General features: G+C 38.6%; 1 protein-coding gene and 1 non-coding gene across 5 annotated transcripts; one reads left to right on the top strand and one right to left on the bottom strand.

Moving 5' to 3' along the window:
• The first annotated feature begins 70,906 nt into the window (after positions 1-70,906).
• Positions 70,907-212,379, top strand: LOC119652872 (helicostatins). 4 transcript variants are annotated; one of them, XM_038057231.1, is made up of 3 exons: positions 70,907-71,206; positions 201,093-201,475; positions 211,641-212,379. In XM_038057231.1, the coding sequence occupies exons 2-3, from the start codon at positions 201,106-201,108 to the stop codon at positions 211,736-211,738; spliced, it is 468 nt and encodes a 155-aa protein (XP_037913159.1). In that variant the 5' UTR covers positions 70,907-71,206; positions 201,093-201,105; the 3' UTR covers positions 211,739-212,379. The 4 variants fall into 4 exon arrangements, with proteins under 4 accessions (XP_037913159.1, XP_037913162.1, XP_037913160.1 ...); XM_038057234.1 differs by lacking the exon at positions 70,907-71,206 and adding an exon at positions 200,552-200,675; XM_038057232.1 differs by lacking the exon at positions 70,907-71,206 and adding an exon at positions 200,612-200,755.
• Positions 211,356-211,428, bottom strand: Trnav-uac. The gene has a single exon. It is a non-coding gene; the product is annotated as a tRNA-Val (tRNA).
• Positions 212,380-218,357: the final 5,978 nt, after the last annotated feature.

Below are 218,357 nucleotides of genomic sequence, written 5' to 3'. Positions count from 1 at the left end.
TCTCAATTTTGGCAACCCACAAACTCAATATGGTGTCGACACCAGGGATTTGATGGGCGGTTGAATGTGTAGGTAATAAATAAATATAAACACACAATTAAAAACATTGATATACGTAAGGGAATAAATTTTCCGACTGTTATGTTCTCTCCGAACCTGGCTAGCAAGAAGTAGCGAATCTGCGATCTAGTTAGGGAACCACGCACTGTATCCTGACATCATCCTTTTTACTCTACTTTGCTATCACCTGCCCTTCTACGTGGAGATTCTCGTAATTAGTGAAAATTCATCATGTGGGTGTACAGATTCAGCTCAAAAGGAGGAAAATCCAGTAAGAAGCTGTTGTGAAAAGTGAAGAGCAGCATCGCTAATCAAAACAATACAAATCGGGAAATCAGGAGATGGACGCTTCAGGTATAACAGGTTTCATGTATTTCTTATATAAAAATATTTAGGTGGACATTTCTCCCATTGGTATCTAGCAAGTAACGTATATGCACATATTATGTCAGAATATTTACTTTCGCGTGCTACTGACATTCATAGTCTTAGAACTGGTACTAAAGCGACAACTATGACCTATTATAACTTTGTTAATACTAGGCTACTAAACTTGGTAGAATCACTCTTTGTATAATAACCAGTTTTACTGCATTCTGGGATGAACTATACACCCAGCGAAATAATTATATGTGCAAACAATTATTTTGAAATTGATAGCAAAAGTGGTTTTATTTGATTTTGTTTATATTTTTATTGAAACAGGTTTAATATAAGAATACAAAAAATAGATTGCCCTTTTTATTCTGTTGGCTCTTTTAGTCAATATAAAGTGAAAAAATTAAGCTCCGAAGGAAATATTTATATGTGCAAAAGTAAATTAGATTATAAAAAAATAAGAAAGATAAGCTATAAAAACAAGAATTGATATTTTAGTATTTAGTATGGTCTCCATTATTATAAACCACTTGACTTAATCTAAATGGCATAGAATTAATTAAGGAATGGAGCGTAGAATCGTCGATTTTGGCCCATTCTTCCTTGATAGCTTCTTTGAGGTCCTTGAGGGTGTCAAATTGGCGGCCATTTTTACAGACTTGCTGAGAAAGAATACTCCACAAATTCTCCACTGGATTTAAGTCTGCACTGACAGCAGGCCACTCCAATAAAGGCACATTTTTGGAAGCAAAGAATTGCTTTGTAAACTTAGCAGAATGTATTGAAGCGTTGTCCTGCTGAAAAGTCCAGGACTCACCATAAATATCTTCAGCAAAGTCTAACAATACATCGTTAAGGAGTTCCACGTACATCTGCGCGTTGACTTTATGCGAAATAAAGCAAATTGGTGTCTTTCCATGGTACCCGAAACCTGCCCATACCATCAGAGATCCGCCGCTGAAATTGCGAGAGTAGCGCGTCTGTCGTGGTTGTCTGGAATCTCGCCAATACTTTTGGGAACCATCTGGTCCATCCAGATTAAACTTTTTCTCATCGCTGAAGATGACATTTCGCCACTCTTCGTGCCAAAATTTATATTTTTCAGCGAACTGGAGACGTGCCTTCTTATGGTGAGGGAAGAGTCTGGGTTTGGCACTGCGGTTTTCATATCCAATGTTACTGCTTTCATGTAAAATTTGTTGAATACGACGCCTAGTCACTTGCAGATCCAGTTCTGCTTTAATTTGTCCAGCACTCATGTTTTTGAACACAGCTAGGCGACCGATTTCCCGTTTGGTCCTATCACAAACCATGGGTTTTCTTCCACTTCGCTTGATTTTGGCATAATTTTCAGAGTCGTCCAGAAAGTTTCTAATCGTATTCTGATGGCGATTAACTCTTGCAGCAATTTCCCCAATTTTCATACCAGATTCATGAAGACCAATTATGATCGCACGCTCATTTTCCGTCAGAGTGGTTCCACGTGGCATAGTGCTTTAAAAAAAAATTTTCTGTTCGAAAAATAACTATTTTAATCTATAAATATAAATTTACCTTCTTCTTGAATTTCCTTACTGATTAAAATACTCACAAAACGTAATTACTTTTACACTGCGCGCTTCAAAACACCATCGCTATTGAAATGCACATATAAATATTTCCTTCAACAGACAGACGCCGCCGCAGGTTTTTGTTAAATAACGGTACCGCAACAGAGCGAAAATTAAAAAAACCGATTGTGTTAAGAAACTACACACATACACGAAGTTATCTGCGTACTCAATGAATAATAACAATTATTATAAAAAGAAATCATACCAAATATATTTTTGCACATATAATTCTTTCGCTGGGTGTAGTAATATCCTTAATCTTGTAAATTATAGTCGTGTAAAATTAGAAACTTTATTTTAACAGATGTCGGAATGAGGGTATTACGGAGCCTAGGCACCGTATAGAAACAGTTTCGTATTATTTCAGATTTTTAGTTTTTGCAGCCTTCGTTTCTTCTTTTTTTAATAGTTGGACAGACAGACAGTAAACCGATTCTAATAAGCTTTTTTTACACAAAACCTGAAAAAAAGTTATAAGAGCAAACAAGAATAACCACAATATATAAAACCGAATAATAAGATAACTAAGGAAGTAGCGTAAACAATGAAACATAAATGACGGAAAAAGACGGAAAGATGCTTGCAAAATACCTCCTATTTCAACTATATTTTCCTAAAAAAAGATAGTCTCCTAATTAATGTCTTGAATCTATTTTATAATTTACTAAAAAGGAAGAAGAGGTTCGCTATAAAGGTAATACACCAAACAATGGTTAATCTCGCTTTACTTATCAACCACCCTTCACTTGATTAGAGGGTTTAGGTAATGTAATGTTGTTATCATTCTTATAGTTCTCTCCAAGTATATAGCTTTTCTTCCAAGAAAATATTTATTTTACGAACATATGTTATATACATTTTTTGAGAATTACTTCTTCGCTTCTCCAGTACTGTAACTACCAAAATGAAAAGTAGTACTAAACCTTCTTTAGTACTTTAAATAGTAAAGTTTTTAGAAGCTAAATTATTGAAGAAGGGAGTTTTTACTAGCTACACCTAAATTTTTTGGTTTAGCAATTTCTGATTTATTATAGAATCATAAAATCTTAGCTTTCAACCTCCGAATTCGTTCAGTCAAAACCGATTGCCATGAAATTTAGGGTGGGGTCGAAGGTGGCATAAGAAACAAAAGTTATATATCGCCAATGTGCGTTCAAAAGAGTCTTGGGTCAATTTCCACTGAAGGTTACTGGTTTTGTGTTATTTCACCGAGAAGGAATTATTTCTTTTAGACATCATGAATTGACAAGCTATAACTTAGTCCTTATTGCATTACCAAAAATAGAAAGATTCGTTCTTTTTTTTATTTAACGTTCTTTGTTTCTGCTTAATATCATTTCTATATGAAATGCATGGTTTTCGAATTATTTGTAAAAAAACCGTTGAAAGCCATGCATTTCATCGATTGAAAAAACGGCACGTTAGAACACGAATAACTCGAAAACTACTACTTGTTCGAAAAATTTTCACTAAACATTTATTGCTTAAAATTGACCATTTAACCGATTTCTGTGGTTATTTCGAAAAAAAATCCACCCTCCAGGGGGAAATGCACATCGGCGCTATATAACTATTGTTTTTTTATGTGGCGCAGCAAGATTAACAACCTGAACGTCCGCTGAAGTTTGAAACCCAGGAGTTCGTCTAACTCCAAAAAGAAGTGGGCTCATTTCCACGCACTACCAAGCGATTCCACACCATACACCTCGACATCGTAGCCCCTTTGCGAGACTCGCACGGTTTCAAGTATCCTCCCTTCCTAAGGAGGCCCACACCATGTTCTCGAGCGAGCAGAGCATTTCTTCCAGCTCGGGATCGGAGGACACAAAAAGGCTGTCTCCTAATCCAGGCTGAAACCCGTGTGCGCCCCAAATCAACGTCGCGTTCGCTTCGCCGAATGATGGGGAACGCAGTTCCGGGTTCCGTCGCTGAAGCCCCGGGGTTTCATCTGGGGGCGGAGTGACGTGGCGCAGCGGGGTTAACAACATTCGAAATTTATGTGACGGACAGATGCCACCACCGGCGCTCTCCGTGGTATATTCGAACTCGCCACGAGAGTGGAAAACCAACGGTGAAAAATCCGTTTTGCGAAGCAACCGCTGGTTGAAAAATGACTGTGTCCTAAAACGTTGGCCTAGCCCGTTGTATTCCTTTTAAGTATCGATTTACCAAAAAAAGAAAACTTGTCTAAATAAAGTACTAGTTGAAAAATAAAACACGACTTTGGAACTAGAGAACAGATTATAAATTCAATAAAAATAAATAGTTAAAGTGGTGATTAGTATTTCACCCTAAACTTATGACACCCTCTACTCTACCCCAAATTTCATGTCAATCGGCCTTGACTGAAAAGAATCGGAGGTCGCAATGGATTTTCAGCTTTAATTACTGGACTACAATAACATACGTCATAACAGAGGGCATGATATTGGGAAGTTTTGTATAAATTCTACTATTTTTAGTGAAGTCATTGTGCGTCAACAATGTTTTTTAGTGTAGAAACATACAAGAATAGCCACCCAATACTTATCGCATATACAGAAGATGCAAATTTACATTCTTAAAAAACATTCCCGAATATTTCCACACTTGAAGCGTGCTGTGCTTTATAGTATTCTTCCTTTTGCCGCAACTCCTTGGATAAACGTAATATGTGTATAATATATTAATAGTAGTTTTATTCGAGTATATATTCACTTAGGGTATATATTGAGACTTAAATTTCATAGAGGTTGAGTAATTTCTGAAAATGAGTTCTGCCTCCAAAAACGATCAAAACATCTGTGGAAGTGCCAATTAAGATCATTCATTTATTATCTGATACATATACATTTAGTGAAAAAAAATTACCCTTTGTTTTGCTTGTAGCTTGAGCATCCATACCATGGTTTGTTGTTTCATAATATTAGTTTTCCATTTTCAGAGTATTCAATGCATTTCGCCTTCACCACTTCATTTGGTTGTTGACAGGTCTCGAAAGTGGCTATTGAAAATTTCAGATTGAAAGTTGATTGGAAGCGTAGGGTTTCCCTGTGAAGAGTCTTTCCTGGTCTTGCGACCGAACGCAGCAATTTTAATTGCGGGTTCTCTCCGCTCAGTTCATGCATAATATTTGCAGAACCCTTTGAGTTGGAGGGGTGGAAGTTGTGGTATTAAACTTATCTTTGATCTTTAACTGACGCAAAGAAGAGAATCTTATCTGTTCTCGTATCTTTTAAAGAGGCCTTAAGTTGTTTTTCCTCGAGAGTTTTCACAAATTTCATACATATATATATCCAGTGATCGCGTGAATTTTCACCTTTTAGGAGCATCTCCGGTGCTGGCACCAAGCCGATTTCTTAATTGGTGTTAAAAGGGCAGACATTTTTAATCGACTACTTCGAGTTAATTTCACAAGCATAAAAAACGTATGAAGGTTATTAGAAAATTTCACGAAATTACTCATTGCACTAAGGATGCTGTAACAAATCCTCACCAATAATGCGACACGAATTAAGTGATAAGGACTATGCTAGACCATCCTGGTATATAATCATATTTAAATGAGTTAAACCCTGTACACAGGATACACAAAGTCTGTTACTCTTATGGGTCAGATACCGAATTTTTTATACAGAAACTTCATAAATCAAATATATAAATATACCTTCCAAAAACGAGTTTAAAAATTAAAAAAAAAAAAATGAAATGGAATTTTTATTTGTGTTTATTTCAACGATTTTTTAGCTGGGGTGCCTAGTCGGTATGCAACCTATTGTCCTTAGTTTTTATCCAAAACAATCAAGAATTTTACAATATATAACGAATATGTATGATCACCAGTTGCACTTTAAAATGGAAAAAGGTTGACAAATTTTCCAAAAAATTAAAAGCGTTAAAAGAATTGCGAATTTTTTCTAAAATCTAGGAGCACTTTAGATTACCGTTCCTTCTTTCTTTACCGTCTTTAATGGAGTTTTGACTAGGGTAGTGATGTACACGAGATATCATCACCATCACCAACGGCTCAACAACTGGGGTTTGGTTTTGGCCTTTCTTAGTAAGGAACTCCACACATCCACCAATTTATCATGTTGACGCTCCTTCTCCAGGACCTATATTAGGGAGGCATCCATTGACGAATGACTTTGTGCTGGATGGTTTCATTGTTCATTCTCACCTGATTGTCAGAGGTTATTCGAGGTGATGATGTTATTGAAGCCCGGAGTACCATGGCAACGAGATTGACACCCCTTTGTATTCGTAGCGGTGATTTGCAGGTGATCTCTAGATAGTCTAGGGACGCAAACTAGGTACTTTGGCCATTTTTTATAACCACTACTAGTATGATTGTAAACCGTACCCGATCACCAGCCTGGAGTACCAGCTGGTACAACTTGTCCCATTTTCAGGCGCGAGACCTTAGCTTAACTAATCGGTAACGTGTGGATAGAGACGTGATAGTTACACTTGCAGCAGTGAGGCAAGAATTGATGCCAGTTAGTTGCTACCGGTTACCACCAAATAGCGTCGAACATTTACGTAAGTTATAAAAATTGTAATTGAGTAGAGTAAAATTAAACAATAGTATATCTTACCTCGACATTACCATGTGTTTTTTTTTGAGTGCGGCATCGCATCAACCATCACTGCCAACAGTTTAACAACAGGTGCCCGGTCTATTCCTTCCTGAGTAATGAGCCAATATCCTGGCTTTGAACTGATGTATATCAATTACAAAGCAGCTCTCAGTCATCCTGGCATAAGCCATTGCTGTATCTGAGATAGGGCAATATAGTACAGTATATAAGGAAGATATGCTGATATGAAGAGTAATAATGTGCGAACATCAAATATTATCCTTCGCCATCACATATCTATAACAATAGAATAGTCAGTGCCCTCTTGTAACCACAATTTCGGACGCCCTCATGATAATATCGTTTTGCTTGTTTTGTTACTCATTGAATAGCTAATATCTAACCTTCACGCATATGGGAGAGTGGAGCCTGCATCGCCACATATTGGGTGAAGTTAGTTTATAGAAATCTATCTGTTATCCGGAGTTCTCTTTTGAATTCCAATGTCTTTATTTTTTCTCGGATTGTACTAGCTTGCCTGCTCATCAAATAATTGAAATCACCTATTGATTTCATTTTAGTAGGTCCATCTTCATACAGCTTGTTTACAATTTTGTGAAGAGCATAATATAACAGCAGAGCTTCAGCCCTATTATTTCTCTTAGTCTATCTACAATTTTCCTTACTCCATCGTCCTGAGGAGGACCACAAATAGCCTGTCTGTCTGAAATACATATGTACGTGGATTGGCTTAATGACAATGAAGGATTTCAAGATTTTAAGGGAGCTATTCCAACGAGTGGTGGTCAAAGGGTAGTATAGGTCCCGGGGCGAAACGTGGATTGGTACCCACGATGGAGCACAAAACCTGGGAAATGCCTGCTGAACCAACACCAACAGCTCTACTACCAAACCCTATCTCCACCTCCACGTGGTGACCGCTGGGAGCTCTTTCTTGACGAAAAGCTGCGGACGGAGAAGGATGAAGGCGAGTCTCCCGCGCCTAAAAACGGGACAAATTGTACCAACTGGTCCTCCAGGTTGGGGTTGGGTAGGGCTGACAACCCTACACGGAAAACAACCGTTACGAAGCCACAACAGGAGCCTCGGATAGGATGGATATTAAAACGACGGACCCGGCAACGACAAAGGAACAACGATTTGCGCATTTTCTCATGGAACGTGCGCTCCCTGTACAGAGATGAAGCTGATAAGCAGCTAGCCGATACCCTGTCCCAATATAGGGCTGATGTAACAGCGTTGCAAGAGATGCGATGGACAGGGACCGGTTTCCTGGAGAAGAGCCACTACACCATATATTATAGCGGCCATCCAGTAAACCATGTGCTCGGAGTAGGTTTCTTAGTCAGCCAAAAAATGAAACCTGCTGTTATCGGCTTTGAAAGTATAAGCGAACGGCTATGCACTCTGCGCTTGCGAGGCAAGTTTAGAAATATAAGCCTCATAAACGTTCACGCCCCTACAGAGGAGACTGCAGAGTCGGAGAAGGATACCTTCTACGAGGCAGTAGAAAGAACCCTCGAAGCCTGTCCCAGATATGATATCAAAATCATACTTGGGGATTTTAACAGCCAAGTAGGGAAGGAGCCCGTATTCAGGCGATACGTTGGCTCCCATAGCTTACACGAAAAAACAAATGATAACGGACTGCGGACTATTCAATTAGCAGGGTCACACGAAATGGTTGTTGGAAGTACCTGGTTTGCGCGGAAAGCGGTCCACAAACATACGTGGGCCTCTCCAGACGGGACCACTTTCAACCAAATTGACCACGTGTTGATCGAACGCCGCCACCTCTCAGCCTTGATGAATGTCAGAACATATAGGGGGGCCAATATAGACTCGGATCACTATCCCGTTGGCATGGTGCTCCGAGCTCGAATAACAATACCACCTAGAATCCCCTCTGACAATCAAGTGAGAGTGAACACTGAAGCCATCCACAACACAACCCTCCGCGACATCTATAAGAGGGAAATGGATGCCGCAATAACCACAGTCAATAGAGGACCTGGAGATGAAGCATCAACTAATGATCTTCACAACCACCTGAAGAACGTTATCATGGATACGGCCACAAATATACTTGGCCCCAGCCGCAAAAGGAGTCGGAACGGCTGGTTTGACGATGAATGTAAGCTAGCAACGGAACGTAAGAATGCCGCATACCGAGTAATGTTGCATTCTCAAAGAACGCGGGCACGCGCAGAGACTTATCACGAACTCCGTCGAGCGGAGAAGCGACTTCACAGACGGAAAAAGGAAGCCTGGGAGAACCAACAAGTCTGTGAACTAGAAAAAGTACAGGGAGCAACCGCACCAGGCGCGGAAGTTTTACCAACAAATCAGCAGGATGAAGCCTTATACACCTCGATGCTCATCCTGCCGAGACAAAGAGGGAAATCTGATTTCCGACAGAATGGGCATATTAGAGCGATGGGTTGAGTACTTTGATGAGCTACTGAACAACCAGAACATCGGCGAGTTGGAGGTCCCGCCAACTGAAGACGACGGACAAATACTGCCACCACCAAGTTTAGGAGAAACAGTCCGTGCAATTCATCGGCTAAAAAATCATAAGTCGCCAGGAGCCGATGGAATTACAGCCGAATTGGTTAAATATGGAGGCGACCAGTTACACCATGTGGTTCATCAACTTGTGCTCAAGGTATGGGACAGCGAATCAATGCCTGACGATTGGCAGCGAGGCATAATCTGTCTCATACATAAAAAGGGAGATATCACACAGTGCAGCAATTATAGAGGTATCACGTTGCTGAGTACCATCTATAAGATATTCTCCACTATCTTGCTAGGCCGGATAGCCCCATACGCCCAAAACATCATTGGCCCATACCAAAGAGGCTTCACTCCAGGCAAATCAGCAACAGATCAGATTTTCTCTCTGCGGCAAGCGATGGAAAAACTGTTGGAATATGGACAACAGTTGCACCATCTGTTCATCGACTTTAAAGCCGCCTATGATAGCATAGCCAGGGTAAAACTGTACACGGCCATGAGGGAATTCGGTATCCCGACGAAATTAATAAGACTGACTAGGCTGACCCTGACCAATGTGCGAGGCCAGATAAAAGCAGCAGGATCACTCTCAAGACCATTTGACATCAACAACGGTCTACGACAAGGGGATGCGCTATCATGCGTCCTCTTTAACCTGGCCCTCGAGAAGGTGATCCGTGATGCTAAGGTGAATGCAAGAGGTACGATCCTCTTCAAGTCCACCCAACTACTGGCCTATGCTGACGATATCGACATCATGGGAAGAACCACCCGAGACGTTCAAACTGCCTTCATCCAGATCGAGCAGGCGGCGCGAGATCTTGGGCTGCACATCAATGAAGGCAAGACAAAATACATGGTGGCAACGTCAGCACCGAAGACGAATCAACCAACAACATCAAACCGCACTGGTCAAACACAAGCACGAACAAGAATAAGGATAGGGGAATACAACTTTGAGACCGTTGACAATTTCTCCTATCTAGGGTCGAAAATCACAACCGATAACAACTACGATGATGAAATCCGCGCACGGTTGTTGTCAGCCAACAGAGCCTACTTCAGCTTACAAAGACTGTTCCGCTCGAAACGTCTCACCATAGGGTCAAAGCTCTTACTGTACAAGACTATGATCTTGCCAGTCCTCATGTATTCCTCGGAAACTTGGGTTCTTAGCAAGAAAAATTGCGAACTCTTGGCCGCGTTCGAGAGAAGAATCCTCCGAAGAATTTTTGGCCCCCTACATGAGGATGGACGATTCCGTAGCCTACACAATGACGAAATCTATGAGCGATACCATGACCGTCCGGTTGTGGATAAAATCCGGCTCAATAGGTTACGGTGGGCGGGTCACTTAATCCGTATGGATGAAGATGATCCCACCCGGAAAGTCTATAAGGGCAATATCTATGGTAGGAAAAGAAGACGAGGCAGACCCTGCCTAAGATGGAGCGATGGCGTGGGCCAGGACGCCAGACAGCTTTTAGGGATATCGAATTGGTGGACCTCGGCGCAAAACCGGGATGTCTGGAGTTCCTTATTAAGGCAGGCCTAGACCGGATACCGGTTGTTGCGCCGTTGATGATGATGATGATTCCAACGAGCTATCTTTAATGATGATCGATTGAATTGAAGCTAACTTCCTAAGCTTATATAGAGTAATAATATTTCGATTGTCTTCAAAATAATGCACTGAAATTATGTTAACAATGCTAACTACGATCGGGAACCCACCTCCTTGATAAGCATCAAGATGTTCACACTTTAGATGTTTTGGATTTTCTAGTATAGGTAAGGAGGGAACAAATCTATGTGCACCCACCTAGCGCGTTTATAACCACAGAAATAGTTATATATAAATTTGACCTTTCCCATTACTACATAACATTAGAACAATATTTTGTTGCAGCTGTTGAGAAGTTTTTATTTTTAAATACATACCACCATCTTTGCATTCTTGTATCTATCACTCTGTATATTTACGATAAAAGAAGAAACGACTTTGTAACATGATGTCCCCGAGGGAGGTTACCGGAAGATATTTTAATCTTCTCATGTGTAATAGACCCTAGAATCAGCGACATTATTTCTATTGTATTTGTCCATCAACAAAGCTTTACAGCCGATGGCAATGTCATATGGAAGGATGTGAGCAATTCACTTTTTCTAAAGTCGGAGGAAATACGCTTTACAATAGATAGATAGCCTTCTCGAAGACTACTCTTTTCATATATACATGAAGATTTGAAAATGTTATAAAATAAGTAAATATTAGGAGTATGAAATGTATTCGTAATTGGTGCCATGTTTTATAGGAATGCTTGTGTTGGACGAAATGTCCTCCTATCGAAAAACTTGAATAAATCTCTCAGGCTGAGGCGATTATTACATTTTTGATAAACTTTCCCTACACGTGTAAGAAAAATGTTTTGTAACTCATTTATATGAGGATGTCAGGAAAGCGATTACCAATCCAGTCGGTCCACAATCGCAGATAGCTCTAGATAAATTAAAAAATAAACTTTTCAGCATAGTTTACGATATCTGTTTAGTACGGGCAATCGCTATATTTTGCGTACAACTAGCGTGTTACGACAGATACAGAACCATATTAACTATTATAGTATGTTAGTCATAGTTTTAGTAGAATAGAATTTTGTCTGCCGACGACGGAATGATCCCATCGTAGATCCAGCCATACACTAGACTGAAAAAAGTACTGAAACTTCTTTAAGAATTAGTTATAGCATAAGTAAGTAAGGATACTTACGGGCAAAACATCTGGCTTGGTATGGCGGGCAGTATTCACCAAATTTTAACACAGCGATGCAAAATAATAAATCTTTTTCATTACAAATTTGCCAGTTGTCTGAAAATGCATGACAGGCGAGAGAAAAAGGAGTAAGGAACCATAAAGCCCATCATCGATGTAATTGCCCTAGAAATAGTATTAATTGTACGAATATTAAAAAGTCAGAAACCTGATCCTCGAGGATTTAGGCATGGGTTTGCAGATTTCTTAAAAACTTAAAAACTTCTTCTTGTAAGTACTTAGCAGGCAGTAGTCTAATACATGCACTTAGTAGCTCAGGCTATATGTATACATTCGGCGGCAATAAATGCACAATATTGCAAAATTATACTATTTTAATAATAATAATAATAATCGTTGGTACAAAAATCCATATAGGATCAAGGCCTTGAAGTGTGTTAGAGCACTTCATTCAAGACCGTAACGGTACACTACAGAACACTGTAGGAGGCAATGTCGTCAGCATTACGCTCGTCCGAGATTATTACCCTGATTTGACTCAGGTACTCATTCACAGCTGAGTCGACTGGTATCCGACGTCAAATCACGATATAAATCCCACTGCCGCCAACGAGATTTGAACCGCGACCTTCCGTACGACAACCTTGTGCTCTAACCACTCAGCTGACCGGATCTCCACTAATTATTAATAATAAAAAGTCCAAAAATGAAGAGGGGGAGAAATTTGATGTGCGGTACGAATAATCGGGGTCTGATTTGATGACTAGGTCGTGCTCCCGTAATGGACAGCATGGCGCCGAAACCTCTGATCGTGGGCGGTTCGACGTCTTGGTGCCACGAGGAGTACGAGCATTGCTCCGCCTGCTGAAAGCTATTTCGCTACAATCTGGGGCGATCACTTCAGTAGGTTCGCGTAGGCCGCTGATGAAGTGGACTTGGAGATGAACCTCTTTTTCATCGGCTCCTACTACGAAATGAGGATGGCGGCAGGTACAACATCTTACCTCCCCGTGTTGCACCAGAGATTCCCGCAATACAAGCACATGATTGTGCAGCGAGTCGAAGAACAGAACCCCTTCATTACTCATGGCAACACAATCCCAGCCATCAGCAGGGAATTTGTTCCACTTGAGGTCATCGTGGAAATTAGTGGCCACCCCGCATTACGGTTTCAGTTTGAGTCAGCCGAAGCACAATTCTCCACCGTCCGCCTGAAGTCCCCGCTGAGGTTCGACACTCATTCCAATTGCATAGACTAGGTATGCACAGGCTCTACGCATCTCCACAAACTCCGGCTGAGTGTCGCTGCTGTAACTACTATATAATCACTTGTGTATTGTGGTGTAGTTATGGCTGTCAGAGCGCGGTGACAAGATTCGCTTTCACGTTATTGGTTTGAGTGGCTGAAGAGATCCACCATAGAAAATTCGTCTGGAACCGCGGCAGGACTTACTAAGGAAGGGCATAGCTAGGCTGATTTAAAGAAGCACTGGGGGCAGACAGGAAAGAATTAAGTGCAGAGAGTTTTTCGAAATTATGCCATCCCCTGGAAGACACCCGTAGTTGAAATTTTGGGCACACTAAAGTAGAAACTTTCTGTCGTTTGCAGTAGGTTGCAACGGTATGGCGAAAATCACTCCAGACGTGTCCAGAATGCAACATACAGAAGGAACCAGCAGATTTTTTTCAGATAACTAAGGAATCCCAACAGAACTTTCAGACAGTGCAGTTGGACGTGAAAGATTATTTAGATGTGCTTTGGGGACTACTCGCCCTGCATGCTGAGTGGATTATCACCATGCCACTATTCCGGGCATGGAATTCTTTGGGATATTACCGTAGTAGCTTCGATGAGGCATGAATAGCTCGAAGAACTTGAGAGGCGCAGGTTTGGAATGCACATAGTTGGTTAGCACATGGCATCAATCAGGTCATTAGTCGGCCTGAGGAATTTCCACTCTTTCTCTCTCTGGGCCTACCTACCTTATCCCTAAAAACGACACAGTGAAGGCGCCTGCAGACTCAATACTGATTATTTGCTTACCAAGCCATTAAAATTCATAATGTCCATCATTACTGGAATGGTCAGTGCGCACCCCGAGATCAATAAGGTTCTATCTGAAGAGCAGAAGGGCTGCTGAGTCGGGTCAAGGACTCGCAAAAAGCAACTTATTATCGACTCGGAAGTTGTAAGGCAAGCAACTACAGGCCAAAGAAATCTCTTTAGTTGCTATATCGATTATGCCAAGGCATTTGACAGCGTCTTGCATACCTAGCTGATCGACGCATGTCCGACAGGTGGTGATATCGCATCTTTCGAACAAGAATAAAATAAGCGCATCGAATGTATTCGTTATTCCTTCACTGTCATATGTCTTCGGAATATTGTCGAAGACGAAAATCGATCTGGAAAACGTCTAGCGGCGGATAGGGACTCCTATGTGCAAATTCCGAATGCATCATCCAAACTCTGCCATGGAGTGCATGAACCTGCCTTTTTCAGGTTCAAAAAATGAAAAAGTCGATTGACGGTTTTGTCCAGAGCAGAGGCAACTCATCAGATGCTGCCTCACCTCTGCCCTGGGAGCAGTGCGACCGAAAGTAACGACAGATGGTAATCGCTCCATTTATACATAATCGCAAACAGGTAATGGGTACGAATTATATTGAAGTGAAATCCGTCATAAGTTCAGATCTAAACCAAGTGGGCGCGGAAGCAGGATTCCCAGCTTCCCCCACAATAAAATTCAATTCGGCCTGGTTTGAGCCAATATCCCACTATATTTAAAAAATTTTCAGTAAAATTAAGGTCAGGGCGGTTTGAAGACTACTCTGGGGATTTTATTCCCGGTCCATCCAGAAACAAATGATGAAAACTGTTTTTTTTTATTATGAAAAGAAATTTGTTGCATTACTAACAAGGATAATTCGGCTCGATGAATCGCCAAGCAATATATCTTTGCTGATAACTCGTCGATAACAGGTATAACTTCTTACGTTATTAATTTGTATTTTTAGCCATTCACTGAATCTTTCAGAATTAGTATGGCTCCAAACCGTTGGTCCCAATACATGCAGAAGGAGTGTGTGAATTTTTTTTCACCAAATATAGTCATGTGGGATATCAAATGAAAGGTCTCGGTTAGTTCTTTCAGAAGCCGTTTTGACATTTATCGGAAAGGAGGGGAGTGCGGGAGGATAAAACTGATAATTTCTTTAACGAAAAATCTGAAAAAACCAGGAGGATGCCACTATACGGTACCTAGGTTTCGAAATACTCTCCATAGCGATATCCATTCAAATAAAGTTAATAATAATATATTATTATAATTTTTAGTAATTGGCTGCAAAACCCCCCTTAAGCTTAATGGAAATCGCACTATTACTAACAAAGTTATAAAAGTTCAAAGTTATCGTTTCCTTGCAAATTCAAGACTATAAATGTTAACATCATCCGAAAGTGGATACTCTCACATAATATATGCATATATTACGTGCTATGTACTAATGGGTGAAATGCACACTCAAATGCCTTTATATAAGAAATACACAAAACCTTTCATACCTGAAGCGTCCAGCTTCCACTTTCCCGACTTGTTTATATTCCGTTAATTTTTTACAAAAGTTTCTCATGTAAGAAACATAACATACGCTGTGTTTGTTTTGTTTGTGAAGTGCCCTTTCTGAGCTTAAGTGTGCGTAATGGGGTGGTACCTTTTTGGAGTGTCCAGTGTCCTCTTAATTTTTTGAAAGATCATAACCAAAATAATTTTTTTTTAGTTTTTAGTTTCTTTGTCATGCGTAATAAAATAGTTGAGAACCAAAATTGAATTTTTTGAAATTTTATTTACTTTTCACGTACTATGATATGATAAAAAATGAATGATAGATAGATAGATAGCTTTATTGAATGAATGAAATGAATATGAATGAAGAGACGATTTTGAACTACTATAATTTTACTTTCAATAGTAGAATTTTCAACAAATTGTTCAGCTCTTGGTTTTGACATATATTATTGCAAAATTCTATTCTTTGAGAATGAACTTCAGAACGTTTCCAATAAATTTTCAATCTTATGGTAATATAATATATGGCTATTGAATAATGAATGAATAATTTTACCAGGAACCTGGGATTTATGTGCGTATCACCAGTTTCTTTTTTCTAATTGTTGAGTTTTATAATTTCGATTACTTTTAAGGTTTAACCCTTTTTAAATTTTTATTCTTATTCCACATATAATTCTGCATTGCCTGCCATAATTCCCATAAAAACAAAAGAACTTCTGGTACCTACCAGATGTTCACCTGAACATTTTTTTTACATTTTTCTGAATTCAATTTTTCTTTTCGCATTTAGTACACTATATAACATTACGCAGCACAAACGGTAAATAAAATGTTAAACTCTTGAAAAACAACTTATGTACCGATTTGGTGGGCAACTTTGCGAAAGAAAATAAATAAAAGTAAGAAATTGGTAGAAAATTAGATTTTCCTCAGTTTTTTTCAGCAATAGCTCAAGATTAAAAATTCATTCTTTTTCAAATAAATTAGATACTGTTTTTGTTAAAAATGCCTGAATATCTTTTGTAGCTGATAAGTTATATTTATGTGCTCTCTTTGAATACAATTTTGACAAAATAAAATTTGAACACAATTAATCGTGGTAAAAAAATTTTGTGAAAAATAAAGAAAAAAAACTATATTGGACCAATTCGGGTGGATATTATAGGAGGCCCCGACTGTCGGATTGAATTTCAAAATAGTCACATGTTCCAAGCGTTTTCCAACTATCTACTCTCCTCCTTTACCACTAAAAGTAATAATTGAAGCCCTTCATCTGTTACCCCGTATGGCTATGCCTGGGACGAGAAATCTTATACGGTTTCCGCATAAACTGGGTGTGATGATATTCCTCCACCACAGTGTCTCAGTGGTGAATAATTTGACTACCGTGCCATCTAATGGTACAAGCGATTTAGATTTCGAGAAGGGGGTTTTCAAGCGAAATAAGACCATGAAAACAAGAACACCAATAATGAATGCGAAAAATCAAAGGGGATCGCTGGCTAGCTAAAGCAGTTTCATCACACACGCGTCCAAGAAGGCTTCAAGACCAAGAAATTCAACAATTCAGGGGAATCTTCTTGATCTCTCCCAACGCTAAAGATATCATAAAAAAGATGTAAGACAGTACTTTTAATGATAAAGTTGAAAGAATGTTTAAAAAAGTACTCCGACCAAGGCTCACAAAGAACAGAGCCCTGATATTGAGGAACAACCTTCCATGCAGTTTCTAGCCAAAATAGTTGAGCTCCCCAAGTTTATCAAGGAGAAGGACAACCTGCATCAAGCTGTTGAAAAGGTGTTGAGAGACATTAGGATCCTCTATAATAGTTTTGCAGGGAGGGAAAGAGGTCTCAAAAAAAAAGCCGGAGCCTTACATTACAATAATTTTACAGGCGATCCATGTGAATCCTAACCGTAATGCGTTTGACTCGCCATCAATTAAAAGAGTGCAGGAGAAATTCGGGGATCCTCTAAGAAATGCGAAGAATAGAATTAAAACTAAGGAAGGGACAAAGTCTGTGCCTTAGCGAAGAACAGAGTAAAAATGAGAATTCCTTAGGAGGTAGCTATCATCTGCAGCAAGGGCAATCTGTTGTGCACAGAGATACCAAAAAAAATCTAGTCGAAAATGTCAGCAAGATCTAAAGGACCTAAAAAGGCTACTGATGGCTTTTGTGAGCAAATTAAGAACTCACTTGGGGATAGTGTACGGACCAAAACATGAGATCTACAATTTAAGTTAGTACAAGTGGGTCAACAATCCGTTGTGGGTTTGAGAGAAGGACCACAATGCGACTACTAAGGGAGGCAACATCAATGTGTATTCCTCCAATGGTTGATGTTCGTGGAAGAAAGAGGAAACTCCATTCGATAAGCTATCATCGGAAACTTTTGTCCGTAGAATATTAGCATGCCAGTACGATTGGGATGTGAAAACTCCATTATCGCAATAATGCACGATTAATTGCGGAAGAGGTCAGAAAGGTGTGATTACTAACGTGGCGTATAGAGTAAAGGAGGCAAAACTAAAGTGATCGAACTAAGCCTAATAATAATAATGTGGATCTTCCCAAACACCGGCGAGTTTAGGCTAGCGTCTCCAAAAATTTTCCACCTCCTAATAAAACACACCGGGAAACCGGGAGCTGGATGCTCAGGAATCCAAGGTTTTGTGTTTTCTTATTCAGGGAACTTTATGTGCATAGCTATTAAATTTCATTCCAAATTTATAAATATATATATCAAAATGACACTTTCTGACTATTCTGCTGACCTTGCGAGGAGCGGAGTTACCAAAAAACTAAGTATGTAAAGGTAAATAATTTACAGCTTGTTGCATATTTGCGTCATGTTCTAGCAAGCACTGCATGTGGGCTTTTTAATATGTTAGACTTCCACTTTAATTTGATGCTGACGTCATATGATCTACTTGCGTGCAATAAATTCATACCAAAACGACAATTTCGATCTGTTATATCTTTGTTACTAATAGCACGACTTCTGTGACAGACAGACGAATGGATTTTAGTAAGGTTTTACTTTACACAAATAATTCTTTTTTACAAAAGAGAAGGAGTTATAAACATGTTGGTGGCACTGGGATGGTTTTGCGCATCCTTACGCACAAAGTCGTGTTGATGGGCGCACCGTACGTTCTGAGCTGGAAGATTTCTCTATGCACAGGGTATTACAGATTTCATATTTTAAATCACACTTGCATTTTTGAATGTATTTTTCTCAATACGGTGTTCTTATAATTTGTTTTCGAGATATCTGAAATTTCAATGGAAGATTCGGCGTATGTAATCGTAGGACGAACTAGAATCATTTATAAAGTTCGACCGGTTCTATTTTTCAAGCAAAATGAAAGAAGAAAATATCTTATCTAATAATAATGTCATTGCGGTTTTAAACACCATTGTGTTTGTAGAGTGACAAGAAAACAAGCGCATCTAAATTATTATTATTATTCTGTTAAGGGAAAGTCGCACCGCGTCCTTGAAGAACTATTGTGCCCCTTTTACTGGTTATAGTGTACCTGTTGATCATAGTATCTCAAGCAGGCCTGTAACCGTTAGGAACTTTAGTATGTTCCCCACTTCCAGAAGTTTCAGCTTTGCATCTGGTATTAAGTGTTCTCCCAGATGTATCGACCTACTTTGCACAAGTGCTGGACACTGTCCCAGGACGTGCATAGAGGTTTCGTCCTCCTCCTCACAGAACCTGCAGGCAGTGCCCGTAGATATCCCTAGCTTCCCTAGGTGATAGTTCAGCCGACAATAACCAGTGAGAATTCCCACTATGGTTCTTTTTGGTGAGGTTTAAGCAATCCTTTGTGCGTATGGGTTCGTATCCCCCAATAAGCACCCTGGACTGCTCCATCCCTGGTAGGCCCGCCTAATATAGTTCCCTCAAACGTTTCTCTTCGTTTCTTAGATTCATAGCCATGAAACCGTTTCCGATTCCGCAGAAGGGTTCTGGCCCGTGTAAAGGCATCCCTGCTCCCTTCTTGGCTAGTTCATCCGCTGCCTCATTGCCTTCCAACCCTGCATGGCCTGGAACCCAAAGTATCCAGACCTTGTTGGACGAGCCGAGTGTATTCAGTCTCTCAAGGTATTCCCATACCAGTTTAGAGTTCATCTGGTTGGACCTAAGTGCTTTGATCGCTACTTGGCTATTGGTGAGAATAGCTATGTTCTGCCCCCTGTAGTTCCTTTGCAGATTAAAAGAGGCACATTTGTGTATGGCGTAAATTTCCGCGTGGAATATGCTAGTGTACCTGCCCATTGACTCAAAGTACATTTTCCTTGGACCAATGACACCGGCACCCGCTCCCTCTGTTGTGAGGGATCCGTCAGTGTACCAAGTAATCAGTTGCTGGTTTAAGCCGTATGTCGCAGCCACGCTCTCCCAGTTTGCCTTGTTACTCCAACGTGTTTCAAACTTCTTATCGAAGTGAAACCTCGCTGTCATGTTGTCCCTCGGTATCAGTAATTGGGGATACCGCCTAGAAAGGATATCAATCTTCCTTCGATTTAGGCAGCTCCCCGCCTCACTCATACTACCGGCCATCTTGAATATTGATCTCCTTGCCTGCATCTGTATGTGCAGATGGAGAGGGGTTAATCCCAGAAGGACCTCCAGGGCTGCCGTTGGGCATGTCCTCATTGCCCCACTGATACACATGCAAGTCAGCCTTTGGAACTTATGTAATTCCCTGGCTTGTGTGCTGAGTTGGGTTCTTTCTGCCCAGATTACCGCTCCATAGGTACTCATTGGCCTTACTATTGCAGTATATATCCAAAGTAGTATCTTCGGGCTGCAACCCCATTTTTTTCCTGCTATGGATCTGCAAGTCATCAGAGCCCTTGTGGCTTTTCGACAAGTGTTTCCGACATGTTTCTTCCAGAGTAATTTTTGGTCTAGCGTGATTCCCAAATATTTGACCTCTGTTTCTCGTTTCACCTCCATATCATGTAATGTTATGGCTTTCAGGTGATCCAGCTTACACCTCCTAGTGAATGGTACTATGGTGGTTTTGGTTGGGTTGCTCCGCAGTCCCACCTTCCTGCACCAGGCACTGGTAACCCTTAATCCAGTTTGGATTCTATGACATTGGGTATCTTCATATTTGCCCCTACAGATTAGAACAATGTCGTCCGCGTAGCCCTGGACTTGTATTCCAGTATTAGTTAACACGTCCAGGAGTTCATCCACTACCATACTCTACATCAGCGGCGATAGTACTCCACCCTGTGGACAGCCTTGAGTGGTGTTCATGATAATAGAATTTGTACCTGTTTGTACCTCTATTTGTCTGCTTTCTAGCATTTTGCCCATCCAGAGTGCCAGGGTGTTTCCCACTCCTTTGCGGCTCAGGGCATCCTGTATCTCTGTGTGCGATGTGTTGTCGAATGCTCCTTCGATATCCAAAAACGCGCACAGTGCAATTTCTTCCTGCCCGGTAAGCGTGTTGACAGTGATGTAGGGGATTACGCTTTAGAACGTCAGTTCTAATATAGTTGTCTATGACCTTCTCCACCGTTTTGAGTACGAACGATGTTAGGCAGATTGGTCTGAAAGATTTAGGGTGAAAAGGATCCTTTTTACCCGCTTTCGGAATAAAGACCACTTTTGCCTGTCTCGATGCCCTTGGTATGTAACCGAGTGCTATGCTCCCCCTTACCACCCTCAGAAGAGACTCTAAGATAATTCCTAGGCCTCTCTGGATAAGTGCTGGGAAAATGCCATCTACTCCGGGAGATTTCATTGGTTGAAAAGTTCCCACTGCCCATCTTAGCCTAGCTTCTGAGCATACCTCTTTTGCTAGTTTCCAGCTCTCTTTCCTTCCCCTTTTATTCGTTATTGGGGTGTCAGGCAGATTATTGTCGCCTGCCGCCGAGGGGTAGGACCCCGGGAAATGAGTTCTGAGAAGCAGGTGTACCTTGTCCTCCTCATTCTCGGTGAATGTCCCATCTTCCTTTTTCAAGCAGACAGAGGATATTCCCCCGTCTTTGGCTACAGCCTTGTACAGCCTGGTTGCTTCTCTGATCTGTTCAATCCCTTCACAGAATTCCTTAAAGCTGTTCCGTTTCGCTTCCCTGATCGCGTTGCTATACGCAGTCAGTGCATTTTTATACCTCCGCCAGTCCCCGGTTTGTTTTGCCCGGTTAAAGAGTTTTCATACCTCCGTTCTCATTCTGGCTAAATCTAAATTGATCTAACGCATCTTCAGACATTTCCACTTTACTTCGTGCACAAAAGCTAGCGTACATATTAATGTTATGTATGTAAATTAAAAACCGCTTTTGACCAGGTACGTACAATTTTATTATGTTATTTACTACCCGCAAGCTTTATTAGCGCATACATATACATACATATGTCTACCTCGCCCCCTTTCCATATTCAAATTTACCGCAAAATAGCGCCACTCGCTGCATATAAAGGGATACACAGACCAAATTTCGTGACAATCGATTTAGCCTTTTCCGCGTAATCGACTGACAGGCAGACATTGAATAGATTTTAATAAGGTTTCGTTTCACACAAAACCTTAAAAAAACATGAAGTGAGTCAAAACCTTATACTTTTTCTTTGAGAATTTAAACTTGGTCAAGATACAGCGAAGGCAACCAGAAACATGTGAAGGGCATTTGGAGGTTGAAGAAATTTCGGTCAGGCGATATGACCTTTCAGGTAGGCATGAATCATATGGACAACGAGGACAATCGATGGACGATGCAAAGCTACACTTGCTGGTAGAGCCTATAAGGGACATTGCAGGCAAATTGGACGCACAATATTTAATAATTTCCCGCAAATTGCAATATGGGATTGCATCCTTTCCACCATATTCAGCACTACTACCACTTTTTTAAACACACTTTTTATCGTAAAAGCAATTTAACTATGAAGCAGCCATCAAAATAACCTTCGAGGAATTTATTCACGGACATCCTCGAAACTGGCATGAGGGTTCTTGTATGTCATTGGGAAAAATGTCTGAAATTTACTGATGCTTATTTCATTATTCATAAAATTAATTTTCATAAGAGTTATACATTTTTTGAAATTCTATTACCTAATACTACATTTCATCCGATACAACCGAATATTTTTGAGGTTTTGCTAAAACAAAACCTTATTAAAATCCGTTCAATCTTTGTCTGTCAGTCACCGCACTTTTCTCAGAAACGGCTATACCCGCAATACATGCAATGAGTTAAATCCCTGTACATACAAAAGAGGGTGTAAAATTTATTTCACGCGGGGTATCAAATGAGAGGTATCGATTAGTACTCTCCAAAGCCGAATTTTGGCATTTGGTGGAAAGGCTACTATGTTTTGACTAATTGACTAGAAAGACCCTTTACGTTAATCCTAGAGTCAGGCAGTAATTCAGATTATCATATGAAGCATAATATTTCTAAATGTATTCAAAATCGTACTATTACTGATAAAGTTACGGTAGCTCAAAGTTGACTTTTCCGTGCAAATTTACTGCAACCCAAAACAATAAATATCAATATCGCACCTAAGTGAGTAGTCTGGCATGCTTGTTCGTTAAAGGCTATCTACAAATGGAATGGTTCTCCATTAAAATACACTTATACAAGAAATACACAAAACCTTTCATATCTGAAGCGTTTATCTTCCGGTTTTCGATTTGTTTATAGTGAACATCCTAATTATTTGTACGTACTTGTCTTTAGCTTCGTTCATTCTATTAATCAATTCTTCTAATTTTAGTGTTTGAAGGACGACTAAATCTGCACATTATCGTTGATTTCTAAGAAGAAGGCGTCTAAAAATATCCTCTGAGATTCCTCTTTTGCATTTGCCGCTCATTACTAATAATTGAATATAGAATTGATGTTGGGAAAATTCTTATTTCCCGAAACTTGATTGAGATTTTGATCTAATGATCATAATGCATAGTATGTGTATATCTTTCTAAGATAGAGTGGCTTCAATTGTGAATAGGTGTTCCCTGAGTGTGTTACGCAATCAAAGTAATGAGTTTATTTACCTACAATCTTTAAGGTAGCGAGATGCTTGTTACTTTATTTAACACGGTTTTAAATTACATCGTAATAATCGTTATGTGGTGTATGTACTCGTATAAAGCTGATTTACTGTTGCTTTACTCTTTTTAGAGACAATGTATGGTATCTTGTATAACAGGCGAACGATTTTGTAGACTTTTCATCACCAAAAAGAAGTTATGAGCTACGTTATCAAACAATAAATTTGTTGACAATCTTTTCCGTTTGAAATGGGAAACAAGGACGCTAGTAAAAAACAACTAATTTTTTTTTACATGTCCTGGATGTCGGCGTGCCTCCTCTCAATGCGTCGCTTGTTATCGGGACACAGATTAACAACACGTACAGCGACGAGTAGCTGGCAAAGAAATAAATGTATGATATACGCACATATCTTTTGATTAGTCTCAACAATACATTGTTAGACAGAAGACACCAAAAGCAGAAAACTCTAAAAATGATAATTTAGATTATCATCAGATTCAAATTTTTTAATTTCCTCATTTTTATGGTTATGTAAAACTAAAAATGTTTTATGTAAAACAAAACCTTTTTAAAATCGGTTTACTGTCTGTCTGTCTGTCTTTTTTAGATTTAGTATAAAATAAAACCTGTCTATCACACCTGATTCACTCGAAAACGGCTAAACCGATTGTCACGAAATTTGGTAAAAAAGTGTCGTTTGTAAATCCCTTTACATATAGCGAATGGCGTTATTTTGTGTCGAGTTTGAGGGGGGACTCCCGATATATGCGAAAGAGGGTGTTCATTTGTTTACCAAATATGGTCATGTGGAGTATTAAATGAAATGATTCGATTAGTACTTTTCGAAGATGATCTTGTTTCTGATATTCGCTGATACATGGAGTTGTGAAGGCTGAAAATGTGCGCCCCGAAAAGGGAAGTTTTCAGAACATACCAACCGTGAGCTCCCGGTATTCCGACTTGTTTTTGTCTCTGTAAGGAGGAGGAAATCTTCAAAAGACGGGTCTGGACATGCCAGAGTGTGGGATTTTTACCTATTCCCGATTCCTCTGTTCCGTTGAACCATAATAAGGCATTACATCACGGGGCGGAGTTAATTCACTTTATCTATTTCTCCTATCTTCCATGCCTTTGTAACCGCGCCTTCCTCACCCCTTCCGCTTTTCGCAGTTTGGTTTGGATTGATGCGATCATTGATTTGATCACATCCCAATACTCCTGCGTTGTTACCATTCTCCTCATCACCTTTTCCGGGATGACTTTTTCTCTTAAAGTTTTCCCTAGGTTTCTCTCTCGTTACTGAATCTCGGACAGTAGAAGAATATGTGCTCTGGGTCCTCTGGAACTCCCTCGTAGTTTTGACAATCTGGTGAATTATCTTGTAGAGGCGCTGGCGATATGCCACATGTCCATTCAGAAACTGGGTGAGATTATAATTAATCTCCCAAGCCATTCCTTGATGGCCCCTAGCACTAAGTAGCTTACAAATATATCGTGGCGCTCCCACGTTCGGCATTATTTTTGCTTGGGCCATGTCCGTTGCGGTTCCTTTTTCACAAGCGTATTGCACCTGTTGTTTAAAGCTTAACTTCGTATCTATCATCACTCCCAAGTATTTGATGGTCGGCTTGGTAGTGATGATGTGATTGCCGATTCTAGTTCGGGCATAAGTGGTCTGCTCAAGTAAGTCCTCAGCGACCCTGCAATGATTGAGGTTTATTTGAATAAACCTCACTTTTTCATTGTAGTTGACGCCTTCCAGCTCCAGGCATTCACCACTTTCAGCAATATGCCGGTTACTCTTTCGTTCCGCACCATAGGCATTTGGGGTCTCTATTGTCCTTCTTCTCACACCTTTTGTATGGATCGGGTTGATCAACGCCGTTGACGCATGCGTTCCCAAAATGTTCCAATATAAGACACTTGAAGCACCTCTTTAATGAAACCTGCTCTCAGGCAATTCTAATCTTTCCGACCGACAATAATTTCTGCGGTGCCTCCGCCGGTGGTCACACTTCTCAGGATGTCACTTTATCAAGGTTCTTGCAGTGTATGTAGATCTTATGCTTTTGGGACCGGATTGTGAAATTCTGCCAAAGTGACTTCTGCACTTCGGTGAGAAAGCTTTGGGTTTTGCTCAAGCAGGATTTTTTCAGATCAAAAATAAGATGGCTTTTCTGGATCCTTCGGATCTTGCTGAGAGTTCTACCCAGATCTTTTAGGTTGGGGTAAGGTTTCACTTTTTTCTGAATCTCCTCGTACGAAAATTGCCCTTAGTAGAGGTAACAATTGCCTCTGGACGAATTTGCACTTTTGCTTTCTTCTTCGCCTTTTCATTAAAGATCTTCGACCCTTCGAATGCTGTAGCTAGCACCTGGAGCACAGGTTTCTTCCTTTCCTTGCTTTTAGTTCCGTTCTTAGAAACTGCTATTGCATTTTTTAAAGTGCTTTCCTGAGTTTTATTTTTTGCCGTTTTTCGTATTGGTGGAAATCGGAGAAATTTCTCCGTCTCTTAGTACCTACTGTGATCGTCTCTCTTGGAAAAATGCGGTGTCAAAACCGGCTTAGTCCAGCAGCACTAGATACCAGTTATATGGGACTCTTACTTTTAAAACCACTTCTTTTTCCTTTGATTCTCCCCACAGGACTCCCATATGGTATTATGCCGCAGAGCTGGATCTGAATTTGTCCTGCGCTCTTGTTAACATAAGTGTTTCTCTTTCGTTCAGTCTTCCGGCTAAATTCTTCCTGCCTAAGCTTCTTATCGATAGTTTCAATCAGCTTTTCGACTTTGGTCCATATCCTCTTTGATTTAACCATATGTTGCATTATTATTTTCGGATGTAAAGTGCTCTCCGATTTTAGCTTCGAATGCAGCCTTCCGGGTTGCGAATCTCGGGCGATAAAATGAAACGTGTTCTGCGTTCTCTGCAATTTCCGGGCACTTTGGACAATATGGCGGATCACCACGCCCAAATTCATGCAGATATCTGCATAGATTATGGATGATGGATTATGCAGGTTATCGTGGGGTCGCTCGATCTATTTTCGGATATCCTATATGATTCTGTGAGTCCAGCGACTCGCTCCATTTCTCCTGCCATTCCGCGATAGTTTCAGTGCGTGCGAACTGTCGCCGACGGGCAGGAGATTCTCCGATGAGATAAGTTCGATCGTAAAGTTGTTGTCCTTTTTTCACCTGAACCTCAATCGGGATCATTCCTGCTATCACGCAAGCCACTTCATTGGATGTTGTTCTGTAAGCGCAGAATGTTAGGAGTGTACTTACGCAGCTCCAATCCTTCTCTTATTTATTATATTTGTCACTACATCTGCCTCTACTGGGGCTGCATACAGTAGGATCGAACTGACCACCCCCGAAATAAGGAGTCGACGGCCCGGCCTTGGACCACCTGTATTTGGTAGCATTCTCGCAATCAGCGCAGTACTACCTCCATCTTTTGTTCCGCGAGCATTAGGCCAGCATTCTTTAACCAGGATTTAATGTCATAGACGACTTCATTTCCATAAAGCTCGATTTCTTCGAGGAGGCCTCCAACAACCGTCACACCAATGTCATCCGCGAAACCAATGGGGATCACAAGAGTAGGGAGGTCTAGCGTCAGTACTTCGTTATACATAATAATCCACAAGAGTGTCCCTAGGGTAGATTCTTATGGAATTTAACAGGTCGTTTGGTATAATTTCATTCCTTCATCTGATTCGCAGCAGCAGCAGCAGATTTGGAAGTCCGTAACGATACGTAAATACGTAACAGGTTCTTCGCTCTTGTCGCTCTATGTCGAATTTAAGGGCGGGTTGGGAAATTTTTCACCAAATATTGCCATATGGGGGGTATCAAATGAAAGGTCTCGATTAGTACTTTTCAAAACTGGTCTCAGTTTTGACATTTAATTCACAAAGTGGTGATTTCTTTCACGGACCCATTGTCAGAACCTACCCAACCAAAAGATCTGAAAAAAATTAGAAAGCTGCCACTATATGGTGCCTAGGCTCCAAAATACCCCCCATACTGATATCCAATCAAATAGAGTTGATTATATTATATTACTATAGTTTTTAGTAATTGTCTGTAAACCCCTTCGCAAGTTCATTTTAGAATGATGAAATTGCAGTAATATAGGCTATAATATAGAGCGTATTCTACCAACTTTGGTGGAAATCGCATTATTATCAACAAAGTTATAAAAGTTCAAAGCTGTCGCTTACATCTTATCTTACAAAAGTGGATATTATCACAAAATACGAGTATATGCATTTATTTTGTGCTAGGTACTAATGGGACAAATATACACTCAAATGGTTTTATAAAAGAAACATACAAAACTTTGCATACCAAAAGCGTCCAGCTTCCGGTTTCCCGACTTGTTCATATTCTGCGATGGCCGAATTGCTTGAGCGTCCGTCTCTCAACCTTGGATTCTTACCTTAAGTCCTAGTACACGTTTGTAGTTAACTTTTTCCTCTTTTCGACTTCAAATGTGATGATAATGAAATAGAAAAGCCATTATCATTAAGGATAACAATTTGAAAGACCTTGTGGGTGTAATAAATGGGATAATCTTTTTTGATGATTCGACCCCATTGTGGAGTTGGAAGTTACCCCTATTAGTAAGGGCACACCACCTTTTCTCTCAAAAAGATGACCTATCAACCGTGAAAGATCGCTATGAATCTACTGGTCTAATTGGCAGATTCTTGTCCTACACACATATCATACATCCTTCCTCCGCAGGGAAGTGAATTCCTGCACGAGATGCAAATGTAAACTCGACGACGCGCATAAGTGCGAGAATGAACGAGGCAAGTACAAATTCTATTTTCAAATTCAGTAGCTTACCACTGGGAAGGAAAAGGAATAATGTCATGGTAGGAGAAAGAGCTCAATGTTGTCGTGTGGGTTTGTCCAATGATGTGTAAAATATTAGCTGGAAGTATTCGCTGCTGAACGGATCCATTCGTCGTCCTTGCTTGCGTCCATGTGCTGAGAGCGGCATGTCATGCTATGTCATGAGGTTTCTTCTTAAATGAATATTTTACACTCATTTTTACGACAAATGTTTTTACGTACGCTTGGATAAATTTAAGACAAACGATGAAGCCATGGACAGATATCGAAAGAATTGGGACGTTGTCGAATGTTTCATATTATCGGTGAGTACAATTTGAGGGTGAACTTTGGAATATGTGTATGGATCACTCTTGCAAGGAAAAAGAGCCGTGCGACTGAACATTATGGCTGCAACAAAATTTTCGTACCACTTCTTCCAATGTGCATACATATGAGTACATATGTACCTTTGAATGTATGAGGCTATTAAAAACGGGGGAAAATATCGAATAGAAATTTATGAATGCAAAATTTAGTATCATTCCAGGAACATTAATAAAATTAAAATTTGGTTTTGTCACGTTCATCCCACTGGGGAGAGTGGAAGCAGGCGCTGAAGACCCCAGCATTTACATACTATTGAGACATGCTGATGTCATCAATATGATTAGCGCTTTGAATTTCTTCACGTGACTATTATTCAACTGGTAAAGGAGAATGGCCAATGTCTGCGGTAACTGAAATGAATTTAGATAAGTTATGGCACTATCAGGAGGCTATTAAAAGTTTGCCGAAAAATGAAAAGTATTCTAATAAAAAAGATAATTTTTATACTGAAAATTCTACTTCTTTTAGAAAATTTTCAGAAAAAAATGCGTTAGCATACCATCTATTACTAAACGAAGGAATTGTCAAACCAATTTTTTTTTTTAATTGGTTGTGGTGGGGAAGGTAATATTGCGTGTCGCGCTCGGCTCGTTGATTCATTGAATGAATAATAAAAAATTCTCTGATTAAAAGGAAATTGAAATTTGTTTATTTTTGATATATTCAAATATATACAGTGTGCGCAATTTCTATATACGCACCCCATATATTGCACGTTGTGACTATATAGAAGCCTTGAGAAATATAAAGTTTATATGATAGTAAATGTATCTTTATTTAAGTTTAGAATAACAAAAAAAAAATTAACAAAATACATCTTAATTTTGCACTTGCACTTTTAAGCTTATTGAAATAAATTTCAATTGCCCTCATTGGACCTTATGACTTCGAAAATTCGATTTGGCGTTGAGGCTATTAAATTTTTGAAGTATTTTCTTCGATTTGGTGCCAGGATTCTAAAACTTTTGTCATTAACTCAAGTACGGAGCTAAATTGGCCTTCATTCGCATAGACTTTCCTTGCAAGTATACCCCATATATCTCTATGGGGTTAAGATCAGGACTTCCATGGGACCACTGCAAATTTTTTATTTGTTTGCCATTTAAAATTGATTTCGTGTACGCAGTAGCGTGTACCGCGGCGTTGTCATGTTGGAAATTCCAGTCAATGTTATTATTCTCATCTAAATGCGGCATCAAAATGGCTTCCAGAAGCTCAGTATAAATTACTGAGTTCATTTTGGTTGGTACGATTCCCTGTCGAAGGTTACAGGGAAAAGAAAATGCCTCCCAAACCATAACACTGCCGCCTCCAAAGTTGCGACTCATTCGAGGAGCTTAATTTTTTTTAGATCGTGCTAAAATGCACTAAATCCAGCTGGACCGTAAAGCTTGAATTTCTTCTCTTCCGAAAAAATTACTACCTTGCATTTTTCTTCCCATTTCATCTACGATCTATCCAATTTGAGACGAGCCTTATTATTTGTCGGTGTTAAATGAGCTACTTTAGCAGTTTTTTTATAGTTAATGCTGTTATCAGTAAGGAAAATCTGTTGCAACCGTCTCTTTTTAATAGGAAGAAGTAATTTCGACATAATCTGGCACGAACCAAATTTTATTTCTAGTAGCTTCCTCTTTAATCAGGGCGATTTCTCTTTTCCCGATTTTTTTATTTTCACGCCGATGCTTTTTTTTACCACATTTTCCCTTTAATCTAAAGAAATTCCGCACAACTCCGTCGGAGTCATTGTGCAGCCCGAATCCTCCATTCTGGCAAGTTGGGCTTTTTCTTCTTCGGTTAACACTGTTCCACGAGGCATCGCTATAATCTAACCTAAAAAAGTTAAAGCTGAGCACCATTTTACGTAGAACACTACAACATTTCACGTCACACCTTTTAACTACAAAAAAAAACTTTTCAAAAGTAATTTTATAGATGTTTTAGTTACCTGCGTATATAGAAATTGCGCACTTGCTAATGATCGCTTTCGATCAGAAACAAAATATCGTGCAAAATTTTTCAGCTAAACTTAATGCCGCTGTCATAACGAATTCTCAGGAAACCAAGGAACTTATATCCCTTGAATTGTTTCACACAATCTTCGCATTCTATGCATTTTCTAAGAAAAAGAGGAAAAATGTGACTGCGTATATAGAAATTGCGCTCACTGTATATATATATATGCGCTACTACGCTGGAGGATCTAGGTAATGCATTATAAATAGTCTTCTTCGAACCCAATGCTCCGATCGTTATGAAATTTAGTGAGAATATTTTTGAGATAATGTATTTAAAGGATACGTAATAAATCATTTTTCGATTCACCCGAACATCACAACTATATATAACTTCAAGGGGTATTATTCTAGTGTTAAGTGTGTAAAACAGGGTATCATTTTGAAACTGTTATAAAAAGGAAACTATTCAAGCTATCGACTTGAAATTTTACATGCTTCCTTCTTTCAAGTTCTTAAATCATTGTTGCTGCGGAAATGCGGCTGGCTGAAGGAAACGTTTCAGATGTGCATACCAGGGCACTCGAACACCACTGGTAAAGATAAGACTGGCAGATAAGCTGCTCTACAATAGTGGGAGCAGAGTTAGCATTTTACGTGAAGTAAGGCAGTCTACTGTCGAAAAAAAAAAAATGTGCTGAGGTTCACTCAGCCGAATGGGAGAATTTGATTCCCCGCCGTTAGTTGCAAATCCAACAATGGTAAAATATCATTTCAAATCCCTCCGAGTCCGAACTTTTGTTGGGGGCTCATCGAAGCTACTCTCCATTATTTCATTTGATTAACATATTTTAAATTATCCATTGTATAATGTGAATTATAAAGTTTACATATTGATAGATTGGTATCGCTATTACATTGTTCTTGGGGAGAAGCCATTAAGTATTCATGTTGAGGAATAAATTAGTCAGGTCGTTGTCGATGTTGAAGATGATGCGAACTGGATAGCCGCGATATGACAGGCTTCGCAATCGTTGCCTTTCATTTGCTATATTTCCCCATGTGGTTCTGACATTTTACTTACCAGCTCTTTTGCAATCGGAGTATATATCGTAAATTATAGACAGATATATTATGATGAAGCTTCATTTTTGGCATATTGGATGTCTCTCTTTCTCATCAGGAAATGCAAACCTATTAATCTGGCTCCGCGTCTGTCAGTGTGTCTGTCTGTCCGTCTGTCACACGAGATTTACACGGTTGAAGTTATCATCACGAAATTCGGTGAGAATACACATGTGCTCTGCCTTCCACAGGCAACGAGTTGCACAATTTCGTGTTGGGTTTTAGCGGGTGCTACCCATATATGCAGAAGGGAGGAATAACATAACATCAAATGAACTGGCTCAATTAGTACTCTTCGAAATGATTTCCGATATTAGGCGAAAAATAGGAAAATAACGACTCAAAATGTATATCCCAGAAAGTAAGACAGTTCTCGTTCTCAGAAACTATCCAACCGACAAATCTGAAAAAAATCGCAGTGATGCATCTACACAAAATCTAGGCCTCAAAATATATCTGCGCAATTAATGACAAATTTATTTGAAATGCGCCCCCCTTAGGCTCATTTTAGAAGTACAAAGTTTAGCATTAGTATAAGTATAATTTCGTCGGGATACCGAATTTTTTACCCTGGCTATGCTGTTATAGGCGGCTTTAAGGTCGATGACAAAATGGTACTGCAGCAGTTTCTCTCTGGTATGTGCCGATAATGTTCTGGGTGTATGGGGTTATCCGGCCTAGCAAGATAGAGGAGAATATCTTATAGATAGTATTCAGCAACATGATACCACTATAATTGCTGTATTGCGTGATATCCCCTTTTTATGTATGGGAGAAATAATGCCCCTTTGCTAGTCATCAGGCATTGATTCGCTGTCCCACACTTTGATGAACCGCTTGGTGTAATTGGTCGCCTCCATATTTAATCAATTCGACTGTAATTCCATCGGCTCCTGGCGACTTATGGTTTTTAAGCCGGTGGATTGCATAGGCTGTGTCTTCTATGCTTGGTGGTGGTAATATTTGTCCGTCGGCTTCAGTTGGCGGACCTTTGAGCAGTTCATCAAAATACTCAACCCATCACTCCAATATGCCCATTCTGTCGGAAATCGGATTTCCTTCTTTGTCTCGGCAGGATGAGCATCGAGATGTGTAAGGCTTTATCCTGCTGACTTGTTGACGTGCAGGCTTAATGTGGTTGCTCCCTGTATTTTTCGAGTTCAGAGACTTTTTGGTTCGCATTCTTTGAAAATGCAACATTACTCGGTATGCAGCATTCTTCCGTTTAGTTGCTAGCTTACATTTATCATCGAACAACCCGTTCCGACTTTTCGACTGCGGTCAAGTATGTTTGTGGTCGTATCATTGATAATGCCTTTCAGGTTGCTTCATTTTTTCGAAATCTGTTAGCTGCGGTCATCGTGGAATCCATTTGCCTTTTATAGGTGTTTCAGAGGGCTGTATTGTGAATGACTTCAGTATTCACTCTCACCTGATTGTCAGAAGGGATTGTATATCATGTGAATTTATTGCACTCGAAGGCGTTTAGGACGCTGAAGTTTGGAGACGTATCAAGGAGTATTTTGAATTTTCGCTGTGTACAAAAAACATGCATAGAAAATCTCTCACACAAGGCGTACAAACAACTTTTATATCCCAAGCGTCCAGGTTCCAGTATTCGGACTTATTTGTGTCTATTCTCAGTGAACCTCTTCACACTTCCTGGAGTGTGAAGATAGGGAAATTAACTGACTGTCATAATAATTAGAATTATCATATCTAACTCACATTTTCTCCGATTTAATGCGTGATATCCACAAATTTCCTATAATTTATTAGTTAGTAGCTTAGTGCAGATGAAGAGTGTAAGTCGCTCCTGAAATATATATTTACATTTAGAACTAAAAATTGTAGTTTGGGGGGAGCTATCACTTGTCTATCAATTTTAGACTAGACTACAAGTAGCAGACACAAATCTAATTTCCTATAACGATCACTTTTATATGTCATTCGGAAGCTAACAAGGTGAGGCAATTTTTATCAACTTTGCAGGTTTGTAAATTTATAGTATCGTTGCAAAAATGCGCGTGCCTCACGAAAAGACAGAATATGACGGCAATTATGGCAGTAACCACTCAAGAGCTGTTGGAGATCTGCATCGAAATAGGTGACAACAAAACTCCGGGTCTGGACGGAATACCAAATAGGGTCCTTAAGCTCACTGTGAAATCCCTACTGGACATGTTTGGTGAATTGTTCAAAGCGTGCATGTTCGAGGGTATCTTCCCTATAGCATGGAAGCGGCAGAAGTTGGTACTGTTGTCTAAGGCAGGCAAACCTCCAGGTAAGCCATCCTTCTATAGACTTTGTCTTCCAGACAGCAGGGGAAAGTGTAGGAGCCAAAATTGAGTTTTCTTTCTTTCAATTTTTTTTTTTGAACTGAGGTTTAAAAAAAATATTTTTTAATTCTCTATTATTTTATCAAGGATAAAAGCATATAAATTCTTATATATATAATATTTATCAATATTTTGTGGAACCCCTCTTTGCACTAATAAAAGCCTTTATTCTGTTTGGCATGCATTCATAGCAGCAGTTAATCATATCCTTGATATCGCCATTATTTTCCCCGATATCGTCATTTTTTATCTTGAGTTCGTTTAGAGTGGGATTAGGAGAGGAGTAAACTTACGATTTGCATAGGCTCCAAACATTTTCTATGGGGTTAAGATCGGGGGAATGGGGATTTAATGGGATGGCAAGGTGCACCATCCTGAATTTATAGGGTAGAAAATCTACAGTTCCTAAAGTAATTATAATAAGGAGTCAAGATGTGGGCAATGGCCGCCTAGTACTGGCGGCTATCCATTGTTCTTTGCACGAAATATGCGGGTCCATCAGCGGAGATAAGTGACAGTATCATTGCTGGTGGATTTTTTATCGTTGCCGCGACGCAATCTTCATTATACCGTTTTGATGGTTTTCTTCGAACATATTGGTGACTCTCTGTAACCGTTTACAACCTACATTCGTCGCTAAAAGCTCCCTAAATGAATTTTTCTTTAAATATTTATTTCGAGGGAAAAATACTATCAAAAGACTTTTCCGAGTCTTCAACGGTATGCCGATAGCGTCTTGCAAACTCCAGCCTGGCTTTCTTCATTCTGGTTTTTAGCTTTGTTTTTTTTGTCAGTATTCTCGAACTTAAATTCCCTTGGTAATGCCTTCGCCTTAATGTCATTTCCGAAATGTTTATTCCCTCTTCTTGAAGTTGTTGATGCAGAGTCCTTAAAGTTGAAAAATGCTCCTCACAAGCCTATGCAATGATTCTGCGATCCATCCGAGGAGTCGTTTTCCTTTTACCATGGCAATTTTGCCGTTTGTTATGGACTTACCCTTCATTACTAATGTCCATCCTACTGATTCTGCTTACTATTTGACTGGTCCTAATTCAACGAACAGGGACTCTACTTATGCAAATTGATCAGTCCTGTTAAGCCAGCGATGAGAGATTTAAATTGGACACCCCACGTCATTTCCACTTCCTTAAAAAAACAAAAAAACCAAAGGTGGCAAACCGGATGCTGGATGCTTGACATATAAAAGGTTTTGTGTTACTCTATGCGTGGAGCTTTGAGTCGACGGCAGTTGCATAATAATTTAAAATTATATTGCACATTATTTTTTAATAGCCGTATGCACAAATAATTTGTTCTGCAAAAAACTCTATCGATTATAGTTAATTTCATACGATTCACGCTAGGATTTCCACAATATTAGCAAATATGAAGAAGGTCACCTACAGCAAATATATAGAAGTCGAATTACCGAATGCTAGGCGCTTCAGGTATAAAAGTTTTGTGTTCATCATTCAGGAACTTTCTATATACATATCATTTCAGAAATAGCTACAATCCCAAAATACTCGGAGGCGATCTCATTAGACGCTACCCCTCCACCCTTCGGAGCGGCATGACCCGGAAACGGCTACAAGTGCCATTTTGCTCTCTTTTTGTTTAATTCAAAACCCTAAGGGTACGAATTACATACACAAATGGTACGAAACCGTTAGGTTTTCACCTAGACGGGCTTTAGCTAACACAACTACTCTTGTTTAGGGATGAGTGGTGCTAAATTCGCCATCTACTGAATGGCGAAGCAAGTTGCTTCTCAAATTAATAATTAATCCCTTAACAAAAAGTATTTGTACTACCCGCAAACTTTATAAACTTTCATCTGAGTTCACATTCTATGATTTTCTATGAATTCACGTAGAGTACACAAGTTTGACCTTCTACAACTTGGTTAGTAATAGTCGGAACAAATTCAATTCGTACTTCTAGAACAAACTTAAGAGGGTCATTTCGTGTGTCGGATCCGCGGAATCGAATTTTCTTTTCTGGCATCAATTGTATCTAGATATCATAATCATCATCAACGGCGCAACAACCGTTATCTGGTCTAGGCCTGCCTTAATAAGGAACTGCAGACATCCCGGTTTTCCACCGAGGTCCATACGGATTAAATGACCAGCCCACCGTAATCTATTGAGCCGGATTTTATCCACAACCGGACGGTCATGGTATCGCTCATAGATTTCGTCATTGTGTAGGCTACGGAATCGTCCATCCTCATGTAGGGGGCCAAAACTTCTTCGGAGGATTCTTCTCTCAAACGCGACCAAGAATTCGTAATTTTTCTTGCTAAGAACCCAAGTTTCCGAGGAATACATGAGGACTGGCAAGATCATAGTCTTGTACAGTAAGAGCTTTGACCCTATGATGGGACGTTTCGAGCGGAACGGTTTTTGTAAGCTGATCTATATATAGTGTAGAATATATGGGGGAAGTGATTTTTGGATATTCGGAGTCGTTTGGAAATTATAGTGTTAAACACGTGATAAGTCACATGCCTGATTTATGTCGATCGCCGTAATAAAGCGCGTATTTCTCGGTCCGAATGACGTTCGAGTGACATCACTAAAAGGACAATAGTTGTAGCCAAGGCTGTACATGTGTTTCTTCAAGAAACCTAAGTTTTATGGATTATGTATAGCAGATTAATGGTCAGTTTTATGGCTAAAAATCGCATTCTACTTTTTAAATGCGTTTTTCTCGAAACTGCATGTTGAAAACGGCTGCCACCATAGCCAAAATCTATCCAACGAAATTCTTTGAAATTTTTACGACTTATTCAGAACATATTTCTACAGTCCGCTAATTGGGATAATTGCGATTCGTTCAGCAGTTTTTTTTATTCATTAAAGAAGCCTTGAAAAAACACCAACATTCATAAAAAAGAAGTTTAACACGTCACCAAAAATTGAGCTTTTAATATTTTTTAATAATCCTTGTTTACGGACTCTAGTTAAGTCTGTACGTCACACGGGAAGACCCCCTTAAGAAGAGTTTGGGTAAATTTTTAAAATATAGTGATATGCCATTAGTAACTTTATTTTATCTGATATCGTATCTCCCCCTCGGACACCACCTTGTCGTGGTGGGGGAGCCTGTAGTAGTTTACTACTACACTAAGGGTGTCCAAAAATATGAATATGGAAACGATGGATTTAAACTCTCCAAGTGGTAGGAAGTCACAGACTTCGAATCCACCCGTGACCATGAGCAATCATGTCGCGGCCGAGGCGCGGATTTTGGAGGCGTCACCACATTCATACTCGCCTACAGATCAATCTGTAGAAGGCATGCTTTCCGACTCAATGGAAAGTTTGCACTTGGTGCCTACGGCGAAGTTAGCCAGAAAGGAAAGTACGGAAACTGTCAAATTGGGAGAAACTGGAAATCCGACTACGGCCGGCTCGTCCGCGGTACTACAGCCCAAATCTACCTGCAAGCGGAAGAGGAAGGTCCGGCGAAAGGGAACTTCGGCCACTAAGGAGGGGGGACTACAGGCTGAATCCTGCCTATCAGAACCTTCTCCTTTATCCATACCGGGAAGAGCGGAAGAACGGGAAGCTGGTGACGTGGACGCTACTGGTTTAACGCCGGTGTGTGGAAATGGATCCAAGCGGTCCGGACACCGTCAACCTGGAAAGGCCCTAAGCCAACGGCAGAAGAGAGCACTGCGAAGGAAGATGAAGCACCCTGGGAATGAGGACATGGACGTGGCTGTACCACTAGGCGCGGTAACGCCCAGAGAAATCGGACGCAAGGAAGCGGAATCTCCGGCGGAAGGTGGGGATAAACTGGAAACCCCGGTAAGATCCACACTGGACGCACCAGACTCTTCTGTCAGCGGTAATGCGCGCAAGAAGCGTAAGATCAACACATCTGCTGTGGCCAACGCTTTATTGTGCTCCGCACCAGGGCTTATATCCCCGCGCCTCGCGGGGATTAGGAGCGGTGTGCCCCCCGTATGGGGGCTCGCACTGGGGAAGGGACTACAGAATGAATCCTACCTGCTAGTAACTTTTCCTACACCTTCCAAGGAACAGGCGGAAGGAAGGGAAGCCAGAGACGTGAACGGAACTGACTTGATGCCAGTTCGAGTGATCGAATCTATGCAACCCGGACACCGGAAACCAATTAAGGTGCTAAGTGGAAAACAGAGGAATGCTCTGCGGGATGAGATGAGATCTTTCGTGGATGAGAACATGGGAATTGCGGTACTTCCAAGTACGGTTTTTCTCAGGGAAATCAATCACGAGGGGATCGAGTCTCTGGAGGTACGGTGTGGGGGAAACCCCGTCATACACGGACTGCCGCTTACACTTCTAACTGTTTTCCATAAGACAATAGACTAAGTTTATGTCGAAAAACATAAAGATTGGTCAAATCAACCTGCAGCATGCCAAAGCTCCCTCCTACCTGTTCGCAGCGAGAATGACAAAGCTACAGGATTTCCCCTATATCTTTCTGGTGCAAGAACCGTGGGTTCGATTTAACAGAATCTGTGGCATTGGATCAGTAAAGGGGGCTAGGATCTTCTACGACGAAAGATCCATAAGACCGAGAGCTTGTGTCCTGATGTCAAGACGGTTAGAGGCAACTATGCTGAGACAATATTGATCCCAGGAATTAGCTACGGTCATCATAAAATACCAGATAAATGGCGAGAGGAAAAACATCTTAGTTGCCTCCGCTTATTTACCCTATGATTCTTTGTGTCCTCCACCGACGCAAGAACTTAGGGATCTGGTGGCGTATGCAGAATCAAGTGTTCTCGAACTCTTAATAGGTTGCGATGCGAATGCTCAACGTATTTGTTGAGGCAGTAGCAAATGCAATCCAAGAGGAGAGAAGCTATTTGATTTTATCACTTCAGCTGGTCTTATGACTGCAAACGTAGGGTGCGCCCCTACATTCGTGCGACCGAGAAGAAGCGAAGTAATTGACCTAACAATCTGTACCCCAAAATTGCTAGAGTTGATTACACACTGGCGAGTGCTAGACGAGGTCTCACTGTCAGATCACCGATATCTAGAATTCAATCTGACTATTGCGGGCGAACAGTCTGCAGTACAAAGACGGAACCCTAGGAAAATGGATTGGGCAAAGTACAATGAACTTCCTGGCAATAAAGTGCAGTTCCCTAGGCGACTAAGGACACCTTTGGTGCTGAAAGATGAATTGAAACCTCTGAACAGCACACTTTTAGAGTGCTATGAAGAGGCTTGTCCTATTTCCCGAGGCCAAAGCGGTAAAACGGTTCCCTGGTGGAACCGAGAACTGCAAAAACTCAGGAAATCAATCAGGCGACTTCTAAATCGTGCTTGCAAAAGAATGAAGACTGGTTAAATTTCAGGAACTCACAACGTGAATATAAGAGGCTCGTGAGGTGCTCGAAACGAGACTCCTTTAGAGTGTACTATGAGGAACTGGAAGGCGAAAGGGAGACTTCAAAGCTGTGCAGAGTCCTCAAAAAGGATGAGTCGGCCAAGTTGGATTCTCTTAGAAAACCCGACGGTACCTTCACGAGCTCCAGACTGGACTCAGTACAGACCCTCCTGGAGGTACATCACCCGGGAGAACGGGAAGTGGTAGGGGGAGAGTTGACGGTTCTTGCAACCCCTTCAACTCGCAAGTGTTGCAAGGGGAACTGGAACACTGCGAAAGCGGTTGTTACCCATGAAAAGGTGAGAGCTGCCATTCTGTCCTTTGAACATTTCAAAGCACCTGGCATGGATGGCATCTATCCGGCAATGCTAAAGGAGAGTATGGAGCATTTCGAGCGACCTCTAAGAAATATTTTTCGAGGATGTCTTGCTCTGGGCTGGCAACAGGTTAAGGTAGTTTTCATACCGCAACCTGGGAAAGATGACTATTCTAATCCAAAGAACTTCAGACAGCACAAGGAGGTGTGCTTTCGCCGCTTCTGTGGAGTATGCTGATCGACTCACTGCTATGCGAACTGCAAAATTTGCCAATACACGCTCAAGCTTATGCTGATGACTTGGCTGTACTTGCTGTTGATCGGGATCTTGGAACGGTGTGTAGGAATATACAGCGTGCCGTTGATTTGATAGACAGCTGGTGCCTTAGACATGGTTTGTCAGTTAATCCAAATGAAACCATAATGGTTTTATTCACAAAAAGGAGAAAACTGAATGGACTTTGTCTCCCTGAGATGAGGGGTACTACCCTTCAACTCTCCGAAGAAGTGAAATATCTGGGGGTCACTCTAGATAAAAAACTTCTTTGGAACAAACATGTAGAGATAAAGATGAAACGAGCTCTCACAGCTTATGGGCTGTGCAGACGGACCTTTGCTTCGACATGGGAACTCAGGCCTCATGTGGTAATGTGTTGCCATCATTAGGCCGATGTATCCGTAGTGTAGTGGGTTAAGGTGAGACAAAAAGGTTTTCACCGTAAACTAGCCGCACTGCAAAGAACTGTTTGTCTGGGTATCACTGGTGCCATGAGCACGACATCCGGCGCAGCTCTGAATGCACTACTCAATTTGCAGCCCCTGGACATATTTATTCAAAGCATTGCAATGAGAGCAGCTCATAGGCTAATTCGATTAGATCTATAGGAAAACAACGGATGTGGGGGGCACAGAGCATTGGAAGAGTTACTGGGAGGACTGAATCCACTTCTTACAATGCTTTCCGATTCTCGTGTCCCCATACATCTGTTTGGTAGAAGATATGTAGTTACCCTGAAGCGTAGAGAGGACTGGGAAGACCCAGAGGAATGCATGGCGGGATATACGGAAGTCTTCTACACCGATGGCTCAAAAACAGAAGAGGGTTCTGGAGCCGGAGTCTACCTCTCGAATAAAAACGAGAAGTGGGCTTTTCCTTTGGGACAATATGCGACGGTTTTTCAAGCCGAAGTTTATGCGATCCTAAGGGTGGCAAACTGGGTGATTGGCGAGCGGTTGAAGGGCAGGCGCATCGCAATCTGCAGTGACAGTCAAGCTGCACTGAGGGCATTGAGCAGTCCTTTGATCACCTCGAAAATCGTTCAGGAATGCAAAAACCGTTTGAACTCTATGTCTAGATTCAATACGGAGGAACTACTCTGCGTACCTGGTCACTGTGGCATAGAGGGAAATGAAATCTCGGACGCTTTAGCGAAAGAGGGGTCAATCTCCCCTATGCCGGGACCGGAGCCAGCAATTGGGGTATCAGTAGCATTGGCTAAATCTGTTTTCAAAAACTGGGAAGAAGTTTCCCATAATGACAGGTGGCAGAGCTTAAATGCTGCTCGACACACCAAACGTACTGCAAAGTTTATCCTGTCGAAAAGCAGGAGGACTTGCAGGTGTATTGTGGGCATTCTGACAGGCCATAATTCACTAGCTGGGCATATGTTCAGAATAGGAATTACCGAAGATGATACGTGTCCCTCCTGTAATGAGGAAGCGGAATCCACGGAGCATTTCCTATGTGAATGCCCCGCCTATGGACGCATCAGGCATCAGATCTTTGGTGCCGATGTCCTCCAATTGCGACGGGTAGCATCACATCCACTGACGGAAATCCTGCGATACGTTAACGAATCCGGAATATTCCGTTAGACGGGGGAGGCGAGTACAATGGGCCAACACGGCCTGAGTGCTCAGAAGCTGTAGCTTTTCCCCCACCATACACACACACACAGATATCGTAATGAGATGTATTTTGAGGCTTTTCGTTGGATAGGTGTTGCATCGATGCCTTACTGTCATTTTTTCAGATTTTACGTTTGGATAGGTTCTGAGAGCAAGACCTGTTTCACTTTTCGGCGCGCACATTTTGAACCCTCCTTCCCTGTATTTAATATTTTCGGAAAGTACTAACTGAGCCTTTTCGTTTGATACTCTACATGACCATATTCTGTGTTAAACATTTTTCTCACCCTTCCGCATATAAGCCCAATATAAAATGTTGCCACTCGTTAGATAGAGGGAGACAGGCAGACAGACAGAGAAAGACAGACGAATGGACAGACATAGAATCGATTTTAACAAGGTTTTGTTTTACACAAAACCTTAAAAAGGGATGGGGAGAAGTAGATTCTTCATATATGGGATTTTAATAGTTCAGTGGAATGTCAATTATTCTCGTTGATTCTGACGTCAGCATCCTATTTGTGTGGCATAAGATGCAGTAAATTCACGCGAATTTTATAAAATATTGAGCTGCTATAACTCTGCTACCAAGAGCCGAATTTCCACGAAACATTGGCTGAATTATGCCGGATAGTATCCTCTATATATGCCAGCCAATTTCCGAAAAGTTAGTAATATGCTATTATTAAATTTATTTGAGCGGATATCGGAATTGTACATATTTTGGGGCCTAGATGTCAAATAGGTCACGCACTGAAATTTTCCAGATTCTTTGGCAATGCAAATTTATGTCACTCACTGTATGTGTGAGATTTCATAGTTTCCATATGGCCACCAAATTCGTTCGAATCGATTTAGCCGTTTTGGAGAAAATTGCGTGCAACAGATAGACAGTGAATCGGTTTTAATAAGGTTTTGTTTTACACGCGTGGTATTTAGAAGGTTGGCATAAGGCAGTGGATAGGTTACACATTAACTAGGATGGCCAGAGAGTGAGTGGCCTTTAGGAAAACGTGGAGCGGAACAATAAAGAATGAGCGTGTCCTTCTCTGCGAGTCTTGGATCATTTGATTCAATAGTGAAATTTATTTGGTTTCGCCGCAAAATTTCCAAATTCCCTTATAATTGGTGGGATCGTTAAAGTTATTATCAATATTGGAATGCAGTAATCTTTATTGTAACAATATTCATACAAAAGTATATCAATTTATGCAAATGAATTTGAAATTGGAGCTAGACTGACGCTGAACCTCAGAATGGGAATATATGAAAACACTCGAAAATAAGTGTTGCATAGTGTATAGCCTTATCTCCCTATAAGCAAAGTACTAATGCCGCCGCATGTTCTATTTTAAGTAATAATCCACCTACATTACTGGCAGTTGGAGCATTTTTCATTCAGTATTGGCTCTATTTTCAATGAACTGAATCGGTGATATATAATGGTTATAAAATAATTGCGATAAACTATGCCTGCTTGATGGTATAAAGCACGACTTGAACGCAATCAAACGTAAATCATAATATGGTTCCTACGTATTTTGTGTTACTCATGTCGACGTGAAGTTCTTTTCCATGCTGAATTTATATCCTTTTTTATCTAATTTACCGAAACATTACGTTCGGGTCATATATTACATGCACACATGGGTAAGTGATTATCAAAACGGATGGATATGGAGATTATATGAGTACATGTATTTTTGAAGTGATTTTCGCACAATTTCATAAAATACAGTTGTTAGCTTTTACGAAATTTTTAAACTAAACTGCCTGTTTAGAAGAAAGATGCCAGGATTTCTGTGAACTTTGTTTTGAAATAAGTCCATGTCTTTAATAGGGAATAATTGGCCCTTTCACCTACTTCCTTTCCGGCTGTCTTGAAAAGCAAATCTTGCAGACCATGGACTGTTCATTTCATTGGCAAGGGGTTGCATTTGGTTGTTGTATAAATCTTTTTCTCAAATTTAGATTTTACCTATCTCCTGTCTCCTAAACATTCCAGCCTTCCACTTATCACTACTTTACTATACCCTACTCCTAATAGTCTGCAACACCACCATTTAAGCTAGTTAACATACATGGATTAGATACCACTGAGAAACAAATTTTGAATTTGCGAAACAGACTAAGTTCCAAAGAAGCTAATTTGGAGTATATGTACTACTTGGCGCGAAACAAGTTCAGAAGGAAATCAGTTAATCAGCGTTCATTACGCCTTATGCCGAAATGCATTACCGTGGTGAAGTATACTTCTCTGACTATTGACTCATTTCCGAATCCAAATTTCATTAATATTGCACAATACTCAAAACCTTTTTAAGGTTTTGTGTGAAACAAAACCTTATTAGAATCGAGACGGTGTCTGTCTGTCCGTCTGTCTGTCTGTCTGTCTGTCTGTCTGTCACACCCGATTTATTCGGAAACGGCTGGACCGATTGTCACGAAAATTGGTGAGAGTATGTAATCTGGTGATCCCTTTACATGCAGTAAGTGGCGCCATCTTGTGTTAAGTTTAAGGGGGGGGCTCCCCGTACATGTGAATGGAGGGTGCAAATTTTTTTTTCACAGAATGTAGCCATGTAGGATATCAAATGAAAGGTCTCAATTAGTACTTTTCGAATCTGGTTCAATATTTGACATTGGGTGAAACATAGGGGAGTGAGGGTTCAAAATATGGCCCACAAAAAGTGTAACAGGTCTCGTTCTCAGAACCTATCCAACCGAAAAATCTGAAAAAAATCACAGTGGTGCATTTCTACGAAATCTAGGCCTCAAAATATATCCGGTTCCGATATCTGCACAAATAAAGTTAATAATAGTATATTTCCACATTTTAGAAATTTACCCGGCACCCCCCCTTATGTTCATCCCAGAAGTACAAAATTGGGCATGCGTGCAATGAAGAATATAATGCACAGTTTGGTCAAGTTTGAAGAAAATCCAACTATTATTAACAAAGTTATAGGGGGTGAAACTTTACAATTTTTTGTGAATTTCGTTCACTCTACAACCCGCATGACGTCATCATCACATATCAATTCGTCAATATCACAACGAAACGAGTTCTTATGAATTGGGTCGCAGACAATTATTTTGTTTTAGTTTTTTAGTTATTTGTCAACCAGACATGTGTGGATGTAGGTATATAATATATGCGTGCTAATGAACTTTGCGGGTAGTGCCTAATTCAGTTAGATATAAGACGTAAATCGGAAATATGGGTACGATAAATTTAGATACGTGCATATATGTGTACAGTAGGTAACAGGCAGTTTGTTTAGGGTGAGCGTGATATCTATGGCTCTAATATGTACGTATGTCTCGTAGTTTGGAAAAATATGAAGGATTATGTTGGATTTGTAGCTATATATGGACAGAAAAATGTGCGTCTCTTACATAAGATGAACACAAAACCTTTATACCCGAAGCGCGAGCTTCCGGTATTCCGACTTGTTTATCAATTTCACTCGTTCAGTACGAGTTTATTTACAACTCGTTTTCGTTCTGTTTCCAAATTTTTTCCAGCCAATACGCTGAAGTATATATATATATAAAGTTTATTTAACTTTATATAAACAAAATCTGGGTTCAAAATTTAATTTTGAAGAAAATAAAATAAATCTTGCACTTTGCTCAGATTAACCAAAATATTGCTCGAGCAGCACATTACAAATATAATGGCTATATCGACGCGCTAACGTTTCTGGTTCATGGCAATATGCTACAACTCCCTCCGCGATTTTCCGAGAAGTTTGCAGTTCTCCTTCGGTCTTCTACGCCACGTGATTTTTTGGTGACCCACTCGTCCGCCACCCTGTGATAGTTGGTTTCATTGCATGGCATGAAGCAGGTCGTTTCTGTGGCGTATGTGTCGACAAAAAAAAGTAAACCAAGTCAAAACTCTTTCATCATCGTCAGTTTCTGGAGATGAAAATTTTCTAAAGAATTTTATAGAAAAATTCGGAAATTCTCTTGGGTAGAGGTTTGGTTTGTCGATCCTTCTTTTTTGTTTTCAGCCTTTGTCGCGTTCACAAGCGGGGTCCAAATCACCATGCCAACGAGATAGTGATCCGAATCTATATTGACTCCCCTATATGTTCTGTCATTCATCAAGGCTTAAAGCCGGCGGCATTCGATCAACACGGCAATTCTATGCGTGCTCAATTTGCTTGAAAGTTGTCCCATCTGGAGAGGCCTACGTTTGTTTGTGGACCGCTGTCCGCGCAAACCAGACACTTCCAACAACCATTCCCAGTGACACTAATCATTGTATGTAAGCTATGGGAGCCAACGAATCGCATGAATATGGGCTCTGTCCCTACTTGGCTGTTCAAGTCCCCAAGCATGATTTTGATATCATTCAAAGGACAGGCTTTAAGGGTCCGCTCAACTGCTTCATAGAAGCTATCCTTCCCCGACTCTGCAGTCTCCTCTGTAGGGGCGTGAACGTTAAAGAGCTTATATTTCCAAATTTGTCTCGCAAGCGCAGAATGCATGCTTATATTTTCAAAACCGATAATAGCATGCTTAATTTTTTGCCTGACTAAAAAACCTACTCCGAGCACACGGTTTACCGGATGTCCACTAGAATATATAGTGTAGTGGCTCTTCTCCAGGAAACCGGTCTCTGTCCAACGCATATCTTACAACGCTGTTACATCAGCCCTAGATTGGGACAGGCTAGCTGCTTGGCAGTTCCTTCTCTGCACAGGGAGCGCACGTTTCATGAGAAAATGCGTTGTATTGTCAATCCAGTCTGAGGCTACTTTTTTGGCTTCCTAAGTTAGGTTTTCCATATAGAGTTGTCAGCCCTACCCAACCTCCAACCTGGAGGACCAGTTGTTAGGATTTGTCCCGTTTTGGTGCGCGAGAGACTCGCCTTCATTCTTCTTCGTCTGCAGTTTTTCGTTAAGAAAGAGCTCCCAGCGTTCACCACGTCGAGGTGAAGATAGAGTTTGGTAGTAGTGCTGTTGGTGTTGGTTTAGCAGGTGTTTCTCAGGTATTATGCTCTACCGTGGATACTAATCCACGTTTCATCCTGGGATCTATACTACCTTTTCACCATTTAATAGCATTGACGAGATATTTAAATAGCTCAATTCTGGGCAGGTCACTGCCACTGGCAGTAATAGTCCCCGCCAAGATTTATTCAGATTTATTCTAACACCGTATTGCATGAGGCGATCATTTCATTTTTGGAGAGCTGCTTGAGGTCATTTTTGACGTTAGACGGTAGCAAAAAAATCATGTGCATAAAGCAGTATATAAAGTGCTGGCTATTGGATGTCCCATGTGGCAGCATCCAAAACAAGGGCAAAGGAGAGTGATGAGGGGACGCTTCCTTGATGAACTCCAACAGAGATACGAAGCGGTTTTGATACACCCGTTATATTTTGAACCTCACTTTTCGGATCTTGGTAAAGAAATTGAACCCAGCGCATGTGCTCCTCTGGCACAAGGTATTGTCATAGAGCATACCAGATGAGTTTGAGTGGTACACGGCCAAACGCTTTCTCCAGATCAAGAAATGCAATGTAAAGAGGACGATGCTTCTCACGTTGTTTCTCCATGACTGACCATGTATTGCATTAGTAGTTCCGCAGTTTTTGAAAAGCCCGGCTGCATTAACGATTATGTGAACGATTTCAGGAATACGGTTGTTAAGAATGCTTTCAAAAATCTTCATGGTATGGAGCTGCAATCGATTCGGACGGTAATTTGAATATTCTGCTCTACTACCTTTCTTTTTTCCATATTAGAACGGTGGTGCTTTCTTGCCAGTCAGATGGAGTTCTACCTTCCTGAATGACCCGATTGAAGAACTCACTGAGCCAGTGTTGGTTCCCAGTTCTTCGCTTTCCACAATTCAGATGCGATGTCATCAAGTCCTGTTGCTTTCCTTGATTTCCTTTGTTTTATTGCTTCCTCAACTTCAATGATGCCGACAGGTGGAGTTGTTCCAAATGTCGGCAACGGTTGTGTAAGGATGAACAAATTCCTCTTCCATCGCGACTAGTCGGTCAATAAGTAAAGTACTGTTCTTGTCATTAATGCAACAGAAGTGTTCGATATCCTGTGTGTGCTTTTATCAAGTCAATACAGATCTCTTCGTCATCCCATGTGCCCAGGTTATTGTAAAAAATCTTTACAATGATCTTTGCAAATCTTTGCAATGAACCGCTCGGGTGATCAGCGATTGCTTTCTAGTTGGCATTTTTATAAATTTGTCAATTGGCCAGTGTTTTTCGACGATCCTTGTGTTCTCTTATAGCTTTTTTTATCATGACCGTTTTCCACTTTACTTTACCTTTTCACACCCATATAGAGGTTCTTGCCGGCCTTTCCAAATTAACTACATTACAAATTCAGAATGTTCTCAATATTTTACCACAAAGTTTTATACCAACTTTGTACCACTGGATAAGTATGGAGCTGAAAAAAGTCTAATCACATATTCAGTTGCTCATTAAAAGAATTCGTATTTATGGTGGAAAGACTTGTTTCCGAAATAAGTCGCCACGACCCAATAATAATAGCTGGCGATTTTAACGCTTGAACGGAAGATTGGCGTAGTCGCGAAAGAAATGCAGGATGCCACACATTACTTGAAATATTTTCGTTTTGGAAATATGTCGTTTTGGCAAATACCGGCGCAGTTAATGCTTTTCGGAGACGGGATACTGGCTCCGTGATAGAATTTTCTTTGGGTAACGACACATAATCCAAGGATTTCCAACCGCGCGTGAGGGAGGAATATACGCAGGGCGACTAGCATGCTATCATTTTCCGGGTAGAGCATATGAGGGAAGCAAAGCATCCCAAGAAAATTGCAGTGGTGGACAATGCATCAAGGCAACTTAGTCGACGATGACGATTGGAAACGCAGAAGAAAAGATGACGTAGGTTGTTGAAAAGCATGTGTCGCTTCCATGCCATGCCATACTTAAATGAAGAAACGAGTGGCCAATCGCAAAATTAAACAATGTCGCAAAGTCGGTCGTAAAGCCAGGAGATACACCTGAATCTAAAGAATTACACAACCGCGATAGGAAGGCGAGGAAAGAACTGCAGGTTTTCGAGGTTATGTAAGGAATCGGAGTCCGAGCCATGAGGAGGCGCGTATAATGCGGTCATATCATCAATTATGTTTCAACGCTCTCTGCTGATCAACAAGCTTGATCCGCTGCGGGGTATTATTAGTATTCTCTCTCCAAAAGTTTGAACCTTCTGTTCAGGTACTCGTACATCCCGATGAAATTCTTGAAGTAACCGCAGGCCGTGCAGAAAATTGCCGAGAATAAAGCTCCAGGCTTCGAAGAAAACTCCAATGAAGCATTGTTAACGGCATCAAAACATTTTCAAATTAGGGTTTCCTCGCAAAGTGGAATCAACAGAAGCTAATGCTTATTTCAAAGTTAAATAAGTCCCTGGGCGATCTATCATCTTGTAGGCTAATATAGCTAGTAAACGGGATCGGCAAACTTTTCGAAAGGGTCATCCATAATAGGTTTATTTCGTCATTTACAATAGGTTTATTTTGTCATCTACAATAGATTTATTTCCATCATGATAATGACAATTTCGGAGGCAGTAATTGATGCCAATAATTTTTGCAAGGTAGTTATTCTACTGTGGTGTACTGTTACGGTCTTGAATGAAGTGCTCTAACACACTTCAAGGTCCTGATCTAATATGGATTAGTTTAGTTATTCTCTCTCCCTCTGCTTTTAATTCGGATACCAGTCGACTTAGCTGTGAATAAGTATCTGAGTCAAATCGGGGTAATAATTTCGGGTGAGCGTAATGCTGACTACATTGCCTCATATAGGATTCTGTAATCCTGTAGTGTACCGTTAAGGTCTTGAGTGAAGTGTTCTAACACACTTCAAGGCCCTGATCCAATTGGATTGCTGCGCCAACGATTAATATTATTATTATTATAAAAACGATGGGGCGATTCACCAATTGGTCGCTGGATCAAACAACGGTTTAGAGAAGTTAGCTACCAGCTAACCCAATTCCCATGTGGGCACGGAACTTTATTGCTTAGGGTGTGACGACTTGGGAATACTGGTATCACCCGAGTATTTAGTGGATCATATGTTAACGCTTGAAATAAACTGGAGGGCGAATTATTGAAGGCCATCCATAATATGATGAGAAATTAGGAGCTTCGGATGTAAAGCCTTTTGTTCCCTTTATCGACAAAATTCATTGTTTTTCACGTGTTAGCACCCCTTGGATTCTCCATTTCACTCCCCCCAATTTCCTATTTTCCATCTCGACATTTACTTATTATGAAAATTAGTTTCAAAATGATTGTCTCGATTGGTAGTTTTCAGAGCCAGTCTTAGTTTTCATATTTGCTGAAAAGGTTGGCAGTGCGAAGGTTCGAAAATGATGATTTTTTAAACGGATCCATTCTCTCTGTTTATGTAGGGTGAAAGGCTGTACATGCAGATGCTTCTGTAGATCTCTGATGCGCACGTCTGTTATTGCTGTTGAGAAGTGCAGTCGGGTCGTACTGCAGTGTACCGTTACGGTATTGAATGAAGTGCTCCAACACACTTCAAGGCCCTGATCCAATATGAATTGTTGCGGCAACGATTATTATTATTAGCGGTTACAAAAGTGTAGGATTGTCGATAATAGCGAGCGCAGAAATTTTTGTTGATAGATAGGATTTGAACATTTGCGTGGGAATCTTTTTCATAAGTTTGTGAAGTTCAAGTTGAACTGGGTATTTGTTGAATCCAACCGAGATTTCAGTTAGTAGGAGCCGGAAAGTTATTCTGACCACTATCTAAGTTTTACCGAAGGTACTCTGCGCATTCATCAAGAAGAGAAAAGTATCCGGAATAGCGTCTTGACGGAAGCAATTGGGAAAACTGAGCAGCAGAATTCAGTATAACGCTCAAAAATTGACAGCACTTGGGTAGGAGTGGTAATCATAGCCGTATTTCGGCAGTGTGCAAGGGATTAGCCGATTAGTTTGAAATCATAACAAAATCAGCCACAGTGGGCTGAAACTTGTGAAAAGTAAAAGTGTTTGCAACCCTGCACCGTCTTCACGGCGTATACATTTTAGTAAACATCGTCTGTCGACGAAACCGTTATGAAAATGTCCCGGGCGTAAGCGCAAAATATCGTCATTGTAATTCGAACTTAGCCCCCTTCTTGTCTGTTTCTAATCTCCGTTGTTCTTTGTTTACCGCTCGGTCGTGTTGATTGGCTCCACTATCTTAATCCGAACTAGTAACTTGAATATTAGTGAAAGCACTTGGTGATTTTGTTTTATCAATTAATTTCGAAAGACTGCTCTGTATTTAAAATTTTGTGGGATTGAATTTTAAATAGAGCGACAAACTATTTTGCTGAGATTGTTGCCGAATTCGTGGTATTCTAGATTGTGGAGTTAGAGAAGAGCATTATTAAATGAATCACCATATTCCCGAGTCTGGTTGACAAAGAGACATGCAAAGGCGTGTCAACGGAACACTTCAGTGGAGCTTTAGTACTTCCGGGCCTACAGGGTCAATTTGCTCATATTTCTAAAATTCTTCCTCCTTCTTCTCCTTCCTCTAGGTCGAGTTTGGTCAACCAGGGTGACTTCTAACCATCACATTAGTCATTATAAAGATCGAATGGGCGAAATCGAAGATGGTCACTTGGAAATGATTATTTTGTGTATTTTGCCTGACTGGTAGACGTCTGAATAGTATTAAGGAAGTGACTAAGATAGTGGAAAGTAAGGTTCACATAGAAAACAGGAACAAGTATACGTGAAATTAGGTCGTTTGAGAAAACAGAACAAAAATAGTAAATGGATTTTAAAGCAAAAAATGCGAAACGTGATTAATATGAACATACATATTTTTTGCCACATTGAAAGAGAATAGCAACAGTTAGGTGATCGATCGGCGCAAAAAGACTACATACATGAGGTTTGTCTCCCGGCGCATTGCTTGCAATTGAATGAAGGAAAAAAAAATCATTGCGTATATTCAACCTTCTTCGGTACGTGCGCGAGAAAAATTCCGGGCCTTACCTTTGGTGTCAGTCTCGTGTTTGTGATGCAGTGCATTAGTGTGTGGTCATGTGGTCGCTGTTTGCGGCTTGCATCAGGGGATGATGGGAACCATCTAGCCACTATAAGGATACCGACAGGCCAGTACATGAATCACAACGAACACGAGATTGTATGAGGTCATTATCATATAAAGTGATTTGACTCAGGTACTCATTCATAGCTGTCCGACATTCAGTCACAATGCAAATCCCTCTGTCACTAATGAGAACCAACACCTTCCATTGCGACAGCTGTAACCAATAAGCTATACGGACATTTTATTAATAATAGCGGGATATGTACCACAATTTCCAGTGTGTGTGCTCTCTATTATGACCCATATTATTGCAAAATTTTATTCTACTGGTCATAAACTAACAGTTGGACTTATGCCACCATTTTAAACATTTTACTAAGAATTGGACGAAGTCATGGTAAATTAAACTACGAGGTGACACTGTGGCGACACATCGGAGGTAAGAATCACAAGAAAGAGGAGGTTTTAGTGAGTGAGACTAGCATAATCCCATAGTAGGATTCAATGGTATGTTTCATACCTTTGAAAAGATCTACCGTGTTCGTGGTTTTCGGAATGAAAGGATAGTATTGTAGGCATATTTCATACTTTTTCTTTTATGGGAACCTCTACCAGTTCAATCAATTTTTTTTATATTAGACCCACGAGAGTGATGTACGAGTGTATAATGAAAACTTTGTAACTGAACTTTCCTTATTATAGTATATTATTATCATGGTATATTAAAGTTTTGAACTCCGCCATGCTATTAATATAGTATGCTGGTCCCAAGTCCAGGTAAAGGAGGAGGGTTTGAGGCAACCTACTCTGTACTATCCTCAGTAAAATAAAAATTAAATACTGAAATCAGGGAAAGAGATAAATAGAGTATAGTTGGAGTTATTCTACTATTCTAAATTGGTCACAGGCTCCGCGACAGGTCGACCAAGAAAATGCATACAATGTCGTTACAAACATGATGATCGGATTGAGTCGCAAGCATCGGAGAAATGCTAGGGCGTCCACTTCAGTCGACGCGGCAGGACGGGCCCCTGTCCTGTAGAGAAATGGGCAAGGGTTCTTGACGCATGGACGGCAGGATGTAAGCAAATTACACACACACACACAACGAACAAAATAAATACGTGTCTGCACCCTAAATGTTGGTACCCTAACTGGAAAGACGGAGGAACTCGGAAGCGCCCTTCGGAAAAGGCGCAATGATATCTGCGCTCTGCAAGAAACCCGATGGTCTGGTGCCAAAAGCTGCGACATTGAACGCGAACGCGGTAAAAATGGCTATAAACTTCTCTATTTTGGTAACTCACACACTCAATATGGTGTTGGCATTACCATCTCAGAGGTTTTCCGTGATGATCGGCTGATGAAGCTCCCCATCGTATCAGCTGATCGCACTTCTTCACCGCATACCCAACATAGACAGATCGACCTGATGCCGAGAAAGATGCCTTCTGGCAACTTCTCGATGAAAAGACTGCTGACGATTATATAATCATTGCCGGCGACCTTAATGGTCATGTGGGTGAAAAGGCAGACGGTAACAGGTGCCATGGGGGAAAGGGGTTCGGAGCGCGCAATGAGGGTTGCGAGCGTATAATCGGTTTTGCGGACACCCATGAGCTTGTACTTATGAATACATAGTTCGTCAAACGCTTGTCTCATCTTCCTACATTTTATAGTGCGATTAGTAAAACGCAAATCGACTATATTTTCATAAGACGCTGACATTTTACCACTGTCACTGATTGCAAAGTCGTTCCCTATGAGACCATCGCACCTCAACATCGGCTGTTGATTGCCGTCCTGCGAATTAAGCCACCGATAAAACAGCGTGAGGAACGCACTGGCCCGCCGCGCATTAAATGGTGGCGATTTGGTGAGAAGAAAGAAGAAACGGTCTCACTCATACGATTGCCGACCATTACGAATGTGGAAGAATCATGGAACCAAATGAAAGACACGATCAACAAAGCGGCCTCAGCAACCCTCGGGGTCACCAAGCCGGGTGAGCGGTACATCAACCGAGATACTTGGCTTTGGAATGATGATGTTGAAATGAAGGTCCGTGAAAAGAAACGCCTCTTCCACAAATTTCTCGACGATAAAACGCCTGCTAATTGGCAAATTTATAAGAATGCCAACCGGGAAGCAAAGAAAGCGGTCGCTGTCACCCGAACGAACCATTGCAAAAATCTTTACGATAAAGTGGACACTCGGGATGGCGAGAAAGACCTGTATCGACTTGCTAAAAGCCGTAATGAACGCACACAGGATGTAGAACACTTCTGTTGCGTTAATGACAAGAACGGTACTTTGCTTACCAACCGTCGAGCCGCAACGGATAGATGGCGAGAATACTTCGAGCAGATTTCAACTGAAGAATTTGCTCATTCTGCACTTCCAAAATCATTCCCGACATTTGGAGCAGTTCCACCTGTCAGCGCAACTGAAGTCGAGGAGGCAATAAAACAAACGAAATCGGGGAAAGCAACAGGACCTGACGACATCGCATCTGAGCTCTGGAAAGCGAAGAGCTGGGACCCAACACTGTGGCTCAGTGAATTCTTTAACCGGGTTATTCAGGAAGGAAGAACACCATCTGACTGGCAAGAAAGTACCACTGTTCCAATATGGAAAAAGAAAGGTAGTCCAGCAGAATGTTCAAATTACCATCCGATCCGGTTACTTTCCCATACCATGAAGATTTTTGAACGCATTCTTGACAACCGTATTCGCGAAATCGTTGAAATAACCGTGAATCAAGCCGGATTTGTCAAGAACTGCGGAACTACTGACGCAATACACGCTGCGCGGTTACTCATGGAGAAACACCGTGAGAAGCATCGCCCTCTTTACATTGTCTTTCTGGATCTAGAGAAAGCGTTTGACCGTGTACCCCACGAACTCATCTGGTATGCTTTACGACAACACTTCGTGCCAGAAGAACTCGTGCGCTGGGTTCAATTGCTCTACCACGATCCGAAAAGTAAAGTTCGAAGTATGGCGGGTGTATCAAAACCGCTTCGTGTCTCTGTTGGTGTTCATCAAGGAAGCGCCCTCTCACCACTCCTCTTTGTTCTTGTTATGGACACCGTCACACGGGATATCCAACGTCCAGCGCCCTATACCCTGCTCTATGTAGATGATGTTTTCCTCGCATCTGATAGCAAAAATGGTCTCGAGCAACTTGTTCAGAAATGGAATGATCGCCTCATGCAACACGGTCTCAGATTAAATTTAAACAAAACTGAATTTTTGACGACCGATCCCCATGAAACAGGCACAATCACTGTCAGCGGCAATCTGCCCAGAACTGAGCGATTTAAATACCTCGGGTCAACGCTATCAGCCAATGGAGAACTGCGTTATAAAATTGCTTCACGCATTAACGCAACCTGGATGAAGTGGCGTTTCACGACTGGCGGGTCTTTGTGATCGTCGTATCAACGAATGTCTCAAATCTAAAATTTACAGCAATGTCGTCCGTCCTGCCGCTCTCTATGGTTCTGAGTGTTGGCCGACTATAAAAAACAATGAACTGCGTCTTGCGGTAATGGAGACGAAGATGCTACGTTGAACTATTGGTGTCACACGTTTAGATCACATCCGAAATGAGGATATCCGCGATCGTTATGGGGTTGCACCGATCGTGGAAAAATTTGCGAGAGAGGCTTCTTCGATGGTATGGTCATGCAATTCGTGCAAACGAGAATTCACTTGCCAAGATTGGTCTGAACATTGAAGTCGATGATAAACGACCAAAAGCCAGACCTAAACAACGGTGGCTTTATACGCTAGATGGGGATTTGAAAGCCTCGAGATTGCACCCAGATCAGGCATTCGATAGATGGCGAAGCCGATCACGACGAGCCGACCCCGCTTGTGAACGGGACAAAGGCTGAAGAAAAAGAAAAGGTATATTAAAGTTTTGAGTCCAGTTCAATCAGATGACCTGCACTTCGAACAAAACTAATAACAAGGGTTTATGTAGAACAAAACTTTATTAAAATCGCATTTTTCCCGGAAACGGTTAAGCGATTGACACCAAATTTGGGGGACAGGCGGGAACTGTGAACGCTCTCACATGCAGCGAGTTACATTATTCCAGGTTGAATTTAAGGGGGAATCCCCCTACATAAAAAACGAGGGTGTACATTTTTTTCATAATATGGTCATGTGGGGTTTCAAATGAATGGTTTTCCCGAAGCCAGTCTTAGTTTTGACGTTTATTGGAAAGGTGGGGAGTGCGGGAGGTCAAAAGTGATCATTTGTTTTACGGACCCATTCTCAGAAACTATCCAACACACAAATCTGAAAAATCGAGAAGCTACCATTAAATAGTACCTAGGCTTCCAAATACGCTCCATATCGATATCTATTCAAATAAAGTTAATAATAGTTCATTACTATGATTTTTAGTAATTGATTGCGAATCTCCCTTAAGTTTATCCTAGAATCATAAGATTGCAGCAATATAGGTTATAATATTATAATACGAACAAAGTTAAAATAGGTCAAAGTTGTAGTTTCTGTGCAAATTCAAGACTTTGAATGCCAGTATCACGTGAGGTGGATATTGTGACTTAATATATGCATATACGTTACGTGCTAGGTACTAATGGGGCAACTGCCCACTCAAATGTTTTTATAAATGAAATACATAAAACTTTTCATACGTGAAGCGTCCAACTTCCGGTTTCTCGGCTTGTTTTTTTTGGTTACTGGTTGATTTGTAAGAAAATTAATATGCAACAAAACGCATAGACCGAAAATTTCAAGTACACATTCTAAATGCAAGAAGAATGGAATATATGAAATTATCAGCCCCACTATATGACTATTTCTATCTGCGTTTAAACCTACACAGTTTTTAATTTTCTCGCTTTCCAGAACTTCAATATTATGCTGATATCAAGCAACGCAGTATCCTCGAGAGAAATGGATCGATTTCCACCGTAGGACAAACGAAAAATATTTAGAGAACGTCAATATGAACCAACGTTAATATCTACAGATGTCAAAGTGGCATTCCGCTATTTAATATTGCCCTGTAACTTTGTATATAACCTTACATATTAATGTGGGCACGGACATACATATTGGTGGTTACCCTCTAGTCTCAAGATGAACTGCCATTGTAGTCGATATTGGAAAAGTTTATTAAAAAAATCCATAAAACCTAGTTTTGTGAGCTTTGCTTATTTTGCATCTTTTTGTAATATGGCAAGGGAGTCAATAGAGATAAATGCTAGGAAACCGTGAGCATGAATCTTTCCTGCTAGAGAAGATACATGAGCTCGATTTAAAAGTTCTTTAAAGATAAACATAAATTGAGTGATCACTATTAGGAAACTTCAAAGGGAATAATGGAAAACTTGAATTAATACAGACTTCTCATGGCCGAATTTACTTTTTGTAATTTCAAGAATTGATTCCAAGGACGTTCTTCATAAATTTAAATTTATTGAAATCAAACTAAGGGTACAATTCAACCCTCAGTTCCCGTTCGTTCATAAAACATATGGCTTTAGCATAAGATGTAATTTAAATTTATATTTCAAAATTAGTGACGATTAAAGATGTTTATATTATTATATGTGTATTTAAATGCAAAACAGTTTTTGGTCTTTTAAAAACAATTTAACAAGAAAAGATGCATTAACTTTCTGAGTGGTGAATACATTACAATGAAAAGCTTTTATAAATTAAGAAACCTTATTGTGTTTAGAGCATTCACCTAATTACGAACAAAGCATGACAAGTTGCGAAACTGACGTATGTTTTTGAATGATTCTTTCCCAAAAAGGAGGAATAGAACGGAAGAAAGAACCACGAGCACCGAGCTTTTCAGGCGACTCGACAAGATGACAAATTGTCCAAGAACAGTATCTGTAATGAAATCATTAACGGAGCTACTACTCTGCCAGAAAATTAAAACAAAAAATGAACGACCATATTAAAATTCTCTTCGTCAATCCACCAAGCCCACCCTATTATATTCGAATCACACTGGGAATTGGTATGACCCCAACGCTATTGCGTCAGAGATAAAAAGTCGTAGGCAACAATTAGTTACTAACTTCGACGGAGGAAAACGATAATTGTGGGGGAGTTCTTAAGCGTGCCCTTGAGGAACCGTAGGATGATGTAATGTCTGGATGCTCATTCTATATGTGGTTCAAAAATGTAGTATGATCCTACTGAGTCACTTAGCGGAGAAATTCCTGTTGAATGGTTCGCGGATGTTTCGTAAAGCAAGCAGCGCTTAATGTTTGCATGTGTTATTGGTCGTGATTCCATTTCTATAGATTTGTTATAATAATTTCTCTCACGACAGGATGTGGTAACGCTTAAGATGGCAATTTATGGAACATTTTCATTTGGAATCAATTGACACGTTTTTATTGTTTTGCTAATTGCACAGTTATATTTGCTAACGACATTTATCTCATTCCTTTATAAGACTGGGCAAAACTAGAATATTTCCTATTACATATAATCATAATGGGCCATTTTATGGAAAAGTAAATTCATCAAATGGTAATGGAGTTTTTAGAGCTTTCTTAAGTAATTGATTTGCACGATATGTCTCAACGAGATGTATTAATGGAACTTTCTGGCCGATTTGGCTTTCATCGTCTCAAAAGCAAATGAATGTCCAACTGAATACAGAGAATCGCAGTCTAGCTATGAGTCTTATCAACCACGTTGGGTGATACGCTTGGGGCCGATTATTAAATATAATAATTAAATCATTTGATACAATTGGCTTTAATTTTCTCAAAAACTACCAATATCATAGAAAGAAATGAATTTATAGTATCTTCAGAAAAATTGTAATAACCATTGAAGGCAGGTGAACTAGTTCAAATCTAAACACCCTTTTTATAAAGAGAGCCACAAAACCCAGCTGACGACGAAAACATGAAAGTGGTTCTAAACAAAAAGGTCTAAACTTAAGGAGGGAATCCTTCAATTGAAAGTTCTTCAACTTTCTACGAGATATATACTATATAAGCGTTTCTGTATTTTCCGGTAAAAGTCATTTTATTGCCAGGATTTTGCAATTTCTAATTAATAAATGAATAATAAATTCACAGGATCCTGCTAGACAATGAAATTCCGCCTTTTGTGGACGTAATAGATAGTCACTATAATATGCTGATACAGACTATTGTTCCAAACAGAAGAGAAATCATTTCAGCCATCAAAGTACTCAGACGAAGTGAAGTCAATGGGCTCGACGGTCTCCACGCAGAGTTATTCAACGCCATACCCTGCAGTTTCTGCAGATTTACTGCTTCCACTTTAGAGGTTGACTATAAACTCTCCCCCTTATTTTCATTAACGGCGGAAACGATGCAATTTAACAAAACTCTCCAAGACCGATTTTGAAAAAAAAACTATATTTTTTAAATTAACAGCATTTTCAACCCGCGCCGTTGTGTGTTGAAACCTTAAAATGTCAAAAAATTAATTTCGCGAGTGAAATGTCAAAAAGGACGGCGAGACATTGTTTCGTGCCTGCTACACAAATAATTGCATAATAACTCCGAGGCAAGCTATCTCAGCTGTCCCAGAAGTAAATATTCGTAACAAGTGCATCGAAAGTATTCAGGCATTATTTCCCCAAAACCCGGGTAAACATTTTCTTTGCATATAAACAGCACTCTCCCACTGCATTGTTTCTATAACTTTTACGCTTGGACCTACAAATCAAATATGTAGCAATATTGTCGAAAATCTGCATTACTTTCATTTCTCACATAAAAATATGTTTGAAGCAATGGGTGGTGACAGGTATTAGTCTCAACACTACAATACTATCATTCTAATTAACAATAATTAATTAATATGCGATAAACAAGATACTGGCTTTTCCGTTTTGACCCCGAACGCTTTCACATAGATAAGAGTCAAATTATTCGCTCAGTGACGTCACATGAATTGTCAGCCAATCACCCGCAATGCCGTTTGGGCATAAAAGAGTTCGCCGCGTGTTCCCTGTTATCCTAAAGATAATTGTGGCGCGGTAGGATTCGCAGCATTCGAAATTTATCGATGTCGATGATTGTGAGACAATACCTATAACCGTGCGAGTCTCGCAAAAGGCCCTACTATGTCGAGGTGTATTGTATGGAACCGCTTGGTAGTGTGGGGGAATGAGCCCACTTCTTTCCTTACATGCCTGGAGACTTTACACTTCTGGCATGCGATGCACTCTCTGGCCCAGGAATTGACATCCTTATTCATAGAGGGCCAGAAGTATTTCTCGGTGACTAGCAGATTTGTTGTCCTGATGCCTGGATGCGCTAAGTCGTGAACTACGTGGAACACTTCCTTGCGAAAGGTGGCCGGAATGTATGGCCGAGGTCCCTTTTCCGAGTCTTCGCGACAGAGAGAGAGGTTTGAGCCGAAGATGGGCAACTCCCGAAATTTGTATTTGGGGTTGGATTTGAGGCTCTGAAGTGCTGCGTCATCCTCTTGCGCCTTGGCAATAACCGAGAAATCGAGTGAGGCGGGGATGTTAACCTCGGAGACACGAAACAAAGCGTCAGCAACTATGTTGTCCTTGCCGGACACGTGCTGGATGTCTGACGTAAACTGGCTTATAAAACTCAGATGTCGACGCTGACGAGGGGACGCTTTGTCGGGCTTCTGTTTCAAAGCATACGTGAGAGGCTTATGGTCCGTGAACACTATGAACGGCCTGCCTTCTAGGGGGAACGGAAGTATTTGATGCTCAAGTACGCGGCGAGCAGGTCGCGATCGTAGGTACTGTAGTTCCGTTGAGCAGAATTCAACTGCTTCGAGAAGAAGCTCAACGGCTGCCAAACTTGATCCACCTTTTGGTGAAGGGCAGCACCTATTGCGATGTCAGAGGCATCAACAAAAACGGCTAGGGGAGCATCTTGCAGAGGGAATGCCAAGAGTGTAGCGTCGGCCAGTTGTTGACGGGATTTGCCAAACGCGGGGATAGCCTCTTCAGACCACACGATCTCTCGTGTGTCCTTAGTTTTGGGGCCAGACAAGTACGCGTTCAAAATGGACTGGTAATGGGCGGCCTTGGGCAGGAAACGACGGTAGAAGTTTAGCATGCCCAAGAACCTCCTCAACTCCCTCACTGTCTTTGGACGCGGGAACGACAGAGAACAGGCAGGTTTCCGCTCTCCATCCTCCTGCAATGACCAGGGAAAGTATCATTCGGGCTTTATGCAATAGGGGCATTCCAATGATACTAACAGCTGTAGGTAGATCGACATATGATAGCATGAAATATCACGTGCTGCACCGGGGTAAAATCTCAGAGAAATCTGAAGTCCACCAGGGTCATATATTGCCATTATTATTTCTTCTTCTTACTGGTAACGTTCTTCATGCTGTCTTGTCCGTAGGACATGGAGGAGCCCAATGGACTAGAAAATTCTTCCTTAAACAACTCGATTATGCTGCTGACATTTGGTTGTTCTCCCACCGAGTCATGGACCTTGGCTAAATGGCTCTGAATTTGGCTAGAGGGACGAAAACGGTCGGACTGACGATAAATACTAACAAAACCATACCAAAAGTTATCAGTCTGACGGGTGATCAGCTCGGTCGGCTCACAGATCCGTCACCCTTACGCGATGTGATTGGAATGCGGAAATAACAGTGGATAGCTCACAAAATAAGAAGTGGCAACAGTTGTACTGCTGGGTACATCGCTCAGTGGAACCCACTTTCCCGCGGTGATCGACGAGTGGGTCGCCTCAAGGGCATTTGGCCCAGGACAATAATGGGGTAGTGCGCGTCTCTCGAGAAGTCGTAAAGGGCGATGAAGCGCATTTTAGCGGACCAGGTTCTATGATGTGGTTGATGCACTGTACCCTACCAAAGGGCAAAAAGCAAGCACATTAACACTACTACGTAACTGTTTTCTCTATCACATTTTGGAGTTTTAAAAAAATCACCCTTCTTTATTAGTTTTCAAACGCTATAAACATTTTCAAAATTTAACTTTATTATTTTACAGATCATACGACACACTTATATCATCGCACAAACGTAGGATTCTGTCCACTAATTGCTGTCGGGTCGTGATTGGAATGCTATAAAATTTGTTTTCCAAGGCTTTTCGGAAAAAGAAATCAAGCGAAGTCTGGCTTGTAGCCGCGGATAAGAGCGATCAGTCAGAAAGGAAAATACAGCAACTCTCATAAGGGCCAGTCTGTCAGTGCACTGGTGTCCAATTCTACCAGAACGGAAGAGGAAGGCTCGGCAGAAATAACTCTGCGGCATTCCAAAACCTCTTTCTATCTGCTGGCAGCAAAGCTGGCAAAGTTGCAGGACCTTTATACCATATATTTCTGATACAAATGCCATTGGTTCGATTTAACCAAATTTGTCGTATTGGATCAGTAAAAAGGAATAGAATCTTCTTCCATGGGAGATCTTGGAGATCGAGAACCTTGATCCTGATGTCAGAATTGTTAGGAGCAATCAAACTGAGAAAATTTTGGTCCCGGGACTTAGTTGCAATCACCTTGCAAGATCAAAGTAATGACATGATTCTTTGGATCTTGCGCTGATGTAAGAACTAAGCGATCTGGTATTGTATACAGAATTAAGTGGCCTTGAACTATGCATAGGTTGCGATACGAACGCTCAGTATATTTGATTTGACAGTAGCAAATGTAATCCTAGAGGAGGAGGCTGAGGCTGATTATATTACTTTAGCTGATATGATGATCGGTACACACCTACTCGTACCTTCGTGGGGCAAGAAGAAGTGAAGTATTCGACCTAACAATCTGCACCTCAAAGCTATAAGAGTTGATTAGAGACTTGCGGGTACTTACGACGAAGCCTCACCCTCAGAGTCGTCTGAAGACTCTTGTCCTATTTCCCAAGGCAAAAGTAGTAAAACGGTTCCCCGTCGAGTTGAAAACTCAGGAAATCGACCAGATGACTTCTGAATCGTGCTTGTTAAAGCTTGCTAAAGTAATAAGCATGAAAGAATATAAGAGGACTTTAAAACGGTCAAAGCGATCATAGTGTGAGAAACTGAAGCGCGAAAGAAAGAACGCGCGACCCTTAAAAGGGATGAGTCGACCAAATTGACCTCCCTTAGAAAACCGGATGGAACTTTTACGAATTCGAGAGTTGAGTCTGTAGTACACCGGGAGAACAGGTTTACAGAAATGGAAGGGAGAAGGTTGGCGGTTCTCGCTACCTTTTCCACATATATTGGGGAAAATTTTATTTAGCAAATACCGATATTTCGGGAACCACTTGTTTTCCCTTCATCAGTGCTAACAAGTCTGCTCATCAGTGGGTTTATTAGCTAAAGCTATAGTGGTTCCCAAAATATCGGTATCTGCCAAATAAAATTCTCCACTAGCGCATAGAAAAAAAAAACAAGTTTTATTATTTCAAATACATAATCGCTGAAAACACCGCGCAATTACACTCAAATTGCAGGAGCTTTTGACTGCGTCTTTCCAAAAACCAGCAATTTGAGTGTCAGTAGTATTGACTAATGTTAGTATAAAAAAACTTTAAACAAGCTGGTGGTGTTCTGAACAAATGTTCATAATGAAAACTTTCCACGGTGATATGTGTCAATCCTGGAGGAAGTGGGATCAATGGAACATTTTGTACGTGAGTGCCCCGCCTATCGACGCATCAGATGGACATCAGATTTTTGATGTGCTCTAGCCGCAGCGTATAGCGTCCCATCTACTAAGGGAAATCCTGCCACACATAAACAAATCCAGGATATTTCGTTGGATGAGGGATCGAGTATAATGAACCACTGGGGTTTAAATGGTAGTAGTCATTCGTAGCAGTGCAATCTTTAGCATTTATAGACTGAGTTTATCTATCCGGAGCACGTCGATGTTGCAGGAAGTTTTTGACGATTTCTCCATTAACTTACTACCACCGCCAAAACCCCTCGATATTCATTTTTAGTAGGTAAAATGGTCCGATCCTAAATACTCTCTTTTTCCTACGAAAGAGATTGCCCTTATATACATGGGGCATCATCATCCATGCGGATTAAGTGATCCGCCCACCACAACCTATTGAGCCGGATTTTATCCACAATCTGGCGGTCATTGTATCGCTCATAGATTTCTTCGTTATGTAGGCTACGGAATCGTCCATCCTCATGTAGGGGGCCAAAAATTCTTCGGAGGATCATTCTCTCGAACGAGGCCCAGAGTTCGCAATTTTTCTTGCTAAAAACCCATGTGTCCGAGAAATACATAAGGATTGGCAAGATCATTGTCTTGTACAGTAAGAACTTTGACCCTATGGTGAGACGATTTGAGCAGAACAGTTTTTGTAAGCTGAAATAGGCACTATTGCTGACAACCGTGCGCGGATTTCATCATCGAAGAATATTAACGAACCCCAGGATAATGTATTGGGATTCTTATGTAACGCACCGGAACAACAACATGACTCAAGTACAAAGGGGCTTTGATATCAGGTGCAACTAGGTGCAACTAGAAACAGTGGTGGAAAACCTCAACAAAGTCATCATTGACGCATATGAGGCCAGCTGTCTGTACCCTAGTGTAATAGGAACCTAGCCAGAATGAGAACAGAGGTACGAAAACTCTTCAACCGAGCAAAACAAAGCGGAGACTGGCTGATGTACAAAAATGCACTGATTGCGTATAGCAACGCGATCAAGGAAGCAAAACGGAACAGCTTCAGGGAATTCTGTGAAGGGATCGAACACACCACAGAAGCAACCAGGCAATACAAAGACATGGTAATATCTTCAATCTGTCTTAAGAAAAAAAATGGACACCTGCTACTCAGAACTCACTTCCTGGGATCCTACCCCACAGCGGAACGCGATAATATTCTGCCAGATTCCCCAACAATGAACAAAATGGGAGGATAGTGGAAGAGAGGGCTAAAAATCACCCCAAAATTTCTTCTAAGGGTAGAAGGGGGCAGTATAATGCTGGGATTTATACCTTTTAATCTCAGTTTTATGCATAGGATGAGATGGCCCTGCACTTCATATAGAGCTGCCACACCTCCGGTAAGGTTCTTATCAACGAAGAATCTGTGCACTCTAAACTTTTGGAAGATGTTCTCAGATTAGTCTGCGAACGCAACAGAAGGGTAATGACTTCTCGCTCCCGACTGGATTCAGTACAGACCCTCCTGGAAGTACACCATCCGGTAGAACGGGTGAGAGAAATGGCAGGGGCAGAATTGATGGTTCTTGCAACCCCCTCGAAACGCAAGTGCTGCAAGGGGAACTGGAACGCTGTGAAAGCGGTTGTTGCCCATGAAAAAGTGAGAGCTGTCATACTGTCCTTTGAACATTTCAAAGCACCTGGCATGGATGGCATCTACCCGGCAGTGCTAAAGGAGGGTATGGAGCACTTAATCATTTTTCGAGGATGCCTTGCTCTGGGCTACGTACCTTCTTCTTGGCAACAGGTTAAGGTAGTCTTCGTACCTAAACCTGGGAAAGATGACTATTCTAATCCAAAGAACTTCAGACAGATCAACTTGACTTCATTCTTGCTGAAAGGCTTGGAGAGACTGGCGGAGGATCACATTCGTGGAAATGCACTTAGGTTGCACCCACTTAATGAAAACCAACATGCTTACCAGCGTGGAAAGCCCTGTGAGTCCGCTCTTCATTGTTTGGTCACAAAGATAGAGGATGCAACTTTGAATGGTGAGTACGCGATGGGGGTGTTCGTGGACATTGCTTTTGACTGTGCGTCTTTCAGTGGCAGAGAGCATGGCGTTGATAATGCTTTAATTAAGTGGATTCATGCTACGCTAATGTAGAGGCTGCTGTGCAGTGAGGTGGGTATCGATCGCTATCTGACTATAGAAGCCCGAAGGCCTACCTCCAAGGAGGTGTGCTTTCACCACTTCTGTGGAGTATTCTGACTCATTACTATGCGAACTGCAAAATTTGCCAATACACGCTCACGCTTATGCTGATGACGTGGCTATGCTTGCTGTTGATCGGGATCTTGGAACGTGTATAGGAATATACAACGTGCCGTTGGTTTGATAGACAGTTGGTGCCTCAGACATGGTCATTAAGTTATTGCAAATAAAACCACAATGGTACTATTCACAAAAAGGAGAAAACTGGATGGACTTTGCCTCCCTGAGACCCTTCAACTCTCCGAAGAAGTGAAATATCTGGGAGTTACTTTAGATAAACAACTTTTTTGGAACAAACATGTAGAGATAAAGATGAAACGAGCTTTCACAGCTTATGGGCTGTGTAGACGGACCTTTGCCTCGATATGGTGACTCAGGCCTCATGCGGTAGAAGATATGAAGTTTCCCTGAAGTGTAGAGAGAACTGGGAAGTCCCAGAGAAATGCGTGGCGGAATATAGGAAAGCCATCTACACCGATGGCTCAAAAACAGAAGAGGGTTCTGGAGCCGGAGTCTTCCTCTCGACTAAAAACGAGAAGTGGACTTTTCCTTTGGGATAATATGAGACGGTTTTTGAAGCCTAAGTTTATGCGATCCTAAGGGAGGCAAACTGGGTGATTGGCGAGCGGCTGAAGGGCAGGCGCATCGCAATCTGGAGTCCAGGAATGCAGATACTGTTTGAACTCTACCTCTAGATGGAATACGGTGGAACTACTCTGGGTACCTGGTCACTGTGGCGTAGAGGAAAATGAAATCTCGGATGCTTTAGCAAAAGAGGGGTTAATCTCCCCTATGCCGGGACCGGAACCAGCAATTGGTATATCAATAGCATTGGCTAAGTCTGTTTTCAAAAATTGGGAACGAACTTCCCGCAATGACAGGTGGCAGAGCCTAAATGCTACTCGACACAACAAACTTTTCCTGCCAGAACCGAACATGCGTACCGCAAAGTTTATCCTGTTGAAAAGCAGGAGGAGTTGCAGGTGTATTGTGGGCATTCTGACAAGTCATAATTCACTAGTTGGGCATATGTTCAGAATAGCAATTACTCAAGATGATACGTGTTCCTCCTGTAATGAGGAAGCGGAATCCACGGAGCATTTCTTATGTAAATACCCTGCCTATGGGCGCATCAGGCATTAGATCTTTGGTACCGATGTTCTCCAGCTACGACGGGGAGCATCACATCCACGAACGGAAATCCTGCGATACGTTAACGAATCCGGAATATTCCGTTAGACGGGGGAGGCGAGTACAATGGGCCAACACGGCCTGAGTGCTCAGAAGCTGTAGCTTCTTATCCACCACACACACAAATCCTCTAGTTAAAACTGAAAAGTTATTATTAAAAGCAAAGCATAAAATTATCATTTTTTTTTTAAATATTTGCACTTTTTTTTCGCAAATTTTGAATGTTTTCTTCTTTATAATAATCTTATTTTTTTTAGTGTTTAGATAAAAAAATAAGCTCAGTAGGTGGAATACCGATTCGATATCTCGATTGCGACATCCTTGGAACGAGGGTAAATATTAATATCCCTTCCTTTTTTTTCTTTAGGTAAAGCAAAAATTAAAATTTGATTCAAATATACCTAATACGACCATACTATTTAAAATATTCAAAATATAGAGCCTCCATAAGAAAAAAAAACTTAAATATAGGCTTTTGTTTAACAATTTTCAGGTATCCCCCCTAAAAAGTTAACAGTGTGACAAAACATGGACCCTAACATAAACTTCCGAAAAACTGGTTAATACCTTTGCGAAGAATAATAGGACCTAAACGAGAGTATGACCATTGGCGAATCAGATATAACTATGAGTTCTATCAAATATTTGATGACCCTGAATTCTCCAGAATAATCAAACTTCGGAAACTGTAATGCGTTCGCCAAGTTCAATACTGGGATACCTAAAAAGATTCAAAGGGAGGGCAGAAGGACCACAACCGGCAGAAAACCCTGAAAGCGCCGGGCAGATTCTGTTGACGAAGACAGCGTAACACTGCTCACATTTTGAAATTGAACTCGATCGATAGATCGAGATGGTTCAAGGAAGAATATCTAGAATGCCAAGGCCCGAAATATTCTGCAGAGCCTTAAGAATATCCAGCAAAAAAGGATCAGGGCCTTGAATTGTGTTAGAGCACTTCATTCAAGACCGTAACGTATTATATACTTATAATTAATTGGTAGGAAAAAGCGGGCAAAAATGGTAAATTCTGCCGGCCGAAATCAACTCATTGCTGTAAATATATTGAAAATATGCACATAAATGCAAATGGAATACATTCGGAAAATTAAAACTAGCTGGTGAAAACTTGCTTTACTTATACATGAAATACAAAGGCAAAACATAAATATTAAAATGAATGCGTCCGGTATGAGCATAAAGCAGAAGACGAAACTTAACACTAGATCACTAAGCAGTATATGTACACTTGTTACCATATAAATTGTGTAAACATGCGTACAAGAAAACAGAGGATAATTTTTTGAGTAAGGGTAGATGTGTGTCTCCCTCGGAAACCATTTTGTCGTGGTGGAGGAGCTTGTGGTAGTTTACTACTACACTAAGAGTGTCCAAAAACACATGAAAATGGAAAGAAAGGATTGTAACTCTCCAAGTGATAAGAAGTCACGGATTTCGAATCCAGCCGCGGTTCTGAGAAATCAGGTGGTGGTCGACGCACGAATTTTGGAGGCCTCACCTAATTCATGTTCCCCCACGAAGAAATCTGTGGAAGACAGGCTCTTCACTTCAGTGGAAAACCTACACTCGGTGTCTACGGCGTGGTCAGCCAAAAGGATAGTACAGTAACTCCCTTAACGAGAGGAGCTGGAAATCTGACTACGGCCGGTCGGTCGATGACACTGTTACCTAAATCTTCTAAAATACGGGGGAGCAAGACTCGGCAGAAAGAAATTTCAGCCGCAAAGGAGAAGGGACTACAGTCTTGCCTGTCAGAACCTTCCCCTCCGCCTCTACCCGGAGAAACAGAAGAGTGCGAAGCTTGTAATGTGGACGCAACTGGTCTAACGGCGGTATGTGAAATCATATTCATGCAGCCCGGATAACCTGAACCTGGGAAAGCGTTATAACGGAAGGCACTGCGAAAGAAGGCCAAGTTTCTTGGGAATGAGGACATGGACGTTGCTATACCACCAAGTGTAGCGATATCTAGAGAAATCGGACGGAAGGAAGCGGAACTTTCGGTGGAAGGTGAAGACAAGCTGGTAACCCCGGTGAAATCTAAAAATTCTTTCTTAATACATTAACCGAGACAATTCTGTAATTTTGCAGTTTATCGTTCATATAGAATTTGAACAGGTTGCGCCGTCACCGTCTTCTGTCAAGGAAGGTAATGGATATCAGTGCGATTGATTAATCGTTTTTTAAATTCACCTAGTTTTTTTGTAAATGCGTGTAAAATCAAAGTTATTTTAATTTAAATGTTAACATCTCAATGAATGAAGATTCCCTAAATAGCCTTTCAGTTACATTATATTTTTGAGAAATTGGATCAATAACCCCTGGACTTTTGATGGTCGACAGGTATTTATATGGCATCGAAAACTATATTGCTTGACCATTTGAACATCAGAACAGATATCAGATATCTGATCTTTTACAAAGGATACCAAGATGGGTCTTTTGATCATTCAAAATATAGCAACGCTTTTACATCATCCTCCAACAGAATCTGGGCTAGATTGACTGTGTTTATTCTAGCTCTTTAGTATACAGACGTGTCCCGATAATTTTGCTGTTACAGATGAAAAGCGCAATCTTGAAGCTGAATCAGCTATAATGACTGGCGCCGTAACAATTAGATGAATTATTTACCCATTATCCGAACAACGCAATATATGAATCCCTTCGGACTAATAACAAATAGTTAAATAAAATTTGAAACGCTGATTGATTTTTTGAAGAGAGGGAAAGTAAATAATGTATATAAAACAGTCAAATGCTCAATAACGTTTATAACAATCTGAATTCGTTACCCAACTGTAGTTTTCTCGAAGGAGCTGTTGCTAGAAAAACTAACGTGATCTTATTGGAAGAAAAAGGAGTAGATGAAAGAAGCCACGATTCAGGGACTAATAGAAACTTGATAAACTTTTCCGATTGCGATTACTGTTAAAAGGATAAGATTTAAATCAAACGAAAAGAATTCCAACCTTCAAATCTCTCAAAGCACTTACATATATCCCTCTGTAAAATAAGCCAGATTATGTTTACTCACAAATCTCAATTTCTTCTGTAAAAGCGAGTACGTGCTTTATTATTTCGCTTTGTAATTGTGGTATTTGTGGGTTACTTCCAAAATTAATTATAAATGAACGCAAATTGGCATTGCAAAGTGTTATCCATTTCGGGTATATGTCGACTTAAACACTTCAAATAGTCTATCAGCGATGCTAAGTATCTATGAAACTTGTGAAATACTTTTAGAAAGTACATTTTAAAATTTTGTACATCATTAGAATTAAATTGCATGAAAATCATTACATCGTGCTTACTTGATAGCAGCCGCAGAAAGCAATCACCAGGACTAAATAAACAACAACAACGACGAGTAACGAAATATTGAATAAGGAACCAACAAGTTGTTACTATCGAAATTTCTTTCCGGTTACAAAAGTCATTCTCGATTTCCGTTGCAGAAAGCTGCCGTGGTGAAATTCTCCCCTTCATGTTTCCTTCATGTCGTCCTAAAACAACACACCAAAAGCACAAAGCGCAAGGCATGAGCGGGAAAATTTTTCCATTGTTCAAAGTTTTCTTGTCTACAGTGTTGCGCAGAAGTTTGTGTAAGACCGAGAACATCCTCCCAGACGCTTGCAACATGCTGATACATTTGCCATCTAAAACATCCTTTTTCCTTACTCCATACCGAATTTCCAAGCTTTTCCCTTATCATATCAGCATGTTTGTATATTTGTGTGAAACTGACTGTTCGACGAAAAGCTCATGACGCCCCTACTTGTTACATCCGTGTAACAACAACAAGTACCTGTTGTTGAGATATAAAAAAGAATCCTAGCAACGGATCTTGTTTTAAACGTAAACTAACCGTCGAGTTGTTAAGGCAAAATTACATTCGCATATTCGAATTTTTTTGCGAACAAAGATCTCAAAGTGAAAGTTGTTGATTGTAACGAGTCCACCAGATTTCCGTTACTAGTTTTCCCTGAGAGTGCTGTAAAAAGGAATTCGGGAACTAAATAACGAAATTTGTGTTGTGAATCTTTTTTGGAATTGGTTACGAACCTCCAACTGAACGACATTAGTGAAATTGTGAACGTTTGTGAAGTGTTCTGCGTTACGCACTTTTGGAAGTTTTAGTGAGATATTACAAGTTTGTAAGTAGAGTTTGGTGTTTAATGTTGTGATTGTAGCGTGTAGGCAATGAATAGATCAGAGTAAGATTTATCTTTTACCTCTTACAAGGTAACCTTCAATCGTTTATATATTTTTACAGAATAATTTTGAATCTATAATAAATTATTGATATTTCTGGGAGTGATGAAAATGAAGCTAAAAATATGTCACTTTTGAAAACTGTTTCTTGTTTATCTTGTCCTATTATAAATATAAAAAGGCGGTATTTCATGACTTTCTAGAAATAGTAGAATCATGATAAAATTTAAATTTCGAAAGTCGCTAATATGGTGTTCTCATTGAGTGTACCCTATTTTAGTATAGTTAGGTGCAGTTCAGTTAAGTGGAATATGTTACGATATATTAACCCCAGTCTTTTTGCACAATACGTTCAATGATGAAATAAATTTGGAAATAAGCCTAAAATTTTAAAGAATGTTTTTAATACATACTTATAAAAATTTCTCTTTTTTTGTTAGTACTGATAGTAAATTGTTTTCCGATCTAGGGGGTGTCTCTTTTTATGTCTTGTAATCGAAAATTTCGGCATTTCATATTTCTTTTTAATTATTCATTAATCATTATGAGCGCCTTCTACCATGGGGAATCACCATATCAAATTTGCCAATTAGCACAGGTTTAATATGGGAAGATAGAAAATAGTTTCCCTACCGTATCAGAAAATAATATCTGTCTGACAGATATCCGATTATTTCCTGACGACATTGCATCAAGCGATGCGTTAACTTATCTCCCCTTCGCAATTTGTCAATCAGAATTCTATGATTGAAATTAGCTGGATTTGCCCTTTCACCATTAACATCTCTGCTCATACACTGCCGATATACCTATGTATGTCAACGATCTTCTGTATCTATTCACATTGACTGCGCGAAATGGAGTTGAAATCATACTCGTAATTCTTGTCTATTTCTACTCTAATATATTGTTGCGAAATATAGATAAAACAAAAATCCTTCTATATTAATACCTTCATATCTGCTAATGATGTTCATCCGAACGAAAAGTTTGAAGCTTCATGTTTACAGTTGTTCTTTAATAATGTGACGAATTTATTAGCAGCTCGCAATTATTATTAATTATATTATTATAATCCCTATTAATCTACATAAATTATGCGTTATATCATTGAGTGCCACTTTATTCTCTCCGCAAAATATGTTTCAACAAGGGATCTAGTGTTGTAGTGACTATGTAAAAGTAGTTTCTTTAATAAGATCACTTTTTTTCTACCTTCGGTAGTAAGGGCATCTAATTTGCCCGATTCCTATTTCGCTGGAACTTCGTCTTAATTATTCTTCTTACTTCCCTTTTCTTCGCTTTACCTGATGCAAAAGCGTCTGATGATCATCGGAGGTAATTTAATTGGTTTAGCACAATTTACGATTAATAATGGATAAAGGATAATGTGCATCGCATCCAGCAACTGGTTTAGATCTACTTTCTGTTATTAACAAGAAAATAATTCCTCAAACATACTTATTAGAGCGAATTGGCTTCAGTATAGGGATTTTGCAAGTTAAATTCAGAATTTTCCAAATCAATTCAGACTATTCCAAATCAATTTCAAAATTTTCCATTTCAAATTCAGACTTTTTCGAATCAGGTATTTTTCAATACTTCACTCTAAAGTTTCCTACCAAACACACTGGGATTTTTTGAAAAAATCTAGGTTGTCCATCAGTTTTGCTTTAATGAACCTGTCTGAACATATAATAGTCCAATGGCGTCCTCTATGGGTAAGTGTCCGAAAGTGATACCAACGCCACAATTTAAAATACTTAATACTTGGAAAGTCCTCTGTATTGCCCGTAGATATTAATGAGGTTGAACAGGAAACGGTGTAGTTAATTGGAGTCACAAGCACCCAATCTTATATCTAGAGATCATGAGGGGATTATATTTTTTTTCCAGACCAAAGTCCATTAAAACAAATAATGATAGAAATTTGATAAATTGTTCAGATTTTTTCAAAGAAAACCATCATCATCTTTATCCAGTGGTAAAAGATAATATACAACTTTATAGTAAAATATTGATAAACTTCAATCTGGAAATAGAAAAGTTTGAACTTGAAATGGAAACTTCTGAAAATGACCTGAAAAAGTCTGAAGCTTGAAAATTTCTGAAAATAGTTTAAAAAATTCAGTGTTTGTCATGCAAAACCTTTATAAAAAATTTTCAAAATTAGACTATACTGCTGCTCAATAACCGGGTACACGAGTTTTCACTGAACGAGAATATACATATTTTGCAAAGAGCAGTAAACAAGTAGCGAAAAATAGATATTTACCTAGTTATGATTATATGTAGTAGTAGTATTTAGTATTTGTTTCATTCCAATACTCACTACACTTTGCAAAAATTTAGTCACATTTGTCTCATTAAGGTTTAAAAATACAACTTACTGAGACACAGATGGTGTATGCATACAAATATAGGAATTACTCGAAAATTCCGTAACAGGTCTCCAAAAGAAAGGTAACAAAGTAACAAACTAAAAAGTCTATCCATTTCAATTTTCCTACCATCTTCGGGAAGATACCACTAACTGCTTTACAATCCATTTCCATGGCTTCTCTCTAGACCAACTGCAGTTTTTATTGGTAATCGATATGAGTATTCAGAACCACATACAAGCTATATTATATTGGTTTCGGCGGAATGTTTGAATAAATGAAGGTTATTCACTTCAATGATATGGAAAGGATATTGAACATTCTGTTCACTGTAATAATTTCTCTTAACTAAGATGCAGCATTACCCACCATCCTAGAAAGGGACCTTTTATGCATATATCTATAGTGTTATGCCGTAGCGAGTAATTTTAACAATATTTCAAAATACATATATACGATTATACTCACTGTTGCCCATTCTGCGGAGTCCACAAGTTACTGTGAATTGAAATTGTTAGCGTCAGGCAGAAAAAGCATTCCCAGAGATGCATCGATTTTTCTTGGTGTTATGTCTCTCCAGACGAGTTAATTCTTCGTTGAATTCTACTTGACCGTGGTACTTGACTGCAAACCGCATATTAATACTCGTATATTGACTTTGAGTAGCAATTTCATTGGATTTGATCTCTGAAGAAAAAATGTATCTTCGGCCGCTTTTTGTGGTTACTGCAATTATCTTCTTTATTGTTCTAATTTTCAACGACTTTATCTTTTCCAAAAACTCACTTTTTCTTTCGGAGCGGCTCTCACATATTATAGATTCTTAGAGCAATATTCCCTCCAATAAGGTTCTATATGGGTGCCAGTTTGATTTCATTCCTGAATTTCCTCTGACTTATCACCAAGAAAATCAGGAATTTTTGTTTGCATGTTTTCTTTGGGATGAGTTTCCATTTCTTTAGTCAAAAGAATGTATGAAGACGATATCCTGATATCATTTATTTACATTTTTCTCATCCTAATAAATAAATAAAAAATAAATTTTGGTTTGAATACATGTGGCACAGAAAATTATCATTTGCGTTGATTCGGTTTAAATACGTTATTCATATTATATACCATACAATAAGAATTCCGCTTCCCGAATTCCGTGGCACAAAATTCTGGGTCACTGTTTGGAAGATTTAATTAAGGGGAGACAGTGAATTTTTCAAGAAAAACTGTTTGAATTTTCAGATGCCAGATTTAATTATCTAAAAGTACATACATTCAAAACTATGTTCAATTTTTTTTTTATTTAAAAGTGTTAAAAATTTACAAGGATATAGTATAATCCTTGGATCGCCGTAAAAAATCTGCGCACACGGTAGCCACTAGTGTTTCCTCAAAAATCATTGGAAAGAAAAACCAAAAAGATTATTAAATTAGAAAGTATAATTTAGTACTTGCCATAGACAATTTTAAAAAAATGTCGATATATGACAAAATGGTTGAATTTTGTACATAAATAGTGATTTTGCTAAGAACTAAGTAACGAGAAAAATCCTATGACAAATACTAGATAATGATGTATAGAATGTCCACAACAAACCTTAAGGCAATCGGTTCATTGGTTTCCGATAAATTTTGGGCACCGATTAGCAAAACGTAGTTCTTCAAGAAAATGCGATTTCGATAAACCATCTAGGTATATATCTCTCCTTCGGTTTTCCAGTTCACTAATCAACAAAGGCTTGTAACGTATATTGCAAAAAATGTGGCGAAAATCGACTGCAAGTAGCTTATGTGAGGAAGAGGAGAGACTGCCTTTCATTTCACATGCAACTCTCCGGCTTTTTCAGCCCTCAGATGAAGGTTCCTTAGAAAGGCATTCAGTATAATGGATCGAATATAGAAGGGCTCATTGCTTAAAGTAGCAGCTCCTCCAATTCCTAAACCTATACCATTATCATGAAATACTTTGTAATAAAATCGCTAATACTTATAATCTTAATTCCCGTGGAACTGAAAACTTCCTTAAGTTGAGTGCATGAATTGGAAAAATAGCTTATTATTATTGGAGTCTTCAAATTTATCCGAGGTTGTATGAGCGTTACTCATTTTTTTGGCAGTGCGGATATGCATCAAGAATTCTGCATTTGTAAGAACCTCAATCCCTCAATATTTTATATCCTAAACATGATATCTACTCATTTCCAAATTTCTCTGGCAGTTAAATGCAAAAAACTGGGTAATTTTTTTATTGTCTAGGATATTCGGCATCTTTTTTATTTTGGATAACACTGTTATCTGTGTTTGCTTCGTATGGATTCTTATTTGGTTCTCTGGCATATCTTCTTGCATATTCTGTAAAGTTTGAATAAGGGCTTTATTAATGACAATGAAAAAGGAAGCGTTCTTAGATGATTTGTGGAAAATTTTATAGTTATGTTTTACACTTTACCAGATCCTTTTGGCAATTCAGATACAGATCTTCATAGTTTAATTCATTTCAGTTTCCATAATGATAAATTTTCCCATGGTTCCGAGAACTACATACCGAACTGGAAAATCCTTCTTCTACTTCTACTACTTCTTTTATGACAATCCTTTGAAGCGAGGACTATATTACAACGAAACTAGTGACAGTTTCACTATTTCCACAATGCTCTTTCTAAGTGCAATTCATTGTGATATAAAGGTTGTGTAGCTTCGCTTATATTCCTCACGTTGCACAAGACACGTCTAGAAAGTAGGTGTACTCAAAATGTGAAGGGTTCAAAAAAATTTATTCAAAAAACATATGGTTATATGGAAAAGCCAATAGTAGTGAAAATACACATTTATCGCCCTATCTAAACGAGTTCGGGAATTGGAAGTGCGCGATCTGGATTTGCCGCGCAGCAGGCGAACTCCCTTTGTCAGGATGCCTCTCCCTTAATTTTCAATAGCCCTTTCTAATTTGTTTTTTTTTTGTGGGTCTCAGAGTATCTTGCCGCGTTCATAGCCTCCTCCTGAGCCTTATGGTTTTGAATTTTGGGGGCATTTGGAAGGTGGAAATTTGTGTCTCCGTTGAAACTATCTTGTGGTTTCAAGTCAAGTCAGTTGTAGTGGACTACCTAGATTAGCAGTTTTAACCTTATTAAAAGTCTCAACTGGAGTTTTTCTTTTCACAACCAGACAGCGGCAGACGGCGTGGATTTCGCACATGGCAAAGTGTGTGTCTGTTAGTAATGTTATTAGTGATGTTAGGTGCATCCTCAGAGGGATTCGAGAAAAATTGATATATCTGCCAATTAAACGCGAAGTGCGGAAGCGACAATTATTTTTATTGTTTGCTTTCGCATAAATAGAAGTTGTTCAGCCTTGGCAACTTGAGTCGTTGAGTTAGTTGAGGTCCTGCAACATAATATATTTTGAGCACAGAGTTATCTGCAAAAATTCGTTACATAAATTTATTCTAGTAGATTCGATTTAAATACGTTATTCAGACCACATACGAAGTCTGCTTCTTTTCTCAGAGGCTTCGCTTTTCTCCCATTCCGTGCCTTAAAGTTCTAGATCTATTTTATCGATTTAGTTGAAGGGAAAAGAGGTAAATTCGGTATAATTTCCATCAACAAAAAGTTAAGCGGCAACCAGTTAGTTCATCTGTTTCTGAAATAAATTAAGTCATCGATAAAGGACAGGTTCATTGCCCGCAGAGTTACAACTTAATGCTGAAGTTTATTATGTCCAGAACTTTCACAAAATTTGTCATAATTTTTCGACTAATGTGGGTAATGTGGAAATGCTATGGCTCAATAATAATAAGACTAAGTGAAACTACTTTGGAAGATAAAATAACAAGGATTCACCTCTGTCTCCAGTTTCTAAACCTAAACCAGCTTCATTTACCGTGAAATATTCAAATATTCTTTAGAGGTTAGAATCTTAACCGTTTCTGGACCCCATGTTTTGATAATTATTCGGTCTTTTGTTTTCCTTCCAAATCGTTTGTTAATGCTACTACCATTCATTCATAAAACCCCTAATGTTGAACTCTTTCTCTAGTGCTGGAGACCCTATCGAACCCTTTCTATTTTTTTTGTACTCGATCAATTCTTGAACGAAAAGCTAATAAAGGCATCAACCAAAAACAAAATAAATAATAATTACCGAGAATAAAAATCAGCAGCACAATATCATAAAATCTACCAATTTGTAAATATTTAGAAAAACTGGTTGTTCATGCAAAATCTTAACAACAAATTTTCAGTACAAGCTTTCAATCTAAATCAAATTTCAACAAATCACAAATATCTTTTATCATATACATCTGAAGTAATTTTATATATCCTGAAACTCTATGGTGATCGAATTTTTGGCCATTTTAGCTTTTTAACTGTTTGGGCTTTGTAACCTTAGCATTCCTTTGCCGATAAATGTCCATTTATGTGATGCAGAAAGGATTAATTGAATTCTTTAAATTGGGAATCGGAAGTTATACGGGTATTACCCATCCTGTTGGTAGTGCTGATATGCATCAAGTAGCTTGACTCTGTAAAAGCACATGATTTCTATGGACTTCTTAGGTGCATGTATTCAAATAATTTTTTTACTGCCTGATACAGATATCCAATAGTCATCAGGTTGACATCAGTCGAACTAACGCCGCTTGAAGCAGGATCCAAAGTTTTCCAACTGATTCCTCTTTATCATCCTCACAGTTAGATGGATAGATTTTTCAAGCAGAATACTATTCTACCTGCTTCATCGTTGAGAAAATTGATTTTGTTGCATTTTAGCTGAGGTTAGAAGGGCTTTTCTCATTGGAAAAGCTCAGCAAACAGTCACTATTTTTCCTGAAATACGCTGGGCCTGATGTCCCTTAAACTACTCGGGAAAAAGTTCTAAACGCATTCGATATTTGGCATTCATACCCACGGGGCACAGAATAATGAAATATTATGTACCTACATTTTAAATAAAGGTCAAACAAATACTAAATTTGTTTACCTTTCTGGGTACAGAAGACTAAACAACATTCTTAATAAGCAATGCGGCGCTTGAATTTCATTTGTGGAGAAATTATGTTTTATCATGACCACCAACTTTAACGAAAAGGAGATATCTCTTATTTTAATGATGGTGGGCTGATATTAATTTTTAATGACTTTGTATGTGGTTTTACCAGTAATGTAAATAATATTACACAGACTTCTTGGTTTTGAACTTTTAAGTACAAGAATCATATTAGAATATTCAGCATAGGTTAACTAGTTCTTGAAAACGCGAAACTCGAAAATGTTAATTTCTATGCATGTGTATTTCTGTAGCCGAATTCTTAGACTTTTCCCATTATTAGTCTTTACACCTTGGTAACTTAAGGTAGTATTCAGTTTATAATAAAAGGAAGCCAAGGGCTGATTTGGTCTGCTGTGCCATTGAAGCATGAGAATAGATAAAACATAAGTGCTACCATGAAAAAAATAGACAATTATTTATCAATTTCAATTAAGTTTTATACACAGTGCCACTATTGTACGTGATTAGCCTATTCACATGTATTCGGATCTCTCAAATACTCCGTTCTCAGTTGATTCTTCCTCTTAAGCTAAGATTCTCTAGTTATGTTCTTTGATTTTCCTTTTTGAGGGTTTGTGTAAATGCATTTTCTCAGAAACGGTTACTATTATTGATAAAAAATTTTTAGCGAGTACAATGGGCCAACACGGCCTGAGTGCTCAGAAGCTGTAGCTTCTCCCCACCACACACACAGATACGAAATTTGGTATAAAGGTGAGAGAAGAAGAAATTGACTGAGCTCTTCCCTTTTAAATCATCAAACACAAAAGGCCTTAAGTTCATCCCAGAATTATACTACCAAAGTTGGTGGGAATCGCACGATTCCTAAAAAAATTAGTTGTTTACTAATGATTTTCACAAACCAGTATGAGTTTAATTTACTTCATTTACATAATATTGAATGACCTGACGCCAAAATCTGCTTCAAGTCTCAAATTTATAGACCCGGCCTCTGGCAGAGAATCTGCCAGTCTGCGCAACGATGTTCAAGTGCTTTGCCACTCACTACAGGGGATTCTCTTTCGGTCAATCACGTTCAAGTGAAGGAAATTTAAACCAAGTCGTCTCCCCTTCCTTCTGAAGGAAGCGGTGGATCAGCACACTTGCACTAGGGGGGCATAATGAGGAAATTTGTTTCAGAGAATATTTTAATTTGTAAAGAGGGGGGTCGTTGGTGAAAAAGTAATAATAAAAAGTAATACTACTCTAAATAATTATATAAAACGCAAATAGCCTAAGTCACTATATATGGTAACCACAATTATTTCGATTCCTCTATAACACTGCAACGTAAAATTAAGAAATCAAATTTTTGACGACTTTCCTTACCACTTTATTTTCGCGGATCTTAGCCTATTTACTTGCAAGAAAGAGGTTTTATCAGGTGATATTACAAACCGAAAGTTTCGTAAATGAGGTAGTAATCATTCTCACAAACTATTCTGCACAAACGTTTAGGAAAAATAAAGTCATGCCTCTTCCTAATAAGGACAATCAAAAAAAGTCAAGTGACGACGGCTTTACGGTTTCTTGCCCTGGGAGCCGCTACGGTCACGCTGCTCCCAGGGCAGAGGTGAGGCAGCGTCTGACGATTTGCCTCTGCCCTGGTAAGAAACCGTAAAGCCGTCGTCGCTTGACTTTTTTTAAAAGTTTGGGTGCAAGCCCTAAGCGAGGGGTCCGTGGACCAGGAAAGGGGGAGTAAGTTGCTCCCCATTTGGTCCGGTCCTGCATTAAGTTGATGCGGACTTAGGACCCCATCATTCTCAAAACGAAGGACAATCAGTTTTGAGAAAAAAATGAATTCATTTTCAAAAGTTTCTGATATAAAAAATATAAAGCTTAGCTTCAAAATACACAATTTTTGACAATCCTTATCTAGTTGCCTATCACCGCAAATATCATCTAAACCGCCTGTCATTGGAATTTACCATGCCTTTTTAAGGGGGAAATAATGCTAACAATCGGACAAACAGAGGCAGAAGTGATTTTTAACAGGTCATGATTTATAAAAGACTTTTTGTGGTTCTTTTGTTTTCTGGATTTTGGAATTTAAAGATCCTTTCTTAATGAGCAGGACCGTTGTACTTTATTTTCCCCAAATGTGGATACTTCAGAAAGGAGGTGCATTCGTGGTAGATGGTTCATTTCAAAGGGCTATTCAAAGACGGTAAAAAGGCCGGAAGCACACATGGTCCTAATATATAGGAAGAGAAAGTACACTGTGTCTGCCCTTTGAAATAAAATCAACTTGGGAAATCGAAAGCTACACACTTCTCTGTGCAAATCAGTTCAATTTGCACCTAATTAAAAATACAATTTCATCCTCCTTTGGTGGAAATCTGGCTTCACAGTGAGAGTTGAGCATTAGTTAACGTAATACAGAAATAAACAAGTCGGAAACTGAAAGCTCGTCGCTTCAGGTATGAAAGGTTTTGTGGATGGAGAACATTTGAAAGTACGATGACTCCATTTATACATAGCTTATAGTCTAACTGCATTGAATATATTCTACTCATCATTAGAATGTGATAATGACAATAACTTCACGCGTAAGACACAGCTATGTTATTCTCCGCAAAACCTTCAATAGGATGGGAAAAATACGAGTCTTTAATACTATACATGGTGCTCCGGACATGATGGTAGATATTTTATTAGTGGATAGCACCACTTGTTTTACGAAGATTGGACCAAGGAACGGGAACTCTATCTTTTGCCGTTACAGAGTTCAGTTCAGAGTTCAGTCATTTGATCTAAGATTTGATACCATTTTCAAAAACTACATAAAATTTCTTATAAATGGATATTTTTCAATTGTAAAGGCCATCACCATTTCAGTGATATAACTGTGACTCCTCACTTTCGTATTTTATAATCGAAACAAAACTAAGGTTCGTCCCAGAAAGTACTAATCAAATCCTTTTATTTCACACCCTACATAGATAGATAATAAGGAAAAAGATACACCCACACAAAAGTATGGCACTCACTGCATGCGTGGGATTTCACAGTTCCCATAAATCTGCTGAATTTGGTTTCAATCGACAAAACCCTTTTTCCAGAAAAGTTCGTTCTACAGGCACAAAATCTTAAAAGAATCTTTTAATCCCAAAGGTTATAATAGTCTCCATTTTACACAAGGCAATTATGTTCTTCGATATTACGTGCCATAAGACGACGTTCAAAAGGAATATCCTGATATTCTGGACATTTTGTAGAGATTTGTTTTTCGTAGTTGAGTTATGCCTCACCTAAAGGTTATAATAAAAATATATGTATAGTGACTCCCGATTTGAAGCGTGAATTATAAAAATTATACAGATCCAGAAAATTTCACATTGAAGTAACTAAGAAATCAAACAGCAGAAACAACGAAACGTAATATATGCCAAATAGAGTTCATCGGAGGCGGTCTAATGAGGATCTAAATCATCCTTTCGTTGCTGATTTCGTAAAATTAAATTACAACACATTTTTTCAAGAAGGAAACGCATCCGACCAGGCTTTTCACATGCTCCACTTTGATGCATTCTCCACTCAACTTTTGTAAAAAAGTATCCTAAGGCGAAAGGATAACTGCTCTCAAAGCTTTTGAACTTTAGAAATTTAAATGCACCAAAGTTTTTCAAACAATTGTATCTAGATGTTGGCAAAAGTGAAGAAGGATTTCTTTCTTTTCAAATTTTGTTATGAAAATTTGTGTGGATGATGATGGACATTTTCATGGACGGGAAATACTTCGATTTGTAGAATGCAAGATGCAACAATTTGCAGGTTTGTTATCCTACATCATCTTGGATGTACATTTATAGTATGGGGGGGTTAGTAAGGAATTCTTATGTACTAACTTGTTTGGTAAAGTTGCTGTTCATTGCATCTTGCAGAGGTCATCCAATAATAAGTGTGTTCGTTTTTCTTCCACTGTATTCCACAGAGTTATTATTAAAAATTATCTTCATATGTTGAAGCTGGTACAGTTAGTTTTAACATAATTTCCGCCATCAGGATGGCAAACGCTAAGTGTACAGAGAATATCTCTTTTGTTGGGCAGAGTAAAGTCATTTTTTCCGAAAAGTTTAATGTCCGCTAGCTAATATAAGATATGGAAAAAAACACTTTCTATTCTATCATAATAATAACGTAATGGCTGCCTTAGCAGTGGAACTCAATCTAAGGTGCAAAATAGTATTCAATCTATTTTAATACTAAAATGTAAACAACACCAACAAATAAACAAGTCGAAATATCGAAAGGTGGACGCTTCTGATATAAAGGTGTTGTGTCTTTTTTTCTCAGAAAACCTTAACAAGTCGGGAAACCGGAAGCTAGGCGCTTCAGGTGTGCAAGGTTTTGTTTGCTTTTTCTGTGAGTATATTTAAGTGTAGAACTATCCCATCTGTACGTAGCCCGTTATGTATATGCATTTAGCATGTCTGACTACCCAGTTTAGTGTGATATTGATATTCAGTTACTAAATCTCACGGTAGAAGGATATCACCCACTGCATGCCTGGAGGTCCACAGTTCCCACCTTCTCACCAAATTTCGTGCTAACCGGTATAACCTTTTCTGAGAAAAGTGTCTGTGACAGACAAACAGACAGACAGACAGATAGACAGACATTGTACGTTTGTTTTGCAAACGAAACCTTAAAATGGAAATACATATGTAGAGTTTAGTCTGCAAAAAAGTCAAAAAACACAAACTAGTTGAGCATCTGTTGGGACTGGAAAGGAAAAAGGAGGTACCAGTGACAGTGGATGGGATGATGCGGGGTTTGTATACGGGAAAAGGATGGGAGTTAGAAGTTAGGATGGGTGCTAATGATAGGAAGGTTTTTAAAATTATGGATGGAAACAATTGCCGGTGTAAAAGGCTACTCTACCTTGGGGATCAAAAAGACGGTTTTGAAATTGGAATGATAGAAGGATCTGTGGAAATGGATAAACCCAAGCAGATTATCTTCAACTATCTTAGTAGTAAGAGGATTGGGATATGGCTGACACTTGACCAGGAAGTTGAGGACATGACGAGCAAGAAAAGCGTCTATACACGGTTTGAAAGGAATCATAAAGGATCTCATTGGAGATGTACTTGGAACGGTCTTGATGATATTGGAGCAGCGATGAAAAATTCAGGGTTCTTCGAGTTGAAATTTTTCTATTCGGGACGGATAGCAATGGTAAATGAGAGACTAGTCCGGTCGAGAATTTTCCCGGAGTAAGATAGGATAAGCTTGTTAGGGATCTGTTCGAGGATGGGAGTTATGCGAGCATTCTTCCAATCAGTGAGGATCTGGACACTGGCTAGGCAGTGGTCGATTATTAAAGAAATCATGGACAAAATACTGGCAAAGAATTTTTTTTTGTCTAGACCGACCGATTTCTTACTTTTCAACAATACTTACGACTGATAATGTGTATGGTGCAAATATCTTCGGGTTGTTTCGGGTGAATAAGTGGTTGGAAAAAAAGGTTTTAGTTGGACTGCGGATGGTAAAAAGTTGGTCTGGACTGAAGCTACTCTATAGATTCACTTTTGAAGTGTTGGTCGCGAATATGGAGAGGGCAGCGATGAAGTCGTTGGCAAAGATGTTTTTTTCCGGCAGCAGAGATGTTTTGTGAAAGGATTGAGGTTTGCTGGGTGATGTTGCTCAGACGAGGACAAATTTTCATACCTCCCTGAAGAAAATGGATTTGCGGATTCGTTTCATTAATTCCCAGTTTACCTTCTGAAAGTCGAGGGGTGAGGTTGGAGTAGGAAAGATGGCTCTCTATGGGAACATGATATCCAGGACCAAGGCATTATGCCCATTGATGCTGGGAAATCTTTCTAGGAAGGGATAGGTTTTGGTAGGTAGATTTGATATTTAAATAAAATTAATGAAAGGATGAAGGACAGAATGGCAGATCCCTTTACTAAAGTAAGGAAGGGCTGGACTGGAATAGGATTAGATAATATTATGACAATAACTGATATTGAAACGATGGTGAGTCTTCCCGTTTCTATGGAACAATGCGTCAAACCAAAATGAGTACCGGATGCTAATGTGTTGACCTATTACTGCAAACTAGGCTTTGTCCAGTGCTCGTGAGGGACGGAGACGGAAAGGATTTGATAGAAATCACGGGGATCAAAGAATTGTTTAAACAATAGCGACGAAAGAGATAAGGGTAACTTTATTACACTTAAAGATATTCGGATACGGAACAGTTGGTTGCATAGGAATTTATCAAACTTGACGATGGTGGTCGTTCAGTTCGGAAATGGTTGAATGTGGGAAGTTGGGTTTATGTTGATAATGCTGTTTGATTTCGCCCAAAAGTACTACATGGGTACTCAAAGAAATCCGTATTGGAGATATTTGAAGAACTTGTCCGATGGAAGAAGGTGGGAGATCATGAATCTGGTTACATATCATGTTGCGGTTGAAAGGTGGCAGTTGGTTGCTGCCTCACCCAATCCCCAAGTCTTACACTGCAACCCCTGCTTATTTCAGGTCTTTTCGAAACTCACGAAAGTGTGTTGGATTGTCCTAATGCCGGCAATGTGTTTCTGTATGAACATGTAGTTGAATGTGACTAGCTAGAGATATAGATGGACGTTTATGTCTTCGCTCAAGTTGTGACGCTGCTTGAGCCTTCAGGTATTCAGCTATTTTAAGGAGGGCAATGAAGAGTGTGAACCACTGAGAATGGGGCTTATCGATTTCTGAGAGGGGGAAGTATAAGTGAAGGAGTTATTATTGTTTTCCGTCAGGACTCTTTTTGACGTAGGCTTTAGGTGTTTTTATAATAATTTCGTGAGAATTAGCTAGTTTTTTAATCAGGTAAATGTTAGGGAGAACACTGAAGATACTATCTTTTATGGTTTAAAAATTGTTGAACGGGTCAACCATACGGTACTTCTTTTTGGTGACGACTTAAATTTCGCTCACTGACGGGAGCCACTTATCTGTCTTTTCATTATTTGCTTCCTTGTAGGTCACTAGTCTTTTCACTGGTCTTAAAAAAATGTTCCAGTCTACTCTTGCTGGGCTCTAACAATTTAATTGTTTTATATTTGAGACGTACTTTCAACTAATTATCAGAATACTGTCAAATAACACACTAGAAAAATACTCGGCACACAAATTGTAATATTTTTTGTCGGACGTACTTGAAAGGTTACAGCAGACGTTTTTTATTTGAACACACTCATAGCCCCCAGGATGAAATCATTTTGTTAAAGTATCTGACATGAAAGATCCGTTTATTATCAAGGATAGTATCTTATTCTAATGAAAAGGCAGATCCAGGGAGAGAATCTGAGTGCCACGGTTTACTGGTTAGACTATGTGGGAGCTACTTTTCAAAGTGTCTCCTTACTTGTTTGGTTAAAATAATTCGGGTTTAAAGTTAAATTTTTCAGCGACGCAAAGCGACTTTTGAATACAGTTCAAAACACTAGTTAATTATAATAAATATCTCCCAACAGCACACTGTGCAATTATCCAATGCAGTTTTCCGTCAAGTTTTCATCGGTTCATATTATCTTTTCATTCCATATCATTGCTACCTCTTCATACTTTTTTCACTGCCCTAGTGTTAGTAATTAAAGTAGCATACATTTTTTAAAACTGTCATCGACCAGACGACACATTGGTCGCGGCTGTTATGTAATTTTTTTCTGTCTTACAAAATAAATATTTTTTTTAAAGTTTTGTTGAAAACTACTTATCATATCAGAACTTCACTCAAGGCCCTGGAGTCACATTAGATAATTAGCTCTGCTTTTGCACATACTGCCACGAGGTCACCAATCGAGCAGCAAAACTATCAACCGCTCAACCGCTCGTTCTCTGATTTTGACTCCATGCAACGCTCTTTAGCTTTCTTCAACTCCCTTGTAAGAAGTATCCTCGAGTACTGTTCCGTGATCTGATCACCCTCCAGTAACTATGATTGTTTTGCTCTTGAAAAGGTCCTTGTGAGTATTGCGTCACCCGTCTCCGCATTTTGAACTTCCCCTTCCTACAACAATGTAGAACCTATCTGAATTTATGCCCATTTTGTAAAGTTTCCTCGGGTCTGATTGACTGGTCTGCTTCTAACAACACCACCTGCTGTCCTGCGTCTTATAATGCAAGCAACGCAGACATTTTCAGCGTGCCCTTTGCGGAGCTGAGAATCTATTTCCAATCCCCGATTCCTTAATTTTGTCGAAGTTAAAACGCACAACAGCTTAGTCCCTTATACTTTTTTTCCCTGAGTAGTTCTTCTCTTCTAAGGTTCTTACATTCCCCTTCTGCTGAGGGCAATAACTAACTCGAGTTTACTCTGTTGATTGTTTGTTAATAATAAACAAATAAGTAAAATAAATAAATACACTCACACAACAAGTACACAAAACCTTTCATTCATATTGTACTAAAGTCCTAAAATAACGTAAAATTGACCTATCACGGGTCTGGTAATTAATAAATAAATTTTATTATGTATTGGAGAGAACCTGTTACCTTGGTTGACGAGAAAGTAGCAACTGGTTGTGAAGTTATATTTGGAACATTAAATCAAAGTAATTTTAAGTTGAAAATGGGGTGCAGCCTTCATATTAACTAAGCCTAATTTATCCCTGATTTTATTACTGGGTATTTTGTAATTTCTTTATGTTACATAACTTTCTAATCGTGCATTCAAATTTGAAACAGCATTCTATAGACACGGGGGGGGGGGGGGGGGATTCATTCAATGAAGATAGAACCTTCAATCGAACAAAATAAATCGTTAACATTTTATTTATCTGAATAATACGTACGTGCGTACTTTCAATCCTCCCGAGTCTTGGTTGTTACGTATACTTACACATAAACAGACATATGAATAACACTACCTGTTCGAACCATTTCTGTACGCAACAAAGTCATGGCCTCCTACTTTGCCAATTCCAGGCGTTACAGTATAGCGGATGATCTCCTTCCCAAATGTGATAGTCCACCATGTGAGCAAGTTTTTTGATCCAAACACAATGAACAATAAATCCCTCTGGTTCTGTCCTTTATCACACTATAAGTCGTTCCTTAACCTTCTAAGAAAACCTTAACGGTAGGTTTGTAACAATAGACTAAACTTAAACCTGAACCAGGATTTGAACGTGGCGGGCAAGCATACATGTCGAAAGAGTCGTTGACTCCCATCACACATAATCCCAGCACGGTTAAAATGCCCCCAAAATTTACTGTCAACTCAATATAAAATAAATCCACCCTTCCCAATCTAATAATATCCAACTTCTTCAAATTGCATAATACCCAAATCTACCCTAATTATGAGAAGACCAGAAAATATCTAAATGTAAATTGAAAGTACAAGATTATCAGATTACTCGCTGCGTTTCTTGAGCTTGCCAGTTTATTATTAATTGCGGGTACAATAATAATTTTCCCTAATGAGGTCAATCAGCTAGAATTAGTTGAAAGGAGATATTTAATTTTGAAAATCACTACCTTACTCCTTTGTGTCAACACAGAATGATAAACCATAACCACTTTGGTGTCGACCAGGTGGGTGCCGCCTTCCTACTTCTTGACGGGTGCTTAATCAAGTGAAAATAACTTGGACTTTTGTTTATCCGCAGATGGCTTTGATCTTTTTCCGTCTGTGGATATTTGTGTTGTTACGCTGATTGGGTCAATTGTTTGAAGAAGCTTGTTTTTGTAGAAAAAATTATTTGTGTCAAAGGACAAAGTGAAATAGAAGTGAAGTGCGTTTGTATGTTTTATATGATATTATATTTGACGCATTCATGTGAGAAAGTGAAATTTCGATAAACTCGGAAGAATGGTTTCTTCTCCGAGATTTCAAAAGTAATATGGTTCTCAGCACTAGATTGAACATATGCTTATGATTATACTTTTATCCTTATAACACACATACTTCACATATACGCATATATATCCCGAACAAAAAAAAAGCAAGTATATGACTGTAGTGCAAACGAAGGGAATTCACTTAAAACGATGTATGTCTTTGAGAACATAAGCGACATTTGTAGGAGGTTTTCGATGTGCTATGAAATGGCGTCGTCCAGCGAAATACTTTTTAAGGTTTTGTGTGAAACAAAACCTTATTAGAATCGATTCGATGTCTGTCTGTCCGTCTGTCTGTCTGTCTGTCTGTCTGTCTGTCTGTCTGTCTGTCTGTCTGTCCGTCTGTCTGTCTGTCTGTCTGTCTGTCTGTCACAGCCGATTTATTCGGAAACGGCTGAACCGATTGTCACGAAAATTGGTAGGAGTATGTAATCTGCCGTTCCCTTTACATGCAGCGACTGACGCCATTTTGTGTTAAGTTTAAGGGGGGCTCCCCATACATGTGAAAGGAGGGTGCAAAATTTTTTTTTATAAAATGTGGCCATGTGGGGTATCAAATGAAAGGTCTCAATTAGTACTTTTCGAAACTGGCTCAATATTTGATATGGGGTGAAACATAGGGGAGTGAGGGCTCAAAATATGACCCCCAAAAAGTGTAACAGGTCTCGTTCTCAGAACCTATCCAACCGAAAAATCTGAAAAAAATCTCAATAGTGCATCTCTACGAAATCTAGGCCTCAAAATATATCCGGTGCCGATATCTGTACAAATAAAGTTAATAATAGTATATTTCCACATTTTAGAAATTTACCCGACACCCCCCTTATGTTCATCCCAGAAGCACAAAATTTGGCATGGGTATAATGAAGAATATAGTGCACAATTTGGTCAAGTTTCAAGAAAATCCAACTATTATTAACAAAGTTATAGGGGGTAAAACTTTACCATGTTTCGTGAATTTCATGCACTCTACACCTAACCTGAATGACGTCATCATTACATATCAATTCGTCAATACCACAACGAAATGAGTTCTTAAGAATGGGGTCGCAAAGAATTATTTTGTTTTAGTTTTTTAGTCATTTGCATATATCAATTACTCCAACCAGACATGTTTGTATGTAGGTATATAGTATATGCGTGCTAATGAACTTTGCGGGTAGAGCCTAATTCAGATAGATATAAGAAGTAAATCGGAAATATGGGTACGATCAATTTATATACACATGCACGTATGTACAGTATTCGAAAATAGGCAGTTTGTTTGTTTAGGGTGAGCGTAACATCTAGGGCTGTAATATGTACGTATGTCTCGTAATTTTGTCGCTGTATACGGGTAGAAAAATGTGCGTTGATAAGATGAACACAAAACCTTTATACCCGAAGCACGAGCTTCCGGTATTCCGACTTGTTCCTATTGATACCGTACATAACAATCGTCCAGTGCTTTTTAGTAAGTAGCTGTTTTGGGTGCGGGTGAGCTTACCTTGTCTCATAACATCTAACGCCTACCTACATGCTATTTTATATGGAATGCTTGTCAAATTAATCGGAGTTGCCGACTTGTCTATTAGAAGTATATAGGCAGATTTGGTAAAGTTATTTTGAAACGTAGAGAAAACTGGAACGAACCAGGCAAATGCGTGGCAAGATGCGCTGTTGCGTTTTCTATACAGATGAGTCAAAACCAAAACAGGGTTCTGGAGCAGTAGGCCGCTTCCCGAATAAAAACGAAAACTGGGCTTTTCCTTTGGGACTTTATGTAACGGGTTTTAGGCTGGAGTAAATGCGATCCTTAGGGGTCGAGGCTGAGTGATCGACGATCGGTTGAAGAGCAGGCGCATCGCAATCTGCACCGATGAACAATCCTGTGAACACTTTCAAAATCGTACAGGTAGAAATGGATTGAACTCTGTAGATTCAATCCGGTAGAACTACTCGGATGGGTTCATCTTCCATTAGGGTATCAGTAGCGTTGGCTAATGATACTGTCAAAACCGGGGAACAAACTTCCTATAATGGCAGGTGGTTGAGCTTTAATTCTGCTGAGCACATCAAACTTTTCCTGTCAGAACCAAACAAACATACTGTAAAGTTTACCCTGTCGAAAAGCAGGAAGGCTTGCAGGACATTATTGTGGGCATTCTGACTAGCTATAATTTACCAGCTAGGCATATGTTCAGAATAGCGATTCTTTAAGGTGATACGTGTTCATCCTGCAATGAGGAACTAGAATCTACGGAACATTTCAACATTCTGCCTATGGACGCTTCAGACATCAGATTTCTGGAGCTATAACTGTAACTATATATGCTTCAAATCAGAAGCTCAAAGAAAAACGTTAAGTTAAGAAATCTTCGTTTACATTGAAGGGTGTAGCATTTCGAGTGAATTGTAAACAGGATGCATTAAACATATACTTTCCAATTTGAATAAAACATTCAATAAAGAAATTGCAATTAATTTGATCACATTGCTTTTCAATCAGATAACAAGCTCACAGCATGTGGTGTCACAAAAAATAATGGGGCTTGTCGTTGTTCTTAGAAGATTTCTATTTATCAATCAACATCATTTTTGTCCCTTTCATAGAAGTCCCGTCAGATATAAAATACTGGTGTCCGTAATTTTTCCAATTTTGAAAACTCTGCTGGAATTCATTTTTCGATATGGGGTTGAGCTCCTCCTTCGACTCTATTTTCATCTCATCAATGGCAGCGAAATATTCGTGGTTTTCTTCACTCTTGGGAGTGGACAGAAGCCGTATCTGACGAATAGGGTAGCTAAAGCATAATTATGTTTTTGATTTCCACCAAAAAATGACGAACAGGCCGTGAGATGCTGTAAGGAATATAATCGAGATACAATTTTCAAAAATAGATTGGTTACATTGGGGAGGTTGAAAGTAATCATTTTTTAACGGACCCATTCTCAGAAACTACCCAACTGAAAAATCCGAAAAAATCAAGAGGCTGCCACTATATGGTACCTAGGCTCCAAAGTACCCTCCATACCGATACCAATTCAATAATAGTATATAACTATAATTACTATAGTACATTACCATAATTCTGCCCATAATTGTTTTGAATATGATAAATCCGCGTGAATGGGAGATGACGTTTTTCCACGGATCACGTGTCCCTTTAGAAATAGCTATAATATGAGTTCATGCAGTTTAACCTTAAAGTTTAGTCATCATTCCGGAGAATTAGTTTATGACCGGCATGATACTATCTGAATCATCATACTCAATTTCATCTACTTAACTCATTTAACTGTTGCACTTCACGTCTTTGTATGTATGTATGTTAATTATGAGGAGCTCCCTCGAGCTTAAGGATCTATGCAGAACAATTTCAATTAATGGTACGGGTGTCCGATACTACCGAAAAAGTATAAACTAGATAGAATAAAAGATACACCACTAGTTGTTTAGAGAATTACTTTCCATCTACTGTTGAATTGTTCATCATCATCATCAGCGGCGCAATAACCAATATCCACTATAGACCTGCCTTAATAAGGAACTCCAGACACCCCGGTTTTGCCCCGAGGTCCACCAATTCGATATCCTTAAAAGCTGTTTGGCAGGTTTCCCTCGTCTTCTTTCTCACCATAGATATTGCCCTTATAGACTTTCTGGGCTGGAGAGACGTTTCGAGCGAAAGGGTCTTTGTAAGCTGAAATAAGCTCTATTGGCTGCCAACAACCGTGCGCAGATTTCATCGACGTTGCTGTTAACGGTTGTGATTTTCGATCCCAGGGTGTGTTCTTCTCATGATATCCATATCATCAGCCTAGGTCAGTAGTTGGGTGAACTTAACGAGGATGGTGCCCCTTGCATTTGCCCCAACATCACAGATCACTTTTTCCAGGGCCAGGTTAAAGAGGACGCATGATAGGACATGCCTTTGTCTTATATCGTTGTTGATATCGAACGGTCTCAAGAATGATCCTGATGCTTTTATTTGACCTTACACTTTGGTCAATTTCAGCCTAGTCAATCTAATCAGTTTCGTCGGGATACCGAATTCTCTCATGGCCGTGTACAGCTTCCGGCCTTGAAGTCGATGAAAAGATGATGCAACTGATGTCCATATTTCAACATCGGATCTGTTGCTGATTTGCCTGAAGTGAAGTCTCTTTGGTATGGCCAATGATGCTCTGGGTGTACGGGGCTATCTGACCTAGCAAGATAGCGGAGAAAATCTTATTGATAATACTCAGCAACGTGATACCTCTATAATTTCTTGACTTTTTTTATTGAATCCTTGCCAAAGACAAATGGTACTTTCTTGTTAGCCTCGGTTAAAAAAGGGTTTGCAGACACACAGGCAACAACACACACTCCGAATTAATCCGTCCTCACTTTTGAGTTCTGTTCATAAGTAGCATAGATCATTCAAGAATAACTATCATATTTAATACCCCGCTGAGAAGAACGTTTGTGGCAAACTACAAGCTAATAGTTCTCAATCATTTGTTTTTGTTCTACCTTACGTACCTTGCTTACTGACACTTTGAATTAATTTTGGATGTCATTTGGAGTGTTCTCTCTTGGCCCGTTCACACATAGTTCATGCTCTTGATGGACTTTCTTAGATAATATTCTCCTTATTTTCTTCTTCATTAAGTTCCATCAAAATAGATGTGGATCCTACAAAGTCGTGTTTCCGTTCCGTTTGAGAAAAAACGAAAAATCAGGTGTAGATGCAATTCGTCCCCTGAAGTCATTGTAAGTAAAATCAAAGTAGTCTACGATTAACACGATATAGACGAGAACTTCATTTGCTTGAAGTATGAACACAAGAACGATCAGATGGAGTTTCAAAATCAAAGTACAAAGGCAGCATCTACCTAAGAAGACTATAAACAGGATTTTCAACTCCCAGCATATTCTTTGAAATTTATGGAGACGGAAAATCATTGCACATCTTCGCGATCGCGATTGGAGTTGCGTGACCGAAATTCCGTGTTTAAGGCCAGGTGTTGGTGCCGTGTTTGTGATGCAGTGCATTGGGGTCCGCACACGAGGTTTCGAACATATGGCTGCGAATTGATGCGAGCACGCGGCAGGATCTGTCATAACAATAGATATTGCTCGGCTGTTTATAGCTCCCCAACTTTCCAACCGGAACTAAAAGCGAAGCTTCATTAAAGCTTTGTTTTGGATTAATGGTAATGGATCTTAATGGAATCACTGAGCGAATGATGCTACAAAACTCCTCTATGAGAAGCTTGGTGAAAACAAACACGTCCAACATTCCCGGCAATAGATCCGTATTTGCTCTGCTAGGAAGTACGGAGCAAATAAGTAGATGCATCCAAGATCAATCTTTTTGGAGCATCCGTTTCTTGCTGGATAGGATGAGGAAACACACACGAAAAAACCATCTAGACATCATTGACGTACCGATATACATAGTTTTCCTGCTTCTACCCGCGTGATATACCTTGACAATAGTCGGTAGTTAAAAAGAATATGTCTTTATATTAAAACGTGGAATAAGAACAAGTTGAACTACCAGAAGCTAGGCACTTCCACCTTAATGGTTTTGTATTCATCTTATATGAGAAATTTTGAGTGAACTATTTTCAACCCATTCATAGCTAAGAACATTCCTTCGTATCAACTCCAAATTACGATTATATACGTATTAACGACATAAATATTGTTGTAGCATGTTTGAGCAAATTTGAGACAGAACTCATTCTCAGAAATTATCCAACTGAAAATCTAGCTGAGAATTTAGATCTTAAAATACCCCGAATACCAATTTCGGGACAATTGAAATTAATAAAAGTATTTTACTATATTTTAAAATTTACTAGAAAGCGTTTTCATCCTAGTTGTATAACATTTTACAGAAGCATAAACCATAATAGAGGGTACAATTTCGAAAAGTTTGGAAGCAATCCTACTATTATTAGCAAAAATTTACTGTACTCTAAGCCATCATATGTAGAATGAAGGATCATATTAAAATGACTATTCTGGCATAACACACAAATTGAGCTATCTTGCTATCATATTCCTACATAAGCAACACAATAACCTTTGATACCTGAAGTTCCGAGCTTCCAGTTTCCAGCTTGTTATATATGAAAGCAGTGAAAAATCTAATTCTAGAAATACAAGAGAGTAAGATAAGTGGACTATTTTATGGACTCTTTGGTAGCTCTATCTATCACATAGTATCAAATGCGTATAACCAACAATTTCTAGCTACATACGATTGTTACTTATTCATTGTTTGTTGTTGAGAAACATAAAAAATCTTTAGCAGCAGTTTGTACCCCTTGAATCGCTTTCTATATTTTATAATAATATTGACATGGAACTATAACTGAGTCCAGCCCAAAAATATCCAGTGGAGTCGATTTACTATAAACTTTTAAAAAATGACTAGTGTCCTTAACTTTCAATGCCAAAGCGCGTAAGTTACTGTTGACATTATATAATATGATACAAAGATATCCGATCTCTTACTTTGTATTAATTCAAATCGAGTTTCATCGTCCTATTCCTAAAGTCCCAACCACATTTGACTATAAATTTTGAAATATCATGAAAAACATGCATGCCAATACACACTTGCTCTTAATCTTGTTTTCCTTAGGATTTGAAAACAAGCCCGTAATGTTACGAAAACAGACGTTTATTCAAGCTATATATTTTTATAACTCAATACGATAAATCCTTTGTCCGCATATTATATGCGCTTTCAAGCAGATATTCTTCAACATACATATATGCATACCTACTTACTTACCCACTCAGATGTGGTGCTATATTATTCTTGGAAATTGTTTACGCGAAGATATCTTTAGGCAGCAACAAAAGGTAAACTTGGGAATTTATTAACTCCAATTTGAGAAGGCCAAAGTGTGAATATAGCTGGCAAAATCCGTGGGCTTTTCACTGCTAAATGATTGAGTTTTAATTATTAGAATTGCTTTCGCACTTAGAGCTAAGTCTGGTGTTTAAAACAAGCATTAGATATTCAACAGACATTAACATCGGAAAAAAGTTTCCTTCGCATTAAAGTCATGACGCAGGATATGGCATTTATTTTCTACATATCTCATACATAGGAGCATGAACTTTGACAGAATACTCAGAACCATAAACAACATGCCTCTGTACCATAAAATCGAATGCATAACCTTTAATATAAGAGAGAGTATTCTAATGCGATGTATGGAGGCTGGCTGTTGATAGTGGGGATGGTAGCCGCAAATTCCCAAGGATCACATAACTGCAAAGTCCATGATGCATTCGTGTGTCGTGAAAATAGCTTCTTTTACGCTGATCCTGCTGTCGCTCAATAGCGACTATAACGAATCACATAATGTTGTAACAACCAATTACCCTAGATTCCATTCTACTTTTTTGAAAATTGCAAACAATTGCCATGGGACATATCGTGACACCTTCATTACGCGTTGAATACAAAATACGCACAGACTTAACTTCTCATGAACGAAAAGCATTTTATTGTAAGTATCAGCAATTCAATTTACATATTCATTTTCCTTTTTAAATGTAAATTCCAGTCGTAATGATTTCGCATAATTTCCTTCATTAATCAAATTTCCTTCCTTCTTATTCTGGACCTGCAACGGCTGTAACAGACATTTGACTTGACCTTATGAGTATTTTTCCATTTTCAACTTCTTTCCTGATAACTTAATATAGTTTTGCTTAGTTGACTTCTTGAATAGAAGAAGAAATGCAAAGGGGACTGGATGGGACGACATGATTTTATGTACGTATGCATTTAAATGTAATTGCTTGGAGGACAAATTGTCTTTTAGGAATGCTCTTCCTTTTCGAGATAAATAACAGGAAATGATTACATTCTTCTTGTAGTTGAAATTATTGCCAAGTATGTTCACCTATAAACAGAAACATTTGTACTTTATATTTCGGAAAGTCTAACAATTTTGAGCATTAAAAAGGATGATTTGTTCACACTTTTATGACTAGCACTTTTGTATTCGTATTACTTACAGGAAAGATTTAGCGTAACTGTTCAAATTATCTATATAAGTTGGTAATGTTTTTATTTGCCTAAAAAGTGTCATGTGAGCAACATACCTGTCCTTACGTCTCGGAAAATCTGTAATTAGATTTTTTTTCACTTTATCATTTCCGAATCCACTAACAACGTTGTATTAATCTGACCGTATCTTCGCTAATAAGTTTCACTACTACTACTACTACTCATTCGAGAAGCAGGCCCTCAAAAGGACACTGCTTCTAAAGTGGACCCATTATTGTTTGAATAAAATATACATATGTATTTTGTTTTTCATGAAGCGCCAAATTATCTGCTATAGTAAAAATTTTAAAAAAAACCAGTGGTCTTAATTTTTAATTTTCCTCTCCTTAAATCAAGCATAATTGACTTAATGTTTGTGGCAAAAGCAAATGGTTTGACAACTAACAAGTGTTCATGTCGGGGCTCATGAAAGCGCAATTTCACATTCAATACTTCAATTACGGTGAATAAATTCTTTTCACAGGCTGTGTTGAAATGTTCATAGGAAACACTTTCTGATATATATCGGAAATCTTTCGGAAGAATTAGAGCTTAACAATTTTGATTCTCCTCATTTGAACCGGGAATCATTTGGTAGCAGTCGGGTCCCAGGATATCAATTCATCGAAGTTTCACTTGCCAAAGTACAAAAAACTGTGCAGAACTAACTACGATGTTGCAATTCAAGGCGTCCAAAATGGAGCCATCATTTGCACTATTCTTCATTGAGTTCAAAGCCACCTATGATAGCGTCGCTGAGGTAAAACTTTATACGGACGTTAGAGAATTTGGTAGATGATTTTTCCCAACGCTCGCTCAAAGCGATAGGATCATTGCCGATACTTTCCACCATCAATGATGGTCTAAGAAGAGAAGATGCTCCATTATGCATTTTTTGCAACCTTGAAAAGTTACCCGTTGTTCTGAGGTCTGCGCTTGAGGCATTACCTTCTTCAAGTCTACCCTCCTCCTGGCCTCTGTTGACGATATCAATGGACAGTGGACGAATTGCCTTCATCCAAACCGAAAAAAGGCAACAACATCCGACACCAATGGTCAATATACATCAATAAAAATACGAAACTACGCCTTTGCAACTATGTTTATAGCAATAGCATATTGGGAAATGATCAAACAACCATCCTGAGTGGCCGAAGACGACCTAGAGGGAAGAGCTATCCCAAAACCTAAAAGAAATTGGCTAATTGACCGTGAAGGTCTGCCCGCAAATATTGACGCTCCATCAAAGTTGACACGTTCTTGCATGCTTCTGTGCTAGTCAGGCTCGAGAATGTGGGGGGGGGGGCCTTTAACTGCTTCGATCCCTTAGGTGTCATTTTGACAAAGTCAACGGATCTAAAAATAACCCAATGAAGAAGGAAATTCGCGACGGCTTAGCAAGATAAACCAGAACGCGAGCTACACTTGGAAACTAAACAAACGGCTCGACTGAGCGCGTGGAGCCGTGAGTCTCCGGACCCGAGTGCCGCGATCGAGGGGAGGAAATCCACCCAGAGCCCTGTTGCTTTTGAAATACATGTTTCTGGATAAAAATGGAAATTAATTAAAGTAAAAATTTATAATATCTTGAAATTCTGTTCATGCACGCGCTACTCGCGGGCAGCGCGATTACCGGACCGAGCGATAAGATTCTCAATTTAATGAGGGAGCCCGGAACCGCTTATATATTAAAGATATTAACTATAACCGGCCAATGTTACAGTCCAAACCATACTCCTGCGTGAACAGTATTTCTTCAATTCACAAAAATCGAAAGAAAATCAACAGAAATACTTGGACGAAACTAGCATAATATCTCCTCTACGCCGAATGTAAAACTCTTCCCAAACTATAAGTAATTTGCCCAAGTCGATGTCACACAATTTCCAGCGAAACTGATTCAGTAAAGAAACTCAACACTGTAAATGGCTTTTTTGTGATTCAAATTTTCCACTTGACTGAGACAAAAATTTTGTGGTCCAAAATCCTTCTCCTAAGTTTATGGCACAAATAACAGAACTGTCAACTCGCTTCCAACACGTCCGAAACCTCAACCAAAAATGGTCTCCTCTGCCCATTAGCCATCTCTCGATCAGCCGGTCCAGCTAAATTTGGCCTTGAACTTCTCGAGTTCATATTGCTAGCAACATGCCCAGCAGCGTTGGCGGATGCGGCAGATCATTCCCCTCTGTCTTGTGATCAATTCACCCGAATGCATTCAATAATATGCAATATGCGGCGAAAATTAAGGTTATTCCACACTACAGAATGCATTATTTGATCAAATTACTCCCGAAAAAGGCGAATAAAATCACGCTCCCGTGCTGAAGCCGCGGCCACTACAGACCCTTTTTCAAATAGACCGATGGCATATCCCACAATGCTAAGTAAAGATTTCAAATTGGTGAACTTCTCCCGGACATCGGCATTATCGATGCAATATAATGATGACGATACTTTTAATCGTCCTCATTGAATTCTTTTAGACAGTTGGTAATTGGATTGTTTCTGAAGTTCTTTTGAAATGTTATTCATATTATATAAAGTATGCTTTGAGTCCATGATCAAAGAACACCAAATATAAACAGAATGATTAACCTACTACATTCTCTATCTCATCTTTTATAAACGTCCTTTGTTGAACCCAAAGGTTAGTTTGGGTGAAAAGTAAGGGGGGAAAAGTAAACTCTCCATTTTATTGCTCTAGTTGATAGCAGGACCAATTTATCATCCGTCATACATGCCCAGGCAGAATCGATAGATTTTTTGTCAAGCGATCGTTTTTCTGGTGCCGTGCTATTATCAGTCAAACCAACCTGAGCTCTGAAATTATCATTGGCGCACCATTGAAGATACATCTCTCGAAACTTCTCTAGAATGTGTCCGATATATATCTATCACAAATTTACGCATATCGTATATGACTACAACCATAAAGTTCCGTTCATTACCTTTCATAGCCGCACAGCATTCGGATAAATAAATGGCTACCGAGCGGGCAGCTCTGCAGTAGAGTGGACTACATTTAGCAAGAAAGACGCCAGTTATGTATTACTTCGTCTAAATTATACTGTCAAATGAAGGAATTTCATGGTGCGGCTGACCATTGGCTGAGAGCACCTATCCGACGTACCTACACCGCTTAGTTCTGGGCAGTTCAATTTAGCTGACGGTGATCGCACCGGTATCATTTTAACTGTTCGCCATATTTCATACTGTGTGCTTCATAAAAAAATATGAATGCATTCATATATAATCATGTTCCAGGAGTTAGTTTTCTTCTATTATTCCATCGTAATACATATTCACAGAATTTCAATCAGCTTATGCTGGTACTTCTCAAATCATCACCACCATCAACGGCGCAACAACCGGATAGCCTGCCTTAATAAGGAACTCCAGACATCCCGGTTTTGCGCCGAGGTCCACCAATTCAATATCCCTAAAAGCTGTCTGGCGTCCTGACCTACGCCATCGCTTCGTCTTGTCTTTCTACCATAGATATTGCCCTTGTAGACCTTCCCGGCTGGATCATCCTCATCCATACGGATTAAGTGACCCGCCTACCATAACCTATTGAGCCGGATTTTATCCACAACCTGACGGTCATGGTATCGCTCATAGATTTCGTCGATATGTAGGCTACGGAATCGTCCATCCTCATGTAGGGGGCCAAAAATTCTTCGTAGGATTCTTCTCTCGAACACGGCCAAGGGTTCGCAATTTTTCTTGCTAAGAACGTGTACAGTTTTAACCTGGCTATGCTATCATAGGCGGCTTTAAAGTCGATGAAGAGATGGTGCAACTTATGTCCATATCCCAACAGTTTTTCCATCGCTTGCCGCAGAGAGAAAATCTGATCTGTTGCTGATTTGCCTGGAGTGAAGCTTCTTTGATATGGGTCAATGATGTTCTGGGCGTATGGGGCTATCCGACCTAACAAGATAGCGGAGAATATTTTATAGGTGGTACTCAGCAACGTGATACCTATATAATTGCTGAACTATGTGATATCTCCTTTCTTATGTATGAGACAGATAATACCTCTTTGCCAGTCCTCAGGTATTGATTCACTGTCCCACACCTTGAGCTCAAATACTAAATTCTAGCAATGGGCGTTCCCCCTGTCACTGATGAAGTAGATTAGACATTCTTTGTAATAAGGGCTTCCGCCGTAATCTGACCGCCGGCAGTATGCATTGCTACATAAGGAAACCCATATTGCAAAGAACGTAGAACTCTGAACATAGAACTCAGAACGCCTGACTACGTTCTCTGTGCGCTGGCTCTTAGAAATAAAAACCGTCAATTAAATGATAAAGACTCTAATGGGTGAAAGTTGCTTTAATGTTTATATTACAAGTAATGGGAATATAGTAAAAGTCCGCGGTGTTTTTCTCGAAATCTTTAGAAAACAAAACTGAGTTTCAGTAAAAATTCTTAGTAAATTAATCCTCAATTCTCTTCTCATTCACCTGTAAGGAGCGTGTTTTTAATTATATTTATGATTGGATCGCAAAAAATGATACACCTCAACATTATGAAATTAAAGATGGGTTTCCCCAGCAGCAAGTACACCATTTTTAGAGTTTCTCAAATTCAGTTTTAATATATTTAATGCACTTTAATAAATTCAATGCGGATTTAATGTGTTTACCGAGACCCAGTACTCTTAGCATAACCGTAGGTACATATACCGTGAAAATAAATTTGCTGCAAACGAATTCACTGTACGCAAATTTACTTGGTGGAGTAATTTCTACTTTGTTTATTGCATATTGCTAAAGTGTCCCTTGTATTGCAGAAATCAAGACTAATTTATTTATTAGTCTACACATTATGATGAACTATAATGAATAAATAATTACCTGAAAGGTGCTACGAACCGTTCGTATTGTCTCATAAATCTATATAAATATCGACAACTATATTTTATATGCCTCGTAATATAAATTAATAGGAATTACTTTAATCAACTAAACCTAATTTAGCGATCTATTTTTAAACCAGCAAATACGACTTCTATCTTTTGTTCTACGTACTATGGTCTGTTCAGTTCTTAGCAGAGCAGATTGAAGATTAGTTGCAGAATTGAAGAAATAACAAGAGGGGGAGAGAGAATTCTCCCCGGGCTCGGATTTTTTTTCTGATGGCTGGAATAGAAATTTCAATGAAATGAGCTAAGATAATAGGGAGGCCAGCATAATTTTCTCCTCACATCAATATATTTTTAACCCCAGGCCCTATTTTTCCGGACAACTTCCACTTTGGGTCCCGTTTTACTCTTCACGGCGCTACACGCTTGCGTAGAGAACTTGCCGCCAAAAATGAAATAATAGTTGAGTGAAATACCTATAAATTTCACATTAAACCAAAACTGAACACGAGATATATATACATATCCTCCCAGAAAAATCTGTAACATTCCAATTTTACTAATAACTACTTAATTTTAAGTTTCCATTTTTAGCATTTTGCGTAAAAGAAAACTGTCTGCCAACATTAGACTTATATATGATATTCGTTGAGAGGTTCGAGAGTGAGGGTGAAGATCTTCGCACTAAAGGTTGTAATAAGCCACCAAATGAAATTGAGACTTCATAGTACATTCCTTGCCAATATGTACCTCAAAAAAATGCACTGACAAAATGTTAGATATTGCCTTCTGTTTGTAGTTAAGTCTAAAATTGATAGACAAGTAGCTTACTCCAAACTACAATTTTATTTTATTATGCTACTTAGCTTTGTACTGATGAAGGGAGTAAGTTGCTCCCGAAATATATATATACATAATGAAATGAAATTGTAGTTTGGAGTAAGCTACTGGTCTATCAATTTTATGCACTGACAAATTTAAAAGTACCATAGAAGCACTAAATAATATCATAAGCTTATTTTTACAAACAAAGTTTGATTATAATAATAATCTTTGGCGCAACAATCCACCATATTGGATCAGCGCTTTGAAGTGTGTTGAAGCACTTCATTTAAGACCATAACGTTACACTACAGTACTCTATAAGGGGTCGGGTGTGTTAATTAAAGCTCACTTATCAAGATTGGTCTAAACAGTGGAGGCGGTAGAAAAAAACCAAAAGGCCGGCCGAAGCAACAGTGGCTTTGCAAACTAGATAATAGTTTGATAACGAACCTTACGATGATATCTCAGGCAGGTGTACTGGAGGTAGAGCTCCGACAAATGATCTTCACAACCACCTAAAAAACTTTATCAATAGTAATAATATTATCAAGGGATTTCACACGGCATCCTTAAAGAACTGTTTTGCCCCTTTACCGGTTACAGTATTCCTATAAACTATTGTATGTCGTGTAAACCTATAGCCGACAGAAACTTTATTACTTTGCCAACTTCTAAGTGCATCTTTGCACAAATGCCGGACACTGTCCCAGAAGATGTGTGAAGGTTTCATCACTCTTTTCAAAAAATTTGCAGACAATGTCCGCAGATAACCCAGGTGATAGCTTAATCTGCAGTGAGCATTCTCATTATGATCCGAAGGCTCTGCTTGATAAGGTTCTGTAAAGTTCCTCAGCCTTTTCTTTTCATTTTTCAACGTGATAGCCATGTCTACAAACTGGCTCTGGCCTGTATAGCGGTGTTGTTGCTTCTTTTCTGACCAGCTCGTCCGCTGCCCCATTAACTTCTCACCCAACATGGCTTGGAAACCAGAATACTAATAATAATAATAATAATCGTTGGCACAACAATCCATATTGGATCAAGGCCGGGAAGTGTGTTAGAGCACTTCATTCAAGACCGTAACGGTACACTACAGTACACTGTAGGAGGCAATGTGGTCAGTATTGCGCTCGCCCGAGATTATAACCCTGATTTGACTCAGGTACTCATTCACAGCTGAGTCGACTGATATCCGACGTCGAATCACGATACAAATTCCACTGCCACCAGTGAGATTTGAACCACGACCTTCCGTACGATAGCCCAATGCTCTAACCACTGGGCTATCTGGACACTATGGAAGCTAGAATATCCAGACATTTTTCAGCGAGCCGAGCGTGTTCAGTCTGCTAAGGCATACCCATACCAGTTTGGAATTTAGCTGGTAGGACTGAATGGTCGCTTGGCTGTCGGTTAGAATAGCAATGTTCTGCCCCCTATATGACATATATTTACGCCTGAAATATGCTGGTATTTTTACCCGTTGGTTCTAAATGCATTTTCCTTGGACCAACGACCTTACCCCTGGTCCGTATGCCCAAATGGATCCGCCAGTGTACCAAATAATCAGTTGCTGGTTTAAGCCGTATGTCACAGCCACACCCTCTCAGTTTGCCCTGTTGCTATAACATGTTTCATTGTTTTGTTGAAGTCAAGCCTTGAGTATTTGTGCAGCTCGCTGGTTCACCCGGATATCTTGAACATCGGCCCCCTTGTAAGTGCAGATGGAATGGAGTTAATACCAGAAGGACCTCTAGGAATTCCGTAAGACAAGCTTTCATAGCCCCTCTGATGCACACCCAAACCAGTCTTTGAAGTTTGCATAACTCCCTGGTTGTTGTGTTGAGTTCTGTTGTGCCTGCCCGGATTACCGCCTCATAGGTAATAATTTGCCTTGCCCCATTGAAAATGTCTCAGGTAATGTGATTGGGTACCCCAGGATTCCAGATAGCTACTAGGAATATCGAATTGGTGGACCTAATACAAAATCGTCATTCTTAGGTAGGTCTAGACCAAACACCAGTTGTTGTGATGAAAATGATCTCAGGTCTCATCTGCCTGAATTTTTAAAGTTTCGGCTTTTTTGTTGTACATTCGCAGATGATCGAATTTTCCGTTGACTTTGCGGCTGAAGTGAATCACCTCGTATATCGAATCATCACTAATACCGAATTCTTATTTACCATTATAGGTTTACGGATGCTCCGCGTAGAATCTGCGGCACTTTGCATAAGTTTAAGCCCAGAAAAAAATTACCCGCAAAGAGAATGCCCAGATATTTAAATGTAACTTCTGTTTTGACTGTTGTCTAGTACTTGGATCTCAAATTTTAACGTTCTGTGCCAGTTTAAAGTACTAGTTTGCCTTTTTTCGGGGGCAACTTTCAAGCCGGGGTCCTTCAGTGATGACCATGTTCTCAGAATCACTTGATTAACTTTCGCTTAGGGTAAATAGTGTGATATAAATGTCAGCTTACAATTTTTCAGATAACTCTACAGCGTCTTTAGCAGATGTCCGTGGAGTTGGAAAATCTGTTTTAGAAGCAGCAGCATTTGAGTTTTAGAAATACAGGCACAGCTATCCTTCCTAAGAAGTGTATTTTATTTCGTCAGTAAATTAACAATTCCCACTTTCTGACGTTTTCTGGATTATATCACCATATCATAATCAAATATCCCACTGAACCAGCAGATGTCTTTCTGTGTTTATTACTCCCTAGTCCATTACCTAGATAACAATTAAACTTCCGTTTGTTTTTGCAGTCCTTTTTATTTTAGCATTTAATTGTTGCTTTGCCTGTTGCTCGTGTATTTGAGTGCTTTAATTTTCCCCAGCATCCAGATTTAATACTTGCGGGATTTTAATTTACCTAAATTGCTTCTGTAGCAATTAAATAACCATTCAGAGTCCTACTTCCAGGAAGAACAATGATGCACGAAATGTCAGGCAGCCACAAAAATCTCATTCAATCGATCCAGTAGTTATCTTCCTTTTGATGGTATAAACCTTAAATCCTTGATGACCTAAATTACTATGTAATCATTGTTAATAATTATTGAAATGCTCATTTTAGCAAATATGTGCAATCAACCTATATGAGGTAATGTAATATACAGTAACAGCCTGGGAAAAATAAAAGACTCCTACTCGATTTTGATCAGAATTAGTGTCAGTGATGAGGATAAAAAGGTGGACTTTTTCAAAGATAATGAAATCAGTTGTGGGATTTTTACCCAACAACACCATCCCGACTTCCCGTCTGCCACATGGAACCGCCATAAGGTATGGCATTCCACACACTACATCTAATAGGTAATATCCACACTAAATGGGACAGGACCATACACATCCTAGACACTAAACCACTAGTAGATACTGCTAGATGTTAGAGCCTATGAAGTGCATGGATAAATTTCCAATACATTCCCAAGCCCGGAACCATTGAGTGTAGATACTGTCTATTAAATATACTGTGGCATCACAGAGCAGATTGCATACCCTTGCTGGCTTCATCACTTCTGTACGCTGCCCCCATAACAGCAGTTTCCAACGCGGTTCCATCATTGTTCATCTCCTATAAAGGAGAGATGGATATTTCGTTGTATTTAGTGGTCATGTCGTCTGCTAAGATATGCGTCGGCACTATTCCCGAGGTGAATGACGCGTCATCTAAGGCGGCTCTGAAACAGAACCCACCCTTAGACCTGTTCTTCTGTAGAACGCACACAGTTTATGTGCATTATATAAAATAAGCAGCGCCTTTACATGCATAGAACAAGGCAGAATTCACCACCTTGGTTATATCTAGCCTGCAAGTTTGCTGGCTGTCACACATTTGTATTTTTTTTAGAAACAGTTGTACTTGTTGGTTTGGAATCTAGTGGCATGGTTACGACTTTGAAGCTTCTTGCATGCAGTGTATGTCATTCCACTACGTTAAGTTTGAGAGGGGGTGAACGTTTCTTCCATAGGCCGGAAAACTATCTAATACTTTTCGAAAAAATTCTTGCTTTTGGCTTTAGTTCTAAAGTAAGAGCAGGAAGTGCGGGAGATAAAAAGACGTTAGTTATTTCAAAGACCTATACTTAGAAACAAATTAAACCAAGAAAAAAATAGGACATTACTTTTTTGTGAATTTACTCCAACCCTTCCCTTAAACTATGAAATTTCGCAATAATATGAGTCATAATATGGAGCGCCACATTGAGAAGTTTGATGGAAACGTTATCATTAATAGACAAAAAATCTTGTTGATTTTATATATATACTGTTTAACTCGCAGATATCCATTTCGGGCTGTACTCTCAATAGACTATCGGGGGCCTACATTAGCCATCCTTGCTATTGTAAGATGAAATATTTCACAAAGTGATATTATAATTATTTTGTAACACTTCAATTGACTTAACTCAAGAAATCGGGATTTGGTTGAGAACGATGAGTATTACCCGATGCCTCATTTGCAACCTTCTGAGCAGCTTCGATTTTACGTTGCCCGTTTCGTGATTTAGTCTATTAACCTCTGATTACCGTAAGTTCGCCACGCTCTCTTGCGGATCTAGTTTCCTACTTCAAAAGGAGGACTTGTTAGCACTGATGAAGGGAACAAGTGGTTCCTGAAATATCGGTATTTGCAAAATAAAAATTAACACTAATAGGAAATACAAGTTTGATTATTTTAAATAATTAATGGCTAGAAACACCGCATAATTACACTCAGATAGTTTCCTGCTGTTCCCTTATTCCATAACCATGTGTGCGTTGCCTAATGAGATTCTGTGCCCTTCCTCTATTCATTTTTTATGTTGCTGTCGTGAGAGGGGGGCAGAATTCATACCAAACTTATCATGAAATGCGGAGCTTGATATATTACAATTTATATCATGAATAGACACGGATTAGCTTAAAGTGGTCCCCATAAATGCAAAAGGGGGTTGTACAGTTTTTTCACCAAATTCGAAAGGTGGGGAGTGCGGGGTCGAAATTTATCACTTCTTTAACGGACTCAATCACAGAAACTACCCATCCGAAAAATCTGAAAAAATTAAGAGGGTACGACTATATGATGTCTTGGCTCTGAAATACCCCCCTACCGATATCTGCTTAAGTAAAGTTAATAATATAATATTACTATCATTTTTGTTAATTGACTGCAAAATCCCTCTTAAGCTCATCCTAGAATCAGAAAATTTTACAGCAACTTAGGTTATAATATAGAGCATGATTCTACCAAGTTTGGTGGAAATCGCACTATTACTTACAAACTTATAATAGGTTAAATTTGCCGCTCCTGTGCAAATTGGAGACTTTCAACATCAATATCACGTGAAAGTGGATATTTTCACATAATATATGCATATATTACGTGCTAGATTTTAATGGGGCAGATGTCGACGCAAATGTTTTTATAAAAGAAATACATAAAACTTTTGATACCTGAAGCGTCCAGTTTCCGGCTTCCCGACTTGTTACTGCATTATGGGCATGAACCACAGATGCACACAATGCACTGTATCAAATACAGCATTTGACTGAAATCCATACCAATCAATCAATTGTATTTATTTCTTCTGCTTCTTCATTAATTTCTATTTTCAAATTATGTGTAATCAGAATAAACTGTCGAAATCCTGGTATGGACATTTAAATGTCTCTTGCAAAATAGTAGCAGAATTTTGCAGCGGCAATTATCAATAATTATCTTCATCATCTGCCATAAGTCGCATAAGGAATTAAGATTCCTTTCCGCTTTCTTGTCGTCAGTAACTATTTGATGTTAAGCAGTTAATGACGAGAAATAGTTAAGGATGGTAGCATTCTGTGGCAACGATCTAGTTAAACGTAATTTTCCAATTTACCAACCCAAATCCCATAGCCGCATCCGCTACAAAGCCGACAATATGTACACTTTCACATATTGCTACGCTATACATTGCTCCATTCCCTGTCCCTACCCGCAATGTGTGTATATTTGTTTTTTCTACTGAAATATCTCATTAAATTATATTGTCACTATAACTGCGTAACACAACAAGCAGCATCACGTGAATCCTTGACTGGCTATTACACACATTTACAAAAAGAATGTTGCGGTGCTGACGTTGTGATATTCTTTCACTATCAAATTTTCCTGGATTATCCTTATCTCGTATCCGGAGAAATCCGTAAAGAGTGCTAGATTCAAAGTGTTCGTGAGAAATAAAATTATGCAAAAATAATTGGTTTGCGAAATGAAGCCAAGAATGCTATGCATATAAAGCTTAGCTAATCGCATAGTATGTCTAGAGTGCTCAGCATAGAATGTTGTGAATTTATCTTCAGAGGGGGAGGTATGGTAACTGCATCGAACTAGGAGATGTGTTCGTATATTAAAATGTTTACGCTACTTCTTACTTCTGAGTGCTGATATGCGAACGAAGTTAGAGCTCGAATAATTCCTTGGGTCTCTTACATTGTGCACTTATGAATAATCGCATTTCTCCTTTATCATAGAGGATGCTTCAGATTACACTCAATTTGCTAATCCTTTGGAAAAAATCCTATCGCAGTCGACCATTCTTAAATTAAAGCAATCGCGATTAAACAACTAAAATATCATTTACTTTTCGTTAAAAGACTGTTTTGCAGACACTCATAGATGTTGTAACAATTATTGAAGTTTGACTCTGATCCTATGATTGCACTGATGATGATAATTTCCAGGTGTAGCTGCTGCGTATTCGTGTGCACGATATATTCAAGAAACCCAAAATTAATGAATGAGAAAGTTGATACTAACGCCAAAAGATTGCATTTCTCATATCGCATTGTTGCACACTTTAGTGATAATAACTACCACTTCTTGCCCGAAGCCGAGGTACATTTTCTTTAACAAAAATAGTAGCAAGAAAAATTAAAACAGGAGGAATTAAAAATATTAGACGAATGTCAAAAAGCAGAAATAATCAACGAGTTGATGAAACATAGTATTACGGGAACTACAATTATCCCTTCAAGATATTATTCTCTTTTAGAATTGATAAACCTTCACAGTTCATACAGGGAAGATAACATCTTCTTACACACAGTGCGTTTGAATTTGCTTCTGAGGAGGGTAGTAACATTTGTAATTAAGGCGAATTAATCTCTTAAGTCCAGCGGATTTGAACTTGTATAGATATAGATTTCACAGCCCAGAACCCAGCCTAAGATAAATCCCAAATCGAATATCATTGAAGACAATTTATACCATTGAGGTCACCAAGGCGATATCCAACAAGTAACTAAAACAATTACGAATTGGTCTTTGAAACCAACCGGATTGTATGAATTTGAAATTCTCATTGATCCTTTCTCTGGTTGCAAAAATTGCGAAATGCTGGAAATTGTCTCACTTTGATTGCTGATAACTGATGTGTATAATTGCTTTGCTCAGATTCGTCGAGCAACATGAAAAAGTTTCTTTGACCCATCAAATATATTAATTTTGGAAATATTTAGCATGGTTTTTATAGCACAATTGTTAGCGACAGCATTTGCTAAAAATTTCTCTTTGAAATCCATATTGTGTTAAAATCGGTAATTAATCCTTCAATATGTCAGGAATAAAGATTGCCTCCACAATTTTAATTTTGAAAAATATGAAAATTGTCTTTAATGAAGGAATTTCGGATAGTATAGTTTCCTAGCAACGAGGAAATAATACGCCTAAAGTGGAAATATTTCACCCTTGTCATACATATTATTTAGCTTCATTTGATTTTGCTCTTTTTTTTTATGAAACAAAACCTTACTAAAATCAGTTCAATATTTGTCTGTCCGTCTGTCACACGAGATATACTCCGAAACGGCTGCAGCTATCATCACGAAATTTTGTGAGAATATGTGGTCTGTGAACCGATATATGTGGAACGAGTGGGACCATTTTGTGTTGGGTTTAACGGGATCCTCCCCATATATGCGAAATGGGAAAGTTTTTTTTTTCGTTGAATATGGTCACGTAGGATACCAAATGAAAGGGTTCAATTAGTACTCTTCTTCTTTCTTAGATTGGGTAAAACACAGGGGAGTAAGAAGTTAAAATGAGTATCCCGACAGTGAAACAGGTCTCGTTCTCAGAACTTATACAACGCAAGAATCTGAAAATAATCACAACAATGCAGCATATGGTTGTATTTTAGAAATTTACTCGGAGGCCGCCCCCAGGTTTATAGTGGAAGTATGATATCACCAGGACTAGTGATAATAGAAGACACAATTTTGGAAAGTTCGAAGGCAATACAACGGTTATTAACAAAGTTATAGGAAGTCGAAGTTCAGTATTCCACATGAATTCATCGATCGTATTGCAATGATTCTAAGCCCGCCGTCTGCTAATGGCTGGTAGCACTAATTGGAGAAGCGAATTGCTCCACTATACTGAACTGCAATACAAATAGTTATCGCTAGATGACACAACACTTTGGTTTGCTCAAAATAAAATTTGCGAATTTTTTTTAAAAAAAAAACATAAAGATAGTCGCAACTTTAAAAATCTTAGTATTTATATAATGAGCATGTTCAAATATGTCGAAATATGTTCATCCTAGCACCATGAAATGTAGGCTACAATATAGAGCTTGACACTACCAAGTTTGGTGGAAATCGCACTATTACTAACAAAGTTATAATAGGTCAAAGTTGTCACTTTTTTGGAAATTCAAGATTTTTAATGTCAATATCACCGGAAAGTGGATATTCTCACATAATATATGCGTATATTACGTGTTACGTACGAATGGGATAAACTCACACTCAAATGTCTTTATAAAAGAAATACACAAAACCTTTCATACCTGAAGCGTCCAGCTTCCGGTTTCCCGACTTGTTTTATTTTCTGCGATAATTGAGAGTATTTACTTTCCATTTGCAATGCTTCTCTCGCGACAACGTATCATTTCCTTCGTACTATAAACACATACATATAGATGTTGGAATAAGCCCAGTGGATTGAGATGATATTCCCAGCTGCGATTAATCTCTTTAGCACATCACAAATTGAGTGCCAGAAGCTGCACGCGAATAGGTTCAAATTCAGATTCAAACAGGCACTATTATTCATATACCATCTAAACCATAACCACCGGGATAGCGAATACTGTTACGAAGACATTAAACTTGACGAACAATTAAACTTTGACAATGACATTCAGAACATTCGCCTAATTCCATTTCAATAGATGGAACTTATAATAAAAATCTTGCATCATTAAACCATCATGATTCCTCTGTAAGTTTAGTTTTATTCTGCATGCTGCAACTGCACCAAAAACCAACCAACTAACAACATCAAACCGCACTGGCCAAACGAGAAGAATAAAGATGGGAGACTACAACTTTGAGATCGTTGATAATTTTTCCTATCTAGGGTCGAAAATCACAACCGATAACAGCTACGATTATGAAATCCACGCACGATTGTTGGCAGCCAACAACTGTTCCGCTCGAAACGTCTCACCATAGAGTCAGAGCTCTTACTGTACAAGAAAATGATCTTGCCAGTCCTCATGTATTCCTCGGGGACTTGGGTTCTTAGCAAGAAAAGTTGCGAACTCTTGGCCGCGTTCGAGAGAAGAATCCTCCGAAGAATTTTTGGCCCCCCTACATGAGGAAGAACTCTATGAGCGATACCATGACCATCCGATTGTTGATAAAATCCGGCTCAATAGGTTACGGTGGGCGGGTCACTTAATCCGTATGGATGAGGATGATCCAGCTCGGAAAGTGTATAAGGGCAATATCTATGGTAAGAAGACGAGGCAGAGCTTGCCTAAGATGGAGCGATGGCGTAGGTTAGGACGCCAGTTAGCTTTTAGGGATATCGAATTGGTGGACCTCGGCGGAAAACCGGGATGTCTGGAGTTCTTTATTAGGGCAGGCCTAGGCCGGATTGATGATTGATGATGATGATGATGCTGCAACTGCGGTTCGCATTAGTAGAATAAGGCAGGCAACTAAGATAGCTGGCTATCATCAAAAATTTGGTTTGCAATTGATTGGAAAAGATGCTGAAAAGTCTTGATGACTCTCAGAATATCCTATTAAGTAGAGGCATAATTGGAACAGTCACCTACATAGTATCCCATTTATCATATGAGTGGATATTTATTTCCAATTTTTGTTTGAATGATCACTCATTGCTTTTGTCGACATACTTTTGATGGTAGTTAAGGTTAGTGAACGAAGGTAAAAACGATGAAAGCCAACATTTAAGGAGGAAGGTTCTTCATAAGTGTAACCAGAAAATACAAGCTTAGTAGATTTCGGCAATTTCTACTGCTTCACTATTTTGCACTTTGTTTAAGCGTAGATTGTTCTTTATTATCTACTAGGCTAGGAATGATTTCACTCCCGGTTAGATCAAGGAACTGTTCCAAATATTTTAGACGATGATAAAATACGGCGAGGGAAGCGTCATTGTCGGAGATCATTTTTTAATTTTTAATTTTTCATTTTGCATTATCAACGTCGAAAGTTTGAAGAAGTAGCGGCTCAAAAACTACAACAAACTGTAACTATTTGTAAACGAAGTGCCACCTGTCGAACCTCGTGATAGGGATCCTTTTACAAAAGCTTCGAATTTTAGGTACGAAGACATCATTTACAGTCATTAACTACAAATTCATGGGTCAATTGAATCTTATAAGGGTACGGACCTATGTCCCCACACTAAATTTGAAGTTTGTGATAAGCCAAGCTCTCGTACATGGCGAAGAATTTGCTGCCTCGGAGTTTCCTAACCACTTTCATTGATAGCAGCGATGTTCTTGGCCGGTCTGGTATTCCTTTGAGTTACTGGTGCTACCTGCGGGCGACATCGGTACTGAAAGCACTTCTCCAAATTCATTGAAAGAAAAAACAAATTGGTGTATTAAGTAAACCACCACTGGTGCAAATCAAATGGTTGGAGCAGTTTTCATTTGGCCGTACTTCTCTCACCTCCGACCACTTATTTTTGGAATAAATTGGATTGCATAGAGGCCATATGCTTTCATTAAATTGGATTATTACATAACGCTATTAATCATACTTCAATCAATCAATTATATACTTCATTCCAGAAAGAATATGTACTATGTACGGTAAAAAATCTAGGTAATTTTTATGGAAAGTCCTGCACTTTGGGGAATATACATGGCGGGGCCGAATTTAACAACTGAACTGCTTATGCCCTATATACTCGTGAATTATGCCAATGTGTTACAATACTCGTATATGCATGTATTAATGTACGCACCGTAAGCTTAGTATCGTATTCTACCTAATTAACCTCATTTCTTATTCTGTGAAAGGAGAGGTAATCAAAGAGTACTCATTTTTTACTAAAGCCAAATAAAGTTGCATCGATCAAGAAATGTTTATGTATCAAAACCACGCATTACTCATGTTTTGCAAAAGAATCTAACCAAGGAATTCACATCATGTCTGAAATGATATCATCACATTTGCCATGAAGATGAGTTCAGAATATCGTGCGTGATTAAACACTGCTCGGAATATATTCATGCAATATATACATACCTTATCTAATTAGCTCCAAGTCTATCTTAGCGCCCTCAAACCGAAATTCCCATGACCAATTTCTTGAGATATACCTACATTTTCCCGTGTGATGTGAAGGTGTATGAAAAAACGAACTGCGTCTTTAATACTACATAAATATTTCTTCTCGACTAATTTGTCCTGGATACGAAGATAATTTATGGTACACAGAAAAAGGGACTTTGAACAGTTTGATTTTGTTGTGCGAAGATAGTCAAATGCCTTGTGTGCTCTTCGTGAATCAGAATTCATTAGAGGAACATTAGCATGATCCTGAAAAGTCATGATGGGCTTACTTTTGTTTTCTTCATGCAAAAACGATGACGACAATGACATTAATTCTGGAATTACCTGAAAATTAATTGGATTACCATGAAAATAAGAGTTGTCGTGAAAACAGAAGTGTGAGTCGTATATCACAAAGCTTAGAAGATTTTCCTATTTTACCGTTTCGCAACCACGCGCTTTTAGTATGCACTTTAAAACTGTTTTGCATCATGTTTTTCCTTCATCGTAATAATTTCCAAAAAAAAATGAACTTGAAATTTTGAAGAGGCATTTTCTAGTAAAAAAAATCGAAGAACATTTCGAAACAAATGCTTTGTATAATATATTTTTAGAATCGTGAAAGTATTTTTCGCATATTTAACAGAGTAATTACTCAGAAATAATTCATCACTTACAATAACGAACTGTTCCTCCTGCGCCAAGAAAGCAATATCCTTTATTTTCTCCACTAAGTGTAAAGCTTTTCCGAGGTTAATCAAATGCAAGTGAAGCCAAAATCTAAACACACAAATCGTTACATCTTACTACATAGAATTTCGGTAAAATATTCGGAATACGATGACGTGTCTAGTAAAGAGGTCAGTAGGTTTTATTAATCAACTTACAACAATATTACACACATATAATAACAAAAGGTGATAGATTGATATTTTAACGGTATTTTATTAAAGAGTTTGTTGATATATTTTTGCCTTTTTAGCATTAAGCCTATTAGTTGTCATTTTTTAAGGTTTTGTGTAACACAAAAGCTTATTAAAATCGATTCACTGTCTGTCTGTTTGTCTGTCTATCTGTCAGACGCGCTTTTCTCCAAAACGGCTAAACTAACGTAATTTGATGGACGTTGGGAACTATGAAATCCTACGCATACAATGAGTAACATAAATTTAGGTGGAGTTTAAAGAGGAGCTCCCCATATATGCAAGGGAAGGATTTAAAATTTTTTTCGTGTGGTCGTGTGAGATATCAAATGAAAGCTCTCGGTTAGTACTTTCCGAAAATGATATTAGTTTTGACATGAATTGTAAAGTGGGCGATTAAGGAGTGAAAATGTATACACTTAAACTGAAACGGGACTTATTTTCGGAAACTACCCAACCCAAAAATCCAAAAAAAATCAGGAAGGTTCGCTTAGATTAAATCTAGGCCTCAAAATATGTGCCATTTCGATATCTGCTCAAATAAACTTACTAAAAGTAAATTACCAACTTTTAGAAATTGCCTGAAAAAAGCCCCTGAAGTTCATCTTAGGAGTACTAAATTTGAACCTCAGAGAGGACAGTATCGTGCATACACATGCCAAGTTTCATGAAAATTCGGCTATTAGTGTCAAAGTTATAGCCATATAAGCTTAAGCCATACAAATAAGATGCTGACGGCATAATTAACGAGAATAATTGACATTTGAGCGAAATTTTATAACTCCATTCCTGAAGATTCTACTTTTTCCTAGCCCTTTTTAAAGTTTTGTGTAGAACAAAACCTTATTAAAATCGGTTCACTGTCTGTCTGTCTGTTTGCCTGTCCGTTTGTCTGTCTGTCCGTCACACGCATTTTTCTCGGAGATGATTATAGCGATTGACACCAAATTTGGTGAAAAGGTGGAAACTATGAACGCTCACGCATACAGTGGGTTACACCCTTTTACGTTAAATTTAAGAAGGAGTCCCCATACATGCAAACGGGGGGTGTACATTTTTTTTCATCAAATATAGTCATGTAGGGTATCTAGTCAAAGGTCTCGGGTAGTACTTTCCAAAACCGGTTTTATATTTTAACATTTATTGGAAAGGTGAGGAGTGCGGCGGCTGAAATTGATCATTTCTTTAACGAACCCATTCTCAGGAACTACTCAAACAAAAATCTGAAATAAAACAAGAGTCTGCTACTATATGGTGCGTAGGCTCCGAAATACCCTACATACCGATATCTATTCAAATAAATTTAGTAATAGTACATAACTATAATTTTTAGTAATTGGCCTGAAAACCCCCTTAAATTCATCCTAGAATTATGACGTTGCAGCAATGTTAGCTACAGCATAGAGCATGATCCTATCAAATTTGGTAAAAACCGCACTATTAGTAACAAAGTTATAATAGATCCAAGGAGTCGCTTCTGGGCAAATTCAAAAATTTGAATGTCAATATCACTTGAAGGTGGATATTTATATATATATGCATATATTGCGTGCTACGTACTAATGGGACAAGCTCACACTCAAATCTCTTTACAAAAGAAATACACAAAACCTTTCATACCTGAAACGTTTAACTTCCGGTTTCCTGACTTGTTTGTATCTGCTGCAGGTTAAGTTCTTCGCATTTGCTAATAATATTAAACTACCTACTACTACTAATAGAGGGCAATGGAATTTTTAACTACATTCACACGAAATTATCATGCACTCATCGCTCCTCACATAGGGAAAGACAAAACTTTTTATACCTGAAGCGTCAAGCTTCCGATTTCCCGACTTGTTTATTATTGATTTTGATCGCCCAAGACTTGATCCAGGCTAGCGTTCTCGTACCTTGGGCTTGAAGCCCTCTGGGGGCAGTTCAGTGGTTAATATGTGAGCATAGGATGACTCTATCATCAGCAACTGTGGTTATAAGTATTTTATTATTTGCGGGCAGATCTGTAATGTGCAGTAGGTACAGGATGAGATCTGGGTTATTTTTTAGCGCTGCTGAGCACAACCTTATGTCTGATTTTGAATATGCGGCCCCAAAGATGACTGAAAAGTAATTCGGTATTTGCGGAGAAGGGGGCTATAATTTTATGATCAAGGCACGAAAATCTGCTCAGCGTGAAGGTTTCGACACGTTTTGCATTTCATAGGTTTTTTTCCAAAAATAACCATTTGCATCTATTCTTACCTCAAAGATACCCTAAACCGCCTGCACATATTATTTCCCTTTCCCCAGAGCTAATTGTATTGTTTCCACATGGATAATTACACCGCCTTCCGAGCAAGTAACATTCTCCATGGTTTCTCCATCACTAATAAATTCATTATAATTCCCTTCTATCTATTCTCTTATCACTCTCGAAATCAAACTCATCCTGCAGAAATACATGTACTTCGTGGGCATTTAAATTACGTGACACTCATGTTTAAAATTAATGAAAGACACCTCAACCCCAAGCCGTTTGCGTTTCTGCTTCTAGCAAAGACTAACCGTCCTACGTTCGGCAATCATTGCAACACGTGACGTTATGAGATTGCTTAGATTAGCGTGCGCGTAAGCTAAAAAATATAAATATTAGAACAAAAATGAGGACGGTTTGGTCCAATTTGACCCCACGACTCCAGTTAGGGGTTTAGAATAGTTCTAGCGTGTAGATTTAGGCTTTTGACAAGTGGGCACAGAAGATGCGGTGCCTTGGAGGGTAACAGATTGAAGTTATACGTACAATATTGCGTCCAACTTCAATATTGATTGTCACATGGTGAAGGTATCTTGGACTATCGTTGAGGACTGAATTATGTTAAAGTCTATTTCTAGTTAGGGTCTAGGGTCCGTTGTCGGTTCGTTTAAATGTTCTTCAGTTCCTTCCCGATTTTTCACAAACAGCTGCACAGCTCAAGTGGCCTGTACCACGTCCTTTCAGGTTGATCGACCCGCCGGCCAAAGTGTAATGCAAATATACTCTTGATATTCATTTTGCCATGGGGAATCAGGCTGTAAAACAGCCTAATGCCAACTTTGCTATCGAAGTCCCTTGTTGAAATCTTTATACTAGTGTAGACTAATCCATCAAAATTATTATCCAGCCTGGCATAGATTCATCCTTTATGGTTTTCCTCTGTGGAAGCGTTGAAATTATGGTATGAAACACTAAAAACTCTACCATCATTCGAATAAGCGGATTCGTTTATTATATATTATCCATGAATAATGCGACACCCAGTTCTCTCCTCCCTTACAATTATATAAATGCTGATTTTGCGCCTGAGCCATTTTGCTTCTTATAATGCAATAGGGTCCATGTTATTATGAGACGCTTCTCTTAGAAATTCTCGTTGAATATCTGTTCAATAAGATGACCGCACGTCCCCAGATTCAAAGGAGTAATCCAGTGTTCTTTACCAAGCTTATTGCCATTTTATCCATTCAACCTAAAGTTACATCATGTGCTCCTGGACTGTGTTATATTTCCGTCAGGTAGTCATCAACGTTCTGCCCAAAGTCTAATCATTAGAGATGTGTAAATCATCAGTCAGTCAAATATGTCAGTAATTTTCATTCGTGTTGCAGGCAAGTTAATCCAAAGTCGGTGAAAATGAATTGCTTCGATTGAAACGACAAATAGCAGGACTGCTTATCACGCGGCATAAATTCGACACGATAAGCATGCTACACACCCAACTCATCGAGATGTGCAAAGTACGATTAAAATATCAGCTGGTAAGGTCATATTAGATGGCTTCAAGAAGACTACTTACTGGCTTGAATTATAAATTGTATATCAAATTGAGTGAGTTGAAAAGATATGACTCAAAGGTTCATATTTCCTACCACTACTGACTATGCAGCCGGAACTAGTTGACTTTAGCTAGAAAACACCCAACTCTTACTGTAATTCTTGTTATCTGCAGTAAACATTTCAAAGGATTTGATGTACCAGATAACGATATTAGTCTGCGACCCTTAGAACCATTTGACCAATAACTGAAAATTATAGTATTAAGACTATATACTCATGAAGAAGTAAGTCGCAGGCAAACGCCGGGTTCAATGAATCAATGACTTCGTCAATAGTAAGTAGATCGAATCTTAGGAAAATTATCCCTCAAGTTTTCTCCCCATATTTTTCTTCAAGAAAACTTCAACTTTTCCATTAGATTGTATGTATTTAACCGTTTAGTATTACAAGCTATTTTACATCATCAGATCAAATGCTCACCAATTCTGCCCAATAGCTTAATATTTTCTGAGAATTTTTCTCGGGCGTTCCAAACAAAAGAAACCAAGATAATAAAATTAGTAGTTGCAAGGCTACTTAATTCAAAAACTTTCTCATTTTTGTCAAGTTATAAATTGTAATTCACTTCTGACTTTTTGTCACATAAACAACGAACTTACTAATTTACAACTCAGCTTTCACTTCAACAGATTTCTCACTTCAGCAACCAGTAAACGTGGAAAGTACAAAATCCTATCGTCAAACATCATCCATTCTCCATTCAAAAACCTCTTTTTTGCTTAAATTATTTTAAAATCTTATTAGCAGGAAAATTATCTTCGAGAATAAAAATGTCTTCTCTTTTTTACGGCAATCCTGACATGATTGTTATCCTGAAGGGAAATTATCTTCCGCTGAAACAAAAAAGTGTGAAAAGTTTTCATGGTGGAGGTTGAATGAAAGTTTTATATAAAATTGGTTGGATGCAATTGCATATATATGTGTATGCGACGACTTGGTTGTTGGTTATTATGTTGTCGTATAGATAATTATGGTTGAGTTAAATAAGCCAAAGACAACAGCTGAAAAGAGCGAAGTTGAAAATCAATCTAAATCCATCAGACTGCCGCAAGGTAATTCAACATTTGTCCTTGAGTTGAAAATTTGTTCATCAAAAGACAGGCGGGAGCATTTCATAAATGAAGAAATAAACAAAAAATAATAATTATTCCCATTCAAATAATTTTCAAAGTACTAACTAATAAATAAAGGTAAGGCAACGGAGAGTTAGAATTATTGTGTATGAAACTTTTTCAAACTTGTGGATGGTAAGATTTTTACATCAATGGCTACGTCCTTAAAACCCATAATAAATCCTCGCTAACTATGCATTTCATAGTTAAGACGGATGGCTAAAGAAAGAACTACGAGAGGGATTTCTGCGAGCGATTGCAAACCCGAGAAGAAGAGTCTCATGCTCACTTCAACAAAAGGGATTATGTTGTCCCACTGGTCAGGGAATCAAAGTGTACAGGAAATGATTCACCTCGTTTCCACTTGACGGTGTTCATAAGTTTGTCTTTGGTGCAATAACTATTTTATTAGTATGTACTTATAACTCGTAGTGGCTAGCAATTGGAGGAAAAAGCATGAAAATTATCAAGGCTCTAAATCCGGAGTAGTTTTCTTCGGAGATGAAATTATTGGCTTACATACAGTTACTAACTAGATAATCTGATGAAAATTAGTAGGAATTTGTTAACGAAAGTACGTAGTATCTACCACTGGTCATGCAACGAATGGTGGGCAGAAAAGAAGTCGTTAACTATGTTTTGAAATATGCATATCCAGATTTTACCTATATAGGAAGGGGTATTTTTACCACTATTCATGTGTGGTGATCGATTCGAGTAGTTACAATAAAAAAATGTCCTCTATCCGATTATTAGATTATTATAATAATTTCGATGGCCTTAGAGGCTATTGACGAAATACTTGACTGTAAAGAATGAAAAAGAGGAGTATGCGAGTTATCAGAGTTGGAACACAAAGAGCATTTTCACCAAGAGAGATCGATATTTTTCCTTTTTGCTCACATATAGTGGTCACGACAATGGCCTACATCAGTGGTGAATAGTGCCGTGGTCACCTGTGAATAAATCCAATCACATTCTGGCCGACACCATGCAAATGACCATCTATGGCCATGAATGGATAATTCCTTCATTATTTTTTGCATAATTGTTGTGTTGACTAAGATTGAGAATGTAATTCACTAAACTGAAAAGTTTCTTCGTTACTTCAGAATGTCATGATTCCCAAGTTGCATGAAGCTAGAAACCCACACCTCTCGGAATAGATACTAAACAAGTCGGGAAACCGGAAGCTGGGCGCTTCAGGTATGAAAAGTTTTGTTTGCTTGTTATATGAATATATTTGAGTATAGAACTATCCCATTTGTACGTAGCCCGTTAAGAATATGCATTTAGCATGTCAGATTCAGTACTTCGGGTTATAAATTTACATGGTAAAGACAACTTTGAGCTACTGCAACTTTGTTACTAATAGTATAATTTTGATCAAACTTTGAGATGATATGCGTCATATTATATTTTATACTATTACCAACTTTTATAATTCTGAGATGAACTTAAGGGGCTTTACTCAATTTTCCCATCCAGACGCAAATTTCAGTGTTCTCGGTCCAGGTCGCGTACACAGTGCAGGTTAAAAAATCCTCATCCCTAAAGTATATGTTGGCAGCACTGAAGGTTAAATTCCGAAACTATGAAATGCACGAAAACAGACTTGATTGAAATTAGTGTCCATGTTATTTTTTTTTACAGTATATAAGTTGAAAAATGAGAACTAGGTTTTTTCCTTATCCTGTAAATATTTTTATTTTTCCCCCGCATACCATCCTTTCGGAGACCACGTGCCTCCTTCTTCAGTGCTAGTACCTAATTATTTAATCTATTTTAAGCTCCTCTTATTTAGGTTGAAACTTTTTAGCTCTAATAATTACATCCTGCTTAATTAATTTATCCTTCCGGCGTAGCTTTTTGACCAGGGTCGATGCACAGTTTAAGCTTAAGATAAGCGAAATTTTCATGAAAAGTATTGAAGAAGAAATTGAAAAACGGGGCAACATGCCAAAATTTTGGGCACGTTACGTAGACGACATTCTGGCCATAATCCCAAATGAAGACATCGAGAAAACACTAGAAGCAATAAATAACATACACCGCAACATAACTTTCACTATGGAAAAGGTAGTTGACCAACGGATAGCGTTTCTGGACCTAGCAATAATAAGAACCAACAATAAACTTGAGTTTGGCAGAAAATGGCGGCTTACTACAGTATGCTACATCGGCTGCTAGTGACATCATTGACAGAAGTGCGATTCAAAAAAGAATTAACTTACATAAAAGACACAGGGGTAAAAAACGGATACAGCAGAGGGGAAAGAGATAGAATCTTACGTAAAAAGCAAAATAGAATAAATAGGGACCAACTTACAACACTCTACAAGCAACAAAAAAGGGACAATGCTCATATCAGAGCGAGCATTACATTTTCATCGCTATCGGACAAAATAAGGAATACGCTCCCAAAACACAACATCTAAACAGTAAGCACAAGCGCTAACAGACAACTGAGGACTAAGCTAGGTTCAACCAAAGATAAATTGAATGAAGAAGAGATGAGTGAAATCTATAAGGTCAACTGCCCAGAATGTAAAAAAGTATACATTGGGCAGACTAAAAGACTAGTGACAACTCGATTCGAGGAGCACCTAAGAGAGTACAACAAACGTAAAAGCGACGATCCTCAAAACATAAAGTCTATAGTTGCAAGGCATATGGTGGAAGAGGGACATGCCATAACGATAGACAATGTGGATGTGATAAAGCGGGTGCAGAAACCCCATCTCTTAGATGCAGCAGAAAGCTTATACATCATCAATGATTAGGCCCGTTATGGAAGTTTGATGGTGATTGTGTTTATATATATATATCGGGAACAAACTGCCTCAACTCGAAATAGTACACCTTAATTGTTTCAGAGATATTAGACCAGTAGCGCTATTTTAGTCCGGACAGGGCTCTGATTATGGTAGCCAAATCAATCCGTGTCCGAGGAGGATCGGGGGGTTATGCCTACAAGGGGGTACATATGTTAATCTCACTCCTCCATTACAAATTTTATAAAATTCAATCTTCCAATTAATCCAACTTTTGTCAAACCTTTTCTTCGGTTTCGCCATTTTATTTTATCAAATGCCTGATCTGGATGCAGTCTCCAAGCTTTTAAATACCCATCCAGCGTATCAAGTCACCGTTGTTTCGGTCTGCCTTACCATCGACTTTGATGTTCAATTCTCAGTGCCGCTAAACGTGCGGCGGTTATAGTACCACTATATTCGGCTGCATATAATTTTCAACGGGGTAATACGCACTATGCATAACAACAAATATTTGGATTTATTGCACGTTAAAGTAAAACGACTGGTTGAAATTTTACGGTTACAGTTTGAAATAAAATAAAGTTTAAAAAAAATGAATTTTTGATCTAGTGTATTCAGGAAGGGAATATGGAAACCAGGAAAAAGGAGCATCTTGGTGCATTTCGACTTTACTCCATGCACGAACGCATATGCTACATACGTACGCACATGTCCAACTTATAGAACATTAGCACATTCATACACATACTCATGCCTGCCACCAGTAATTGATACTGGGATTCAAATCACTAAAAACAGCTAAAAAAGAAAAACGAAAATCACCCCATGGACCCCACCCGCATGAAATGCAAAAATTTCACTTTCACTAACTTCGTTAATAATAGTTAGATTGCGTTTAAACTTTCAGGAGTTATATCGTATATTATCGCCTATACTGTTACTAACTACTGAACTTATGGAGGGTTTTCAGGTATATACTATTATTAACTTTATTTGTGCAGATATTAGAATGAGATGTATTTCGAGGCCTAGCCAGCTTCACTTTTTGAACCCTCACTCCTTATGTTTCACCCAATATCAAAAGTAAGAAGGTTTTCGAAAAGTACTAATCCAGCCGTTTTATTTGATTTCTCACACGAACACATTCCGTGAAAAAATAATTACACCCCCTTTCGCATGGACGGGGAACCCTCCTTGAAAACCAACACCAAATCGCTCCACTTACTATATGTAAAGGGATTTACAGACCACACCCAAATTTCGTAACAATCGATTCGGTCGTATTTGAGTAATTTGGGTGTGACAGACAGGCAGACAGACATTGAATCGATTTTTTTTGGGTAAACACAGTCTTAAAAAGGGGTGAAATAAAGCACTAAGTTGGACATAAGATGGAACTACGCACTGCGAAAGCTGGTAGCTCGAAAATTTACAATTTACAATTTACGTAATGGTCTGATCTTCTCGGCACGAAAAAGGTTATTAAATAATGTCCAACGCCAACCCTATATGCCTCCCCAATTGGTAAACCCTAACCACATTGCTCGAACATCAGGTCTATATATGGTACATGACCTCAAAAAATAATTTCCAAAAGCCCTTGTGCCATCTATTTCGTCGCATTGTTGTCTTACATTAAAATGAAGGCTGCTTTTCAATCAGAATCAGTCCATCTTTTGTGCTGCACGAATAATTGGAATAAATGTTTTTGGTCTTTTCATTATATGGTCTCATACGTGCTTATATGAGCGCTCTTCAACTTCCTCCCTACTAAAACAATTTTTCGTAGTGTACCCAAAATATTGACAGCACAATACGCCGCACACGTAGGTGTGGCACAAAATACTACTGTCACTTAGATCACAAATCAACTAAATAGAAGCCTAATCTTGTCTTAGAGTTCAGAGTAGTAAATATTCCCATTCATTCACTAAAACTTACTATCATCGTCAGCATGCAAGCCTGCAATCACCGCACCAACAGTTAAGGTTCGATGATGTCATGACAGTTTGTTATGTTTGCAGCTGTTAACTTGAAGAGTCACCATCGATGCTTATGGGATGGTGAAGCTGGTGGAAGCTTGGTAGAAGGTTGGATCTAAGAACCCCCACGCATGCGGTGAAGTACATTGCGTGGAACTTAAGAGCGGTCCCCATACACCTAAAAGAGAGGTACAATTTTCTTCGCCGAATATAGCTACGTGGGGTATAAAATAAAAGGCCTCGAGGAGTGCTTTTCGAAAAGATATTAGTTTTGACATTCGTTGGAAAGGGGAGAAGTTGGGGGGTCCCAAAAGTGGCCAATTACCTCAGGGACCCGATCCCAGAAACTACCCATCCCAAAAGTCTAGAAGAAATTGTGGTGCTCAATGCGCATGGTATCTAAGCTCCGAAATACTCACCGTTACTATATCTGCTCAAATAAAGTTAATAATAGTATATTATAATATTTTGAAAATGTATCCTAGTAAAATGAGTAATATAGATGTTAATATGAAGCAGCATTCTGGAAAGCTTGGTGGCATTCTACTATTATTAACAAAGCTATAATTGATATCGAGCCCAGAAAGACGAATCCGTGGACCAAAAAGAGTGGGAGTAAATTGCTTTTCAATTGGTCCGGTCCGACATCAAGTGGAGACGAACTTAGGACTCTTCAATCCCTAAGCAAACATTTTTTAGCTCCGACTAAGCTTTAATCTGAAGTATGGGCGGATTTACGTTCCATATAATTTGCACCCATGTTGTGCTCGGCGAATTGTAAAAAGAAGCCTATAACACCTGTGAACCGCTTCAGTTACGCCGCTCCCAGGGCAACGTTGAGGCAGCGTCTAATAAGTTGCCTCTGCCCTGGTACGAAACTGTAAGCAATCTTTGTCTTTTTTTCTTTAACTCAATCAGTAGTTTCTGAAGGAAGTTTTAGTTATAATATCGGTTACAAAATTGGGAGTGTGAGAGAGGGATCAAAAAGAGGTAATTGCAACTAAAGACTAAACTACTCAAAGGTAGATAAAAATATATCATTAAATTTGAACATCTACTGGAAACTTGCTTATTTTTAGGCTAAGTATATAGAACAGAAATCTATAAAGTTTTGTTTACCTAAAGCTCCGAACTTCCGGTTTCCGAACTTGTTTAACTATATGTGTATGAACTATGTCTAAAAGTTGAATTACCGTACCTAATAAAATTTAACAAATAAATGATATTACAAAAAAGTTAATTACTTTAAGCAGATCAGGTTACAGTTAATCTTTGAAGAACCATTTCGAAGCCCATGGAAATTTACTGAAAGGATAGTAATCGAATTTTTAATGTCCAGTCTTATGGTATAGGCAGTTTGACAATTAATACAACGTATTGGGAGATATTTCAGTTCATTGATTGAAAAAAATACAGAATTCACATTAATATTACCATCAAGGTACAGATAAGCTGGTTTTATAGCCATTGCAGTAACCTTTATTGAAACATTTTATATGGATTTGCATAATTCGTTGTATCAAGGCATCAAATTTGTCAGGCCGTTGAAGGGTGTTAAATGTTCATATGTGAGATTACTCGACGCACGAAGTGAATAATCTTATCCCACCATATCTTTTTTCTAAATCTGCATGACGCCACTTGTCTGTAACATGGATATGAAAGGAGTCCACTTCTCAGTACGAAACTGCTAGTCCTCCTCCTTGACCCCGAGAAGAATCGATTATTTTTCATTTCGTAGCCAGTCTAGCATTAACTAGACTTAAAGTTTACTGATTCTTCTAATGTAGACTTTATGCAGACGAAACCGTATAACTTCATCAATATTACAATTGATAAGAAACTACATCCGTTTTAGTGTAATGACTTTAAGAAAACTTTTAGTCCGAACAGGATCTAATAAAATTGTGTTCGAATTTTCACCACTTAACTTTTGGCATTTTCCACTTTTCTCCAATTTATCCATTCCCCTGGATTTCTCGACGCGTGCTATACCTCCGAATAGAATATTTTGGGGTTAAAAGAATGGAAAACAGAAGAAAAAGTGAAACTTCTTGCCGGAGGCTTTTACACCGAAATTAGGTGAATAATTGATCAAAGCTATTGTGAAATTGACTGAAGCCAGAGTTTAAATAAAACATAATGCATTCATATAACAGAGAATTTATATAGATTAAGGAGCAGGCTGTGAATGAACACAAAATCTTTGCTTCAGGAAGATCCTTGCATATTTGCCCTGCTTTTGTGAGCAAATTTGATATCAACCCCCGAACATTTTTAAGCAGTTCTAGTCAACGATTGTAAACGTTTCGCAATAATATAAATGGGAATTTATGTTACATTTATGGAGAGGAGTAAGTAAACTCAAAGAGGGATTTAATAAAAAGTGTAATTTGAATGAAACAATAAAATGAAGGGCGGAGAGTTTAATAATGTATAGGATGAGCTTAGTGGAAATATACGTTTAGGTTTTAGCCATAAAGTTTGAAAGCTGAAACTCAGTATTTAACTGAATGAATTGTTGAGGACGCGAGTTGATAGCGATCGGCAAAGAAAACCTCCAATAATTTGCCCTAATGAGTACATTTTTTATCATGAACATAAATTCGCAACTTTGTATTAATTCAAGCACAATATTCCATGTAGAAATTACATGAGTGCATTAATGACTGCAACCGGATAATATAAACTGCAAAACATGAAGCAAATTTGATACCACAAACCAACAATTGGGTTTTCCGAAAGGAATGTACTATATTAAAGAGTGGTCTGGTTCTTCTTCATTTCACTTGTGCAAAATTACACAATGTAGGTGAGCTGTGTCAATTTGAGTCTCCTTTGACCTATGGTTGCGATAATTTAATTCTCTCTCCATTTATCACTGCCCCTATTGTTATTCTGTATTTTTTCTCCTTTGAATTTACATATTGTAATTAATGTATCAAAATATGATCCCACAGTCTCCTATAACTGAATAAAGTTGCGAGGTTAGAGAGGACTATAGCGCGTCCACCACGCCTATGCCTCGTCGTTGTCGGTTTAGCTTATTGCGCACTAGCTCCCTCCAAGCCTTTAGGATAAATTTGGACTCCTCATCTACTGCTCTGCATTGCGTAGCTTGCAACAGAACTGTCTACCTATTTGAAAGGGACCTATATACCTTCAGTTCCCTCTGATCAGTACATCCACCGGTGTCTAGCCCGCATGATTTTCTCAGGCCGATGACGCGACGGAGACAAATGCTAGCAAAGGTTTGGAGTTTTTAAAAACCAGTGGTACTCACGATCCACGTACTGCTCCCATATAGCCGTACATGGAAAATTTTGACACGAAACAGCTTCAACTTGATGTTAGTATTAAGGTGTTTGCATTTCCAGATTTTACACAAGCTGCAAAGGTAGTTCTTCCACTTTAAATGCGTCTGGTGACAACAAGCTAAGTGCCACCGTAGTCATCAGAAACAACAACTTCGATGCTTTGCCTATTAAAGTAGATAGGGAGAGTGCGATGACCCAATACTGAAAACCTTCTTCTTATTGTTGAGGATGTTGGGAGTCCTGGGTACGCATCCACTTGATGATGGACCGGACAACATGGAAAGCAACTTACTTCCTCTCTTGTAGTTCACGGATGCCTTTTTTGGATTATTTAACAGTTGGCAGACGGTTTCATCCAGGGCAGGGGTAACCGAAAGTAGGGACAGGTGGTAATCGCTCCATTTATATATAATTGCAAATACGGCATGAGCGCGAATTATATTCAAGTGAAAGCCTCCTTAAGTTCAGCCCTAAACCAGGCCTTCTTGTTGCCATTTATCTTCGGTTCGAATCTGCTGCCCTCTCGTTCAAGATTTAGAGCCATTTGTCTTTGTCTTGGTGGGAGGGTTGTCATCACTGTAATTGAGGGGTTTGAGGAAAGATGTCCTTGTCTAATGAATTTCCCTGCAGCCACCGGACAACACACAGGACAGTCGCTACCCCAGCGAACGCCGATTTTTCATCTTAATAATAAACACAATTAGTTCGGGTAGAGTTACACCCACCTAGCCTTTGAGACGTCAAGGTGTTACATAGCAATGCAGCGTCTTTTCCCCTTATCCTGACCCAGATGGGCTTGAGACTGTGAATGGCGACGTTTTTTGACATAGATGCAATTGATGCAGTAACTGGCACTCAATATGATCAACAGTTGCTAAAACAATAACTTCTTTTACTAACTTTGAGTCACTCAGTGAATTATTTAAACTTAAACTAAAATATTCTACATCACCATTTTCCCAGATGAGCTTATTATATCATCTATGTATTGTCTAAGACTCGGAGCACCTTTTCACAATCACTTTCTCACCAGTCTGGCATCAATCACAATGCAACATCGGTCAACCCGTTCATACTAAACTGGTGAATTTTATTTGAAAATAGAAGTCTGGTAAATCATTCCATCAGTTATTGCGTTTATACCATCGTCTAAACTTTAGGTAGCAAATTCAATATGACGGGAAATTTCAATGACAATCATATTCACAAATATGGTTGCCATTTCCCGCTTAGTGGGATATTGTGTGTCAACCGAGGCTACGTACCATCGTTCACAGTTCCCTGAAATGTACTTTAACTCCTTTATACGACTTCGCGAGATGCCGCACTCCCCCTCTACTGTTCTGCGTTAAGTACTCTTGGAGCGAACCACTTGTCGACCATCTTTAGAAAGTGGGTTCCACTACATGGCGCAGGTAGCAATGGAATAGTCGATCCTCGTTAATGTGTGACAAGTGTTCAAGAAGGCTTAGAGCTTTTGAGTATCAGACGGGGTCACTTTCTATGCGATAGTCCCGTATAGGAACACAGAAAGAACATTAGCGCAGAACAGTCTCAGCTTGATCTTGGTATTGAGGCAACTGCAAATTTTAAGATTGCCCGGTCAAGGTAATTCTATGATAATGAACGGCTTAAAACCAGGGAAATATTTCACCATGGCATTTATACGTATAATATCCGATGAAATTCCTCCTTTTAAAATGACTAGCCATGGTCACATATCGATACGCGCTGCTTCTCTTCTCTCTCCGCCATCAATGCCCTTAAGTGCAACTAGCTAGGATCAACAGAATTTTGGGGAGTCATTCGTAGCTGTGTCCGGATGGCTCAAATGGTTAGTGCACTGGGCTGCCATAGCGGAAGGTTCAAATCTCACTAGTGTCACAGGAATTTCTTATCGTGACTGGATGCACATCAGTCGACTAAGTTGTGAATGAGTACTTGAGTCAAATCAGGGTAATAATCGCGGACGAGCGCAATGACATTGTCTCCTACAGTGTACTGTAGTGTACCGTTGCAGTCTTGAATGAAGTGCTCTAACACATTTCGAGGCCCTGATCCAATTGGATTGTTGTCGTCTCCTACAGTCTACTGTAGTGTACCGTTACAGTCTTGAATGAGAGGCCTAATGCGCTAACGATTATTATTATTATCATATCCGTAGCTGCCCTTTCAATTTCCGCGAAGCGAATACTTCCACTTATCTGGAATCCTAGGAATTCGAAAGCTTCCCCAGGAAGTGGAAAAGGCGAAGGTCGTTAAGATTCTGGAAAAGGATAGAGTTTTCAGTGCGATGATGGCAGATATTTTTGCGTAATTCCTACCATCGCAAAGGCGATAATCCTGGAAAGAATCAAACAACACCTTTAAAGGCTTGACCGACAAAAAGCAAATTAGCTATCGCTCTGAGTTCGGTTGTACACGCCGCGCTAATGCTCTTCCGATCAATTTAAAACAATGTCTGCAATTTGAATCCATGCATCACCTACTCCTCATTCGAGAAACCGTTCGTGAAAGTCAACAGGAATTGCATCGAGAATTTGTATCTAGAATCCAGGAAGGGCATGTCAGAGAAACTAACAGCAGTCACGTGCTTCACCGAGGTAAAATCTCACGGGAATTTGAGGTCCACAGTGAAGCCCACCGGAGTTGCACCTTGACACCAATATTTTCTTGCTATCGGCGACGCTCTACATGCTGCCTCGTCGGGAGGACGTGGATAAGTTGACTGGACCATGACTTTCCTTAAACACCTCGGCTATGCTAATGACATCTCTTTGCTCTCTCACTGGGTTCTGGACCAATAGCCCAATGGGTCTCGATTTGGAAAGAGAAACAAGTTGAACACCAACATCATCATCGCTTTCCCCCTACTTGCATTAATAGGCAAAACCTTGAGGACATTGATCAATTTGTGTAACTTGGAAACGTTGTTCTTTGCGACGTGAGTACCAAACTTATTGTCGCTTGGGGCCTTAACAGCGCTAGATATTCGACTTCGCTGCCTTGCTTAAAATTTTAAAATGCATTTATCTCAAAGTTGACTTTAGATTGAGACTGTGGCAGTGTTCTCCTTGTGTTGCTATACGGGAGCAGCATATGCAAGATGAACGCTAATGTCATTGGAAAGCTCCAAGTGTTGATCAACACTAATCTGCGTCGTGCCATTAGAGTACTCTGACTTCTTAATGATATGGCACAAGTGGCGATGGATAGGTTATACTTGAAGAAAGCACGACAAATCCAATTTATGGTGTAGCTATCGGTACACCAGGGTGCCCGTTGAGAGCATCCCCCTAGAAATACAGGGCGCCAAGCAATAAAGGTTCCCGAGGGACCCTTGTGGAGGTACAGGAAATCGGCAAGGATGATGCATGGGCATAGTTGATACTCTATGACTTATCGAGAGGTTAATGCTAACCATATTCCACATTAACATGACTAATATTGACTCCTTCTACTACAAAAAAGTCAGTTAGGTTCGGTGTTTATACTAGGCTTATAGTATGTATACTAGTACTGTCAGTCAATTCATCATCATTGCAGTAAGTTTGCACCCAAGCCATAACTTCGATCTTCTATCATTTTTTTAATAATAGTAGGATTATCAAACTTTGCAGCATTTTATGAAAGATGAACCTAAGTAGCATTTCTAGTCAATTTTCAAAAACTAGTAATATATTATAATATAAGTTCCTTTATTTGAACATGCATACATGTGGGTATATATTGAGACCCACATGTAACATATTTTCAGATCTTTTGGTTTTGTAGTTTTTGATAATCAGCCACTCATCTATAATTATTTTTTTAGCTCCGGCTCGTCTTCCTTTGGGACTAATTCCAAACGCTTAACCATTTAACACTTTTCATTCATTCATCAAATAACTTATGTTATTTCATTTAAATATACCTAATTAACACCACGTTCATTAAAACATTGAAGATTTAACATTTCTATAAGAAAAACTCCTAAAAATTGGCAGGTATTCCACCCCACCTCCCATTCTAGGAGTCATTTTTGTAAAAGTGCAGATAAGAATTTCTGAAAAATGTGGTCCTAATTTGAAGAACAAAGATTGCACTTTTCAAACACATCCTACTGTTGGAAGTAATTAGAAAGTAGGGTAGTATGTAATCGAAGACTATAGTAAATATTTCACGATCCATTCAAGAAACCCAACCGAAAAATCAAAGTAAAATTTGCGGCACAATTGTATGTTTGTCATTTTACAATTCTGCTTAATTCCGGTCCATTTCATAGTTGAAAGTTCCAGTTTTCTTTCTCCTGTTTGTGCGTCAAAGCTACCTCTCCTTCGAGTTATTCTTAAATAGGTCATCACAATTTGTTCCACTTTTATCTTAATTAAATACCATGCTTTTCACTGTCGACTACCTTTCCTTCACAGGCAGGTTTAATGCCTTTCCTAATTTGAAATTAGAAACATATCTGTTTTACCAAGCCCCTGTGAAAAAGATATTAAGTGTTTGACTCCCCTGCCACTGTGTCCAGGACGGTAAAAAAAGGAAAAAGTAGGGCAAAATCTCAGTAAATAAATTTTTTATCCCGGATTACAATTTTTCCCGATGCTTCAAAAATAGATTTTTAATTTTAATTGCACATTTCCGTTATTTATGTTGTAGAAAATAAATTGTTTCCGCATTTTCACTAAAATGTATGGTATATCCTCTGAAATATAAATAGAAACAAATATTTGTTGACAATATTGCTCGTTTACAATCGAATCACTTCCGTTAATAAAATCAAATTTCAATTTCGGAAAAACCTTATAATCTGGAATAATGTAAATATCGGTATCATTAGTACTCTCCGCCCTATCCTAGTCATCGGCTCTGTATAGTCCTTCTCAGGCGTATTTTCTTCGAGTAATATCATCATCCCCATGTCTATGTAAACATCCACTGTCAAGATGTTCTTGACTTCTTGCCAAACAGTATCCATCCTACGGCAACAATATGGGTGGCGAATTAAGAGGGTAATTTCGAGTAAATTGTCTTTTAGTTCATCAATAGACAAACAAATCTAGTGGAAATCAATTATCAAGATGAATGAAGTAAAAGAAGACATTTGAAAGATTTTTACGTAGCCAATGGTGTCGCACCTCGAAGATTGGACCCAATATTTTTTTCTTTTGCTGCATGGTGTAGACTTAAGATTAGATGAAGAAAGTTCCAAATAGGCGCAAATAAAACCTAATTGTTTTAGTTTTAACTGAGGTTCAAGTTGAGGCTTTAAATATTTTGCTTCAAAAGCAGTGAATATCTAAATATGTCCTTTACATACTTCAATGGTGTGTCATTCCTTCACACCTAACATCCAGATTCCATTCGTACCAAGCGTTGAGTCATTGACTTCGTTCTTTAAGTAAATACAAAACCTGTTGCGAAGTCTCTGGAAGGAAGTCCCCTCTCTTCAAACTTTCGTCAAGTTCGGTGAAGTTATTTCGCGGAATTTTGCTTCATGGTTATTACCATAACATACTGCAAATAAGAGCCACCACCAGCGAATATGGTATGGTATATATGTACATGTTTACGTACGAATAAATGTAGTCTGTCTCGTATCCACTCTCTATTTTCGCTCCATGTATGTACCTTATTAAAATCTTGTTTGTCTAACATTGTGCAGCTTGAAAATCATTTAAAGGACACTCCTCTGGAGATGGTACACATACGGCGAAGGTTGTATTTATTTCTCAAAATGGAAGTGCATTGGCGCACAGATGGAACTGTAAAAGTAAATAAAAGTGAAGTGGAGCTAATAGTTAAAGCAAACATATCGAAATTAAAACTGCATGCAAGGAGAAAGGACGACAATGAAAATTGAAACAATGAAATTGCATTTGAAGTGTAAATAAAAATGCGTAGTATTTGTTTTCAATCGGGAACCTGTTTGCTCAGAAGATGACTCAGTTTCAAGAATGGTTATTAGACGCGGCCTTGAATCACCGAGATAACATGGTTATTGGAAAACGCTCCAAGCACAGCTTCTACACAAGTAGAATAAACTGAACTTCCGCACACCCATATTAAATATTTAACGAGAAAATATCTCAACCACGATTAAAAATTTGGAAAAGTAATTATCTAACGTACCAGAATATGTACAACCCGAATAAAATTCACTATATTTGAAGCATAGTAATAACAACCCCCAAAGAAAGATTTTTAAGCAAAGGCGTTTTCTAGGGTGCCTGCCTTAACGTCTACTTCTATTCACTTCAAAGTAAACTGAAAGCAGCAATAAATTTACTGAATTTCCCACATTTTTCGTAAATTCCGAAGTGATATTGAAACCTCTAAATGAACTTTTGGTCTTTTGTACCTAGAAAACATAATACGAGTATCTACCAAGCCAGAATTGCTCTCCTTACATACTCGTACATACATAAGTTATACATTGGGAGAGTCTTTCGAAATGCTGAGTGGGCCAAGTGTTTATAAACTATCCTTGTGAAGGTGATTCCTTGTATATTAACAAAAAGATGGAAAAAGTCCTTCTCAAGTGACTCTCGAAAGGAAAAATATAAAACAGAGGGTGAAAAATTTAATACTCATCGAAAATAACTAAAAGGTCAAGTAAGAGCAAGTAGAGCGAGCATATGTACTTTTTTTTGAAAAAAAGAAATAGATTTCTAGTGGATGGTGCAGAGAAAATGGGTAGGATCTCCATTTCATGCAGATTTATTGCAAGTTTTCCTAGTAAATAACTTTAGAAAGGAAGTGATTGCTTAACAAGAGGGTTGATATGCAGACCAGGTTTACTTCACAACCAAGTTATAATGTTCAGCTTTATGCGTTTTATTCATATATATCGATATTTCTTCAGTACATTGCTCTGTGCTGAAAAATTTGCAAGTAATAGTTGAAATTTTCACAATTTATAATAAATATTACCAAAATGTTTGTTAAGATAAATTTAATCCATCTGATAATGATGAATAAATATCATCTGTCGTAGTGAATTAAGTGTATCTGAAATTCCTTCCGCTTCGACAGCCCTAACAGTTGGATGCAAAGTGGCATTATGTACTCGTATATTGCAAATGTGATTACTCTGTCCGTAGCTGTAAACTAAGGAAAATGAGAATGTATCCAACAACCTGAATGTAAGTTAAAATTTGAGGCTCTCCCGAATTTACAGCAACCCCTATTCCCAGGTTCGCACTGAAGAGTACTCTTGTCTGCAATGCAATGCATTCAACCCATTGAGTGCCGCATGAATTGGGAAAGCAGGTTTTCTATATAGAGTTTTTGTGTGTTTTTAACCGATTGACAACAATTTTTTTAAAATATTTATACATATCTAATTTGCTAAATATGATATATATGGGATGAGATAAAAAACGATAGGAAAAGATATTTACCTTGTAGGGACACGGATGCATTTCAAGATGATCGTGCATAAACCCTATCATTCTGCTTGTTAAATTTCTCTTGCACGGTAAAAATTTGTTCATCGGTAAACAAGTTTTTATGTGCAAGATATCTGCGTGCTTCACCGAAAGATATTTGCATTTCTCCATTCTGTTTCTAAGGTTTTCTCTCTGCCTATCATACGGACTTTTCTCAGAAACGGCTATACGGATTGACATGCGATTCGGTCGGAAGGTGAGTTGCATGGTGGTGGAGGGTCTTCACACTTGCAAAAGGGAGATGTACATTTTTTCACTGAATATTGGGTACTATATGAAAGGCCTCGATTAGTACTTTTTTTTAACGTACTCGTCCTCAAAAAGTACGCAACCGAAAAATCTGGAAACAAAAGAAAGCTCTATACAGTGCCCAGGTCTCAAAATACTCGATCCTACCAAGTTAATTTAAAAGTATATTATTATATTTTTGGGAAATTGACTAGAAACGCCCCTTAAGTTTATCTTAGAGTTATTAAAATAAATAAATAATAAAATCAATAAAAATGCAGTAATATATATTATAGTATGAAGCATAATGCATCTACTATTACTAGCAAAGTTACAGTAGCTCCAATTTGTCTTTTCCGTAGCCTAATACACAGATGGTACTACTAATATTAAATCTATATGATTTTTGGTTAACCCTGACAAAAGACACTTGTACAAATTTGACAGCTTTCGCACATTATGGGATAGAGCATTTTGAGCCAAGCAACTTTAGTTAATTTGAAGAAAATGGACAAAAAGTGATTTCGTGGGTTAATAAAGCATTGCTTTTTCGTAAAAACAAATACTGTTGAAGCCAAGGCTTGGCTTGATAAACATTACTCAGACTTTGCGGCAGATATATCAACTGTTGAGAAATAGTTTGCTCAGTTTCAAAGAGGCAGCGCTCATTATTTCACACCGGAATCAAAACGATCTTCATCTTAGTGGACTGCTCGTGGTGAACCGAACCGATCAAAGAGTGCGTCAGTATTTTAGAATGCGCATGGTATAATACTCGTCGACTATCTTGAGAAGGGAGAAACCATCGAAGCGTCTATATATTACATTGACTTATATATTGCATTGACTGCGTTCGTAGGACAAAGTCGCGGAAAAACGGCCCTATTTGAAGAAAGAGAAAGTCTTGTTTCATCAGGACAATGTACCCTCTCACAAATCAATGGAAACGATGCCAAAATTGCATTAATTGAGCTTGCCACCCTACGTTAGCTTTCGAACTTTTCAGCTTATTTCAAAAGAAATTAGGCTCGATTATGCCACAATGCCATAAACCGTATGCTATGTCAATCTTTGAGGATGCATTGATGCTTGGTCGAACTCTTGTGATTTGTGATCGCAGCAATAATGGCAATTTTGCTTCGTTATATAGGCAATGGGTCCAAAATGGACTTGGCCGAGAAGAATCCGAATATCCGGCCATCATTATCGGTGAACATAATCCTATAAGGATAAATGCAAAATAAGCGGGATTGACCCTCTGACAATGCTCTATTCAGCTGATCGGCACTGAATTAAAAGAATGCTTTTCGGTGGACACGGTAACCCGATAACGGTTCATCCAAAATCAGAATTTGAAAACCTTCCTATTATCATGTCGCTAAAAAAAAGATTTGTCAAAATTCCAACTTATAGAAAAATGGCGACGGTTTTAGCAAAATTTGTACTTTTTCGAGGTGTTATATTTCCCGATTTTTTTTACTTTGAAACAATATTTTGTTAAAGAGTTGAAATTGTTTCGTTCAGCAACTAGCTACTACCATAACAAACAAGTAGTAAACTTTTGGCGTCGATTGGACTAGCAGTTTTTTAGCAAACATGTCTACCGCAAGGCACTTTCACAAAAAACACGATTCTGAGATAATCGCGTTGAAAGTTTCAAATTCGTGTTTTTCATTTTAAAAATTAACTTCTTTATTTACATGGAGTCGTCGATTCCAGGGTCAAACAGTACTCCCTCTGCAGACTCCAAAACATCGATTTGATTCTGGCTACAAACAATTACAGCCTTTGTGGCTGCAACAACAAAAAGTGTATACGGCGATGGAGGTTCAATAGTCTACGCACTCTGCGCTGGAGCAGTGAGGTTATGCGTTATAAATAGCTATAACCTCGGACCGGCCCCGATCGTTATGAAATTGGGTGATAATATTATTGAGATAATATACATACTTAATTTCTTTTTCTATTTTCGAGGCCATCACAACTGTACATAATTAGTTAAAGTCCAACGGATTGCAGGACCGAGCACACGCTGAAACTCTCGCTACATACTTACAGCAGGGCCGGAATTTAAATAACATTTTTCGATAATTTTCACACGTTTCACAAGCAAAAAGCAATGAAGCAATGAAGTGACGAAGCTTACTAAATATTTTGACAACTAAATGTCATTAGCAACTTGGACAACAATAAGAAAAGTTATTATTCCTACAAAAAAACTTCCAATCGCTGTAGTTGGTTTGGAGGAGAGGGGGCTTGAAGAGATGAAAGCAAAGGGGTGAGATAGGGTTGGGGTTTGAAAGGGAAATGGATTAGGAGCAGCAAGAGCCATTTTGCTTGGGAGGTTATCACGGAATTAGAATTTGCGGGAATTGTATTGTAGTTTGTACTTTTGTACCAATTTACCAAGAATATTTATCCTTTGACAGCTAACAAATGTTTTTTTACAAGATGCTCGATGACAGATAGCAAGTATCCCCAGCCAATGAAAAAATATCCTTGTCTAACATTAGGTACCCTACTTCGACAACAGCCCTACCCCATCCCTTAGACATAAAGCTGAAGCTGAAGAACTGTACATAGTAATTTTCCATTGTCTACTTAATTTGTGGACTCACAAAAACGGGAGGGGGGACGTACCATCTCCCCTGGATAGTATGTAAGAAGTTTATACGCTTTTAAAAGTTGACTCAGTTACTTTACAGGCTTGCCACAAAACGTACCTACAACTTTACTACCACTCCGTAGAACAATTGTAGCAGGATCTAGTAAAAAATATTCGCTTTGTCACAATAGAAGTATGTAGTTCGTTTTTATCTACGGAAGGTCCTGGGGGTGAATGTCTGCTGTGGATATGGATTGATTTACAGACCACAATCAGAGCCCCGTCGCGACTAACATCGCGGCACTAGTTTACACTGAGTGCAGGCTCGCCATTCATTTATTTATCTCTACCACAACAAAGGGGTACTGCGCCCCAATTGTACAGCGCAGCTCCACACTTGCGCCTACAAGAAGCACATAACCACCACCCTCTCACAAAGACGCCAACCGCAAATGAGCAAGCCGAGAACACATCCTCTAGAAATTCTCCCGGAACATATGCTCTCAGAGGGGCATGTTGGTTCCCAGATGACTTCCGATGAGGCTTCGTTGCAAGAGCCACTTCAGATGAGTCTCTCGCAAACTCGGGTCAGGGCGCCCTCCTCGAGTACGTGGGGATGGTACTCCTAACCTGTTTTATGTACCATTATTTTTTCCTATTTCAATTTTCAAGATAATGCTTCAGTTTAAAAATCACCATAATAAATGCGGCAGGCCAAGCACGTATTTAAATATACAAATAGTCATGACTGGAACTAAGATATGTTTACAAGGTGCGCGAATCAAGAGCCTGGCACTCAATCACCTCGTCCATACACTGTTTTTCGAAAAAAAGTTAACAAAAGTGCAAGTAGCCATTTCCGATGTTCACAATAAAACAATCCGTTTTTCCATGCCACTTTCGGAAAATATAACTTGAACATAACTGGCATAGCATACTCATCGGCACTCTCACGGTGATGATAATAGATAAAACGTTGCTGTGATTTGGTTGGTTTCTTCTCGCGATTTTTAATTTTCGGAGAAGTATGCATATTTTGTGGAGGTATGGCAAGAGTTTTCCCCCTACAGCCTGCAAAAAAACATCTAACAAACGTAGATTTATATCCAGGAAAATTATAGAACCACATTCATTTTATTTATTTTTTTACTGCAATTTTATTGCTATCTTCTTGGAGTTCTCGAATTGAGGAAACGTTTACAAGGCTCATAAATACATATTCCGTGATTCGGATTTTTTTTTTTGCTAGTTAATCCTTCTTTCGTCTATCTAAGCCCTCATTTGGTTTTCGTTACCATTTATATGATATATAAATACATCTACGATATACAAGAAGATTTCAGATGCGTAACCAGCTCTGCAACAAGAGTTCTCTCCTGATGTCATCTCATGGAGTTAAAAAGCTGTAAACTTGGCATCAGCAGCTGTTGAATCTCAAAATCAATCGAATAAAATCTAAAATTTAAATTGATATGTTAAGTTCAGACCAATTCCAATCAGACATCTAGTTTGGGAGAAACCTAGTCGGGGCAATCTCCGGCAACTACGTCAAATATTCTCACCACGTCTTATTTCATTTACAAATTGCAACAATTTCTCACTATTGGTAATAGTTAAGTTGATTCCAGCTTACACAGCATTGAATATGTACTGCATGTCCCGTCCCACATAGACAATTTCATCTGGACTGCGGTCTCCCGATAACAAGCTGCTGACATATAAACCAATGATGAATCCTTTCCAATGTTTTCCGCATTTGCCTTGGTTGTCCGTCCGTACTTAACATATAAAGAGTGACGTAAGGTTTTTTGCGGCCGACACGGCAAATGCTAGTGAGGACGATTCCGCCGGACATCCTACCTCTTGGTCACGCACAAACCATAAGTTGAGAAATGACTCTTCACTTCGACAACTGGGAAGGAAGTACACTAAGCGTCCTCCAAGAGTCGTTCCATTTCATGGTCTGTGAATATTTGATGGATTATTTAGCATGGATGTCTACTTGCATAGGAAACAAATTGTAAATGTATTCTCTTTTCATTTCAAAAGAATCGTGACTGAGACATTGGAAGAAGGTGGGATACTGAAAGGAGAAAATACTTACTGACTTTTAAGCAATCAATTACATTTGAATTTAATTTAGATTTTAAAGTAATTAGATTTTAATAAGAAAAAGTTAAATTTCCAGTACTTTGAAAACGGTATTGTTTAACGCAACAAATTATTGAAATGCCAAGTTCCCTTGGTAATTCGAAAATTGCAAGGACCCATCAGACTGGAAAACTCGAAGAAAAAGAAGCATAAATAAATAATTACCAAAAGTTTTGAACATTTTTGCTCCCAACCTTAGTTTTTCCCAATTTTCTATTCATATATGAGTTCAATTGCTATTATTCCATTATTAAAATGTCGAAAATTTAGCATAATTAGGCACCCGCAATGCACTGCTCATGCAGTTTAAGTAGCCTAAACGAATTTGTTGTTAAACATTGTCATTATCTGCCCAGAACTGAACGATTTAAATACCTCAGGTCAACGCTATCAGTCAATGGAGAACTGCGTTATGAAATTGCTTCACGCATTAACACGGCCCACGGCTTGTGTTCTTTGTGATCGACGTATCAACGAACGTCTCAAATCTAAAATTTACCGCAATGTCGTCCATCCTGTCGCCCTCTATGCTTCTGAATGTTGGCCGACTATGAAAGACAATGAACGGCGTCTTGCGGTAATGAAGACGAAGATGTTGCGTTGGACTAGTGGCGTGACACGTTTTGATCACATCCGAAATGAGAATATCCACGATCGTTATGGGGTTGCATTGATCGTGGAAAAACTGCAATAGAGGCATCTTCGATGGTATGGTCACGCAATTCGTGCTAACAAGAATTCACTTGCCAAGATTGGTCTGAACATCGAAGTCTATGGTAAACGACGAAAAAACAGGCCGAAAAAACGGCGGCTTGATACGCTAGATGGGGGTTTAAAAGCCTCGAGATTGTACCCAGATGGCATTCGATAGAGCGAAATGGCGAAACCAAAGCTGAAGAAAAAGAATATGATGATAAGTGCTACAGCCCCTTCCTGATGAATTTCCAGTGAAAACTAAATTAAATTCGAAGGTATTGCTTTCATATTTGGTGGACTGATTGACCTTTGAGATAATCCACTTGGAAATTAGAAGGAGCTCCATATCTTGCTAATAGGTAATTGGAGCTTTTTCTTGGGAATTATAGACCGGAAAAAAAGACCTGCAGTTTGTCTGAAATAGATTAACACCTTAATTCAAATGTTTTTGAAATTGGTGCTTTTCATCATCATCTGCGAAAATCACATTCTTCCAATTTCAACAGTCCATTTTTGGTGTTCATTGGCCCACTCCAGCCGTTTCTACTTAAATTGTGTTTTATAGCGGACTGATATGTAGTAGGTGAAATAGACTAGGATGAATTATTCGGAATTCAATGAAATTTGGATATTATGTTAGTCATATTCCAAAAAATATAAATTAAGGTTTAAGAAAAGTTCAAATTAAAAATAAAAGAGTTATATTCCACTGCAGGTTTCCAACTGCAGGACGTGTAGCAATTTCATTTTCATTTTATATCACTAACCTATTTTCTCTTGAATATGATCCTCAATACAGCTGAAAATAATCATAATCAACAATTTTCACCACTTTTAAGCTTTTGTGTGAAACAAAATCTTGTTGGAATCGAGTCGATGTCTGTCTGTCTGTCTATCGGTCTGTTACACCCAATTATCACGAAAGTTGGTTAAAGCGTGTTGTCTGTAGATCTCTTAAAACCCAATACAATAGTTGCTCAAAGAACTCATTTGTATTCAAAACCAGTTCTACCCAGCAAATGAAGACAATCAAAGCTAGCAACTGGAATGTGAATGGCAATATAAACTTTAAATTCAATATTTCCTAACTAGCAATCTGATCGACATGATACTGATAGCAATGTTCAAATGACTTCGCTAAAACAGCAAGAATTGATGTCGACGAGCAATAATCAGCTTTGCATAACCTTTTTGAAGAAATTGAAGATTTATGGACCAGGTGCAGCAGGTTAATGGTTAGTTGAAATTTTATTATTAGCAATCACATTTTAATTTTTAAACGTGTTTATCTCGAAACTGCTTGTACTAACTTAAAAATTTCGCAACTTATTCAGAGAATATTTCTACGATTCGCAAACTATGGTAATTGTGATTCCTCGGGCCTTTTATTTCTACATTAAATTAATAGTGAAAAACTAACAAAATTTACAAACCCAACAAAAAAATACCTTTTGGCATAAGACCATAATGCGACGGTGTGTTATCGAGAAGCAGAATACATTTTCTATTTATCTGTAAATCATTTCGTTTTTTGCGAATTTCTTTCCGAAAATACCCCGCAATAACCAAATGATACTCCTCCCCGGCCCTCGGGAAAAAAACTCCTGATGCAGAACACCGTCGTGGGCTTTTCACTGTCAGCTCATGCGAAACTGGCATACAATTAAAATACTAGTCGTTTAAGTAGAACGTTTGTGCACCCAATGTTTTCATGCCCAAGGAAACCACAAACTTATCCGAATTAGATCCGTCCAGTTTCCCTTTATTTAATTCTATAATTTAATGATCCGTTTTAATCTAGCTCACGGTGGCAGACAGCTGCTACTCGAATATTCTATTGAATTCTCGCGGATATAGAGTCGCTTTCTATGAAACACATGTATTCTTTTGTTTTCCCTTTGAAAATTTACTTAAACCCGAAAGAAGTGAGACCGTTTGTAGGAAATGCTAAATCAAATCAACCATCAGCAAATGCTGAAGTTGAATTGTAGCGCCAGCGCTCCCCATACATGTGAAAGGGGGTGTAAATTTGTTTTCACCGAATATGATCACATGGGGTATCAAATGAAAAGGCTTGATTAGCACTTTGCGAACATGATCTTGTTTTTGATATTGAGTGAAATAGAGAGGAGTATGCTCGAAATGTGTGCTCGAAAAAGTCAAGCCGGTCCCGTTCTCCAAACGAAAAATCTGAAAAAAATGTAGTGATGAATCTCTACAAAATCTAGGCCTCAAAAAACATCCCGTTCCGATATTTGCGCAAATAAAGTTAATAGTAGTATATTTCTATATTTTAGAAAATTGGGAATAGCCCCCCTTCAGTTCATCATAAGGCATAGTTTGGTCTAGTTTGAAGAAAATCCAACTATTATTAACGAAGTTATAGAGGGTGAAATTTTCCCATTCTTATGAATTTCATGCAATATAAAGCATATGACGTCATCACAACGTACCACAGTAAACTGAGCTCATATGAATAGGGAGTCGCAAAGAAACATTTTGTTTTAGTTTTTTAGTCATTTGTATAAAAATTTCATCGACTCAAGACAGACATATGTGTTTATGTATATATAAGGGCTAATGAAGTTTGCGAGTAGTATCTAATTCAGCGGTATTCCATATATATATATGTACATATGAATGCTTTTCTGCACGAGTGGGGGGTACGATCAATTTATATACGTGCAAGCGCGAGCTTCCGGTATTCTGAATTGCTTTTTATCATGACGGTTGCGATTTGAAATTTATTTTCTCTTCTTCTTTCTCTTCTAACTTTTAACAAAATGCTTGTGAATATTCACTTGAAGAAATATTTTCAAGAGTCTATTTCTAATTCCATTCAATAGTTCCTGTAGATGATGAAGTCCACTAATCTATGATGATGTTTCTTGAGTTTAATCTCATGATGAACCACCCAAAGACAATGTAGGACACTCTGAAGCGTGTCAATTTAGCAAGCAAGCTTCATTACTTCAGTGCGTTCACTTGTTTGTTTGAAACAAAATCTTGCCAAAAGCTCGGTTTACTCTCTATTTGTCTGTCTGTCACTCATTTTTATTAGAAAACGTTATACCGATTGACACCAAATTTGAACGGCCATACCACTGTATACTCAACCAAGTTAGATAGAGGCAGCGTCTGTGCCCTCGACAAAATCATCAGTCAACCTTTTTTCTTAAAAAACTTGGATGTTTAACTCAAAACGAGGCGTCTGTCGCCCACAACAGAGGAAGTGAGTTGCTTCCCATCAAGTAGATGCCGATCCAGGACTCCCTGCATCCTCAACAAAAAATTAACAAACGATGCTATAAAATACTGTGGAAATTCTACTATTATTATGAAAGTCGTAGTAGATTGTAATTGCCTTTTCAATACGAATTTGCTAATCCTACGGTATTCTACATATGATCTCAGTACCACTAATGTAATGTAATGTGAATAGTCTAATTTCCTCTGTATTACTAGTAAATATAAGAGTCAAGATTATTCTTATTTTATTAACACAATAAGCTTTTTTTGCCTGTTAAATAATGTTCGCTTATCTGAGTGCATTTATGCGGTGTTTCCAACGGTTAATTATCTGAAATAATAAAAAACTTGTTGTTTCTTTTTCGTTGGCGTGGATATTTATTTTTGCAAATACCGATATTTCGAAAACCACCCTTCATCAGTGCCCCTCCACACCAACGAAAAAAAACAACAAGTTTTTTATTATTTCAGAATGTTCGCTTGCTGATTGTGATACTCTATATTTTCCAGAGCGAACTTCTTCATGCTAAATGATGTCACTTTGCAGTGTTTGCCTAATCAATTGATCTGCGTGATCTAGGATAAGCTACGATAAAACCAAAGGAAGTACTCTAGAGAATATTAAAATTAGGTGGTCAACGATTAGCGATCCATTTCTCAACTCACTTTATATAATACATATGTATACTACTGTACTTTTTTCCTGTATCAAAACCCATATAATGTTAACCAGAAATTAATACTATTTGCACAAAGTTTGCATTACATTGCTTTAAATGAATAGCCAAGTCCATCAATGTCGCTCAATGTCAAGCCATTAATTCAATGGTTCATCAAATAATATCATCTTCAAAAAATGTCCTTAATATACATCTATTAAAAGGCACAACCATTCATTATCACATTGACATTTTTTTCTCGGACAAATGGTTCTCTATATGTAGGTTGATAAAAAAATTCGTGTGGTGCAATGAACACCACATTATTTATCTTTCCCGCAACATGTCACAGCTTCCCCCCAAAATTGACTCTAATTTGGTCTAAGCATGGTGATTTGGTAAGTTGATTCGAATAAATTTTTGTGAACCAATATGGGGGCGAATCATTGAAATGTGTACAATCGAGTGGATGTGATATTTATTCAGTATACATAATGCAATGGATGGGTGCACTGTGAAAATATTTCATTTTTCTCAGTGTGAAGGTGTTGGGAGAGAGTACAATAAAGCAGAAGGACCCTGCACATATTTCACTAATGATTCAGCGAAAATTATTATATTGGATTGTATTTTTTAGAGTTTTAGAGTTTTTCAGTACATGCCAGATCATACCCAGCTCAAAACTGAAACGTGCACAAAGTACAAAAAATACTCGTTTCTTTTCATTGTAGTGTATATGAAACCATAGAGCGTACTCAAATCAAAGAGCCAACTCGAAAGTCTGATGTGATGATAAGATAACCATTTAGGACCCCACAGGTTTACGTCCTCTAACATCTCTTTTAACATATACGACAATAACTCACACAGCCTTTTCGTTTTTATTAGATACGAAGTTTTGCTCTCTCTGCAGTACATTAAAGGCAACTAAGGCAACAATTTGTCTCTTCTTCTTCTTCTGAAAAGTACCCCATCAAAAATATGTAGTAGTATCCGCCCATGCAAGTTTTTCCAAATCCATTAATTTCTTAAAATATTCTTTTGACATTCGATTAAATTGATTTTTAGAATTCCCATGATACCAAGGAGAGTAAGTAGAAATAGAACGATTTCTGGTTTCTTTCCTCATCCAAACCAAAGCACTAACGAAGGCGGCAAGTATTATAGTAGCCGAAATATTATATTTTGCAAAAATAAATTTTGGATTTTTAGTTTATGTTGACATAACTCTACTTAAATGTTCGCTGGTTTTTGTTAATAAATTGATTTTGACCATTCCACAATTGCAATAAAATTTTCCTCTTTTTGCTTAAACTGTCGATTCGCAAAAGAATAGCGGATACCTCTTTGCTCACAATAACATAGGATCCGTGTTAGTGAGTTAAACCCTCTGGAACTTTACATTTTCAATGATCCCTCAAATTTTCCGTTCTTTTCGCCTTTCAAACCTCAACTATTTTCCGAAAGTGAAATGTCTGAAATGTATGAAAGTCTTATATGTAGAAAGTTACTAATGCTTCAAGTAGAATTGTTGTACGCTATTATTCATGTGGAAACAATGAAACAACATGCTCCACATAATGCACGGCATGGATTTTCTAATGAGCACCGGAGAAGAGATGAAGTCCGTTAAGTCATACTTGGAAGAATCAGAGCGTTTCACCATAGTAGCACGACAGGCTACGGCCGCTGGTCTAGGGAGAACGGTGGTCAATGAGCTGCATCCCTAACGAATCGTAACCATTGTGGCTTGAGGATGTTTGATGCCCTACAACCATGACTGAAGATAAAATACTCAGCAAGGTAGTCTTCCTATCGATGTTCTCGACCCCCGCAATTCCAACAAAATAAATAAAAAGGTAAAAAAATGGAAAATTTTGCCTTAATTTCTTCCTGATCGCTTTATATCTAGTTTTTAACTTAAAACTAATTTTATTACAATTAGTCTTTCTTAGAATTATATTTATATAGTTGGAACTGCATATGCACATATGGGGCTCGCACTCCTTCTCTACTCCTCTGCACCAAGTGCCTTTGGGGCGACCCACTCATCGGCCATTTTGGAACAGTGGATTCCACTGCATAACGTAGCCCGCAATGGAATTCTCGCCCCTCCTTAAAGTGTGATCTATCCACTGCCACTTCCGTCTTTCGATCCTGTGCCAGAACTACGGATCTTATATATAAAATTAAATTTAATTCAGACATATTATATTCTTATTAACTTAAAAATTAAACTATTTTTAAATATACATATTAAAAATATAAAATTTATTTATCCTTAAAGCTAATAAAATGAACAATACCCACATTTAAAGATAATGATTATTTTTACATTTTATAATTTTTTTCTTCTTTTTTTCGATAGATGACAAGAACAACAATTAAATGAATACAATAATATAATTGCATAACTAATTGAGATCAAATAATCAGATTTGCTAGCAATGCCCACATAATATCAATATTATTAACACAGTCCAACCAAAAGACAAATGGCAAAATGGCGAATGGTCGCTAATCGGCATCTCGCAGCCCCTAGTCCCCATATTTCTCCTTTTCATCCCACTTAACATTGATCGCTATCGCTCTGGAGTATTTCTGGTTGAATTCCGGAGCCCCCACAGTCAAGTTTCAGGGATATACTATCTTGTAGGTAGCGACCCGGCAGAATCAAGAACTAAACGGTTCCGGGCAAAATACACGAACGCCTTAATGATTCCGAATCAATTTAACGATAACTGTATCGATCCTCGGCACATCAGCAGCTGTAGATCTCATCTCATTAGTAACATAATAGTTTGACGAAGTTGTTCTGTTAAGCCGCGCATGTAGACATTTCCTCCCGAAGATCCTTAGCCTCTTCATTCGGGCAACAAGTTAAACTAAATAGAACACCTGTAGCTGAGTACTGGTCTAAAGAGAGTAAGGTAGCAAATAACCTTAACCATTCGGCTAGGATGTGTGCCATCAAAGAGTCATAAATGCCTAGCTAGCGCTATTTTGTTCGTTATATTGGAGACGCTTGTCAGGACGCAAGCTCAGGTATCTAATGCAGGAATGAGGAATGCGTTCAGAACCATCCTCATTTGCTTTTCTAATTTCTTCTCAAGTTCTTACTGACATACGTCAAGGAATTTCGATACACAATCGTTTCGCAATTTTGTGCGTTAATTTTCATTCGCCAGCTGTTTGTAACGAACATCTTCTGTAGTTCAATTTTCACGAGTTGTCTTCCTATGTGCCATGTAGGCTATCAAACCGTAAATGAAGGCAACTAACGATCTTTGCGAAGATTTGTTGAACTGGAATAAGTTAAGTAATTCGTCAACAAATACCGCTAAAAGGATCGGTGCGATTGCTGTTCTTTACTAAATTCTTGCAGAACCTGGAATTCTCTATTTGTAGTGAATTTTCCATTATTGACGGTAAAACAATTACTGGGAAACTCGTTCTTCAGGACCACGAAAATCAGACCATCCAACCAGATGTTATCCAAGACCTTCTCCATGTGTATAAAGCAAGCACCTACGCCCCTCACCATTGTTAATCTACCAGCAAATATCGGACGTTATCTTCGTTATTATATGTATTGTTGAATATCCAGATCAAAATTCCGATTGCTCATTCGACAATAATTTATTCTTCCTGATATATCCGTTCAAAGTTTCCAACACCAAAACCTCGAACACCTTGCTGATAATAGGCAGTAAGCTGATTGGGGGATAACTCTAAAGGCCGGATGAATCTTTCCATTTCTTTAACACTGGGAGAACCATGGCTGTCTTCCACTGTCCTGGAAAAAACGAAACAATAGGCTATCGAACAGGTATATAGTTGGAAATAGCAATGTCCTGTAAATGTCTGAGGACCACGTTGTTAATGCCATCCACACCATTTTATTGTTTATCCGTCTAAATATGGAGTTTAATTTCCTACATGAGACAAAATAATCAAGCAGATTATCACTTGATATGAACTATATGGCTAAACTGGAGAACTGATCAAGCTAATTTTCAAATTATGGACATCACGTTCGACGATTTTCGAAAGTCGCACTGGCGTTCTAGGCGGATGCACCGATTCAAAGTGCTCTCTTATAAGCTCGAATTTCACATCATCATCCATCCTCTTTAAGTTCACCCAACTACTGGCTGCTGACCATATCGACATCATCGCTTTCATCCACATCGAGCAGGGGAAGCGAGATCTTGGGCTGGACATCAATGAAGTCAAGACAAAATATATGGTGGCAACGGCAGCACCGAAAACCAACCAACCAACAACATCAATCCACACTGGTCAAACGAGAAGAATAAAGATAGGAGACTACAACTTTGAGACCGTTGATAATTTCTCCTATCTAGGGTCGAAAATCACAACCGATAACAACTACGACGATGAAATCCGCGCGCGGTTGTTGTCAGCCAACAGAACCTATTTTAGCTTACAAAAACTGTTCCGATCGAAACGTCTCACAATAATCGTCACGTCACGTCAATAATTTTGCCAGACCTCATGTATTCCTTTGAGACGTGGGTTCTTAGCAAGAAAAATTGCGAACTCTTGGCCGCGTTCGATAGACGAATCCACCGAAGAATTTTTCGCCCCCTACATGAGGATAGACGATTCCGTAGCCTACATAACGATGAAATCTATGGGCGATACCATGACCGTCAGGTTGTGGATCCGGGTCAATAGGTTACGGTGGGCGGGTCACTTAATCCGTATGGTTGAAGATGATCCCGCCCGGAAAGCCCATAAGAGCAAAATCTATGGTAGAAAAAGAAGACGAGGTAGACCCTGCCTGAGATGGAGCGATGGTGTAGGTCACGACGGCAGACAGCTTTTAAGGATATCGAATTGGTGGACCTCAGCCCAAAACCGGGAGTTCCTTGTTTAGGCAGACCTAGACCGGACACCGGTTGTTGCGCCGTTGATGACGATGATTCATCACGATGTAATTGCCTGACACCTCAGTAGTTACACTATTAGCGTCTATATCTGAATCAGTAGTCTGAATCAATGGGATGTTATATTTCGCTACGACCGAGTTTGATTCATAACAGAGTTATTCGTGACTTCTTCCAGAATAGCATGGTTATTTGTATAAACATGGTATCCAAATCGCATGGTGAAATATCCTTTCACTTTTCCTGCGAATTCACTTCATTTATATTATATTGGGAAATAAGATTCCGTGCAATCTGAAGTGATTTGAGCTCAACCAATATAAGATGAAGATAGCCGTAGGAAGCTCTCCACTTTTCTCGATTTTTTTTTACTGCAGTTTCATATCCTTGCATAATATTCCGAAGAAATTTTGCATGTGAAGTGGGACGTATCCCGGCTCGGCTGTGAGTCTACGAGTTTTATATGTAGACAAGTCAACAATCGTCAGAGTGGCGCTTTGAAGCGAGCTACCACCGCTGCTTGCAAGGGTGGTGAAACGCTAGAACACGTATCCGATGGATGTTATTTGCAAGTCGTTTTTGCTTTATATATACAGAATTTACTGATCATTACTTCAATGACCCATTCCCGGGTCCAAATATCTGAAAAAAATATGGAGGTCCATACACATGATATCTAGGCCTCAAAATACTTTCCATACCGTTACCTGTTTAAATAAAGTTAATAATAATAACCCTATAGAATCATCAACTTTTGCAGTAATATAGGCTATACTATAGAGTATAATACTGATGGAAATCGCACTATTATCAATAGAGTTACAATAGGTCAAAGTTGTCACTTTTGTCCAAACTTCTTGGATTCTAAGACCTTGGATGTCAGTGTCATACTAAAGTGAATGGTCTGATAAACCAAATGCATAAACATTACGAGCTAAGTACAAATGGGGCGAATGACCATTCAAATATGCTTATATAAGAAATACGCGAAACCTTCAAGCCTGAAGCGTTCAGTTTCCAGTTTCTCGAATTAATTCATAATGTTCCAATAAGCGATCACTATTTTCAAGAAGTTTACACACTTGTTATCATTTGCTTTTGCGTTCTCAGAAAGAGCATTACAAACACACGGATTCCATTTGAAACACAGAGATAGAGTATGTTAGGTCTGCGGAAAATCCACTTTTCCCTGTGGGAGTTCCTTTCCAGCTTTGTATTTATAATACTTTAAATCGTTGGGTGAGCTTCTTGAACTCAGCTTAGAATTGAGCTTTTCCTCGAATCGGCTTTAGAATCCAGAGGCCACAATTTTAGATAACGCTCGCAGGACGATAAGTCTTTCCCATTTTTAATCCTTTCATGTGCAATGGAGTTAGACCCGTCAGATGTACTCATCAATGTCTACTGTCTTTGACAATGCCATTATGCCATCGCCAACTCCATTAACAATTGTTACTTTCACGCTGTATTTCAATTTATGCACCGCTACAGAAATTTCGTAAATTGTCTGCACTTACCCATCGCGCCATAAACTTCAAAAGATTGCTTTAATTTACTAGGCAGTTCGATTAAAAACGTTACCAATATATTGTGCAACGCACTCATTTATCAACCGTATTATTCCCAGATATCCAAAGTTAAGTTTGATTATGTACGTCCGCATGTACAAGCAATTAGTAACAGTGCATGTATGAAGCATATACATAATTATTTAGTTCACATAATTATATGAATATCTACAATTTAAAGTATGTTGGTCAGTATTTTTATGATAATTGAATCCACACTGCCTTTCTCAATTGAAATGTTCCCGAGGTGAATCGGAGTATGAAATTTATTACACATAAACGAATGTAAATCAACAAGCACTTTTCTTCTTTATTCAACTAAAACACCAAACAGACGTAAAAACTAAACGACAAAAGCAAAAAATATATATATATGACAAAACCCATGCTCGTAACTGCTTGTCATATTCTAAAAACCATATGCATACTTAATGCAGATAAAATCAAGTCAGTCCTTATGGAGTTTACGAGCTCACAAAATGTCGTTTATAGATTTGAAATAGTGCTACGAGTGCCAATATGGCGAAAAGTTACGCGAGCGTCGGCAACGGCTATTACGCACAGGGTGATCTGATAAGGATTCTCAAATCAATTCCATCATAAATAACATTTCATGCAAATAACCGTGGGATTTCCAGCAGGCCACTATGTTTTTCGTCGTTTCTATATTGCATAAGTTTCATAAGAGCGGAAAAGTCGCAAAATGGGGAGAAGTAAAGTTTGTTTATGCATATATGTACATAGCTATGCTTAGTAACGCGGCCTCATCTCCCCTTTACTCGTGTACTGTAATTTAGTATGGGAAGTACGGCTTTGGGGACGATATTTGCAAAGATGGTGGCCTTACAAAGTCTCACACTAGCGAAAATATAATTCAATATTATTTACTATCAGAAGAAAAGGAGAAAATGTACGATTTACAAGTGAAACTTACAATTTATTTAGCATAATCGATGCAAAAAAAAAATTCGATACAAAAGCATGTAAGGCCAGTAACGAGAAAATTAAAATCCCGTTTTAGGGAATTTTGGTACGGACGGAGAAGCTTCATCAACTTCTTTGTGTATTTCAACGGGAGTAAATGGCGAAAGATACTTTGCAAACAGAATTTTATTTCTGTTTCTGTGATATATCCTCCAAAAACTTACTTTAAGTCAAACCATATCTTAGACAAATGATTTTTGGCTTCCGCATCTTATGTAAAATTGGGCCAGATTTCACCTTTACGTTGGACATTTTTAGAACATAGCGTACACTATGTTTATAGGCTACATGATTTGCAATTAGTCAGTTATATACACTGTTTAAGGCTGATGGAGGAACTGAGACTCCACATTAGACTGTAAAATACATAAAATATACAACATAATTAATTAAAAATATAATAGGGAAGTCCACATAATTTTCACCCTGGGTCCGATATTTCTCTCTGCGGCTGTGGCATGACATAATGCTAGTCAAAAAGCAGATTACATTTCGTATTTTCTAGAGAATACTAGGCTTTTCATTACCTAATTTTACAAAAATATGCGAAAAAGATGAACTTAAGGGGGTACCCCCGTGTGTCGGATCCGCGGAATCGAATTTTTTTTTCTGGCATCAATTGTATCTAGATATAGTGTAGAATATATGGGCAAAGCGTTTTTTTCATATTCGGAGTCATTCGGAAATTATAGTGTTAAACACGTGATCAGTCACATGCTAGATTTATGTCGATTGCCGTATTAAAGCTCGTATTCATCGGTCCGAATGACGTTCGAATGACTTCGCTAAAAGAGCAAGAATTGAAGCCAAGGCCGTACATGTGTTTCTTTAAGAAACCTAAGGTTTATGGACTAGGTATAGCAGGTTAATGGTCAGTTAAGGTTTTATGGCTAAAAATCGCATTCAACTTTTTAAATGCGTTTTTCTCGAAACTGCATGTTGAAAATCGGCTGCCACCATAGCGCAAAATCTATCCAACGAAATTCTTTGAAATTTTCAGGACTTATTCAGAACATATTTCTACGGTCCGTAAACTAGGATGATTGCGATTCATTCAATAGTTTTCTTTTTATTCATTAAAAATCCGTAAAAAAACACCAAAATTTAAAAAAAAAGTTTAATACGGCACCAAAAATTTAGTTTTTAATATTTTTTAATAATCCTAGTTCGCGGACTGTAGTTAAGTCTGTACGTTAAAATGCCGTTTACTTTTTTTCTTTAAGATGATCACAGCGCCCTCTAGCGTGGCAGCAGAAAAACACCTTTTTTGGAGATGAGTGTATAAACTGCTCTTTATTTCAATAACGAACTTTTCGAATGGGCTGGAAAAATTATTATATACGCTCAAGATATTAATAAATCCATCCATTTGTATCTTTCTCCAGGTTTTCACAAAAAATTTTTAAAAAGAAGCCAAAAGAACGGTCTTCACACGGGATGGGAGAAAACGTGGTCCTAATGTGGAGCAAATTTACTTAGCTACGGTAGTTCATTTGATTATCATTAATAAAAACCGTTTGGAAAACGTTTGATTTGTTCCACGTCAAGACCACTTTTTCCGCCATTTAATGCACAATATTCCTAAATTTCCCATAATTACGCCCATCTTGTTTGCATGCTATTCGGAGCAACTTTTGTGAACTTTGTAGTCTTGTTAGTTTAAAGTACCGTTATAGTATTGCATTTTGAAATTTAGATGGAAAATCGATTTTGAAATTTCTTTAAAATTGAGTGGTTATATCTTCAAAGTGACATTGATCTTTGAAATTGGAAGAATACCCATTTACATATAAGAAATTTTATGAAATTGAAATTTTATGTAATTTATTAAATGGTGTCAAATCTGGAATTAAATAATGGAAGGTATGGAAAATTGTGTCTTTGTTGGGTAGGTGAAGCCTTTTGACACTACTCACGAAAAACGCTATAAATCTGTAATGGTAAAAGATAAAATGGCCATTGCATGGAGGAATTCTGCTCAAAGGAGTGGTGCTATCCACCATTAAAATTTCTACCCACGTCACGATTACACACGTCGACACCCTGTAGAAGAGATTTGCCAGTTATTAGCCCGAAAAAGCAACAACAAATATCAGTAACCCAATTTAATAAAAAAAAAGAAATTCTTTACAGCAATATACTATTGCAAAAATTACTCAGCGACCTCACTGGGTTCACTGGGTACAGCCGACCATTCTCTGAAAGACACTGTTCTACTGAATTGAAATAATCTCTTTTGGAATTTCCAATGAATTTTACCTGAATACGATGAAAGCTGAAAAATTATTCAAATTGAAACCAATACATATTTTTACGTGAAGATGCGTAAAACACAACTGGGACTTTGATTTTAATTTTTCAACGTTCAACTTTCGTCAGAGATCATTAGTTTTGTCCTGTTCAAGGTTTACCTAGGAAGTTTCGCTTCCTATGTATAGTTTTCTTGGCACAAGGTCCTCATCCTTACAGCCAACGTCAGGTTATAATCTGATCTGCAATTCCGTTGTGCTTTGTGATTGCTGCCCCTAAGTACACAACATCAACGATTTGTTCAAAATTATAGTCTTCTAATGTGACACCTTGTATGAGTGAGGCACTTTCTCTAATTTGTGTCTTAATTATATCCCCATCACTTCGGGCAGTTCACATTCAGCTGTGCTACTTTATTTGTATCATATCACACAATCAAGTATAATTTAAAAAGTGATGTGCCATTTAAACCTACTGGCATCTCGGCATAGCACAACGAAGTCTTATAGTCAAATAAATAAATACTATTATAGACTACTTCTTCGCCTAGTTTTATCCAAGAAATTTTAAATAAAGAGCACAACTGCTGATTTGAATCGTGAAGTATCTCGTCATAGATGAATGTGTGGAGTTTTACTAAGAATCCAAGTTAGGATAGTATGCAGTTGCTATTAAACCGCTGGTGGGGTGTAGCGCGTCAACCACACCTATGAGCCATTGTTCGCGGTTCGTTGAAATGCGCTTCTGCTTCCCCCAGGACTTCCAGAGATGCCTTTACTCCTACTCGCGCCCTTGGTGCGACCCATTCGTCAGCCATTTTGAGATAATGGATTCCACTATGGGGAATAACAAGCAAAGCAATTGTGGACGTCTCCAAGCGTGGGATCTATCCACATATATCACTTTGATTACAGCTATTAGTTTTCCCCCCCTAGATACATGTTATCGAAAGACTTCTCGAAATCGGTGAAGAGCAGGTGGAGTGAAGATCTACAGTCCGTGCACTGCTCCAAAATAATCCGTAGGATCTTGATGTGGTCAATACTGCCGGTCTACCGATCAAGCACGCACATACCTCTCTAATTTCCACATTCAAAACACATGCCCTTCTTTGGAATCTTAACGATCATCCCCTTTTTCCACTCTCTGGGAAACGTGTCAAATTCTTGGGATTTCTGTGCGAGTTGCAAACTTACAGAAACTGCAGGTACAGCCATGGGTAACTGTGCAAGGAGACCGCTATGTCCAGCAGTTTTACTCCGTTTAAAGGCATTAACGGCCGCAATAATTTTTCCCCTCTTTGGAGGATAGGTCTTATCGGTATGTTACAGCAACTAGCAATTTCATCCATAAGAGACGGAACTTCCCTGAATGGCATACGTTTAAGAACCACAGTAAGTGTTCCTTCCACGTCTTCAGCTGTTTGTCACCGTAGATGAGGAGTCGACCATTAACGCCCTTCACAGGAACATCGAAGGATTTGCGCCCACGTGTAAGTCCTTTCGTGATGGGGTATCCGCGTCTGAAATCGCAGCGCTCTAGGGAACCTTCCACTTCTATGATCAGCGATCAGCGGATTTCGCACGGTTTTGCAGTTCGAGCGCGTCACACTCGCCGTTACTTGCAGCGATCAATAGAGCTTCCAGTCTCTTTCGTTCATTGACCCGCTTCCACGATTCCGTAGTTAGCCAGCTCTTATGACGTGGGACGTGGCCAACGGCTTTCGTTGCACCCAAGAAAACAGCATTTTTAATGGTGTCTGTGTTCATCGATATTCTCAACCAGATTACTCAGTGCGTCTGCAACAGATCCGCAAGATAGCTATCCACTGTCGCATCATAGGTGTATGAGCTTTGGGAGTCGCCTATGAAAAGTGGCCGATGCAAAATGCAAGCGAACGTAAGCGATCATCAGATAGTGATCCCTTTTGAGGCCGATGTTAGCGCCTCTTTTGGTATACACATCGAATTCCTAAAGCTACTCTAATCGCTAAATGAGCAATCTGCTTGGAATATTGCAGTTAGGACCCTGTCAGGAAACGAATACCAGGTGAAAGCCTTGCAGTGGACACAGTTCGACACCGGATTCGCTTCTGGTACCACTTGGCCAGAGTACAAAATCACAATGCCATAAATGTGGCAAGAGAGAAGTGGTCCCCCCAGTCATATCATCTTACTTTGCTTAGGCTCAGCATATCTTATATCGTTAGAATTCTCGCTCGAGTTGGCGAAACCGAACTTTTTCAGGATCCTCGATATTATTGCACGCGCATTGCAGAAACTAATGATAATCCGTTTTTAATAAAACACTTCGGCGTGAGGTCCGTGTAGTGTTTATCACATCGAAAATGAATTTCGGCGATTAAACTCGTATCGAAAAACCAAACCTTCTTCCGGTTTTCAAGCGTTTCAAGGTATTCCTTTGTTTTACCAGAAAAACAGCTATCCACTGCAACTATGTGACTACAATTTGGCCGGCACGATCTCCTAACTATAAATTTATGAATTAAATATCTAGAGGGGTCTTCTGTGCAAAAAAACCCAAATAATAAACAATACGCGTCAGTTGAGGTGCTCAATTTGGCTCCCTAAAAGATGATGCTAAGAACCCAAATTTCCGAGGAATACATGAGAACTGGCAATATCATTGTATTGTACAGTAAGAGCTTTGACGCTATAGTGAGACGTTTCGAGCGGAACAGTTTTTGTAAGCTGAAATAGGCTCTTTTGGCTGCCAACAATCGTGCGCGGATTTCATTATCGTAGCTGTTATCGGTAGTGATTTTAAACCCTAAAAAAGAGAAATTATCAACGGTCTCAAAGTTGTAATCTCCTATCTTTATTCTTGCGGTTTGATGTTGTTGGTTGGTTGGTTTTTGGTGCTGATGTTGTCACTCCCGAAAAATCAACTTTTGTTTATAAGTTTAACAATCTTAGCCCAAATCATATGAAAATTGGTGTACTGAAGTTTACCAAACGATTGTGTTCCTTGATGTGTTCAATTGGTAGGTAAGCTCTCCAATTTGTAGGAGGGGAGCCTTCAATTTATTATTAAGAATGTTTTCGTAATCCTGTTTTGGTGAGTATGGACTAGGTAGAAGGGCACACACGCCTCTGTATCAATTCTGATTGATACGTTGGAATTATGATTAAACCTACTATTATAGTAGGGTCAACACACTATAAGGCGCTTTTACAATTTCAACAATAGGATTTCAGTAAAAAAATCATTAATTTTCCCAGTTCTTACAATTCCGTATTTTAATCAGTTTCTACTCAATGATTAGAATATACCCATTCAAATCCTCCCCACCATCTCCTTTACCGCACAGTTTTCTAACATAGATGGAATTTAAGCCCACAACAACATTACCATCGTCATCAGCATGAGAAGGAAATTTTTACATCCAAATACTTGTTAGGGAATACGAGCAATTTTTCCGTATCATTAATTTCAAAACATTCAGAAATGTAATATTATCCGGTTGAATGTTTAGTATAAGAACATGAAATCGGGTGATTTCGTAAAGAGTAGAATTTTGAAGGTGTCAATATGTATAGAGCTGAATTTCCAGCTACTTGAACATGAAGCGTTGACAATGAAAGGGGTAAATGTTTACAGACAATCTCAGACATTAGAGTCGTTATGGTTTCCTTTGAACATTTTGTTTTAAGACCTACATTTTAGACTTACACGGCATGACATTCGAGGGATTTTTCAAATAATAAAATCTCTGTCCATTCAATGCATCTGGATATCATAAAAGAAGTGACTTATTCAGCACAGATTCACTTCAGATTTCTATGGTATATGCAATAACATAGGCTTTTTCCGATTTATTAAAACTATAAGCAAAATGATAACCATATTAAATAAGTATCCAATACGATTGAAGTCTAACGGTGTGCTAAATTATATTTATTTATCTTGTGAAAGGTTCACAAAGTCCCATTACATTCGGCAGGTTATATAAAAATGTTGTTATAAAATCTTAAATTACCCTATATTTACTAAAAAGTTAACATGGACAACGAATAATTTACGGCGAAAACTTCATCCGAAAACCCTTCCCAATACCTAATTATACATAGGTAATTGTATTGCTATTGGTATAGGCTATTGGCGTAGGTAATTGTATTGCTATCGTCTCAAATTAAAATATCTATTAGGTTGTTGCATATGAAATGGCCGATTTGGCAATCAAGTGAAGTTATTTACGATTTTGCTGTATCAAACCACCACCAGTTGGCGCTGTTGGTGTCGGATAATCAAGTATAAATACTCCTACATTTAATCAAGCAGTCATTTCATTTTTGACCATCGTGGTGATAACAGTGAATAAAAAGGAAAAAAGGGTGGAAAAGAGCCAAGAACATATACTTTTTCTGTATGAGTTCAAGCTCGGTCATAGAGCAGCGGAGGCGACCAGGAACAGTAACAGCGCATTTGGAGCTGATATGGTAAGCGAACGAACCACACGACCGTGGTTCGAAAAATTCCAATCAGGCGATGTAAACCTTCAAAGTGAACAACGTGGACATCCAGGACCATCGGTTGATAACGACGAGCTGCGTTTGCTAGTCGAATCTGACACACGTCAGTGTTTGAGAGACTTGCAGAGAAAATGGGCATACGCTATTCGACAGTTTCCCAGCACTTGCAATAACTTGGAAAGGTGAAAAAGCTCGACAAATGGGTTCAGCAAGCCCTTACGGAGCAAAACCTGGCGCTTCGAATGGAAATTTGCAGTTCTTTACTCTCCCGCAACAGAAGCAACCCTCTTTTGCACAGAATAGTGACATGTGATGAAAAGTGGATATTATTCGACAATTGTCGCCGATCAGCACAATGGCTAGATGCTGATGAACCACCGAAGCATATGCGGAAACCGAGCCTCCATCCGAAGAAGGTAATGGTGACTGTTTGGTGGCCTACAGCTGGAGTTATTCACTATTCTTTCTTGGCACCTGGAGAAACGATAAATGCACAGAAATAATGTGCCAAACTCGAGGGAATACACCAAAAATTGAGTATTCAACGGCCGAGATTAGTCAACAGAGATGATGTAATACTCCTTCACGACAATGAACGACCTCATGAATCAAGAACAACGGTTCTAAAGTTGAACAAATTGGAGTATGAGACTCTGCCTCATCCATCATATTCACCGGACCTTTCGCCAACCGATTAACACTTTTTTAAGCATTTGGATAATTTTTTGGCGGAATAACAATTGAAGAATGAAGAGGTCATCAAAATTGCCTTCGACGAGTTTATCAACCCCTGAAACTTGGACTTCTACGAAACTGGCATACATGCTCTTGTATCTGGCTGGGAGAAGTGTTTTGAATCGACTGGCAGCTATTTTGATTAATTAAATAAATTTTTGTAAGCTTGACACTCGTTCGTTCGTATCAAATCGGCCATTTCATGTGTAACAACCTAATACGTTAGAAGTGAGATCAAACCACATCAGATTTGATAGATCACTTCCTCCTCTCTCCTTCAAATTTTATTTGACTTATCTGAACAAACAGAATGGAAAAACATAACTCCTAAATATGCAATTATTTTTTAACAAGTGGAATTTCACAGAATGCACAATTTCATACTTGTCTTCAGAGCAAGAAAATTTCATCCCAAAGTTCTCTAATGGGGTAATGAGTATTGATAATCTAAATTAGCTTTAACGAAGTTCTGTAATTTTCACAAAAGCAAAAACGACGCAGACAGTTATCGAAGCATATTTCAGATGAATTGTTCATTAAAATAATCCGCCGAAGTAACTTTAATGAACTTTCCATTTTCTCTTTTATGTAGGTAGTTGAATAAGCGCGGCGGAAGCTGACATTTTCGCGTGTTATTACATACGACAATTGCCATATAACTTCTAGAATTTGAAAGCATGAAAAATGCTTCCAATCTCTCTTTTCCAACCTGAAAAAATATTTATCACTTTAACAATACAATTTTAAAAATGTTTGTAAAAGTATACATCAACGACTCTGGGCCTTTTTTTATCTTCCCTCAAATCCACGATTTGATTTGTTTTTGCCTGGAATGTAGCGTATTCCCCAAAGCTGTTGATATCCCAGCTTACTTGCGCCTCCCATTCCCAGGACTTATCCATGTGTAGATATTATCTTTCACCAAAGTCTGGGAACATGTTGCGCGTTACGATATAAAATCCTATCGTATTGTTTTTCCCCCGGTCATGTTCCAATTCCTTCGTAAAATTCAATTCAATATTTCCAGTGGTAAAATTTATTCACGTATTCAAGTGATTTTTTTTGTCAAAGGTCGCATCAGAACGAAATTCCGCTTATAAATCTACCCCATGCGCACATACTACACACAAACTCTGCAGCCACTATCAATAAGGCAGCTAGTACTCCCCCTCAATAACCTAGTAATCTGTGCGAAAATTCACTCCACCCTCAAGCCTATGTGTTTGAGTGTAATCCTGCTGCGGTGTCATATATCAAATACGGTGGTAATTAGTGTGGACTGGTATATCCGCGCGTATAGACTTACGCATGTTATCATGTAAAAAGCTCTCTAATGACCTATTTGATGGTAATTCGAAACGCTCTTCCTGTGAAATTAACACACCTGACGACTCCTATGATGTCGCTTTTAGTGTTTGCAAGGTTTTTGTATATAAAAGTGTCATATATTTTCCCCAGATACTACACAAGAGCAATTTCAATGAATTCGGATCAGTAGTAATGGGAATCGTAATCTCGCCTTTTGGGACCGCACAACTTAAGATATAATTATCTGCGTACTGGATTACCTTTTGTTGTTACGAAGGCAAATTTCTTACGCTAGTAAGTCTTCACAGAATGCTTTCTCTCAGAGGTAAATGGTATTTATATAGGATCCTCGACTTTATGTGTTTGAACTGCACAGGTTAACACTTAAGCTTCCACTATTATCCTGCAGCGGTTGTGCTCCTAGTAATTTATTCCTGGAGAAGTTAGAACACTATGATTCCTGATATTAGGAAAATTCATTTTTGAAGTCTCTCCGAAATCCAGCCGACAATCCGTTTCAAGGGGTGAATTTTCTGCAACCATAACCATTAAGGAAACTTGTTGAATAACTTATTGATCAGCTTTATATGCCGTGTGAAATGTTCAATCCAGCGAGGAAGCTACTTTTTCGCTACTTATGTAGAATTGTTTATTTGTGGAAAAACTCAATCCTTCGTTGATGAGAGATTAATTGATTGAAGAGGTAACACAATTGTTGGCGTCTAAAATGTCAGGGATTTTTTAGGAGAGATTCCTCTTTGGAAACGATTTCAAATATAAATTTTGCATGAAAAGAGTGCAAATTATCATCTGTCGTTTTAGGAAGTCATGTTTAAAATTTTAAGATATACTGGAAAGAAAAAATTAAACTTACTATTCAAAAATATAGTGGAACTCGTTTAATTACAACCTACTATTACCATTGTTAATATTGCAAATATGCAAGTTTCTCATTTAAGGTCTTTTAGAATGAGAAGAACAAGCAACCACTACCAGAAGACCCAATATCGAGCCCTGTAGTATCTAAGCTGTGACGATGTACTCTTTGCAAGCTCTTTATTATTCTGTTAATGGAAAGTCGCACCGCGTCCTTAAAGAACTATTGTGTCCCTTTTACTGGTTATAGTGTACTTATTGATCATAATATCTCAAGCAGGCCTATAACCGTCAGGAAATTTAGTATGTTCCCTACTTCCAGATTTGTCAGCTTTGCATCTGGTATTAAGTGTTCTCCCAGACGCCTCGACCTGCTTTGCACAAGTGCCCTACACTGTCCCAGGACGTGTATAGAGGTTTCGTCACACTCCTCACAAAACCTACAGGCAGTGTCCGTAGATATCCCCAGCTTCCCTAGGTGATAGTTCAGCCGACAATGACCAGTGAGAATTCCCACTATGCTTCGGTGGTTCTTTTTGGTGAGGTTCAAGCAATCCTTTGTGCGCATGGGTTCGTATCCCCCAATAAGCACCCTGGACTGCTCCATCCCTGGTAGGTCCCCCCAGTATAGTTCCCTCAACCGTTCCTCTTCATTCCACTGAAGGGTTCTAGCCCGTGTAAAGGTGTCCCTGCTTCCTTCTTGGCTAGTTCGTCCGCTGCCTCGTTGCCTTCCAACCTAGCATGGCCTAGAACCCAAAGTATTCAGACCTTGTTTGACGAGCCGAGTGTATCCAATCTCTAAAGGCATTCCCACACCAGTTTAAAGTTCACCTGGTTGGACCTAAGTGCCTTGATCGCTGCTTGGCTATCGGTGAGAATAGCTATGTTCTGCAGTTCCCATGGAGATTAAAGGAAGCACATTTGTCTATGGCGTATATTTCCGCCCGGAATATGCTAGTGTACCTGCCCATTGGCTCAAAGTACATCTTCCTTGGACCAATGACACCGGCACCCGCTCCCTCTGGGGGGATCCGTCAGTGTACCAAGTAATCAGTTGCTGGTTTAAGACGTAAGTGGCAGCCACGCTCTCCCAATTTGCCTTGTTACTCCAACGTGTTTCAAACTTTTTATCGAAGCGAAACCTCGTTGTCATGTTATCCCTTGGTATGAGTACTTCGGGATTCCGCCTAGAAAGAATATCAATCTTCCTTCGATTTAGGCAGCTATCCGCCTCACTCATACTACCGGCCATTCTGTATGTTGCCCTCCTTGCCTGCATGTGTATGTACAGATGGAGAGGGATTAATCCCAGAAGGACCTCCAGGGATGTCGTTGGGCATGTCCCCATTACCCCACTGATATACACGCAGGTCAGCCTTTGGAGCTTATGTAATTCCCAGGCTTGTGTGCTGAGTTCGGTTCTTTCAGCCCAGATTACAGCTCCATAGGTAATCAATGGCCTTACTATTGCAGTATATATTCAGCCCGAAGATACTAACTCTTTGGGCTGCAAACCCATTTTTTTCCTGCTATGGATCTGCAAGCCATTAGAGCCCTCGTGGCTTTCCGACAAGTGTTTCCGATATGTGCCTTCCAAAGTAATTTTTGTTCTAGCGTAATTCCCAAATATTTGACCTCTGTTTCTCATTTCACCTCTATATCATGTAATGTTATGGCTTTCAGGTGATCCAGCTTACGTCTCCTAGTGAACGATACGATGATGGTTTTGGCTGGGTTGATCCGGAGTCCGATCTTCCTGCACCAGGCACTGGTAACCCTTAATCCAGTTTGGATTCTATCACTTAGGGTATCTTCATATTTGCCCCTACAGATTAAAACAATGTCGTCCGCGTAACTCTGTACTTGTATTCCAGTATTTGTTAACACGTCCAGGAATTCATCCACTACCAAACTGTTGACAACCTTGAGTGGTGTTCATGACAATAGAATTTGTACCTGTTTGGACTTCTATTTGCCTACTTTCTAGCATTTTGCCGATCCAATATTATTATTATTCAATATTAAAAAACGCGCACAGTGCAATTTTTTTGTTTCTATGGCATCCCGTTATACCTCTGTCAGCTGATACAAAGCAGTTTCAGTTGACCGTCTTGCCCGGAAAGCGTGCTGACAGTGTTGTAGGGGATTACGCTTTCGAACGTTAGTTCTAATATAGTCGTCTATGACCTTCTCCACCGTTTTGAGTACGAACGATGTTAGGCAAATTGGTCTGAAAAATTTAGGGTGAAAAGGATCCTTTTTACCCGCTTTCGGAATAAAAACCACTTTTGCCAGTCTCCATGCCCTTGGTATGTATCCCAGTACTATGCTCCCCCTTAGCACCCTCAGAAGAGATTCTAAGATAATTCCTAGGCCTCTCTGGATAAGTGCTGGGAAAATGCCATCTACTCCGGGAGATTTCAGTGGTTTAAAAGTTCCCACTGCCCATCTTAGCCTTGCTTCTGAGTATACCTCTTTTGCTAGTTTTCAGCTCTCCTTTTTTCCCTTTTTTTTCGTTGTTGAGGTGTCAGGCAGAATGTTGTCGCCTGCCACCGTGGGGTAGGACCCCGGGAAATGAGTTCTGAGAAGTAAGCGTACCCTGGCCCATGTCCCATCTTCATTTTTCAAACAGACAGAGGATATTCCCCCATCTTTGGCTGCAGCCTTGTACAGCCTGGTTGCCTCTGTGATCTGTTCGATCACTCCACAGAATTCCCTGAAGCTGCTCCGTTTCGCTTCCCTGATCGCGTTGCAATACGCAGTCAGTGCATTTTTGTACCTCTGCCAGTCCCCGGTTTGTTTTGCCCGGTTTTGCAGGCCCTTATCCGTCCCATATTTAAGAGTCTTCTCTGAGAGGAAACGTCTCACCTGGCTTACAAAGTATCAACGAACAGCTATGTATGTCGATGCGCCTTAAATTCGGTTCTAATTAGCGGAGTTAAATCCGTTTTTGACATCCAAAGCAAACATGGCGCGGCAGTCACTAGAAATCAGCGCGGCTTTTACTTGCCTGCTTAATGCATCCACCATAGGGTAAACACACACTGGCACTCCGCCAGTCCATTACCGCTTTATTGAAGAAACCATTCAAACCTAGGACCTTGTTGTCGCCGATCCTACCACATATTTCCCCTCCACTATTTTGGTGGTGAGGGCATAGAATGGCAACAATTTCATTCGCAGACAGGTCGTCCACTGTCACTGTCATCTTAGCAGTCTTTTCATTACCACCCTATAAGTTCCACATCAAGGGTTTATGTTGGAATCTTCACTCACCTATTTGAAGCACTTACTTTTACTTTTCCGAATAACCTATCTTAAGCACCTCTGCAGTAGCCTATGTCCCTTCTGTCAATTATGGCTATCAGATTGTCTTTAAGCATCTTCTAAAAAATCCTTCCTCGAAAACGCGCGACTTGGAAAGTTGCGAGCTCATTTTTTACCAGTAGTTTGTTTGCTTAATGGGGAGCAGTCGTCTTCTGAGCACAGTAACGTTGCATGCTTGCGTTAATTCATACGTGATCTAGATGATTTTTTCTGCGACCGCACGACTCAAGGATATGTCAGGCTAGAGGACCATGGGAAACGTGTCCCACTCAGCAACTCTCGCCGTTCATCCGAGGAACCCACATCGCATGCTGCAAGAATTCTTGCTCGATTCGCACTTGATCTCCAGCTTGGTTGAGGGTCACTGTGACTATAGTATTCACCAATCTATCAAGTAACTTTTCTTACAAAAGTTGCGCTCATGTATGTTAGGTTTACTATAGATCCCAGGTCCTCTCATCTGAAATTAAATCAGCTTCCAACATTTGCAAATAACACTCCTATCTCCGCGAAAGCTTCGAGTATAATACTTTCTCTCACATTTGTCGTCCGCATGCCCCATTGAAGAGTTTCCGTGTATCCTAGTTCCTACACCGCCACATACCCAGTCACTTCTTACTCTTCCTGCTGCCTCCATTAGTACAGACTAGCAATGCCAGTTTCAGACACTGCTGGCTTTTTATAGCGTTTTTACCGCTACATGGAACTTCCTTTGCAAGGCCTTTCGAATATCCTCCTTCGTGATCTCATCTGATTGATATCCTGCCAGCTTGAATTGTGTCCACCTCCTGCACTATGGGTCACTTTTTGAGATCGCCGAATGCGACTAATGTTTTCTCCCAAACTAATGAGTTCTGAATCTACCTGCACTCTCCTAAGAACGCCAGGTTATAACCCTTCACCTCATTTCGAAAGGACGATAACATTCCGACGCATCCGCCTCCGGTTCCGAAGTACCAGGCTTCCTTTTCCTCTTTGTTAGGCCCTCTTCTTTTCACCAAAGTTGTGGCCACGTGAAATTTTAACTGTCCACGGTTACTCTATTGTTTGGTAAATTAGGCCCGTTTTACTCACGGAATTAACTGTTCTGTTAATTCGTTCGCGCAGCTTCTCCTGCGGTTTTTTCTCCCCTTCTTCGCCCGAAACTTTCATCCCTCTTTTATCCAGAGCCTAACCATAATCCAACCTGGTGCCCTTATTATGGTCTTGATTTTCTAATAAATATTCCAGCGTTCCTTGGAAAACTAACAGAGTAATCACTGCATCTTACATCACATGGATGGTTAAGCGTCAGGGTTTCTTCTTTTCGCATTTCCTCTCATTGCTGGTGGTATCCCTTACCTTTGCGCAGACTACCCGGGAGAGATTAACGAAGAATTATGTTCCTTCAGTCCTACTCCCTCCCGCTTGAAACACTTGATATCATGTTAGGTAGGGTTCCTACTGCAGAGGTGCTAGGGTCGTTGCTTATCAACGAACGGATTCCACTCTCAAAACTCGAAATCGAAAATAGAGTAATAATTTTTACAAATTGAAGAGGATAATGGTGGATTTGGATCTTAGTCCGATTAATGGAAGTACTCTGCATGGTAACGAAGTGCAGAAACCGCTACTCCCTCTCTTTTGAGCCAGTTGGATACCCTTTGTTCTTTGTTCATATTTTGCCCTCCTATCCAGCTTACGCCTGTATCAATATTCTTCTACGCCACCTTTTCTGTCTGCTAATCACTATGCACTTTATTATACTTTGTTTATTTTATTACAGTTTTCGATTCGCTTTAAAAAATACATCTACCTTTCTTGACTATTATCATTATGCTTTTAAGTTCCAATTTTGCAGCATACCAGCTGGACACCACACTAGTTCAAGACGAAGAAGACTGTGCAGCTCGTAGCCTCCTCTCAACATGTGTACACGGAGAGTCTCCCCGTTTCCCTTTTTGCTCGGACCGTATAGTGCATTTACCATTATCCTCGGCAGCAAATATATCATTAGCACATTGAAGTTAAATTTCGAGTTGGGTTAAATGAGGGTCAATTCCAAATACAAGTTACTTCGATTGAAACTTTCAATGTACGTCAATTGAATCCAATCGGAATCCAACGGAATTTTTTAAATTTCATTTCGTGAGCATCTACATTGCTTTTTTTAATTTTTCTCCCTGAAGATTTTCAAAATGGAGGCTCTGATTTTTGATCATTCCCCTGTTCTTTCAGTTCAGGATGTTTACTCCACTCCTCCACTCCTTCCTTACTTATTTCTTCTATATTTTGTGAAAATAATATGGTTGATCTTCAGTAGCCCTTTCCTTCTACTATCCGAATTCATTTAAAAAATGCATGACCCAGTACTGAGTATTTTATGCATTTGTGGGTGATATGATCTTAGAGGATATCGATTTGGTGAACCTCGTCGCAAAACCGGGATGTCTGGAGTTCCTTATTAATGCAAGCCTAGACCGGATGCCGGTTGTTGCGCGGTTGATGATGATGATCTTATGTGTATTATGATTCTATGATTGAACTCCTTCGTTAGGGGTGATCTTCAGACGCAATAACAATATTTCTTCCTGTTCTATCACTCCGCTGTAAACTTTAGGTTTTTATGTTTTATGGTTCATCTATTCAAACTTTGTAGAGTCTCATCCACAAAGACAAGGTTTGATTTCGTCAAAGAAGTATCTTCGTCACTTACCCAAAATTGGGGCTTTAAAACATATCCTATTTAGATGTCTATAAAATATGATAAAAGTAACTCACTATAATTTGGAATGTTATTATGGAACCTCCTTAATTGAATCCTAGGTGATATTAGTTAGGTGAAAATCGTGGCTGTATTTTGCTTAAATTTAATGCACCCTAATAAAGCTGTAAGGTGATCCGAAGCATATTGCCAGGGCGCAAGGGTGTATTTGATGCAAAATTTTAAACTTACCAGTTCATAGCAACGTCTGGCTGCAAACACTCCTTCGGAGACAGATACACGTCAGAAAATTCTGAAATTTCTATTGTCTTCTTTATGGCCGGCAATTACAAGTACGTCTCGATTATATTTAAAAGAACTGAATCCGCGCTAGGACATGGAAATGACAGACCATAAAAGCGTGATGACGCAGAAACGCTGACCAATAAAAACTGCTGGAACTCTGATAACCCTGGACATGGGTGGGAAACATGCATGCAAAATCGGCGTATGTTACGGCTGCCACGTATACAACACTTTCAAGCTACAATACAACCGCTTAACCAATCCAAAAACTGAGCAGAATGATTTTCGGGGGAACCACGGGATACAGCACATCGACATCTATCCCATTCCAACCAGTAACCCTATCTAACAATATCAACGTATTCAAAAGCCCAATTTAACGATTCTCTAAACCTGTGATAAAGCCGCATCGTAGAAGTTTTCTTAGATTCACTTACTTTTTGAGGTATCGAGCAACTAACTTAATTTTAATTTTAAATAAAAACCACTGTTTGGTGTTCACCAGTTTTTTTGTCACCTCCAATGAAGTATCATTTGGGCAACGTCATCTTTCAATCTGCTTTCCGCAGGGAGTATTTCGAAAATAGGTTGTTATTTTGTAGGAGTTGTGAGGAGTTCTGGAAATTGAATTGAACTTTCACTAATTAAGAAACTAAAACTTCTCTGATACAAAGTGGAGATACAGGTTAAACTCATTTCACTTTTTCTTTTCAAAGAAAGTTTAACTTCTATGTTCAGCCTGCAATGTATCTATAAAATTACAGAGTTCGTTTTGTGTCAACTATGAGGAATAGAGAATTCAAAGTTAGTAAAATTGAGTCACTGAATTTTTGGCAGATTATCACCTCAATGATAGGATGAACTGCAAGAGTTAAGTCGGTTGATAATATACGATATGTAAAAAGTATCACGTCCAACGTAAATACAAAGGAAAATGCCAGTCCGCTCTGTAGTATTGTTCTTAATACTGGTAATGTTATAAGTAATCCAGCGATCCCCACGCCCCTACTTTTCCACAGATATTGAAGAAACTTAAATTTTCCAAACTATTATTTTATGTGTTCCACCACTTTGCCTTTGAGTTGTCGTTCCAGCTTTATCTGAGCCATTATATGGACCCTAGTTATTGCAATCAATTAAAATTAGGATTTTGTCAACCCATTAATAGGATGTGTTAAGTCGTTTTATTTTCAAAAGGACCATCACAATACTAGAAAGTAAAAGTCGGAGGTTACTGTGAATCAATAAGATAATATATAAGTATCCTCCGTTATTGTTTATGTCCTTCTCAAGGTGAGGGATGCCCCAAATAAAAGGTCAATTATCGAAATTATTGTTGTCTGGGGTGGCTTGGGTAATAAAAAAATTTAGTAATAAAACACGTAAAATGGACCCTTTTTAAGGTTTTGTGTAAAATAAAACCTTATTAAAATCGGTTTCGGCCTGTCTGTCTGTCTGTCGCACGCATTTTCCTCGGAGAAGGTTGTAGCGATTCACATGGTGGAGACGTGGGAACTGTGGCCGCTCGCGCACACAGTAAGTTATATAATTCTACATTAAATTTAAGGACGGGTCCCGATATATGCAAAAGGGGGTGAACATTTTTTTCAACAAATATAGTCATGTGGGGTATCAAATAAAAGGTCTCAGGTAGTACTTTCCGATTTCTTTAAAGGACCCATTCTCAGAAACTACTAAACCGAAAAATCTGAAAAAAAAATCAAGAGGCTGCCACTATATGGTGCCTAGGCTCCGAAATACCTTACAAGCCGATATCTGTTCAATTAAAGTTAATAAAAAAAGGTCGAAATTATCGCTTCCTTGCAAATTCAAGATTTTGGATGTCAATATCACTTGAAAGTGGATATTTTCACATAATATATGCATATATTACGTGCTACGTGCTAATGGGACAAATGCACACTCAAATGTCTTTATAAAAGGAATATGAAAAACCTTTCATTCCTGAAGCGTCCAGCTTCCGGTTTCCCGACTTGTTATTTATCATGTATGCTTATTTATTTTAGACAGGAACTAATTTTATTATTTGAAATGCATCCTGAAATAAAAATAAATGACATAAACAAACTATTGATTATATCACCTAGGAATTTCTCTTTTCGTTTGAACCACTGAAATGCTTTCTAGTGGAGAAAAGATATCAGCATAGGACCATTTAACCTCAGTCGTCATTAAAGATACGTAGGTGATTATCTCCTTAAAGTGTAATTTCACGTTACCATCACCGAGCGAAAGCTAAAAGTCATCAAACCTTACAATATCACTTAACATCACCACAAGTGATGATGATATTAGTTTAATAATAAGTAATGTTTTGTAATGTCCGCGCTGTTCGCCGTTCGTTATAGTACCAGTGGCTGCTGATGCGAAGTATCAGTTGCGATACCGTGTTATGATTCCCTGTTCTTTTGGCTGGTTTTGGCGTGTTGGTAATGTAATATCAGTTTTCTGTGAGAAAAGGCTGTTTTTCTCCTCAGATACGCATAATTCTGTGCAATTTTACCAGATAACTGAATGGTAAGAGCACAAGGCTATCGTACGGAGGGTCGCGGTTCAAATCTCACTGGTGACAGTGGTATTTGTATCGTGATTTGACGTCGGGTACCAGTCGACTCAACTGTGAATGAGTACCTGAGTCAAATCAGGGTAATAATCTTGGGCGAGCACAATGTTGATCACATTGCCTCCTACGGGGTACTATAATCCTGTAGTGTACCGTTACGGTCTTGAATAAAGTGCCCTAACACACTTCAAGGCCCTGATCCAATATGGAATGTTTGCCAACTATTATTATATGGTGAGTGCAAAGGATCTAGAGCGAAAACAGCCAGCTCCTAGCAAGGTGTATCAGAGGTCAACCTGACATTTAGACCACCGATCACGATCACACTATTGAGATATTCCTCTTCTGGACCTATAATCGCAGTTAATATTCTATCCGATACCGCTTCCTAGGACATGAAGAACGGTCATTATTTTCGCCAGGCATACCAGAGTAAAATATTACTGGGCCGCAAAAGAGAGAAGAATACTCACAATAGTCCCACTATCTTACCTAACTTCATCCTAGAATATGCAGCCTACATGGAAATTCTCGCAGCGATTAGATCAAGCGAGCATTTGGGGAAACCTCGATATCGTCCAGAAACGTTCGTATCCAAAACATCAATCTGATTCCGAAACAGAAGGAAATTAGAGACTTGTAGGTTACTACGTTTCTAACCCTTTTAATCGACTTCTTCCACAAATAGGGATTACTTTAATTGAATTATAAATTCTCCATATAATCTCGAGCGAGCGCAATGCTGACCACATTGCCTTACGGCCTTGAATCAAGTGCTCTAACACACTTCAAGGCCCTGATCCAATATTGGTTGTTGCGCCAACGATTATTATTATTATTATAATAATTTTTTCACGTAAGCATTGCTTGTTTCTTCCTTAACGAAATGTAAATTTTACTTGAAAAATGTGACCACTATTTCTTCCATTGTACACTTCGACATGAATGATTTGAAACTAAACGCCTTCACTGGCGATGAATACATGAATACAAAGGATTCAATATAAAAAAAAATCAAAGAACAAATTACATAGACAAAATTTTAAATAAATTTGAACTAAATCCATAAAATATTGACATCTATTATACAACTAAGATTTTAGTAAGCGCCTGATTCCAGCCTGAAACCAGTTCGGTTAACTAATCTTGAGGATCACTTATAAGTACATCTACTCTATTCATATGAACAAATCAAAAGTGGAATTCAAACTGGAGAAAATAATTCGAAGGCAGATTGGAAGCTTTTATGTGAATTCGAAGGAATATTGAAAGCTTAGGTCCAGTCATCTTAGGACACCACCTAGCTACATAAAGTTAATAACTCAATTTAAGAATGAAGTAGGGACTTCTCTCACCTTTTTAATTGAAAAACAAACAACAGCCTCTGCAATTTAGCATGCTATTCGCCTTCTACACACCGCCAACAGTTAACTTTCGAATTAAAATTGGAAAAACGGAAATCCAAGAGCTAGAATACTTCATTTATTACCTTATTTTCTTTCATAAAACTTCAAGTTTAAAATTTACTTGAAGACTTAAAAAGGTGAGCTTGGTTTACACTTTGGGTCCTTACGCCCACCTTCGTTGTCCATTTGACGGAAAAAGGACACCCTATAGAGTATCACCCAACGTTTTCAGTTGACTAATTAAAGCAAACAAAGACCTGTTTATTGTTTCCAAGGAAATGATTATGGATTCTTGGTCGGTTAACTTCAGAGAGGCAATAATAAAAACGATATCAAATATAATGTGGTGAAATTTCACACCTACTTAAGCATCCTTGATAAAAGTTCAAGAGCCATAAAACGAGGAGAAACCATTAAAAAGAGATTCCGCGACCACTAAATTACTGAAACTAACTCAAATTAATTTACCGCCGCCATGCTTGTAAATTTCAATTATTCCCAGCTTTTCAGTGTTTTTATTGTTTTTGGAGTACTTCTCCATTCGTCTTAATAACAACAATGACGCGTATTCATTTGTTAGGCTGGAAAAGTCGTACTCCTAGTGGACGTCGTACTTATATTGTGCCCAGTCCTTCAGCATGATCCTCCCGAGACGTATTGTAATTGAAGCGACAAGGTGTTTAGCAATTTATTGTTCCCGTTGAATATATCATCGCAACCTAGACCGTGTTGAATTTGCAAATTTATTTGCCGTCGTATCTTTTCAATTTCATGAGATATTTCGATAGAGTGAAGTCTCCGGAAATACAAAGCTCCTTGCCAGACACATACGTAAATATTTCAACCTTAACATGCACGGCTAGAGAGCGGATAAAAAATCGTCTACATTGGAATGTTTCTTTGACTGGTTGTAGGAGAGATATTAGCATCTTTGTAGCATATCGTAACGGTGACGTTGAAGTTGGTGAGTTCGGGCAATGCAAATTATATGCCGGAGCATGGTTTCTTGGAATTTCCAATATCGGTTACAAGGCGTTTATTAAAAAGGACAACGTTTCTCGGTCTTGACATGTCCTTCGACACCAACATGCTAAATTGCTTGAACGGGATTGTCCTTATCATATCGGGGACGGATATAAAACTGTTCAAGCCTACGCGGGTTTTAAGCATGTTTCGTCTTCTTGGAAGATATAGGAAAAAGAGTAATTCAATTCAATTCCAAAATCGAATCTCCCAGACGTTCTAGATTTGAGCCGGGGGAACCAAATAACACGCAGAATGGAATTTCAATACATACAAAGAAATCCTTATGGTGTAGGCTTCTAATATTATTAAAGTAGTTCACCAAGAATTGTCTTTTGAAAAAACTTACAAATAAGAGTGATTTCATAGCATGCATGCAAAATATGACTAACTTTGAACAAGTCGAAAACCATGAAAAGTTTTGTATGTTTTCTATGTAAAATATTTTAGTATACATTTGTAATGTTTATGTATTTAGTATATCAGACTATTCACTGAAGTGTGATATTGACATTCAATGTTTTAGGTTGCAGTTTACACAAGACCTGTCATAACTTTCCCACCAAAGTGACCAGCCTCTATTACTGCAAAGTTAAGGGGAATTCTAGTCAATTCCTTTAAAAATATAGCAATTCATTAAAGTTAAATAAATTTAAACAGATATCTGAATGGAAGATATTGGGCCGAGTCACCGGTGCAGCTCCTTTTCAGATTTTTCGACTGAACACTTTCTGAGAATGGGTGCGTAAAAGCATCTAATCTAATCTAGACCATCTGATACGTCACATGACTATCTTCGGCGAAAAAAATGTTACACCTCTCTTTCGCATGTATGGGATCCCCCCTTAGGCACCATGTAGAACGAGGTCTCAATAGGCGTAACCGCATCTAAGAAAATGGATCTAGTAGAGAGACAGAAAACAGATTTTGATAAGGTTTTCTTTTACATAATCTTTAAAAAGCGAAAAGATCCGGTTAAAAGTCAGAAAATGTTTCTGAAGTAGCCGTAGACACGTAAGACCAAAAATTGGTAATCGCGTTGTCTATATCTATTTGAAAGAGCTAGGTAGCTGGAAAAATTGGGAGTAAACTGACATTTTATCTACGATACTATGGAACTAAGCCTTTCCATTTACATTTATGTTTTGCGTCGCTCCTGAATTACGATTGAAGGATTATAACTTTGAGGATATCTATTTGATTTGCCATTTATCGTATTGCTTTGATCTTACATACTTCTGCCGACTTACCTCCGCCTTGACAACCTATGGCCTTACTACTTACCATGTTATACCAAATCTGAACAAATCTAGGTATGACACCAATGACCAATTTTGCAGTGTCCCAGTATTTTGGATATTTATTTCAAGAAGAATATGTACGTACTTTATACTGAAATTTCCTTACTAAAATAGTTTTGATGATTTCTTTCTGTGTAATATTCGCTGATAATTTTTTTTAGGTTTTTAAGGTTTCTCTAAAATTTTTAATAAATGATATCAGACCAGTAGAAGAGCCAAACGACTTGTAATATTTTTTTTTTTTGCCACAACTTATATGGTCTGCGGTTGAAGCATATGAATACGTCTTCACTTTTTTTATCTAGGAGATCCAATCCACATGATCAAGAATTTATTCTGAGTTCACCACTTCCTATATTCTCTATTAACAACTTTCCCTTTCTCCTCATCTATAGCTTCAATGAAGGTACTGGATGCTGCACTCTCTAAAGATTTGGAGCCCATTTTCTAAGCATACTACTTTACACCAACGGCCTGGAGGCCTTTTCCTTTGTAACTTCCCCAAATAGTGTGTTTATAAGTCGAACTTCCACATTCACTGGTGGTATATAAATTAATAATAATAATAATCATTGACGCGACAACCCAATTGAATCAGGGCGTTGAAACTTGCTTCAAGTTCGTACCGGTACACTACAGGATTACAGTGTAGTAGAGGCAATGTGGCCAGAATTGCGCTCGTCCGTGATTAAGTACAAATTCACAACTGAGTCGGCCACGATACAAGTCTCGCCGCTACCAGTGAGATTAGAACGACTTTTTATGCAAGAAACTAGTACTCTAACCACAAAGCCACTGGGCATATATATAAATTAGTTAACACTAAACGTTAACAGAATGCCATTCGACGCTAATCCAGAATCTTCATGTAACATTAAATGATAAGGTATATCTCCACTGCCTTAATGTCAACAATCACGCTTCCGGAATATTCATATTGCATACCTCTTCGACTATAACTCTGTTTAATCCTCCTTAATACTCTTCAACTCCCTTGTTTGAAGCGCCCCTTATTATTGCTCTGTAATTGAATCCCCTTCCCGCAACTATGATGTTGCCCTTGAAAAAGTTCAACGAAATTCCATCCGATCCCTTTTGAATTATCTTACTAGTTTCCATTCCTTTAATTTGCTTTACCTAAAACTACGTATAATTTTCCTGGATATGTGTACTCTTTTTAAACCTTCTACTGCTCCACTCCTACTGGCATCAGCTAGCACACGGTTTCGTATAGTATTCGTAACGCAGGAATTTCGGAAGTAAATTCCGCGGAGGTGAAACAATTTTTTCCTCTTCTGACGACAATATGCAACTGGATGCTCACCGTTTATTGTCCTATGAATATTTAGTCAATTTTGATTAGGTTTTGCTTTACACATACGGTACATGAGGAGAATTCGTGTTTGCCTAGCATTTCCCGTCCAACTATCATAAATCTCACCCAATAAATTCTTGGTGTCCCGACATACCTCACCGCTCTGCTGGAAGCAAGTCCTAACTCCTCATTTCTTACCCTCTTATAAGCTTTCCGGGTAGACTCCCTCGTCCATTCGGATCAAATGACCCAGCCATCACATGATTATCGCCTGCTACTTTGATCCCAGGTAGAAGAATGATTTAACTTCTTTGAAGTTGCATAATCTATCTGTAATTGACTGGTGCAGCTCGACACTGTTCCCAATGCAACCCATAAATTCAACATGATATATGCATTTCGAAATGAAATCCGTTGACAACATCTAATCTCATCGAAAGAAGGGTAACATCCATTTAGATATAAAAGCTCGACGGGACGCTAGCCGCTACTGTAACTGTTATCTCTTACGAGCAAATCTAACGAGAGGGTGAGAAAGGGAGTTTCCTCGGAGGCCTGGAACAAGAATTCATAATAGGGAGGATCGCATAGTGTTCACCCCAGGCCCCGTTTTTTCTTGTGATGTCCATGTCAGGCGAGGATTTTAAAAAACAGCAACAACCAGCCAATAATAAATTATATGACGACATCACGAAGACTGGGTAGCTGTAGCTGTAGCTGCAAATCAGCTAAGTAAATATGTCAAAATGTCATGATGTCGTGATTCGACAAGGAAAGTTAAAAGGCGATCGAAGGAAGAATGGATATTGTTGACTACGTGTACCAAGCCGACACGAACCAGAGATGGCAAAAATTTAACGGAAATGCAACGATAAAAAATAACAACTTGACAAAATTCTAAAAAAAATAATGACGCACGGAAAGCATTCACTTCAGTAAATCAAATGAGACAAGAATATCAGTCACAAACAACTCTCTACAAAAACCAAAATGAGAATATTATGAGTAGCAGAGTCGCACACAGAAAACGGTCCAGTTGTATTAAACCAGAGTCAACCTTCACTAAAGTTGATCGAGCTCTCTCAAATCGTCGAAATTCACACAAATTATACAAGAAGGCGGGATTGAAGAGAAATTACCGAACGATTGGCGGAAGAACATATTATAATATATCCAATCTGCAAAAACCGTGACCGTCATTGATATCAAAACTAGAGTGACGTATATGGGTTTATTTCCCACGTGGTATAAAGTACTGTCAAAAGCAATCGAAACGGAACTAAAGAATATCCAGGAGACATCATGGGCGAATAACAAGGTGACTTCAGAAATGGAAGATCTCCTGCGAACTAAATATTTTCGGTCAAGCAAATGCTGGAGAAAAGCTGTGTACATTGTTCTTGGATTTCTGTCAAGCTTGCAGGGACCTTAATCGTATTACCTCATAAAAAATATTATTGGAGTTAGGAGTCAACAAAGTAAAAACAAAGTGTATACTCCAAACAAGAGGGAAGAAATAAAGGACAATTAGCAAAATAACTCAATGGGCGACTACAGGCCAATTGAATATTTAGAGACCTTATTTTCAAAAGATGGCGACCAAAAGCTGAAACTGTTACGGCGAAATTTAGCAGTGAACAATTCCTTTTACCTGTTTGTGTCTATTTGACTGCGAAACATCGACCCTAAGAAAGGCGTCCAACGGAGAGAGTTTCAATGGTGCAAATGCGTTTTTAGATGAATATAATATATATATATATATATTATTTTCACCAATTTGAAAAAGATATGTTGACAGAACTAGTAAATTTGACCCTCTCACAGAGAAATCCTTAATAATAGTTTTACAGTGAAAGTTAAAATGTCCGCACGTCGCAGCAAAAGGGTTCTTGAAGATAAATAGTCTAAAACATTAGATTAGGTTAGGTTGAGAGATCATTCCAAGCATTTAGGCTTTCTTCAAAATCTTTAAAAGTCAAAGAGTAACCTGATGTTTTGATGATAAACAAAAAATATTTCGTTTGAAGATGAGAAATGTGGGTAACTGTATAAGAAGTGCCGAGCCGTCATTTGCTCTTCCGCACTTTGGCTACATACAAATGAGACTACTATGCTAATTTTTCCCATGTTTAAGGAATAGTCTCTCGTTAATAGTTCTAAGATGGTTCTCTTTTCTCTTCTTGAGGGCAATAATAATCCCGCTCTAGAGGCATCACGTTCTTCCAGGAAAATGTTCGACTGCCGATTGGAATTCAAATTCCTCCATTCCGATGAATGAACCCTTGCAAATTCACCCTTCATAGTTGGCTTAGCAGCGGGAATCCTAAAGCGAAATCTGGTGGGTTTAGTCCACCATTGTGACGGCAGACTCTTACTAAGCCGGTAATTTAGAGTTCTCATTATCAGCGATGTTTGAGTGTCCACATCAGAAATGTTTCATTCAGTCGACCAAGTTTCAGCAGCAACTGCTGGTCACTACCAATGACACATCCAACTAGATGATAGTATTCTATAGTTAACTAAGATAAATTCTTTCGATCTGGATAAGTTGTTTGCGTTCTAGATTTTGATGGACGTTTTAAAGGATGAATACAAAAAAAATCGGTATTCAATATATTTACATACAATTGAGTCGTGCTCCTCCTAAAAATGTATTTTGATTACGGACACATTTCAAATCCTCCCTGCAAATTACATTTTTTCTCCAAACCTCCCGAAACCTCCCCGATAACCTAATTTTGTTCCCCACTTTTGTAAACCAACAGAGTACAATCATCCATCTATTTGAGTAACTCTTTGCCCTGCTTCAACAAGTAGCCGCGAACCTCTTTACGGAACTGATTTCTGCAAAAGTTTTCGAATATTTTCAGCAGAGGCGTATGACTAACCAACCAAATCGAGCAGATACTCACCATCCATTTTCAAATTAGTACGAAAGCAAAGTGCCCCACTACGAACGGGCATTTTTCAAGCCTTTTGGTTTTTCCGCGCAAAATTTAAGGGGAGGTATACAATTAGAGCTCCCCATAAATTTACTTTTTTTATTTGTTTAATAGTTACTACTTGCAGAATATTTCTTAAATTTCAAAGAAAAATTCGAAAAATTGTAAAACTCACAGCCCTATGAACACTATACTTGAACTACCGGGTTGGCGAGGAATCATTTTGAAATCTCTAATTTTCTTAAGTGCGCCCGTTCTCTTGTTCATAAGATTCGTCATGACTTAGAAGCATCAGCTGCCACTGCAGAATCTGTTGCAAAACGCAAAAAACATGAGGAACATTCTGACACTCTCCGATCTGCAAAATTTATTCAACAAGTACAAGCGATCATTGACGAGGACCCTTCAAAATTAATGAGGCCCCTGCAAGGGAGCTTAATATTTCTGACCATCTTATCCGTTGAGTTGCCCACGATTATCTCCGCTATAAATGCTACGTTATGCACAGAAGACAGTTTATGTCCGAGCAAAAACGCCTTCTAAACAAAATTAAACATCCTGAAGTACTTGAGATATGATGTTTTTTTTTCTGACTTAAAAAATTTTGAGAGATGTTAGAATCCCACAAAAGTTCCTGTTGTCGTACACACGAAGTTTCCAGTCAGATCAGTTTCAGCAAGTACTAATCGAGCCCTTCCATTTGATACACCACATGACCATACTCTATGAAAAAAAACCTCCCTCTTTTCGGGTGCATGGGCAGCTGTATCCGAGGAAATTGGATGATATGATTTTAATAGGGTTTCTAACTGTACATCTCCCGTAAAGTAAAGTGGACTATTGAAAATATAGCTAAAATTATGGAAACCTATCATCTGAAAAAAAATGAAATATTTTATAATCTTCCCAATTAGCTGTAACCCATTTCCACAAGTCCACAGTAGTTGCTTTCATTACAGTTTTAATAAACGGCTCCTGCACAGTTAACCCTATAAAATATTAAAGCAAGTGTTCCTCAAGCATCTGCCTTCGTTAATATTGTGCTGCTTTGTCCTCGAGAAATCTGCAAAACTCAAATTACACCAGACCAATTTTATCTCCGACAATAAACATATTTTTCGCAACGTTAGAGTACCATCTTCAACTATTCTCTCATATTACAATATATAAGTAATGGGCAATAGTGTCCTGTTGATGTCGGAAAAACAAAGTACAACTACTCCACAGCGTTAACTAAAAAATGTTACAATAAAGTCTCATAAGCAATGTAGACCGCACTTTCTCCGTTATCGCATACATACGAATGCTGTACTCAGATAAATTTCATTCTTCCGGCTTTCCTAGCAGACGATATTATATTTAAAGATAATTGAGATATAGTGGAAACGATTCTAGTAGCTCTCCAGATAGCATTTCCCTAATTTTCGAAACAAAATTCTAAAAAGGACAAAGGTTATAGCATTAAAAATTGCGGACAGACGAAATTTAATAAGCTCCGGTACTTGTCAGCCACCTACCTACAATCCTGATAATACCCGGATAGTAATTAGGAAAGATCTAAGCTCCCAAACAAATTTACCTTTCAAAGCAAATGAAATTGTCTCTGCGTCCTTACGGCCGGACGTGTATGGCGGAAAAAGAAGAACAATTTTCCATCCGAGATTCTCCCCAGCTCTTCCGCTTAATGTCATCAGAAATAGTGGTAAAGCAACTGTTCTGTTGTAGGCAATATTTTGCCATCTTTGTGCCCGCAAAATCTTACAATAATCCCCTTTTAATGCGAAATTGTTGCAAATATCCTTCAACCGGATACGCTACGGAGGAAAAGGTACACTTGTAGCTTCTTTCCTTCGATTTAACGGCAAAATGTTGGGGACTACGACACTATACAACCACAGCAAAACATTCATGACAAACAATGTAATTAGCTCAATTTGTCACCCCGTCAACCTGTTGAAGGTGAGGAATTTTCCTTCTTGTCGACACGTTGACTGCGGTTACGGGTTAACAAGTGGCAGAATGGACACTGTAGGCAAATATGAATTCTAAAAACTTAATTAACGTCAGGTTTTTGGAAATATCTTAGAGTTAACAACGAGATGAATTCTTGGGTCGTAGCTGTTCGCATTAAATTATCCTTTTCATATTATCATATGTGGATAAAAAAGGGCAACAAGGAAAATGTTTATGCAAAAAAGATGGATGTTATCCAAACTTTTTCGAATATGATAATATAATTAGATTACATAATGTCACATAAAAATTAAGTGAATTAATGTGAGGCACTTCGGCTTAATGATATACATGTAATTCTTCGTGTGATTTCAACAACTAAAAGGGATTGACTTCAGTATGTTAGTTATAAAATCAGTCCTCTGAGGGAGAAACTTTCCAGATGTAATATTCCTAAAATGTTTACTGTAATGTCCGATTATGACTTTTGAAGAATTTAGTCAGATGAACTGAAACAGTACAGCTTTTTTAAAAACATCTAATTTGCACATATTGTAGTGGTAATAACTCCCCTCCATTGAAATTTAATTCTGAACATTGTATCTGTGTTTTTAAGGTTTTGTTTGTAAAACAAAAACTTATTAAAATCGGTTCAATGTCCATCTGTCTGTCTGTCTATCTGTCACAGGCACTTTTCTGAGAAACGGCTATACCGATTGACACCAAATTTGATGAGAAGGTGGGGCCTGTGGACCCCCAGACATGCAGTGAGTGATATCCTCCTACGTTGAGATTCAGGGGGGGGGGGGGGGGTCCCCATACATGTAAAAGGGGGGTGTGAATTTTTTTTTCACCAAATGAAAGGTCTCGATTAGTACTTTTCGAAGCCGGTCGTAGTTTTGAGATTTGTTAAAAAGGCGGTGAGTGGGAGGGGTGCAAAGTGATGATTTCTTTAACGGACCCATTCTCAGAAACTACTCAACCGAAAAATCTGAAAAAAATCATGAAGCTGCCTCTATACGGTGCCCAGGCTTCAAAATACTCTTCAGATCGATATCTGTTCAAATTAAGTTAATAATAGTATATTACCATATTTGTGGGAAAATTGAGTAAAACCCCCCTTAAGTTTATGTCAGAGTTATAAAGGTTGGTAGTAGTATAAAATATAATATAAAGCATATGATCTCCAAGTTTGATCAAAATCATACTATTAGTAACAAAGTTACAGTAGCTCAAAGTTGTCTTTACCATGTAAATTTACAACCCGAAGTACTAAATCTGACATGCTAAATGCATATTCTAAACGGGCTAGGTACAAATGGGATAGTTCTACACTCAAATATAGTCACACAAGAAGCAAACAAAACCTTTCATATCTGAAGCGCCCAACTTCCGGTTTCCCGACTTATTTTTAAATTTTCCTTAGCCATCGGAAAATAAAGTGTCATATCAGTAGGATTCAGATTAACATTTTTCAAGAAAAACGCAACATATTTTATTGAATATGTAATTTGCAAGCTCGCGAAAAAGTTGCTCTAACCATACTGACCCGGACAAAGAAAACGCTGTTGCCATCACAGATAAAATAGAGAATAACAAAATTGTAACGACTATTACAAATTAAGCAAATTACTACTGATAAATCAATACTTTCACCTTGGGGAAAAAGAAGTAATAAAGGAGTGATTAAAATCACAAATGGCGAGGTGGTTGAAATTTTGTCTCAATAACCTTATAAACAGCACACCAGGTTAGCCGAAAAGCGCTTCCTTGAGCCTAGAGCAAATTAAGGGAGAATACGCCAATACAAGAAAGAGCTTTCTTGAATATGTGTAAAATCTATTTCACTTAAAGAAGTGGTTTCTTCATGTAATCATGGGGTCACAATGGCGAATCCTCTGTTATCAATTTCAGATAAAAGGTAAGGGGAGGGGAAATGTTCGCACTAAATTGTTAAGATAGAGAACCAGCTTTCTGTAACCAACGAATTATTTATTCTGTTAAATCTGTTTACATTGTAAATTATACATTATTAGGATAGGAACAAAAATGAAATTACTTCTGACGGTAATGATTAAGTTCAATCTTCCTTAAAAAAATATTGACATTTTGATTTAGTATCCCAGATGTCTATATTCAGTCAAAAAAATTCTTGCAGTGCCGCTGCATATATGGGACCGAGTTAACAAGATTTTGACAACGTCTGAAAAGGCGGATCCCTCCCGAGCGGCTGTGAATTTTGCGAAAAACCATGCATTAGACTAGCCAAACATTACGCGGGAAAAGGAAAATTCTACAACAAAAGGTTTTTATTATAACTTTTTGCGACCATTCAACGCAAAAATAGTAAAATGGTGGTTATCACTAGTAACATAATAGCTCACTTGCACGAACATTCTTTCCTACAATCAATACTACCTCATGTGTAGATTTAATGGGTAAAATCAAGGTTTATCACGATGGGATTGATATCTGTCAGTTTGTCCGTCTATCAGTCGCAGCCATAAACTTGAGAATGGCTGTAGTTACTGGTACAAAATTTGAGGTCTTCGGATGAAACGAATGACATGACTTTGCGTTGAATTTAAGGGTGGGAGAGCTTCCAGAACATACAAAAAAGAAGTTAAACATTTTTGAAACAATTTTTTTTTCAAACGCGTTTTTCTCAAAATGACGTTTCTCACATTCCGAGAAAATAATACACCGACCATCAATTCAGAGTAATGATTGCCAAGGTTATTAGTTTGAAAAAATGGCAAAAATCGAAATATTTTTTGAATAGCTTTAAAATTTTGGTTATTTTCACAGGCACTTAAGTTCATATTCTTAAAAAGTAAGTCAATAATATAAAATTAAAACCGTTTTGAATCCAGATGTTCTGTTATTTGTGACATCAATTATTGAAAAAAATTTTCCAAACTGGTCTGAAATATGACTAATAAAACCTCGAAATTTGATGATGAGGCTGATCGTTGACAGTAGAGATTCAATAAAAGCGGTGTTTATATATTCGATTTATTTATTTAAATGCAACATTGATCCTGCATCTCATTGTGGTGCTCACAATGTGAGAGCTGCGAGTAGACTGACTAGCTAACTTTTAGGGAGAAAATCATTTCGATAGGAAAGTATGGTAATTAAACAAGTCCTAATTCCAAACAAGTGTCTGGCAGTATAATAATTAGTGTCACCACAAATTCTTCATACTAAAAAGAAAAAAATCTGTTTTCCCCCTTAATAAATTAAAAAGAGAGATCATCTAACGTCGGTGTCAAACCAAAGTGGAAAGTCCTACATTTTCTTACCAGAAAGCATGCTGACAAGCCGTAAATTATTGCCCTTTACATACTAAACCCTTTTGTAAATCAGTACTACTCATGGTTAGAAGAAGTATATAGATGAAGCGAAAGGCAGTGTGTGCATGCAAAGAATGCGATATTTAATTGCGTAAACATCAGTATATACATATGTAAAACATATTTTTGCTTGCGAAACAAAGATGTATATATAACATATGTGTCCTCCGTGATGTTCTTCAATTTAGTTGGGTAAATATATATGTATGTTGTTTGTTTAGGATGAAGGTAATAATTGTATCTTAGGTATGTACATGAATTTGGAATAGTTGTGCACATAAAGTTTCTTATATAAGAAAACACAAAACCTTGAATACCTGCGCCCAACTTCCGGTTTTCCCACTTGTTTAAAAAGCGTTAAGCAGCTTTCTTTCCAATTTTTTTCGACAATGATAGTTTTATTACTAATACATATTCAACAATTAAACCATTCCCATCGAAAAATATCCTAGGTCATGCGCCCGTCGAATAATTTGTGCTCTTTTTGATTCTATCAGCTTGAATTGAACGTCGCCTTTGAAAACAAATTCTCCCCGAAAAAGAACTCTAAAAATCAATTCTTTCTCCATTAAAACTCGCAAATCCCTCAGAAAAGTAGCTAATAGCCCAACATTACATTTAAAGACAATTAGATATGAAGGAAGAGGATTTTGACTATGAAAATTTGCGTGATCTATTAGATCATGAGTCTAATTGCCAGATCCAGGCTCAATACTATATCGGAATCTGATAACAAGGTCCACTTCCTACACTCCCGTAATTTGCTTAAATCCAGTCTGTGCATCAGAAAATAAAATAATAATTAAAAATGTTGGCATCACACGAAGAGACTAAAAGCGGGGTTCGAGGATTAAAAAAGGAGGAGCAAGTTGCTCTCCATTTGGTCTGGTCGACATTAAGCTGGATGTAGACTTAGGGTTTTTCAATCCTCAAACAAAAACTAGTCGGGAAACCGAAAGCTAAACGCGATTTCCATGATTTTCTCGATAGTTTCGACAATAGGCCTGCCAGAGTTCCTTCCAGCCTTCCTTTCATATCAAAATTTCCGGATCAAAATTGACAGAACGACAATCGCGCATAATTTTCTATTACAGTATCACTATTCTCATTTGTAGCTGCCTGGCTGGCTGTCCTTTATTGAAAAAACTGTCAAATGTGACATATTTTCTTTTTGTTCGTGTCCATTTTTGACACGCGGGCAAACAAAACTAAATCAATGAAGGGTTTTAAGTACGAAATGTTATCTTTCTAATGGCAGTTAGTGCAACCCGATCGGACTTAAACAACCCGATGTACAGAGCACTGAAGCCATCTATTCGAAAAATAATGGATTTCTTATTACTCCCCCCAATTCGTTGTAACTGCTTGCAATAACTTTGACAATACATATATATATTATTTTTTAAGGTTTGGACATTTTTGCAAAAAAGAACATTTAAACGCAAGTGCTGCAACCAAATAAATTTGTAATGTTGCGAGCCCTGATGGAATATACCGTTTAGCGGTAGCGATGTGATTCCAACACTTCAATGATGGTGACATCAGTTTAATAAATAAACCTCTATCTGGCCCTCCATCTGACATATGTAGATGATGAGCCACTGCAAGCCTCTGAATGAACAACCACGTTGAAACATTCTCGAGTTGTCCATAATTCCAGGAGCGTCAAAGTCTGCATTCACCTGCACCTAGTTTTCCGGGTTTGATCCACACAAATTACCAAATTTGGAAGTAGACAAGTATTGAAATTTGCACTCGATTATTGGTAAATGGGGCCGTTTTTGCAAATTAGTTGTAACATACGACGAAAGATGGATACTTCTTCGTAATTTTAACAAAAAACGATAATAGGAACAAATCAAATAATTCCTGTGGTTCTCCAGCACAAATGACAAAAAAAGATTATGTTAAATGTTTAGAGGAGTTTTAAAGCTGCGCTGCATTTCAAGGTATAAAAAAACATTATTGAAATGGGTTCAATGTCTGTTTGTTAGGCAGTTTTCTCAGAAACAAGAGTACCGATTGACACGAAATTTAATGAGAAAGTGGCAACTATGAACGCCCACCCATGTGATAAGTAACATCGTCCTGCGTTGAGTTTAAGGAGGGAGAGGATCCCATATATAAAGAAGGGGAGCTTGGAAAGTGGGTATTTACTTAAAGGCGTCTTATCAGAAACTACCCAACCGAAAATTCTGAAAAAATCATGAACCTGCCACTATACTTACTCAGGTCTTTGGGGTTTCGTAAATCGCACTATTACTAACAAAGCTGTAATAGGTCAAAGTTTTCGCTCTACTGCGAATTTACTGCAATTTAAAACCGTGAAAGTCGGAATCACGCGATAGTGAATAGTCTGCCAACTAGATACAAATGGGACAAATGTTTACTCAAATCTATAAGAAATACACAAAACTTTCATACCTGAAACATCCAACTTCCGGTTTCTCGACGACAAAACAGTTGATCGGAAAATCTACAGTAGTCATTTGAAATGCATATATGAAGTTTAGACACTTGTTACCCTGAATTAGTCAGTAGCAAGCTAGGATTGTAATTTCTATTATCGATTTACCTTACCTTACCACCAAAATGCAAGTTTTGCCAAATCCAGCTTATAGCTAAACACTTTCAGATAACGTTTTACAGCACACGTTTTAAAGGTCGCCGGTTCAAATACTCTGATGGGGTGGATAGCGGATGTTGAAAATTGTTTGTCTCCAAAACAAAAGAATGGAACCATAGATAAATTTCATTATTAGCAGGACAGTGGATAGCAGTCAATATTTTAAAGGATAGGGTGTTTATATTAGGTGATGCTTGGTTAAAATGATTTTGTACTTTTGTCGAGACATTTTTGGCAGAACCAGTCCATGATTTATATAATAAATATAAATAAGGGTGTTCTGATTCCGCATCATCAGCATCAATGACGGACCGGACCAACTGGGGAGCAGCAAATGATCAACGTGCGTGTCACCAGAAATATGAAACCAGTACTTATTACGAATACACCGTACAATGAGCTTTTCTCAAACACACAAGTGAACTTGTAGCGAAAAAAATTAAAAGCAAGAAGAGAGCAGCAATTGCATAAATCGTCTAGCTTAAAACTTAATCCGAATCTTCACTAAGTTTAAGACTTGGAAACTAGAACTGACGCCAAAAACTCAAGTAGCTCCACCTACTTCAAGCGGAAATAAGACTCCAATATGGAAGATGAATTCAAAGTGGAAAACTGATGAATCCAAAGAAAACCTTCAGGCCATTGCCTTATCACATTTAAAATGGTGATGAAACTCACTCATTCAACGCACTTCTGCTATTTGACCACAACCCAGGCTACTGCTAAAGAAATAACTGACGATGATGATGTTTTCACTCAAGTGATATCCTACAGGCCGATAAATCTTCTGGGAAGCTTTCTAAAACCGCAATATAACATATTTAATAAAAAATTAGGGAATAACCCAGCATCAGAGATGTATTAGACACAAGTAAAGAACTATCTAGTCGATTCACGGCGTAATCTCTTAAGAACCACAGTAGAGACTGCAAAATGTTGCTCAGTGGTATTTCTGGATAGGGCGGGGGTTCTGCGAAGTATTCGTACAACATAAAGATCTAATCATCACAATTTATAGTTGAAACAGTTTCTACTGATATTGTGAAATATTGTCTCTTGGAATGTTTCTTCAATGTGAAATATAAAAGCCAATCTATTTTATCAACATTTTGTACCTACCTATTGACCTTAATTTGACAGCCTCAACCTTTGTACATAATACCACAATTACTTACTCCAATCTTCATATTGTATCAAAATCCTATACCTTTATGCAAAGCCGCCTAGGATGAATTAAAAATTGGGTATCAAATAACGCTCACCATGAACTGGGAATACTATTAGGCCGAAATAAACAAAATGAATTCTCAACAGAAGAAAGTAAAATGCAGGGATATGCATTTGGACAGACCTCTGTTGTGGATGAAACACGACAAAAAAGTAGTACAATAACTAAGAAGTGAAAGTGGGAAGCATGTTTTGACTTCTGGATAATCATTTTAAATCATAATTCGAATACAAACCCCTTCTTGAAAAAACCGCTACAATGCACGTTCAAGATCAAACTCTAGGATTCAGTTACATTACACGTCGAATTGCTTCAAAAAGTCCCTTGGTACATGAAAAATGACAAAACCTGTGTGGACGTCGAAATTCCAATGATTATGGAAAAACTCCCCCTACCCGCCAACAAATTATATATAGAAAAATTCCAACTTCTCACCATTTCCTCATAGTCGGTATCTAGATATATCTGTAATATTAGTGACACTTAAAATGGCACTCAAAAGTCGAAACTTAAGATGCTGCGTGCGATAGGCACTGCCTTTTATTCAAATCTTAAATTTCTGGAGCGTGCAAAAAAGGTCCGCCCCCAGGAAGATCTGCGGAAGTATGAATTTGTCTAGATTACCTTACAGATAAATCCGCAACTGCTCATAGCAGTATGTTAAGCTACCGTTATGGCATTTTAAGATCTGACTGGAAATAGTAGTAAATTCTTTACAACGAAAAATACGTACAGTCTATATATATTATTCCATACATGAATCAAGAAAATGTTCTTGTGTCAATTAACATCCTACATTCCTATCCCCCGGCATTCTGCAACAACTTCTTAAGACAACACTTTACGAGTAACAGAACAACTAAATATTTCCCTCATCCCAAACCAATTACTTTAAAACAATTCCAACAATCAGACAAATTTTATTTGAGCAATTAATTTCAGTTTGTAAAATTTCAGTTCATCCCATGTGATGATAGAGAGTTAATTGTATTTGTAAAATTCACATATGCGTAGGATGTCCAACAACACAGTCAGTGAAAGTTAGAGAAATTATTTTGGGGTCGAATTTAAGGGTTGTGGTTTTTAGTTGAATTACTTCAATGAATTGCTACTGAAACACGTGAATAAGATTTCCTTAGAGAGTTGGTGGTTTATGATACTACTTAGACATTTTCTGGGGAACTTTTATTTGATGTTTTTTTAGACGTCCCTAAAAGTGGTAAAAAATTTATTGATGGCTTGAAAATTGGTACTGTGTTCTCTATTGAGATGAAGTGTTTAAGAGTGGAGCCCGCCTTCAAGCTTGTGGAAAATTCAGCCATAATTCTTTGTATGTTTTTTATAACCAAAAAGAGGAATAATTAAATTTTTAGAAATAAAAGAAGAATTCACTTTTCGGAACAAATTACAACATTTGAATAATGTGAAGTGAACATTGAAGAGTGTTGATGATACAGTATTATATATTTCAATATCTCCTAAACGGAGCGTAGCGCATCCACCATGCTCGAGCAGCATCATTGCCGGTTCAACGATACGTACTTTGCTTTCTCCAGGCGAAGCCTACACACCCCCCTACTATCCGCCGCCATATATTTGTATTTGTGTGGAGTTGCGTCCTGCATAACATGGCCAGCAACTGAGTTCTCAGTATTCTTTAAAATGTGACCTATCTACTGCCACTTCTGCCACTAATCAAAATATCTAAATAATATTAGGCGATGACGGCTTTACGGTTTCTTACCAGGGCAGAGGCAAATCGTCAGACACTGCCTCACCTCTGCCCTAGAAGCAGCGTGACCGAAGCGACTCGCAGATGTTAAGTGCTTCTTTATATAATTCGCAGAACACAATATGACTACGAATTATATTGAGCGCAAATCCGCCCATACTATTGACCAGAGCATGGCCAGAGCTGAAAATATTTTTTTTAGAATTGCGGGATCCCAAGTCCGGCATCAAATTGTTTGCATCAATCATCAATCATCAATAGGACCCCGCAATTCTCAAAAAAAGAATACAACATATTATCTGTCCCATAACTCATCGTTCAAGATTTTCTAAGGATAGCGTACACCGATAAGAGGGCAGTGACAGTCCTAAATAACAGCACAGAGAGAGTTGAAGAAAAATTCCAATAAGCAGTTTGACCTTATAGAGTTGATATACAGTAGATTGGTAGGAATCGTCGAATCCACTGACGAGAGCATCGTCAAATAGAAACATAATATCACAGAGGTTGGAAGAAAAAGGTATTAAATTGAGAATATAACAAATTCAGCAACTTTCAAAACGCTACAAATGTATGACTTACTTTTAACCACTAGATTCCATCCTTTTCATTTGCGTCTTTCTTACTCCATCCAATAAAATCTTTCATTTGCTCAAAATTGCGACGATGTGCTGCAAAATGGTATGAAGCCGCTGGAACCTTGTTTTATTTTCATTGACCCTTAATCCAACTTCCTTTGTTGTCTCCACCGATATAATACCTTTTTCAATCACCGAATATGTCGCGCCATAATAACTACCCTAGCAGTGTTCCATTCCTTTCGAATGTAGGCTTTTTTCTAACAGCATTTTTATTACAAGATTAAACAGGATAGAGATAAGACAGTGGCTTTGCTTTAGTCCTACCTCTGAAGTAAAACTTTTAGTATGCGTTGACTGATAATTCTGCCACATATTATCGAGAGTTTCTTCAGATTCAGCCTAAAGATCAGTTATGAGGCTTTCTTATATCATTAAGAGGTATTCCATGTGATTGAGAGCATGCTTTAGTTTCTCCACATCGGATTTTAGAGTCTTATTCCCATTCAAGTAATTCAAATTGATACGGCCGCAGCTATATTTTACTCTTACGGGGAAATGATCAGTATCGTGGTCACTACGGGAAGAGGTTTGACATCAATGACATTTTTCCAGAAGAGTATAGTCGATTTTGATACAAGTCTTTTCATTAGGCAACTTTTTAACTGAGAGGAAGGCTTTTTTAAAAAGGTCACATAAATATCGGCTTCCGCATTTATTCAATAAATCGATGAGCATCAGCTCAACTATGTGAAGTAAGCTTTCCTTATGTCAATATATACCTTCATAAAAGTAATGTGTTAAATATTTGAACTGCTTGTCGGTGGGATCAAAAACAAAGTCAACTGCCCTCAAGTTGCAATCGAAGGATGATTCACTGTTCTTGAATGTGTCAAAGGTAGAAGCTCAGATTGATCAGCTGATTAGCTTGCCTTGATTTGTGCGCTGAGGTAAAATATGCTTCTTTTCCTACAGATACTTCCAGTAGACTAGTTTGAACCAATCGTTTGAGACTCTTTTTATAATTTGGAAGCGAACAGATTTGCCTTAAATGCCCCTTCAAAATTCGTCGGAGTCTGAGCGCCACTGAATGGCATTTCTCTCGCAATTGTTGATAATGTGGTAATTGGCTATGTAAATCAGAAGGGTCACGGCGATTCGGCCACAGTTTTCAGATCAGTCAGATATGCTGGTCAGAATACATCAAGTGCTGTCCAATTGTTGTAAACAGCGTCTTAAAAACTATTAAATTGTTGTCAATGCCTGCGTTGATTCTCGAAAGTCTTGTAGTTAGTAATATTGCTGTTTGTCATTTGCGTTTTGCGTCAAGAGAAGATGCCTCAGCTTTACCACTTGAATCTTTTTTTGGCGGCTTCATACTTCTCATTTTTGGGGAGGATCTTATGCAATGGAGGCAAGTAACGGCCTTTTCACTTCTAGAGAACGTAATACAGGTTTACGTGATTACATTGATGTTAAATGTTGCTTAAACTTGCGAGAACCAAAAAGTCACCTCATCTACAAAGGAGGATGAGCCTTTGGAAACTCGAGCGGCTGCAATCCCCGAATCGTTCGTTGTTCCTTTGGAGCTCATCCTAGTTTCCTCTTTCGTCCTCGGATCACAAAAGAATCGCTTTCCTTAAATATTGTGACTGGGACTATGGAGGCTTAGGTACATTGTGAAAAATATAGGGAAAGTTAGTTTGGCTAGAACTACTGAATCTATTGTCACACCACTAGAAAATCAACAATTAGCTTTTTTTGCCTCTCTAATTCCGAGTAATGGGGCTACGGATTGCTTTGAGGGAGAAGGGAACGAGTTTTCCATGAGTCACCGCATATCATAAAATTGCCACGCAAAGCATTCAAAATACAATACATTATCCGCTTTCCTGATTTCGCAATGGGTGTTTTTTATGGAGTTTCATTATCATCGTAGTTGCACATTTAACACGAAATTTCCCAGATTACCACGGCAGCTTTCAACGCAATTTCAAAAATCGCTAAACCTTGCAGTTTCTATTTACTTATGGGATGACAATTTGTAAGAATCAGGAAAACTTCACCTTTCATTGCTAGTACCCGTATGATCCTTGAAAAGATGTTCCCAAAACGGGATCATTTGATTGATTGCAAAATCATTATGCAATGCATTAAGCTATTTTCCATCTACTCCTTATAACGCCAGCGACGCTTTAAAATTATACTCGCTCTTACCTCGTCCTTTCTCCGAATAATGTCTTTCGTAATGTCGTAAGAGTAAAGTGTATAAGCAACTTTGATGGATGTACATAACCCAACAATACTCATCACCCATAAATATTTTCGAAACTATTATATAAATTGCAATTAAATATCCAGGTATGCTACCAGAAATAGGGTAAGTGGCTTACCACTTACTAATAGTACTCGATAAGTGCATGGGTCACGTTTTCTCTATACGTGGCTCGTTCACTTGATACCAATTCATTGTCCCTTTGAGAATATGTTTGCAACTTTTCTACGGACGGTAATATGAAATTCAGTCCCGACATTTTTTATTGCAGTAAATTAGATACATATGCCAACAAATTGCCTCCTACATTGTTTGTAAATCCAACAATTTATATCAATTTGTGTTTCTTATGACATCTTTTGCAATTTAATGACAATCAGCTTAAAAAAAGGTAACATTAAAATCTGTCCCTCGAAAACAACTTTTGAATACTCAAGGGTCCTTTAAGAAAAATGCCAAGCTATCGGAAAAGTCCTTTATTTTAAATTATGTTGAAAAGGTTATCATGCAATTTTTCAGAGGGTAAATGGTTTAATTTATGTTAAACGCTTTTTTGCATTTGATTTCTTTTGAACCTGCAAAAAAATTCCATTAAATTAATTTTACTTTAATTTCCTTTCATTACTTATGGTTGAAGTTAGTGAGATAAATAAGGGATGCAAAAAATTCCCAGCGACCGTATTTAATGAGGGTAATTTGAAAAAGTGTAAATTGGATTTTGGAATGATTTGTTTGGAGAGACAATTAAAGATAAATAGGATGAGTATCAAAATACGCCGAGATCTTTATTTGAAACTTGACTCCGAGGAGCCTCCGGTCGGCAATTAAAATCACTGTTCAAGGTTAAGGAATAAGAAATGAGTACAGAGCCATTAATAAATAAAAAATCTAATTAATGGATTCACATCCAATGCAAGTGCATGTCTCTGCAATTTTGCAATTAGCGGGAAAGTGGGACTGAATTTCAACAATTGAACTTTGCTGGTAACAAAGGAACATTCTATGAGACTTGAAACATGTGGCGCGCTTTCACTTTTTACATTAACCACCTGTCCGGAGGAGTAGGGGGGTTAAGTCAATAAGAATATTTTAATAGCTTTCCTAACGAACAAAATGCACAGAGTACACGTAAACGAATAGCATGCGAAAACCTGCGGAAAGATTGGTGTCTTTTGAGATAAAAATATTCCTCCAATCTGAGAAGCAGAGAAGCAACACAATATAAACTTTTCTGTTGGTTAGATCAAAAATTTTACATTTCATCTAAATGGATTCATATACAATACAACCATTTATGGAAAGATATAAGAAGGCAAAATTGAGAAGATGTATCAAATATGTAATTAATACTGACGGTTTTTCTAAGACAAAATGAGAAGTACAAAGGTATGAAAATAAACGCCATTCATACTAACTTGGACGAACCTTTTCTCTGTCTACCCAGAAGATACGAAGGGTAACTATCACATATTATTTATATTATGTAGTTGCATTTTCTTGACGTCAAACCATACTGTTCATCCAGACCTTCTAAGCCATCTTTTATACACAACTCGCTCCAAATGGGTTGGGATCTGTGAGCTCAACATATTTGTTCGGGCAGTAAGAAATGCGATCCTAGAAGAGAGAAGCTATTTGATTTTATCATTTCTGGTGGTCTCATGAATGTGAACTCCACTCCGAATAGGTTCGCCCAGTGTAGTTCCTTTTCATTTTTCAATGTCGTAGCCATGAATCCGATTCCGATTCCATAGAAGGATTCTAGTCCATGTAGAGGCATCCCTGCTCCTTTTTTGACCAGCTTGTCCGCTGTCTTATTCCCTTCTAACTCAATGTGGTCAGAAACCCAGAGTATCCAAACATTATTAAGCGAGCCGAACGTGTTCGGTGTGTCAAGGTATTAATATACCAGTTTAGAGCTCACTGGTTTGGCCCGAGCACCCTGATGGCCGCTTGGCTGCTAGTCAGAATAGCGATGTTCTCTTCCCTATAATTCCTTTGGAGGTTGAAGAAAGCACATCTGGTTATGACATTAGTTCAAAGTACGTTTTCCTTCGACCAATGACCCCGGCACCCACTCTCTCTGCAGTAAAGAATCCGTCAGTGTGCCAAGTAATTGCTGTTTTAAGCAGTATGTCATTGCTAAGCTCTCCCAGTCATTCTGAAGGTTGTCCTTCTTGTTGTATACTCTTCCCTCTTTGGTTTCAAAGATAGAGAACACAATTCTTAAAGATGGAGGATGATAGACAGCGCAATTCTGAAAGCCAAGTACGCGAAGAGGTTTTTCATTGACATTGAACGGTCCTTTCACTATGAAACAATCACACGTCATTTCGTTTCTTAATCAAATGAAATTGAATATGATCATTAGAGGTTAGGATGATCATAAAATCTTTCAGTTCGGACAACCATTACCAGACTCAGACCCATCTTCGAACTGGAATCCATTGAATCTTTAAAGGTTAATAAACTAAACAAATAAACATTAATGAATAATCAATTGTGGTCATTAATAACTATTTTGCTTAAGTTTTCCTCAAGAAAGTTCAGGGCTAGTCACAGTATATTTCCATACATAATATGAACGCGCAATTTTGGCGAATAACCTCACTTTGAGGTTGTCTTTCCAATCGGAGAAAAAAATTGCCAGTTTCTTTTAGTTTTGCGCCTTGCTGACCGTTAAAAAATTAATGTATTTTAATTGTACAGAAAAAGAAAAGAATTGTTATGCATTGGATTAACTGATGTGAATTCATGAAATTTAAGATAGCAGTCGACACACTTAGCAAAAACCTGACGATCTTTTGGAAAATATCAGCATTGCTGTCGCCATAAATATATTGAGATGCATAATGTGATTCCACTTTAGGAAATTCATTTTCTTCTCTTGATTGTTTCTGGATAATTACTTAATAAAATGTAGACAAAATATCCTTTTTCTATCTGGGATGGTGTAAGGCGGCGATTAGGTGCCGGTTTGCCAACTTGTAAAAAAAATGTCCCTTGCATGCAAAAATTTGGAAATTTAACGGTTTATTAAAAACTTTATGTGAATTGCCATTGATGTATTGGATTCTCGATTTTGCAAGAACAAAAGAAGGAAACAGTAGATTCAATATACTAATTATTAATAAAGAAGGAAAAATTCATTTTAAAGCTAATAATCAACTTCATTAAAACTCATCACATAATGGAACAAAAAGCCCCAACAGTACCTACACAAAGGTAAATCTAATTAATTAGAAGCCATACACGGAACACACAACTTTTGAAGTTCATATAAAAAGCAATAAGCTTTCACCAGAAACACTCTCCTCTGAAATGTTCACTTATTAAACTGAATTAATTACTTTTACTAAAACTAAAATAAAACCTATCTCACTGCCAAACTTATTCCCTTTCGCAAAAATTATAATGATTTGTTCTCTCCTTTGTTGTGAATCTCAGAAAATATCTTCAATTATTCATTACCACACTTACTCCTCAATTAACTCGTTTTTTACATTCCAGAATTGAAATAAGATTGAAAGAGTGACGAAGACGGCTACGGTTTCGTACCAGGGCAGAGGCAACTCGTTAGACGGTGAATCACCTCTGCCTTGGGAGCAGCGTGACCGAAGCGGTTTGCAGATGCTATACGCTCCCTGTTATATATAATTCGCAAAACTCGACGAGGGTGCGAATTATATTCAACGTGAGTCCGCCCGCAGTTCGCACTAAAGCTTGGCCGAAACTAGACAATTCTCAAAAAAACAAAAGAAAACTAAAAAAAGACCTTTCCAGTAGTAACTTCTGCCAAGTTCCCTTCTTGCTTCAACTTCTCATGGAAGGACCGGAAGTCCGTCGGGGGAAGTTATCATTGATAGTTTTAGCTCCCGTAACGTTTCACCAGGTTTTTCACAAAGCGCCTCTGATTCTTCAAAGAGTTCAATTATCGTCCTGGCAATGGAACCTTCACTATCAACGACTGTTTAGTTCCGTTGCCCTCTCCTGTCATTTGGCGATACCAAAAAGAAAGCGTTCCTACTTAACAAAAGACTCTTGTGTTAGGTAAATAACAAAGGAAACAGCATTTGCTATCATTTCACAGTCCTTACGATCAAGCGTTTCTTTCTTTCTCCAGGCACTCCTAAGTTATCAGTTGCGTTTACCGATCACCTCTTCATCTTTTTCTCTAACCAGGACAATTTTCAATAATTGAAACTAACACAGCTTAAAAATTTCTTCAAAATCACTTCAATTTTAATCAGTAGAGTCAGGAAGTAGGTGCGGAAAATAGAACAAAGGATAGTGAAATGCAAATAAAATTTGTTATCGGAATAAAACTTAGAACAATACATGTATATCCACTAATTTTCACAATTAATCTCTTCGTTTTGGTAAAATAGATTAATGATGTTTTAATTCAATCCTGCAACTTTTGGATGGATGCTTTTTAAGGTTCTGTGTAAAACAAAAAAAACCATTCAATGTCTATCATATCCGATTTACTCGGAAAGGGCTGAACCCATTGTCGGGAAATTTCATGACAAGGTGTAGTCTGTGAATCCATTCATAATGGTGTCCATATAAGCGAGGGGTACAGTTTTTTTCAGAGTATATGATCATGTAGGGTATCAAATAAAGGGGCTCGGTTAGTGCTTTTCGAAACTGATCTTATTTCTGGTATTGAAACTGGTCTCGTTCTCAGAACCTATCTGGGCAAAAATCTGAAAAATTCACAATATACGAAATCTAGGCCTCAAAATACATGGTATATTACCATATTTTATAATTTTACCCGGAAACCCCCCTTAAGTTCATGCTAGAAGTATAAAATGGCATCAGTATAGATGATAATATAGGGCATAGTTTTGAAAAATTTGAACGCAATCCAACTATTATTAACAAATTTATACAAGATCAAAGTTTTGCAATTTATGTAAATTTATTGGACTCAAACACGTGTATAACGTCATCATCATATAAAGTAATACGAGCGGCCGGGTTCCATGGGGACATTTTAGTTTTCCTTTTTTTAGTTATGATATTTGATAGCATCAATTAGGATAAACACTAACGTATATATGTTACTATCGGTGGTATTTGCTTTAAGTACACATTTGTCTAAATGCTTTTGTGGACGGGGTAAATTGGAAATGCGTGAAGATGCGTCAGATCAAATTAGATGGGCAACGTTTGTTTATTAAGGATGAGCATAATATTTATGTCGTTGATATGTATATACATATGTACATACATCTAAAGATTAGCAATTAGTGAAGGAATATTTTGCATGTTAGCGATGTACGAATAAAAAATCGTGCTTAGAGAGTTCTTCACATAAAAGCAGAACACAAAACCTTTATCCTCGAAGCGCCAAGCTTCCGGCATTCCGACTTATATTCTATTTATTAGGTACCCAACTAAATTTTCACTGTTTTTTGGAGAGAATGCAACTTTATTGTGAAAGAATGGTCATAAATGAATCATTCAAAGTATTGCTCCGCAATATCTGGGGGATATTACGGGTGGGGTAGGACTTCCCATTTGAGCGTTTCGAGGTAGGATTTATCGGCTTCGGCAACGTGAGTCCCACCATTTTAATGATGTAGAATCACTTTTTCGTGTCTTTGCTTGTATTGTGGCGGTTTTTTCACGCAGTACTCGGCTCAATAGCATCAATTGAAGTCGGTACCTTTCACCAGTGATAGTTTCGTTCGAATTGAAAAGCTCATAATAAATAACACCGACCTAGTACTACCAAATACTAGCATAACCATCGCAGCGTGAACATGCGGCCGAGCCGACGACATAAAAGCTAAACCAGGCAGCTCCCACGCAATTTTTTTCTTTGGGTTGCTGTAATGAATTCGTTTTCTTTCATTCGTTAGGAAACGATAACACGCTCAACATCCCTCGGTTTCAAATCATAAAGAATCCAATTCCTTGCTTTTGAATCTGTTCCAACGCATGCAATTGCTTAGAAATGGCTTGCCGGAATATTCCCTGAAACAAGCTCTTCTTGCGTTTGGCATGGATCCTCATCAAACAATGCCTCCAATTCAACGTCTTCGAAGATTTTAGGCCTTCTTTCAAGCCGACAGTCGTCAACATCGGAATCACCGTCTTCGAAGCGACGGAAATAATCACGATATATTGCCTCCCTTACATCAATATCTTTGTAAACTTTTCCTGGGCTCTCGATGCGCTTTAACCGGCGTTTTCTTCGAATACCAACCAAAAGTATATGACGCCAAAACAAAATCACTAATGTGTCAAAACCAGTTGTTTACCATATATCTAAACTTGGTTTATAACGTTTCGGATATGTCAAAATCAATCAGCACTTACTGCTAGGCCATCTATTTAAAAATCGCCGGAACTTAGTTACCCACCTAATATATTTCCTTTTTACTATATTTCTTTTTCTCGAACCACTAAGTTTCACGAAAGCAAATAACTAACTTCGATTTGCCTGATAAGAGTAAAATCAGTCCGCTCAACATGCTTCGCGACTTTAAGTTTGTTGATTACTCGGGCTTTTCCCTAGAAAGCAAGATTTCCCTCGCTTGATCAAATATTCTTGTCAGATATGAATCAAAATATGTAGATTTCAATGTGTTAACAATTCCACTCAAAGAAACTTTCAAACCTATCGACAGAACTCTAATAGACCTATTTTAATTTTTGTCTGATAGGAAAACGATTTTTCCGTCAGAAAAAAATTAAAATAGTTTTATTATTCTATTTGCAAAATGTTTGGAAGTTTTGTTGCTTGGGGACATTAACGCATTCAAATTTGTATTCATATCTAACAAGACATACTTCGTCGCTAACTCAATGTAGAGTTAGCACCGATTCCTCTCCTAGATAGTCTTGATAAAAAAAATTTAAATCTACTTCAAAATTTGTCCATTTTCTGCCACCCGAACATTTAACCCAGCATCATGTACTGGATGCTAGTTATTTATCACTGAATTAAAAAAGTTTAAGGTAACACAATCAACGAAAGACATCCTTATTCCAAAGTATCACAAAAATATGTAACAGCGGCCAAAATACAACCCTTCCTTCGCTGTCAAATAATATCATTTTTTCGTTCTCTGTTAAGTATTATCATTTTTGGGTACGGATATTACAAATGCGGTGTTGGCTCGGATAAATGTACATTATCCGAATTCTAGAAAAGGACATCAAGATAGACTTCAAATCCCTTAAGATAAATTACGAGAAAAAGTACCATCACCACCACGCCAGCTTAACTCCCGGTGAAAAACCAAGTTTTCGTGTGTGAAAGGCAATATTATCAGTGAGCTATTAATATTTTACTAGACGTGGGTATGCGATGAAATAAAAATCTCTATCCTGGAAAGGAAATGTATTTCTACTGTTTGATTGGATAAGGAAGAGTAAAAACCCTCAAACCAATTCGGCCTCAACTTCTACTTCTAGTATAGTCAGTGAATGAAAATTAAGGATAAGAAGATCTTCGGGGTAAGAAAAATGATGATAGTTTCTAAACAATATTTCAAAACAATCAACAATAAAATTACATTGCTTTGAATTACAATCCCATACCATCCTTCTGGTTATTCAACATCTTTAGTAGATATTTTTAGAAGAGTATTAATTTAAGAAGAGAAGTACACGTAGAGATACTAAAATTGGGAATAGTTACAAATCTCCTTGAAACATAGTATAATAAACTACAAAAGTTTCCTAACAACTAATCCAAGGGCTCTCAAGCACTTGACAAATAAGACGACATAATAACATAATGAAATCAATATCAGTTCATTTTGTGACAAACAAATGCCACACTCATAAAAACAATTTATCGAATGATACAAAAATCAGCACGAACTGATAAAGTGCCTAAACCAAAGGAAATGATATTTCCAAAAAAATTGATTGTTGTGGGTGGTAATTAATTATTGTAGTGTACACTTCACCCACTAATTCGAATACCATTCGAATACCAATCAAAGCTGATAAGCGATAGCAACGTAACATTACTTCCATTTGTAAAATAGAAACAAACGCAGGGAGGAGAATTGCCTGACGTTCGATTGCTGATATTAAATCACAAAAGGTATTCAAAGAATGTCCACAAGTCGAGAAGTTCTTATAATTATGGTGTATCCTTGCAGCTTTCTAAGAAGATGTTGTGAGGTTTGTCAACTTAGGCTAGATAGTATTGTGAGTGGATAGAGTGGTTGATTGTTCAGTATCTGGGCTTGACTTTGTGATAAAGATACTTATGTATGTGTTATTGAATTGTAACTCCTTAACGAGTTTTAGGTCAAAGTAATATATTATTTAAGATTTAAGTTACCTGTACGTCGCTAAGTTCAATATTATTAATGTTACATAGTTGTTCTGGTTATTCCTCAGTTCAGATTAACCTGGGGTCTCTACTGGCCTCTATTGTGATGTTAAATTATTTTAAAATACTTTATAGTTTTACTCTTGCTAACATGCTAATAGTAGAAATTATCCATCTTTTCAGAAGCACTTCTACAATGGGAAATCCATCAGTTCCACTGCTTCTTATTGTGCTCTACGTAACCCTGGTCACATGTGAACATTATGTCGGTGATGATATATCAGCGAAAAGGATCAACTCTCTACTGACTAGTGATAGTGAAGCAAATAATTTTGACTCAGATGAAAATGCCCTGGATAAACGACATGAACGCTATGGATTTGGATTGGGTAGAAGATCATATGTGTTAACAACAAATTCACAAGGAAAACGATTGCCAAGCTATGATTTTGGATTAGGGAAACGATCACGATACTCATTCGGTTTGGGAAAGCGAACTTTCGAAGAAGATTATCCAGAAAGTGAATATGCACTGAACTTCTTGACATCGAATCTTGATGATCCAAGTAAGTAAAAGCAATCTTCAATTAATTTCATTTTAATTTTGTGGAACATATGAATTCATATGGACAGATTCAATATCCAAATGTTTGAAGTTACGAAGGAGAAAATCATTAGAATCAATAAGAAGTAATGGCACTTCATAGCCACTTAAACTGATAAAAAAGCCGTGATGGCCAAATACTTATGATAAGAGTGAATGCGCCCATTCTATTCTTTGCGTTGAACAGCCCTTCGAAAAAATATCCTATAATTCTTTTAATAAAAGAAAAGCAACATGCATAGGTAGATTTGCAATGTTTACCCTTAAACACATTTTCTGCTTTTTTTTTAAATTTCGTGTATAAGAAAACCTTATTAAAATCGGTTTATTGTTTGTCTTCTGTCTGTTCATCTGACTGTCTACCATATGTACTTTTCTCAGAATCAGTTATACTTGCTAATAGGAAATTTAGTGGGCAGGTTTGAACTATGACCTCCCATACATACAATGAGAAACATAATTCTAAGTTAAGCTTAAAGAGAAAGGGGTCGCCATATATATAACAGAAGGGTGTACATTTTTTTACCGAATATAGCCATGTGAAGTATCAAATGAAAAGTATTGATTAGTATTTTCCTCTTAATTTTGACTCGAAACTTTTCTCCGTTATGAACGTGTTCAAAAGAAATATTTGAATTATCATCATTTTTTCATTAATTATGGAAAAAAGCACCTTTAAAAGTACGATGTCATCCCAAATGTTGATTAATATTCTTTGCAATTTTGTAAAGAATTGTACCTCAAAATTTCATAATGAACCATTTATTGTCTTTTTGAATTAGAAGTTTCATAAATGCGGAAAAACTCATTTGGAGAAAAGTGCATTTTAAAAAAAAATTGTTTGAAAAAATCTCTAGCCGGTGGACCCTGACACTATACCCGGTAATCGCTCAATTCTATCAGCATAAAACTTACAGGAACGCGAACTTCGCTTTGAAATTTCTGAAAACGTCATAATGTGGATTTCCCCTTAAGTTCATTCTTTAACTATGAACTTGCGGTAATAAAGTCTATAATATAATGCACGATACTACCAAGTTCCCCAAGGCCCTGAGTGTTGAGCAAGAACTAAAGTTGAAAAAATTGTGGTTTGGTCAAGGGCAGAATCAACTCATTAGACAAAAGTGGTATTTGCTCTCTTAAAAATTCTGAATATAACAAAACCTCTGAATAATAATTCTGGCCTAATGCTGACCGACCAAATTTTGTTTAGGAATTGATGGCGGACCGGACCTGTTGAGAAGCAACTTACTGCCATGGTTGCATGGCATAACCAGCAACAGAATTCTCGCTTCATTTTAACATATGTCACTCTCGCTTTCTGATCAACGCATCTACAGGCATCCGACCTGCACGCTCGCAAAGATCTTCGGTCGCAATGAGATCAGGCAAGAGTACCCCGATAACACATCCAGGAAGCAAGTATTGGCCAATGCTTCGAGCTGTTGATTAACAGCGGTGGTCACATTCTGTGTTCTGTTCCCATAAACACGCAGAAAAAATATTAGCACAGAACAGTTTCAACTGAATCTTAGGGTTAAGATAACTGCATTTCCACATTTTGAATAGCAAAGGCGGCAAGGTTGATGCTGCCGGTGGTAAAAGCGGCATTTCCGTGACATACAGATTGATCATAATCCCCGCTGTTCTGCCTGTTAATGCGGATAGGAAGAATGCGATTATCCGCCAAAGTGGTTAACTATATTAGTATTTATCTTCAATCTAACTCTACTTGCCTCCCTTACCAAATCCAGATACATTTGCCAAAGATACAAAGAGACAAAATGAAATAACATCTGTGAAAAGATACATCCTGATACATATTTGCAACGGCAGGGAACACGCAAATGCTCCTCTAATTGTCGTACTCATGGCAGGTGCTCCTTTTCGGAATCTTAATGATCATCTCCTTTTTCCACTCTTTGGGAAAGATCTCGGATTTTCAGAATTTCCGTATAAATGGAAGTAGCAGATCTGCGCAAATCGCAAAAGCAGCGATGAATAGCTCTGTGGCAGAACCGTCGCCCTTATGCCTTTTTGAGTACCTTGAAAGCCGAGATAAATTCTGTTCTATTTGCAAAAGAAGTCCGTACTCGCATGCTAGCCATTTCATTCACAACAGGCTGCTACCATAACCAACGTAGTAATAAATCACACTCGAAACTACTCGCAGCGATCACTGTCTTGAATCCCTTACCAAAATCAAATCTTATGACGCTCCTTTAGGACGCCGGCGACGATCTTTCTAGCGCCCAAGAAAAGAGCACTTTTAATGCTGGCCCAATGCTCATGAATATTCTCAAGCGAATTATTCAAGGTATCTACTGTCCGACCAGCCAGATAGCTCCCCCGCTGTTGAGCGACAGCTGGATAATATATATAAGTAGTCAATGTTGAATTTGAGGGGCGCAATACACAAGCAAAGACAAGATGATGTTCCCTTTCACCCATTCCATTGCCACACACATTCTGAAGGTAACTACTAAATCTACTGCTGATCATAATATAGTCAACTTATTTACTCCCGGCAAGTTGTATTTTGGTTGAGTAGTTTGCCGCACTCCCCACCTTTCAAATAAATGTCAAAACCAGCTTCGAAAGGTACTGACCAAAACCGCTCAATCGATACTCCACATGACTATATTTAATAAAAAAAAAGTTAAACTCCCCTTTTTCATGTATGAAGACCCCCCGCCCCCTAAAATTCGATGTAGAATTGTGTAACTCACTGTACACGAGAGCGTTCACAGTTCCCACCTTTCCACCAAATTTGGTATCAATTGCTACAACCGTCTTCGAGAAAAACGCATGTGACGGACAGATAGACAGTAAACCGATTTTAATAAGGTTTTGATTTACACAATTGAATTTGCAAAGAAGCGACAGATTTGACCTATTATAACTGTGTTAATAATTGTGCGATTTCCACGAAACTTGGTAGGATCATGCTCATCGTCTAATAGCCTACATTGCTGCAATTTTTTTGGACTTTTGTAATCACAATAGCAACTACAATGGGAAAATAAGTAATTTGTATGGAGTCGAGAATAAACTACTAACTAGTGAACTACGTTTCGGCTCCATGTGCTAGAATAGAATATTCTCTTCAATAGTATTTTTTTAATTTCCTTTACTTTGATATGCTTGTGTAACAACGCTCATTTTATCACAGCTTAATTTCAGCGCCGGCCATCTGAATCGGTAATTAAAAATATGCAGTCGTTCCAGGAAGTGACTATTGTTACTTCGCTAAAATGTTATTATCGTAAAAGAACTCTAATTCTGTTTTAAAAAAAATATAAAGATACAAAAAAGACTAACAGTAGCACAAATCTCAAAAACCAAAACAAGGATAATAGGTTTACTTTGTTCTTAGGACTTTCAATGAGAAAACTGACTTTTTCGAAGAATAATTCCATAAACTTAATGTTATTCCAAGAACAAATATAAACTCCCACTTCTTAGGGGTGGTAAAGTGAAACAATCCCATCTACAATTCATATAACAGGATAGTCATGAAAACAAGTGGGAGGATTAATTTCACAATCAATTTGTTCCTTCTCATACAACTAACCGTAATGTTTTCAGACAAATATTCCCAAAACGTAGGAACGTAGTTGCTAATTGAAGCAAACTATCATATGCTCTTAAATAGAGTAGCGTAACATCATTGAGGACCGCACACTTGCCGGTTGAATTGTGGGGTACCACCGAAGCTAGTATGAAAATACATGAAGGATACAGAAAATATGGAAACACATCCTAATGCATTCGTTGCTTTACTGTACTTACACATTTTGCAAATTAACCAACTAATCACTTCAAGGCATTTATTAGAAGGGATATAAGCAATGTGTGTGTTACACACATATCCAAGGAAGGAATGCAATTCCAAAATAGATACTATAAATTCACTGAACAATGTGCAGTGTATTCACTCCCATATGAAACCTGAATTTCAATTTACTGAGTGAATGATGAGTTCATACATAAATACAAGCCTAGTCCCTACACCTCTGAAGGATCCATGACCTTTGGCAAGAAGAAGGAAGAGTTTTTGCGCTGAGGGATAGATGAGTGCCCATTAGTGACACGAAAATACATAATTCCCAAAATAATTCTCAAACACATAGCCTAATACCTCGAAAGCATGATCGACAAGAAGCAGATTCAAATTAGTTACGGCTTCTTAAATAACAGTTAATTATATTAGTAGATAGTTTTTCACAACTTTTATGCAGATATTGAATTCCGTAAAAGTGGTCCTCTGGCAATTTAAAAAAGTATTCAAACATATAATATAGGAGTTATATCGAATATTTCAAGAATAGGGATATGAGAATTAAAGGTGAATATAAAATAAACAAAAGCCTTTTCATTTAACCGCAAAGCCTTTTCCCAGACATATCCTGTTCGGAGCCAGTTGTTTTTTTTTTCAATGCAATTTTTCTGCTGTTTTTTTATGAATTACATTGATATATTTGCCACAGATAATAATAATACTCTTAAGGAATATTGCACTGCAATTCCTAGGAGAACTATTGTGTTTCCTTCTACTGGTTGGTTATAGTATAACTATAAACTATAGTATGTCTAGGAAGCCTATAACGGACAGTGATTTTAGTATATTTCCTACTTTCCAGTATTTCAACTTGGCATTTAATATGGCATTGAATATTCCTACTATGATCCGTTGGCCCTTTTAGTGAGGTTGGTAAGTTCGCCCAGTAAATTTCCCTCAACCATTCATCTTCAGTTATCAAGATCTTAGCCATGAACCTTTTTCCGATTCCATAGAACGGTTCTGGTCCGTGTAGAGGTCAGCTGTCACATTGTTTTCTAACCCAACCAGCCTGGAATCTAAAGTATCCAGACCTCATTATGCGAGCCAACCATGTTCAGCCTTTGAAGGTATACCCGTATAAGTGTGGAGTTCACTTGGTTGGCCCTAAGCACGTTGATGGTCGCTTGGCTGTCGATTAGAATAGCAATATTCTGCCCCCTATAGTTTTTTGGAGGTTGAAGAAGGCACTCAAGCGTCTTCACTTTGCCCTGTAACTTCAACCTGTTTCAAATTTCTTGTCGAAATGAAGCTCTTATCATGCTATACCTTGGTATCAATAGCTCGTAATGCCACCTACAAAGAATATGAATCTTCCTTTGATATAGGCAGCTACTCCCCTCATTGGTACTCCCGGTAATTCTGAAGATCGCTTTCATTGCCTGCATTTGTATGTTAAGATGAAGAAGAGTTAATCCCAGAGAGACTTCCAGGGATGCCGCACAAAGACCTCCAATACTTCTATTTGCCTACTCTCTAGCATTCTGCCCACCCAGAGGGCCAGAATGTTTCCCACTTCCTTGCGGAACAACATCCATATTTCTGTACGTTATGTGTTATCAAACGCTCCTTCGATGTCCAAAAACATACACAGTGCTATTTCTTTTACTTCTATGGCATTTCATAATACTTCCGTCAACTGATACAGGACAGTTTCGGTTGACCGTCTTGCCCGGTACCCATGTTGTCATCAGTGTGGGGGATTACACATTAGACCCTTAGTTCTAATATAGGCATCTGCGAGCTTTTACACGGACGATGCTAGGCAAGTTGATCTGATATATTTAGGCCGAAACGGATCCTTTTTACTCGCTTTCAGAAAGAAAAACGACTTTTGCCCGCCTCCATGCAGTTGATACATATCTCAAGAGTATGCCCTTGCCACCCGTAGAAAAGACCCAAAGATGATTTTTTCTTCCCCCGGAAGACGCATTACATTGTGGAGCCTACCGACACACTTCTACTGTGAAAATTAGTTCCTCGCCTGTTTTTCCGTACGTTGTCTTACCGTCGAAGCTCCTCCTGAACGCAGCTTATAGTACCATAAACTGCATTTCATACTTTTTAAAATTCGAAAATTTGAGGAATGGAAATTCCAGCAATTCTCGGGCACAGGAAGAGAACATGTTCCGGATGCTCATATTCACTTACATATTCAGAGCAGAACAGGGAATTCCCATGTTCAAAACGATGTAGATACCGGTAGTATACACCACACCCGGTTAGAAACTGGATTAAGTAATAGTGGATATTTGTAATTAGTTTTTGTGTCCACTTCCTTTTGTGATAATTATTTTAACGTTCCCACCACACCCTAACTGGATGCGTTATCTCCTCCCGGACCAGAAGACGGTCCTTTCAACGCTTTGATTCCTCACGTGTCATTAGTACAAAATCAACGTGTCTATACCGATGCGTGCGGTGCGTGGGTCCGCACCGGGTTTCAAAATAGACAATAAACGAAGGAGTTCGCTATGGCCTAACAAATAAAAACCAAAACGCGAGCTAAAACTGAAAACCAAAAAAAACGGCTCGACCGCGCGCGTGTAGCCGTAAGTCTCCGGACCCAAGTGCCGCAATCGAGAGGAAAAATCCACGACGGATCGCAATGCCGATCATGGTTTCTTCTGCCTCAGATCGTGATTGATCGGGATTGATCCCTCCCTTCCTTGACAATTGTCTTTTTGAGAAGACACGGCAATTTTGTAATAATGATACGTGATGGATCAAAGCGCCCAAAGGACTCCCCCACATTCCCGAGCTTGGCTAGCACAGAGGCGTGCAAGAATGTGTCCACCCAGCACTTTGGTGGAGCTTCAATCTTTGGGGGCGGACCTTCACGGTCAATTTCTCGAACTTTTTAGGTTTCTGGGATAGCTTTTGTTTGTATGTACTGATATTTCGGGAACCATTTGGTCACTGAATCGGAGTTGAAATAAACGCCAACAAAACCAAGGCTCTCAGTTCTACAGATAATCGCACTCTTCCTATCTACATAACGGGCAGGACATCGAGAGTGTAAATTAATTTGTCTGCCTGGTGAAGTTCTTTCTGCCGACACCAAGGTTGATTTTACCCGACGCGTTAGCAGTGCTAGGCGGTATCACGAATTACTGATACCAAGGGATAACATGACAACGAGGTTTCACTTCGATAAGAAGTTTGAAACAAGTTGGAGTAACAAGGAAACTGGGAGAGCGTTTCTGTGACATACGGCTTAAACCACCAACTGATTACTTGGTACACTGATAGATCCCTCCAAGGAAAATGTACTTTGAGCCAATGGATAGGTACACTAGCATATTCCAGGCGGAAATATACGCCATAGACAAATGTACTTCCTTTAATTTCCAAAGGAACTCCAGGGGACAGAACATAGCTATTCTCACCGATAGCCAAACAGCGATCAAGGCACTTAAGCCCAGTCAGGTGAACTCTAGACTAGTATGGAAATGCCTTGAGAGACCAACAAGGTCTGGATACTTTGGGTTCCAGGCCATGCTGGGCAAGAAGGCAACGAGGCAGCGGACGAACTAGCCAAGAAGGGAGCAGGAACGCCTTTACACGGGTCAGAACCCTTCTGTGGAATCATAAACGGTTTCACGTCTATGGCTCTAAGAAATGAAGAGGAACGGTTGAGGGAACTATACTGGGCGAACCCATGCGCACAAAGGATTGCTTAAACCTCACCAAAAGGAACCTCCGAATCATATTGGGAATTCTCACTGATCACTGTCGGCTGAACTATCACCTAGGGGAAGCTAAGGATGCCTACGGACACTGCCTGCAGGTTTTGTGAGGAATGTGACGAAACCTCTATACACGTAAAAATAAAACTAGGTAGTTCGAATATATATTGTAGTAGGAGCAAGCTACCTAGCTTTATTTTTATTTAGAAGAACTACAAGCATCGGAACGATAACTATTCTCTATACACGTCCTGGGACAATGTCCGGCACTTGTGCAAAGTAGATTGAGGCATCTGGGAGAACACTTAATACCAGATGCAAAGTTGAAAGATCTGGAAGTAGGGAACATACTAAAGTTCCTGAAGGTTATAAGCTTGCTTGAGATGCTATGAACAATAGGTACACTATAACCAGTAAAAGTGCACAATAGTTCTTTAAGGACCTTCCCTTAACAGATAATAATGATAATAGCAGTGCTAGATTCACCTTCACTGTTTTGTCTAAAATTCGGAAATGCAGATACCACAAAATCAACGTCGAATTGGGATTATTCTGTGTTCTCTCTGCGCTGTTATGTAGGAACAGCATATGGAACCATCACTGTTACTCAAAAGCTCTAAGCCTTCGTTAACGTCTGTCTCTGCGGTGCCATCGGTAAACTCTGAGCTGAAAAAATCTCGAAAGATGTTAATTAGAGTATGGAAGTAACAGAGGATAGGTCACACTCTAAGAAAGGGCAGTAACTCCATTGCGAGCTGTGCCATGCAGTGGCCGACGAATTTGGCCACCAAATATCACAAACTATTCATTCACTTCAAAAGAAAACATCCCTCTTCTACTTTTTCAACCTTGGCTGTTAAACTAAAAAAGAGTAGTCCGTGGACCATAAAGAGTGGGAGCCATTTACTTGGGACCAAATATTAAATTCCAAATAAATTCCTAAAAGAAAAGTGTCTAGCTCGCTGCAGCCGTTGTTTACAACTGAAAGTCTGTTACTTTCTTACCCAGAACATGAATTGCAAATCTAACATCTTTTCTTAACATAAAATCAGTTTTATCGGGAAATCTAGCCAATCAGAACTATTCTTCTATTTACCTGTATATACAGTAAATTCTAATTTACCAGGAAAATGTGTTTTTCCGATTTCGACTTAGGAAATTGAAATTTACTGCTACTGCTACAAGTGCATACATCATATATGTGTATATGTACACATATTGAATAAAAAAGAATGATATAAGAACCATATACCAAATATAATTGAAAGATTCCTTAGTGGAACAGTTAAATGAAAGCAAACAATACATTTATTAACAAAATTGTAATCTTATAACAAAATTCATAAATTTTAAAGTAATCTGTTGTTTTTGTCTAAGCGGCTTGTTTCTGACTTTTGTCAAAAAAAATCTATTCAGTGCCAAAAATACTGTATTCCACCCGGTACATTCGGTTTCGACAAAATTGCTGCAAAAATAGCGTTTAATTGGACGATTTCTTCTCTATCAAGTATTTTTATTACAAGGTCATTATAATCATTTTCACCACCGCTCTCGTTTCTTGCAATTTGGTGCACGTCTGTCAGAATTCAATGTTCATCAGAATATCAGCTATCGAGACATCGTTGCCAATCTAATTTATAATAAATAGACAGCCAAATTTCTCCTGTTTCATTCTCGTTGTTTTTTGCCATGCATGCAATTACGCAATGACAAATAATTGCCGTCAACTCATTCAAATTTGTAGAAACCTTGGAAATAATTTGTAGTTATGGTAGCCGCCATATCTGACTGAAATCTTTTTGATTCTCAAAAGGAACTTTCTTTTAATTACATTTCTGAAAATGCATTTTGAAATTCTGAGTAATTTTCATGTTCCTTGGTTGAACTTCACATCATATTATTATTCTTGCCGATCAACCAATTTGTAAAAATATCATCCAGACAATGGATGATGCTCTTTCGATTAAGAGCGATAAGAACGGGATCCCATTATTACAATTCGTTTGGCCTACCCAACCTTCTTGTGCAATATTCACTTTAATTTTGTGAATTTACATTGCATTAAATCTAACTGCGCCTAGAAAGCAAGCGAACTGTCAATTGAAGTAAATTTTCAATTGTTGACAGTTCGTAAAAGAAGTCATATTCAATTTGAATGACTTTTAACTCCAAATAGAACTTTCATAACCCTGAAGGCATTTATTTTCTCTACAATTTTATGCATGGATGGAAATTCACACAGCCAAACAACAACAGTACATACATAAGTACACAAACAATAATTTCTTCAATTTATCTCATAAAAAGGCACCTGGTTCCATCCAGGATCGAACTGGAGACCTTCTGCGTGTAAAGCAGACGTGATAACCGCTACACTATGGAACCACATTAACAATAGTATTGCTTATAATTTCACACAGTACGAGATTATTTGAAAGAGCTACTGAGGAAGTGAAAGCTTGTGCGTTATTTTTAACCTGTATCTATCTACATATAATGGACTAAATTCTAATTTGTTTATTCAGGTTTAGAACTATCTGATAAATAGATAAAATTTTAAATTGATTTCTAAAACCTTGTTCTCATTTCATTTTCAGATATCAAACGTGGCCGACCGTACAGTTTTGGATTAGGAAAACGAGCTGCACTACGAAATAACGATCAACGGTATAACTTCGGTTTGGGAAAACGTTAAAGAGAGCTTAAATCCGACTAAAATAACCTTCGATTAAGGATTCCAAAAAGCATGTCTTCACATCCTCGTCCCTTATTCTGAGTAAAAATGAAATTAAAAAAAAAAAATAAACTAAAAAACATTAAATAGATCATTTACTATAGTAAAAATACAAATATGTATAGTCGCTATAAAGTATCTCCGTAAACACATCACTTAAATAGCTTCCCTATAAGTTTGAAACCAGCTGCCTGTATGTAAAGTTATCCAGAAAATAAATTCCACTTGATTTCCCCGAAAAGAAATGACAATTTTTTGAAGTATAGCTGCCAACTAACCCAATTATTTTCGGCTATCATGTTTTCTTTCAACTATTATAATATACATATACTGTATGCTGTGTAAATTGTTAATATATATTATACATAAAGAAATAATATTAAATTAATTATATGGCAAAGTATATAAAAACAAATAAAAGATAATCCATATGTAATAAAACTACGAGCAAATTATTTCCATGTATTCTTTCCTCTTCTTATTTCATTTTAAATTATAATATTAAAGTTAGAAATATGTGTGAACAGAATAGCAAGAAAAGAATGAAAATTTATTGTTATTTGAAAGAGAATTGATTTTAATAAATGAGAAGTCAAAGATGATATACTAATAATTGAATGAATCACAACGGTTTTCATCAATCTTTTTTACGGATACCGGGAGGATGTTAAATTCTATTTCATGTATCTTTCATCAAGTGGTTCGTTAATACCACATGCGCAACTGGTGTGGATTTCCAAGTTTCTGATCATATTTCAGGTATACTCTGGACACGTCGGAAGACCGCAAATTTACAAGTATTGAAAATTCTTTACTTACACATTTTGCGGACTTATTTTGGAAAAGCGATCGGCTGATGAATTGCAGCTAGTGGTGCCCCCCGGTAAATTTTCACTGGAGAAAGTAACAAGGATATTCTATAAATACTTCTTTTTACTGAGAACGGTTTATTTTTGTTTTTTTACTTTGTTTGTTCTTTGTTTCAATACTGAGGAAGCCCAACCGAACTGACAATGGACTATGCCAACTTTTTATGGGGATAATATTTTAGGGTATGGTTAATTACTCTTATAATATTAATAATAATAGTTGGTGCAACAATCCAATTGGATCAAGACCTTGAAGTGTGTTAGAGCATTTCATTCAATAACGTAACGGTACACTACAGTACACTTTAGGAAGCAATGTCCTTAGTTTTAGTTAACTGGGGGGAGCCGCAGCTCCGAGCACTCAGGCCATTGTTAGGCCCATTGTACTATCGCCGTAAGTTGCCTATTCAATGGCTTCCCGCCTACGGTGTTCACAGGCTTTAGCGAATCTGAGAACATTCTCAAGAGGCAGAGAGTGTGCAGATTCTTCATTGAAGAAAACCTTGCCAAGGTGTCTTCGTCTGAGATCTGAGGATGCCGGGCAGCTGCATAAAAAGTGCAGGGCTGTCTCCTCCTCCTCCTCACATTGGCTGCACACAGCCGAAACCACTACCCCAATCTTTTCCATATGGTAGTTTAAGGGGCAGTGTCCTGTCAAAAGCCCTACTAGGGTTTTCATGTCCCACTTCTTAAGGGACAACAAAAATGCCGCTCTAGTGGCCCTAGGCTCCTTCACAAGGATTTTCGCTTGCCGGCAAGAGTCCAAATTTCTCCACTCGGTTGCGTGAATCCTTGCAATTTCACCCTTCAGAGTAGACTTGACAGTAGATGGTCGGATTCCAAGAGCTGGTTCTGGCCCCACCATTTTGGATCCAGACCCTTGGCGAGCCAGTCTGTCAGCCCCCTCATTACCGGCGATGTTAGAGTGCCCCGGCACCCCCATCAGGAATGTTTCGTTCAGTCGGCCAAGTTGCCGCAGCACCTGATGACAACTCCACACCAACTGGCTTGATATGTTGTTGCCATTTAGTGCTGATAATGCCGCCCGACTGTCGGAACAGATTCGAATGGTGCGACCCCTCCATTTTTGTCACAGACATTCTTCTGCTGCCAATGAAATGGCATATATCTCCGCCTGGAATACGGTCGCCATTTTTCCGAGGGGTCGGGCCAGTTCTATAATCGGATTCTCCGAGAACACACCTGCACCCGATCCATCCTCCGTGACTGACCCGTCGGTTAAGATTATTAGGTCTGTAGTCTGAAAAGATTCATGATCACTTGTCGACCATTCTTCTCTTTCGGTGATTACGACAGTGTATGTCTTTTCAAAGACGAATCTGGAAACCATATGATCGGTCGGCATCAGGGCTACCGGATGTTTTTCAAGGAATTTCCAGATAGACGCATCCCCGTTGGATTGGCCGCCTTTCCACGCCCCAATGGTATTGAGCCTATATGCGTCGTTGGCTGCTTTCCGTTTCACCTCCAAGTGAATGGGGGGTAAATTTAGGATAGCTTCAAGGGCTGTAGTCGGCGTAGTACTGATTGCTCCAGTAATACTTAGGCAACCAAGTCTCTGAATCTGCGTTAGCAGCTTCCTGCTGTTAGCAAAGTTCAGTCTTGGCCACCAGACGATGCATGCATACATTAAAATGGGTTTTATTATGGATGTATACATCCAATATATCCGTTTGGGTGAAAGTCTCCAGGTCTTACCTATCGCATTCCTACAGCACCAGAGCAATCTGCACGATTTCTGGTATTGTTCCTGGATATGATGCTTCCACATTAACTTGGAGTCGAAATGTACTCCTAAGTACTTGACTGTTTGTACCGGCTGGATTTCCGCCCCTGCTAAGGTGGGTAGCGTATAGCTGCCCCACCTGACGTTCCTAGTGAACATAACTAGTCCAGTCTTCCTAGCGTTCACCGTGAGTCCATTGCGGAGGTACCAGCTGTGGATTACATGCAGAGTTGCATTCAAGCGGTCACATACTGTGTCCGCAAACTTGCCGGTAATTATTACGGCTAGGTCGTCCGCCAATGCTTGCGCGAAGACTTTTTTATCCTCCAGGAGCCACAGCAGGGTATCCATCACCAAGAGCCATAACAGTGGAGAGAGAACCCCTCCCTGTGGGCAGCCCCTTAGACATCCTGCCTCAATAGACTTCTGGCCGACCGATATGTGGATTTTTCTCCACTCCAGCATGTGAAGGATCCAACTGATTAGCAGCGGTTCGATTCCATGCTGTCCCGCCGCATCACAAATTGTCGCAAATGAGGTATAATTGAAGGCACCTTCGATGTCCATGAATGCGCCTTTATCGGGCATCGCCTTTTCAATTTTTGCCGTAAGTTCATGGAGTGCTGTCTCCGTGGATTTGCCTTTCTGGTAGGCGTGTTGCCTATGGTGAAGTGGCCATTTAGGAATGTGTGTATCCCTTATGAACCGATCTACTAATCTTTTTAGTCCTTTTAGCAGAAAGGACGTTAGGCTGATCGGTCGAAAGTTTTTTGCGTCTGTGTAGGTGGATTTTCCTGGTTTAGGAATGAACAACACCTTCACATCCCGCCATTTAATTGGAATATAAGCGTGCGCTAGACATGCACGATATATATTCCGAATGTGTAGACCCAGGGCATCCACTCCTTCTATTACTAGCGCAGAGATGATGCCATCCGGACCTGACGACTTGTATCTATGGAACGAGTTAAATGCCCATTTAACTCGCTCCAGTGATACTACTTTGCATGCCACATTCCAGTCTCTCGGTTGAGGGCTGTATGCACCTGTTGGCCCCGAGATTAGATTTTGGTTGCTGTGTACTTCAAGCAAATGATTTGCCGTTTCTGCATCGCTTTCTGTGTACTTCCCATTCTGTAAACGTAAATAACTCAGTTTCTGGCTACGTTCTTTGACCAGAATCCGCTTCAGCTTTGAGGTTGCCTCAAGAGAGTTAGTCTCTTCGCAAAAGCGTCTCCAAGATGATCGTTTAGCCGATCTTATGCTCTTCTTTAGAGCCTTCTGTGCCTCTTTATAGCGATTCCAGCTGGTGCTTGATTCACCCTTCAGAGCACGATTAAGGAGCATCCTTGTCGTTCTCCTCTGTTTTGCCAAATCCGAGTTCCACCATGGTGTTTTACCCTTCTTTGGCATCTTGAGTGGAGAGCTTTCTTCGAAAGCTTCTCTCATGCTAGTTGTGATCATTTGGATTGTCTTCTCAATTCCAGCAATGGATTTGATGCGCTTCCCAGGGATCGTGACTCGGCCGCTCAATTCTGTTTGATACATTACCCAATCTGTCTTCCTCGGATTCCGAAATGGAGTGGGTGGAGGTAGATCCATGCCCATAACGAAATCAATACGTCTGTGATCCGAGAGTGTGATATCGTTTGATACTCTCCACTCTCCGATCAGAGCCGCGATGTCAGGAGATGCCACCGTGATGTCGATGATCTCTCGCCTGACCACGTTGAAGAAAGTGGGTGCGTTACCCACATTTAAGATCTGCAAATCGGTTCCTACTAAATACTCCAGTAGTCTCGATCCTCTTGCATTGATGTTCGAACTTCCCCAGCATATGTGGTGAGCGTTGACACACATCCTGCTATTACCGCCATGCCTCTACTTTTGGCATATTGGATAGCTCTGATGAATGTTCCACTGGGAACGTCTTCTGCGTCGTAGGGGAAGTATGCAGAGCACCATAGTATCTCTTTATCTCCCTGTTGACTTTTTATGGTTAGCTTAGCCGATGTGGTGTCGCCATCACATAGGTCGTTAACCAGGTTAGCCTGGAAGTCTTTGGAGACTACCATGCAGGTGCGGGGTCGCTCGCTTCCATTGGCATACAATAGGTCAGCATGTTGGAAGTTTAGGCCCCTGACTGCCCCACCAACAACCCACGGTTCTTGTATGGGGTAAGCAATGTGGTCAGTATTGCGCTCGCCCGACATTATTACCCTGATTTGACTCAGGTACTCATTTACAGCTGAGTCGACTGGTACCCGACGTCAAATCACAATATAAATCCGATTGCCACCAGAGAAATTTGATTACTCTGATAATGAACTAAAAGTGGCTAATAGAAAACAAATTAAGGTAAGCACATCTGGTTCCATGTAAAACGCCTAGTTAGATATACTGAGGCAGTTCAGGATACTACATGGCGAGAGGAGAGGAAAGAGAAGAAAATAAAAACGACGACGAAACTAGAGATGCCGAGAGAAAGAAATTCCCTTCCTTTGGTACCAATACGATGAGCATAGCATAGAATCTTCAATGCAGGATGTTCTTTGCCGATAAAGTTCCAGAGTATTTCTTCGTGGATTCAAGAATTGCTTTGCGTATTATTTTTACAGTTCTGTCGAGTAAGTGTGGTGGATGCTTTCGCAATTTTCAGCTGCACTCAAATCAGTTGTCTTTCTTCAAATCTGTTCATCTGCAATTTCACATCTGTTATTATTGGTATCCAAACCTTAAGGCAACAAATCGTTTCAATTACGGAGAATGAAATCGATTAAAAATCATGGTGAAGTGTTCCTCCCTTCATTTCAGTTATTCGCCACCCCGGATTAGTACATAGTGATAACATGGTGAAGAGTATTTCTGATCACCTAGAAACTTTTCACATATAACTAACTAACGTAATAAGTGAAGGCCTAATTCCCGTTTGCAATATCATCTACTTCTCTTACCAGTAAAACTACCTGCATATTTGTAAAAGCATGAAAGTGGAAAATGCACAAAAATTACCACAACCACAAGAGTATGAACTATTAAAAAATATCAGATCTTAAGCTAAGTGAACTCCAGCAAAGTACTTGCTCACACGGGTCTGCTTGTCATTTTTAAGGTTTTGTGTAAAGTAAAACTTTATTAAAATCAATTCACTGTCTGTCTGTCTGTCATATGCACTTTTCTTCAAAACGGCTGAACCGATCCGAACGAAATTTGGTGGACATATGGGAACTGTGCATACATCATACAGCATAAATTTAGGTGATGCTTAAAGGGAGGCTCCCCATACATGCAAAGGGGGGATTTAATTTTTTTTTTTCATCGGATATAGCCGTGTGTATCAAGGACTGAAAGGACTCAATTAGTACTTTCCGAAACTAATATTAGTTTCGACGAAAATTATAAAGTGTGCGAGTAAGGAATGTGAAGGTACACACTTAAAGTGAGACAGGACTCATTTCGGAAACTACCAAACCCAAAAATCAGAAAAAATCAGGGCGGTACGTCTAGATGAAATCTAGGCCTCAAAATATGTGCCATTTCGATATCCGTTCAAATAAATTTATTAAAAGTAAATTATCAACTTTTAGAAATTGACTGTAAAACCCTCCTTAAGTTCACTCTAGGAAGACCAAATTTTGCACCGGCATAGAGGATAATACCTTGCATACACACGCCATTTCATAGAAATCTGGCTATTAACACCAAAGCTATAGCAGTTCAAACTTACCAATTTGGCGCGAATTCACTGCTTCTAAAGCCATGCAAATAAGATGCTGATGTCATAATTAACGAAAATAATTGACATTCGCGTGAAATATTAAAGTTGCATTTATGAAGAATCTACTTCATCCCAGCACTTTTTAAGGTTTTGTGTATCAAATGAAAGGTCTCGGTTAGTACTTTCCTAGTCGGTCTCAGTGTTGACTTTTTTCTGGAAAGGCGGGGAGTGGAGGGTTGAAAGCGA

Source organism: Hermetia illucens, chromosome 3, assembly GCF_905115235.1.
Source record: "Hermetia illucens chromosome 3, iHerIll2.2.curated.20191125, whole genome shotgun sequence".
Lineage (NCBI taxonomy): Eukaryota > Metazoa > Arthropoda > Insecta > Diptera > Stratiomyidae > Hermetia > Hermetia illucens.
This window is presented reverse-complemented; position numbering and strand designations above follow the sequence as displayed.

Excerpts from the sequence above, each read along its gene's own strand:
- LOC119652872 (XM_038057231.1), top strand. The coding sequence starts at position 201,106 with ATGGGAAATCCATCAGTTCCACTGCTTCTTATTGTGCTCTACGTAACC. Across the intron at positions 201,476-211,640 it reads ATCGAATCTTGATGATCCAA|ATATCAAACGTGGCCGACCG; the intron begins GTAAGTAAAAGC and ends TTTCATTTTCAG.